Genomic DNA, 288,358 nt, shown 5'->3' with positions numbered 1-288,358 from the left:
GTAAGACATATAAAAGGCAGAGACAGAATCAGACTGAGATCAGACGAATCAGACACATCAGACATTAGGTAGAGTCTGCCCTCACTCTCGCTCTTGCTGAACCCCGACCCGTGGACCGGAGTGGCAGCTTGGGCCAGGATACAGTGGCCGCACAAACGTGGGTCGGCCCGGGCCTCAACATTTTGCCTGGGCTGCGACGCAAATGCACCAAGATGTCCAGTCTTCTGGGTGATGTTGGTAGCTAGGACATAGGCTTGCAGAGAAATCTTAAATAATAACTTGAATGCAAAATGCTACCAAAAATGAAAAGTATATTTTAAAGAACAAATGCTCTGACTACAGTACGAAGAATGGAGTAAATATGTTTTAGTATGTGTTAAACAGAGGATATCCACAGAACTTCTTAGATACATTGGTAAATTAAAGAAATACTTGGAGACAGTTTCTACCACAGCCAAACTGTTACAGTAGAACAGAAACTTACTGGTTACTAACTCAGGTTTTAATTACCATTAGTTGTTGGTAATTGAATCTACACCTCTAAATGTCTTTATGTGTACTCACCTCTGTGATCAGAAAATAGATCCTGTTATATCTCTTTTGGGGGGATTTTAAAAATAAAGTTTACATTGAATGGAAAAAAAGGCTTTCTGCTATAGTGATCATGTATTTTGATGATTTTCCAGCAGCAGGTTATTATTACAGAACATTCAAAAAGCATCATCACCCAGGATAAAGTGTTTATATCAGGTTTTAGAGACAAAAATGAATAGACCCAGACTTTAAATATACTTTGTTTTAGCTCATGAATGGTTGAGTTCCACATATTTTAGACAGTTTTAGAATCTGAGTAAAATATAAAAAGAAATAAATTTTTACAAATGAGGTTGGACAAGCCAGATCCTTTAAAAGTCATTATATATGTAAAGCATTGTTTGGCCACTGAATTTTTGCCTACAATTTAGTTTTAATTGGGCATGGACTAGAGTCACCTGAGAAGAAAGTTTCAGATGAGAGATTCTCTAGAACAGATTGACCTATATAGCATAACTGTTGAGGATTAACTGATTACTAATTGAATTAGGAACACTTAGCCCACTGTGGGTTGTATCATTGTCTAGGCTGCATAAGGAGGCTAACTGAGCATGAACCTATAATCCAGCCAGCAAACAGAATTCCTCTATAGTTTCTGCTTCACCTTTCTGCACAAGTTTCCCCTATAACTTTCTCAGTGATGGGCTGTGGCCTGTCAGTGTCAGCCAAATGAATCCTTTCTTTCCCCTATCTGGTTTTGGCCAGAGGTTTTTTTGTCATAGCAACAGAAAGTGAAACAACTACAAATGTGATTTTTTATTTTATAAATTTAACATCTTCATATGATTCACTGTTGTTGACATTTCAGAGCAATATGTCTTTAAATATTTGCCCATGTACATATCTTTTACTGTCACGATAAAATATTGCTCCTACAGAGTATAGTAAAATATATCTGCATTTTTAATGTTGACTTTATGACTGCTACTGCATCCTGTGATAACAAATCAAGAACAACAAAATGGCATACTGAAAGTTAAGCAGCGATTCCTGGCCTGGATGCTCTCATTAGTTAATCAACTCACTTCTGTCTACATAACAATGTTGTGATAGATTTATCATAATTTTTCTGAGAGGAAGGAGAAATCTCCAGTGATTTTGGAGCTTCAGGTTGAACAGTCTACATACAGTTGCATGCACTTAGGAACTACAAAATCTACACTTACTATTTTAGCATCAATCAAATGGGGCTGAATTGCACAGGCCAGCTTAAGAGAAATGTCTTTCATATTCTTTCCCATTCTTTTGCAAATAAACTAATGATCACTGAACCATTTTTTTTTCAACTTATAATTATGTAGGGCCTGAGTGTTTGATGGTTTGGCCAACAGATATGAAGAAATTGCTTCCACATTATGTGCTGTTTATTCTTTAAATGTGTGTGTGTGGCAAACTACAACAAATTCATAGATAAAACATTTTAACAGTGTCTTACTGGTACTATTTTACCAGTAGATTCTAGGAACTGCTAAAACTCTTATCTAGACATAACAAATGGACATGCATCTGTCAGTGTTAGTTCAGCATTATTATCTTAATTCTCTGCCTTTTGCTCTCTAATTTGAGATTTGTTTATTGATTCATCTCTCTGTTTCAAACCAAGCCATGCTGGTTGGTAATACATCTTAGAACAAGCCCATTTGAGAAGCATATGCGGGAAAGTGAATAGCTTTTATCTAGTGTTTGCAGTTGTAAAGACCTTTTTCCACTTTGCCTTTGGAGATTTAACTGTTTTTTGTTTAGGTTTCTTAGAACTCCCACAATGCTGCAAAGCACGTGATCACGAGAAGCTAAATGAGTCTTCTCTTTATGTTGAATTTTCAAAGTGGATTTTTAAATTTTATTATGCAGAGTAAGGCATTGAATTATGGCATTTTATGCTTCTATATCAATTGACTTTATTCTTAATTGTTCCTTTCATTCACAATGTAATCTCTCATCCACTGTTCTCATATTCTTGAGGGAACACTTGGTCCCCCAAAATGAGACCCTTCTTCTACGTTTGTGTATATGATTCCTCTCTTTTTCCCTTCCTCATTCCTCATGATCTCTTTGCCATTTTCATGTTTCACAAGGTAAACACACACACACACACATACACACATACACACACACACACGAGATTCTGTATATAAAAGATGTCAGCCAACATTTATAACGATTTCTACTCACATTCATATTTTGAAAAAGTTATAATTTCATTGCACTTTATGGCTGAATTTAATCATACCCTTTATATGTACCAATTTTTTTTCTCATTTACTTGTTGATAGTTTCTTGATAGGTTTTATTTCCTGGTGTTTGTGAGTGCTAAATCAAAAATCATGAGCTAATTACTATATCTGAAATATATTTATTTCAAGTCTTTTTATATATACCTAGTAGTGGAATAGTTGGCTCCTAAGTTACTTCTGTTTTGAGTTTATTGAGGAACTTCTATATTAATTTATATAATCACCACACAAGCTTATGCTTCTATCAGTAATTTAGAGTTTTCCTCCTTCCTGAAACCTCACCAGAGTTTGTTTGCTTGGTGGTAGCTGTTATGACATGGATAAGATAGCACCTAAAATTTCAATTTTCTTTTTCCTGGTAGACAATGGTGTTGAAATGATAAAAAGCACGATTTGGATATTTATATTAGTTGTTTTTGGACAACTATCTATCATTGTCCCATTCATTGGTGTATTGTTCATGATATTGTAGAAAAAATGTTGACATGAATTTTTGAAAATGCCTTGCTAATATCTGGGAATTTACAGTTTTTTTCCTGTGTAGCCAATGAAATTTTATCACTAATACTATGAAACTTATAAGGAAGCATCAATGGAGATAATTGAGTAATATGTTAAAAAGAGATGTCTACTACAAATGGATCAGACAAACAAACAAAGAAACAAACACCCATACATATTGAGTACTTACCCAGAACAGCATTCTATAGAATCTATTTCTGGATCTATACACTGAAACTGTACCATATTATTTATGTGTCTCATGACAATTCCTAGGAAGTATTTGATTTCCCAAAGAGGAAAAAAGAATCAATTAAATTTAAAGCCACATGTGTAAAATAAGTTTATTATTAAATTTCAAACCAACAGTTTTATTAATTATGCCTTATTTTACATATCATTCAATATTCGTGGACAGTTATATGTTCATTGTATATATTGTTCATTTTTATTCAAAAATATTTTATTTAATCTTACCTACACCTATGCATGTATTTGTATGTGTGCATGTGTATGCATGTGAATGCAGGTGTCCATAGATAACATGAAAGTGTTGTGTGCTCTTGAAGCTGAAATTAGGAGAGATTGTTTACATCCTGATGTGGTGTAAGGAACCAAACTCTGTTCTTTCAGAAGAGCAGCAAGCACTCTTAGGTACTGAACTATCTCTTCATCTATGTTCTCATTAATCAAGTATGATTACACATTTTAAATTATGTTTGTAATTTCCACTCTCCAATTTCTTCCACTTCCACCCAACTTCCAACTTTTATCACAGCATACAGGACTCTTCTTTGTCTTATAATTTCAGCTTACTACACATGTCAACTTGCAAGTTTTGAATTTCGGTCAAATATCTTTTAAGTGAAACTTTGTTTTATTCTGTTTTCATTTTACAAATTTTGTCTACTTCATTATTTTGAATTATACTGAGAGGTTACTGCATAAATTAATAGCTAACAAATGCCATCCATGTGCACATTTCTGTATTTTCTAAATAAATTGCCTCAATTTGTTCCCATCAGTTTTTCCCGGTGCCTAAGGCATCAATAAAAATAGGGTCATTAATTGCCAAATAAGTAATTTTCACACTACTACAGTCTTGTTCCATACATTCATTTGTGCATTTACTGTGTATGCCCATATTTACCAAAATCAAGCTCAGTTATCAAGTAAAATATACTTTTCTCTAGGAAACTGAGTGTCAGAATCAAACATAATTCCTACATAAATCATAGTGTCATATATGGACACTGCTGAAGAAGCGAAATGATAATGCTCACATACAGACATTGTTAGAAATTATATGTGGGTGAACATGAACGCCTTTCTCGGTACTCTTTGCAATAGGATGGGTTATTTTTATTGTTGTTTTCTAATATAACCACTTATGCTCCTATGTGATAAAGATGATCTCAATATATTTTTTCATGGTTTTTTTTTTTTTTTTTGGTTTTTTGTTTTGTTTTTGAGATGACAGGGTTTCTCTGTGTAAGCCTGGCTGTCCTGAAACTCACTCTGTAGACCAGGCTGGCCTCGAACGCAAAAATCCACCTGCCTCTGTCTCCCAGGTGCTGGGATTAAAGGCATGTGCCACCACTGCCCAGCTTTATGTTTTGTTTTAATTTTAAAAAGTTATATTAACTCTTTGGAGAGGCCCCAACAATCAAAGAAATGAAAACCTCGAAAACTGACTAATTACAGCATATAAACAATAACATATCATGTAGCAGTGAACAAGAGTTGATATTAGCCATGTATAAACTTACTAGAGGACTGTAAGAATATGACATGGTATATTGTATATTTATATCAGGAATGTTCAAGTATAGTCATCTGCTTTGATAGAGGATGTGAGTCTTTATTTCTATTAACCCTAACTTTATTTTGGCCAACTTCTTTTCATGTTCCCTGCCTACTGCCTTGCTTGCCATAACTTATTTGTGATTTCATTCCATTATATTTGCCTATGTGAATGGATTACTTAATCATCTTCCAAAATGTAAAAGGTGGATTTTGGACTTCACAGAATATATCTGATCCCATATCATGGTACTTGTTTGGCTTATTACCCTGGACAGAATATATATGCATATACTTGTATGCAAAAGTAATATAATAGACAAAAAATGCCTTGTTGAGAAATAGGTGCACATAAAGCTGAATAAAGAGAAGCCTCTTCCTGTTGGCTTATTTTCTCCCCAGTCTGCTTTTATGCAAAGCATAAACTACACCATTGATTATTTGAATCTTTGTTTGTCAAAAAGCAGCTATGCATCAGAGGCACAAGGTTGTGTTATGCCAGTTTTGAACTGCTTTGGATTCATGTGTGCAGAATTATAAAACAGACCAAAATATGTTGGTTTATCTTAGGCAAAACACAATTTCCTAGCTGCTTGGCAAATAAAGAAGATTGGAAAACTATAAGAGATTTGCAAAGATATCATCTGTCTAGAGGTTCTTTCTTCTTCTCCCTCCTCCTCCTCCCCTCCTCCTCCTCCTCCTCCTCCTCCTCCTCCTCCTCCTCCTCCTCCTCCTCCTCCTCCACTTCCTCCTCCACTTCCTCCTCCTCTTCCTCCTCTCCTTTTTCTTTTCCTTCTCTTCTTCCTTCTCCTCCTTCTCTCCTTTTTCTTCTCCTTCTCCTCCTTCCTTTTCCTTCTCCTCCTCCTTGATTGTTTTTATTATCATTCTACTTTTCACCGGAATTTATATAAAGTTCTGGTTTTGGCTGTGCTTCAAAGTACTTGGGCTGTGGTGGTGGGTATATATGAGAGCTTTCCTTTTCTGATTATGTATAAATGAACGAAGTGAGTCAACTATTGTTAGTTGCTCACTATGTGCAAGATTATAAGTCTTTGTTATGTGAAGAAAGTGATACTAACTAAATTATGTTTTAACAGAAAAAACTGGTGTATTTTCCAGATAGCACTAAAAATTAACTGTAAGGAATTACAGAGCAAACACTACAAAGGGGAAATATGACTGAATCAAAAACACTCGGGTGTCAAAATGGAGAAAGTATCAATTTCCTGACATGTTCTTATTGATAGCAAGAATTATAAATGGATCGGCTCCTTTGCAATTCCATTTTTTATCATCCCCAATGAGATTGCATTGTGTACCATATCACAGAAGTACTATATATTTTCTAAATCATTTTAAACTGCCATCTATGGAATCATATTGATGGAGTAGAAATGCTACTTTGATGCCTTTGAAGTTGAGAGCTCTGGTTGAACCAATCCTATCACTTTTGGAATTGTTAACAACTGTCATCTCGAAGCATAGAATTGCTGTTATCTGTTTATTGCTAAATAGTTACTATATTTTATATCCCATGTCTTCCCCTGTTTTATTATTTGTAAGTTGAGGAGTTCTAGTCCACATACTTATTGTGTCTAAAATGTTATGATTTACAATTTTGCAGAAGAATTAAATTTTTAGATATTAATTCAATATAAATCATAAAGCTCTGTAAGAGATGCTTCACTTTTATTCCCATTCATAGATGATGCTCATAGGCAAAACATAAAGTCTCAGTGTCAGTTCAACCAAGGTTATGTGTAATGACTTTAGAATTCAGTTTAAAGATGGACCATATCTTTAATATTAACTTCTATGGTATTATGTGCCTATTAAACTAAGACATTTTACTTGTAGGAAATATATAGAACATCTTCCTTAATTATCATGAATTAGATATTACATGGCACTCTAAAGTGAACATTGGAAAGGCTTGTTTATTATTTATTTTCATTACATTGATTTATTTATATGTACATGTGTGAGAGAGGATTAGACAATGATGTGGAGATCAAAGTCTTGCCTCTTTTTCTCTCACATGTGGTTCCCTGGACTCAAAATCAAGTTGTCAAGCTTGGTGGCATAGTCTTTTCTCTGATGAGTCATTTTGATGGCCAAAGCATGAATGTGTATTCTTTTCCAGGATTGATGTGTTCATTATTCCAATATAATTTGTATTAATGATAATAATATTTTGAATAATTTCTATTTTTCAGGTATTGTATCAAATATTTCATGTACACTGTTATTTCATCTATAATGTTATTTTATCTATAATATAAATATAATTTTATCTATATTTTATCTATACTTTATCTATACTTTATCTATAAATAAATGTTATTTTATTTATAATGGCTCATATTTTTCCATTTATAAGGTAAAGAAATTGAATATTTTTAAAGTTCATATTTTTATTGGATATTTTATTTATTTAAAATACAGATATCATTCCCTTTTCCCATTTCCCCTCCCTAGAAACCCCTATCCTATTCCCCCTCCTCCTTTATACCATTTTGATTACATACATGTGTTAAAGTCAGTTCTAGGTTGATTGTCTAGCAATACAATAGATGCAAATAGTCAAGGAACAAGAAATACAGTAAATACAAATAGTCAAAGAAAACGCAAGGCATTAAACCCAATTATGTGAACACTCCTGTGATCACTGTTTCTAAAGGCTTATTAGGATGACCAAAGTATCTGAGCCTATTTCCCTGTCTTAGCCCAAGGTCATTTTTATTTCTGAAGCCTACTTCCTTGTTCAAGCCTAAAATTTAGATTTCTATCTGAAATTACTTCTTTGTTCTGGACTAATATTTAGATTCCTGCCTGAGATTACTTCATTTTTGTAGCCTAAGCTTTAGATTGCTACCTGAAATTACTTCTTTGTTCTAGCCTAATGTCAGATTCCTGCCTGAAGCCTACTTCCCTGTCCTTGGCCAATGTCATATTCCTGCCAAGCAGCTCATTTCCTTGTCTTTGGACCATGTCAGCTTCTTGCCAAGTAGCCCCAAAAGCTCTCGACCTCTCCCGCTTTTTTGATTTCATTAGCAAGACTGAGCCTGTCTTAGGTTATTTTGATATGAATGCCTTCCTTACCCATCATGGAATATGCATTATTAAAAACAATGCACTTTTGTCTTAGGTTGGTTAGGCTCTGTGCAGAATCTTACCCGTCCTTAGCATGCCAGCCTATTAAATTAATAACTCTGTCTGGTGGTTCATTATCAGTTTCAAGTCATATACTTTGGCTACCCACCTGTTGATATAGTTAGAGACAAGCTTTAACACAATGGGCAGGAATAAATGTTTTCCCAGGGCAAGAAGGGCTAGTCTGATCAAGCTATATATGCCATTCCTGAGTTTGACCTAAATGGTAATACTGACCTCAGGCCATAGATAATTTTATTGGCATTACCTGCAGCATCAAAGCTCAGCAGAGCAACATTCTTTAAATTTATAATCTCACTATGCAAAGTTAACATACCTAGAGAGGTGTTAGGATTATGCCAAATATCCTACAGGTGTCTTAAACTTTTTGCTAATTATAATGACAATCATTGTGAATTTCAAAAGGAACACTACTCCAATGATATTGGTCATGACACTTGGGATGGCTCCTAATTCTTGAACCCTGAACCTCTTTCAGATAATTTGAATAGGTTGTAGAGCATCATCTGTTGTTCCAGATACGTATATAAATCCTTTTGTATACTCAAAACATTAGTAACATTTTTTTGCTAAAGAATTTGAATCTTAAAGAAGCAAAGACATGTATTACCACAAATCTAAAAGCTGCACTAGATTGCTGAATGTTGGCCTTCAAACTGATACCTCTATGAACTAGCATTTCTTTCTATATCATCGTGATTGTCTCTATGAATTAATATATTAAAATATTAATTATAAACATATTTTATTATTATTAATTAAATGGGTAAAGTTTGGCATCAGGAAATCACTTCACAAGCCACTCAGACATGGATTTCCAGTCAAACAGGATTGGTTTATTGAATGCACACCCCAAGAGTGATCAATCAGGGACACAGTACAGACTCACAAGCTGAACTGAGACTCCCAGTCAGAGTCCTACAGAGTTTGTAATCCACAAAGTCTATTAATCAGGATTTAGGAATGAAGGATTTCCTTAGAAACATGTCTTTGTTGTACATTTAACCTATTTACATTGGTTGGAGTATTCCAACTGTGGTTTGAGACCTGCCTTGCCTATTATAGATGTCTTAACTTGCAAGCCAGTATATACAGATCACTTTCTGTCAAGTCAGAGTTGGAATATTTCTTTAAGTATTTCTCAACTATTTGAGATTCCTTTGTTGAAAATTCTCTGTTTAGCTCCATACCTCATGTTTTAATTAGGTTAAATGTGCTGTTGGTATCTACCTACTTCTTTTTTTATTGGTTATTTTACTTATTTATATTTTAAATGTTATTCCCTTTTCCAGTTTTCCCTCCAGAAACCTTGTCTCCCAACCTTCCTTCTCCTGCTTCTATGAGGGTATTCACCCACCCATGCACACACTTCCACCTCCCTGCCCTGGCATCCCCCTACACTGTGGCATCAAGCCTTCATAGGACCAAGGCGTCTACTCCAAATGCTGCCCAATAATACCATCCTCTGATACATATGTGGCTGGAGCCATGAGTCACTTCATGTGTACTCTATGGTTGGTGGTTTTGTCCTTGGGAGCTAGGGAGTTGGGGGGTCTGATTGGTTGATGATATTCTTCCTATGGTTTGTAAATCCCTTCAGCTCCTTCAGTCCTTTCTCTAACTCCTGCACCGGGGACCCTGTTACACCACTTTCTGATATAGAGTTGGTGAGATCCTTTCCCAATTTGCATTTTGTTCTATTGACAGTGTTCTTTGCCTTACAGAAGATTTGCATTTCATGAAGTCACTTTTTATCAATTATTGATCTTAGAGCCTGAGCCATTGGTGTTCTATTTAGGAAGTTGTCTCCTGTACCAATGCATCCAAGTCTATTTCCAAATTTCTGTTCTAATAGATTTAGTGTATCCAATTTTACATTGAGGACTTTGATCTACTTGGACTTGAGTTTTGTTTAGGGTGGTAGATATGAATCTATTCACATTCTTCTACATGCAGACATCCAATTTAAAAAGTTAGCATCATTTGGTGAAGATGTTTTCTTCTTCCCACTGTATGGTTTTTGCCTTCTTTGTAAAAATTCAAGTATTTCTAGTTGTACACATATGTGGCACACTGTAGCATTCTTAACAGAAAAACTCCTAAACAATGTCCAAGATAATTATATCAAGGGTTCTCATTTTGTTCAAAACACAGATCAAGTGAATTAACCCAAGGGACAACTTCAGGCAGTTAATATTTGTCAAGTTTAGGAGGTGTGCTTCCAAGAGACTGTCTCTGCATGACATGTCTTCACAAACACATCAGATGTAAGAAAATATGATCTTGGTGAAAAATATAAGTTTGGTTGTTTCTTAAGACACACTGAATAAAATGGATGGAGATTGTTGGACCCAATTCAAAAACTCCTTCAAAGCCTACTTCCAGATCAACGAATATTACAACATCCTGATTTGACATCTATGCCAGACACATTCCCAGCTACATTTGCTGAATTCAGTACCTTGACATCAGAAGACATAGATTTTGATGATCTTTTCCAGAGATTTGAGGAACTGAAAATGAAAGCATGGGTCTCTTAAAGTAGGCAGCATCCAATTCTGGAAGTTGATAGTGAGCAGTTCTTCCTTGTAGCAATGAGTCTCCATGAAATTCTGTTCCTTCTGTTAATACTCTTTCTTGGGGGTTCTTCTGCTGCCCTACCTATTGTGATGCTTTTTAGATCTCTAGTGATCCTGAGAAAATAATAGCTAGAGAGTCTAGTTGAAACATTTGGGTCCTGCTGGCTATGTTTGCCTGTCTTCATGTCCTATAGGTTCTTCTCTCCTGTCCATGTCATTCCCAGGGACTGAGAAAATAAGTATTATGTATAGAGTTGCCAGAGATGGTTGGACAATGGAAGACACCCTAGGATGTGGCTGTTGTGAAGGGTACTGTTTCCCTAATTTTTTTCTCAGACTGTTTATTGCTTGTGTAGAGGAGGGCTTCTGAGGTTTTTTTTTTTTTTTAAATTTAATTTTTATCTCACCACTTTTACTGAATGTGTTTATTAACCTTTAGAATTCTCTGGTAGATTTGGGGGCCACTTATCTATACTGTCATATCATCTGGGATTAGTGATACTTTGACTTCTTTGTTTCCAATTTGTGTCCTCTTGAACTTTTAAATTTTATTTTATTTTACTCTAGCTAGAACTTCAATTACTATATTGAAGAGACATGGAGAGAGCGGACAGCCTTGTGGAAAATGTTTTAAGTTTCTCTCCATTTACTTTGATGTTGGCTATTGGCTTGATATATATTGCCTTTATTGTGTTTGGAACTTATTCATTTAGAAAATGAATTTTTTTTTTCAAGTTAAAAAGCTGATTGTCTGGTCCCTCATTTCCAGGTGTTTGTGTCTTTTACAAGTGTAACCTGGTTCCTACTTTGCACTAGATGGCATAAAGGTTTGTCTTTAAAAAGGTTTTGGTTGGTCAAGTCACTTGTATATTTGAAAGACTCTAACCAAAGATTTGAGGAGTTGGTTACAATCCTCTATTTGCTGTAGAAGATTTTGGGATGTCAATGAATTTCAAATCACAATACATCAGTTTTTGTAGGGGAAATGTTGCAATGCATGGAAAATTTATCAATCTGGATGCCTAGATAAAAAGGAACTGCTGTGTTTGGTGTTACCAAGTGCAACATGGAAATTGTACAGAGCACACCAAACATATGTGAAGTTCATGGACATGCATACTTCCAGAAGCACATTCTGATTCAGATAATTTATTTGAGTCATAGGTCTCAAACCAAATCTAACTTGTGGATGGATTGAAGGACATTATTTTACATTTTTCTGAGCTGTGGACCTGGGATGCTCCATCCGCTTCCTGTAGCATCAGTCACATGTCTTATCTTCCACAAATAGCTCAGCAAACATTTACCTCCTACACAGATTGGATAAGCATGCCAACCCTTGGGAAAGAACTAAAATCCATAGCTACACAACTTACCTCTTTCTCAAGGGGAAAAGTTTAAAAATAACTAACTTTTTTCAGGCACATGAAGGGTATCTTTTCCCTCAGAAGCACTTTGTTTTCATATTTTTTTTTTAGATCTCTGTTAAAATTGAAAACCTGAATGCTCCATTGCCTGAGATACCGAGTAAACTTACTCTGAAATGTACCTTTTAATGTCTTTTATGATTTTGTTTTTCTTTCCTTATTTGCACTCTCAGCTGTGGCTGAATTTCCATGCAATGCATCATTTCTTTAAGAGTTCGCACACCACAAGAAGTAAAAATGGAAAATGGAATCTATTAAGAGAAAATAGTTTTCCCAAGTCCCCAGCAGATGCTGTTGGTAAGGAGCCCTCTGTCTGCTCAACACAGCAAATCAGCTTAACCCTCCATAGGTTTGCCTGGGAGAATGGAACATATTTCTGGTTGTTAAACTAATGAAGGCATTCTTAACTTGACTTCACCCTCCTATTGTTTCAGAAAGCACTGCGGACCTGGGGGTTTGTAATTTAAGTCACGCATCATTCCACTTCATCGAAAATGATTTCTAATATTCTAACCCACTAGCTTCAATAAGGCTGTCTGCCTATCATATTACACTGAATACGGGAATAGCGAAACATGCCTTCTGTTTTTTAAATGTTTATTCTTATTAAGGAAACATTGCAATTTTCCATTGTTATCTTTCGTCAAGTCTAGAAAGCATCAGGGTTCTTTGTTTGTTTGTTTGTTTGTTTGCTTTATTCCTGAATTGGAGACCATTGACTGTCTTATAAATAAAGCTAACTTCACATGGGCAGTGAAATTGTGATGCCTGATAACCTCTGGAGCCTTTCATGTTACAAAGGAAATGTGTATGGTAAAGCCAATTTAAATGAGAGCTTGATGTTCTATTTTTCTTTGTGTGCTCCAACTATTCATATCTTATTCTATCTCTGTCAATTTTGCATGGAGTCTGAAGAGTTACACATGTATCCTCTAGACTGTACACTTGTTAATCTCTAGAACAACAAAATCAGGCATTTCTTACTGCTAGTGGCTTTGGTGATTGTAGCTAGAGCATACCAGGAATTGATGAGGGACTTCAATCTCATTCACCAGGACCATGTGTGAATTAGTAATGTTTGCCCACAATTAAGAAATATAAAGGAGAAAGCCAGGTAAGAAGAAATGCATTTAAATTTCTCTCAACAACCATTTACTGTGAAATCTAACTCCATTCCAGGAGCAAAAATTGATGGCATTTTAGAGCTTTAGCATTTTTCAGGTATCAATAAATCCCTGCTAGTGTCTTTCAGCTCCTCTAAAAGCCAGAGGATAAGTAATAAAATATAGCAAAGGGTTTAGTAAAGCAGGCTAACAGTCCTTAATACTGTTTAAATACCTTTAAAGCATTCTTTTGGAATTCATAGAAATTGGTAGCTCATAGTTTCTACAATTTTTTAGCTTATTATGAAATGTTAATTAATGATCTTTTATACAACCATTATACTTTACCACTAAATATGCTAGCAGTTATATATTTATATATTTAAGAATATGCATGTATAAACACATATGTATACACACATACACACACATACACACTCCAACAATTGAAGACAAAGAGGGTGGAAATTGAAAAGGGAGCAAAGGGAGGGGCTTTATGTACAGCTTCAGAGAGAAAAGAAAAAGAGAAAAATGATAAATATAGTATCAAAAAGTAAAAACAATGTAGAAGATCAAAACTAAATTATCAAGAAATGAAGCTTCCTAAATACTATATGTTTTATCACCTGATTACTAGATCCCCATATTGATGATAATAATATCCTCAATATCATTCATAATTTCATTAGTTTAGAAAGGCTTGTGAGATGTTATGGTGGAGTTTTACCTAAGTAGAATTATATATTATAAGCTCTTTTATGTCTTCTTTGGTTTGTTGTGTCTTGTGTTCTTTAGATTGACAATGATGCCCCTTGTCATTTTTTATTATCATACACATGTAATGTTCTTTTAAAGAATGTATAATGTTCAAATTCTATAAGCTGAAGATTCTTATCCAAAAAATTTACTGTTTATGTATCTTAGAAACAAATCAGGAATGCGGATCTTGTTCATGATATACAATTATACCAATCTCTGTTAGGTAAATAACTAGCCACTCCTCAAATACATTTTGTAATTCAATTGTTAGCATTAAAAATACACATATCAAATGTTTGATTAGGATTGGATCTTGAGTTACAACAGAATGTATATTTTCACAGAACCAGATCTTTGTTCTATAAGCATAATTTGTTCCTTTGTTTCCTTGGTTTATAGGTTTTGTGTGATAGTATTTCACATATTTTTATGTACTGTTGTTTGAGAACTTGTGATCTTGGAATGGTCTCTTTTGGTTATTTTTTACTGAATACTTGTTGGTGATCCATGGAGTTATAATCAGTTATTATATTTTGACATTGTATCAAGAAGTTTTATTAATTAATAATTTATTGTTTTTAACTATTTGAGCAAACTAAGAAATTGTATTTTTTATTGCCAATTCTTATAATATTGGTCTGTTTAAATTTTTTTTATGTATTACATGTACATAAGAGCAAAAGATAAGATAATGTTTAGAATTTTGAAAAGTTTTCTGCATAGGTTATTGGTATCAAATACTCTTCAATTTTTCTTGCCATTTGGAATTCATCTCCTCTGTTTTTCTTTATGCAGAACCACACATTATTTCTCCTCTGTGTAGATTTTATTTGAATTAGGATGGTGTCGTCAATTTTGACTCATAACATGATTTTTTTCTTTTTTTAGACTGAATGATATTCCATTGTAAAGATATAACTGATTATATTTGTTTATTCATCTAGACACATGGGCTAGTTCTGGATTTAGCTATCTGCTACAAGCAGGAGCATTTCACCACCTTCTTGACTGTATTTGGAAGAGCTTAGTTATACATGAACCACCCTCTTCTCTCTTTCCTGGGGAGTTCTCTAGAGTCTCTTCTATATTTCCATTCTCTCTAACAATGTCCAGGGTCAAAAATTACTTCCCATCTGTCCTTAGGCACTTTGCAAAGATTACAAATTCATGTTGAATTTTAACAAAAGTCTCAGAGAAATCCTTGTGCTTACCCTGTATTATATTCTTCTTTGTTCGACTGTATTGACTAAATTACAAAATTAATTTACCTTGCATTTCTGTAATTAACTCAAATCATTCACAACATTTCAGTTTACTTGTTCTTGTCTTGAACTTCAAGTGTTTTCTCTAAGGCTTTTACATTAATATTCATAAAATATTTGATCATCAAAATTTCTTCTAAATATATTAAATTTTGCTTTTTGTTTTCTCTTAGAATGTTTACAGAAAATTGGCATGATATCTTCCTTATAGGCTTGGTAGAATGTGAGTTTTGCTGGGCAGAGTATTTCTTTTGTTTTGTTAAATGACTTATAGTTCTTTGATTAAATATATTTTAAAATTTGAGGCTTTTTATTTGCATTATATGGATTTTATCAAATCATACTATCCACAGACATTTTCAAATTCACCTAAATATTCAAATATTTAAAAGTATCTGAGAAACTATGGAATCTTTTATTTATTGTTTTATATTTTCTATTGCACCACAGTTAGTTTTTCCAAAAAAACAGACACACAATATCTGGGTTTATTGGACATTTCTACTTCTATGTTTCTTAAATAAATTCATAGCAAGTTCCTCATAAGTTTCTTTCTTGCACTATCTTTGAATTTAGCATAATATTCCTTTTTCAACTTTTTGGTATCTTATTTATTTTTGCCATACAATGCAGTCTGCTTTGTCTTTCATTCTTCCACTTACATCTTACATTTACCACAATCTCTGTGCTTTGTTTTTACTTAAATTATGAATTTATATATTTGAATTAAAATCCTTGACAGTCTACTTTTAGTTTTCTAAGATCATAGCTGAATTAATATGACATTTCTTATACCTTATCCTTTTGTTCCAAGCTTTGAAATATCTATACCAAACAGTCAAAAGGGAGCTTTTGAAGCAGTTGGCTATTTACCAAGCTATTGATGTGAGTAATTCTTTGTTACACTAATACTTTTTTATTTCCCCTACAGAATGTTTACCTTCATAACTCTGTTTCATAGTTCATAGATTATACACTGTTTCTAATATTACTTACCTTTATTTTAGATCCATGTTTGTCCCTCTGTTTCTTTATACTGTGTATTATTTTATGGTTACTGCCTTCTAAGTGATACATTTTTTTTAATTTAGAAAATTATTTAAAGTATCTTTTATTCCCAAGTGCTTCATAATAGTATGTTCTAATAAACATATGTAATATTTAAATAGGCATAAAATATTGGAATAAAAGAAAAAAATTTAAGGGCTGAAGAAATGGCTCAGCCATTAAAGGCTAGGCTCACAACCAAAAATATAAGAAAAAAATTTAAATGTGGAGAAAATATAAATACTGATTTTGGGCTAAATCTCATTAGTCATAGTATTTAAAGCAAGGCATGGCCTTATCATGTGCTTATGTATTTGATAAACAACTATGTATAAATAAATTCACATTAGTAGTAGTAGTAATGGCAGTTTGATTTTAAATGGATTCTTATCTCGTTCCATACATCCCACCACAGTTTCCGTTTCTCCACTATTCTCAGATCTCTCGTACATCCCTTCTCCTCCGGATGCATTCCTCTTCTGCTTCCTCTTCAGAAAAGAGCAGGCCTCCAAGCAATGATAGCCAAACAGTACAAAACAAAACAGAATAAGACAAGGCAAAAGCTCTCATACTGAGGCTGGACAAGGTAACTAAATAGGAGGAAAAGAGTCTCAAGAGCAGTCAAGAGTCAGAGGTGCACCCAATCCCACTATTACAAGTTCCATAAAACACCAAGATAACAGCTGTGACAGATGTAGAGTGCCTGGAGCAGACGCATGCAGGGTCTGTGCTTGCTGCCTACACATGTATTTTACCAGCTTCAACCTACTAAATTTTTTCATACCTGCATACTTGTCTAGTGCAGAGAACAATTATCATCTGTACATCAAGATATGTAGAGGGAAGAAAGTAGCATTTTATATCCATACATGCTTATATTATAGGCCAAATGTGACATGTTATCATAAGGAAGTTATTTACTAACTGTATCTTTTAAATGATTCTTCTAAAATCTTTGTAGCTCAATGCGAACCTGAAATCTATCTCCACTCCATTTCTTGGCAACTTGTCTATACTATAAGTAAAAAAGGTTTACTTTTGTGTTCTATATCATTGTTTGACACTTCTTCTGTCTTGGAACATGTTTGTTATATATGTTAAAATATCCTCAAGTATTCTATGTAACTGCTATTATGTTATATGCTATATGAATGATCATATCATAATTGTGTTCAAATCAATATGTAATTTTGTGTTGATTTGAATAAAAAATGGCCCCTATAGGCCCATAGGTAATGGCACTATTAGAAGGTATGGCTTTGTTGGAATAAACGTGGCCTTGTTGGTAGAAGTATGTCACTGGGGCTGGACTTTGAGGTTTCAGATGCTCAAGCCAGGTCTATTGTGGCATTCTCTTCCTGATGCCTTCTGATCTGCATGCAGAACTGTCAGCTCCTTCTTCAGTATCATGTCTACCTGTATGTCACCATGACAATAAATTAAATCTTTGAAACTGTAAACCAGTCCCAATGAAATGTTTTCCTTTATAAGAGTTGCTATGGTTATTTCATCTCTTTACAACAATATAAGCTATATGTAAGACATTTTTCTTCATAAAAGCCTAGTGTAATGATGTATTTCCATGGTGTAAATTAGGATTCTGTATCAGAGCAGGAATTGAGTTTTGGTGGAGAGAAGAATATGACCAGAGATAATTCCTTATGCTTCTCAAATCAAAACAGCTCAAAACACAAATTTCTCAAAATGTTTGAATATAAAATTTTATTAATTCTTTGACAATTACACTTTAATATTATATTATATTTTGATCATATTCACTCATATTTCTTTCTTGCTCCTCCATTTAATTTTATGGGATTTTATTGTTTGTTGTTGTTGCTATATTTTATACTTCAGGCATTCTAATCTGCTCATGTATACATGTACACAAGTGTGTGAGTCCATTCAGTCAAATGGACCCAAAAAGCAAGCTGGAGTAGCAATTTTAATATCTAACCAGAGAGACTTTTAACCAAAATTAATCAAAAGTGACAGGAAAGGACACTTTATACTTATCAAAGGGAAAAAAATCTACAAAAATGATATTTTAATTCTGAGCTTTTATGCCTTAAACACAAGGGCATCCACATTTGTAAAAGGAAATATTGCTAACGCTTAAATAACACATCAAAACCAACACATTAATAGTGAGAGACTATCACCAATTGGCAGGTCATCAGACAAACACTAAATAGAGAAATAATGAAATAAACAGAGATTATAAATCAAATGGACCTAAAAGACACCCAAACACAAAAGAATATACCTTCTTCTCAGCACCCTGTGAATCCTTCTCCAAAAATTGATCATATTATACAACACAAGCATTAACAGATACAAAGGAACAGAAATAAAGTCTGGATCTTATTAGACCAACATAGATTAAAGCTGGACTTTAATAACAACAAAAACACTGAAAAGTCTACATGCTCATGGAAACTGAATCTCATTCTATACAATGATTTCTGGGTCAGGGAAGAAATAAGAAAGAAATTAATGTCTTTCTAAAATTCAATGAAAATGAAGGCACAACATACCCAAATTTATGGGACACAATGAAAACAGTGATGAGAGGAAAGATCCTAGAACTTAGTGCCTCCACAAAGAAATTCGAAAGCTCTCATAGCAGTAATTTAAAAGTAAACCTGAAAGAATAAAAAGAAGGAGGAGGAGGAGGAGGAGGAGGAGGAGAAGGAGAAAGAAGAAGAAGAGGAAGAGGAGGAGGAGAAAGAAGAGGAAGAGGAAGAAGAAGAAAAATAAGAAGAAAAATAAGAAGAAGAAGGAGAAGGAGAAGGAGAAGGAGAAGGAGAAGGAGAAGGAGAAGGAGAAGGAGAAGGAGAAGGAGAAGGAAGGAGGAGGAGGAGGAGGAGAAGGAGAAGGAGAAGGAGAAGGAAGGAGGAGAAGGAGAAGGAGAAGGAGAAGGAGAAGGAGAAGGAAGGAGGAGGAGGAGGAGGAGGAGGAGGAGGAGGAGGAGGAGGAGGAGGAGGAGCAGGAGTAGGAGAAGAAGGAGAAGAAGAAGAAAGCACACCAAAGAAGAGTAGAAGGCAGGAAATTATCAAAACCAGGGCTGAAATTAATCAGTTAGAAACAAAGAAAACAAAACAAATTATCAACAAAAGCAGGAGCTGGTTGGTTAAGAAAGTCAACAAGATAGACTAACTCTTAGCCAAACCAACCAATATAGAGACAATGTCCAAGTAAACCAAATCAGAAATAAAAAGGGAGACATACAAACAGACAATGAGGAAATTGAAAGAATCACTAGGGCTTACTTCACAAGCCTATACTCGAGAAAATAGAAAATCTTAACAAATTGGACAATTTTCTAGACAGATAACCAAAGTTAAATTAAGATCAGGTAAACTATTTAAATATTCCTAAAACCCCTAAAGCCCCTAAAGAAATAGAAGCAGTCATTAAAATTCTGCCAAACCAAAAAAACCCCAAAACTGAACAAAACAACAATAAAAAAGGTCCAGATAGTTATAATGTAGAATTCTATCAGACTTTCAAAGAAGAGCTAAGACCAATACTCCTCAAACTATTCCAGAAAATAGAAACAGAAGGGACAGTGCCAGACAAATTTACTTTATAAGGCCACAGTCACAGTGATACTAAATCACACAAAGACTCAACATAGAAAGAGAACTTCAGACTAATTTCGCTTATGAACATTGATGCAAAAATCCTCAAACGAATACTCACAAATTGAGTCCAGAAATACATCAAAGCCATCAACCATCTAGATCAAGTAAGTTTCATCCCAAGGATGCAGGGTCCAATATATGAATATTCATGAAGCATAATCAACCATATAAACAATATGAAAGAACATAATCACATGATTATCTCATTAGATGCTGAAAATGCCTTTGATAAAATTTAACACCCCTTCATGGTAAAGGTATTAAAGGAATTAGGGATAGAGCATACATACTTAAAGATAATCAAAGCAATAAACAGAAAGCCAATAGCCAATATTAAACTAATGGAGATAAACAAAGCAATTAAAATAAAAATCAGGAACTGGACAAGGCAGCCCATTTTCTCCCTATCGATTTCATATAATTCCTGAAGTTTTAGCCATAAGACAACTAAAGGAGATAAAGGGAATACAAATTGGAAAGAAAAATAACAAGGTATCATTACTCTCAAATGATATGATAATATAAATAATTGACCCCAAAATTCTAACAGAGAACCCCTATAGTTGATAATCTTCAGCAAAGTGACTGAATACAAAATTAATTTAAAGAAATCAGTAGTCCTCCTTTATACAAATGATAAATGGGCCAAGAAAAAATTAGGGAAACAATACTCTTTTAAATAGTCACAAATAATATAAAATATCTTGGTGTAACTTTAACCAAGGAAGTGAAAGATCTATATGACAAGAACTTCAAGGCCCTAAAGAAAGACATTTTATAATATATCAGATTATGGTAAGAGCTTCTAGGCTCATAGACAGGCAGGATAAACATAGTGAAAATGGCTATTTTATCAAAAACAATGTACAGATTCAATGCAATCTCTATAAAAACTCCAACACAATATTTTCTAGACCTTGAAAGATCAATTATCAACTTCACATGGAAAAACAAAACAAACAAACAAACAAACAAAAAACCAGGATAACCAAAACAATCCTGAACAATAAAAAAATTTCAAGAGGAATCACCATTCCTAACCTGAAGCTGTACTACAGAACAATGGTCATAAAAGCTGCATGTTAGTGGTACAGAAACAGACATGTTGATTAATTCAGTTGGATGGAAGACCCAGAAATAAAGTCACAGACTTATAGACACTTGATTTTTTTTTATAAAGAAGACAAAACCATACAATGGAAAAAGGAAAGCATTTCAACAAATCATGGTATTCTAACTGGATATAATATAGAATGAAAATAGATTCATATTAATCACTCTGCACGAAAATCAAGTCTAAGTAGATCAAGGGCCTCAACACAAATCTGGATGTAGTAAATCACATAGAAGAGAAAGTAAGAAATACCCTTGAATGCATTGGTACAGGAGACAATTTCCTGAACAGAACATGAATGGTTCAAACTCTAAGATCAACAATTGATAAAAATGACCTCAAGAAGTTGCAAATAGGCAAAGAAAGTTGTCAGTATGGCAAAACAGCAGCCTATAGACTGGGAAAGAATTTTCACCAACCCCACATCTGACAGAGGATTAATATTCAGAATTTACAAAGAACTCATGAAGGGAAACACAAACAATCCAAATAACAGAGTTAAAAACAACGGGGTACAGAGATAAACAGAGATTCTCAATCAGAGGAATCTCCAATGGCTGAGAAGCACTTATGGAAATGTTCAAATTTCTTAGTCATGAGGGAAATGCAAATCAAAATACCTCTGAGGTTCCAGCTTACACCTATCAAAATAAGTAAGATAAAAAATCTCAAGAGATAGTACATGCTAGTAAGGATGTGGAACATGAAGAACACTTAATTGATGATGGGAGTGCAAAATTATACAACTGCTTTGGAAATCAATTTGACTATTTCTCAGGGTATAGTTCTACCTCAAGACTCAGCTATCTAACTCCTGGACATATACCCAAGAGATGCTGTAACATCCCACAAGGACATTTGTTCAATTATCTTCACAGCAGCTTTATTCATAATAGCCAGAAACTAGAAACAACCCCAGTTGAAGAGTGGATAAAGAGAATGTTGGACATCTACAAAATGGAATACTATAAAACCAAAGACAACATAAATTTTGGAACCAAATGTATGGAACTTGAGAATATCATCCTGAGTGAGATAACCCAGTCCCAAAAGAACATGCATGGTATATACTCACTTATAAGTGGATATTAGTCATAAAATACAGGTACCATGCTACTCTTCACTGACCCAAATAAGCTAAACAAGAAAAAATGCCCAAGGACAGATGCTAGAATTTCACATAGAAGGGTTAATAAGAGGCAGATGGAGGGAGGGAACTTGGAAGGAGGGAGATAGGGAGGGAAATGGGGTTTAATATCAGGCATGGAAGACAGGAGATATGGCTAGATGGCCATAAAAATGAACAGAACTTTGCAGCTAATGAGGACAAGGAGATGGGAGGCATCCTTAGTACAAGACAGATATCTGAGATAAAAGAGGCACCCAAGAATCAATGTAGGTGACCTTAGTTGTGACTCACAACATTGGGAATATGGAACAAGAAGAGGCTACCTCCTATACCCAGGAAAGAACCCCAGTGGAGAGATAGAGAGAGACATCAACTTACCCACAAAACTTTCAATCTAAAGATTATCCCGACTATAAGTAATGCAGGCATGGGGAGGGAGCTGAGACTGAGGGAATGGATAACGAATAAGGGGCCCAACTTGAGACCCATCCCATGGACAAGCACCAGTCACTGACACTATTGATGATACTCTGCTATGCTTGCAGAAAGGAGCATGGCTGTCCTCTGAGAGGCTCCTCCCACAGCAGCTGACTCAGACAGATGTAGACACCCACAGCCAAACAGTGGATAGAGCTTGGGGATTCTTATGAAAGAATAGGAGGAAGGATTACAGGCACTGAAGGGGATAGAAACTACCAAGGAAGATCAACAGAGTCAACTAACCTGGACCCTTTGGGCTCTCAGAGACTGAAACATCAACCAAAGTATATGCATGGGCTGGAACTATGCTTTCCTGCTCATATGTAGCAGCGGATGTGCAGTTTGGATTCATGTGGGTCTTGAACTGGAGAAGGGGCTTTCCCAAAAGTTGTCGCCTGAAAGTGGAATATGTTCTTCTAGCTAGGCTGTCTTGTCTGGACTTCGTGGAAGAGGAAGTGCTTAGTTAGCATCACAGAGACTTGTAGTGCCGAATTGGGAGGAATACCTAGGGGAGCCCCCATGAGGTAAGAGGAGAAAGAGAGGGTGTGTGACGGAAGGATTGTGGGAGGGAGTGACTTGGATGAGGGACAGTAGGAGGATGTAAAGTGACTAAATAAAAAAATTAAATTAAATTAAAAAAATATACAATGCTGGTGGGAAAATAAATGAGCTGTCATTTATGTTCAGTTATTTAGTAAAATCAATGTATAAAAGTAGGAGCTGGTCAAGCAGTTTGTTTTTGGAAAATACTTACTATAGTCATTAGACATATAATAGCACAAAACAAACCAGAAGTATTCATGAAAGAACAAGAACCTGCCTGACATTACTAGTAAAACAGTGAGGCCAAGGCGAAGCTTCCAGTCACTGGGAAGCTGCCACACATTCTGCTCTTCACCCTTCCAGCCTCTCTCCGTAAATCAGGCTGCAACATTATGACCAACAGAGCACAGCATTTTATAAGCTGAAAGGTCACTGCTTTGTTTGTACGACTTTCATAATCTGAAATCTCAACAGAACGAATTGCATAGAAGCCTGTGTCTCTGCAAGACCAAAATTTTTGTGCAACACTTTGATCTCTCCAGGTTCTAGGGCACAATGCTTTGCATTTGGCATATGTTTACTTTGTCTGAGAGGATACGATTGCACAAGGATACGGCTTGATGCTAAAGGAGAATACTGAAACAAGACAAAGACAATGACATCTACCTAGATTAGTAATTAGACAATTACTAGGCATTGTCTTACATTTGGTTCGATGAAGTAGATACCTGCTTTCCTCTTTTTGTGGTCACCTGGCATTCGTTGGTTACATTTTAAATACAACTGTTATTTATACAAGTGTCTTTCTTTAGAACTTGAGGAGAAGCTCAGTTCTTCTGATTATGGTTTAATATCTGTGGGAAGTGGGAAGAATGAAGTAAGTGTGAGAGAATACTTCAATGGATTTTAAAAATATATCAACAAAATGAATTAACAATTCAACATTGCCTAGATTTTCTTTACTTGAGATTGATAACTGAATCTGGTAAGGATATAATCTTGGTGAAAAACTTTACTGCTTGTAGAGGGGATAAAGAGATCCTGGCTGTCTGCCTATCAGAAGGACATCAGAAGCAGCCTCTTAAATGCAAGCGGGGTCTGTGGGTATTGCTAAACCATAGTCAGATGGAGCATATCAAGTATACTTAAGAAATGAATCTAACCTTTTATTCATCAGACGAAACCCTGTATAAATGTCAGCAAGCATCAACATTCAATTAACATTGTGGCTTATTAATCAGTTCGTCATACATTGTGTGGAGATGCCTGAGATCCCTTCATTATAACTGCAGAGCCTTGTGTTCAGTTAGCTTTAGCTGGGAGAAGTTCATCACCTGCTGTATGTGAGGCACCTTTCAGTCTACTGGTACACATTGATCACATGGTTCACAAGGAAGCATCTGGTACAATCTCACCTGGGTCCTGGCTATATCAAACTTCTAATTGAGGGTCATACCTGTGATCCTCTAATTGATTCCCCAGCATGTGCCGAGATGGATAGAGAGTGGTTTGTGTTCCTTAATGTGTATATTGTTTACATACAAACATTTGTTAGAGAAGATACACAAAAGACTCTTCTGATGCATCTGCATTCAACCCTTCCTTGGGGTGTACTTTTAATTCTGCAGCCAGGGTATTAGCAATATTAAACTGAAAATGTCACAGAATGTCAAATCTGAAAATGTCACTGGGAAAGGGGAAAAAAGATGGTGACCCTGTACTATCCACAGAAGAAAAAACTATGCCTCCCTAGTACTGTACTGTGTTTTTTTTAAAGTGGGTATAATTTTATACATTTTGCATCCTATTAATTTTCATGGCATCGATGGAGAAATATTAGAACAGCAAGAGAGCTGAAGACAAATTAACTCATCAATTACATGTATGGGACAGTGGAGACTGAGTTTATTTCACCATTTCGAATAGCAATAAAACTGTAATTACTAACGCGTGGAATCTTCATGGAAATCTGCATTCATTACCACTTAATTTGAAGTCAGTGACTGCTGTATACTTAACTTTTCTAATATCTGCCACCAAATAGAAATAGCAGGAAACAGTTTAGAATTAAAGCAGCTGTCCCACTCAGTCCCTGCAGAAACATTTTTGTAATCATCCAGACTAAATTTTGCCCATGACACCAGTGAGATTAGTTTGTACTTAAATAGTGCAGAAAATAGAAAATGAATATATTGTTGTTCAAGGTCACAATTCTTTTTCATGTCTCTTTTCTCTATTTCTACCTAACAGCAGCTCTTCCTTCTCCTACCCTTTTCCCACATACATGAGTATTGAAAGGGAAAATTGTTTCTTTTAAGAATAATGACAAAGTGTGTGTGTGTGTGTGTGTGTGTGTGTGTGTGTGTGTGTGTGTGTGTGTATTGGGGTGAAACCAGAAAACTTAGATCAATATTGACAATATTATGTGTCAACTATATTGTTTTGAACAAGATATTTTGTAATTTCAAGGCTAATTCTCCTCATTTATAAACCAGGTCTGTAAAGCTAACCTTACAAAGTTTCTGGGAGCACTGTGCAATTTAATATACATAGAAGCCCCTAATGTAGAACATGGTATTCTAACGCTTTTTTCTCTGTTTTTTTTTAATCATTTAAAAAAACCTCATATTATAGGCACTGCATAGCATGTTATAATTTATAAAATAGATTGAATTTCCTTGGCAGTTCAATATCCCGAAGAATCAAAACTGCATTTATTATACATAGCCCATTTGTTTGTGTTTTGGTAACACTAATGTGACCAAAAAGCAAAGTTCTATATAAATGGAAAATGATCTCTTAACCACACAATTTTTACTTGCCACTGTAAATTAATTAAGTATGAGAAGACACCATTTACATGTTATTATTTCTGTTTCTTTAGTCAGTAACTGACAGCTGGGAAATGATAGATCCCAGATGTAAGAGGTCATACAGGAGCAGGTATCATCTGCGTTTTATTTCAGGCTCAGTGGTGTTTATCAAGTGTCTAATTCTGTCAGCACCAGGTTTTGATGTATATGCATTCTGATGCAAAGGAAGGAAGTATAGGAGGGGTATATTTGTGATTGAAGGGTGGGGTATACACATCTGATTGAAGAATATGAACAACCGACCTCAGTTTCTGATTTTCAAAAGAAAAATGGGCATGAGGAGTTTGCAGTAAGAACTGGTTATAAACATGAAATGCAAATAGAATAAATCTTTTAAGCTGTTTTGAAGTGGGTTGTTATTTAGTAGTATTAAAACTGTGTAAAACCAGTATTACTGTGCCTGATAATGTCAAGTGTACTTCTTACAGGAACTTGCCACTACAGAGATATCTGTAGTTTGTCTGTGCTTGGCAATACAGTTAATTTTGTATAAGTTTGACTGAAACTAAACTGTATGTGCCTTGCCTTGCTTTCTTTCTTGTGTCTAGTATCACTTTCCATACTCATCAAAGGTGAATATGCTATTGATCAATCAAGCCAGAGCAGGAAATGGAATCTGCTGATGTCTCAAGCTCATCTGGCCAATTCATGAGTTTTCCATGAGCTTGAACTGATCCCCTCATAAGCAGCATATTTGTATTACTATCTACACCCTGCTGAACGTAAGCCATGCTTCGGTTCACAACTCTGGGCTGAATTCACTGAACAGAGCCAAAATAGCATGATGAGGTATCATCAAGACAGACAGGGATTAGATCGTCTTTGAGATTTCCTGTTATCTGCAAAATTAATGTTTCCAACAAGTTAGTACACTAAGAACCTTTCAAAAACAATTTCCTACATACCACACTGTGAACATTTGCTATTATTATTTTTTACTACTTTTTACAATAAGACAAAGGTGCAATAAGAAATAAGAGAAAAATATATCTAAATGCAGAAGACAGGGAAAAGACAAATTTATTTATTTCTCATGTCCAGTTTAATCACAAGCAAGAGAATTTGTGCTTTAATCTTAGCAATTTAGAACTCATTAGCTACAACTGACTAGTTGACATGTAAAATAATGCTGCAAGAAATGAGAATTTAGTGAAAAATGGCTATATCGTTTTAAAATTCATATTTGTCCACTCACCTGACTAAAAGGCACATTTTGACAAAAATCCAAAGTAGAAAACACAAAATAGAATATCTCTGATTATTTTCAAAATTCAAACAATATATTAAAATTCATTGAAAAATGCAAGCATGTTCATTCTAGAGAAGAAAGGTGTCCAGAGGTTTGTTTTTCAGTGTTCACAACTTAGAAGTAAGCAAAGTCAGCCCTTACCTTCCTCCTGTTCTGCTGCCATTTATCCTTGTTCATCTCTTCCCATTACGTTCTATTCTGAATTGTCGATAGAATTCAGAGTGTGGGAGGGCTAGCCATAAGCGCTTATTTCCTTTACTTAATTCGGAAGTGTAATATTAGTTTACTGCAAATTTCATGAGAGTGGTGGACATGCAGCCAAAGTTCCAGACCCCAGCTTCAGGAGATGTGGAATAAAGTGTTATAATATTTTCTTCTATGCTAGCATACATCCTAATGACATGCATTCTGAATCATTTTTACCTGTACATGAGATCCTCAACTTAGGCTCTCAAATCACTGACTATAATCATTTTATGCATCTTGCTGTGGCTATTGTCTTGTTTTGGACATGGTTGAATGGCTCTTAATTTCTTGTCTCTGTCTTGTCTCTTTCTGTACCTATGACTTGTTCACAGGTTACCTTCTTTCCTTCTTTTGTTCTTTCTCTCTTCTCAGCAGCATAACTGTCAACTCTGGTTGACACCTGCTCCATGACTCAGCTCTCAAAACTGTGTCCTAGACATCTTTACTTAGATATAACCACAAATGATATGCAGCATATAAAAAGTATTCCCCTTCAAGTCAGAGCTGTTGTTTGATAATCCCTTTGCCAGTGGTACTTTTTCTCTCAGAGGCTAAAAAATAAATTTGGTTTATGATATTCAATGACTTCAGCTTGTCCCCTCATGGATCAGATTCTTCAACTAACAGGATGTTTTCAGCATTCATGTCTTTATTTATGCCTTACCCACATCATACACAAATTAGTACAGTACCCTTCAAGCTGGATTCATCAGTATTATCTTGGCATGATAACTTCTATGTTCTAGAATTTAGGTGTCAATGTCAGCTGCCTGGTTCATCCTGTGTCCTTGGTTGCTAATAAAACACATAATATAATTAGATATTTAATAATCAATTGTCCTCTTTGAGTATGTAGAATTAAATACAGTTCAGTTGGAATGTTTTATTCTTGCCATAGTTTTTTTCTCTTGGTTTAATTTTCTCAAAACTCTGGTGGGATTTCACCCTAGAACTGAAATTACATTACATAACATATGCAGTTCTGAATAAGAATTAAATGGTAAGTTATGTCCTCTAAGGCTGGGATCATTGTGTCAAAAGAGACCATTAATTTTTATTTCATTCTTGAGATCTCTCTTGGACAGCTATTTTTCTATAGATTCATTTGACATTGGAGAAAAGTGGATTTTACCTAACAGGAGTGATAGATGTTTTTAGACACTTTATACAATGCAAAGAAAAGAGTGGCCAGTGTTGGATATCTTTATCATTGGCATTACATATTCTAAGGCTTGTTCAAAGACCTATACTTTTTAAAAATTTGTATTTTTCACAGGAATGCCACTTATCTCCTGTCTTATCAATTCACTTTTTTATTACCCATTTCATTGTTATTTATTATTTCATGTATCTTCAACTTTAATTACCTTCAACTGTTTGTTCATTTTCACTGAATGTATAGAATGTTGTCTCTAGTTAAAATACTATTTCTAATATGGATTGAGTAGCTGAGCCCATTTTTTATGTGTTTATGTATTCTACTAATTCCACAGAAGGAATCAAGCCATCAGCAATTTCCTTTTATTGCATAGATTTGGATCCCACAAATCACTCAGGTGGATATAACCATTTGTCATTGCAATAAAATCCCCACAAAGATTTTATGGTCTGAATTCAATAGTGTTAAGAGCTTTCAATTTCTGAAGTCTTGCCCATTTCTTTCTTAAACACAATAATCAATACAGTTTGTGTCATAATGCCATCTCCTTAAAACAAAAAAAGACTTGCATTCATAACAATGGCCCAAGTTTATTCCTTTAAAACTTGGAATTTTGCAATAAACCTTCTTGTGACTGTAGTTTTCATATTCTTTAAGTGTTCTTCTACTCCTTTTTTAACATTACATTTTTCACTTACAACATACTTCCTGAAATAGTTTTAAATCTAGATTTTAAAGATGTGTGCGTGCGTCTGTGTGTGCGTGCATGTGTGTGTGTGTGTAGTATATTAGAGATTCTATCCTATCTTACTGAATCATGGAATAAGCTCTTCAGTCTGCTACTCTTCCTCCACTTTCTTCTTTCTCTTGTTACACAAATGGTGTATGTGACTGCCTCTTCATAATAATGTTGGTAGCCATCATGCATAATTTTGTTTATATTCTTTTGTCTGTTATTTCAAAAAATTAATTTACACAGTATAATTTATGTGATGTTGAGGGTATGACATTTGGATTTGTCATTTGGGAAAGATTGTATAATTTAAACAGATATAGCACAAATATTCATACACTGTCTATGTATTAATGGCTTTTAGCTATATATTCCTAGCTGAAAGTATTCCACTGAAGTCTAGACTCATATTCATCTGTAAAGGTGGTATTTCTATTAACAAACACTTAAACATTTATGGGTCTAAAGTAGTAATTGAATCCCACAGTGACTTTCCTCAATCTTTTCCATGTCTCTAACGTTCCCTCAATTTAGTTAATAAAAAAAAAAATCTTTAAATCATATTTACTTTTTTCTAATTTTGTCTAAAATGAAACTCCAGTGTAAGTGGGGATATCTTTCCACTGCACAAATTAACTGCAAACAGATCACTAAACAAGCATTCTTGCTTCTGAAAACAATAAAATGAGTGGATAATGAAATGTGACAGACTTTTTGCAAACATGAGTTATATAGCAATCTTTGTGAAATTATTGAGGGCATTCTGAGAAACTGGTCATAGATGTTTTGGTTAATATGCACCATAAAGATTTTCAAGTAAAATTTAAAATATTCTTGATACTCTTTAAATATTGTTTGTGTCTCAACAAATATATATGTTTAATATTTATTCTTGGGCAGGTCTACTTTTCTGAATTTAATGCTAATTTTAACATTTTGAGTTCAGGTTCATTTTCCTTTACTTTTCATAGCATTTGTTAAATTTTTAATGTGTAGAGGTTTACATTATTTTGATTTCCCTGTCATCACCAAGTTACCGCAACACTAGATTATGTGAGTTACTACTACAGCAGTCCCATAGTACATAGTAGATGGTAGAGGTGTTTCTAGCTAACCTGATAGTAATAATCTACTATGTACTTTCCATTCAGAATCAGTCATTTAAGTAACATGGCACAGTTTTTAGACAGTGAATAAAATGAGATTATATTGCTTAAACCACAAAACTACTCTGAGTCCATATGCATGATGCTTTTGTTGAGTCTGGAAACATTGTTTTCTTGCGGTCATCTATCTCCTATAACTCATGTAAGCATTCCCTCTTTTTCAGTGATCCCTTGGATTTGGCAAGAAGAGTGTATACTATAGGTATGCCACTTAGAGATAATGATGCTACAATCTCTTACTCTCTGCATATGGAATACTTGCTAGCCATTATGTTAAACATCATCTTCTGAAAAAAAAAGTTACTCTGATGAAGGTTGAAAGATATACTAATCTATGAGTATAAAAATAAGTCATTAAGATTCATTTTATTCTAAGCTCATTTTGCCAAACATAAGTAGTAAGAAAATATGATTTTTCCTCTGAAAATAGAGACAGACATGGGTTCCATCTTGTAGACCAAGTATTAAGTCTAATTAGAAAATAATTATATAACATTCATATCATTACTGCATGTCTAGGCATATCTTTGCTAGGCTGCTAATTATTGCAGCTCAAAGGGTTCATACATGGTAAGGTTAAGATTGTTGATATCTTTTCTTCTTTGTTAATATGCACATTCCAGTACTATAAATGCTATCTACTAGGTTCTAAATTTTCTTATAGGTATCAGAATAATTTTTCTGATACAACAATATGGTTTTGTCAGTAATAGATATGTACCTATCTTAGTTCTAGAGCACAACCAAGCAATGACAATAGCTTGTAACATTGGGGGTCTATGGGACCACATTAACCAAGAACTTCCAAAGAAGTGACAGTAGAAATCAAACAAAGGGCTGGGAATATGAGTCAATAGTTAAGAGCACTGGATGGTCTTCCAAGGACCTGAGACTAATTTCCAGCAGACAACCACCTGCAACTCCAGTTTCACAGAATACTCTCTAATAGCTTCTAAAAGCAGCAGGCATACATGTGATGGTCAGGCATTTATGCTGACACACCACAAGAAACATAGACTGAAAAACACCAGTGCCACTCATGGGAAATTTTTTTCACATAGTTATTCAAGTAATCCAAGAGACTTCATAGAAGCTATTTTTTCTTGCCTTTGGTTAGTCCTTGGAAATAGAAGGTAACGTACACTCAGGACACAGTGTTCTGATGAGTCAAGCTGTGTCTAAAGTGACTGGATCCTTCCTGTGGTTTAATTTTCATAGTTTCATGGTTCCAGAAAGTCTTATGCAAACTGCCAATGGAAGGAAGAATAGTCTTACATAGCTGTGACGTGTATGAACCACATACATGATCAGGAAGTATAGTTATCCATAAATATTCAACAAATGGCATTCATATGTTAGTAATAGTGAATATTTCTAATTGGACTTATAGGTTATTGTCCCATTCAATAGAAAAGAAATTACTCCTGTGTCCAGGCCAGCTGGACAATCAAGTGGGACCCCTAGACCCTGTGGAGAGGACTGAGATGCATGAGAAAATAAAGAGGCACAGCAAGTCAAGAAGTCTGATCAAGCTGTCAAATTTTTTATTGTTCACACAGGTTATATACTCTAAAAACAGGATATAGGGAGGGGTAGGAAAGGAAAGAGGTTTTTGCAGGTGGAGGAAGCTAGCTGCAGCTGCAGGGTCTAACTAAGTTATTCTCGCAAAGTCTTTCCATTACCAGGGTTCTAAAACCATCTATCTAGCAGGGTGTTGGCTAAATCTAGAGATCAGGAGGAAGGGTTACTAAGGTGGGTTGCTATGAAGCCTTTTCGGAAGTTCTGAGAACGGACAAGTGAATCATGGAAGGTAAGCAGAAAGAAGAATAGTAGATAGGAGAGTCAAGGGTGAGTGTTTGCCAAGAGTAAGGCCTTGCCATGGCTTCCCACATTCCTGGTATTAAAAACCTAGCCAACTACCTGTGACTACAGGGGTCATGACCCTAGACAAGCATCTACTATGGCTACTTTAATAGTCTATCACAATCCATAACTACATTATAATCTTATTCTTTTTAAAATTTTTTTAATTGGATATTTTCTTTACTTACATTTCAATTGTTTTCCTCTTTCCAGGTTTCCCCTTTGGAAACCTGCTATCCCAGTCTCCCTTCCCCAGCCTCTGTAAGGGTGTTCCCCCACTCACCCACCCACTATATTCTTATTCTTATATCCACATATTTTTGTAGGAATCACCCCTTATCAAATAGGCTTGCTTTACATCAAATGGAGACAGTTGCAGAAAACTCCAACTAGACACAATACAAAGATCAACGGATCATGGGGATCCCAGTGCTAATAGATGCATCAAATTCTGCATGTATGGCTCAGGGAACAAGGTAGAAAAGAGGTCAAAAATGTTGGAAAAGCCAGAGTACCAGGAAGTGTGCTGTCACTTAATTTGCTCTGTTTGGTTCCTTCTTTCACTGGGGTAAGTGCTTAGTGATTTGTGTGGGTGTGTATATGTGAGATAATGTTTGAATTTCAAAGCTATCCCATGTATTTGCAACTTCCAAGTTTTCCATTCTGAAGTTCATATCTTCTTGCTTATTATGTAAACTGTTGCATCATCTGCAGTTGTTCTCTGGCAGTTTATTTTTCAGTTTACTATTGTTTACGCTATGCCATACACAGCTTCTCTAATCATGAGCTCTTCAAATGCAAAGAAATTTTTGAATTTGTATTTTGAAAATGTTTACAAAGAGTTTCCTGCAAAAGAATTCTCTGAATCCTATAACCTGTAGATAAGATACTATGAGAAAATTAATAGCAATATCTAATGCCTATTTACAAACTATGTTTCAATTTTCTTTTATTTGAAGATATCATTAGAATTACCAAAAAAAAAAAAAAAACCTAAATTTTATGCCTTTCTCTCTCAGCTCACACATTGATTTGGTTGTTGTTCTTGTTAACATTTTGAATATTCATGCCTATAATATAATATGCAGTTTAAATGTTAGTTATATGGAGAGCAAATTAGTAAGTAAAGTTTTACATACTCCCTTTTCAAACCAAACTTCTTTTCATAAGGTAATTCTGATTACACAAAGTTTTGTGAGTTACCTCTAAGAAGAAATATAATATGTTTTATATAGTCCATTTCATAGGTCTATATTTGCTGTTATAGGTTCTGAGATTGACCATTCATTAGAAAATGTTCAAGTAGAGACAATATCACAAGTTAACACATGAATATCTTCTAGATATAGATCATTGCATATTCTCAAATCTCTTACTAGCTTCTTTTCATTCTGGAATAAAGAATATCTGTTGTAATTTTTCAAAAATCAAGTAGATTTAGTTTTTACATAGTTAAAGTTTATTGGTCCTAATTTTATTAATAATATCTTTAATTTTGCTTCCTTCCTGGAGTATAGAGCCCTTTCCACAGGTTTTTCTGAAAATCATTTTTTTCATCCTGAACTCTTTATTTTATTATTTTCATAATTTTATTTATTTGGATCATACGCTGCCTCGGTAACTAGATTTTCCCTTGTCCTTGAACCTGGACTTAAGAGTACATTGTAAATGCTAATGAATTCCCAGTTGTCTCCTTGGCTTTTCTTGAATCTTTCTCCTTGCTTTCTCCTTGCTAGGATTCACCTGTATCTGGGTAGTTGACATTCTTTTGGGTCAAGCATTTTTTTTTTTCTATTTGCTGCTGCTTCTTCTAAGTAGGACAACAGTAATCATTTCCATAGCTTCTCTCCCCTCTGTTAGTTTCTGACTATTGCAAAGAGTTACAAACAAAACCTGGAGGTATTTGAGTAAGTTTTGTACATTCATGCCATGCCATTTCTTCTGAGACTCAATAAAAATGAAAGGGAATGGGAGATGAAGGAGCCCGAGGACTTCTTTGCTTGATTGCAAAGTTTCTGTTTGTAACTCTTTGCAATCAAGAAAGACTGTAGCCAAAGACACTGAAATGCCAAGTTCTCAGCCTCAGAGATAAGAGAAACTTCTATGTAAATAAAACCTGGAGTAACACTTTTAGTCAGAAACTAACAGAGGGGAGAGAACACAATCCCAACTAAGAGGTGATACAATCTGTGGAGTAATTGAGTTGGCAGAGAAGTGGAAGGAACACTCAAAGTGAGGTGTTCATAGTGTCCCTACTGAGCAATGGGAAATCCCACAGACATTCATAGATTTGAAGCACTGCTTTCTGTAAAAGGAAAACTTTAGGGAGAAAACATAAAGATAATTGATATTTTTAAAAGAAGCATATACACTTGTCAGGTGTTTTCGCATTCTTATATCAAAGCAACCATTTCTATCATGGTTATGAGGGACTTAAACCTGTTTTATTAGGAAACTGATCTTGCAAGAACTTTTGAAACAGGGATCTTAAAAAAAAATTAGAAGGCAAGTTTTTTGTTTTGTTTATATTTGAGGGTGAGAATAACTCACTTCTTTAGCATTCCTGATTCTTACATAACAGATGGCCAATGCTGTGATCAGACAGTTGTGTGATTCCTGATGAAATATGGTTTCATACTCCATTCACTTAGAAAATAGCCAATGAATTCTTGGCTTCCTCCAATATACAAGGTTCTAGATTAGTTTGTTAGTTTCTCCTTAATGTGAGAGAACACATGCCACTAGAAATGTGGGTAAATGGCAATATGATACAAAAGAAAACCAAAAAAAAAACAGCAACAAAGAAAAGCCCAGGTATAACATAATCCATGTAGTAGACAGAGGAGAGCATCCCAACATTATATATAATTAGTGTCCCCAGAGAGATAAGAAAAATGTGCTAATAAAAACAAGAGGAAGCAGGCTATCAAAGAATTATTCAAAAAAGAGTAAAATTTATGTAGAATTATAAATTTAATTATTAAAAACATGAGGTAATTACAGAAAAGTTGATGCATTCTCCCAGAATGTATAAGCAAATGATAAATACCTGAAGTCTAATATTCAACAACAAAAGTTTTATTATGAAAATAGAAAGAATGATTTTGGAAATGGCAGTATCAAAGCACCAGGGCATATGTCTGTAATGTAGGAGTTGCGAGATTTAAAAATGGATAAGTCAGTCAGCCACTTAACAAAGAATTTGAGAAAAGGGCCCGCTTCAAATGAAAACAGTCTATCAAATGAAATCTGATAGACTGAAGAAGCTCCTAAGCCTAAATGATCATGAGAATTTACCTATGGCCCTAGCTGACATGGCTATGGTCTATCACTAAAACAAAGTGAATGAGTAAGAACAAAATTATCAGGCCCAGAAACATATAGAGACCAAATTTAAAATGCTCCCACATAGGAGCATTCCAGCACAAAAATCGAGGTTTTGGAAAGGAGCATGGTGAGAAAAAAGAACAAACAACCACCATCAAAAGACTCATTTCTCTGGATAACCTGCCTCTGAAGTATAACATTGCAGAGCATTTTGTAGTACTACCAACTGTTTGGAAGGGATTTATGATAGTTGGCACCTAGACAAATTACAAATTAGAGGAACAAGTGTTCGGGAATCTCAATCCCTTCATTTTCTTCTGCATTGACCATTGGAGTCAACAGGTAGGAATCCAGGTTGACTCTAAACAGTCTTGATTCAAGTATTTAGTTATTAGTTGCTTCTTTCCTACAAACATATCTTATTTTCTTGGTGTTTAACACCAAACTTCTTAGCTACCAATTTTTAAGAACATATTTTGCCACACAGAAAATTGATTTGGTAAGTAATCCTTGGCTTTTCATATTAGTGCTACATCAGATAACATGTTTCTTTCTTTTTTTTTTTTTTTTTTAAGGTTCTATGGAGCAAACTTTTACTCTAGAAATGTGACCACCACACTAGTTCCAGTTTGGCCCCTGTGTTTGAGGCAATGAATGTCCATTGAGAGCAGGGTTTTGGTCTTTATACTGCCTGTTTTAAACTTTCCTCGTGTTTAATGAATGGTTGGTGATTATAGTGCTGAGTTATTTTCTAGCTCTGCTAATATGAATTGTTAATTATGCTGCAAGACACTGAGAATTCAGCCTCTTACTGCTGGCAAGATTGAACGTAAATGTTCTAGACAAATTAAAGTCTGTTTTTAACGAGAAAATGTATTCTTCCCTATGTGACCCATTCTAACACTTAACAATTCCCCACTGCTAAAGAATCTCTTCTTTATGTCTCAGTTAAATCTCTCCAATTGATAGTTAAGACCCCTTTTCTTCTTTCTTTATGTTGCTTGTCTTGTCTAACAGCAGGTCCTAGAAATGCTGGAAGCTTCCCTATGTTCCTTCTTTTTCTTGCCTCTTCCTCAAGCACAGATTTCTTTGCATTGAAGTATACACAAATTTTTATTCTCCTATAAACTGGCAACTTTCAAATAAAATACAGGAGACTATAATTTGAGACAACTCACAATTTTATCAATTGTATCTTAGAATTGGGAAATTCTGCAGTGTATTGTCTCTTTGAATCTTATAGAAGTGTAGGGGATTTGGACATTTATTGATCTTTTGAAGGCCTACTGCTTTAACTCCTTTCTGTTGAGAGCAGACTACCTTCTTGGAAATTCCTTGTATGTTCATTATGGTGTCTCTACAAGTATTTCATTAACAATTCTAGCAAACTGTAAGTTTGGTGTTAATTCATTTAATAAATGATAATTCTGATTGATTTTTCTTTTATAAAAAATGACATTAGCATACATAGAGACATCTACAGATAAATTGTAGAATTTTAGACTTGTTATACTAAAAGCAAAATATAAATGAATGTCATTTCTTGTGGAATCTGTGACTAATAAAAAATTTATATACACAATACAATACATACGCCTATTACACAACTATTAAATAACACTATGCAATATGACCTACTTACGAAGCACTGATAATGATATATGTGTACACTTTTGATTAAATAACATCACCGTTTTATTACATATTAGCATCAAAGGATAGCTTCCTTTTTCCAAGGGCCTGCTACCAGTAATGAGACTGCAGAGAAGCGATCCAACATAGGTATAAACTCCAGTAGGTCACAGACAGGCCAGCACATAAAATGCAAATGGGCTATATGCTACATTATTGATAAATTCTGCATTTTTGTACACCACTTAGCTGACTATCCCTAAAGTCCTTGGCAGCTTGTGGGTGGCCAAAGTGTTTCTGAGAGTTGCTCCCTGTTGCCTGTAGATTATCGAACCAATTTAACTCTAGTTAATAACTCTATTAACTGGATAACGGTTACTGTCTTTTTATCAGCTCAGTTTAAGACTACATCCCTATTATAAACAGCTGGTCAGTGACAGAAATCTCTCTCTATAGTAATGCGCAAAATACTTTGTCTTAAGGGCAGTCACAGAGAAAGAGCAACCGGTACTGAGTCTTTCACTGGGAAAAGCTGCCCAAGGGCTCTGTGGGTTGAGACTTGTAGCATCTTCTAAATCTCTACTCTGAGGCTGAGCAGATGGCAGCTTTCAGATTGGAAACTTGATTCAATGTTGCGTTTAGTGTGATTAAAACAACAACAACAACAACAACAACGATGAGCCTGGGGCTGAGACTATACAACCCCCACAGAACAGGTGGCAAAATGGAAAAATTAAGGTAAACCAGTTTGTTTGTCGTCCCCACACTACTAAAGAAAGGCTTGATGAATTTTCCCCCAAGTGAAATGACTGCTTTTTTTTGTTGTTGTTGTTCCTCTCCTCATCAAATGAATTGAACTGACCAGCTGTATTGGCATCCTGTAGACAGGGCCTGAAAAGTCTCCTGCTCTAACAGGCTTCAAACTGCTAGGGGTCTGTAGTGACACAGCAGGTGCAGGGAGATCTAAGCCCTTAAATGCAGTGTATACACAGAGCTCCGCAGACAGCCCTGTGGAGCTACCACATAAGATGGTTTTTCATGTGTAAATGAGAAGGTCTTTCATTTTTCAAGCTATTGCATTATATTCCCTTCTGTTGAAAGACAAACACAGGAAAGCAACCAGCACTGAGGCAATTACAGAAGGGTGGCCAGTGCCATAGCCAGAACTGCCGGCTTCAGTCAGAAAGCTTAAGTGCACCAGCATGGTTCTGATTTCCTAACTAGAGTTCAAACTCTGTTGGGGATAGATGGTTTCTTAGGATTGCTTCGGGGAAATCAGTGAAAACAGGAGTACATAGTGTGGGCAATGCTTTCCAGTATCGACGGTGAGAAATTAAGCTAGACTTAGTTTTCAAGGTATTTACCAGGGATGTTTTAAAAGGCACTTTTCCTTTAAAACCCATTGCTAGAAAGCAATTTTGTGGTCTTTCAGAATAGATTAGATGAAAGCAATCACAAACAGGTATGTTAAAAATTCTTAATGATTTTTTTTTTTTTTTACCTAAGGAATGAACACATTTATTTCAAATTATTATAAAAATTTAATTTGTTTTAAAATTTCAATATTTTGTCTTTACTTTCCTATTGGGTATTTTGTTTATTTACATTTCAAATGTTATCCCCTTTCCCGGTTTCCCTTCCACTCACCCCCGATTTTAGCCCCCCTCCCTGTGCTCCTATGAGGGTGCTCATAAAACAGATTTTTACTGACATATTTTGAGTGTTTAATCTATGTTCTAATTTCTTTCATAATAAAAAATAATATATTTTAAGCATGAGTTTCTCATGCTTCATTCTTGCAAATGTGCACTTATATGTATGCACGTTAACATTCATTTGTGTTTTGAATGCATGCATGAAAATGCAATCTAGCAGTCTTTATCAACCACTCAAAAGATGTCATTTATTATGGTTTTAATAGAGTCAAAATAACTAATGTCCAAACTCCTCAGTATGGAGGCTCCATGTTGACAGTTTCATCTTTTGATGATATAGAAAGCTGACTCAGAGGGCTTATAATATCCTAAGGCTGCAAAGCTTTTAAATTAGTGAAGGCAGAATTACAAAGAATGGTTGTATTGCTATGTAAAGCCTGTTCTTGGACATATATCATAAGATAGATGTTTAAAATGTATTTTATTATGCACTACCAAAGGAATGCTCCAAATAGATTAGTTCAAAGATTGGATAGTTTTTGGAGGTTTACCATTTCTTTGATGAGTAAATTTTGTTTGATAGATGCCTATTAAGTGACGGCTAACGGCATCTAATTTTCTTAATCAAAATGAATATATACATACATATATATTTATATACAAATGCATATACAGATATATGTATATATAATAAGTGAGACAAAATTAATGTTAGAAACACTTAGCACTTAAAATAGCAAAAGTGACACCAAAGTCAAGCCTAGGTCATCTGAGACGGTTTTGAAAATGCAGCTTTCTGAGCTCTAGTGGCCAAGTGCTTGCACTATAACTTGAATTGGTACTGTTCATAGAATGCTAACTGAACTCTACTAGAGATTCCCAAAATCCACTGTGAGGGCATTTAGGCTCCTTTCTTGGTGCTTTAGTTTCTGAACACAGAAAAGCAGGTATCAGTCGTGCTACGGAGGACGACATTGGCACCATCCTCCCAGCTGCTCAACAGAGTGTGCTGTTAGGTCACCTCTGCAATTGCAAGTAGGGACCTGATGGTTCCAGAACAGACATCAGCTTTGATGGAGCTTCACAGCTGAAATCCCTCTGCAGAGTCCAGGGCAGATTGGAGGTTTAAGTGTGATTTCTATGAAAAGCAAGTTGGGATTGATCTCACAAAAATAACCGTTTCATCTTGCAAATCCATGGTTTGCCATAAGACAAATGGTCCTTTTTGTCAGAAGGTTTGCAGAGAAAGAACAAATGGAAGAAAATGTGGGCACTTTGTAGGTACTTTGTGGCTATAATCAATTTTATAGAATGTGTTTTTTTAAACATAGAAACATTATTAGAATGGCTGTAGTTATTATCTCTGCATGAGACAATAGTTATTTATTTATGAAAAATATAATACTCTACAATATATATTTTGCCATGTCTGCTTGCACTATCTTTTGTAAAAAGGCATATTGATGGGTAGAGTTTTTCAATCTTTCCTCATGCAATTTTCATTTCACCTGCAGATGATTTACATGAAGGTCCTGGTAAGTAGCAATAAATTTAATTTTGAATTTTTGGATATTTATAAACTTTTTAAAGTATTATTGTTGACTTTTTCTATTTTATACTATGGCAATATGTTGGTAGAATTATCTAGTTTTCTTTAAGACACTGAAACAATGCAAAATTATTTCCTTATGGAAATAAAACATTGGCGATATCTCGTCTTACAAAAATATTAATTTATGTGAAATACATGTCTTTTACACTTTTCAGAGCTGGGAAGACGAAGGTGAAATAAATCTACTTCACATTCTTATGATACTTATGTCTTAGTGCATAAAGAAATAAAGGATATATACTAAATGATAACATAATAATTTTGTTCATAATAAATGCTATGAGGGGATATAAAGCAGCATATATGTGGTAGAATCCTGAGAATGGGGGCTGCTGTTTTGCATGAAGTGTTAAAAATCAGGTGACATGCAAAGTACAGTGCCTGATGATGGTAAAACTGTGGCTGATATGGAGAAGTGGGTCTTCAGGAATACCCACGACACTAGAGGATGTGAACTGGCTTAAGATTTATTGAAGAAATTACTTTTGCAATTTATGATCAATTAAGGATATATGTGTGTGTGCGCGTGTGCGTGCATGTGTGCTTGCGTGTATGTGTGTGTGTGCGTGCGTGCGTGTGTATGTGTGTGTGTGTGTTAGAAATGCCAGGCATTAATTTTTGTTTGCTTTTTGACATGGTTCCTTCTATTATATATTCCAACTGTCTTGGAACTCACTATACAGACCAGGCTATCATTGAACTCCAAGAGGTTCACCTGCTCCGTCTCCCAAGTGCTGGGATGAAAGGTGTATGCTACCACATCTGACTTTGACATTTATCTTTAAATGAGCAGTTAGACATAGAAAAACGTGAGTCTGGCGAACACAAATCTAGCCTCATTTCTCTTCATTTAGATCCCTTCAGCTTTGCAGTTGGTATCATGATTCATTATCACTTCAGAAATCATGAGGCATGTCCATATATCAACATGGTAGAGGTCATATGACAACAACAGTCAATAAAACAGGAAGATCCTTTATACAGCAATCTCATGACTTAGGCTGGCTGATGATCACTTGAATAAATGTGGTTACTCTTGAAATAGAAGATGGAGCCAAAAGGAACATGATTTAAATGGAGAGTCGGAGATAGCCTCAACGGCAAGCTAAAAAGATAATCAATCCTGTTAGGCAGTGTTACAGCTGAAGGGATGAAATGGGAGATTTGTCTACTCTCATTCTGTTTTCTCCAAAGGTCTTCTGCTTGTTCCACCTATCGTTCCATCATGACCTTCCAAATCACTGGACTATTTCATATCCTATGCCTGTTGCTATATTTGGGTCCTGTACTCTTTCTGTCTTAGGGAAATTCTCTGATGTCCCTTTTATCAAATGCTCTGTCAGTTTCTTTACTTGCTTGCATAAGATAAATAAGCTCTTTGTTCATGAATGTTTTCAAGTTAGTAGGAGTTACATTTGTGTTCATTTGGATGTTGTACCACGTGTTTGTACTTGGCAAACAGAGGCGTGGCGTTGCTATAACCTTAAGCAGGTGAAAAAGGAACTCAGGTGTTTCATGCCCATCACAATTGTTTTCTAGAGATAAAGTGAAGTCATTAAGGAAGTAATGTTTTCCTTATTTTTGAGAGAATTGAAAATGACCTGTCCAGCATGCCTCACAAAACAGCATTTTGAAAACTATCAATTTTAACAATTTTATGTTAAGTGGCAAGCTCATAAATTTACTTTCATTTTGTTTTGTGATTTCCTTGTGTGTGTAAGTGGGTAGGGCCTGTATCTACATGTCTGTATTTTATAATTATATGATAGATTGCACAGGCTCTCAAGGCTGCAGTGATAGCCTCCCTTATTGTGCTAAAATGTCTTTCAACTATTATTCTTAAAGTTCTCTTTGAAATGTTAGAATTTTGCTATTCAAAAGATGTATTCTAGTATCATTGGAATCCTGAAAATTTTATCAAAGAAAATAGCAAGCTATTTGTGTAACATAAAATAAAATTCTTCTTCATATTATTAATCTTTATGCTGAAGTAAATGTGTTGTACATCCAGATAATCCCATTTCAGAATCACATGCTTGTTGCTCAAGAACACCAGGAATAATAGACAATAATTGGACAGCTAATTATGCATTTATCATTGCATACCTCCTAGCTTTTACTTGGGGTTTATACAAATAATTACTTCTGTTCATACACTTAAACTAGATAGTAAAATATATAGTAATTATTGGACATCTATTATGTTCTGGGTTTTAAACTAAGCTTGATGGGTACCATCTCCAAGCCGTTCTGGCATCCTGACAAAAATGGCGATTTCTCCTTTTGATCTGATATTTGACCTAAAAGATTGGAAAATTTGCCTAAAGTTAGCAATCAGAAACAAAGGTTTACTCTTAAAAGAGTCTTACTCAAAGGCATGTACTATACTACTGCAGTTTGCAGTGAATACTGCAAAGAACATTAAATTCTAAATTAGACACTTCTCTTTTGATAATTTTGTGATTCTGTTCTCACCTGTAATGACTGGAAAGGGGATATTATATATAAATATTATGTGATAAAAAATTGCTTCAAAAGTTTTGAGGCCAGGTAGTTTATTTCCTTAAAGTACACTCTAGCTAGACTTCTTGTTTGATGAAGTAGGCTATAACATAAAGATTAAAAAAAAATCTGAAATGTTTTTTTTTAATTTTATTTAAAAACATTTTACATTCCAAAAATTCCAGAATTTCAGTGCTTTAATGAACGTGTGCTCTTTATGTTATAATTTCATGTAGCTTAAAGATACACACAGGTAAGTAAGATGCTTTGCATTAAAAATAGTTTTAGAAGAACAAAGTCATTTATCATATGGAATAAATATATTTCATGTTTGAATATAAATACAAATATAGTGTCAAGTTAACAAAGTATGTCTTTGAGTTTGGTTTTTTGTTTTTTTTTTTTTTTTTTCCATCAGAGGATACAAGGGAAAGCAAAGCAGAGACAACTTGAGAACTAGAGCTAAGGATGAAGGAGTGACTGAGACACTGAAGTCAAATGTTGAACATGGAAAGTGCTATGGAAAGTGCCTCTTTGTAGAGGCAAATCCATGTCCTGACATCATCTCCCTCTGACATTTAGAAAACCAGGTGCTCCCCCTTGACATCTGTCCTCTTTACCCCATATTGATATTGTGGGGGGGGAGGCAAATTATTTGAGGAAAAATGGAAAATCTGAGTAGAAATAAATGTGAGGAGTAAGGTGAGCTTTCCCGTAAGGCCAAGTAGTTACCACAGATTGACTTCAGCTCCAAAGGAAGTAAATGACTGAAAAGGTTGACAAGTGGATTGAATATATCTAATTACTAAATTGAGGCATGGGTTTGTAAGAAAGCTATTGTAGAGCTCTCCATTACTAAAATGTAAAAGGAATTACTTTCCCCACTGGATAAATTTTAAATGGGTACTAGGAGACAAAAATAAACTTGCAATTTGATTACTTCCCAAGTGTTATTTTTATGCAGTGCTCTGATTACATGTGAATTATTAGCTCAGATAATGCACTGCTTTTGACATTTTATTTGCTGAGTATAAAATTCTTCAGCAGGAATGTTTATGCAAAAAGGCACAAATGTAGCTATTAGGTAAAGTATGTAGAAGTAAATAATGGTAGTACCCAGAAGTTCTTTCTTAATCCTGTGTCATAAAAGCATATTGACCTGCCTGGGAAGATAAAATCTAGTTATCTCCAAGATCAAGATATTTTGGAATTCTCTTTGCAGATAAAACTTTAAGATGTGTGTCCTTTGAGAACTGCAGACTTCATTTCAAAAAAATGCCACTGTTATTGTCTAGGTTCAAATCAGCTAAACACGAGTCTTTCTCTGGAGCTTGCTGTTTGTTTTTAAGCAAGAGACATGAAAAATGAGGGTTCTGTATTGAGATGTAACTTGGTCACAGCAGAATGATCTCCATCTAGTTATATCAAAAAGCTAGCAGAGCCTTAAGAAACCAAAGACAGGGCTTTGAAATGACAATTGCAAGTATAATGAAACAGTCAGTTTCTTTACCCAAAGCTTATGAGCAAAGACATTTTTTTTTCTTGGCAGTTTTATCTTTTCTTATATCAGGTGAAAGAAACATATCACACCATACTACACATACACACACAGACACACACACACACAGACACACACACACACACACAGATACACAAACAGATACACACACACACAGAGGAGAGAGAGAGAGAGAGAGAGAGAGAGAGAGAGAGAGAGAAACAGAGCCATACTTCATGCTGTAGCAGGTTTTGTGTGTTCAAAGTAACTTTCATAGTAGGTGACAGAAGAGACTTAAACAGAAGTCAGTCCCTGCATAATATTGTCTTTTCTAAAATGAATTGTGAGTGTAAAAACCAGGCTCTGCCTTTCAGTAAATATTATGAATCTTTTGTTTTATTTTTACCACTGTACAAGGATTGCTTCATAGCAAAATTGACTAGAACATACCCCAAACTATATAAATGGAATGTACACTGGAAAAATATGTAGTGCTGTAGATTTCAACATTTTTGCATTTATAAAATGCCTATGAATTTCACACAAAACTTAAGCATTGCTAACATGAAATGTAATTGTCTGAAATAATATAGTATTTAATTGGCAAGACTAAATATATTATTTTAGTTAGAGGAACTATTGAAAGAATGAAAATAGTAATATTTACAGATAAAAATAAAAGCTAGGCATTTCAAATATTATTCTCCAAGTGGATCAATATAGGTCAAGAAAATGCAAAACTATGGTGTTTAGGATTTATTTGTGTAGTGTTCATTTTCTAAAACAATATTGATTATAAAATTTATTATTTCCTTATAGAAGTAATGCTTTTGAGATTTATGTGAAGAAACCAAGATGAGGAATTTTGTTACACTTTGTTTTACATGCAACAACTTTTTATATTAGTGATGCAAAAGAATATGATAGGTGTTTTCCAATTTTTCTATGTTAGATATTGCTTGGAACTGTTTTTGTATAAAATTGATCTTTAAGCTATAGTTATTGAGTCACATTGATTGTACTTTGGAAATATTTTATGGATTTGTGAGATGGAAGAGAATCAGAAGCAAAATGATGTAGACAGGAAATGTGGAATCAAATTTAATATCGTTTCTTTTTCCTTTTCTTTCTTTCTTTTTTTTTTTTTTTTTGATTTTATTTTATTTATGAGTAGACTGTGGCTGTTTTCAGACACACCAGAAGAGGGCATCAGATCTCATTACAGATGGTTGTGAGCCACCATGTGGTTGGTGGGAATTGAACTCAGGACCTTTTGAAGAGCAGTCTGTGCTCTTAACAGCTGAGCCATCTCTCCAGCCTTTAATTCTGTCTCTTTTGCTTGTGATGTGTAATGACACGACTGGATGCAACAGCTCAGTCAGTCTTCACTTTGACTTACACTGAAATATTGTGGTCATATTTAACAAATTAATTTCTACTTTTTAATGAAACATTTGTGTTATACTTAAAGGAAAGTGAATAGAAAGGGTTATCTCTAGTTTTATATCAACTAGACACAAACCAGGATCATCTAGTAACAGGGAAACTCAGTTGAGAAACTCCTTCCCACCAAATTGAGTTGTGTGCATTTTGTTTATTGATGGTTGGTGGGGAAGGTGCTCCCACTCAGCAGGTAGTCCAGGGAGCATAAAAGAGCTGGCTGAGCAGTCTTTGCTAAACAAGCTGCCAAGCAGCTTTCCTCCATGGCTTCTGTCTCAGCTAATACCTCCAGGTTCCTGCCTAGAGTTCCTATCCTGACTTTCTTTACTGATGGAATAGGGTAAGCAAAATAATCTCTTTTCCCCCACATTGCTTTTGATCATGGTCATGGTATTTGATCACACTAATAGAAACCATAAGTGGTACACACACACACACACACACACCTTTATTCATTAAAATACCGTATATTTTATATGCTGGAAAGATTATATAAACTACTCCTTATCGAATAGTCATCAATTTTAGTTTTTTTGCGTCATTTAAACCATCAGAACTAAAATGATAAAGACCACATTATGATCATATTCCTATTGAAGAAACCGGGGCTCAGAATATTTGAGCAATTCGCATATTTCCACATAACTTTTAGCGTGTGGGGTTTTTTAACTGGTCAGTATATTTGCAATGCTGCATGTCCTTTTTTTTTTTTTCAAATTGACTCGCTGCTTAAGAAACCAAGCAATATAGGGGGCTTATCTCATTAATAATCTGTTGGCAAATCTTGACAGTCTCAAGATATAAATAAGCTTAATCTATTCATTAGAAAATCATGATAGTCCATGGGAGAACCTGAGCTGTAAACATGAAACATCAGGTTGTGTGAAGCAGCAGCTTGACAGGAAGACGGTGTCATAAAAGGACAGCCTGCTTAAAGGAATCACCAGAGTACAGTGGTGAATTTCGATAAGCCTTTTATAGTTGCTAATTGTAACATTCACATCAATAACTCCTGTCCCACAGTTACGAAGTACCCGGGAATTATGGGACTTTGAGTATTAATTGTCGTGAGCAAATGACAAAGACACATTTCCTTGGGATACATTTTCTTCCTGTATACAAACAATATCCTCCTCTATTTGAACAAGAACAGATGGAGGAAACCTCAATATAAATACTTATTGCCCACAGTAATGGATAAATTTATGACATATTCCAATTAGGCTCAAACAAGGGTTATAAGTTAGTAGATCTGCTTAGCTTGATATTTTTATTCTGACAAATAATGTCGATAAGAAGGGCAAAGCAGAAAGGTCACCTGAAACCCCTTTGAGTGCATTAGTATTCCGACTGCATTACTTGTGTGGATAATATTCTTTACCTCTGATATGACCCTTACAAATTTAATTAAGTATGATAGCTGGCCAGCATGTAGATGTTTCCTGCTTTGAAAAAAAAAAAACACTTGAATCATTTCTGGCTATACAGAAAATATTTATGGAAGTTCTTGCTCATTTATGTCATTCACTGAATGCTTCTAATGTTAACGTTAAAGTTGCAGTGTGAATTTTATTTGATGGTCCTAGTTGTGTGGCTCATCAATAGCAAAGCAGAAAAAGTTTACTGATACTGCATTGTCAGGGTTCCTGGAAACATTGTACAAAATGTAGCATTGTGGATGTTTTATTTGGAAAAACATGTGATGTATTAAAAACGGATGAAGTTTTATTTTTAACAGACTCCATTTTCCCCCTATGTCTCTGTACTTGATCATGTCTTTTCTACATGCATGTGAAACAAACCATATCTGATCCATAGTGATGTACATTTTAAAGTATGTGAATGGGAATATTTTCTATTAAAATCTTATCTAGTGCTTTGTCTTTTTTCTCTTCTCAGAATCTTGATACATAGTGTTTCACATCCACTGCATTTTAACTGCATTTGGTCACTTTGGGAGGTGACATCTTTCTAAACATTGTTTGTTCACTGTAACTGAAGATTCTAATGGAGCTTTATCTGAAGAGCATATTGAGCAGTAGGGTGATGGAGCAGAGGCTGCAGACTACAAAGAATTAGAATTCCCAAATGAACCATATTCTGTCTTGACACTGCAGCTACTATAAACTAACCACTGCCTCAGGGCTTCCATTTTCTCATCCATGAAATGTCACTGACCACATTTTTGCTGCGATAATGGACAAGGAGAATATTTGAAAGAATAATGTAGACTCCACATCTGCAGTTATTACTACTGATACAATGAAAGGATCCACTAATTAATGGTAGAATTAAAGAAAGGAAAAGTATTTGGAAAGAGTGTCTTTGAGAGGAAGCAAACAGAACAATGTTCTCTGAGGAGCACGGCAATGTTTGGGGAACAAAGGAGTAAGGGGTGCTATAGGATCTGATCCCTCACTATTTCTAGAATGTTCAAAAATCTTACAGCAAAATTCCAGTTGTCCACTCAAGTATGACCTCAGAACCATACTCACTACTACGTAAAATGTCCCACCACTTTCTTCCATGTCCATTTTATCCTTTAAACTGGGTTAGTTTGATTTAGTACCACATAGTAGATTAAATTATTTTCATCTCATTAAAAACATAAGCCTCATGGCTACTGTTTTCCCAGAAACTGTAGCAAAAGAATTATATAAGCGATCAAATTTTGCCTGGTACATTGTACAGAGATTCCAGTTGTTTTTTATTGTCTTGACAAGATCTAGTCAATTGGCTGTTTGTGCATTTTCCTTACTTAGTTTTAGGTAAGAGGTGATAACAATTTTTTGTTTTAGTAATTGTGAAAAATTAAAGGAACAATAGTGAAATTGTAATTTTTGTGCACCTAATATCCATCTGTGACAATAATCTGTATATACTATGTAATCCTTATATAATCCAGATAAATGGGTTTTTAAAAAATACTTTCATTTTTATGGGTAAAGCAATGGTTACAAGTGTCTGTAACTCTTATAAAATAAAATTTCATCAAAACATCTGAAATAAGTACTAAATACACAAAATATTTGAATACCTTCAATAATTTTATAGTAACTAAACTAGAAATTATTGAATGCTTATAATAAACATAATTTGATAGCCAGATATGATGTGTAGATAGAATAATGGCAGTTTTATAGTAAGCCTAGATATGTAAAATGAGTAAGTAGTACTAAAATATTTACCTTAATCTGTTAATCATTTGCCACTTTATGTGTGGATGTGTCAGAGAGATAGAAAGAGGAAGAGAGAGAGAGAGAGAGAGAGAGAGAGAGAGAGAGAGAGAGAGAGAACATGCATACATGTGCTACAAAATAAACACAAAGGCTAGGAAACAATATACAATTCTCTCCTTTATGAAAATTCTAGAGTTCAAACTCAGTTCATCAAGCTATCTGGTCAACTTTAAAACAACTACTTTTAACACATTACAATTGATTTTTATCTGATCATAGAAAAGCTCATAGTTTTTACTTTGTATAGAGAGATTTTACAACCTATAAGCATTAGTTTTGTTAATATTTTATATACTGGAGATTTTGCTATTACTATTTTTGGCAAAGTATACATTAGATACAATAACTCCATTATTTTAGAAGTGCTCTGAAATTAATTTTTTTACTCTTTACTCTTAATAAATAATATATGCTTGCACATCTCTTATAATAACTTAATATTTAATGCTTCTAGAACAGAATTTGACACATGTACAAAATCCTAGGCAAGTGTATATCATAATTTTGCTCCTTTTGTTACCTTATGCCCATAAATAAGTATTTTAAAATTCTTCTAAGACATAGAATACAGAAATTTCTTTTGAATAGAAATCTTTTATGTTTAAGTGAGAGAAGACACACATATAAATATGTACACACACATAAACACATACACATACATACATACACTCATACACATGCACGCACACACATGCCAGAATCTCCATAATAAATCCCTGATGTGAAATGTCTAAATACATCACTTCCAGAGGCCCATGAGTGAGATGGGAAATTATATCAGTGAGTTCAGGACCCAAGGTACATTTTACTCTAAGGATAGAAAACTTCTATTCTTTTCATTATATTTAGGAGAAAAAAGATCTTTAAAATTAAAACATATTTTCTTCCATAATAACGAGTTTTGAAATTCTAAGAGAAGGCATCATGTCAAGCACTTTGGTAATGTTGTCTTACCTTTGATTGAGTGCTATCAACTGTCTGATGACTTCATCAGAGGTGTGTTTGTGTTTGGTGTCCTTTGGTTAAATAGAAGAGACAGTTGAGATGTGTTTATTTCTGTTGTTCAGGACATGCTGTTTCAGATCCTCTGGGGGGTAGCTTAAATGAAATTGGCCAAGTGAAAAATGACATGAATAAATGCTTTTTATTCTCCTCTAAAGTTAAAAGAATTGGAGGAATGAGATGGATGAGGGAACGTCCGTTTGTAGATGTGTCCGTGGGACATCTGCCAGAAGGATAGCACAAATACATTGCTTGCCTTTTCTGAGAGAACTGATGAGTTGTATAGGAAACTTTTGACACCAGACTACTATTTTCCTGAATCGTTAACAAACACAGCTTGAAATAACGTTTAATGAAGACCATAAAAATTATTGCATGAAATGAAGTAGAATCAAGATTTACTGTTTTGTATTTACCGAATTTTCTTCTGACATTTGTTAGAAATACATGGTTCAGGTATTGCTGAGTGTTAATTATGAGTAGAATGAGAATGAGATAAAATAGTTTCTCTCTCTCTCTCTCTCTCTCTCTCTCTCTCTCTCTCTCTCTCTCTCTGTCTCCCTTTCCCCCCCGTGTGTGTGTGTGTGTGTGTATGTGTGTGTGTGTGTACATGTATACAAGGGAACATGATTTCAATAGTAAATGTTGAAGACTTGAGGGGCCGTGGTGGTGGGGGGACTACTTTTCCTATTATAATAATAATGTACTAAAAAATCTGAATAGATTGAACATGCATCATGGGAAAAAATGTTAACATAGATGCATGAGCTTGGCATCATGTATACATTTAGTAAGTTACCATTCTGTTTAAAAAGAAAAAAATATGCTTGCTTTGCAAAGCTGTTTTAGCAAATTACACCAAACAAAAAGAAAGCAAGGTTGAGATTGGATTTTTTTTTTTTCCTAGTTTGTATATGACTCCCCGCCCCCAAGCAGTTCCTAACAGTTTCTGTCTGAAACATTAGCCCGGCCCAGTAGGTGTCAGATTAGATATACATTACTCCATTATCTTGCTATACTGCTCTGCATCTAAGGATCTATGGACTTGGAAACTGAAAGAGAGAGGGAATAAATAAAGGATATCTCTTTTCGGTTTTAGAGTAGTGCTTTTAACATTAAGAAAAATCAATAACTAGATTGAATGCGTTTGGTGGGGAGCATTATTGTTTCCCATAATGTACCTAATGCATATCATTACGAGTGTAATCACATTACCATCCGCCCTGGCTGTACTGCTTGCTTGGGTTGATGCACAGCCAGGGCTATTTGTAAAGTAAAGTTTTATTTCTCCTCTTTTGCGAAATTGCTGCAAATTATATTCCTCTCATTTTCTTTATTAGTTGTTTGAACTAGCCAGAACCTCTGAATTCAGAGTAAGTGGCTTGGTTTATTATGGTGGTTATTATTTTCTCCCCTATAGCATTCTTCCATTTTCTCTTCAAATGAATTCTACCTTTAAGAAGCAGGAAGAATCACTGTGGTCCTTTGTGTTGTCTGAGAGGGACATAGTGTGTTTTTGCATTTGTAGAGTGGGTTTATTGTTTCTTAGTTATCATTTGAAGTCACCAGCAGCAGAATAATTGTGGAATATATATCACATATTGTGGCATTTCAACACTACTATGCAGGAATCAAACAAGGGAACTCCGTGGGTTTCCAAGTGTTCATTGTTCATGGTGAATGTAGATTGTCTGTGTGCACCCCCCTGCCCCCCAGTTAAGCCAGAGTGGCCCTGGCTTAAACAGGGAGGGGGAACAGGGGAGGATCTGGGAGGGAATAACTTAATTAGCTACACCCTCTGGCCTCTAGATAACTCATTAATATGGAAATCTTTCGAGGGTGAGGCCTGTAACCACGCCCTCTACCTGTATCCTACATGACTGAACTGTGCAGGTTAAATGGAGATTAGACCATGTCAGGACCCTGGGTTCTGGGGGCGTGGCCAAACACCTGCCGTTTCTCCTTAGGAGTCTCCGGGTTTCAGGCCCATGACCACCCAAGAACCAAGATACCCTTCCATGGCCAGACATTTAAATAAATAAATAAGACCCAAAGAAGTAACCCAGTGGTAGTTCCTCTGACAATAATATTCAAGGTTCTATACAAGAAAGTAAGTGGCAGTTCCAAGCAACAGCAAAAAAGCAGCAGAACTGAGGGAGTAGAAAAGCTTCCTAGAGAACTAGAATGAATGCTGACAAATGTAATTCCTCAAAATCATCTGTGGGATCAACCCATTAACATTGCTGGCGATGTATATTTATGAGATGAAGAGTTTGGATGGACACAGAGTGGACAGGAAACAATTAGGGCCTCTCAAGTGCTGAGCAATGCTTCTCAGTGTCTCTCTGAATCTGATAGCACGGAGCTTGGCTTCGAGACTTCTGAGGAGATGACAATTCTGCTAAAGCAATTGTTTTAGGGAAGCACTGGTATTCCCCTGAGCCTCCCACTCTCCATTTCTCATTTCTTTTGTATACTAAACACACTTGATTTCCACTCAGAGAGAAAAAAATCCCACATATCTCTTTATTTTCTTTCTCTCTTTTTTTAATTTTTAGCTCTAATCAAGAGCATGGGTAATAAACGATGTAAAATCCTCATTTGACAGAAATGTGAACTTTGGCAAGCTTTTTTTTTGTGCTCACTTGGAAACTTATTCAGACACAACCACTTGTCTGTTCTGTTTGTGGAAACAAACTACGCCAAGGAGCTGCTAGGCTGTTCCCATATTCAATCCCCATTCTACATTATGGAAAAGAAACCAGAGTAGTTGGAAACAAAAAGTTTCTTTGAATACCGAATTCAAGTGCATTATTCAATCTCGAACTGGCAACGGATGCAGCAGGACATAGCAGAGAGTAGATGTTCTAATTTTCCTTCTAGCCCAGATGGAGGCATTTAAAAGAATCATGCTTTTAGGATCCCAGGAATGAATCAGTGGAGCTTGTAATATGAAGGCCACACGTTACTATATGATATGGAAGACATTCTTTTGCTGTGATCTTTATCTTTTAATCTATGACTTGGTGTAAATGTTTATTCTATAAATTTTATGGTTTTAGGCAATGTAGTTCTCTTACATCCTACCACATACATAAGCACATAAGCATGTAAGATGGCTGGCTGGGAGACAGTGTTAGCAATTTTTCACTAGCAATACAGAATGTACATTCACAGCCATAAGAAACCAAGGGTATTGAAATTACTCAGAGAAACTCACTCAGTTCAAGAAACATGTCAATAAAAGGAATAATAGAATACATGCCTTTCTGTGCAGACAGTGTTTATTTTAGTTGGTTTATTAGGTTACTTAGGAATGTAATTCAACAGATGTCACAACAGGTTGATAACGAGTGAGCTTTCAACCCTAACCAAAAGCGAATGAAAAGAACTTGAATCAAATAAATGCTTATCCTTTGGTCAGTGAACAATTTCAATTCTCTAGGCAAGATTAAAATCCAAAAGGGGATTCTTAAGAGTTGACTATAGCTAAAACCCCAATGTTTGAACACATTATCAAAGGTCAGAAGTTCTTCCAGTCAAAAGCAAGCATAGGAATCTGGAAACTCAAAAATTGTATCAAATCGTCTATGAAAACTGTGTATGTATGTATGTATGTATGTATGTATGTATGTATGTATGGCTCAGAAAAAAATACATTTATGATAACCCCCATGCACCAGCAGATAAGTTACTTCTAAAGGCAACACTGCAAGGGTTTGTCAACATTATCAAACCCATGATCAATGTTTTCATTTAATTTGGTACTTTCTAATTGTCTAGTGCATGTCAGTCAGTGACATTGTCTCTGGAATTACATATCTTCTGGAGAAAGCCCTTATCTGAGAGTCCATAAAGCAGGTCTCTTGAGCATGTGTATTGTTCTGTAGCTGAGAATTCCATCCTTTTGGCACCTGACACAATATTGGTTTTACCATTGATTCCACTTTACTTGCTCTGGAATGGGATCTTTCTCTATCAGTCTTACTCTTCTTATTATGTAGAGAAACTATTTAGTGTTTTCTTTGTTGGTTTTTGTTTGTTTGTTTTCTTTTGTTGTTGTGGTTTGTTTGTTGTGGTTTGTTTGTTTGTTTGCTTTAATCTCACATTGCACATTTCTCTTTCTAGAAAAACTAAAACATAGCTAATATATGTTAGAGTAAAAATTCCTTGTGAATTTTTGGAGGTGTATATAATATTGAATAGAATCACTATGATTCACATTACTTTTGACTGTGGAACACACCTGTAAGATTAATAAAGATGTCCTAGCATAACAATTATTTGTATCTCGAATTTATGTATTTTCATAAAACTGCTATTATTTAAAAGTATTTTTGCTAAATTTTATTTTAAAATTAATATAATATCAACCTTTATATAAAATATCAGGGGGGATACACAAGTAATGATACATATAATTAACATAGTAAAATCAAGTAGAAAAATAAATATTCTTTGATGGTGAGGACAAGAACAGATACCTTTTGACTTATTGCAAAGCAAGCAACTAGAGATATCATTTTTCCAACACTTATTGTTAATTCAAAACACAAACTCTCTTGCAGAGCTAAACAAATAGGTCCTTTGAAATGCAGAGGCATCACAAGATGATTTATTAAATCTATTAGCAGTATTCACATGACAGCTCTTTTGTTAAAAATAAATAGAAAGAAAAGTAGACAAAAAAAACTATTGTAAAAAGTTAAGCCTATGACGATATTGTGCTTAAGGCGAGAAGAAAAAAATCGACAACTGATTAAAGATGAGCTTTCCCATTAATCACAGAATGCATTAGATAATAAACTGCAGTTGTAAACTTGATATGCACCATTGAACACGGAAAAGAAGATCACAGAGACAAACAAAGCTACAGTGTATGACAACACATCAGCTTGTGGATATGTTCATTTTATGAATACGACTGCATTGTATGTAATATCTCACTGAACTCTGCTTCAAATAAGGCTATTCCTTAAGTCACATCAATTAATGATGCCGAGTTTCCAACACTGGGAATTCATACCTTTGAATAGAAGAAAGCGTGAGGTAGAAATTAGTATTTTTTGACTCATTGTGTCATGCCAATATTTCATCCCGTTTTCAAAGTGCTCTCTGAAGATGTTAAATTAAAAAAAAATTGAAAAAAAAAAACCCAAAGCCAATGATATATTCCACTGACAGGTAATTATGTGAACTAATTTCAAGGACCAGTTTAAACTATGATCACAGATATTTAACTGTCAGTGCTGTATGAATGCAGAAAGCCTATTCCAGAACTTCGCCAAGAACACAAATGGGAAAGAATCAAATATCCCTACCTTCATAAAGGAATTTCAGATTTCTTTGATATTACTAAGAAGAGAGTGTTAACAAATTTTTTTCGACCTGGTCTTGTGTTTTTATTTGCTTGACCAAATGACATATGTTCATCAAACCATAGCAAAAATTCCCTGTGAATTTAGTTTGTGCTCTCAAAAATAGTATATAGTAATCAAATGTGTCCATGTTGTTCTGGAAATGTGGTTAGGCTGGCTTGAAATGGGTTTTAAGGAAAAATATGAAACAGATTTTGATGCATAGGTTTTTGATGTGTTTAAAAACTAAGATATACTTATATCACTTTCCTTCTTGCTTTTCCTTTCCCCAAACCACCCTGTGCACTCACTCCCATTTACCCTATCTCAAATTCAGGACATATTTTAATTGTTCTTAAATGTATATTATATGGTATAAACACATAAATATATAAATAAAATGTTTTAGATTTATTTTACAAGGCTAAAATCATGCAATTTAATTAAGGTTTTAAATGAATCCATCAAATTTGAGTGCTTCTCATTTGTTAATTGTTATTACAAAGGAATACGACCACATAGTCTTTAAGCTTACAGTAATTTATTCTATCACTGAAAAGTTCTAAATAAAGAAATAAATATAAATGTATTATGCAAATATCTCTGGCTAAGCCCTTCTTATCCAACATTGCAAAACCAAAGCAACACAATATAGCAAAACACAGCAGTACAAAAAAATTCATCATACCTTTCCCTTCTTAAGTTTATGAACTTATCAGTTAGGATATTAACCAATTAAAGTGTTCAACAATTAAAGAGAAAAGCCCCAAATGTGGTTACAAGTGCGAACAACATGATGATTAACTCTTAAGATTTACTGATTTTGCCACTGCAATAGACTCATTAGGCTGATAACAAATATTACCTAATGATGCTTATATATTTTAAAATTAGCCACTTGTGCTTTCTTTTGCACTAGCAAAAGCAGTCTTTTCTTCGTACTTGAAAACACCATGTGTTTTCAGTAACCTTCTCCATATGAATTAAATACAGTATATTTTCTTGTATAACATATTGTCGTTTGGTTGTTATTGTCTTCAGTTTTTTTGTTTTTAATATGTGTATATGCTGGCAGATTTATTTATTTGGCAGTTATTATATACTGTGTAGAAGCTGTCTATAAGTTTTTAAGGATGAGTGGTGGTCTTGAATAAAAGACTAGACCTGAAGGTTAGCACAAATCATCTGGTGATTGAAAGCCTGAAGCAGAGAGAGCATATATGTTTGAAGTCCTGTTCTCAATGTGCGTAATCATTGCCCATAAACAGTTATTAGGCACTTTTATTATTAAAGTGAATTGGGAAGATGAGTAGAATTTGTCTTTAAAATATCAGTATTTTTTTAAAAATATTTTCATTGAAAAATAATTTTGTGACTGTGTGTTTGTGTGTATTTGTATGTATGTTGTGGGTGTATGTTTATGTGTTTGTGTGCTCTCTAGGGATTGAGTCTCTTCGGTACGTTGTATGTTTTATGTCCTAAGTAAGCATCTACTACTGGGTTATGTGCTCACAAGAATTTACATTTAATAAGTTCATTATAATCGTAGTGATTGGAAACCTGTTTGAAACAAATTCATATTTAATTTTTATCTATACATTTTATTGTACCTAAATGCAGATCAAATATTTACATTCAAAATTATCATATTGTAATATATTATTATGAAAATGAATAAATGAAATAGGCTATAATGCTTTTGCATATATTATACAACAAAATGTCATTAATTAATTTATTTAGATTAAAATGTACTATAATTTAGCTTTTGTTTAGAAAGGTACCTCAGTTGTTAAATCACACAAGTGTTATTGCATAGGACCCAGGTTCTGTTCATAGAACCTATGTAAGATATGTAACCTATGTAAGAACCTATGCAAGATAAAGTAAATGTGACACAGTTTTCTGACCTCCAAAGACATCTGTGTTAATGTATACACAAAAACTCATGCGGGCAAAAACCATACAAGCATTGATGGACAAATATTTATATTTACATATAGATATAGATGTAGAGGTAGGTAGATACATAAGCAAATCTATAAAGCTAGCTTTAGCCTCCTTTTATTATTTTTAATGTAGCTATTTAAAGTTATATAATGAATTTAAAACTATATAAATATCTCATATGTATTTCTGTTGAACAGTGTTGTTTAAGATATAGGAAATATGCATACATACATCCTACTGGTAGAGAGAAAAGAGATAGGATATTAATTAAAAACTATAAGAAAAACAAAACATGAAATAGTTGCAAAGAATATATGTGGGCAGCAACTGACACACATTTAAAGCAAGACAGTAAAATATCTAATGCTCACTTACCTGCTGTCCATCAGGTCAAGAGCATGTGATGCCTGCATTGAAATTCAGCTCAGAAGCAGGAGCATAACATGTCAACCTTTACAGTAAATCACAATCACAGTGTCTTTTATATGTTTAAATTATTGCTAGTTTGAATTTTTAAAAATGGTATTGATTTTATATAATCTTTCAGTTTTTCACAGCTGTAGAAAGTATTACATACCTAAGAAGAGGGTTTTATCACAATATCCTTTAAAATAAGAGAGTTATAGAATTATAGGGCAAAATAATTCTACATCCAATTTTATTTTCTAGGGTGAATATCTAATGAAACTCACTTAGAGGGACACTGATTCATAAAATATACTTTGTATCAAAATATTAAAGTAAATTCCAGTCACTGGATTACTCAGAACAAACTATTACATTTTGTCATAGAATTATTACACTGATATTCAAGGAAAATAGCCTTTCTCCCTACAGCAGGAAAATAGAATAAAGGTTACCATAGAAAAACAGTACGTCCAACAAGCAAGTCAAGAAAAATAATAATCACTGGTATCTTAGAGAATTCAGAGATAATGACTAACTTTTCCTTGCATTTCTCTCAGGCAAGTGTAGTTATATTTTTGGCCATATTTGGGATATTTTAATAAGCTCTGTCCAACAACCTCCATGTAGGGTACTTTTGATTCTTCAAAAAAAAATCACTTTGGACTATTTTCAATGCCCAGATTGGAGTTTTTAGTCACACAAAACACAGCCTAATAAATGATGCTTGTTGACTTGAAAGTATTGTTCGCACATTTCCAAAGTGTCAAACATAAACCAGAAAGTGTTGTATTCACTAGAAAATCCAGTGGAACATTTTTGTGACACCATTAGTAAGATAAAGAGACTGGATGAAAGGAGAGACATGGATTCTGCATCCTGGAGAGCCTGTACTTATTAGTACTTTGAGCAGAACCAGTAAGGGCTGTCTCATCAGGAGACTGATGAAGCCTCATTAGGAAGAGGCTTCAAGTGTTTTGAGAATAATCCCTCACAGAAAGTCCCAGCACAGTCTAAAGTGAATACTAGACAAATGTGCCTACCTGCTATTAGTGCCTTTGATTGGAGAGAGTTTTATGTGTTTCCTCTTTCAGAGAAAGATGTGCATACAAGTGTAAAATCACTGCAGATTTCTCCGACCCAGACTTAGGGATGCAAAGTCAAGAACCCAAAGCAGACAGACTCCCAGGATTAAGAGGACTGTAAAGTGCTATCACTTCTCTAGATACTCCCATTATTCTGATTGTCACTAGAGCTGTCCTGTCAGTTTCACATTAAATCTATTTTCATATCAATTGAAGTTAAGAAAACTAAAGGCAATTGTACTTTAACACCATTAGACAGCTACATAGAAGCTCTCTTCCTTATTACCACTTTTTGATTTCTAGAAACAGAATAATTGGCAGGGGTCGGAGATGAATTCTGCAGACTTTTAAAATAACATGTCTGCCTTTAGATAAATGTTGAGCATTTATCACAACTCCATATATCTTTAAAAGTTTAGGTCTCTTTAGGTTTCTGGCACAATTGACAAAACAATACATTGGTGTTAAAGTCTACCACCATGAGGGATGAGGGTAGTTGTTGAGGAAATTCCCTGATACACTTCAACTATGTTGCCTGCATGCTTAATTCAGGAACATGGAAATTAAAGTTTGAACTAACTTCATAAGGTTTGCCATTTCTGAACATTACAAAGGTGGACCTCCTTCCAGGACAACACTAACCAGCAAGCTAACAGAAATTTAAGCTCTAAATAATGTTAGCTATTACAGTGGGAAACAGTGCAAAATATATAAAATCATAAGAATATATGCGGGGTATCACAGCATTAATCAATGCTTTAATTTATTGATGTATACATTAGTTTTCTTTCTGTCTGTGGCAGGCATTTAAGGACATTTAAGTATAGATACATTTATGAATAAGCCAATTTCTGACAATTTAGAGTTAGATATTAAATACTTCTATAATAACCCTTAACTGTTATTAAGTAAATAAAAATTTGGCAATGTTATTATTTTATTTGAAGGACCAACAACCATCAATATGAAGGTTCAGAAAGAAAAGTATCTGCCTCAAACAGTATTTAAAGGGAGACAAAATTCTAGGAAACTTTGTTATGTTAAAATAGGCATGGGATAGTTACTTTCTCTAAGGAGTTCCCGTCCAGAAGTGTCGAGTGCAAACCAATAAAAGCAGTTGTCTAGGAAAAGCAATATGTAGATGCTTGAGAATCATAGACGATCTGGAAAATTGTAGTGACTCATTCTATGTAAAAATCTCAGCAAAGTTTCTAATGGTAATTCCAGATATTCTACATGGATGATTGAGGCAGGAGGATTACAATTACAGGAGGATTTTAAGGGCTGCATGTTCTACTGATTGAGTTAATTAGTTTTGAAGCCTGAAGAGGATTGTCAGGGAAATCAGGCAGGAAAGAGCATAGTGAGAAATGTTTTGAAGATGTTCAGCAAAGGCAAACTCCAAGTAGAAAGGAAGGCAGGGGAATGCAATGGGATAAGTGTAAGTGAGTCATGCTGGCAAACTTTAAACCACAAAAAGAGTCTAAAAAAGTTTGCATTTCTCCGTTCTGAATGAAGGAGGCAATGGAATATTTAAGACAGGGGTTTATTAAGAATTTGTATTTTAGGATTAGGCGATTTTGAAGGAAGTACAAATTTGCCTCCTGGAGAAGCTTGACTCTCACAGATTGATGAGGAAGCCACTATTATACGCTGAGAGAGAAGGGATACAGTAGCAAAGCCATGGAAAACAAATAAAATATTCAGGAAGAAAAGCAATCCAAAATGAAGAATAACTGGTTAGGATGAATTACAGGAGAGAAGTTCAGAAACCAATGTGATTCCTTTATGGTAGGTAATGTATAGTATTCATAGAATCTATTCCAGCTAGAAGAAAGATTTAAGGTTTGAGAATTTAACCAGGACTTCACTCTTTGAGCTTAGAGCATTTGGGAGAAACTATGTAAATTCGTTGAGACAAAATATTACCCTCTACACAAATGACTTTAAATAACTTTTGGAATTCTTAAAAATATGAAAATATTTGATAAAACACCTTGTCCATAATCTATATGCAACATACATCCTCTTCATGGGCCTGTATACATGCTGAATTTCAATTGACTCTATGAGATCTGATGTCTATGAGAAGAAATTTAGTTTATGCCTGAGCTATTTGAAGTTGTCATGGTCTGTCTGAGAGACATAACAAGCAGAGAGAAAAGTTGAGAATTTGGAAACTGATGGAAATCCAAACTTAAGAAGTTGCATATAATCAAATATTTTTGAAAGTATTTCTGGTTACCAAGATGACACAGAGGATAAAAAATTAAGCCTGATGACTTGATTTGATCTCCAGAGCCATATGTTGGAAAAGGAGAACTGACTCTTGTAAGCTTTCCTCTGATGTCCTTCTGTCTGCTTTCCTCTGATGTCCTTATGTCCGTTTTTTTCTGTTGTGTTTATGTCTGCTATAACACATTTGCACTCATGTTTGTACACACATATATACAAATACACATAATAAATGTAATAGCACTTCCTTTAATGGAAGTTTCAGAAGTAATTATCATGGTAATTAAAATCACTGGAGCGGATTTCACTCCCTCCTGGATCCATTGAGAGAAAACCAAATTGAGTTATCTCATACCCCATGCTGAAAAGATAAACAGGAAAAATAAAAAGCAAAACAAACAAAAACATCAAAAATAAAAACCAAAAATCACCTCTAGAATGCAACCAAAAATGTGGTTTAAATATGAAAATAAGCGTAGAATCTTCCTTGCATATCATATGAGAGAGACTTTCCTAAGGAAACCATCAGCAGTCTGGAAAATTTTAATACTAACAAATATTTTAATATTGATAGTTACTTGAAGATAACTTCTGAACATATATTACAACATTAGAGAACAATTTCTATATAGTAGTGAGAAGATCATAGCTTGTAGTAAGTTGTATGCAAAAACACACATGAGGAAAAAAGTTACTGCTTTATCAAGTCTGGCATAAGAGAATTCAGTGATGAAGTGTCTATAGCTTGTGGAAGTGTTTATTGATTGACAAAATTAGAGAAAAGTCAGTATATTTAGGAATAGTTCAGGTCATAGGTATCACAGGACAAAGACTTAACCTAAAACAGGAGAAAGTACAAATTTCTTTCTGTCAAGGTAAGAAGAATGGTAATAAATAGTTGTTCATTAGCCACCAACCAAAGAACATACATGGGCTGGTACAAGGTTCCCTAGCACATGTGTAGCAGAGGATAGCTTTGTTTGGTCTCAGTGGGAGAGGATGAACCCATTCTTGTAGAGACCTCATGCCCTAGAGAGGGAGGATACTTGAGGGGCTTCATCCTCAGTAGCAAAGAGGAGAGAGGATGGAAGAACTCTGTGAGGGAGACAGGAACGAGGGGAACATTTGGGATGTAAATAAATGAAATAATAAAAATTATAATAGTTATTAGGCATCTCGTATTACATCAACTTTTGGTTTTGTCTTCTCAGTGAATTTTCATTTTTAGGTACTAAAGATTTATATTTTCATTGTTGCAACCATGTTTTGAGATTACAATATATCCACACAATTTCTTCCTTCCTTTTCCTCCATCCAAAGCTTCTCATATACTCATATTGCTCTCTTTCAGTTCATGACCTTGAGGAATGCTGAAAGAGAGGACAACAGTCTTCTTCAGAGAAAATCACACCAGTTAGTTACTCATGACAAAATGCTCAGTCCTGAGAATAAACATACAAATAACATTATACAGATTAAACAGGTTATATTTAGAAATATATATGTATATACATATACAAGTATGTATGTAACAACAATTATTTTTAAGTACTTTAATTATCTTGGTCATCACATTCTTTCTGATTTTTTTTTAATATATCTGGAAAAACTAAATTGTTAGATTTTCACACAACTATTGCTCAGTAAAACATGAAAAGGTACCATTACCCTCTGTCTTATAAAAATGAAGAATATAACACAAATAATTATTATTTAAAAGTACCCCTAAATACTGGGGTTTCGATTATTTCATCATAAGTACTGAGACACAGACTGTAAAGAAGTAGCTTTTATGGGTATTAGTATATTCCAGAGTAATGTTAATAATAATAACCATTATTTAAATAATATATTTAAACAATCATTTGATAATATATTTATATTATTAATTGCTGTAATAGAACACCATGACCAAAAGATAATTGGGGAAAAAGGTTTTGGGTCCATACTGCTGCTTTAACTTGCTTTGATGATAAATTGTTAATGTAGAAGTATATATAAAGAAGTATATATAATGTATATATAAAGTATATATAAAGAAGTATAATGTAGAAGTATATATAAAGATTTTTATTACCCCATAACATGACAGTTAGGGCTTGCAACTGAAAATACCACATATTTGAGCTGAAGAAACAGTTCATCATCAAAAGAAGTTAAGGCTTCAATGTAGAAACTTTATCAAATGTCATGGAGGAGTGTTTCTTTTAGGATTTGTCTCCTTGGCTTATTCAGCCTGACTTTTTATGTCATTCACGATCAATTGTCTAGGAGTGAATAATCATCACCAGTGGTCTGAGTCTACCCACACCAATCATTAATGAAGAAAATGCCTAACAGATTTGCCTATAGGCCAATAGTATGAATAGTATTATTTAAATAACAATCATTACTTAAGTAATAAACAATAATTAGTTAAAAGTACCTCCAAATAATGGGGTAGCAAGGGTTTCATCATAACACTTAGACACAAGGCTGTAAAGAAATAGCCTTAATGGGGAATAGTGTTCACAAGCTTCTTCCAGAAATGACACCTGGGAAACAATGACTTTCAAATAATAATTTTAGTAGCAATGAAATGATTTCTGTTGTTTGTATATTGCCATAAATGAGATTTTTGTTAAATATTAGGTTTTTGCAAGTGTATTTTTATGTAATATTCTTTTGCTATGACCATTTTATCAGGCTTAAATTAGAATTGTAAGCAATTAACAATGCATCATCTTTACATTTGAAAAACAGAAGTATTTCCAAGAGCTTTTCTACTAGATAAACAAATATTCTAATTAGATGATCTTTAGTCTATTATATTATAAACATGAACAGCCATGGCCCTCTCCTCCTATGGTGCTTCTAAAACAGCAAAGCTTACCTTCTGGATTTATGATCAATGTCAATTACAGTAAGTAGAACAGATAGAAGACTCACCCATTATGAAATTCCTGAGTAAATGGATGGAGCTGTAAAATATCATTCTGAGTGAGTTAAACCAGACCAAGGAAGATAGATCTCAAAAGTTTTCTCTCATTTATCAATGCTAGCTTTGGATTGTCAGATATGCATGTTTCATTTGGAATAAGCACAGTATTCAGAAAATTAGTAAGGGACATCAGAGCCGTATTTCAAGAGATAGGAAATAGAATGCAATGGTATATTTAAAGAGCATAATGGATCAGGAAGGGATAAATTGGGATCCAGGAGGGAAGGACAGAGCAAATGAGAGAATTCAAGGGGCGATAAATAACACCAACCACCTCTGGGACATTTATGTGTAAACCTGTAGAAAAGTTTGTGTATGTGAGTGTGTGTGTGTGTGTGTGTGTGTGTGTGTGTGTGTGTGTGTGTGGAGAGAGAGAGAGAGAGAGAGAGAGAGAGAGAGAGAGAGAGAGAGAGATAATACCTTATAATGAAGTGACACTGCCTTTAAGAGATACCATAGTTTAACATGTAAAAAGCCCAGTGCCAAGAATTGGTTGCTTCTTTTGGTCGTATTGACTAGTAAGGTCCTACAGATAAGCTCTCTATTTCCTGACATGAAAGGGGATTTTCTATTGTGCTGGATAGTTTTTGGTCAATCCAAACAAGCTAAAGTCATTGTGTAAAAGATTCTCATTTGAAACAATAATGGCCTATAGACAAGTCTGTTAGGCATTTTCTTCATTAATGATTGGTGTGAGAAGTCTCAGACCACTGGTGATGATTCACTCCTAAAGAATTAATCCTAAATGACATAAAAAGTCAGGCTGAATAAGCTAAGGAGAAAAATCCAGAAATACTTCTCCCTGATTTTAATTCAGTTTCTACATTGCTGCCTTAACTTGTGTTGATGATGAACTGTTAGTATAGACGTGTAAGAAACCTAAACCCTTTTATCCCTAATGTTCTTTAGGTCATGGTATTCTAATACAGCAACAGAAACCATAATGTTTTTTATTATTCTCCATAATTTGACAGTGAGGACTTACAACTGAAAATACCACATATCTGAACTGAAGAAATAGAAAAATCAAGGTTTTTTGTACCTGAAAGCTTCATTGTTGCTGGGTAACTTTAATATTTGAATTTGAATATTTGAATTTCATATTTGAATTTGTATTTGAATTCAGTATGAATGCTACAGGAGACTAGTATTGCCCAGTCTTGCACATTGTGAGATCTAATACTGATTTTCTTGACATGACAGGCTTAAAGTCACAATAGTGGCAGAGCATCACAGGAGTAAGCAACTGCTTTCTGATTGGTTTCAATACCTTTTCCACAAAACCATATTTGGCACTAAATGAACGAAAACCTATGACGAGACAGGTCATAGGCTGAAAGAAAACCTACAACTATTATTCTAACAAATGGACGTAGTATGAAACAGATTTCTAATGATTTACTGTCATACCTTTAGATTAAAGTCTGTTCTCATCAGAGAAGCTTCTATTTCCTGATCATTAATGCAGGGGATAATAACTAGAGGAGGTACAGAGGAAATACTGTGGAATTTACAATCCTAGCACAACATTTATGCCCCCCCCCACTCCAAGCTCAAGTGTAATTTCAGAAGAATAGGTATAGAGAGTGTAAGAGCCAAAGAAAGTGAATTACAAGGGAAATTTCTTTTTGGCAAACAGTGCAGCTGCAGATACTAAATCTCAGGAGGTGTGGCAACATTCTGAAGAGCAGTGCAAGCTGAAAGCAGACGAGATCCATGCTTGAAAGGGGGAGTGACTCATGAAGTCCTACCCACTAGTTAAGAAATTTTTGGATATTAGTAGCTACTGGAAGGGAAAATGGCTTTGTCTAAGACTGTAGCCACTGGTGAGTTGAGTTCCCATGAGCAGCAGCAGTTGGACTTGATGGGTTTGTAAAAAAAAAAAAAAAAAAAAAAAAAAAAAAAAAAAAAATAAGACAGAGGCTGGGGGTGGTGGAGCAGTAAAGTGTTTGAGGAGTAGAGAAGTATTGGTGGATCAGGAGGAGTTAAGGAATGGGTGGCCATGATCTTCTTGTAAAAAATTCTCAAAGAATTTATAAAAATAATATTAAAGATTATGTTGTGATGACTTAGTGAAATGTGAATCCAATGTAGACACCTTCAATAAATGAAAAATACTGGCACCTTGAGAGCTAGTTCTCACGGATGAGGTCTCCAGTCATCCAAAGGAGAAAAGCAACTAATTGTCCTGTCTGATTCTATTTCCTATGAATAACAAACATTTCCAGAGTTGCAAGATGTTCCAAGAGGTTCAATAGTGACACTTACACCCTTGGGGTAAACAGTAGCTGTCTAATTGTTATTCAGGCCTTCTTAACAGGAAGGGATTCATGCCTAGTACTGTAAACCTATCCACTATCTATGGTCGAAACACCTGTACCCACTGCTCAATTACGAGATTTGATATTTATTTTCTGCTGGGGAACTGTGTTGCTTCTCTTCTGGAACAAGATTACAGAATAAAAGGAGGCAAGGCAAAGTGGAAAGTTTATGACTATGGGAGTTAAGTAGGCTTAGGTTCGAGACCAGGCTTTGCTATGTACTAGCTATATAATCAAGAGTATGTTAAGAGAGTACAACCACTATTACATTTTTAAAATTAAACTCCCATAACTATGTCTTTGTTCATTAATAATATTCTGGTGGTTTTGATAAGCATAAATCATTCATCAAGGGAGTTTGTTATAGCTTGTGTACTTTTAGTATATATATATTTCCATTTCTTCAGCTTTACTGCGATAACAGTGATGACTTATAAGTTCAGTAAGATACCTTTGTTATATATATATATAAACAATGTATGATATATATGTATGATATATATGTCAGAATAATTAATATGCATATAATGATAATAATGATGATGATATTCAATAAAAATATCACGGAAAAAATTCTGGGCTGTGGAGATGACTTACTGGATAAAGTGTTTACTGTGAAAGCAAGAAGACCAGGGTTTGGACCCCTAGAACCCAAGTAGATACTGTGTAGGAGTGACAGGCCTCCTGTAATTCTTGCCTTGGAAATCTGAAAAAGGGGATCTTGAGGACAACTGCCTATCAAGACAAGTCATGGGCTTGACTGATAAATCTCACAGATACATGTGGGAGAGTAATCTCGGAAGAGTCATAGCATGTCCCCCTGCACACACACACACACACACACACACGCACACACACGCACACACAGACACACACAGACACAGGCGCGCACACACACACACAAGCATACAACATACACACTTGAAAAAAGGAAAAGTAAGTCACTTTGTCTTGACACAGGGATTCAGAAGGAAATGATAGGAACAAATTCCAGCTACTCACAAATAGTATTTTCGGACTTTATTTTACACATATGTATGTGCTTATGAGACTATGATAAAAATTCAATATCTGTTATCTAGGAAATCATCTACAATAATCCTGAATATACAAATGGAAAAATAATAATATAAATAAAATTCAGATTTATAAACATGGAAGGTGGCCTTCTTACTGCCATTCATGAGAATGAGTAACAATACATTTTTATTATCACGTGGCGTGTTGTTTCTTGTGTGTATTGCAGCATCGCAGTTTTCTTTCTGTATAGCTCAGGGTAAATCTTTTACCCTCTCATTCTGCCCATCGTCTCAGGATGTCAGTAAGGATGTTCACTGGAGAAACCCTAAGCTTTATTCCAGTTTTTAAGATGCTGTGATTTCCTGACCACTCAGAAACTCAAGTCCCAGTTTGCATTTCAGACTCAGCACTCGTAGGTTCTCCTGTCAGAGACTGTGAATTTGATTTCCTGAACTCCAAATCCTTTTTCTCATCATCTTTATATATCTTCTCCACTAATTCTTCTAGTTTCTTATCCAAAAATGTCTTCAAAGTCCTTCGTATTACTTTCATTTTCCTCCGATGTGAGATACAAACATGGAATCTGGAGTAGAGAGAGAGAGGACAATCCGTATTTCAAGTTAAAGAGCAATATTCTAAAAAACAATAATTATGTAATTATATTCTTTTACTTCTGGATTACTCTGTGTTCCATCTCTCATTCCCATCCAGCTTGTGTGTTTTCTTTTCCTTTCCTCCTTTCCAGGAGGGAGAAAGGAATTTAGTCAATCACAATCTTTTTTTGCAAAGTAAGGCTTGGAAGAGGGAAAACTCACAGTAGCACAGCACTTGCCAAAATAACAGCTTCTGCTAGAAATATCAGATAGAGCGATATCTCTTGATTTTCAGCCTTCTTTGGATCCTCATCTGGAAGAGAAAAGGAAATCAAGACAATGAGTTTGCAACGAGATGATTGTTACTGTGACACTTTCTACGGAACGGTTGTTGGATTCCTTGTGTTAGACCTCTCCAAAAATTTTTCACTTTCTGTCCTTTAGCCTAATAACTCCCGCAGTGGAGTCTAACATCCTGTCATACTCATTCCTACCTGCTCCACTGGCTTTACTCTAAGTTATTCATGTTGATATATCCTTTACTCAGCATTTTATTTTAGTTGTGCTTCTATTTTTTTTTTTGTATTACTGTAAGCATTATTAAAAGTATTCAAAATAAAGGTAGTGGGCCATCTAGTTCCTTATGACCTGTCCCCCCATCCATGTCACCTTGACAATAGTCTCCTTTGAAACACCGGGTGGTCATTCGAAGACAGGTCCAACAATCAAGGACAGGACCTTCAATTACAACTGGCAAAGAAAAATATAATCATAAAAGGGTCATGGCAACGGTTTTCCTTAGCTCATGAATATAGATTAGATCTTGGGCATTTCCAGGACTCTTAAGTTATATTTCTTGGAATCCTTTCTCTAGTAATCAAAATTCTTAAAAATTCAAAGTTATAAATATTTTGGCTGTGGATGAAGTGGAGCAATGATGTCATAGCTCACACTGGAGCAGTGGGTTAGCATTTCTTCAAAATGTGGGGGTATGTAAATATTGCATATGCTTAGTTTTGCCATCAGATGTTATTGATATTTCATGTACAGCTCTAAAAATTGGGTTCAAGGTGTATCTATTGGGAGGAAAAGAGCAAACAGAGAAAGGAGATGGGCTGAAACCTCTAGGCGTCCCATGTACTGTACTCACTGCAATCTTCTGAACAAGCTAGAAGAAAATCAGAAAGATCTGATGAGCTTAGACTCACCCTTACTGTGCCACATTCTCATTTTATCCCCACTGTCTGTTCACTTCTCACTACTCCTAGACCCATTTGACCTGGATGCTCATTTCCCTTCTCACCCCATATTTCCTGTTCTCTGACATAATTTCAGTGCTGTTTAGGTAGAAATGTCTCATTACCAACTTCAGAGAAGCTCTTTAGTATTTGTGTCAGTTTTTTCTCCAAGTTTTGGCGGATTTCCAGAAGCTTGCCTTGAATGATAAAAACTCCTAAAAGAGAAATGGGAGTGATACCAGCAACCAGGGGGATTATTTCAGAATTTAATTCCAGTTATGTTACTTTTGCTCTCCTTAGTCAAATTTCCTCAGACCTCTTTACCTGTTTGCACCATACAAGCTTTGACAGTGAGTCAGTCAGTGCCTTACCTTTCCATGTTTCATTGCCAAGTCTATAAAATTCATCCTTCAGCCATACTCTCAGTTTGACAACATTTCGAACAGCTATATAGGAAGGAGAAAGGTACGTGTGGGGTAGATCATAGTCAATGTTTGAAGGATACGGATTGGACCCACTTGTTTTCTCCCATGCTTCCCTTCACCCTTTAACTTCCCAAACTCTCAGGACTCAAGTTTCCCTCACCCAACAACCGAAGCATCTTATCCTTGTGGGAGACCTTGGAGCTTATATGGGTCATCTCCTTATGCTGCCTGTCCAGCAGCTGATTTCTCTCAGGAACTTCTAGAGGTACCAGCTTTCCCAACAAGGTCCTAACATCTTCTGTAAATTTGGGGTCACACTCCAAACAGCCTTTGACCCCATGAAAGGCTGCCAGGGACAGAGGTAAAAAGATAAGTATCCATGGGTCTCCCATTTCCTTGCCCCAACCCTTCTCCCCAACACAGGTTGTCTTGGCAACTGGTTCCCTCTTCTTCAAAACTCCAGGAATGAGATCATCGTCTTGGATATTCTGAGTACATTTTTCCTTCTTTTTCCATCCAAATTTTAGGGAATTTCATTTCCCCAAATATCTTCAGTAGTTTTCTGACTTTTATCCTTCATTCCAGAGAGAGGGAACTGCTGGCTGGGGGGCAGTTACCTGAGTTCTGAGTGTAGAACACAGAGAAAAAAGCCTTGAGCTCATACAAGCAGAGTTCTGTGCTGGGAGATATCTAGAGAAGATTTCTTTAGCTCTCTGTCTGTAAGATTTATCTGCTTTGTTCACTCTTGTAACATAATAAGAGACATGGATGATGGAAGAGCTCTCACAAGACCTTAGAGTTCAACCCGTATTTAACGTCTAGGAGGTAAGATAAGCCAAGAACATTTGAATGGTTTGGGTCTCATTTCCTTTTTGTCAACCATGTTATTTTAATTTAAGAAATGAACATCTATAAACAGTTATAGTTGATAAATGTTCTATAATTTAATTTCTGTCTTAAAATTCCTATAATGTATAAGAAATTTTAGAATACTTGTTTGTGTGGAATTATTCTTCAGTCATTTTAAAATTGTTTTATCATATTATTTTAAGTTGACCAGGAGATTGGATCTAGATATAGGTGATGTGAAGTACACAGTAAAAATTGGGAATCTAATCATACTAGTGGTACCTGAGCAGATACAGTCTAAAATAGTGATGTTACAGTATGGCATGTGTAAAAAATGTAAATGCAGTAACAATCAGCTGCCATCTTGGACTACTTACATGAATCATAGACAAGTCGACTTTTCCTTCACTTTATGAGGTATTTGATAAAAAAAAAAAAGCAGTCTTTAGTTCTTTGTAGTAATTAAGGCAGTTTTTTTTCTAAGAGGTTTGGCTACGTGTTTTATTTATATACTGTTTGTTTAGCTGTTACCTCCTAGAAAGCAAGAATGACTGGTAATAAAATTTATAACTATGATACCATGTAGTCAAGGAGTGAGTTTTGTAAAGGAAAAGAACTACTATGAATTATATACTTATTATGCATACAAGTAGTATGCTAGGCCTTCAGATAGATTATTATATGTCCTCATGACAGAACATTGCTTCTAGAAACTGTCATCTTCATTTTATAGAGAAGAATCTGAGGATCAGAAGTGTAGAAGTCCTCCCTGGCCATATAACTGACTGGTTATGGGTAGGGTTCAAATTCAGGTCCATTTGGCTTCAAATTATGTATACTCCATCTTCTCATAGTACCCACACTCTGGAATAAAACAGAAAATAATTTGCAAAATTTTGAAATTTCAGGAGACAATATCCAGTTTAAATTATTTTATTTTATTTCTCACTGAAAATAAAAAAAAATTGTTCTGATTTTACATTCTTTTGACTAGACAAGTTCATTTCTAAAGAATTATACAAAGAGTTATATGTTATATGTTATATGTTATATGTTATATGTTAAGGTCTGAAGCCAAGGGAGCTAATGGAATTAAATGATATCTACAAAACAAATTTTGGCATATGCACCAGATGTGCAAATTCTATGTGGAAGGACATACAGAAAACGCTTTTAGGTTTGTGGACCAGATGGTGTTTGAAACAGTTATTGACACTACTGCCAGAGAAGGAAAGCAACTAGCCATAAAGAAAGAGATGCAGCTCTTTCAATAATACTTTAAAAGACCAACAGTCAATTAACTTGTACTATTGGGGGCTGCCAGAAACTGAACCACCAACTAAAGAACAAGCATTGGATGAGTCTAGTTCTATAGTGACTTGATGTACCAGTGTGGGGTGATACCCAGGGGATATCTCCCCTATTTTCAGAGAAGAGGGGAATGGGGATGGGGAAGTGGCTATATGAGGGGAGACTGGGAGGAAGGAGTCTGTTATTGGGATGTAAAATAAATAAATAAATAAATAAATAAATAAACAAACAAATAAATGAAAAAATATTTGTGGCCTTTAAGCCAGGTATGAAAATACCCTGCTACAGTGTATATAAAATAACTATTAGTATCTTGGAATAGTTCTTAGAGCTCCATAAATATAAAACACTTGAACTTTACAAAAAGGAATTGTTGAGAAATTAATTAATAACATAATGAGCACATTAGTTTGATTAAAATAATAATACTTGTGACTGTAACCTAAGTGTTTAAATTCAAATTCTAGGTTGATTATGTTAATAATAGTTTGGTTTGTCACGAAAGAAACAATGTAAAACTGTACAAAGTTTTAGATTAGCTAGCTCTATGCTGTGTTTGCTGAAATAATATCAAACACAAACTATTGTATGTCTCCACATTATAACATGAATTTATTTACTGATTTGCAATTCTTACATTGATCTTGGTGGATATTTGTTTATGTACTATATATAACAATAATGGTTAAAACTCATTCACGGGAATTATTTGTAGCATTTGTTGCGTGTTACAAATCATTTAATGCCTGGCAGTTTTACAATTTGAAGAACAAATTTTAATAAAAAATGGGTTTTTATAGATTTTTTAAAATGGTAAATGATGAAAGTCACAGAGCTTACAGCAGAATCTACTGTGTTATTTTCTATTCCTATATTTACAAGACCCTTAAACGTTTGACAAGTAATATAAATTCCGTTTTCATTTTTAAAAAATTATTTTTATTTGTATGTGTGTTTGCCAGCATGAGTTTATGTGTATTATAGTATCTAGAGGGCATGTACGTCAGAAGGTCAGAAGAAACATCAGATTCTTTGGAACTGTACTCCCAAGCAGTTATGAGCTGTCACATGGGTGCTAAGAATCAAATTCATTTTCTGAGACCAGTAAGAACTTTTATCTGTTGAGTCATCTTTCAAGCTTCCAAATCCCTTTTGCATTAACCACATCCTGATTACGATATGGGATTAGAATCATTACTTTATATTATCTATATTATAAACTATCTTTCTAGGCAACATTGTAAATAAATGATGTTGAAATAGCTACTGTGTGCCAGATATTTCACAGGTAAAATGTTTAATTGTCTCTACACCTCTTCATTGCTATTCTCTTCTCATGTATGAATTGTTGTAAATAGCCTGAAAGTCACAGAAAGAACGTGTCTCTAACAAACCTCCCCCCTTCCCCCCAAATGTGGTCTAAGAGAAATGTTGGTGCTGTTTAGGTAGAGGGAAGAAATAATGGGAAACAAATAGAAAAATTAGAAGTTAAGTTGCAGCATTTCTCTAAGTGAGGGTTCTAGAAAGAAAGATGTACTAGAAAGGCTACAGAAAACAGTGAGAAGGTATATGAACTGTTGATTCATGGTACTTTTATATGGAGAAATGTGCCTGAGGGCAAGTGTGACCATGAAATGATTGGCTAATAAGAAGCATATTGATAAATACATTTAAGGCATTACTTCATTCATTTATACAAAACATGACTTTGATACTTAGAGAAACTAGGGGGCATGTATAAAATCACGTATTGTGGAAAGAAGATTTGGAAGTATAACTTCAATGTCTGTTTTCAAATTCATATTTTTCACCAAATACGAAAATGTTTCCTGAATGCCTCAAGTTAACTAGTGCCTCCATTTAGCAACAACCCAGACAAATGGTACTTCTGATAAAGGAAAGTCATTTTCTTGTTAGTTTTCCTGATAATTACATGTAATAGCACTTTCAGAAATGGTCTTCTTGTGTTCCCACCTCATTGAAATGCCCAAAAAACATCAAAAGTAATGGTGACAGAAATACTCTAAGAACTGAAGGATGGGGATGAGTATTGTGTAATGGTGTCTTCTGGACATGACTTGTCTGTTGCACAGATCAAATTACAGTATCTTTGGTTATCTCTAAGAAACTAACAGAAGATCAAGCCAGTTAAAATCCTAACATAGATCTCAGGAGGCCTCTTCTCTAGGTGGGGATCTATTAAGGGTTGATTGCTGCTGGGAGAAAGAAGGATCACATGTCTTTGGGATATGGCTACAAATTGATTGCCCATGTCTGAGTATATGGCTACATATTCATGAGCCTGTACATAGTAATTAGAATCTCCAAAAAGATGATATCATACTTAGTACATGAAACTTGACCAAGAATTCCCATCAAAAAAGATTAACATACTATTGTTATTTTGCTGTGCAAGCTGAGAATCAAACTTCCTTAACAATAGTTGTCCTTATTTCTAAGGTTAGTGTGGATGCAGACCTTATCAAAGAAATTTTCTAATGCAGTAGACAGTGATTAAAGTACAAATAAAAGGGTTTATAGATTTCTCAATAGCAAATGAGATGTTATATCGTACGCCCAAGTTTCACAGATCATCAAGGAAGAGAATTAAATTAATAAGAGTGTAAGAGACAGAGAGGTTAGAGAGATCTGCTATGAAATAGTATTTTCTGGAAATACAGAACCACAGTACGCGTGAACTAGCAGAATCTGTGGCTGCCTACAGAAGAACTGAACAAGATCAAGCCAATCTACAGTTAAGCAAGGATAGGAAAGGGCCCACATGACCACATGCCTTAGATAAGAGCTATGATCAATTGATAGGCGTTAGAAAGGAGTCTATTTTCTTCATGTGTGTGTTCTCTAGTATACTGTCCATTCTTCAGGGAATGGCTTTTTACCCACATACATATTGGAAGCTCTAATTTTCCCCAATGATTTATGAGGAAAACAGCAAGACATTTAGTTATTAAAGGTGTGGGAAAGTTGTAGGTAAAAAGAGTTATTAAGACCTAAATACATTGTATAAATATATTGTATTATGCATCATAATACAGATACTTTTTCAAAAGGGTTATGAAGTTGGGAAGGGTATGTGCTGAGCAGAAAATCAGAGAAGAAGTTGAGAACAGTGGGGTAGAAAATGATTAAGATATATTGTTTAATCTGTGAAAATTTGAAGAAATAAAAATAATATCAAGAAATTAAAGAAAATGAGGAATCTTAATGGTCCATGGTGAGTGTACAATGTTTCAGTAAAGAGGAAAATAGGTGGTGGTGAGATGAACCACTAGATTTAGCTGATGTTAAGAATTATGCCAGGAGCCTTGGAATTTCAGAAGATTAATGGTCACACTTATGGTTTCGTCTTAGTTGAAAGAGGGTTCTCAGAGAGAGAGAGAGAGAAAGATTACTTGAAAAAGTCTTCAGCATATTAACTGTTGTTTAAGTTTACTTTTAAAAGAATTTAAGCTGGGTAGTGGTGGCGCATGCCTTTAATCCCAGCACTTGGGAGGCAGAGGCAGGCAGATTTCTGAGTTCGAGGCCAGCTTGGTCTACAGAGTGAGTTCCAGGACAGCCAGGGCTACACAGAGAAACTCTGTCTCAAAAAACCAAAAAAAAAAAAAAAAAAAAAGAATTTAAGTTTGTGTGTTTCTAAGTGTGTGTGTGTGTGTGTGTAATTTCAAGAGTATGGAAACTATTGTATTATCTATAGTAAATAGGAATTTTTTTGACTAATGTAGTCCACAAATTATTCTGTCAGTCTTAGTGTAAACATGTCCACCAAGGTAAATTTTAGGGCCACTATAAATCAGTTTTCGAAATGATGAATGTTTTACATAAAAATGTGAAATGGTTTTCAATTGCAGCTATTTGAAAATTTCACTGTGAAAAATACTCTAAAAAAATCTTCTCTCTCTTCTCCCTTCACAAAAGACCTTGAAAAAGCATGCATTGACCACTTTCCTTTTATGCCAAGTTAGGTTCTGAGTCTGAAGGGCATATGCAATAAATTGCTCATACACTATCTCATTTGCAGTTTCAATTTTATGAGCTCCCGTAAAACAATTACCATATATACATTCTACAATAAATTGGCAAACAAAGTGGCTGCAAACAGTATGGAAAAGTCAATAATTAATTTCAGATTTCCAACTGTAACAGAGACACTGGATCTTTCTCTTCTTTTAAAAAGAGACAGTTTCTTTGTTAAGATTATGCATGCATGTTAATTCACTGCTGTGTGGTTTCCCTTTTTCCAAAGCTTGTCGAAGGTCTAATTTATGTGCAAGACTGGAAGCTGTTTAAACGGATAATATGCCTCCTTCATAAGAGATACACCCCTTTATGCTCCATTAAATTCAGCCGTCGACTCTATAAGCTACATACCAATTATTTCTTCCCAGAAACAGCAGCATAGTTTTTTTTTACCCCAACAAAAGACAACAGATTATTGTGGGCTGCTATTAATCTCCACACAGTCCACAAAAAACACAGGACATTAGGGAAAAAACAATTGAGTTGCTATTTTAACATTTTCGAAATGCCCTATAAAGAAATGAAAAGGGGTATGTTGTCTTATTGCAATATTCCTATCTTGTTTTAAATCTTTCCCAAATAGGCACACTCTAAAGTTAATCAACAGTGGCTTACTGGTGCTGAAGCAGTGTCTGAAGATGAGTGTATCAGGATTTTACCTGGGCATTCTTGGTTTTCCCCTAATATCATTGTGGCTAGTCTCTGAAAACAAAACTGTAAAACCGTTGGATGGAAAAGGCAGTGAAATGCATGTTGCAACAGAAAATTGGGGTTAAGAAATGTCTCAGTGGATAAGAGAAGAGCTTGTTACCAAAGCATGAAGACTTGAGTCAAATCCCCAGAACTCACATAAAGGCCAAACATAGTTTTGCTTTCTCCCCTAACTGTAGTTCCCTATGGATGGAATGGGATAGAAAGAGAAGGATTGCTGGGCCATGCTTTACTGAGGGACCCATCTAATAGGAATAATGCAGAAATGGATAAAATAAAACCCTTGATATCTTCTTCTGACCTCCACACAAGTGCATGGTATGTGTACATAGGCTACGTGCACATACCACACACACACACACACACACACACACACACACACACACACACACACACACACACACTTTTATGAATTCTTGTTTAGTTTAGTTACACCAAAATGTTACTTCTTTTCCCAGTGAGACCCTCCTTTCCCCCTTTACCTCTAAGAGGGTGCTCCCCAACTCACCCACCCCACTCCCTTTTCACCAATTTACCATTCTCCTTTTCTGGAGCACCAAGCTTCCACAGGACCAAGCAACTCCCCTCTCACTGATTTCAGTCCTCTGTGTTATATGTAGCAGGAGCCATTAGACCACATATATTCTTTGGTTACTGGTTTAGTCCCTGGGAGCTCTGAAGGGTCTATTTAATTGATACTGTTGTTCTTCCTATGGGGTTGCAATCTCCTTCACCTCCTTCACCCTTTCCACTAAGTCTTCCATTGGGGTCCAAGGTTTAGTTCAATGGTTAGCTGTATCTGCATTTGTTTTAGTCAGGTGCTGGCAGAGCCTCTCAGAGGACAACCATACCAAGCTCCTGTCTGAAAGCACATCTTGGCATAAACAATAGTGTCAGGGCTTGGTGTCTGCTGATGAAATAGAGTGTACAGTGGGGGAGTCTCTGGATGGCTTTTCCTTCAGTCTCTGCTCCATTTTTGTCCCTGCATTTACATTAGACAGGGACAATTCTAGGTTAAAATTTTTGAAATGGGTGGGTTGCCCCATCTCTCCACTGGACTCCAAGTCTATTTACTAGAGGTAGTCTCTTCAATATCTATCTCCTTGCTGTTGGGTATTTCTAATAATGTCATCACCATTGGGTCCTGGGAGCTTTGTTTTGGTGTCTGGGACTTTCTAGTGGTTCCACAAGTTCCCTATACCCCTCTCCTGCTTATTTCTATTCATTCTCCTGGTCCGTTGAACTTCTGTCTCTACCCATACCCGGTCCCCCCCCCCCAACACTCTTTTTCCACCGAGATTCCTACCTCTGCCTCCTGTGACTTATTTGTTTTTCCGTCTAAGTGAGTTTGAAGCATCTACACTTACACCTTAGTTTTAAGATTCATATGGCCTTTGAATTGAAATGTGTGTATGCTGAGCATTGGAACTAATGTACACTTTTTAGTGAGTACATACCATGTATGTCCTTTTGGGTCTTGGTTACATTCACTCAGGATGATATTTTCTAGTTTCATTCATTTGCCTACACAATTTGTGAAGTCATCATTTTTAACAGCCGAGTAGTATTCCATTGTGTAATTGTGCCACATTTTCTGTATCCATTCTTTGACTGAGGAACTTTCGGGCTGTTTCCAGAGGCTGGCTCTTTTAAATAAGGCTGCTATGAACGTAGTGGAGCATGTATCCTTGTTATGTGTTGGGGTATATTTTGGGTAATGCCTAGGAGTTATCTAGCTTGGTCTTCAGGTAGAGCTATTCCCAAATTTCTGAGGAACTGCAAGATTGATTTTCAGAGTGGTTGTACCAGCTTGCAATCACACCGGCAATAGAAGAGTGTTCCTTTTTCTCCACATCCTCCCCAGCATCTGCTCACAACTGAATTTTTGATCTTAGCTATTCTGACTGGTGTGAGGTGGAATCTCAGGGTTGTTTTGATTTGTGTTTCCCTGATGACTAGGGAAATTGACATGTCTTTCGGTATTTCCAGGCCATTAGAGATTACTCAGTTGAGAATTTTTTGTGTAGCGCTGTATCCCATTTTTAAATTGGTTTTCTGCAGTCTAACTTCTTGAGTTCTATGTATAATTTGGATATTGCTCCTCTATCAGATGTACAGTTGGTAAAGATCTATTCCCAATCTGTAAGTTACTGTTTTGTCTTAGTAACAGTGTTTTTTTGTCTTACAGAAGCTTTTCAGTTTCATGAGATCCCATTTGTCAATTGTTGATCTTAGAGTCTGAGCCATTGGTGTTCTGTTCAGGAAATTTTCTCGTGTGCTGATGTGTTTGAGGATCTTTCTCACTTTCTCTTCTATTAGACTCACTGTATCTGGTTTTATCTGAAGATCCTTGATCCACTTTAACTTAAGCTTTGTACAAGGAAATAAGAATGGATCAATTTACATTCTTCTACATGCAAGTCTGCCAGTTAGAACAGTGCCATTTGTTGAAATGTTGTCTTTTTTCCACTGGATGGTTTTTAGCTTCTTTGTCAAAGATCAAGTGATCATAGTTGTGTGGGTTTATTTCTGAGACTTTAATTTGGTTCCATTGATCGACCTGTGTGCCTCTATACCATATGGTTTTCATCACTATTGCTCTGTAGTACAGCTTGAGATCAGGAGTAGTCATTCTTTCAGAAGTCTGTTTATTTTTGAGAACTGTTTTAGCTATGTTGGGGGATTTTTTGTTATTCCAGAAGAACTGCTCTTCTTATAACTGTGAAGAATTCAGTTGGAATTTTAATGGATATTGCTTTGAATCTGTAGACTGCTTTATAAGATGGTCACTTTTACTATATTAATTCTACTGATCCATGAGCATGGGAGATCATTCCTTCTCCTGAGGAATTCTTAGATTTCTTTCTTAAGGGACTTGAAGTTCTTTTCATACAGATCTTTCACTTGTCAGGTAAGAGTTACATGAAGATATTTTATATTATTCATGGCTACTGTGAAGGGTATTGTTTCCTTAATTTCCTTCTCAGCCTGTTTATCCTTTGTGTAGAAAAAGTCTACTCATTTGTTTGAGTTAATTTTATATCCAGCCACTTTGCTGAAGTTGTTTATCAGGTGCAGGAGTTCTCTGGTAGAGTTTTTGTGGTCACTCATGTATATTATCGTATCATCTGCAAATAGTGATACCTTGACATCTCTTTTTTTCTGATTTGTATCCGTCTGTTTTCCTTTTGTTGCCGGATTGCTCTAGATGGAACTTCAAGTACTATATTGAATAAATAGGGAGAGTGGGCAGCTTTGTCTTGTCCCTTATTTTAGTGGGATTACTTCAAGTTTCTTTTCATTTAACCTGATGTTGAATGTTGGTTTGCTCTATATTGCTTTTGTTATATTTAGGTATGTGCCATGAACTCCTGATCTTTCCAAGACTTTTAATATGAAGAGGTGTTGTATTTTGTCAAAGACTTTTTCAGCATCTAAGGAAATGATCATGTGATTTTTTTTCTTTGAGTTTATTCATATAGAGGATTACATTGATGGATTTATATTAAACCATGCCTTTATCTATTGGATGAAGTTGACTTGATTGATGCATGTGATAATTTTGATGTATTCTTGAATTTGGTTTGTAAGAATTTCATTGAGTATTTTCCATCAATATTCATAAGCAAAATTGGTCTGAAGTTCTCTTTCTTTGTTGGGTCTTTGTATGGTTTAGGTATCAGCATAACTGTGGTTTCATAGAATGAATTAGTATTTGTTCTGTTTATATTTTGTAAAATAGTTTGAGAACTATTGGTATTAAGTCTTCTTTGAAGGACTGAGAGAATTATTCACTAAAACCATCTGGCCCCTAGGCTTTTTTTTTTTTTTTGGTTGAGAAACTTCTAGTGAATGATTCTATTTCCTTAGGTGATATGAGACTGTCTAGATAGTTTATCTAGTTTATTTAACTTTGGTACCTGGTATCTGTCTAGAAAATCATCCATTTCATCTAGATTTTCCAGTTTTGTTGAGAATAGGCTTTTGTAGTAGGCTTTGATGATGATTTTTATTTTAATTTCCTCAGTTTCTGTTGTTACATCTTCATTTTAAATTCTGATTTTGTTAATTTGAATACTGTTTCTGTGGCCTTTAGTTAGTTTGGCTAAGGGTATATATATATATATATATATATATATATATATATATATACATACATATATATATATTTATATATATATATGTGTGTGTGTATACCCTTATATATATAGTTGATATATATAAGATATATATGTATATATGTATATGATGTATATGATATATATACATATATATATATCAACTATATAAATATATAGTTGATTTTCTCAAAGAAACAGCTCTTAGTTTTGTTGTTTATTTGTATAGTTCTCTTTGTTTCTAATTAATTGACTTCAGCCCTAAGTTTGATTATTTCTTGCTGTCTACTGCTCTTGTGTGTGTTTTCTTCTTTTTGTTCTAGAGCTTCATGTGTACTTTAAGTTGCTAGTGTAGGATCTCTCTAGATCTCTCTAATTTCGTTATGAAAGTTCTCAGTGATAAGAATTTTCCTTTTAGCACTGCTTTCATTGTATCCCATAAGTTTTGGTATGCTATGCCTTCATTTTCATTAAATTCTTTAAAGTCTTCGGTTGTTTTTTTCTTTATTTCTTCCCTGACCAAATTATCGTTGAATAGAGAATTATTCCATTTCCATGAGTATGTGGGTGGGCTTTCTGTTGTTTTTCTTGTTATTGCAGACCAGTCTTAACCTAAGGTGATCCAGTAGAATGCATGAGATTAGTCCAATCTTATTGTATCTATTGAGGCTTGTTTTGTGTCTGATTATGTGGTCAATTTTGGAGAAGGTACCATGATATGTTGAGAAGATGGTATATTATTTTGTTTTAGGGTGAAACATTCTATAGATATCTGTTAAATTCATTTGGTTCATAAGTTCTGTTAGTTTTACTGTGTCTCTTTTTAGTTTCAGTTTCCATGATCTGTCCATTGGTGAGAGTGAAATGTTGAAGTCTCTCACTATTTTTGTATGAGAATTAATAGGTGCTTTGAGTATTGCTAATATTTCTTTTACAAATGTGGGTTCCCTTGCATTTGTGGTGTAGATGTTTAGAATTAAGAGTACATTTTGGTGTGTTTTTTACCTTTGATAAATATAAAGTGTACTTCCCCATCTCTTTTGATAACTTTTGGTTGAATGTCTATTTTATTGGATATTAGAATGGCTACTCTAGGTTGTTTCTTGAGACCATTTGTTTGGATTATTATTATTTTTTTTTTTTTTAGCTTTTTATTCTGAGCATCCGTCTTTGTCACTAATGTGTGTTTCCTGTATGCAGCAAAACCTGTTTATGTATCCAGTCTGTTAGCCTATGTCTTTTTATTGGGGAATTGAATCCATTGATGTTGAGAGTTATTAAAGACCATTTTTGTTGGTCCCTGTTATTTTTGTTGTTAATGGTAATATTATGTTTGTGTGTTCTCCTCTTTTAAGATTGTTGTGAGATGATTAATTATTTCTTGGCTTTGTTGTGAGTTTGATTTCCCTCTTTGTGCTGGAGTTTTCCTTCTATTATCCTCTGTAGGGTTTGATTAGTGGAAAGATATTTTTAAAATTTTGTTTCGTCATGGAATTTCTTGATTTCTTCATTCGTGGTAATTGACAGTTTTGCTGGGTATAGTAGCCTGGGTTGGTACTTGTGTTCTCTTAAGGTCTGTGTGACATCTTTCCATGATCTTCTGGCTTTTAGAGTCTCTCTTGAGAAGTGTGGTGTAATTCTTAAAGGTTGGCCTTTATATGTGACTTGGCCACTTTCCATTACTGCTTTTACTATTCTTTCCTTGTTCTGTATATATTTTTTTGTTGTTGTTTTGATGATTATGTTATGGAAGGAATTTCGTATCTGGTCCAACCTATTTGATGTTCTGCAGGCTTCTTGTATATTTATGACCATCTCTTTCTTTAGGTTAAGAAAGTTTTCTTCAATGATTTTGTTGAATATATTTCCTCGTGAATTGCATTGGGAATATTTTCTCTCTTATTCCTACTTTTCTTTGGTTTGGTCTTTTCATTGTGTTCTGAATTTCCTGGATGTTTGTATTGGGAGTTTTTCTCACTTTGTATTTTTCTTTGACTTTGTATCAGTATCTTCTATAGTATCTTCTATGCCTGAGATTCCCTTTTCTATCTCTTGTATTCTATTGATAATGGTTGCATTTGCAACTATAATCTCTTTCCTTGATTTCCCATTTCCAGGGTTACCTCCTTTTTGATGTCTTTATTGTTTCTATTTTCCTTTTTTGATCCTGAATGGTTTTGTTCAATTTCTTCACCTGTTTGGTTGTGTTTTCCTATATTGTTTAAAGGAATTTATTTATTTTTTCCTCTTTAAGGGCTTCTATCTGTTTACCTGAGTTCTCTTGTATTTTTTAAAGGGAGTTATTCCTGTCCTCCTTAAGGTCCTCTACCATCTTCATGAGATGGGATTTTAGGTCATAGTTTTGCTATTCAGGAGTGTTAGGGTGTCCAGGGATGCTGTGGTATGAGAAGTGTGTTCAGATGTTGCAAAGTTGCATTTTATTTCTGATGCATATGTTCTTGTACTTGCCTCTCACTATCTGGTTATCATTAGGGTTAACCGGGCTTGCTGTCTTCTACTGGATCCTGTCCCTCCTGTTAGCTTGTGAGCCTGGTTGTGATGGAGCTTCTGGGAGTCAAACTTTCTCTGAGTGTGGGATGGGGTCTGTGCTGGCTATGCCCCACGGCAGAGTTTTAGGCTTAGTTATTCCCTTTATTTTGCTCCTAAATGAATAATCCTTATGGAATTTTTGGTAGCTTCAAACAAATTGGGAAAGTTTTTCCACAGATCAAAGTGTGAACTATGCCCTGGTTAAGCCTATTACTAAAATTCATTCCTTCAAAATTTGCGTTAGAAATATGTATGCAAACTATCACAACTTAATATTAATATATAATAAGTTCCAATGGAAATTATAGGAAAATATCATTTCTATATTTGTCCCAAGCATCCATTAGAAGAGACTAATTCCACAATTCTTTTTAAATTATTTTATTTATTTCCATTCTCATCATTGCCACATGTATAGTTCCTCATCCTATTCTTCCTCCTCTTTGCCTCTGAGAGGGTTCTTACTCCCACCAGACCTCCCTCTTCCCTGGAGCCTCAAGTCTTTTGAGGATTAAGTGCATCTTCTCCCACTAAGGCCTGACCAGACAGACTCTGCTATATTTGTGCCAGGGGATTCTGACTAGCCCATATGTGTTTATGGTTCTGGATCAGTCTCTGGAAGCTCCCTGGGGTCTTGGTAAGTTGAGACTGCTGATCTTTTTATGGAGTTGTTCTCCCCTTCAGCTTCTTCAATCCTTCCCCTAATTCAACCATAGGGGTCCCTAACTTCAGTTCAATAATTGTAAATATTGTAAATGGCTGTAAATATCTGCTTTTGTTTCAGTCAGGTCCTGGTAGAGCCTCTCATGGGACATTCATGGCAAGCTTTCATCTGTAAGCACATCATAGCATCAGTAATAGTGTCAAGCCTTGGTGCCTTCCCATGAGATGGATCCCAAGTTGGTCAAGTTATCAGACTGCCTTTCCTTCAGTATCTTCTCCATTTTCGTCTCTGCTGTTCTTTTACACAGGAATAGTTCTGGGTCACAAATTTTAACTCTGAGTTAGTAACCCTGTCCCTCTGCTTGGGGCCCTGTCTATCTACTGGAGGTGGACTCTTCCAGTTCTCTGTCCCCAGTGTTGAGTGTTTTGGCCAGTGTCACTCCCACTGAGTTCTTAGAGTCTCTCACCTCCTAGGTCTCTGGTACTTTCTTTAGAGTCCCCCACACTTCCCACCCACCCCCATGCTGCTTATCTCCACTCATTCTCTTGCACCTCTGGGCTTCTTTTCTGCCCACCCCCCATATATATTTCTGTTCCTCTTTCCCCTTCCCCTCCCCTCTTCCACCCAGGGACCTCCTTTCCTCTTCTTCACTTGATTATTTCCTTCCCCCTTCTAAGTAGAAATGAAAAATTCTCACTTGGATCTTTCAACTTGCTATATTTTTAAGTTTTGACCATATGGAACCACAGATGCTAGAAATATGAGCACTCTCTGACATTTGTCCTTTACATTCCATTCGTTACATCTCAAATAATAACCCCCTTCTTGGTTACCCCTCCGCCAATTCCCCCATCCCACATTCCTCCTCCCCCTTTCCCTTTGCCTGTATAAGGGTGCTTCCCACCCACCCATCCACCCCCTCCCACCCCACTATTCCAGCATCCCCCTACTTGGGGGCCTCAAAACTTCCAGTGACCATGGCCTCCCCTCCCATTGTGTTAGGTAAGATCATCCTCTGCTAAATATGTATCAGGCCAGCCTATGTTGTTCTTTCCATGGGGTTGCAATCCTCTTCCACTCCTCACTCCTCCAATCCTCCTTCTAGCTCTCCCATCAGGTTCCCTGAGCTCTGTCTGACTATCAACATAGCCATTCAGTTAGTTACATTATACCAATAGCTTCAACTAACCACTGAAAGTACATTGAAAACACAGAAGTCAAGAATGCTCTAAATGATGGTTTCTTAAAACCCATTCAGCCATTGAAGAAACAATTTAGATGACATTTCCAATGTCAACTGTCAAAACACAAGCACAGACAAGAGTAAATAGTCAATAGAGACTCATGGAGAAAAGGCTTTGATGGTGTCATTTGTGAGAACCACTAGATGTAGTTCTCCCAGACACCTGCTGCAACTCCAGAGTTTCTGCAGCATGCAGCTACCCAAAAATAAGTTTCACAGTCAGTGTCTATTATTCCTTGAAGGGAGAATATTTTGAATTTGCATAGTTCTTTGTGGATTCTAAATGGTAATTGAGGTTATAAAAGGATATGTGTATACTGGGAATATGAAGAGAGGGATTGACAGCTTTGAATATGTAATTCTGTTTCTCGAGGTACATCTGGTGGACAGGTGCACGAGGGCTTGATAACTTGGAAGAGGCAGTTTAATTGTGGGTGACATGTGTTCCCACAAAGGCAAAGGTTAGACAGTTAAACAAAATGTAGCATTGACCTATGCAGCAACTTCAATTACAAGATCTATTGCACAAAAATGGGTAATAGTGCAGTAGAATTCATTGGGTGTTGCTGTAGTAAAATTTGTGAAGTTACATTGGTCATTCTGTATTAATTTCCAACTAATTTGACAATGAGCTTTAAATAGAGCATTAAATAGAAACATTCAAAACAACAATGTGGTCAAATTAAACCTTCTATAATAAAGATAAATGAAGATCACCTAGTTCATCTTAGATTGAAATAAAATTTTTAGTGATTTAACAATAAGCAAATGAATTCTAACATTTTCAGTGATATATTTAATATATGAATTTTAAAATAAGGATCATTGGTCTACAGTTAAATGCTGATAGTTGTATAAATACTTTTTTCTGGTATTACTGAGAAAAGAAACAAAGGGTTTAGATCGGTGGTACATAATACTCAAGGCTGACAAGATGTCTTAGTAAAATAAAGAGCATAATATACTCCTGATATGTTAGATGAATTACAGACTCTTCTTAAGATTCACATGTCATTTTCTTCTCATTGTGATTCCCTAGGAAAACTTATGGTATCTGTTACTGAGTAATGAAAACCAAGAAAAGAAAAATAAATTGTTAAAACTTAAGTTTTCCTTGAGGGCAAGAACTTTAGTTCACCTCATATGTCTATAGACATGTGAATTAGGACTTAGCAACTATGGTATCAATGCAGGTTTCAGTTTACTTCCAACATAAAGGTAAATTGATTGAGAAAGAAGGCAGCTAAGACAGCAAGGCCTCTTTAGATTTGGCTAGATGACAGAGGATCTGAATGGACCAAATAAAGTCATTGTCTATTCTTTTGAAAATGTCGTAAAACAATAGGCAAGTTGGCAGTAAACATATATCCTGAAAGTTTTTCTGATATTTCTTAAGTGAAAGGATTTAGTAAATGTCAGTATTTCTACAAACAAAATTGGCTTCTTTCATTCTCACTTAGTGACCACAAGATGCTTTGCATCTCACTGGGTTGTTTTAAGGCTTAACTTCCTCACTTTCAATGATGGTATCAGTGTTCTATCATGTTGCTCAAGCATTTCAAGCATTAAAATTTTGGAGATTAATCTAAAAAGAAATTTTATATATATATATATATATATATATATATATATATATATGTGTGTGTGTGTGTGTGTGTGTGTGTGTGTGTGTGTGTGTGTGTGTACCTGTTTTATCTATCTGGCAGATGGTGCCTATTTTTTCCAATCTAGAAACATTCACTTTCTTCCCTCAATTCTCTCATTCTCTTTCTGTACTCCCCCATTTTAGCCTGATTAGCTTTTCATATCTTCTACAAAATACAATTTTTCTTTTGTCTCCATAAACATAATTTCAGGGGACTCCCTTTCATAATCCATTTAACCTCAACAACTCCTCCTATGTCTTTGCTCTTAATTCCCTATTGTGGTAGCCTAGCCCAAGATCAGTAACTGTCTTCCTAAAATATCCCCTAATATCTAACTTTAAAAGTGTCCTAAAAAACTATGGCAGGCTACGCCCTACCACATTATTATATAATATATTAATATGGACATAATTGAGCTGCACTATCAGAACCCATTAAAATGAGAAACTTACTTCAATTCTCAATTTTAGGGTTTTGGAAAGAAATAAGTACCCTCTGAGGACAAACTAAGCAAATTTAGCCTAGTTTTCTTATAGTAGAGAACATTATGGCATTTAATTTACACCGCCTTCTTCCTCATCCACTGCCTCATGAAATATTTACTTAGCACTAATGGCATGCAGAATGCTAACTTTTCTGAACCATAGAGCACAAATAAGATTATTTTTAGCTCTGAATTCATGCATTGTCTGTTCTATACCTGTTCCTTATAATAGTTTTTTTAATTACATTTCTTATTACTAACAATGCTCTTTGTTTTATGTTCTCTCTGCCTTCCACCTTCTTCCATTTCCCTCCTGCCCATAACAGTATCTTTTACCTCTCTTTTTCTATTTGTCATGTTGGGTTGTATTAAGTCTTCACCAAATTTAATCAGAGATTCCTTAGAAGTAATCATCAAATTTCTGGTGGGCTTTCCAGTGGTTACAAAGCTGGGTATAGTGCTTACCCAAGCAGATGAAAACTACTTTTAGTTTCTACCTGACCCTGGCCAGAAAAGCCACCATCAAGAAGATAAACAATAAAAAGTGTTGGCATTTATGTATAGGAAAAGAGAATTTTTTTATACTGCTGGTGGGAATGTAAACTAGTGAAAGCAATTTGGAGATGAATCTCAAGTCTCTTTAAAATTAGAAGTTTATCTACCATTTAACTCAGCCTAGGTATATAACCTAAGGAATTCTACAACACAGATAACCATGCTTATGTCATCTCTACTCACAATAGCTTACTAGATTTCAGCTACCTCTTGTGTGAACGATATTGAAAAAATAAGGGTATCTTTGTAATAGATTTGATAATTTTGCTTCCAACTTTCAATTAGTCTGTCTAGAAGAAGAAACATTAACACAAAAATTTACAATAAGTTCACATTGAGGAATGATATTTATATTTGAAAGGATCTCTTTTTTTGGTGAATTATTACTTGGTATTTACCAACTTTTGACTTATATGGTAAAAGTAACTGGTTAGAATTAACTGTCTGACTATACTAGATGACACTTAATTTTCTATATTTAAGAGATTGCACCAAGAACTTCAGTTATTTTATATGCAATATTCTCCAGGATGAACTGCTAAAAGAGACAGAAGTCAAGTCATTTACTAACTTTTAAAATAATAGCTTATGGTGAGAGTGGGTATCAAAGCTTGGACAAAAGAAAATGAAATCCATTTGGTGTTCTTATAATTTTTTTGGTTTATCTTTATTGTGTCATTAAGGATGACAAAACCATGGAATTCATTGGTTGTTCAAAACTTTAAAAATAAAAAGTCTTACATTTAATGTTATGTTCTTCCTGATTCTCTGAAGTGCCAATGATCTCTGTATTTGTAGAGAGGTTAAAGTGTACATGTGAGGTACGGCTGATCCCTGGCAGACTTCAGATTCAGTGCAGCTCTGACAACTGTTTTCTACCTCTCCTCACTGCTATTCTATTACTTCTTTTCACCAAAAGGAAGCATAACATTCTTCATAGTGTCGTGTTAGTTAAGATTAACCCATGGTTCTTAAATCCATAGAAAATAATTTTGTGTAAGCATATTTAATGTAGCTAACTATTCACTTTTCACACTATTTTTCAAAAGACTTAATTTTAGCTCTCCCTCCTTGTATTTCCCTCTTGTCCTACTCTCTCCTTTCACTCCCCACATGATCCACCTTTTCGAGTCCCATATCTATCAATCAATATCTATTCTATTTCCCTGTCCTAGGGAGATATATTCAACTTACTCAATTCCTTACTCGATACCTATCTCTGTGGTGCTTTAGATTGTAGCTTGATTTTCATTGACTTAATAGCTAATATCAGAATATATGTGAATAAATACCATATTTGTCTTTCTGGATTTGAGTTACCTTTGTCAGGATGATATTTTCTAGTTCCACACATTTATCTGTGAATTTCATAATTTCAGTTATTTTAATGGTTGAGTAATAGTTCATTGTGTAAATGTACTACATTTTCTTTATCCATTCATCTGGTTTGGAAAATATAGTTTATTCCCAAGACCTGGCTATTAAGAAGAGAGTAAAATTGAATATTGTTGGACAAGTGTCTCTGTGGTAGGATAAAGCATTATTTGGATCTATGCCCAAGAGTGGTATAAATGAATCTTGCAATAGATCAATTCTCATCTTCCTTAGAAACTGCCACCGTGATTTTCACAGTGGCTGTATGAGTATTAACTCCTGTTAGTAATGTATGCATGTTCCCTTTACTCCACATCCTTGCCAGCGTTAGTTGTTACATGTTTTATGGTCTTAGCCTTTCTGAGAAGCATAAGATGAAATAACAAAGTAGTTTTGACTTACATTTTAAGTTCTCTGATGATCAAAGATGTTGAACATTTATCTGTTTCTCAACCATTTGCGTTTCCTTTTAAGAGAGTTCTTTGTTTAGATCCATGTATCTTTTTTTTTTTTATAAAACTGAGTTGTTTTCTTGATGTCTAGTTTTTTGTTTGGTGGGTTTTTTGTTGTTCTTTGTGCATTTTGGATACTAGACCCCTATAATTAGACCCCTATAAGATGTGAAGCTGTGAGGCTGATAATTGTTTTTAGTCTGCTACTTTATATAAGCAGTGTCTTTTGCAATATGGAAAATTTTCAATTTTATGAGTTCTCATTTATTATTGTTGACCTTGGTGCCTGTGGTTATGGTTTTCTGTTTATAAAGTCTTTTCCGGGGTCAATGAGTTTATGGCTGTTTCTCACTTTCTCTGTTATGCAGTTCATTGTAGCGGGTTTTAGGCTGAAGTCTTTGATTTACTTGGAGTAGAGATTTTTGCAGTGTGAATCAGTAACCTTCCCAACAAATGGACTGAAAAAGTAGTCAGAGAAGCAATATCTTCCACAACAGATTAAAAGAATATAAAGGATTTGGAGGGTAACTATATCCAAGCAAGATACATCCTTGTGTGATAAAAACTAAACAAAACAAATTTTTAAGATGTTGAAGAAAGAAATCAGGTGATGCAAAGATCTCTCATACTCACAGATTGATAGGATTAGTATAGTAAAAATGGCCATCCTACCAAAATAATCTATAGATTAAATTCAATCCCCATCAAAATTCCAACAGAATTCTTCATAGGCCTGTAAAAGATAATTTTTAACTTTATATGAAAAGAGTTGAAGCTTCAACTAGCTTCAAAAGTTTTTGAATAATAAGGAGTTGCATCATCATGACTTTGCTACAGAGAGTAATAAAAAAATTAGGGTATTGCCACAAAAACAGATACATCAATTAATGGAATAGAATTAAAACCATAGACATAAATCCACCCGTCTCTGAACTTAGGTATTTTTTCTTATTATTATTCTTTTCTAAAAGGCAAGTAATATAAACTGGAAAAAAGATAGCACCTTTAGCAATTGTTGCTGATCAAACATGATCTAGAAGAATTCAGATATAATCATACTTAATACCATTCAGAAGAAGTGAGCAGGTTTAAGAAAGAACTTTATTAATGAAGAAATTTGGGGCAGATGCAACTGAAAAAATCTCAAAATGATTCTCTTAGATCATGGTCAGTATTTTGCATTATCTAGTAAGCTATTTCAGAACTGAAAGTCATGCAAAAGCTAGGCTTCTGACTGCTCAACTTGAAGAGACCTTATCTGAGTATGGTCTTATACTATGATTTCAGCCAGAAGTTGGTCCTTTTGGATTTCCACCATAAGCCTATTATATTTAATATGTACATATGTCAAGAAGTTAAGAGTTTATGCACTGGAAAAATATTAGGTGATTTTTAATTTCATGCAGAGAAATATACATGACAATCCTCATTTCCTCTCTTTACATTCCTGCTTTCTTCCATTCCTTTCCTATTTTTAAAAACTCTTGGCTCCATATCCTGATATAAAAAATTGATTTCATTCTTGAGGCATTTAAAATTTGTATTTTCAGCCCTTTCAATGGTAATTGACTTCCACTTCCAATTTTAGGATTTATCAAAATGCACACCTCCGTTATTCACATATTTGCCTAATACCTACTATGTTCTAGACATTTTGTAAACACTTAGCATTAAAGAAAAATAACAAGTGAGTAAATTCCAGAGTTACATGCCCTTTAGAAGTTTGGTTTCCTCTTGTAGAAAAATGTCAACATGCTTGCATGAACAAAATAGCATGTCTAAGATCACACAGATCATGTCTGTATAACTTTGTAAATGACTCTACTATTCCACTTAGGAACTTTATAAAACAAAACAAAACAAAAAATAACAACAAAAAGCTTTACAATTTGCCAAGCAGGAACTCTTTATTTTAATGTAAGTACATGAGGTATCAAAAAATTACACAAAAAATACCAAGTATATTTTACTCATATTTATCTAATTTTTAATGAAGAGATTTGAGCATTGTACCTGGTGGTTAGAATTTTTATAAGACTTTAGGTATTTTGCTTTAATTCTAATGGTACATGCTTTAATATAACACTTGGTATTATGTCCCTCTACTTGTTTTGTGTCATTCAATCTTGTCACAAAATCATAGTAAATTTGGAAAAATGATCTCCGGTATAGGAATGTTTTCCTTCTGTTCAGAAAATAGTTGTAGGCAAGCCACTGTTCTATGTTATGTTATAGCTTCAGGTTAGTATAGAATAGAGTCTGATATATACCGGTAGGTTTGATTGACTATTTTGAGCTTTTAACAACACTAAAGAGTTGTGAATGAAGGTTAGAAAGTATTCAGGAGTGATAATTGTGAAGCATAATTTCAATATTTGATATGTTGTACCAATATGTCAACATGTAGTTAAGGAGCAATAGGCACAATGAAAGTGGAAATCTGTGCATTCCATATGTGAGTCTAGATAATGGATGTTGCTGCCTTCATCTAGGTTACTTCTCATTTGTCCTCACTACTTCCCTTTGGCATCTAGTAATGAAATAGTTGAAGCAATAGGTATCTCAAGAAGTGAGATATAAATAATTCATTTACTCTTTCACTCCATGCATTTTAATGATTACCTATTGGAAAAAGTAGTTGTCAATATCTTGAGAAATTAAAATAAGGCACTGTTCATATGCTTGAATGTATGTCATTCAGTGGAGTCAAGGAATTAAATGGAAAATTATAATACATAGCTGAAAACAGGAGTATAGCAAAGCTATTGGCAGTGTAAACTCTGGAGTTTAACACAATTGGATGGGGAGTTTAAGTTCAATTGCTTTCAGATATAGACATTGGCAGTTATTCAACATCTGTGGGACTTCCAATAGTAATTGAGACACAAAGATGCTGCTAAGACAAGATGATTTCCTTAATTGTTCACCCCAGTGCTTGGAGTATAGTAGATAGTAGTAGTTCTTGACTGTTATTGATTATAAAATAGAGGAATACACATAATAACATAGGACAAGAGAGAGTCCTTGGAGGTGGAAAGTCACTTTATTTGTGAGGAACATAGTCTTTATCCTTATGCTGGAAAGATAAAAGGTGATTAGAAAAGGTAGAAATTGTGGTCTCTGTTGGAGGGGAGTGTATGTTTCATATCTGAAAATACTTAGTGCACATTTGGAATTCTACAAAAATTACTATATTTGGAGAAAAAATATTCAATTGTATTTGTGGAAAATTAAGACACTGAAGAGCCTTGTATGATGTTATGTACTAAGAAATCAACTAGTTCTTTCTTTTTTTCTGTTTTGACTTTGAATAGAACCCTGATATTCTTCTAATGAGTTCTCAATACAATTTTTCACTTTCTGCATTTTAGTAATTAATTTGCATTTAGAATAAAAATAAAGCAATCAAAATATTTAACTAAAATAGACTGGAATGCTTCCTTATACCAGTTTGCTAATAAAGTAAAATTTTAGCTATATGGAATTGATACTTTCCCAAAATTTCTGAAACTAACCATAAGAGATAATCCATTCTCAGAATTGTCTTCTTGTTTCTGTGATGAGAAAATGACGCGTGAGAGCTAAAGGAAAATTTATTTTTGTCTGATTTGCATGTCTTTTAAAATACTTTGGCCAGGAGATCTGATTCAGTTCACAGATTCTGGTAACATAAAGTCAGTTATTACCCAAGTTTCCTTCAGACTTTTTATTTCTCTTGTCTCCCATGCCTGTACCTGCTCTGTTTAGCTCATTCCATGGAATATCCTGGAATGTAAAAACGAAGTTCAGCTAAAAACAACTTGTAAAGGTTTTTCCGTAATCAAGGCTTCTCCTTGCCAAGTGTCAGTGGCAAACATGGCTACAGGTAGTTCAAAGCCTCTTCCAGATTATATGGTTTTATGCTATCTCATTCCTTATAAAATATAACTATGCTGGTTAGTTTTGTTTTGTCAACTTTACACAAGATGAAATTACCTGGGAAGAGGGAAGCTTAACTGAGGTACTGATTATATAAGATTGCCTGTAAGCAAGACTGTGTGGATCTTTTCTTTATGGTTAATTGATGTGAGACATTCTAACACATTGTGTGTGTTGCCACTCTGGGAAAGTTGTTCTGTGTATTAGCACGAAAGAAGCAGAGTAAGCCATGAGAAGCAGGCCAGTAAGCAATATTCTCGCATGGCTCTTGCTGCAGTCCTGCCTTGATTTCTTGCTCTGACTTCCCCTTAGTGTTGGATTTTGATGGGAGAGTATGCCAAATAATGCCCTTCTTTCCCATGTTGGTTTTGTTATTACTTTATTACAGCAACAGAATCAAACATAGGCAAATGCATCACTGGGATTCTTCATTTTATTGTGATATTTAATTGCCCACCAACTCATTTATCAACCCAGTCCTAAGAACTTTGGATAAATAGGTATATGTAATATCCCTAGGAAGTTTTATCAAACAGATTTGGTAAGATCCATGCATCATGGTTTATCTTACGAAGAAAGATAAGAGTATACAGAGTCCCTCATTCCTTACAAAAACACTCCCCTTTTGCAGTGTGGTGTATATCTGTTTCCACATGTGTGGGTACTTGTGAAGATACAGCATAGGTTCAGAGGATGACATCAGCTTTCTTGCTGAATGGATGAATCCTTTTTCTGATGGAAAGGGGAATTATCGCTACTGACCAATGCCTTTTCCCCACAAGAAAAAATCTCTCCCTGAACAGGGAAGCTTGCTATTTCTGATACTGTGGCAGATCAAGGAATGATAGGGATCCTCTGTTCACTCTCTGTTCTCAATCTTCCAAAGTTAGGTTGAATTCAGACAGGGCTATTCCTGGCCTTTATAGAGGTAAACTGGGAATCAGCATTCTTAACCACAGAATCATTTATTCATTAAGAAACTTTCTCTTGCCTTTTTTTTTTTTTCACTATCATAAATGGCAAAGACTTGGACCCCAAAGTTTATTTATCTAGATTGTCTTCAGAATTGTATGAAAAGAACAACCACCTCAATAAATGGAAATTTTCAGGCAAAGTTCTTAAAATTCAAAACAAGATAATTGATTCATTCAAGTTGATAAAGTGCTATGTGAAACATTGTCTTTTTCTTTTTGGCAGGTTTCATTCAGATACCATTGAAACAAAATAATGGTAAATGCCTAAATAAATGTGGAACAACTAATCTATTATGTTTTGGTTTGGCAGACAAGTATCCTTGTTGAGACATAGTCATTCGGGTGCATTTAAAGGATGAGCTGGAATAGTGAGACTGAAACACAGCTTACTTCAAAAAGATACAAAATTTTAGGGCAGATTTCTCTCAGATTTGAGATATTTCTTTGTCATCACAAATTTTAATTGTGTCATTTCATTTCAAGCTTAAGAAAATGCCAGGCTATTTCTAAAAATGATCTTACCACTTTGACCAAATGGGAAATGCCAGAAAGTTTTTGTAGTTTTCTTTCTCCAGAACCGTCTAAAAACAAGTACTTTCGTGAATCTGTTCTCACATCTTTTAATTTTTAATGTTTCTTGAAGTGAATCACTTGATAGATATTTTCTCAAAACAGTCTCATAGTATGCTTAAATGTCTTCTTTTAATTAACCAAGATCAGAAATGAGTCTTGTGTGACTGTGGCTATCCCAAAGTCCTCTTTGGTGAAAAAAGGAAAAAAAAAGTTACATAGAATAAAATAAAATGTTTTATCATATCTTTTTAGTCAGTTATGAATTGTTTTAAATCTGCATGTTGTTTCTTGGATATTCTCTAGACAATCTAACACACAGTATCTCCTCCTGTCTCTATGTATTCACCAGGCTTCATCCGGTGATTATCTGAAAGCTCTACAATGAAATATTGGAACCTTTATGATGATTAGAGTTTTTCTTCCTTAGTAAGTCATTTGTTGGATAGGAAAACCATTAACTTATCTTCTTTGTCAAAACAGCATATTCTCATTTACATCTCTTTACTAATATTTACTGCAAGAATAACATTTGACATAGTCCAGAGGCTGGTTACTTGCAAGTCTAACATGATTATTACTTTAACACCAATGAGGTGATAAATAAAACTAACAAATGCATGGTAATCCATAGAGGTATACTATAGATGCTGTAAAAAACTGACCAACATAAACTGAATTTTGTTGATCTTAATTTTGATGGTATTCCAAAATTTTAAAAATATGCTATCATGCTCATATTCCTGGGAAAATAACATTCTATTGTGTTTTTAGATATATTTTAGTGAATAGAGAAGTTTACAGAGTGTAGCTAGGCAGGGGATCGCCAAGGATATTGAACTAAAATACCATTTCATCCTTCTTTGTCAGTTATATTAGGCATCTTCTAATGCTATTTACTATCTTGTTGAATTTCTTTCCTTGAATTATATTTTGGATATCTTTCAGTTCTCTTCACTTATACAATGTTAACAGAATGCATCATGTGTGGCTTGTATAATTGTTGGATTCTAGTAGGCTCAAGGAATGATATCATTCATTACCTTCTTATGATGATAGGAAAATGACATGACAGTAAAAATCAAATCTGGATAGTGTGGCACCCTCACAGTTTAATACAGTCAAGTTTCAGCTTCCATCATGTGTCACTGAACATAGATGTAAAACGTCCAACACCCTGGGCTAGCATCACCAGAGCATTGGATAGTGAGTGAGATTAGAAGATGGGCAAATTTTAATGAAAGTTCCCTTATGGATGAAACATGTTTGACAAATGGAATCTTTTATAAAAAATTAATAATAATAATAATAATAATAATAATAATAATAATGATTTTTCTTAATATATAAACTGATATAGTATTCTAATACCTGAAAAATTGGGTTTGAGGGTTCTGTTCCTTGGTCTTGGGGGTCAGTCATTCATTAAGTAAACACCACCTAAGATTTCTTTTGTCTTTTCAATAATTCATTACTATTCTGTTTTCCTTCCTTCTTTCCTTTCTTCCTTCTTTTTTTCCTTCCATCCATTCTTCTTTCCTTTCTTCTTTTCTTACAATATGGAAAGAAATGTTCTGACTCCATTCATCAAGAGGTGTACTGTACAGTGGGAATACGTGTTTAAATTAATTTGAAGATTAGTGACTAATGAAAATAATACTATATGATTCCAGTGCATAAAAAGTTTTAAATATTAGCCATTGAAGCTAATTTTGTCTTGCTAAGATCTCAGTTTTGTAATACTTAAATGCACTATAAGAATTTTGGGTAAGCTGCAGGCTGGGTAATGGATTAGCAGATAAGGCACTACTAACATCTACGCCTGATGACCTGAGTAAGATGTTAGGAACCTATTACATGTAGATAGAGATCACTAAATCTAAAAAATTGCCCTGTGTCCTCAACAAAGACACTATGTCATATGCACCCATATAGACAGTCATTCATTACACAATGCTAAACAAAGCAATAGAAATAATAAATACTTAGATGTGAATCATTACTCCTCAGCTTTCCCTATAGTATATACCTTTCTATTTTTTACCTCACCTATTGAATGGATGTTGGAAAAATTTATATTTCCATGTTTATATATGATGAACATAGTGCCATATAATTATCTTTATAATAACAGACTATCCTGAAATAATTGATTTTAAAAGATGATGATTTAGCTGTGGTTCTGCCCATGATAATGGTCCCTGCTTGCTAATTGCTTTGCATATTTTTTTCATGTAGGTTTGGAAGCATTGTTAAAATAGGGTTATCAGTTTGTGGCATGTAATATTTGTAGGAAAGATGTAAACAAGCATAAACGTGCAAGGCTTCTGAACTCCAAGGCTAGAAGTAGCATGGTGTTTCTTGTCCTCTATTACATTAGGTAAAAGAGCCATTTGGCCAGCCAATTACAGAGTCATGAAAAGAGTACAGATGGTAGAAAGACTTGGAACCAGAATCACTAGTTTTTATCTACCAGAGAGTTACTTTAGAAGATTAAATTCCAGAAGGTGGCTAAATTTCAAGGTATGGACACTTTGATGGATATTTCCCCCCTTGTAGTATTATAATATTCTTAATTATAAGTTATATATAAAATAGACCTTAGACTAGGATAGCATAGTCTGGTTCACATTTCAGATGTAAATACCCCACAATGATTTGCATAGAGGCTTTTCCAGCTGACACTATGAACAACAGTGACTCAGGGTTCCTCTTTACCCACAACTTTGTCAGCATTTATTATACAATTTCTTGTTGTTAGTCATTTGACTGCAGTGAGTCGGCTTCTCTCAGCGGTTCTTTTACTTCCCAGAGTTTTGTGACTAAGGGTATTGCATATGTTTTAACATAATAGTTATTTTCTTTTTTCTTGGTGATTTGATATGAGAATTTTAGGTGTTTACGGTTTCTTTTAGGAGGATGGACAGGAGGTTAATGTTGGTATTTAAAACGAGGTGTGAGTATGTAGGTAGCTTTAATTGTCTTGTAACTCATGATGTAGACCAGGCTTGTCTCAAGCTCACAGACATCCACCTGCCTATGCTTCTGAAGTTCTGGGATTAAAGATTTGTATCACAATGTTCTGCCTGTTTTACTTTTGTGATCATTCTGCCTCTCTCTCTCTCTCTCTCTGTGTCTTTCTGTCTCTGTTTCTCTCTGTGTGTTTGTCTCTGTCTGTCTGTCTGTCTGTCTGTCTGTCTGTCTGTCTGTCTGTGTCTCTCTCTCTCTCTGTATGTTAGATATTAACCTTGTTTGATAATATTCAGTGAACATTTTCATCCATCTGTAAGCTGCTCATGTGTTGATAGATTCTTTTGTTTTGCAGAAGTTTTAATATTTCATATACTTTCATTTGATAGCCTTCATGTTATTTCTTATGTTGTTGATATCTTATTCATAACATTCTTCATTATGCTGATATCATGAATCTGATTATCTCTGTTTTCCTTTAGGAACTTCATCTTTTGTATTAGGAATGTGGATCCTTTTAAATTGAAATTTTGTAGAGTAGGAGATATAGATCTAATTTCATTATTTTGAAAGTAGATCTCTTCAGATGATCCTGGGCCAGAAGGCTGAGATCAGATGCTCCAATGCTTTGTAGTATAGGGAGTGTCCAGGTATTCAGCGGTCTCTATAAATTGGGTAAGTTTTAGAAGCTATGCTTTGTGCTTCCCATAATTTTAGTTAACTCAGCCATTCTGGATTTCTGACGGGGTTGAAAACTTATAGCCTCATAGCCAATCCTGGCTATTTACCTTGAGAAAAAAAGATTTGAGTGGATGGTTGTCAGCTGACATTCATCCTAAAGCCAGGTTCAGAACTAAATGTTTTAGTTAGGATAGATGACAGAGGTGCTGGTTAGTCAACAAAATGATGGACTGGGTATTAGGACTATCTTGTACCTCACTGGTACAAATTGGCATAATTATGCTCTAATTGTATTTTGAGAGAAAAGTTTTATTTTAACAGGAAGGGTGGTATGTAGGAGGAGCTAAGGTGGGAGGAGTACCGAGAGGAAGAGAAGGAATAAGGAGAGGAGAAGCTAGGTGATGAGAGAGAGAAAGAGAGGGGGGATATCGGGGACATGTTCACGTGTCTCTACCAGTCAAAGATGGTTGATATATCTAGGCTGGGTATTAGGTTACACTTCTGATTGAGCATTACCAAACTTATAAAGCCTTTGATTAACATTTTTAAAAAGTATATAAAAGCAAAAAGGAAAAGAGGGCATGGGATAGGGGTTTTCTGGGGGCGGGGGGAATGGGGAAAGGGGATGACATCTGAAATGTAAATAAAATAGCCAATAAAAAAGAAAGTAGATCTCTAATTTTGCCAGTATGATTTCTTAAAGAAGCTGTTTTATTTACCAGCTCATGATTATTTTTGTTACCTTAGTCAAAAATTAGGTGGCAACTACTGTGTGTTAATAACTGTTTGTTTGTGGCTGTTTTGTTATTTGTTTTACTTACATAAAGAGGAATAGAGAATATCTTTAGAAAATTAGTGGAAATGATATCAAACTTGCATACCACATTCAATGATACAGTAATTTTCATCATATCAATTTAGAATCATGTAAGTTCTTCCTATCTCCTGATATCTTCTGTTTTCCTTTTCCAGTGTTTAAAGTTTTTAATGTAGAATTATTTTACCTCCTTGGTTAGGTATATATTCAGATTTAAATTTTTAAGAAAATTTTATTGTTATATATTTACATGTTTGTCTCTGCAAGTTCATTACTGGTATATAGGAAAGATGCTGAGTTTTGAATATTGAGTTTGTATCCTACAACTTTGTTGATAGAACTATATGTATAAGAGTTCTTCTGGTACAGTATGGGATCATGTCATCTGTAAATACATATGAATATTTGGCTTTTTTCTGTTCTCTTTGCATCCTTTTTATTTCTCCTCCTGCTTTTATTGTTCTATGTATGAATTTTATGCTATATTTAATAAGTTTGGAGAGAGTGAGTACCTTTGTCTTGTTCTTGATTTTAGAGTATTTTGAAGGATGATGGAATTTGTCAAATGGTCTATAGAGATGATTAGGTAATTTCTGCCCTTTTATCTATGTATAGAGTGCATAAACTTCATTGATATGCATATAGAGAATCCTGCACTAAAATTAATTTATTTGTGATATATGATCATTTACATCTATCATTTTTATGTTTATTGTTTGATAGTTTTCTACACTTATATAATTAATTTTCAACCTTTTTTCCTCTTATTCTCCTATGTCAACTTACTCCACTGGTCTACTTCTCAACGAATCCCTGTCTCATTTTTGTGTGTGTTCCAATGGATTTAATTATAACTACTGCCTATAATATGAGGGGGAATTTATTCAGTGGTTCAAGGGCAACTTGATGTGGCTACACTACCTGAGAAAATGATATCCCTCCTCCAACCAGCATTACTTGGCAATAACCTCAATGGGTGGGATGAGTTGTAAAAGTTCCTTTCTGATCCATAATGAAATGTTGATGGGATGGAACTGTGTTTTGAAATTTGACTTGCAAGTAAGTATTTTGTTGATTTTTTATTTATGAATATGAGAGAAAGTGTTCAGTACTTTCACATTGCATCTTCACACAATATAACATTTTAAGTAGCCAGGTCTGATGGCTTGAATACAAAATGTCCCCATAAGTTCATATATTTGAATGCTTAGTCATCAGAGAGTTGAAACTGTTTGATAGAATTAGAAGAATTAGAAGGTATGGCTTTGTTTGATTTTGCCACAGGGAGTAACCTTTGAGGATTCAGAAGCTAATGCCAGACTCAGTCTTGCTCTCTCTACCTAGATGTAACTTTCAACTACTTCTCCAGAACCATGATTGCATGCCTGTTGCCATGCTTCCAGCAGTAGTGATAATGAACAAAGTCTCTGAAACTGTAAGCTAGGCCCCAGTCCTTACTTTTTCTTACAAGAGTTGCTTTGCTATGTTCAACGTGTTTCTTCATAGCAATATAACAATGACTATTATACAGTGTTTATACTGGCTTCTTAAAATGAGTTTGGTAATTTTACTTTCTTTTCTGTTTTTGAGAAATTGTTTGCATACTATTGTCATTTTGACGTAATAAAACATTTAGAAAAAATATCAACAAGATAATTAACTTTTTCTTTATGGGTAATTTTAACTACCTCATTTTGTTTTGACCTCATTGTTTTTTATGTCACTATTTTGCTCACTTATGTGTGCTAGGTTTTATTTTGTTATGTATTATATGTTCAGTTATTTATTTCTGTCAAGTTCTCTAGCAAATTAGAACACGATTTACAATTATTTGGTAATAAAGCTTTGAATTTTGTTAGGGGCTGTTGTAATAGTTCCATTTTTCCTCCAAAGTTATTGAACTTGGCTTTCTTTCTTTGTGGTTGGTTTGGTATGAAGGTGTCAATTATATTAATCTTTTCATAGAAACAACTCTTTTATTGCTTTATCTTTTTTTCTTTTTATCTCTATTTAAATAACCATTGCACTAATTTTAATTATTTCTTGCAATCTGCATTTCAGTTTATTTTCTTGTTTTATTTATTCATTAGAATTTTAAAGTACAGTATTTTTATTTACTTGACATTTCTGATTTTTTAAATGTAATTTAAATTAAGATTAAATTAAATTATTAAGATTAAATTAATTATAAAATTTCCCTTTTACTTTTTCTTCAACCCTCCATTCTCTATGAAATACATTCAAATATTTAAAGGCCTCTTTTTCTGTGATTATTATTTTTGGTCCTCTTCACCCTGGCTACACACACACAACCTATTGAGTTCATTTAATGCTACGAATGATCTGTTGCTGGTTTTTTCATTAACCATGGAAATTATTTTCTTTTTGATTTTTTTTAATGATCTCTTTCTTATCAAATGGTGTCTTATTCACTTCGTTGTAGTTTTTAAGGTTTCTCTTGCTGTTGGTTTCTACTTTCATTCAATTCTGATCCAATAAGAAGGAGTGACTTTTCTATATCCATGTAATTCCTTTTATGAAATATCTTACACATGATTAATCTAATGAAGAGGCTCCCCTTCTTTTTCCTTTGTTAGGTGGAAGAATTATTCTCTTATTAAATTTATCAGTGCTACTATGACATTCATGACCTTTCCTGATTTGTACCCAATGTTAAAATGTAATCATTGCCCTTAAATTTTTAGTTGCTTTTCTTGTTATTCTCTGAAAATTTCCTAAAAATCCTACTTAAATTATAAAGGGTTCATTTGTACTCACAATTAGAAGGGAACATACTTTGTGGCAAGGATATAGAGATGACTTGCACTTATGTCAATTGATCGCATCCTGTCTCTAGCCAGGAAGAAGAGAGTAATCAATGTTCTTGCTCAGATAACTTCTTAATATTTTTGGATACCAGCCCAGGGAATAATTGCTTCTCTCTTTAGTGTATATGCACGTGCATGTACATGTGTGTGTGTGTGTGTGTGTGTGTGTGTGTGTATTAACTCGTCAGAGTAATCTTTTATAGGTCAGACTCTAATCTAATCTAACTAATCCCATTTAGGATTTTCCTGGTGTTAATTTGTAGTAAAAGAGAGTTAGCATTTTATTTTTATCCATGATGAGAGTCAAAGGCAGTTTTACAAGTTTTGATTATGGAAGTTTTATATTTATATATATATATATATATATATATTAGTGACACAGTTAAACATATATATGTATATATGTGTATATATGTATATATATATATATATATATATATATATATATATATATATATTGCCTTTCCTTCATTTACCCATCCCTTTCTCCTATCACTCCTTAAATAGTGACACAGTTAAACTGTAATGGTAAATGGAGGAAAGGCAGTACATGGGTCCAAGATATAAGAAGACACTATTATATGTGTAGAAGAAATTGTAGGTACAAAACAAGGAAGGGAAATCATAAAAGGCTATCCCAGAGAGAAACAAAAATTCAAATGACCTATTAAAGTACAAATTTGAAAAACTAAAAAGAGTAAAATAAAAAATAATAAGCACAGTAAGTATAATGGCCTCGCATATTAATTCTTTTTACTTGAGTGATGTATTTTTTTCCTCTTTTTTTTTGCTGTTTTTATGTATCTATCCACAGGTGGTGAAAGGTATGCTAGTGTCAATAATCCAATCAACTTTAACGGAACCCTGAGAGTTGTGACAAACTTGCCCATCTGAGTTTCCTCTTGATTACTGGATCACATATAGCACTCATGGAAACTTTACAAAGCCAACCAAGAATAGCACAGTTGTCATTCTTTCTAATGATTATTTCCTGAACCAAAAGCTTATCTGAATAGCTCAGCTTTAAAGAGTATTGTGGAGAGCTTTTGGGGAAGGATGATTAGTTTTTTATCAGCCTTGAATTTATATAGATCAGGCTTTCTTATATTATCCTAATTGTATGATGGCAATTCCCCAAAAATTCTTTGAAAAACACAGAGCAAAGTATTGAAAGCAAAACTATGCACAGTGAAATTATAAATTATAAGATTATAGTATAAAATATATATTTTTCTAAGAAAACAAAAAATGAAATAATCTATTCACTCTATCATTTAAAAGTTCAAAGTTATTCTGAGTGATGTGGTAAGACTGTGTCTCACAATAAAAACTGAAAATCTCACTGGCCCAGGATATGCCAAGCATATGCTAGGCCCTAGATTTAATTCTGAGTGTAAATACACACAAATATGCAGAGGCAATGTGGATGAAGCACAAAAGAAAGTTTCATGTTCAAGGAATAGAGCCTGATATATTCATATATGAATGTATATTAATAAAAGCAGTAGTGTTTCCAAAGCTTTTAAACAGTGTTCTTTAAACAATCACCAGATATCTAAAATATGTATACAACCGGAAAGTAAAACTATGGGAAAAAAGGAAGTTTTTTTTTATTTGAGACAAGAAAGATATTTCCTACACCAAAGGCTTCACTTAACTGTATTTTACCAAATAATGTTATATTTTATATCTTAGATAAAGTAGATAATTTCTTAAATATTAAAATTTACTAAATCATTCAAAACATATTCTTTCTCTTAACATGTATTTTTGAATTATATATTGAGCAAATTGAGTTTAAGGATATAATTAATTTTTTCCTTTAGTACTCCTTCTTTTTAAGTTAGAATATATAAATATATATTCAATAATCTGCCATAACATTTCATTATGTAAATTTTGTAAAGCAGAATCCCAAGTAAAATTTATTGCTCAAACTTTCATCACACCCTTTACCTCTACCCTATCCCCAAAAGGTATCATCATTTTTGAGTTGGACTCTTGAGTGCTTCCATATTAAACTAAGTCTAGAATCCATTCCTGTGACATTGGTCTAATGTTTAATATATCATACAACTCTTATTCTTGAAGTGTCAGTACTTTCAACAGGATACTCCTTGAGACACAGGCATGAAGAGGCAGAGATCTGAACATTTGCCCATGTTACAGTGAAACAGATTATTCCAAATAACCTTCCTTACCCGAAGTTCAGCAAATGAAGCTAGCTGTGATTTATATCCAAAGAATTTTTGTTTTGTTTTGATTTTTTTCAACAAAGCCACTCTCTTACTGTACTGTCAACAACTGCTTGTATTGCATTAATCAGACCTTAATTAACAAGGAAGAAAGGTGATAATTTACATTTATTTCAAATTGACACATTGTACTTTATTTAGCAAATGAGACCTGTCAGGCAATGCCAGTGACGCTTAGATTGAAGACAGAGTGTCGAAAATATGTCTTCCACCTGCCTGTTCCTTTGTAGGAGGGAGCTTTCACTGTGTTTACACAGGGATCATTAGACGTACCTCATGCTAAGCTTTCATGAATCTTTGAATAAGAAATGCTCAAAGGTCATCAGGTATGAAATATTTTATAATGACACACTGCCATAAGGCATGAGAAACTGTGATTTATCCTCTAAAGTAAACTTCAAGAGGAGAGAAAACTGCACCAGCCTCAGAACTATTTCATATCCACAGAAAAGAGGAGAGAAAGTTGAAGCTATAACCACAAAGGCTGAGGTAACTTTATCTACCCACTACTATAGTGCAATTTAAGCAGGAGTTGAGGCCTGTAAGAGATGACCTCTTTAGTTTGTTACTCACTCACTACCAGCTTCTGATAAACAATAGTTGGCTATGAAAATTAGGACAAGGAATGGTTTAGAAATTTTACCTAAGAAATTTCCTTATTCTATGAAATAAAAACTGATAATAATAGATAATAATTAATCTGTTCTGTATTTATCTTATATTGAATGTAAAGTTGAAGGTTAGTTTTCAACTTAAACTTAAGAGAACTGAGAAATAAGACAAGTCATGTAACATGATATGTACTTATAATCACAGCTCTAGTGAGGTAGGAAAAAGACAATCAAGTGTACAAGACCAGCTTGAGCAACACTGTGAGATGATATTTTAAAAGAAAATGACGAAATAAAACTCGAACCAATGAAGAATGTGAGACATAAAATTAAACTAAAACTGGATGTTTTCATTCTACCCTCTTAAGCATATTACTTTGGCTTTTATTATTATATATATTCAGACCACAGATTTAGCATGACAATGAGGAAATCCAATAGACACCCGTACAGTTTGTTTAATGGCCTTGGACCACTCAATAGAACATAGTAGGCATTTGGCAGCATGCACAGACTGCACATGAGAGATCTGGTGAGATGACTAAACATGCTGCAGTTTCATGTTTCAAAGTATGTAGCAAATCTCCCTTCTACTCTAAAGCCACCTTTCATCCCAGGACATCTGTACTCTTGGAATATTTGAGTATTTTGAATTACACTGCTTGTGTTCCTCCACCAACTTTCAACTTTCTATTCACTTTTATTCTTTCATGGCTTAGTAGAATATCTGGTGCAAGGAAACCTCTATCAATACTTGTTCATCAAATAAGGCTAAATTTTGTTTCAACATCAAGATGCTGCTTCTTGGTAAAATCTTAAACATATGATCTGGAAATGTATACAGACATTGGTGTGAGTGCCATAATATGTAAGTTATATACTATGTCTAAAATGGCCATGATTATGAAAATATAATGTGTATAAACACTATATTGATATGGCGGGAAGTATGCTATCTTATAATAAAGAAGATGAATATAAATGAGTGACTGCTAAGGAACCTAACTCACTATACCCTGAAACAAAGTTGCTTCATTTTACCATATCATTGATTGCTCTGTATTGAATGTGACATTGAACCAACGGGAAACTCTCCCACTTACATGTTAAGGCCAAATTCAATCAGTCACAGAACGGCACTGAACAAATCATCTCAAATGTAAAGATCTGTAGCCTGGGCAGCAGAAATTTTAAGTGTTAACTTCTCAGGTATGCTGATCAAAGCATATTACAAATAAATTACAGTCAAAAGCCACAGCTAGTTGATTAATCAGTAGGAATCGGGATCCTATAATTGACCTTCATGATGGATTCAATATGACTGGATTCTCTTGACTGGGGAAAATTTATTTTATTAGTGTTCACTGTTAATGTGGCAGTAGAACCAGACTCTTGTACACTTGCATTGTATACACTTTATATTTATGATAATAATTTCCAGATATGAGAGTCAAGGTCAAAATCTTCAGTAAAGTTTAGATTATCCTTTCTAATGATTGTATATACTTCCCAAAGAATTTTTTTGCTGAAAATGTTTTATTTTTGTTTACTTTTAATAGTGCTACATAATTTTAATCATTTCCCCTTCCTTTTCCTCCCTGTACACCCTCCCATATACACCATCTTGCTCTTCTTCAAACTCACTATCTTTTTCTTTAATAGTATCCATTAAATATATGAATATAATATATATTTCCAAATACGACTTGTTGAATCTACAGAATATTACTTTTAAGTGCACTATCACAGTTGACCATTTGCCACTGGAAAAACAATTCTGTGCTCTTTCTTTAAGAGGAACTGTTCACAGCTTTATTCAGTTGTTTATAACTTTTCTGTAGGGTTGAGGCCCCATAAACTTTATCCCATCTAGCTTGATATGTTTGTCATCCTTGTAATACAGCCACTTAAAAAGATTTTAAAATACATCTCTAAATAGTGTAAGAGAACAACAGTCATAGCAATATCAATTCATTTATTTCTATACTGTAATTTTCTATTCTTTGGGTTGTTTTTAATGTAATGTCATTTCTAAATGTGTATAATTTTACGCTGGAGTTTCTATTGTAGCCTGTAATACTCCTTAGCTATAAAATATAGAATTACTATCTCTGATACTTGATGGACACAGAGTTTCTATATATTTTATCAATTTAAAATTTTCTCTTATTTTTCTGGCCTTACTGTAATAACAGTACTTTGTTTATTAGATGGTTAATACTGTAGTAAAGAGTTTCTGAGATAAAAGTTTAACATAGACCAAATTCAAGAGATGAGACTGGACATTTTCTTGGTAATGAATTCAAATTTCTCCAAGGGGTTTTGGTATGTCAGGTTCATGGGTCTCCAGACACACTGTACATCATTACACATGTTCTCTTAACAGGATTTTGAAGAGGTTCAGCTGAGGAATAAGTCTACATGACACAGAGACAAGGCTTCAGAGAGTCAAGTGATGCTATGGTTAATTCAGTTTAGGTACCTCTGAGATGGCTCAGCAGGTTGTGTTCATTGCTGTGAGCCCTGGAATAGAAACTGTCAGTCTTTTCTAGATAAAGATATCCTTCAAATGCTCGGACCTTTTCAAGACATATTTTTCCAGTAAGATTTGTCATATCCTATAAAAAAATGTGGCAATGGAGATAAGTAGGAAAAAGAAAATGAAGAAAAACCATAAAAGCAACCATGGAAACACAGCTTCAGATACTGGGAGTATTGGAAACAGGCTCTAAAATATTGTATTGTTCTCAAGTAAATGAAATCATTAAAGATGAGCTGGATAGAAAGCTCATCCAGCAAAGTTACCTGACACATCAGCCTGATGACCTGAGTTCCATCCACTGACTTCATATAAATGTAGAGCAGGAGAATCTATTTCACATAGCTTTCCTCTGACATTTTACTAGAGACATGGCATATTAGCTATACACACAGAAACACACACACAAACAAAAATTGAGTAAAGTCTTTATGAAAGAGCAAAGAAAAAATAATGATAAACAGCTAAAAAAGGATAAAATAAACCTTAAAATGTGAAACAATGAGAAATACTATTATAGAGAGACTTATGAGCTTAACAATACACACACACACATGTGCACACACACACACACACGACTCCAAATGAGACAAAAACATTAAAAAAGTGAAAACTGGATATGGCATACACAGGACTCAATAAAAATACACAGGCATGTCTATTCATTTGGGGCTTCAAAGGGAGAATTCAAAAAGGATATGCCTAGTAATATTTGCAAAACTAAAGTAGCCTTTTGCCACTTTTCACATCACTAGGCTACCTTTATAGTGTCTTATACAATCATTATTCCAGGCACCATTAATCACAAAGCAAATCTCAATGGCTATTCAAATCTATACTACAAGAAGAGACAAATCCCACAAATCAGAATAATTATGGTGTATGAAAAGTCATGATTAGAAGCTTTATTATAGACTTAAATATGTATGATAAAGATTATAAAAATCTAAAATATTCATATCTAGGTATCCATGGAAATTAACAAACAAAATCTAAACTAGCCAAAGGGAAGTTGATAGCATAATACCAAAATAGATAGGAGTTAATGGAAGTATTTTTTCCCTTCATGACTTGTCATATACTATGAAAAGTGGAAAGGCAGATAAGCAGAAAAGAAAGAGAATCTTCAAAGACAGTGCATTTTACATGTTACTATAATTTATAAATCTCTGCAAAGATAACTTAACAAACCATGTAGAAAAATAAAATAGACTGAACTCCAGAGTGGTCAAGCATATTATAAAAATCTTTGTTGTCTTCTTGGAAAGTGAACACATTTTTAGTAAATTATAACTGATGAAAATAAGATTACAATAGAAAGTTTGAATGATCCCATAACTAATTAGTATGAATACGTATTTAAACACATATTAAGTTAAAACCGCCTAGCCACAAAGGGGTAGATGAATTTTACAAACAAAATAGCATCTTCAAATGCTTACTTACATTATACTATAATATATTAAATTATATGATATATATTAAAATATTTTTATTATATTCTTGACCACTCTAGAGTCTCCAGGTATGTTTGACAATCTTCAGGCATGCCCTAATGAATTTGGTTCTATCTATTTATACAGTCTCTAAGTATAAAGTTCACCACAAATTCTGACACAAAACTTCTAAGTGAAAGGAGAATTCACCATTTTTCTAGAATAAAAGAGAGATGCTTCATGATCTGTTAAATACACACAAAAAAACCACTTTTAACTAAATTTACTATGAATTAATTAAAATAAGGTGAAACTTTTTGAAAACTATAAATTAAATGTATTCTTAATATAATAAACATTTTTGAAAAGGACCATCAGGAAAGTCACAATGAGAACATATTAGAATTTTTCTGATATTCTATTATACTTTATTTTTATTAGTTTATGTATTTGGTTTACCTCAAGATTCCAGCTTTCCTTCCCTCCTCTCCTTCCAGACCCTCCCTCTCACCTTCCCCAATTCCCCCCTCCTTTTTTCTCTAGAACGGGAGATCTCCCATGGTTATCAACTAGCCTTGGCATACCAAGTTGTAGTAGGACAAGGTATATCTTGTCTTATTGAACAGGGCATCCCAGTTAGGGGAAAGAAATCCAAAGACAGACAAGAGTCAGAGACAGCCCCTGTTCCAGTTGTTAGGAGTGTGCATGAAGATTAAAATGCATATTTGTTACATCAGTGTGGGTGACCTATGTTTGTCATGTGTGCTCTCTGGTTGGTGGTCAGTCTCTGCGAGGCCCCATGGGCCCAGATTAGTTGATTCTGTAAGTTTTCTTGTGGTGTCCTTGATCTCTTAGGTCCTTCAACTCTTACTGCCCCGTATTCCATAGGATTCACCGAGCTCTGTCTAAGTTTGCCGGTGGATCTCTTTTCTTTTAATTATAGAAATTGAATCTTGACTTTTCTGAGTAAAATTCTTTTAAAAGTATGTAAATAATATTAACAAAAAAGAAAGCAAAATACAAGGATAAAGAAGAAAACTAAGAAACCGATAATTTTTTATAAATATTGTATAAATGGAAACTTTAAATAAGCTTCAGTATAAGAATTATGCTTCATAAAGGAATCGGTATTGTATTTCCAAAGAGAAAAAAATACAAGTGTTGAAAAATGAAATTAAAATTAGTTTAAAAATTATTTATTGCTATTGTGTGACAATTACATTTTGTGTGTTATACATTTAGTTATGTATACAACATGTATACTGATATTACTGATATGCTTCAGGAGTCAGTTCTCTACTTTGGGTTCCATTGTAAAGAATATTGGAATAAATTCAAAAAAACTTATGCAGGTCAACTATTTAGAAAACAGAAAATAACAGTTGAAAGATGATAAATAATATATGCATGAATAAAAAAATTTGTATTTCTTAACTGAAAACCTCAATAGTAAAAAGATCAAAGCAATTTCACACCAAGTCCTGTCTTGTTTTTTTTTTCTTTTGTATGTTGACATTGATTATAAAACTTAGAGGAAAACACGAATGCCAACATCAGCCAAGACTAGAAAATGGGTAGGGATGGCTTACTTTCAAAACTATTGGGAATTAATAAAATATTTTTATGGTAACATATTGGTGTTTTCATAATTTTTGAAAAAATTAGATCAAATGAAAGAGTCCAAAATTAGGCAAGGGGGACCAGTGATTTGCCCAAGCAGTATAGACACATGTGAACAAGCCTGATAACCTCATACTAGAAACCCACATGACAGAAAGTGAGAATTGATTTCTTCATGTGGTCTCTGACTTTCATATGTATGTGTGGCATGTTCAGACTTGGACATAGATGAATTTATGCACACACAAATGAATAAATGTAATTCTTTTTAAAAAAAAGATAAAGTCCTATATTTTCCATAAACATAGTTTAGTACATAGTACACGTTCCAAAACAATAGGAAGTTTGCTCCTCATGATAATTGTGTTAGGATGACTATAAATTCATAATAATAAAATCTCAATAGACCTGTAGTCCATGGGGATATTTAAGACTTAAATCTTTTAGAAGATAATATAAAGCATGCCCTTTGATTAAAGGTGTGTTTTACAGGAGTACCTCATTTTCCTGCTATACTCCATAATGATTTAATCTGTTTCAACATGCCTTGGCCATGATTTGTTGAAGAGGCTGACTTATATACAAACCTTATTGCCTACATACTGTCAAAGTTCATGTTCATTAACTTTTTTCTGTGTATATCCATAAATAAAGTTTATATTTAATTAACAGAATGATTACATTTTCTTTCTAAACTTTTATTTTTCAACAATACTACAAAAGTATAACAGTTAGCAAATAATTTGCTCCAAATTATATTCCATTAAGTAAATTTTCTGTAAAGGAAACATAATTAGACTTAACTTCAAAGTTGTTTTGCTCTCATGATCCATATGTACTTGCCTAGGATTTTCTGCAGTATAAATTCGCATAATGTAATTTTCTGATAAAATTTATGTCAACATCTTTAGAGTTAATCTTAATTACATTTGAATACCAAAATCTATATTTTCCTTGTAATTGTAGATGAGAAAAATACCTAATTTAAAATGTCTGATTATTAAAACAAATGGAATTCAGAAATTTAAACCTTTTTTTGCTTTCATGTTTCTTTAACACATACATTTGTGCATACATTCAAAACTAGATAAGCCAGAATGTATTACATAAAGTAATAAAAGAATAAATATGATGAAGACCTGATCCCAAGATAAGTAATACAACCACCATGGATGAAAGCTGAAAGTTGGAAAATGGTAGCATAATCAATAGTTCTGAATTGTTCAAAATTAAAAGTATAGCTCTGATTCTAGAATTGCCTTATGAATATAAATTCCAGCTGCTTCACTTAGAAGCTATCCACACAATTTAGTATCTCTATGATCTTATGTTTAATGATATCTAGGAAATTGACAGGAAAAGTACAAGTTTTTCTTTCAGTTCCATCTTTCATATCATATTAAAACAATTCATTCCTGTTATCTTTTGTTAGCAAACTAACTTACCATTATTCAATGCTACACATTTATTTATTATTCAAAATTATTTGCATTTCAAAACAGTCAGACCTTCAGTCTTTTTAAAAATATTGTCTTTATTTTCTATTTTTATTGGTTATTTTATTTATTTACATTTCAACTGTTATCCCCTTCTCTGGTTTCCCCTTTGTAAACCATCTATTCCATCCTCCTTCCACCTGTTTCTAGGAGGGTGGTCGCCACACACCTATGCACTCCAGTCCTAGCATTCCCCTACACTAGGGCATCGAGTCTCTAGAGGACCAAGGGCCTCCCCTCCCGTTGAAGCCAGATAAGGCCATCCTCTGCTGCATATGCAGCTGGAGCAGAAGCTGTGTTTTTCATTTCTGCCTAGATTCTCAAACATTTTTTTGTGCTAACCTTGATAGATTTTAATTCCTGGCCTTAAAGTTTCTAACTAGTAAAGTGTTGCATAGGATCTGAATGCCGCTCTTCAGGAATAGAGGGCATTTATTCTCCCAGTGTACATTCACTTAATCCAATATTTCATAGATTATTTTTGCTATTTTACAGAAGTCAACTATTTCTTTATACTAATTTGGTTTTAGACTAAAAACTTGATGGCCGTCCATCTCCCAGAAAAAATCTAAAAATTGCTAAAGTACTTTAAACTTTTTCAAGGCACACTCACTACCAGGAATCAAATTAAAATTGAGCCAAAACAGATAAACACTATGGTATCCAGGAATCACTGTGTTAGAAAATGAAACATAATGTTCAAAACAACCACAAGTATTCCTTCACAAATATAGTGGTTTCCCCCTCCCAAGCACAGTCAGTTCCTTAAACTGTGGGAAAGAAGGGCAACAGGAGAGCTTCACTCCTCCACCTTGGATCCTCAAGTCCCTTCTTATTAAAGATTTTCATTTCCACACCCTCATGTGTCCCTTAGATCACAGAATTTGTGGACTTTGTTTTCTCCCAGATGGTTTTGCCTTAGCAAGTGTCAGAGCTCCCTGGAGGTGGCTCTCAGATCTTCCAGTTATTTTAGAAACTAGAATAGTTCTGAGGTCAATTTTCGTAGTCTTTTAGGTTACTTGTCAGTCACCTCCATGATTGCTTTTAAAATCTTGCAAGAATCTTTTCTCTCACATGGGTGAAATACTTGTGGCATGAGCACTACCTACCTTATCTTTCTGCCTTTGTACTTTATTTTTTCTAACAGTGGTTTAGACTATAAGAGTACCCTTGCCTTCTAGGAGCTGATTGAGGCAACTGGTTGATAATCGGCAGTAATTTATCTGCTATGAGTTAGAAAATGTGTGCAGCTTATTTCTAGAACTCACCAACTCACTAGGTCTACATTGGGTAAAAAACACTCAGAATAATTTCCTCCTCCACCTCTTTTCCTCTTCTCTCTGTTTCTTTCTAGTTGTGTTTTTGTTACGGATAGCTTGCTGTATAGACTTGGATGGCCCAGCATGAATTAGTAACCCTTTTCTCTTTACCTATCAAATGCTCCAGAGAGATTTGGTCATAGTTACATAGGTAAGACTTGGGTACAAGTCTTGAGTGCACAAGTGAATTTGGATGTCTAGTCATATTATATATCCATAGGTACAAGGTTCCTTTCAGTAATAACAATCAAGAAAGAGAGCCTTTAGTCCTTACCCTGATTTTATAAGCCCAAAATATGCTATCAGCTTTAATGTTCTATTTTGTATCATATATTTGGTCATTTGTCAACCAAACACTAATTTTAAAGAATCTAATTTTATAATGCATGAAGCACTATTAAAACTTCAAATAATAAATTATCACTTAAAATAATGAATATATAATTTATTATGCAAAGTATTTTTGAGCCAAATTACATATATGTAATGATAAACACTATTTTGATTAACAGGTTAAATTGCCCTTTTCTTTTAATTCATATTTTCTTTATTAAATTTATTAAGAAATACTTCAAAATTTAATTAATGTTTAACATGGCAAATTGTGTTTAGTAATTGACTTAATTTTTTACTAATTGGTTACATATTAAATCCTCATTTTCATAGAGCACTGCTCATTAACAAGAGTAATAATTCTAGTCAAGAAAATATTCATCATTTTAGAGAGATTTTCTTCCAAACTTAATAATAAAATGTTAATTTTTACTGAATTTATTTTTGGTTAGGATTATTAACTATAATCCAGCAAAAGTTCTTGTAATGTCCACCTCGTTTAATACGGTCATTTTAAATATATTTTTCAAAACATCGAAAACAATTTATGTATATATATATATATATACACACATATATTTATATAAACAATATATTATTATATAAAAGTACATGTGTTTGTTTGTGTGCTTCTGTATGTGCATGTCTATAGTTGCCTATACTTTGTCTATTTAAATAGTGGTATTATCATCTTTAAATGTATGTTGGTTAAGTGTGTAATATTATATTTGGTGGCTCAAAGTAAAACACTGCTTGGAATTGTTTGAAAATAAGACAGACCTTATAAATTGTAATAATTGAGAATATATTTAGTTCATGTTTTAATCATTATATTGTAAAGAAATGCAAATTTCTTTACAATATAATGATTTAATGCTAGTCAGTATATACAAAGTCTATAAATATATCATGTCAGTACATGTTCTCAAACTCAAATATAAAATTCTAATTATTTTATAGACATAAATTAATTCATTATTCTCAGTGATAATTCTACTTTTTCCAAGTTTTCATTTGTTTATGTAGTTTATGTTTATTAAAAACATCTATGACAAATCTAATACAGTACATCTGAGAACTAACCCAGGCATAAATTCTCATAACCTAAAACATAAAAAGGATTAAGAGTTATAATAACAATACTATATATAATTATAAACTATAGGAATGTGAGAATAGATACCCTTTGCATATATTATAATATATACAAAATATAATATATTGTATATATTATTTTGTTCTGTTGGATTCGTAAATTAGTAAATCAGCCTAGTTGATTAGTTTGATTAACTGTCACTTTATTTCCAGACAACTATGAGCAAACCTTTGTACTATTTTCATCAGATAGAATATTGTGCTAAAAATATAATGCATAGTCACAGCAGAAATGATGTGATAAAAATAAACTATTTTATTCTATAGATACAAATTCTTTCCTGCTTACCAAGAATTTTCTTATATTGTTATTTTTCTTTTATTACTAATTTATTATATGTAATTTATTTGCTTTTATTTTGTAACTTCATATGCTATAGATATGAAGTTACACCTCTAGATCCACTTGTCTTTTCAGTTGTATTAAATATTTATTTAAATTTTTATTTTTAAATTCTTATAATTTCCTCTCCTTTGTAAATTTCTGGGAATAGATTGATGAAAGTCTGAACAGCAGCAGTGGTCTCTCTGTAATGTTCATTTCATTTTCCTATTTTGAGCCCATTTCACAATTCTGATCTGAACTGGGCCAGTGACTTTCAGCTTCCAGACTCTCAGAACAAGGCACCGTGGCTTCCACTCAACACTAACAGAATTTCAATATTAATTTCTTTTACTACATTAAACCCATTTTCATGATTTCTGTCTTCTAAAAGAAATAGAAGTTATATGTTTCCTTTTTCTTCAATAGTCTTTCATTTAAACCTGTGAGTTTGAGAAGGGAGGTACAATAATGTGGTTAATAGAGCACCCACATTTATAACCAGAATTATAATTTTCTCAATGTGTTTATTAAACTGTACTGTCCACAAAGAGTGGATATTTGATCACTGTATTCAGGATTCAAATTGCCTATGGATAAAGTACTTTGCCCAGCATGTAACCAGCACTCAGTAAGTGTCAAAATTGTATAAGTGAAGGAAAGCTTCAATAATAAACATTGCAAACCAAATATCACAAGGATAAATTGAAATGGATGAGTAGAATGGACAGATAAATACTTCTTACACACTAACTTTCATTTCCCACTTAGTTGACAATATATGTGGCAAACAATTTAATCTTTGCCATGAAACATTCTTGTCTACTTCAAGGATTCATAGATCATGTCACAATCCTGCTACAAATCATGAGATAATTCTTTTATCATAATGGGGTTGAAAGTCAGATGATTTTTTGGGCGGTTCTTAAATTTCTTTTGGTGAATTGAAGAACACATCATAGCCTCTGACTGCCTAAATCTGGTGTGCTTCAGTCATAGAAGATAGTTATCTATGTTACATTTGAGTCAATCTCTTGTCAGTTAGCTCAACATCCTTGCATTCTTGTGAAACATACATGTTAATACAAAATACATTGTCAAAGGGTGAAGAAAATAAGCAGGTTAAAGTATTTTCTACTTTCTCATTGAAGGATCTGAGTTTATGAGCAGCTTTAATCTGACACATGAGACATGTGGAGTATGAGTATCCACTTACCTGAAACATATATTATATTATTTCTCTCTATATAGAGTTTAAAAAAATTATGATTCCTAATTTAGTTCAGGACATTAGAGTAATTCCCATATACTCAGTTTTATGTCTAAAGTCTGATTTTTATTGCACATGCTAATTAATAAATATTTGAAGTATAAAATATTTATTTCTAGAGGAGAATATTTTTCTGAGAAGTAAAATGATATCTTCCTGGGAATTTCTCTCTGGAGGCTACTAGTTTGAGAGGGGAAAAAGTTTATATATAGTTTATATCATAGTTTTTTTTTTTTTTACAAATGACTATATTCAAGGAGTAGAACATACATTTATTGGGATATATGCCATGAATTGTGACCTATTACATAATACACACTTTCTTACAACCTTGGGAATTTTAAAGTTTTCTTTCCTTTGCATCTGTATGGTTGAATTTGATATCAAATTCCTTCTTTAAAGAAAACAGTGTAAAACTTCTATTTTCCTAAGAAAGCATCACCATGGTCACAGTGTATCTACTCCTTCTAAGCCACTTATTACTTAGGTCCAGTGATGTGGGTGTTATGTTCTGTAAATAACCAGTTCGGTTTTCCTCTGCACACAGAGTCAGCATTAGTATCGCTAGCATCCTGTCTATGGCTATCCTTAATGACTCTTGCAATACTTATGGATAAAACCAAGTCTCAATTATCACTCTGGTAATTGGAGCTTCATTTTTAGCATAAGTGAAAACAGTAGGAGGTGTAATCCTCACTGTGCAGAGAACACCAAAGCATATTCACTGTGTCCTTTTTATTATTTGACCTTCATTTTATTTAAAAATCTTGTTTTGATCTGAAAATTTTCTCTGGTGCTAAAATAAGTCTTATGGATATTCATTAATTTACTGTCTCCTTGTCATTTCTTGCCCATCCCCTTCCATCCTTAATATTGTGTATATAAAATGAAGAAAGACAAATGCTTATAAGATCCAGAAGCTAATAAAAGTTACAAACATCTTTCAAGGAACTTTTTGGAAGAGACAATTTGGTGGTGGATTATCTGGCAAGGTCTTTGAGTGCTATAGATTTTGTAATCTACGTTAGTGAATTAATATTGGTTGTCACAGTGCCCAAAATGTCACTGATAATCTCATCCTGTCAATAAGCCTGTAAGCCATATTCCTGTCAGTAACCCAAATAAACTAATTTTTTTCAACAATTTGTATGTAGTTGCAATCATTTCTATCATCATAGGTTCTGTGCAATAAGTAGGCTTTTGTTCCTGACGTGCCGGGAAAAAAACACCCAATACTGAATTCTCAGTTCTTTCATATTTAATAGTTATTTTATATGAGAGTCTCTCTTCACCCATGCTTTTTTTTGGTAGTTGCCGATTTCTTGTACAGGCCTTAGTAGCTTAACAAGCATGTAACGTTGACATTAGGTATGACATATATCAGGACTACATTTATTTTAAGTGTTCTCTCTGTCTTTAGACTGTGAATTACTTCAATATCTTTGATGGTAAAAGCTTCAATTATCTTGAATATAATGTACCCAGAAGCTAATGCAGTATATCAAACCTACCTGGCATTTGTTATATATTTTTATAGAAATGAGTATAATTTGAGATTGTGTTACATTTTTGACTACTAAATAAGAAAGGTTATTTCTTTAATCTAAGTGCTAAGGCTACTCTCTGAGTGTTGCATCAGGCATGGTTCTTCAAAAGAGGAAATAATTTACTATGATTACCAATGCCCTTACAGCAGTAACCACAGAAGTGCTTATAAATGCTTAATTGTCCATGGAGATATATACAGGAGTACATGGGGAAAAGAAAGTGCAGAACATTTAGAGGGCTTGACAGCCACTTGCAATGTGGACTCAGACAAGCTAGCCCAGAAACAAGCCAGCAGTCAGAGATTTTGTTACCAGAATTCAGCAAAGCAAAAATGTCCTCTTTGTTCTACTACATGACTTAACTTTTCTTACACCATTTATTGTAAGACTTTTAGAATTTTTTTTTAATCTGGGGTAATTTGTCTATGTAGTAATAAATGTACTATCAAATCCAAACAACAGAAACTTTCATGCATAAATGTTTAAAGATGGATAAACGTACCTAACAACCGTGGATAAATTAGTAACTGAGATAGTTTTGAACAGCAACAACAAAAAAATGAGCAACAGGAAATTAACAACAGGAAATTTCTATGCTCCGTCCTGAGGGGATGCTTCATGTTCTACATTACCTTGTGCTTAAGATATTCGAGGATATAAATCCTAAATAGGAAATGTTTCCTTTTAAATATAAGATTATTTTGCTTGATAATGGATGTACTGACATCATCCTAATGATTTTGCACTGGCTGGTACTGTTCTTTACATCGCAGCAAAACGGGCTTGTCCTTAAGATGCATATGTTTTGTTAATGTTAAGATTAGCTGATTAATATTGATGCCAGCTGAGGCCAGTGGCTAATGTCTGACATATGTTTGGGAAACCTGGGAAATCGGTGTTCAAGTTTATGAGGTTGACATTTCTACTGGGGTTAGAGTGAGGGGTTAGTGTGTAAGGAATTATGGTTAGAGTCCTGTGTATGGCTTAAGACATGCTCTCTTCCACTTTTGTTCCTCTCAGTGTATGTGTGGTGTCGAGTCTCTTGCTCTATCCTGTGTTAATAGAGAGGTCTTCCCCTCTCTTCTTTTGTGGCATGCTCACCCTGGTACATGATTTTACTTGCTCAGGTCCACGTTAATTGATTGATTGATTTCTTATTCCACTTGGTGCAGCTCCTTACCCTGTTCTTGCACAGTGATCTTTTCATATCAGGCAGAGAGCTTTAATCTATTGTTTGTTTCTGCCATGAATAGATACTTGCATTGATTCAAAGTGTGTGTCTCTGTGTGTCTTGTGTGTGTGTGTGTGTGTGTGTGTGTGTGAGAGAGAGAGAGAGAGAGAGAGAGAGAGAGAGAGAGAGAGAGAGACACTGGGTACCTTGAGATGTTTCAAGATGCTTAGCTTTAATCTTGATTTAAAAAACCCATCAAAACAAAAAAATTGGATGTTGGATTTGAAAGAATAAAAATGAGAATGCATGGATCTGTTCAAATGTTTGACATTTTAGTGACTCAAAGTTATAAACAGTAACCAAAAACAGCAATAGAACTCTTCATCAGGCATTGAGTTATCATTGTCTTTTGCTCAAGAAGTTAATGAATAAACAATTTGTACACTGTTTTCATAAAAACAGTTATAGAAATTACATAATATAGACTCAAGCTATTAGTAACTCAGTCTTGACTGTAAGGAGACATCAACCTTTTTGTCTGGTAAGTACTATAGCTGCATTTATTACTTTCCCTGAGTTCCATGGTATAAATACTTGTGTTTTGGAAAGAAATGGCTCAAACCTTAAATATGTGCCAAGAGTCTAAGTAAATCTAAGACATTAAATGAAGAGAAAAAGCCTCTTGTAAACTTAATTCTGACCCAAAGGAGAAACCTAAACTCCATTCTATCCCCAATTTTGAGGCAGGTACTGTTCCCATTTAAGTTATTACATGACATGAATTTTCTTCTCACACAAATTATTAATGCCCAGGAATTGTCATTGCTACCGTTATGAATTCAAGGTGTCTTTAGCATTTTTGATAGCCCTGGTTATTACAGTATATAGTTGATATCCTCCCATCTGAAGCACACATATCCATTAAATTCATTATCTGTTGTGCATTCTGAGATTTGGTGCCTCAGTGACAAAAGCCTAAAGGCTAGGTCCTTAAGAAAATAATGCAGAAAATTATTGCTTTAATGTGAATGAATCTTCTTTCCTAAGAGATAGCCATGCTCAGTCTATACTAATTCACTTCTGGAACACGACAGATAGATTCTTGGCTCTGATGTCAACTAAAGGGAGTACCAAATAGCATGATGTGGGAGAAGAAAAGAAGAAATTAAATTAAGGAGATTTAGCACTTTGATATTTTGATTAATAGTTACACAGCCCATGACAAATAAAAGTCATTATTTAAACCACTTTAATTTAATTACATAGCAATGATATGTTTATCAATATAGGTTATTTTGTATTTTTTAGTATTTTTAATAATGCTAAATAATCAACATACTTATTCTCAATGTAAAAATATAATCATATAAAGCAATTTTTGTAACCAATCTCATTAAATAGATCTAATACATAGGTTATGACAATAGGAGCTTCTATATTTGTTATATTCATCGTAAGGAAGTTATTTGGGATCCTTTATTTAATCAAGAAACTTAGTTATCAAATCACAGTTACAATTTCAAAACATGAAATGACTGGAATTGCAAAAGCAAATAATATTCTTTAGATAACGGCAAAATAAAGCAAGACCTGAAAAAGCCAACAAATGAGAAATATAAGGATAATTAATACAAACAGAAAAGTCTGCATAGCACACAAATACCAGCAGGTTTTGAGGATGCTGCTCCAGGGGATAATCTTTTTCATAAAATAGATCGATTGTAACCAAATTTCAAAATGATCTATTACGTTTTTTAACATATGAAATTAATTTCACTGCAGCATTTCTTTTAATACAACAATACTTTAAGAGGTGCAGGGCGCTTTCCTAATTTTGAAATAGAATGAAACGGAGAAAATGTTTTTTAATCTGTATTTTATTAGCTACAAGGGGACTTTCATAACACAGTTTTATTTCTCTCTCACCCGGTTTAAACACACACACACACACACACACACACACACACACACACACACACACACGCAATGTGTGTGTTTAGTTTCCTTGAATTTAGTATACCTCTATGGATAAGATAAGAAAAGTAACAGTTCAATTCTGGTAGTTAACTTCAAAATACTTATTTCATCCTCTGGACAGAATTCATTGTTATTTTTTAAACTATTGTTGAGTGACTGGACATAAAAGAGTTTTAAACATTCCTCTTAGTGCTTTGGAGCTTCACCCAGTGACTTCTGAGTCTTCATTCTTACTTAAACAAGAGAAAGGAAAGCCAGAAGGGCTGGAGCCTGCTTCACAGACTCCAGCAGACTGCAGCTCACAGAAGAGAACATTGAGAACACATAGTTAAAAGTAAGTGGTGCCGGAATTAGTTTAAATTTTTGGAATAGCTGTTTGTATATGAAAAGCAGTCTTTTAGTGATTAATATTTTTGAGATATCTATGAATGTAATTGGCAAATTGAGAAATCATTCAAAATAATATCAATGTTAATTAAGAGAACGCAAATATTAAGACTAATGTGAATTACCACAAACACCAAAATGACAACAAAATAACCCACAGTAAAATAAAAATGCCCTCAGAGTCAATTCTTAAATCTCTGTTTTGTGATTTAATTTTAAAACCTCCTTTTAAGTTCTGAATATTTTTGAATTTTATACAGAATAGCTATCTATGAGATTTAGCATATGTAAGAATAGCATAATTACTCACTTTCCATTTTAGAATAGTTTGTTGGTTGAGAAGCTATCAATGCAGTAGAAATTAATGACAGGTAAATACAATCCCAGTAAGAGAATTTTATCAGAAACATTGTTAAAATATGTCTCTCTCTCTTTGAACTCCTGGTGGGCCGTTTAGAAATCTGACCACTTCTTCCTTCTTTGTTTAAGTATTTTTACATTCCAGGCATTGTGTGGTGAGAATTTGCAGGTATTTCTCAGAGAACTTTGTCCCCTCTAGCTGGATGTGGAAAGGACAATGCGATTAATAACAGATGGCACGGGATGACCACGTCCTTGAGAGAATGCCTTATTGGCACCTCCTGCTAATTGTATCACATATAACACAACTAAAAGCATAATAAATCTGAACTGGGGACATTTTATGCAAGAGTTCCTCTCCTTTTCCAGACGGTAAATTGCTCAGCTCTTGAAATATCTATAACCTTGTGACACCCAGCTTGCATTAGCTTAATTGCCTTTTTTCCATCTCTCTCCCCTTCTCTCTCTCTCTCTCTCTCTCTCTCTCTCTCTCTCTCTCTCTCTCTCTCTCTCTCTCTCTCTCTCCTTTCTCCCCTTTTGATTTTTGGGATAGTTTGAGCTTTTATTTTCCTGTATAGTTTATCTGCAACAATCGTGTTTACTTGCTTGTACAGAATTTAGTTTGAGCTGCTGCTGTTAGCAAGGGATCTCTTTTAAAAGGCTCTTGTCAATTTTTAAAAAATTAATGTTGGGTAAGAAAATGCTTATCTAACTGATAGTGGGCGTTAGTTAGCTTGTAGATGGATCTTTTCATTAACTGAAACAGCATCTAAACTGTCACAAGTGCATATGATGACACAGAGATACAAGCATAGACACATGCACATAACTTCCTTTGCACAATGGCAGAAACACTGTATATCCTATGGCAATGGACAGGATTGAGTTTTCTTTCACTTAAAACTTCAGTCTGCTGCCATTAACAACAGTTTGTAAGTTAAGAGTGTTGTAATCATCAGTAATTTTATTTCTTATTTAGCAAGAATGTGTCATAGAGTATGCTGAACTTTTTGCACATCTGTTATTTTTGGAAGTTCAGCTGTAAACACAATGGAAATTTAAAATATATTAAATTAATTATGCATTAGCATAATGAACTATGTGTTGAAACTGGGCCTTGACTAACCAGCAAGAAAGTACTTTCTCTGTTGTACAGACACTGAATTTAGTCTCACAGGTGATAAGAACCTTAGTTCTGTGTCAGATGTTAGATGAATCCATTTTAAAATTACCTCACGAATTATTACCCACATACTAAATAATATGAAGTGAAAGCAGCATATTCTGGTATTATTTACATATTACTTCAGCCATTGACTTATTTCATTATTGTGTATACTTCAACATATATGAATTGGGGCTTCGGTTGCACACCTCTTTTTTATTCTGTGGAAGAAAAAAGGTAGTGTTTGTGACATGTCTCACAAATGAACATTTCCCAACAGCATCATATAAAACCAGGCTCATTATATGTAGCATGAACTTTGAGGTATTTACTTCACAGTCTGCATGTAGCAGATAAAGGACTGTTTCTGATCAACACACTCAACCTTTATGCAGCGGAGAGTGAAGGCTAGAATTCGTAGTGTTCACACTGCACCTTTGAATACTGGTTACCATGTGCAACTTTCCTATGGGTAGGTGAAGAAATGGGTACGGGAAAAGAGGAACCATGGACCACAGTTCTCAGCACTTTCAGTATTACTTGTTTGGTTTATAGTTTTTATGGATACTCTTTTTAAAAATGTAAAATAAAAACTAACTTAAAAAAACTAAAATAAAGCTACCTGTCAAGGATCAGGTAAGAATTTTTATAATACATATTTCAATATGAACAAGTTTCAATGTTCTGAATCAGTTATTCTTGGTGCATAAAATCGTTATCACTGTGCTCTTCAGTCTATTTGAATAATGGACAATAGAAATATCAGCATTAATGCCTTTGTAGTAAATGCATGCAATGTGTCTAAAAGTTGGTATCTCTGGAAATTGAAGCAGCAGTTACTTATTTTATATACTAAGCAAATGATGAGTCTGGTAATTTTTTGCCTTGATTTCCTATTTGACATCATATTTGTCATCTAGTTTCATATATATGTATATATATATATATATATATATATATATATATATATATATACATATATATATATTCCATAGAGTTGACAAATAAGTGAAGATAAATAGTTCCTCTATGAAACTGTGAATGTAATTTTATTATCACTTCATTCAAAAAATAAAATTATCATGTAAATTATTGTGGTGTTTGGTTTCCATATCATTTCCTGTGTTTCCACTGGAATCTAAAGTTTCTAGGTACACATCCTAATTTCTAGTTCAGCAGTAAAAGATACTTATTACATATAAAATAAAACAAATAATATTGTAACATAAAAGATACTCATTACCATATCTGGCCGTAGAACTTATTGCTGACTCTCTTTCATTCAGTTGCTATAAGAATAAATAAATTATACAATGATAATATCTTAAGAAATATGAAAGCACTAATCAAATTCAGTGGCCTTTTTGTGATGAGAACCTTGCCTTATTTGCCCTTTGATCTTAGTACTTAATAGAACTTCCACACCTAATAATCAAGACGACTTAGAACAATGCATACCTTAAAGTATGATGCCTTAAAGTATGTTATATACATAATTCTATATTTAGCGTACCTGATACATAAAAGGCTTATATTCTCTGAACTGCTTTTAATAAATATAAAATAGTGACATACTGGATAATTTGCTTATTTATGTGACCATAATACCAAAGTATAGAAAAATAAAAACTACTTATTATTAAGAAGGCTGATTGTTTTCCTGGTTATAAATATCAGTCAACTATTACCATGTGTAAATGAAGAGAAGATAAAGTTTAAAAACAGGAACCAGAAACAGAATATGTTTTATTTTGGTTACAATAACCTCTCCTTTCTGCAATTCATTATAGGTTCGTCTCTCATTTTGAATCTAAAATTATCTTGGGTGCATATACACCTGGTGATATCTCACTTATGTTATTGTAAATTATTTACATCACAAATTCTGGGTCATGAATCAAGGGTGACAAAATATTTTTACATAGAAACCCTGGAATCATGTTTTATTTTAAGCTTCTTACACTGATCATTTTATTTACAGTGTATGTATGTCCTACATTAGCTTCTAGATTCGGGCATCAGTGCAGTGCAGAGAATCTGCTCACAAGCCAGAATTCTATCGCTTCTCAGGAGTGTCATTGTTTAAACCTTTAAGAATTACTTTTCAGGATATGCTTGGAAGAGACCATTTCACTGTACTTCTGTTATTAAATCACTTGAAATTGCTTTTGTTCTGCTCCTCTTTCAAAGGAAGAGTGGATGCACTTGGTGCTGGTCTATCAGAAAATAATGTTTGTAGGAGAAGATCTATTATGCTTAGTCGAGTGTTTTGGCAAAAGGAAATGGATTCAGACCATGATATAACTTAATAGGAACATTGAAAGTTTCCATGTGTTTAAGTATAATTGCCTCCTGAGCATACTGGTCAAGTAATTACGAACGGAAGCTTTTACTGACCTGATCATTATTCTGAGGTGTGTTTTTCAGTACCTTTCTACTTTGCTGTTTTTAGGAAATGAGAAGGATTATACAGAGTAGGTGTTATAGTAGATTGTTACGGTCATAATTAGCTTACAAGAGCCTTCTTCACTAATGTGCATTTGAAGTTTCCGGTTATTAATCACACAATCAAGTGAAGTTTATTTATATTAATGTCATTTAAAAGGCAGTCAAAAATAACATAAATGATTTGGTTCGGGATACTGATAAGACATAGACTGAGTTCCAGAATTCAATAGTTCCTGGCAGCATGATGTGTGTTTTGTTGTTCTTAAGACTGATGTTAATACCTTTGTGTTGTTATGGATGAATGCAGAATTTAAATACAAAGGAAAGTGAAAAAGAAAAAAATTTTATAATTATTTATTATTATTCTAGTACCAAAGATAATCCTAAAATGCTCATGTATTTTTAAGCAGGGATTTTCACCCTTAAGGAAAAAAATAAGATATTTGAACTTTACACATGTCTAATATGGTTTCTCTGGAATATATGATAACAACATAGGCAGGTGGGATTCTGTCTTGTGATCTCTCCATCCTTACGTGTGGATCTAAACTCAGGATTTGCCTTCTATCATTTTTTTTTTCTCAAAGAAGGTTGCAGTACTTTTAGAAACTTCTTGCCGTCAACACATGCCTGCTTTGCTCTGTGAAGCCTTCCTTTTCTCCTTATTTTATTGCTTTGGCCTTTGCAATCTTGTATGCTGTGAACTGTATATAAATAATAAGCGCAAACAAAGTCATATGGTTACATCAAATAGACAAACATTCAGAAGGAGATGTAAGGGATAAACAATGTCATATTGACAAGCTGCACTAGAGGGCAAGAGAGAGAAGGTTTCTAGCATTAGCCTGAGTACTACAACAAATACAAATGCAAACCTGCACACTCACCCTGGGAAGGTTAGTAAGGAAAACCAGTTTAAAAGTCCTTAAAAAAAAAATGTATTCCTGTTTTTGAGAACAAAATCTATTTCCCCAAACAGGTAAAGAATATTTTTGAATCTATCTCAAATGAAAATTCAGCACTTTGCCAGGCAAAATATTTTTGTCTGAAAAGTAAAGGAACTAAAATTTAATTTTGTTGGCAGTGAATGCACAATAAAAGAGAGCTTCAACAAAGAAAAGAACCTTTACAAAAAAAAAGTCAGAAGCAAGAAATGCTTCACTGTCCTAGCTCTGAAATCTGTTAGTCAGCTGGTTGTTTCTCCTTGTCTCTGATGAGATTTAGAATCAGGAAATCAATGCTGTGAGTTGCTCTGTCTTTGACACACGCACTCTCACATATAGGAAATGGTATTTTTTATAACAGGTATGAATTCGCATGGCCAGCAAAGGCGTGTTCCTGGGAGATTCCAATACTTTCTTATTTCTCTGCCGTGCCACTCCTGAACCTGAAAGGTGGAGATGATGAGCCCCCTAGGAGCCTAACCATCTGCTTGTTTGAAACTACAGTTGGAATCAGCAGAAGCTCCTCTTCCTCGGAGTATCAAGATCTAAAGCCCTTCTCTTCTAGCCCATGTTTTTGTTTAAAATGTGATGGTTGGAAAATACCTGCGAACTGTTAATCACAGCTGGGAAACAACTTTTGAAGTTTTTCTGTTAGATTTATTTGAAATGCACTAGAAATTGGAAAATGTAAACATCTTGGAGACTCTGAATTCAAATGACAATTGATTAATTCCTGAGTGAATATGTAGAAAAATGATTAATAGTGTGTTGAAATACAGGTAAGTATGTATGTCAAGGTATTTCATCACTACTAAAGAACGGCATGTAGGAAATGGATGTTTATAACAGCATATGAAGAAAGAGATGATTATAACAAGGGGTATTTAAACACTGAACAATTTATATCTCTAATAGACTGGTTTACATCTACTGATAGTAAATATGCTGTTATACTTATGAATGGAACAAATGGATTGACACTGTTCTTTAATATTATTTTGGTTTTCTGGACTTACTATCTCCTATTTGACATGTGCATACATAAACAATATACACTCCTTAATAGTTTTAAAGGAGAAAAAAATAAGTAAAAAATATATCTGTCTTCAAATTATAATATTTAATCAATCTGACATAAAAAAGTGTGAAGTGAATGTAATTGAAGTGATAGTGAATATTTTTCCAATCATCGTTTACTAGAGGTCATAGCTCCACAAATAGAATTGACTTCCTTTAAGTAAAAGCTCAGAACAGAAACAGAGGAGAAAGTGGTTCCTCAAAGAAGTAGAATATTCAAGTTCTACTTCTGTTTATCTCAAAAGACCCCTCCTTTCTCTTGTGTAAATTAACTCCAGAAGAGTATGATGGAAACCTGAGGAAATCCTCAGGGAGTTGTGGGGGCAGGGAGTACCGCTTTTAGGAAATGATGCAAGCTGCATTGACTTACAATGCAAATTAGTTTATGGGTATATTTACTGCTCCCTCTGGCACCTGAGCTCCATTCTTTTTGAAGAGAGGCACTGCAGAGCTTTGGCAGATGAAATGAAGCATTAGGATTCCTAGAAGGTTTATGCCACCATGAGAATGAGCTCTCTGGGGTAAATCTATGGGACTTTCACCAGGAGATCTTCCAAGGCATAAAAGACAACTACCATTTACCATATTGCAGAAATATTTAAATATTGTAAAAGTTGGTTCCTATCCTTGAAAAAAAGAATACAGAAGGACGTTGAAAGCCAGGATAAAAAGAAAGAGGAAAGCATCTCACAAAATACAGCAAAGCCGTATTCAGCCTTATTTTTTGTTAAAACGCACAAAGGATTTAGAAGGCACTAGTACATAGCTACACTGGTAGCCAGTGGGCTCCTGAGGAGCCTTATGCACCTCTCTTGTTCATATTCAATCCTGCAGAGTGATATAGTGGAGCCACGATCAGGTTTGAATACAGTGAGATTCAACATACACAAAGAGTGTAAAGCCAGATTTCCATTATACACATTTAGCCAGAAAGGTCAAGTCTCAAATTTAATCATTTTAGTAAAAAAAAGCCACTTGTCAAACCTGACTTAGGGGACATCTCAAGTCTACTGTTTCAATGATGATCATGTTTTGATTTTGAACATTAGATCAAAACTTAAATATTTTATTTTAAATATAAAAATTGGGGGCTGAAGAGATGGTTTAGCAATTAAGAGCACTTGCTCTTCTCTCAAAGAACCAGAGTTCAGTCCAAGCACCTATAAGGTAGGTCACAACCTTCTGTAACCCAGACCTAGAGGATCCAGTGCCCTCTCTGAACCTCTGTACACACCAATCACATACCTGAGGTATATATATATATATATATATATATATATATATATATATATGTGTGTGTGTGTGTATGTATATATATATATATATACATGCATATATATATATGTATGTATATAGCAGGTATTTACTTATTTATTTATTTTTATTCTCACTGGCTCCTCATCAGCACACACATACACACACACATATACATATATATATGCATATATGCATATATATACAAACAGTTATGCACATAAAATAAAAACAAATCTTAATACAACAATAAAAAATGTAAGACATGGAAAGCATCTATGTTATTCAATGAATAATAATAATGTATACTTTCATATTTTCTGTTTGTATGTGTAGAGGTATGTTTACATATATCCAAAAGTATATCATATATATATGATATATATTATATATATATTGGTTTTTCGAGACAGGGTTTCTCTGTGTAGCCCTGGCTATCCTGGAACTCACTCTGTAGACCAGGCTGGCCTCAAACCCAGAAATCTACCTGCCTCTGCCTCCCAAGTGCTGGGATTAAAGGCATGCGCCACCACTGCCTGGCATCTTATATATTTTTTTGTTCCTTTCTTTTATGCAAAGTAATTTAGAACTATCATCTATCAAGCCAAGTATTGAGAACTTTACATATTTACTCTCACTGGCTCCTCATCAGCACACACAGGTAAGATAATCACAGCTTGAACAGTTTACAGCTGTGAAAGCCAAGATTCACAAAAGTCAAATGACATTGGTTGTCTCACTGGCTTGAACATAACCAGGTTTCATGTGCTTTTTGTCTCATACTGCAGTTTGTGCTTTTCCCACCAGACTTAGAGGAACATCATTGTTATATATTATGAAATCAGCTAACCATTGTTTCTTTGCCATAATTAATTGTTTAATATATTTGAATGTTTAATTTTTCACGAATGCTAGTAGGTCAAAAGTTAATTACATAGATTAGACTGATTTTCTTTTTACTTTGATCAGCAAAACAACAAACTTTAGTTCTTTAGTCCCATGGCTGCTATGTGATATTACCAGTGTTAAAGAGGAAGAGAAAATACCCACACTTTTTTTGAAATACATATTACAGGAGAAAATGAATAGGTTAAAATACTGTTGGTTGTTTTATCAAGGTTAGACATGCATGATTAATATTCAACTCAGGGCAGAAACTTAGAGCCCAGAAACAACCTAACAAGAGGGTTTTGGCCATTGTGTTTAATAGTTAAAGCAACTAAAAACAGTTTTTGACACTTGTCTCTTTGTTGAGCAGGAAGGGATCTTAATTATTAGTGATACAGTATGTATGAATGGCTATCAATCTAATACTCCTTTCACAGCCTTATATCTACCCTCTTTCTCTTCCCTCACCTTCTCCCTCCCCCTACCGCCCCCCCCCGCCACTCCCACTCTGTGGAAATACCAGAAGAGGCAAACCAAGGGGAAAACACTTGCTTAGCACTTGTTGCATACTGGTCAATCTGCAAAGTGCTCTCTGTCCATTGTTTTGTTTAGACTCAATTAGGATAATCTTTGCCTCTGTGCTAAGGGAGTTGAACATAAGGAAATCCATCACCCATGTTCAGGTTGCACAGATGGGAAGAACAGGAATCTCTGTCCTGTGCATAACTCTGTCCTCAGATAATTAGCACCTTCCCATTGAGGTAGAAAGGAAAGCTGACCCCATTGGAGGAATGTGCTTATTGGCTTGCTCAGCCTCTTTTATACAACCCAATACCATCTGCCTCAGGGTGCACTGCCTACAGAGAGCTTAGCCCACCCACATGGGTTATTAATCAAGAAAAATGCCCAACAGATATCCCCACAAGTCAGTCTGATAGAGACAAGGTAATAACTCAGTGTTGCTCTTCTCTCAGATTGTGTCAGATATACAAAATCTGACCAGTACACTTTTCATGCCCACACTCGTAGTGCCCCTGTGGGGTGTGTGTGTGTGTTTCATCTTGGCATTAAAATGCCTTATGACTACCCTCTCAGTGAGAATTCTAAAGGTTCTTGTTAACTTGGTAAATGTTCTGTTAATGGTACAGAAAATGAACTCCCCCCCCCCTTTTTAAATTCAGGTCTCTCTACTTCATTTAGACAAAAACACTTGTCTTTTGTGGCACATAGGAAATTACCATCCAGAGTTCAAAGCTAACACTGGAAGGACAGTCTTTTGTGCTCACTCAATTCCACTACAGGGATTTTTTGTGCCCATCTGATTGGGTCAGGACAATTTGATATAGTGCAGGCATAAATTTTAGTAGTGCTCAAAGTAAAGCCATAAATATGGTAGATTTTAGAAAAGTCAATATGAGACGAGGAATTGATCAGAATTGTTGACTAACAAGAAAGAAAAGCTGCTGCTACTAGACATGTCTTGTGTCCTGGGTTCAGCAGTGCCATCAGCTCTTGAAAATAGGCAAGTGAGAGAGCAGCGATAACAGAATAGGACACAAGTTCATTCTAGGAACGATAGCTGAAGAGATACTTAGGATTCATTCAGGGAAGTAATTCCAGTAGAAGCTGAAAGAGTTTTAAAACATCAGGACACACACACACACACATACACACACACACACACACACACACACACACACACACACATGCTCACATGCACACACACCCCCTGTAATAAGAAAAGGAATGAGGATGACTTTATTAACTGGTAAGGCTCCAACTACTTCATTAAATTAAAATTCTAAAAAGCACACTATATTTTTCTAACATAATTAAGTTTTGAAAGAGGCTCTCTCCCTCCTCCTCCTCTCTCTCTCTCTCTCTCTCTCTCTCTCTATATATATATATATATATATATATATATATATATATATATATATATATTAAATACTTTAGCTATGAGAAGTGAAAAGCATCTTTGATGCTAAACCACTACAAAACAAAATAAAACAACAATAAAAAACAAAGCTAAAACAAAACTAAAACAGGAAAAGGAGCAACATTTAAGAGTTGGCTGCTCGGGAAGGTTTAAAATGCCTATTAGGGGTGCATGCCAAGAAAGATTGCATTAAGCATATGAATATATTAATCAAGAAAAGAGGTGTTGGGTAATGATTCATTTAGAACTCTCTCCTGTGATCCATGAGACATCCTGACAACATTATAGGAAATAGAAATGTGTTGAGCATTTCCTTGATCATTTACTGTATTCCCAATTCCTGTTTAACTATCCACTTTTGTTTTAAATTTATGCATTTGTACTAAGTAGAGTGATCAGTGATACCCAGTAGGACATAATGCTTGTGAAGTTGAGGTGTGCTCTCAGGCTCATCCTGTCTATTGTGTTGGCATTGCTTGTCCTTTCAGTACTGGTTTGTGTCTCCAAGGCACTAAGTTTTCAGCCATACTAGAACTTTTACTTCTATACTAAACAGAAACTCTCTTGCAATGTGATTTTAGGTATTTCCTTTCTAAGGCATAGAAACTGACGTTCTGAAACTTAAAATTACAAAAAAAAAAAAAAAAAAAAAAAAAAAAAAAACAAAAACAAAAAAAAAAAAAAAAAAAAAAACAAAACAAAAAAAAAAACAAAAAAACAAAAAAAACAAACCACTAAGAGACAAGGTACAATTTCAACTAGGAATTGACTGATTCCATAGTGTGTTGTAGTCTTCTATCTCTTTATGCTTTCTGAACAGCAGGTAAGAAAGAAGGAGGAAAAAGTTTTCTTTTCACATCAATTAGTTAGATGTGATAGAGAGATTTAAATGCAAACCCTCACACGCTGATTCTTATATTTTTGTGATAACAGTTAAAAGTAACTAAAACATATTAGAAGGATGGCTAATTTTGACCAGTCATGTACACTGATCATAATACTATAGAAGATATGGTAACACTGATCATAATACTGCAGAAAGCCCGGATTGATAACAACCCATGATGAATACCAATCTCCCCCAACTTAGAATTTGATTTTATTCGCAGAAAAAAAATTTGCTCAGTGCTAACGGTTCTAGAAATAATAAACAAATAAGCAAACTTCAGGTTTTAAATAAAAAGTAGAGAAAACCTTTCATATTCAGCAAAACCCACTTTACTTGCCTTAGGAGAAAATTTAGGAGGAAGGTATCACTCATCACACAATTCATCAAAATCCATTAAACAAATTCACCAGTCATTGATTAGTTTCTCAAAAGCATGGAGAATGGGGAGATAGATAATATCCTGACACCGGAGAAATGCATACAACCCGTGCTTCCTTTCCTTGTGTATATCCTCCAATGTAGTTCTTGGGTGTTACTACATGAAGTTAAATGCATTAGGCCTATATTATTTAGATGTGTATTACTTGTCTTAAAATAACTGAATAACATGCTGAGACCCAGATACTAATAAAACCTTACCTCAAAATTTACTGCTGTCAATAACTATCAGCCATTAACATTGATCTGGCCTCAAATGTATGTTTAAAATGAATTCTCACTGATAAGTAAGGCAAGTAGAATTGACAATTAGCATAGCCAAAAGGAAAGAGGATATGTGAAAATATTTACATGGAAATGCCTTAAATGATGCTGACAGGGATTAGGAAATGTTCTAGAAAATCAAGTTTTCTTATCTCCTGGTAGAATATCTCCAGTTTTGCTAAGTGCTTTTGATATGTTTTGACATTTGAAATGAAAGCTATTTTTTACAAAAGCACATTCTTGGAAAAAAAAAAAGAAGAGCCAATCTTTAAAATTTTTCTAATGTCTCATGGAGACTTATGTCGAGGGAGCTTGATTGTGATGATGAAAATAGTAGTATATAGTATATAGTGTGTAGTATATAGAGTGTAGTGTAATATATATAGTACTTAGTACATAGAACATAGTACATAGTATATAGTAGTATATAGTGTGGTATAGTATATATATATATATATATACACACATATATATATTCATATATATATATAGTGTATAGTGTATATAGGTAAAAAAGGAAGAGGAAATAAACACTACTATGGTAGAAGGGGCTGGAAATAGTTCCTGAGAAGAAATACATGTGCACTTCAAGCAAACTTTCTTTTTTAACATTTTTCTTCATATTAAAACAAGTTTATATTTTTTTGTATGATTGATTGTAAGTAACATTGTAAGTAATCTTCTTGTGGAAAATTAAATGTGTATATATTTTGAATAATTTTCAGCAATGTATTATGTATTAATGATTGCTTCTTTAAAATTAAAACTAGACTGTCTGGAATGAAATGCTCACAGTGCTTAGTGCCTTGATCGTGCTATGTTTTCAAAAATTCACTTAATTATGTTTAATTAATCTTTACTACACCTCTAACACCTCTGTTAGACTGCAAATTGGTTAGAAGTGTTCCTCCATAGTGACTATATATATATTATATATAATATATATATATTTACTATGGTATAATATACATGTAATATATATTTATATACTATATAATATATATTTACATATTACATAGTATATAAATATACATAATATATATGGAGAGAGAGATTGAGAGTGAGGAGGAGGAGAGGGAAGGAGAGAGAAGGAGAGATTGAGATCATAGTAATATATTACTTCCTAAATTTGTTCGTAGCCTCAAAGTAACAGTTTTTTTTTTTTTTTTTTTTTTTTTTTTTTTTTCAGAAAGAAATACTTGTATACACTGAGGGCGATATAAAGTTATAATTGCCCTTTAAGGGAACTACCGTGCACATTCCAGCCTTTGTTTTCCTATTTGCTTATGGAGTACAACTAAAGATGGAGTTTGGTAGAGAGCGTTTAGTCTAGGGCCTGAGGTTTCTTTCATTAACTACCTGTCTGACCTTGAAACTTAGTTTTCTCAGCTATAAAGTAGTGCTGATGTTACCTGCTTGACCTGCATCACAAAGATGTTGGATGTTAAACTGCTCCAGTATGTGTGAGAATGCTTTATTTCTTCAAAGCATTTTTCTCAAATATGAGGTATTTTATTAAATCAAAAATAACTCATATAAAAGTATGTTCTTTGGGCAGAAAAACAGAATATCACGGGTTTCCATTTTAATGCTTTCCCTTAGCATTTCAACTGCATTTGTAATGTCCTAAAAAGCAGTGACAATGGTTGCAAATGGAGATGTATACAATGTGTTGTATACATAGGGTGATCAAGTTCATGCAGATGTTAATTAGGAGTCTATTGGGACTGGAATGACTTGGAAGTCATTGTCTGAACTTGTCCTCTGAAAGAAAGAAGCTCAGAATGCAGGTCTTCCTGCAGGAAGGTGAGCTACTCAAAATTTCCCTGTAGTCTCTGCTTCAGACCCACTAAACTATCTTCTCATTGTTTATATTTCAAGGTTGTTCTTCTACATATGAATATCTTAAACCTCTGATGAAGACAATTAATGATCCAGACTGTGATACTCCTTTATCCAATTTTTCTTTTTTGGTCTCATTCAAATCTTCAAATCTTTTTTTAGTTTAAATAACCTCACCTGCTACCTTTGTTTTTAACCTCCTATTTGCCAACTCTGGGTCTCCAGACATGTGGGGTAGGTAGCTTATGAGATTGGCAAATGTGTCTTTCAAGGAGGCAATGCCTTCAGTCTTCAGATGGCTTGGCTCCTCAGTGTCTTGCTTCTTTTATTAACCTGCCAACAAAAACATTTTTCAGTAATACCTATTAAAATGTCTTCTCTCCAACCAAATACTTAATGTTTCATTAAGGCATTTTACTTTTCTAGCTGGCACCTACCACCAATAGATAATGCAGAACAATTCACCTGCGTGTTTATAATTTCCGCACAATAATTTCTTTTGAAATAAGTATTTTTACTTGCTGGTTCATTCTACTTTGTCCAATGCCTAAAGAAGTCCCAGGCATGTAGATGACATTGAGTAGTTGTTGCATAAAAACTGAATACATTTTCAAAACCTTTCTCTGGGTTTTCTGCAAAATATGAAGACATGGCTCATAGTGGTGAGGGCCAAACCACCATTTGGAGTTCAGTATTAAATGATGGGAAATAGCAGAAACAACTGAAAACAATCTGCCTCTTCATGTCAATTTTACAAGTTTTTATTAAAGATGTAATGTGTAATGATATATAGACTATCTGTATATAAATTCTATTCCATTTTCTCACTCTTGCTTTTAAGGTAAACTAAAATTATGAAAATTTACTAACGCATTATTGACTGCTTAAAATATATCCCCCAAATGGTCCCAGCTGTGGCAGTTTTGGCTGAAGAATTTTAAATTAATGGTGATCATGTAGAGCAGTATGTGAAGTCCGGAAGAAGGAGCCAGTGGGAACATGCAGGACTGGGTGTTCGGACTTCTGTTATGTGATGCCTGTGTTAATGATCTGGAAGGAAGAGTGAAAGCTCATTAATTATATTCACTGCTTTACTAAATTGGGAGGTGCCATTGACACCAGGGAGGAGAAGGAAAATATGCAGAGGGACATTTAGGACTCAGACAATAGACAGTGAGTTGAAATAATGACTCTAAGAAGTTCAGATTTAAACATTGGGGTCCAATTTAATTAGTTATTCATTCAGATGATACTTCTTTGATGGTACTATTGATTAGATATCTTATATGCCTAATTTCCAAACTTTTGATATCAAGTCCTTTGCCACTGTCACGACTTATACTAACTCATTATGGAGGACTGATGGGCACCCCGTGAAACAAGGACCAAATCTCATTTCTAAAGTATGAGTGTATTTCTGTTGTAATCATTCTAAGGTGATTTGATGGTGGCAGTTGCGTAAGGAAAAAAGCAGTGCCCTGAAATAGCTGTTCCTATGAGAAGGCACATTCAGAATTCAGTTAAAACAATGGTTTTGCATTAGAAGGATTGGTGATTCTGATCTCACATTTAACCCTAGCTTGATGGCTACTTTCAGAGTCCCACCATGAATTTTTTATAAAACATTAGGTTAAAGTCTATATAATTAGCCACAAATGGTCAGATATTGGCAATTATCTGTCGCTGACCTAATCAACTGTGTCACAAAGGATTCTCCCTCCTTGAGTAAGGGCCTCTTGTTTACAGAGGTCCCTGAGCTTCAGGGCAGATGTCAAGTGCAATGTTGGTCAGTGACTGCAAGACTGAGTTTGCAGAACACTAGGAATAGAACTTGTAAGAGTTAGAAGCCAGCAGAATACAGACAGAAAAATGATTTTAATCATTGTCCTAGAAAATTAATTTTCAGGTGAGAAAGATTAAAGGATTTCTAGAAGAATTTGGGTTTCCAAAGTGAAGATATATGAGGTCAGAAATACAATTTACAACTGTTATTTTCATGTTATATTATGCTTCTGGCTGTTGTGATCCACACAACATGGTTAAGTTTATGGTATAATAAGGAAAGAAATCCCAAAGTTTTTAGGAGCTTGTGACCATGTTTCAATGACGATTTTTCTGCTGTCCTGCATGCTAACTCTAGGAGATTTGCAGGAAACACAAAAAGTTTTAGCATTGGAAAAGCAACCTGGGAGAATTCAGAATCAATATGGAAGTACTATTCAATCTCTGAGAGCACCCATAGGCCCAGGTTAGTTGATTTGTAGGTTTTCCTGCACTGTCCTTGACTCCTCTGGCTCCTTTAGTCCTTCCTCTCATTCTTCCACAAGACTCCCTGAGATCCACCTAATGTTTGGCTGTGTGTCCTTGTATCTGCTTCCGTCAGCTGCTGGGTGAAACCTTACATAAGCTAGAAGAGAGTCATGCTAGATTCCTGTGTGCAAGTATAGGAGAAGAAAGAGGCATGGGGAGAGGGGAAGGGAGAGCAGAGGACTGGGAGAGGAGGAAGGAGAGTAGCTCCTATTGGGTTGTAAATAAATTAATTTTAAAAATGGAAGTATGCTAGCCTCTTTCTGATTGAGTTAGCATGTATATATATAGATCTAGAGTTAACTGAGTCTACATTTTCTGGGACTATAATGGTACAAAACCCAAGAGATCTGAATGTGATGCCCATCTTGGCCCTGGTGGGGTTGGAGTGACATGGTTTCTGCCCCTGGGACAGGGCTCCAGTGTGAGCCTCCATGAGTGTGGATGGCTTGTTTATGTAATAATGTACATATTTTTCACATTCCTCTGAGGAATGTCCTTCCTGTTAACATTAATGACTCCATGATAATCAGACAGCATGAGGTCCAGGAGCAAAAGATGTGGCTAATGTTTAGCAGAATGGTAAACACTTAGACTTTAAGAACAGCCTTTAAGGCTATGGAAAAGAGCCCTAAATACATGAGTTCAAAATGTATAATTTCTCAATTATGCAAAAAATTAAAGAATGCAATATGAATTATGAGGGGCTCCATGAATTTAAAGGAACACTATGAGCCAGCTTGTCAAAAACATATGAAGGCAGGCAGATTCTTGAGTTCAAGTCAGTCTAAAACAAAGTGAGATTAGGCCCAGGTGTGGTAGAACTGGTAATTTCAGGGCAGGGTCCCACCCAACTGGCTTATCTTTTGTGCTTAACAAAGGCAGACAGATCTCTGAATTCTTTTGCAATGTTAAGAACAAAGGTACTCTTGCTGTCTCTTAAGAATCGAAGGGCTGGGGTTACAGCATGCTGATTCATAAAATAATCTAAAGGAAACTTGAAGAGAATGACAGGATTGATATGTAAAATAAAAGACTGGACCCAGGTTGTACAGAAAATGAACTATCCAGAGAATTTTTTTAGGACAAAAACAGAGAACTGTTTGGAGAACTCTCTTTCTCTCTGTGTCTCTCTCTGTGACTCTCTCTCTCTCTCTCTCTCTCTCTCTCTCTCTCTCCTCTCTCTCTCTCTCTCTCTCTCTCTCTCTCTCTCTCTGTCTCTCTCTTTCACACACACACACACACACACACACACACACACACACACACACACGGAAGCAGGACATAGACGTAGAATTCTCTTAGAATAGCAAGCAAGCAGAATATAGAAAGAAATTGGAGAGAGAAAGCAGAACATAGAAGCAGACTGGAGAAGCTCTATCAAGCAGAACACAGCTTGTATCCACAATTTGACTCTGAGTAGTTCTTTTCGATGCTCCCAGACACCCCTTCTCTCAAAAGCCCTCTCCATGGTGCGGCTGGTCCTTGGCAGGCAGAGACCCAGCAAACTTTTTACTTTTGACATTCTCTTCACCTCATGCAGTAAAGCAAATGAGAAATGCATGCATGTATGCATGCTAAACTTCTATTCTGAATGCATTTCTTTATACTAAATGTGAAGAGCATCAGTGAACACATCTATCTCTAGTTCTCAGTTGTGTTATAAAATAACAGAATTATATTTCATCTACTTAACTGATTTTTCCTCATCTAATATTTTATCACTGACGATAATATATTTAGTGCAATATTCACTATTCCTTATTTATTTCAATTCAAGAAGTTTATAAAGTTTATAAATAACACAAATAGTAGCCAATATAATAGCAAATAAATATTGTTTAATAATAATGATTGTTTTGGGGAGGACGCATTGTGCTAAAGAATTTAATAAATATTCTTTTAAATCAGAAATATCATTAAGGGTTCTTTTGTGCCCCAACACAAAAGAGAGAAAGAAAGAAAGAAAGAAAGAAAGCCTTAGAATGAGAAGGTAGATCCTAGTTGGGGGTTTCAGAATTAGAATTCTGGTTTACTAACTCTTCTTTGATTTTTTTTAAATTATATTTTGCCTTTAATTATAGTTTGCCTTCCTATATGTTAAGTGTATTACCTCCCTGGCTGGGACCCAAAAAAGTCATAAGATGATATAGGATCCCTTGGGGTGGAATTACAACTAGTTAGGGGATGCCATCTTGCTGCAGGGAACCAAAACAGAGTCTTTCTCAAAAGGAAGTGAAGAGTTATCTCTGTAGCCCCTCTTTAAAACTTTTATCATTTCTCCATCTAAACTTCATTATAATGGAATTTTTCTCTCAGAGGTATTTTTTTACTTATCTTTAGATGATTTCAACAAATAGTGTGGAAGTAAGAAAGGTACATATGCACAGTGTATCTGCAAAAATAGTTGGAGGTTTTTGAAGGTAAATTCGTATCTTGGACCTATATGGTAGAAATTCTTTCTATCTCCTGACTAGGAGAGATGACATTGTAATCTACCCCTTTTGTAGCCAGTAATTAGAGTATAGATGGACTTGGTCAAGATCCTTTATCATTATTATTATTTTAAGAAACATTGCTAGAGACTTGATCCTAATGGTATTTGGGGGTTCTGCATCATGTTTCAATTACTAAGAACATCTAAAGAAAGCATGATGTATTAAAATTCTTTTCATTCTTTTGAAACATTATGGTATTTATCAACCACTGGTAGTTCATAAACATTATTCACACAAAGTAATCATTATTTGTAGGATCCTTCTCATGGCTGTGATCCCCATTCTAGTCTAGTCTAGCAGGCATCCTTAACAGGTGATTTATAATAGGACCCAGCAGCTGCGGGACACCCGGAGAGGAGAGTAAGTGCAGTGTATTGAGCAGCTGAGAACATATCTTGATGGATTTTGTTTTAGGTTAAAAATGTAAGACATTTTATTTTACCAGATTTTCAAAATATATATTGTAAAGGAAAGAAAATCCATATGGTATTGATTTATTTAAATATTTTAAAATTAGATATTGGGCGAGCATCTTATATTTGTATTTTTCCTGGACAGGAAGCATTTGATTTCATTGAAATAGAGAGAAAGAAAGGACTGAAAATGCATGTTCAGGTCCAAACTTGAAGTCAGAATTGACATTGTTTTTAAAACATGACCAAACAAAGTAAGTCGATGGAGTAAAAAAATAATGCCAGCATTTGATAAAAATAGGCAAGCTGATTCTCCAGTGGACTTTTCATTGCCTGAGTCAAAACAGAGCAGAAAACAAATAAACCTAGAGCTCAGCTGGGACACTGAATGCTGGCTTGCTACATAACTCTAAGGAATTTATAGCGTTTGCAATATGGGACTGGGTGTCAATTCATGGTTTCTTTCCCCTTTGTGCTACAAAACAAAAGAACTCTGTTAAAGGGGGTAATGAATTGTGTGGGCTTTAATTGCTATCCTGTCAGTAGCTGCTGGTTGCCTGCAGCTCTTCAGTGTGAGCTGGGAGGAGGTTGGACTGTGTAGTCTGCTGCTTGAGTTTTGTTTGTAAACAGACTGAAAACGAGAAAAAGAAAAAAAAAACCCATCCTAAGTGTTTATTTTTTTTAAAGTACCTTTATTCTTTACCCATAGCTGTAGAATTCTACTTTTACTGAGTTTTTAATCAATTCTGTAACTACTAATACAATTTTAGTTTTAAAGGCCATCCTATTCAATATCAAGCAGTGTTATATTAAACATAACATAGAGATAATGTGTCACCAATGTAGCCACAGTCATGTAATTAATCATATGTGATGAGCATTTAGTTAAGAATTCGGTTCATCTACAGTGAGTGTGGACCTCAGAATTTAAGATGATTTATATTTATTCAACTGCCAAGCTTTCTGAACTTCCCAACAAAGTTCCTTCTAACATAAAACAAGATTCATTTAGACATAATATGTAGGTATAGTATATGTACATATGTGTATACATGAATGCATATATACAAAGAATTTGATATGATGATCTTTAACATACCTATATTGTGAAATGATTGGTATAGTCAATTTAGCTGGGGAACATACGAATTTTCTCTCATTGTGTATAATTGTGTTTGCCTATATGTGTACCTGTGTGTCTGCATGTGTGTCTGTGTGTGTATATGTGTGTGAGTGTATTTGACCATGACTATGTGTGCACATGTATGGATATAATATGTATGTGAGCATGAGTGCATTTATTTAAATACAAATGTGTGCACATGTATCTCCATATGTCTTGTGTGTTTGTATTCAGAACACTGAAGATCCCTTCCATCCACGATACTGGCCACACGGTCATATTTTCTTTCTTTTCAAAAATGTCTTCTCATTTGGCTTGGACATATCTTAAACTCTTGGGCTCAAAGCAATCCTCTTACCTCAAGTATCTGACAAAGGGGAGACTATAGAAATGAACCCTCTTTCCTGTGCTAGACTATAATTAACATTCTTTACCACAGGTAATTATTTAGGACAGTATATTTAGCAAAATTAAAAATATCTGCATTTGATTTTCCTACTTATATCTGTAGTGTTTCATCTACAAGCAAGAATGCTTTAGCCAGTACCATTGCAACACTAGGATGCTCTGCTTTGAAGCATACATTTGTTTCTACAACAGCTTCTTGTGTTTTCATGTTGATGGTTAGCATCATTTCAGGATAACTTAACTCTGGTTAGCAATCTGTCGGCAGTTCTAATGGTGATACAAATTCCCAGCTCTGAAATGACATCGTCTGGCCCTCATTTGCAAAGGACGGCTTAGATGCTGATTATATGCCTGCGTTGTAAGTCCTTACCTGAAGCCCAGAACTTGAAATGAATATTCTTTTTCCTTGTCTGCATGATTTCTGCTGAAATTCCCACTGACCAAGTTTTGGGGGTGTCTCTTTTTGGTGACTAGCTTTGTTTGAGAGCTTTATTGTATCATGTTTTGGAATTAGCCTTTAGATTATTCTTAGGATCTAAAGAGTACATGAATCTAAATTTTCATTTTCTTTAAAAAATTGGTAAGTTTTTGACACTTATTATTTCACTCAAATTACTCTCAGTATAACGTTCTGTGTAGACTTGAGGCCTCCTGAGGTTTTCTTTGTCAAGTTTTACATGGTCTTGGTTTCTTGTCCAGCTCACATTTGGTCCTTCATGTAGGTGAGCCTTATAGGTAAAGGTTCAGATACTGTCAGGAGACTGAACCAGAGAAAACTCTGGTTCTTACAGTCTCTTCACTCCCATATCTGCTGCAATGATCCCTGAGCCCTAGGTCTGCAAATGTTTTGTAGATGGATCCATTTAGTTTTCTATGTTCACTTATAACTCCTTGGTTGTTGTTGTGTTAATTAATTTCAATTATTCATTACACAATTTGTATATTTCTGTAGCCTAATGAGTTTCTTTTGGGGAGTGACATATCTGCCTGCTGAGAGGCTGATCATATAGCCATGTAATCATGGTATGTATACTTCTGTAGGAAGGAACATTTTTTCAAGTTATTATATGCTGTTTTTTTTTTTTTCTCAGTAAAGACATTCCATTTGGGTGTCATAAACATAGAGATAACTGTAGAATCACAATAGAGACAGATACAGTGGGCAGAGGCTCTTGCTGAGTTTACTGTTAGTTGGGCAGTTGTCAGTAAGTGAGATGTCAAGGAAGATTAAACCCCCTCTCCTCCTGCACCAGAGGCTGGCATTGGACTGGCATTGGTTCATAAATGTACCTTAGGATGTACAGTCACATTTGTAGTTGGTAGACATGTCCAGATTAATGGAATTATCCAGCTTCCTTCTGATTCCTCAGAGCTCTACCTGCATGACCAGTGAGATCACAAAGAGGAAGAACTGGCTACCTAACAACGAGAAGTAGGGAACTAAAGCTGGCAGGGCTGCTTTAGGATGCACAGATGAACATGAGACCTCAATGCATGTCCTCAGGGCCACAGTGATTTCTACTGCTGCTTTCTGGTACACTGGGCATGTCAACAGCTATAGCTGAGACGTGTTAAAGCTGTGCCTTTGGATTGCTTAGGATCTACTGTGGGGCCAATGTAGTGGTCCTGACATCAAAGACATGTGTATCTCCTTGAGGACCACTAAGCAGATGAACTGCTTTCACACTGTAATTGAGAGGGAATGAAACTAAGTTTAATGGCTACTCTAGGTTCTAAAGCAAGGTAGTTCAACAGTTGCCTAAGATGTGCACACATATTATACAAAACAAGTCAGCAGAGATAAATACAATATTAGACTCAATATAACTTCAAAATGTAAGAGTAGAGATTACTTCTCCAAGAGTATGGGGCCTTGAATCCTTGAGGCTCAGCATCTGAGCTTACAGGAAAATGGACAGTACAGGGTCTGAGGATCAGTTCTTTATTTGCTCAATTTTAAATAAAGAGTATCTGTTTATATGCCTCGATTTGTTTGACTTACTTATTTTAATCTTGACTATTAGTTTATAGTTGAGTGGAACCACCTAAGAAGTCAGAGAAGCATACCTCTGAGAGTGTCTGTGATGGTGTCTCTGGTGGGGCAAATAGATTTTGAGATCTCTGAAATAGTGAATAAGTGAGCCCTTTAATGAGTTTATAATATGATGAAACATTTGGAGCTAATGAAAGGTAAAAGCTGAGATCTAGTTCCAGGTAATAGATCAGTGGAGAACAGAACTGGGAACGATATTGTGTTTTTCTTCTTATTGTGTTGTTCCACTTCTGTATTGAATGGGAAGTCAAGAGCAACCTGTCTTATGCCATGTTGCCATGCTACCACGGTGGCATTCTGACAGAACATGGGGCCAAGTGATCATGGACTGAAACCTTACAAATTTTTCTCCCCTCTTGTTTTTATTCAGGTATTTGGGTCAGAGCTATTCCAAAGGATCAGCTCATTTGTATACTGTGGATATCAAATACCATTTCAGGTAGGTGGTTTGAAAACATTATCCCATCCTTGTGTTCATTTTCTTCCTGTTGACTCCTTCTTTTACAATGAAATATCATTTTAATTTGGCATATTCTACTTCTCAATTTTGTATTCATTGCTTACATCCATAGATCACATCCTAATGTCTTTTCTGAGAATACTGTCCAGAAATGTTTGACTGTGTTTCAAAGTTTCAAAGTTTGTAACTTTTTGTTGAGTTTGTTTTTGTACATGGCAAATTATAGGGCTACAGTTTCATTTCTTGGTATGTGAATATCCAACTATTCTAGCACTGTAACCTCTTTACTGGCAGGTCCATGCAATAGGAGAGAGGTCCTGGTCCCACTCGGTATCTCTCTCTGGGGCTGAGCAGGATTGTTGAGTGTCGAAAACACAGAAGAAACACACCTAGCTGTGAGTCTTGTTGAAGCAGGAACTCAAATTTATTGTATCAGCCTCTTGCTTATATAAACTTGGAGAATAGGGAAGGGGATTTTTGGTGGGGTGAGATGATGTAGGAGGTGGGGAAGGATGATAGAGGGTATGGGAGGGTATGGAGTGACTGACAGGACCAATGGCAAAGCTCTACATTAGCAACAACAGGGCAGTTAAACAGTACTTGCTTAGTCACCCTGGTATGGAAGTGACTGACATAGGCCTCAAAACTTGAGCCGGCTTAGGCTCTCCCACAAGGCTGCAGAAACATGATCTAGGCTTGAGTTTGTTCTCAAGGCCCAAAGCCAAAATGGCACTATCTAATAAAACTGTGTTTCATGTTCGTCAGCCATTATGGGTGTAATTTCTGACATTAGAGGAGGCACAATCTCACCACAAACTCCCTAATCCTCTGACCCTAACAATCTTTCTGCAACCTGTTCCTCAATGATTACCAAAGTTTATGTTGTGGCTTTTTTTTTTTTTTTTTTTAAAATAACTACATCAATTGGGAATGAACTCCAAAAATTTGCATTTTGATGAGTTGTTTTCTGTAGTGATCTCTATGGGTTGCAAAGAAAAGCTTCCTTAATGAGAAGATGAGAGATAAAGTCTATATTCATTTGTGTAAACATGGGTTGAACAAGAATGATACTAATGAATATTCCAAAATTGATTAGAGAAAAGCTTATAAAGCCGCAATTTTACACAAGGAGGCAACTGAGGAAATCTTGGAGTAGGAGAGATGGTCTTGCTCAAGGAAGAGCACACCAATTGGTTCACCAGTGCCAAAAAGTCATCCTTGAAAACATTTGCACAAATATGAGAGACTAAAAAGGTTATATTTAGGAATATCTGTACACAAAATGCATGTAAGAATGTAGTAATAATTAGCAAAAAAGAGGCTATGAATTTGAAGGTGAGTATAGAGTTGTATATAGGAAGGTTTGGAAAGAGGAAAGTAAAAGGCGAAATGTAATTATAATGTAAAAAACAGAAGGAAGACAGGAAGGAAGAAAACAATTGTTCTTTTACTCAGTGTTGGCTTTAGGCAACTTTAATAATATTCAACTGACTGTTCTACATCTCTGGTCTGGATTTCCATTTTCATGTGACGTTCTACGTAGTTACTTTAGCTGTGCAGTACTTAGTAAAGCAGCCAGTGTCTTCCCTCCAGCTTTGGTCGCTTGCTGCCATCAATTTGGTTACTCTAGGTCTTTTGTATTTTCTCATCAGCTTAAGTCATTTTATTTTATTTCTTTGTCATATCAACTGTATTTTTATAATGTTTATATTGGTTCAATAGATTGTTTTGGATAGTATACAGATTTTAACAATAATAATTCGTTCTACCTCCAGTATATTTGCCATCTTCTATGTCAGTGATTCACAACCTATAGTTTGTGAGCCCTTCTAGGTGAGGTTGAACAAACCTTTCATAGGGGTCACATATCAGATATTTACATTATTATTCATAATAGTAGCAAAATGGAAGTTATGAAGTAGCAACAAAAATAATTTTATTATTGGGGGTCTCTACAATACGAGTAACTATATTAAATAGTCGCACTATTATGAAGATTGAGGACCACTGTTTATGTCATTTTCCATTTCTCTCATCAAGGTTTTCTATTTTCTTTGTGAAGACTAAGTGTGTGTATGTGTGTTTGTGTGTGTGTGTATAAACATAAACATAATTGATAATTTTAGAATGACTGACCAAGAATGATATCCAAATAAAATCAGAGTAAAATGTAAGATGTTACAATTGAAAATGGAAAAATTCAAAGATTCTCTAAAAACTATTATTAAAAAAAGGTATGATCAACATTGTGTAATATTCAACCATGTTATACTACTATATTCTTTATTGTTGGATGCTATTTCATTCTATAAATACGTACTTTTTCAGTAAGTAATAATAAAATACTGTATTCAATTTTAGTTATGATGTATAAAGCTGCTAGAAATATTTATGTATGTTAGAATATTTATGAACTTTTTTTGTCTTGGGTAAATGGCTAAAATTCAAAGTGTTGTATAATAGTGCAGTGTGTACTTGGTTCACTTACAATATTCAACTCTGTAATGTTTTACAACATTCAATACATTTGTGGTATATATGGCTTTTATTTGGCTTAGTAAATTTCAACTAAAATAAAAGCAAACACCCAGGTTTATACTTTAAGACTAAGTGTCCTGAACAGTCTATGTATCATGTAATAGCTGTAGCTTGCCAAGAGAGATAGAGAGAAATGTGAGCAATGATCTCCTGAACATACATTAGGAACAGACCAGCATGGCTCAATAGAGCTGGAGTCGGAGGTGTCAGTGCAGAGCATGCCCATATACTTTTTCATCATTTCTACGGCTGTATAGATGCACTCACTCTAGAGGAGAAAAAAAATCACCAGGTTTCATATGACATTGGAAGAAATGCTGAACTTGTATAAAAACACAGTTCTTAAACACAGAACTGAAAGATTCTATTTTATGAGAGAAAATATCAAAGTTAGAAGAACTGTACAGAGCCAGTACCCATTCCGAGATTACAGCGCAAAGTTCAGACTCTTGTATTAACACAGTGACTATACTTGGAATTAATTAAAACTCCCAAATAGTGAGAGACACAACTGTGAGAGGTTTCTGCTTAGTTTGAGGTAGGAATATCTACTTCTAATCTTGATCTTTGATTAAGAAGCACATCTTTAATCCAGATCTATTCTGTTCTACATGTTCTGCAGAAAGGACATGGGAAAAGGAAGCTTTTGCACTTTTCGTCCTTGTTCTTTCCTAGCTAGCAGGTTCATTTCTTCACTAACATTATAATTTGCTTCTTTGGGATTATAGCATGTACTGAAGACCAGTTGATATATCCAGTCAGCAGACTGAGCAAATACTGGATTATTGGACTTCCATTCATAGCCAGTCATTGTTGTATTAGCTAGACCACAGCTTGTCAGGTACTCAAATGCATCCTTTTTGTATACATACATGCAGATGCATGCTAGGATTCATGCATGTATGCATATACATATATACACATATATATTCTATAAGCTATACTACTCTGGAGAACCTTGATTAAGGCAGCAATGTTTAGCAATCAAGGCACCAATTTCTGCTAGCTCATCTCATGTATTCCTTGTATACCCTGAAGTTCCAATGACTGTTGCAGACAGTTTTGTATATTTTAGATTTTCTCCTGTATGAATGTCAGTGAGACACACTATATTTTCCCCATTTGACCTTTTTTCCTGACATATCTACCAATATTTAAAGTGCTAAACCACCCCAGGACATCCCTTATCAAGACTTCAATCATAAACACAAGCTGTGCCCATACTGTATTTTATTTTCTTTCTCCTATTATATGAAGCCAACTTTAAGTCCTTTCCCCAAAATATAAATCTCTGGTTCTCAGAGCAAAAGTACTTTTGGATCGCTAAAGTCTTATTTTTCATAAATCATATTAGAAGCATTGAATTCCTCACCCATCTCTAAATAATAACTGATACAGTACTAAGCTCTTTTTGTGAGACTTGCATTTTTCTTAGGTCAGTTTAGCTTACCTGAAAGAAACCAAATATTCTTTGTTTAACAGACTGAAACACCCTCCAATATCAATAATTAAAAACAGCAGACAGCCTTGAGAATATTATCCTGAGTGAGGAATCCAGGGCCCATAAGGACATGCATGGTATGTGCTCAGTTATAAGTGGATATTAGCCAGAAAATACAAGATACCCATGTTCTACTCCACAGACCAAAGGAGGTAGACAAGAAGGAAGGCATGAACAAGGATGGTTGAATCTCACTTAGAAGGGGGAATAAAATAGTCCTAAGAGTCAGATGAAGGGAGGGAACTGGGTAAGAGAGGAGATGGGGAGCTGGAATGAAAGGTTCAGGATCAGATGTGGGGAGGGACAAGAGGGATGCCAAGATAGACATGAGAATGACTGGAATTCTACACCTAGTGGAGGAGGAAGGTAATGGATATTTCCAGGAAGATACAGAGACCTATGGGGATGTCCTTAGCTGTGACTCACAGCATTGGGGATATGGAACCGGAAGATGGTATCTCTTGTACACAGGCAGGAATTCTAATGGAACTATAGAGACACAAAAATTTAACCTGTATAAAAATAAATGCAGGGATGGGGATGCAGCAGAGACTGAAGTTACAGTCAACAAATAACTAGACCACCTTGAGACCCATCCCATGGGGAAGCAATCTCTGACACTATTAATGATACTCTGTTATATAAGCTTGCAGACAGGAGTCTAGCATGGCTGTCCTCTGAGAGGCTTCACCCAGCAGCTGACTTAGACAGACGCAGACACCCACAGCCAAACAGTGGATGGAGAGCTTGAGGACTCTTATGGAAGAACAGGAGGAAGAATTGCAGTCCCTAAGGGGATAGGAACACCAGAGGCAGACCAACAAAGTCAACTAAACAGGGCCCTTGAAGCTCTCAGACTGGGCCACCAACCAAAGACCATACATGTGCTAGACCTAGGCCTTTCTTTTGCCAAACATGTGTGGCAGATGCACAGCTTGGTCTTCATGTGGGTCTTGAACAACTGGAGTGGAGACTATACCAAAAGCTGTTGCCTGTCTGTGAAATACACTCCTCTAGCTGGGCTGCCTTGTCTAGCCTCAGTGAGAGAGGATGTGCCTAGCCTAACAAAGAGGATGTGCCAGGGTTGGAGGATACTCAGGGAGTCCCCAACCTGCTCAGAGGAGAAAGGGAAGGAGAGAGAATTGTGGTATGCAATGACTAGGAGGGGGCCAGTGAGCAGGATGTAAATTAAATAATAATAATAATAATAATAATAATAATAATAATAATAATAATAATAACAAAAATAGAATAAATAAAATTTAAAAATTTTATGGCTGGTTTTGATTCTATGCCAACTCCCAAGATAAATAGTGTAGACTTTAGAATATATGGTTCTAAGGACTTAGTGACAAGGTGGTAGATTGGAGTGTTTGACCTGTTCTCTGTATTCAAATAAAATGTGTATTCAAATAAAAAGAAAGAAAGAAAACAAACAAACAGCAGACAGGATCTTTCCTCAGACTTCACAACGGATGCCTGCTCAAGCATCAGTGTTCCGTACTGTCTCCCACTGATGACCATAGTAACCCAATTATACTATTTTTTCTTTCAGGATGGTAACAAAAGTCGTCCCAGAGGGCACATGAAACCTTTTTATCCGTATCTTTTGGGCACTGCTAGGCCATATCAGTTCCTTTCTAGGATATCACCTAACTTAATTTGCCTTCAAATAATTGTTTACTAGATGAAAATTGGTTTGCTTTTTCTCTAAATATTATTTTGAACTGAACAGGAGAGTGGACATATAACTGACCATTATGCCAGTATTTATTTTCATACTTTAGAAATGTGATTGAAGTTGATAGTGGTAGTAAATATTCAAAACTTTTTTCTCACATGGGAAGTCTATTTTTGAGTGATGTTATCCACCATTACCTTTAATTTCAGCATTGTTTGTGAGGTACATTTTCTTATTTTTAACAAAGTCACCTAAGTTAACTCTTAAAGCAATATTTCTCACTTTAATTGCATTTTGCTGGCCATCAGTTACAACTGCACAATTATTTATTTCATTTCCATAGGCACTCACTTAAACTTTTATTAAAAAAAAAACAGTATATAATAAGGACAAGTTAAATTTCAAAGAAGAAATGTGTGTATGCATATATAAAGTTAAGAGTATGTCATTACAGTCATGTTTTAAATTACCTTTTATCATGCCTGTTAATATTTCCAAATTATTTGATCATGTTGCAAGGACTGTAATACAGAGACATCATTTTGTCCTGTGTTCTCTCTTTTTCTCTTCTGCAATTCTCTTTACAATGGGCTGTTCTACTCTTGCCTTTCTCCAAATCTTTGGTGTGTGATGCAACTACTTCTTAATGGCAGTTATGCATGTGTAGTTTCATTAGAATACATTATCTGTTATTTAGAGATGGAAATTCTACCTTCTCCTTAAGTCTTCAGTTGTAGCTAAACTGTGAAATCAGTGCTAATTTTGTGATTAACCTCTTACTGAACCGCTATAACACACATTCTTCAAATGACTGGCAACTTTACTATTTTAGTTACTACATTTTCCTTGAGGTTCCAATTAGATGCACTTTTAAGTATAAGGAAAAATGTTTTTATCTGTTTGATTTTCATTGCCCATTACACAGAAGATACTGACTATGTAATGGAATTTAAACCAATGGCTACATTTTTTGTTATAATTAATAAGTGTATATAGAAGAATTGAAATGTACAAGTATTAAAGTAACATAAAATTATTACAATTAAAGGTGAAGGTACAAAGAGAGTGACCAAGTGGAAATAATTCAGGATCAAAGGATGTATCATTTAGTTGAGATTCAGAAGTGTTTGATACACCCTTCTCTGGAAAGCTGGGCACTCAGTATTTCCCTTAAGTTATAGAGACCACATGACTCAGTGACTTGAGGATTGGTGGGTAATAGCACATATAGCTGTGCATATCTTGTTCATCAGTTTCCTGTGCAGATTCCTTTACCCAGATGCTTTCTGATTTTGGAGAAAAATAAACAGGCAAAGTTTTCAATAACAAATTAAAAAAATATCTCTGTTACTGTTCATTTTTCTTTCTGGGTTGTCAGGTTATTATGGTTGGTCACATCTTCAAAGGTTCAAAAGCCACTGCTGTGCCTAGAAGTTGTGTGTATATGCCTTCACATATGCAGTTTGATTTTGTCCTCGATGGAAGTCTCTATATTTATCCTGGGAAATAATTCTAAGTCCTTTCCTTGTTATAGAATTGAGAGGACATCTGCATTATCAGATCACATCCCAACAGATAATGAGATGATGTGAGTTTTCAAATAGACACAAAAGAAATTAACTTCTCTGTAGAATGACCTGCATCTTAAGAGGATGCTAATAATTCAATTTTCCATGATGATGTTTGTATTATGATTTACTTTACTCATGACAATAAATACCTTTTCAGTCATATCAATTATGCTAATATAAAATTAAATAAACTGTAACATCTAGCCCTGCTCTTCTCCTGGTGGCATCTCTACAAAGTGGAGTGGCTTCAACTTTATTCTTATCTTTATTCAGACATTAAAATATTCATGATCCTGGTGGTGAAGAATGGCCCATTTTTCCAGTGCAACTCATGAATTAATTCAGTAGCTAGGCTCAGTAACCTGGAAGGTGTTGGCTTCTATTTCAGATAAATTATTGTGAGGAAAAACCACAAAGATTTATTACAAATCATAGGGATGATCCAGTATCTTACCAGCATGCAGTTAGAAAATAGCTATCTTCCCCTAGGCGGATGCAATGTGTGTGCTGTTTGGTGTTTCCGAGGTTGCAAAATGCTTGCTAAACTGTCCCTCAAGAGATTTACAGTTAGAATTCAGCTCCAGGATAAATGGGGATGGGTGGGGGGGTGGTAATTCTTGTATCCTATAATTTATAAAGTAGCCTTGTATTATCACTCAAAGTTTGTAACTTTGGGAATGTCTCTCAAATTCTTTTCACTTTGTCTTCAAATGTACAATACACAACATTATACACCACACAACAGGCTCTATAGAAATAAATTGATCTTTATTGGGGTCTAGTTTTGTTGTATGTATTATATTCCTGGGTTTACCATTTCTTCATTTCAATGGTAGCCTAAAACATATATAAAACAGTCTAATTTATTTAACAGTATCTAGTATTTTGATTCAAATTGATACAGATGATCTCGCCTTCCTTATGTGATAACGTTTGAATAAAAGAGCTGTCCTTTCCTTGTAAAGGAGCATATTGTTGTGCGTTGGGTGAGCTGGTATTTTCATTGTCCATAAAAAGAGGTTTTCTGATGCTGAGATCAATTTTTCTTTTCAATTAATTCTCACAAACTTGGCAGGTCATGTGCCTTACTATTTGCAGTGCAGTGCTGTCATCTTGCAGGGGACATAGTATTGGATTTCTTACTTGGTTTTTCCTATTTCTCCTCATATGCACTCCACTGGAAGATCCTTGAAAAGAAAGACAGAGGATCCTACTACCTGTGCATTTATGCTAAAGCCCTGAATGAAGGGGCAAATAACTAGTAAAGCTTACAGGAAATCTAGTACATATTATTATTTATATTTTAATATCCAACATGGAAGCCAGAAACCCTTCAGAAGCAGGTCCTTTACTTATACAATGATATTTTCTTGGAAGCTAAGTCTTACAAATGGTCTAAAACATGTAGAATTGGAAGGCTGACTTGTTTGTTTTCAAAGAATTGGGATTTGTTGAGAAACTCAGCCCTGAACTTAATTTTTAATTCCAATCTTCTTTGAACCAAATCATTTGGGTAAAATGTTGAATTAAGACCACTGTAGAATTCTAAAGTGTTTACTTTTTGTTTGCCAACTTGACATTCTGATATTCCTTTCTCCCTTCTGATCTGGGCCGAAGAGATAAACATCCAATGATCACTGCAACAGGACCCACTGACCACTAATTCAGCAGGAGTAGGAAGCACCAACCAATCAGAGAGAAGTGTGGAGAACTCAAGGAGTTTGCTCATAAGTCCCGCTTTGCAGATCAGTTCTGACTCCATACTTTTTTACCTATTAATATCTGCAATTCATTCTCCCTCCTTCTTCCTCCCTCTCTTCCTATTCCTCTTCCTCCCTCTCTCTATTCATCCCTCCCTTTCTTCCTTTTTTCCCTTCTTTCTCTTCTTTCTGATTTTCCTTTCTGTACTGTAATCAAATCAGGAATAGGCTAGGCAAGCACAATACCGGACAGCTGTATCCCTAGTCCTCTACAATATTTTGAGGGATGATCCTGTGCCTAGAACCATGAGTTATATTGGTCACGTACCTGTACCTCCTTGTGTACCTCAAGTACAAGGTAGTAGTGGAGACAGTGGCTCCCTACTATACTCTTTGCACTGAAGAACATTTGCCTCCACAAATAACCACTTTCTAAAGTATCCTACATATAAAGAAATTATACTCAAGCTATTTATACAATTTAAAATTTACTTTCATTTTCTGAAAACTCCACTACCACTATCCCCAAATATATTTGTCTTTCTGTAGAAAACATTTCAAAGCATAGTGTTAGATTTCAGAGTACTTTGTGAATTTGTATTCACTGTTTATTTTTAAAAGCTATAACACACTTGCTTCAATTTTATGCTGCTAGTATGCATGTGAATCAATAACAATGTGTGTGCAATTCTAAAACTTCTGGTATTGTATATATATATGTGTGTATGTGTACATGTGCATATGTGTATATGTGTATATGTGTATATGTGTACATGTGTACATGTGTATATGATGTGTATATGTGTACATGTGTACATGTGTATATGATGTGTATATGTGTACATGTGTAAATGTGTATATGTGTATATGATGTGTATATGTGTATATATATGTATATATGTATATATTATGTATATATATTGTATTTTCAATATAAATTGGAGGTAAAACTGATGTGGAGAGTTACCCATTTCATAATCTAAAAGATTCCTCATTGTTATGTACTGTGTTGTTTTCACTAAAATGTTATGATATTTGGGGTACAGAAGTGCTGGGTTCATTCTTGAGAACTGCTTAATTTTAGACTTCTAGAGCATTTCTCCTTGAGGGTGATCTGTACTTTTTCTCTCTCACCCAAATAGCATGCCTGGGAACAACTCTTGGCTTGCCCACTTGAAGACACCTCCAACAAAGATTATTTTCATGTTTAAAATTTGATTGCTCTCAAATCATTTTTAAGATATGAAGCAATCTGTACACATTATTAGCAGAGAGGGACTCTGTGACTATGGCTGTGCTTGCCACAAAGACTTTCACTCAGCTCCAGTGTTTTAAAGCTCATCTTGTGTTCCTTCATACACAGGTGGTAGGAATCACTGCTCTAGAGGACTGTGTACCATTAGTAGTTTTCTCTCCACTTGGTCCTTCACATAGCTAACTTGTAGCACCAGTCTGAAGCATCAAGAAGAAACACTTTCAAAACAATTTTAGTTCAACTTAAAGTTCTCTTTCTGTTCTCTTCAATATCATCTTAATCATCCTTCTTTCTGAAAGATTATATCTATGTCTTACCTATATGATAATTTGGTCTTAGTATGACAGAAAGATATATAATTGCATTCATTGCATATAATTATCATATACATAAAATGCTCCTCATGCAATACATAAACATACCTTTTGCATAAAATTTGTGTTCATAGCTACTCCATCACAATTGTCATCACAGTTGCTTTTGCTCTCAGTGACAATGTCTTATGTACTTATACTGACATGAAACCAGTCTTCCCTAAGAAGATTCACTTTTGGTTTGAAATTTCTTGTCTATGTTACTGTCAAAACTAAAATGAAGGATTGCCTTTGTTATAGAGTATCTCCTATTGCTTGGTGTGGGAAAATTCTTATTAAGAGTCACAGGACAACATAAATAACTTGGGGAGTAAAGAGAAACTGCTCATAGATATCTCTTCTTTGATAGACTTGAGAGATTTATAATTTGTATGCATGTCATCAATACTATGTGAAGTTCACTGAATTTTCAAGGAGGTGATACTCATTTATTTTGTGATCTACTCAACATAATCCTTTTCTGTGTCATAAAATTGCGTTGACTGAAATTCTGTAAAGCACTCTACTATGAGAAAAGAGCATGAATCTCTCTAAACTATGTTTGCATACCAATTATAACACTTACTACATATTAAACTAGACAAATTCAATATTATACTTTATTAACTTTAAGTTTAGATTTAAAGCAAGAGGTAAAAATATCTACCATGACTAGTTCTAAGTACCTACTAAACAATTGTGTATTTAATTCTCTCATTTCTAAGCCCCTCCCACTTTGCTTTTATGGAAAGCTGAAAAAGGGTAACATAGAAGATGTATAGTTCTTATCTCTTCTGGTATTCAGTGAAATGTATACAATTTAAAATTTCAACTATCATTTTAAAATGTGAGTATAGGTACTTATGTGCACATATGTATGTATGTGTTTGAAATGTATATAGTGTGTGTGTGTGTGTGTGTGTGTGTGTGTGTGTGTATGTGACTATGTGTGGATTCAGAAGTAGATGCAGACTTTTTCTTCATCTCCCCTATACCTTAATTTTTGGAGACATGGTGACTCATCATCTCTGGAGTTCTTGGATTGTACACAGTGGATGGTCAGTGAGCTCCAGTAATTTTCCTTTCTCTGTCTCCATACTCCTTGGTTACAGACATACAGGACTGTATCTGGCTTTTTACATGAGTTTGAATTCCGTCCCTCTTGATTGCATAACAAGCACTTTAAAAACTGTGAGAACCCTCTAGAATGTACAAGAGACTTGGGAGTTGAGTGACTCTCAGGACTCAAAGGGAGGGACCTTAAATGAAATATCCAAAAGTGGAGAGGGAGAACTTGCAGAGTCCACCTGCAGTAGAAAGACAGGTTATCAAGTAGAGGGATAGGGTTGCCATCCTACAGTCAAAAACTCTGACCCAAAATTGCTGTCTAAAAGAACTGCAGGGACAAAAAAAGGAGAAGAACCTGAGGGAAAGGAGGTCCAGTGACCAACCCAAATATGGATCCATCTCAACGGGAGGCTCCAAGGACTGACACTATTAATGATGCTATGGTGTGCTTGCAGACAGGAGCCTAGCACAGCTGTTCTCTGAGAGGCCCAACAAGCAGCTGACTGAAACAGAAGCAAAGAATTACACCCAACCAATGTACTGAAGTTGGAGACTCCTGTGAAAGAGTTAGGGGAAGGATTGAAGAAGCTGAGAGGGATGGCAAATCCATAGGAAGTCCAGCAGTCTCAACTAACCTGGAACCATGTGATCTCTCATACACTAAACCACCAACCAGGCATCATACATTAGCTGGTACAAGACCCATGACACATATACAGCAGAGGACTGCCTGGTCTGGCTTAAGTGAGAGAAGATGCACCTAACCCTTGAGAGGCTTGAGACCTCAGGGAGTGGGGATGCCTGGTGCTGTGAGAGAGAGGTAGGGGTGGGGTAGGGACATCCTCTTGGAGACAGGGACAAGGAAGAATAGGAAGAGAAACTTTGGAAAGGCAGAAGGGAAGGAGATAGTAACTGGGCTGTTAAAAATATTAAAGATAATAAATAAAAAACAGACAAACAAAAAAGCTGAGCCACCCTATCTATCTCCTAAGGTGTTATAGTATATTTGCTAAATAATAGTTTATCACCTTCTAGACTTCTTTATGTTATTTTTTTATATCAAATTTAATTCTGGGAAAGTAGAAGACATTCTCTAATTTATGGTGTCACACACAGGATTTATCGATGGTAAAACTCAAATTTTTAACACAATTTCTAGTGTAATGGTTTATACTTATTTCACATATCATTAATTCATTAAATGAATGATTTGATATTTCATATTATTTTACATGCAGTAAGCTAATAATCAGAGATGGAAATTATTTATCATATTTGCATTGCTGACTTTTCATTTTGAACCCATAGGCATGTTAGGTTGAGTATGATGAACTTCTCAATGTTTTCATGTCTTTCCTGGGAAATCCTGGCTGCCATCCCTGACCCTATGCTCTGCACACAAATTATTTAATATGAGAGAGAGAGAGAGAGAGAGAGAGAGAGAGAGAGAGAGAGAGAGAGAGAGATTCAATTTAATTTTTATGTATACTGTTGAAATATTAACTCCTATTGACTTTTCATTATATGTGATTTCTCGGTTTAAAGAATAAGTTAACAATTGACTAATAATCATGGAAGATGATTATTTTTAAATGGTTAGTTTATAGTTTTAAACCCGAGTGTTTTTAAATTTGATATCTAGAACATATTTAACCATCTTATTTGAAATGCCCAATAGTGGGGATATGGAACCTGAAGAGACCACCTCCAGTAGATAGACAGGACCCCTTGTGGAGGGATATGGATATCAACACACCTACAAAAGTTTCAACCCCAAATTGCTCCTATCTAAGAGAAATGTGCTAACCACCAACCAAGGAGTACACATGGAGGGAACCATGGCTCCAGCTGCATATGTATCAAAGAAATGCCTTGTTGGACATCAATGGGAGGAGAAGCCCTTGATCCTGTGAAGGCTTGATGCCCCAGTGTAGAGGAATTCGAGGGCAGAGAGATGGGAGTGGGTGGGTGGGGGAGCACCCTCATAGAAAGAAGCAGGAGAGGGGGATGGGATGGGTGTCTAGGGAGTGTAGGACTGGAAAAGAGGATAACATTTGAAATGTGAGTAAATAAATATCCAATAAAATAAAAAATGAAAATGGAAAACCAAAACAACAACAACAACAAAACAACAACAACAACAAACTGGAGCCGAGACTGAAGCAATGGCCTACCAGAGACCTCCCCAACTTGGGATCCACCCCATGGACAGGCACCAATGACACTATTACTGATATAATGTTGTGCTTACAGACCGAAGCTTAGCATGGCTGTCCTCTGAAAGGTTCTACCAGCAGCTGACTAAGACATATGCAGATACTTACAGCCAAGCATTACAGGGAAGTCAGGACAGTCCTATGGAACAGTTTGGGAAAGGATTGAAGGAATTGAAGGGAATGGCAAGCCCATAGAAAGACCAACAGCATCATCTAACCTGGGCCCCTGGGAGCTCCCAGACACTTAGCATCCAAGCAAAGAGCATACGCATACTGTTATGGTGCTCCTGGTACATATGTAACAGAAAGCTGCCTTATCTGGCCTCAGTAGGAGAGGTTGTGCCTAATCCTATAGAGCCATGATGCCCCGGGTTTGAACAATACCTGGGAGTACCCTCTCAGAGGCAAAGGTGAGAGGGGATGGGGGAAAGAACTCTTGAGTATTGGGGACCTGGAGAAGAAGGAACATTTGGAATGTAAATACATAATAAAAATATTAATTCAATTAAAAACTTACTTTCTTTTTAAAATTATATATATATATACATATATATTAAGAAAACATGGATATAATGCATATAAAGAATCCTTGATACTTTGAAAGTGTTAAAAATGCTACTTTTGGGCAAGTAAGATGATTCTGAAGACAAAGGTACTTGCTGAGCAAGCCCAGCAACATCTCTTGGATCCCTGGATCCCTTGTTAAGGTGAAAAGAGAAAACTGACTCTATAAAAGTTGTTCTCTGATTTTCACATGCATTTCATGGTAACCCCTCATTATGCCCACACCACACATACATACCACCTCCACCACCACCACCACCACCTCCATTACCACCACCACCACCACCACCACCACCTCCTGTGTGAGTCACAGCAATAACTTTTTAGCTATGATACTCATCTCTTTTGCTGTTCATTTTGCTTTGATATTGAAAGTCAATCAACAGCTAAGTTTTCACTACATTTTTGCTAGGAAATTTCAGAATTATATTTCACTCCAAGTCATCCCTTCACAAAGTAGTTACTACCAAATAACCTTACACAGAATAATAATCTGAGTGGAATTCATTCCAAACAGATACAGGAATTCAAACATGAAAATTTTCTCTATGTAATGCTGAATCTTCCTGGCTTATTTCCAAGGTAGCAGTGTGTCAAGCACTTTGTGTAGCTGAAAAAATCTTGGGTTTATATAGTTGGTAACATCAATCTATTATATAACAGAAAGATGAAGTCCCCTCTTTGCTTTTGTAGGCACCCATTGCCTGTTTTCCAAAGGCAAGTATCAATGTTTTCTTTGGATTTCCCTTTTGATTTATCTATTGTCAGTAAGGAGAGTAGGAATATTTCATTCTTTTTTATTATTACCAAATGACTTTTGCAAATAGAGATTGGGTACTTGTGAGTCCACTTAGTAAAAACTATGAGTTTCTGTTAGCAAGGTATTCCTTTACTTAATTCCTTGTAAATATTCCACTACCATTAAAATATTGAATTCCAGGCCATTGAAATATATAGCCTCAACTTCTGTCCATCATCTTCATTATAATTAGAAATTCTTTGATTTTTTTTAATAATTATTGAGGAAATTTGTGTGACTCTAAAACATGGTAGCTCTCAATTTTCTGTTTATTGGATACTCTTTAAAAGGAAGCTGTAAAATGGATCAGATGAGAATGTCCGGGTAGGGGTAACCCAGTTCTCACAAAGGCAGTCATAGCCACAGCTGTAATCTCAGACATTTATACATTGAAAAAAAATTTATTTTGCCACAGTAATTTCTCTCATCTAACCATGTAGATTCATGGATTAAACTCAGGTCCCCAGGCTGGCTACCATGCCATTATCCAATGAGGATTTTCCTGTCCCCACCTTTATGTATTTTTTTATTGTTCAAATACTATAACAGTCTATACTTCAGGATCCCAATCGTTAAGAAGGCAATCTCTCCACACATTTGTTTTCAGTGTAGCACACTCTCAACCTTGCCAAGATTCCATGCTTTGCTGTTATTTGCACTTATCAAACTCTCCTGAGAACTCGATAGGACATAGATTGCTGGACTCTACAACTCGGTTATCTGATTCCGTTTTTCTGGTGTGAGAACTGAGAATTTATACTTTTAACAGGTTCACAGACACAGAAGGTGTAGCTGGTCTAAGGTCTTCCTTTTCAGAAAAACAAATAGCATATGAAAAATATATTTGATTATAAGGTAGGGGCTTTTTGATATGGCAAAGACCTAAGCAGGAAATAAGAAAAAAAAATCTCAATGTATATCTTACAGTATTGCTCTATAATATTACAGAAAACGCATGCATTGTATGTAGAGCCAAATAATGATTAAAATCTTGGCTCTGATATTAACTTAGACAATTACCTTACAAAATTTTAGTTTTCTCACTCCACTAATCCTATCTTCCCAGTAGAGTGGTTTTAAGCATTCAGTAAGAACAGTGAGGTGTCTGGCACACTCAGAAAATGCCAATCACTCTTAACAGGTCTTTGTGAGACATTAGTGTGGGAAATGGAGAGGGAATAGGCTTTGAAATAAGATGGGCTTCAGGTCAAGTTTCTGTTCTATTACAGACAGAGCAATTGATACTGAATGTTACTTCACCCTTAGGCCTTTGGTTTCTCATCTACAAAATGACTCTTATGAGTATAAAATAAAACATATTTCAAAAAGGAAACACGTTTGTATGTCTTCAATACAAGATGACACATTTATAATATAGTCTCTTCTAAAAATTAATGGTCAGAGGGGGTTGGGCTGTCCTAAAAAGATTCATAAGATAGAAATGCAACCTGAACTTACAGCAATGGTGCTTATAAAATAATCTGAGTTTGAAATATATTCCTCAACCTGACATAGTTATATAAAATATTTAGCAGAACAATTTTCATTAGTTCAAATCTTTCCCTCATGGTAGTTTTCAGATCAGTGATGTTCGCTAAAGTCTCTTTTAAAACTAGAGAGCCAGTTAAATTTCTACTTATTTTCAAATTTAATATTAACATTGTTTGCTTGAAATGTTTGAATTAGGGTATTTGCAAGACTACTGAGGGGTCCTAAATTTTCATGAGTAGGATTTGTATTTTTACATATTATTAGTCATCAGGCAAAATTTATTAAAGAAAATGTATTCTTTAAAATCTATAATTCAAAACATTAATTATAGTTACAATAGTGTGAAAATATTACTTCGTAGCTACTTGTTAAATCTTTGCTTTACAATTTCATATGTGTACATAATGCATTTTCTTTCTTCCTTTTTTCTTACTTTCTTTTTTCATTCATTCATTCACTTTGTATTCTGAACACAACCCCCTTTCTTTCCTCCTAGTCCCACACTTACAAAACCATTTCTCCATTCAATTCCTCCCCTTCTTTTCAGAGAGGGAGAAGACTCCTTCAGTAACATCTCACCCTGGGACATGTAGTCCTAGTGGGACTAAAACCAGGCAATCCAGGTAGGAAAACCTGATCTAACTGCAGGCAACAGAGTCAGACAGACACAACTCTAATTGTTAGGGGACCCACATGAAAACCAAACTGCACATCTGCTACAAATGTGTACAGGGCCTAGATCCAGCCATTACATGCTCTTTGGTTGGTAGCTCAGTCTCTGTGAGCCCTGGAATGCCCAGGTTAGTTGACTTGTTGACTCTGTAGGTCTTCTTATGGTATTTTTGACCCCTCTGATTCACTTAATTCTATCCCCCACTCTTCCTCAAGACCCTTAGAGCTCTACCTAATGTTTGGCTGTAGGTCTCTGCATCTGTTTTCATCCACTGCTGGATGAAATTTCTCAGGAGACAGTTATGCTAGGCTCCTGTCTGCAAGTATAACTGAGTAACACTAATAGTTTCAGGGGCTGGTTCTCTTACATGGGATGGGTCTGAAGATGGGGCAGTCATTGGTTCCATTCCTTCAGTTTTGCTCTGTCTTTATCACTGCACATCTTTTAAAAATAACAAATTTTTGGCTGAAGTTTTTTTGTGAGTGGGTTGATGTCTCCTTCCCTCCACTGGAAGTCCTGCTTGGATACAGAAGATGGCCACTTCAGTCTCCTGCTAGTAGGGATCTCAGCAAGTGTAACCTCTATAGACTACCTGCAGCCTCTCTGATTTCAGGTCTCCAGCTAGTCTTAGAGATGCTCTCTACAAATTTCCATTCTCATATTCTCATTCCCAGCCCATCCCAGCATGCCCTCTCCTGAACATAAGAAATTAGAAACCAACAATCCAAATAAGCCAATTAAAAAATGGAATAAGTTGATAAACATAGAATTGACAATAGAGTAACAACTAATAGCTGAGGAGCATGCAAAGAAATGTTTAGCATCCTTAGACATCAGGGAAATACAATTGAAAACAATTTCAAGATTCCCTCTTATACCCTTCAGAATGGCTATGATCAAAACCTGAGCTGACAGCACATGCTGGAAAGTATGTTGAGCAAGGGGAACACTCCTTCACTGATGGTGGGAGTGCAAACAACCACTTTGGAAATCAATTGTGTGACTCCTCAAAAAATTGAGAATAGATCTACCTCAAGACCCAACTATACAACTCCTGGGCATATAGCCAAAAGATGCTCTACTATACCACAAGGACACTTATTTACCTATGTTTATAATACCTTTACCATGCATTCTTTTAATCCCATCCTGCAATTTCTTTTTTCTCTAACATTCTGATATAACCCTCTTACTCCTAGTAAGCTACTCTCCAACATTCATGGGTTTTTGTTTCATTTTCTGACCTGTTGAAGTCAACCAAAGACATCTGTGTGATCAAGGACTGGGAAATGTCCACTGGAGTCCAGTGAACTCACCAAGTAAATTCATATCATTAGCTATTCTTCTTCGAGAATATATCAGTAACCAAGAGTTCAGCAGGAGCATTTATAGCCTCTTGAGTTCCTCTTACAATCTATGGTTAGCCATTGTACAAGGTCAGGACTGGAAACCACAGATTCTGAGATTACATTCGTAATGCTGTGCCATTATTTGAAGACACCATTTTTACATACTTTTTTCCTCCTGGATCTTGCATTTTTCCCACTCCCACTTCAATATTTAGTTTCTGAGTCTAAAAAATTAATATATATATATATATATATATATATATATATATACATATACATATATATATGTGAATATGATTGTGGTTATAAAAATGAAGAATTTAGGAATACATGGTTAACAAAGAAACATAAAAAATGTGCAAATATATTACTATGGAATCCTATGAATCATGAAGTCAACTGAAAAAAAATACAGTTTAATATAGTTAGAATCACATATCCTGAATGAATGAATAATAGTGCTCTCAGAATCCATTGTTTATTAAATAACAGTATGTTGTAGGATATACTTTCTGAATTGCTGTCCATTGTGGCCTCAGAAGACCCCAAAATAATAAGGGCTTGATCCATTCCTCCTTTGCCCATCAGAATATGACAGATTCTATTTCTGAACATGCTATACAATTTGGTTGCAAAATATAGAGAAAATTACCTGAGACTAACCTAGAGGCCTTCATACCTATGGAAAGGGGTAGATCCATTACTGTGAGTGAAAAGGTGTCAACACTTCTATTCATCTGGGAACCTTATAAAATATCATGTCAACCTGGTAAGAAAGATACACCTATTGGTGCAATATTAGCTCAACTATCATGGGATTAACCAGATACTCATGGACTGAATTTGAGGGCAATTCTTAGGAGGATTTCATCCCTGATTCTTGAAACCTGTCAAAAATCTATGATTGTAAAGTCATGAGTCTGAGAGGTAAATTCACTACTGGTGTTTATCGAAATTGAAATGGCACAAATTCTAGTCCTAATATATTTTCAAAGTTTGGAATTATCATGTAGTATACTTTGGTCCTATTTATCCCTTTTCCCTAATTCTTCCTAGAACTAACTATTATCACTTAACCATACCCATCATGCTATTAAGTTATTAAATTGTTATCCAAATACTCCTGGGTGTGGGACATGCCATGCAGTGTGGTTAATCTACCAGTATTCAGATCATTAAAGAAAACTTACTCTAATTTTTTTCAGAATCTATCTAATTTTAACAATCCTCAGCTAGGGATAAAAGTTTATGCTCACATCTCTGAATCAATGCTGGGATTTTCTCTCAATCCGGAGCAGATCTTGTGAGTTAATATATAGAACTGCCCTGCCTTAGCCTTGAAACACTGTTTCTGTAAAGTCACCCAGCATGAATAAGTCCTGGAGACTTTCTGTCTCCTATATTGCAAAGACTTCTGAGCCTTGAAGATGTGTGTGCGTGGCATGTACATTTAAGTCTCTGTGTTAACTGAACATCAGTTGCAAGAAGAATCTCCTCATATCAAAATTAAGATATATACTAATCTATGGGCATAACTATAAGTTATTAGGAATAATTTTAATAATATTTGCATTTATCAAAATAGTAGTATAGCCTCTCTTCTGAAATATTTAGCCATTCATTCTTGGCCTTGTTGGTAGTGCCAGATATGGCATCCATACTATAGAGCAGGTCTTTAATCTAATTAAGAAGTTGTTGTTTAACTCTGTAATACTCATGCCACTGTTTTAACAGGCAGGCATAGTTTGTCAGGCCAATTCTTATTGTTGCTAACAGGGTTGACAGCAAGGTAAGATTGATGCTGACTTTCTCCTCCAATAAGTAATATGTGTATAATAATTTCTAGCACTGTGAAAAGTAGCCAGAAGAGATGTAGCCCAGATTGTATGAGCTTGATAAATCAAGTACTGTGATTCAAGCATGTCATGGCTTCAAATATTGGGTATTGCCACCAAATTCCAAAGAATAACCAAAAGAATTTGGCAATAGCCTATCTGGTGTTGGTGGTGGGAAGCAAATGATTTCCAGAGATTTTATTTGAAAGAAAATGAGATTTTATCCCTTCTCCTTTTTTGTGGTAACTCCTCTAATAGTTTTTATACCTGCATGTGTGTATATTCCAGGTGAAATGATACTCTCACTCTTAGAGAATGTTCTTATTGAAATGGACAATGGTGCATCCAGAGAATCTGGCTGCTCTAAATTTTGAAAGAAATTATAATAAATTAAGTGCTTAGCCCTAAGTCTTTTGAAAATTTTATGTAAAAATTAACTTTAAATGGTAATATTACATACTGCAGCAAATTACTTTATAGTAGTATGTGATTTTCTTTAAAATGTCTATCAAATGATTTCAAAATACATAATAATTCAAGAAATAAAAGGCTAAGCTACAACTTGGAAAAGTCCATCCATTAGTAGCCAATTAAGTTAAATAGTATCCAAACTATAGATGCTAAAATGAAAATACCTCAAAATAGTAGCAGAAGTCATAAGTAAGACATAAATCAATGAGCATAAATAATTGGTGATGTGAAATGTTCTTCACTGAAGTGTAATGAATATAACACAATATACTTAATTGAAGTTGTAGAATAGAACAGTGTCAAGTTCTGTTCAAGGCTGAGATTAATGGTAGATTCTAATACTTCTTTGTGTTCAGAAATTGAAATACACTTTTGCCCATTTTCTCATGTACTACCTTAAAGAAGGAATGTGTCTCACAACATACTATTTGCATTAGATGCTTTTTGTTTGTAATTGGAATTATTAAAGCACCCACTTTTTAACTATTAAGTGGGTAATATATGGATAGCATAACATTAGCCAAAAATAAACATGCATAAGTCTCAAAATCATAGAATTGGAAAAAACCCAACTTTCAAATTTCATACTGTTTGAATAATTTGTAAAAATATTAAGAGCTAAAGGAAGAAATATTGACTATCATGTTAGATAAAATATCTTTTATCTATCTATCTATCTATCTATCTATCTATCTATCTATCTATCTATCTATCTAATCTATCTATCTATCTACCATAAATCTATTCAATGTTAACAGTTTTAAAAATTAAACGGTATTAAGATTAAGTCGGAACTCTCAAAGTGGTTACTTTCACCCTATGAGATAAAGGGTCAGTGAATTCAGGAAGGAAAACTCAGGAGAGAATCCTAAGAATTTGACAAATACATCATTATCCTGCTCTTTTATTGTTCTTGTTATTAAAGTTCTTTATGTATATTATATACTGGTCTTTGTATATGGGCAATATCTTATTTTGATTTACAAAATAGAAACCTAAAAAAAGGTTGAAAGTAAGTGCTTGCTAAGATTCCTCACTAAAATAAAGAAGTTTATTTTATATCTTAACATGTAAATGATATTTTATAGTTCTGGACTATAAACAAAATTAGAGTAGGATGATCCGACCTGAGCTTCTTCACACTCATCTTTGAGTGGTGATCCACCCACATCAGATATCTGCAACAATCTCCCACCACTTCCTTGGTGAACCAGAATAAGCAGTTTATTTCCTCAAACAACACTTCATCATTTTCATTGATTTTTTTTTCTGTGGGTAAAATATTCTTTGATTTCTTATGTCATTTTATTTTTCTCTTCAGGCTATCCATCTCTCAAGCCTCCTTAGCTCTGGGGAATCTGTTTTCCCATTGCTTGTTTCACTGGGAGAAGATTTCCCTCTAAATCTACTGAAGCGTTTTTCCTTCATCACCTCAACTATGAGTGTGTATTCCACTCTATCAATATCTGCCATGATGTGATGGACTTGAAACTCCCTTTCCTTCTTGTCCCTGTCTATCATGGCAAGCAAGATACACAAAGGATCTATGTAATAAGCAATTTTCTTGCTGGACTGCTGTGGGCAGAGACTGGGACTTTTATAGTAAGTACTTATGCTGTTAGTGCCAGGAAGATTTAAGAGATCATTATTCTGAGAACACCAAGCCTGGGATTGCACTTCCATTTCAGAGGGAGTTATTGGACAGGGCATGGAAATATTACAGATAAAACACCCCTACAAGGTTTCTCCCCTGTCCATGTTAAACAACACTGTTGATTTCTGATAATCCACATAAATGACATTTGTTACAACTTTATATCAGTCACTATTCTATGTAAATTTTCTCATTTTGTCAGTGAAATAAGCTTCAATAAGATAATGTGCAACCAAAAGACAAATGAATTAAAACTTTGAAGTTTAGAAAAAATTTAAATGGAGACTATGTGAAAACAGAAAAATTCTCCTTATGCAGTGCAATGTGGATGAATATAGACTAGAAATAATATTTTTTACAAGACAACAAATTTACATTCCACGTTTCTTTTGTATAATTCACATGGATGAATGAATTATACCATATAATAGTAACTGAGAAAATTTAAACTGACATAGATGCAGTAAGCTATGACTTGTCAATTATTTTTATGATAAAACAATCAGGAAATGTGTGGGTGTAAAAACCTAGGTCTGGGAAGTTAGCTCAGTGGTTACAGAATATGGCTGATTTTCCAGGAAAAAATGTTTTATTCTCAGCACCATGTGGTATCTCACAATCAGCTGGAAGTCAAGTTCTGGGGATGCTGATGTCCACTTATAACATCAGTGGACACTGCACGCATGTAGTATGTACACGGGCTTGTTCAGGAAAATATACAAATAGAATATATCAAAACAAGTAAAAGTTAAATAGCACAAATCTTCTAAAATCAAACTATATATAACAATAAAATAAGCAAAATTTTTTCTGGGTCTCATTTGGCTTCCTAAATATGTCCATATATGTATAGGCAATCAAGACATCATCCAGTTTAGGTAAACACTAAATACGTATGCACAGGTGTGAAATAGTTGCTGCAAGGTTTCATCATTTTAGGAAATCTTTTCATGCAGTGCTCTAGTCTGTTATTAACATGAGTTATGGCCCGGATTCCACCCGAGACATCCTGGAGGCTCCAGGGATCCTACAGCCAGCCTAGAATGATCAGCTTTGGTGTATCTACTCAACAAGCAAGCTGGGCAGACCTGCTCAAATCTCTGAGGTCCAGGAATTCCATCTGGAGGCAGTGAAGACACAGCATCAGAGGCTTATCAATTTGCTCTTCCCCCCACTCCTCTTCTAATATCTCAATGCCCATAATCAGCTTAAAGAAGCTAATGAAGAGTCAGTGCCCCTATTCCCTGGGCTTGGGGACTAAGGTGGTAAATGTTGGGCTGTCTTTCTAGGGAAAAGTAGTGGTTTTGTGGGAATAGAGAGGATTAGCTAGGGTTTATTGCATAGCCATAACCTATTAGTAGAAATCTGTATAATTAGTATCAAGATGAAGATATAAATTCTTAAATGGCACCAATTTACTTTGATTACAAATTTTAAGGTTTTAATTGGTACAAGCTTCTTATTGATATAAGAATGAGATGAATATTGTTACTCTCATAGGCATTGTACCAGTATAACACATTTAGGAATACAAGGCTTAGACCCAGTCCTTCTTTAACTTTTTAACTGATTTGAGATGGTCAGTCTGTGAGTTAAGGGACTATAGCAAATTCATGGCTTGGAGTTTATTGTTAGGGTGTTTTCTATGTTTTATTTAGAAATAGCTGAGTGGAGTTAACAGACAACAGTTCAGATTACCTTACATGGATAGTTGGTTTTCAAAACATCAGAAATCCAAAGAATTGACATGACAAACATTTCTGTATTAATGTTCATTTTGACTAGAGACCTGTCTGCTCCTGACAGCTTCCTATATTGAATTCTAAGAAGAAATTGAGCATCTTTGGAGTTACTCCAGTTGTGGTGAGACAGCCACTAGGCAAGAATTGCCTCTTTCCTTCTACAGACAAATTACTGTCCAGAAAAGGACACACTTGCAGAATAGTCGACTGCTTATATCTGCCTAGACAGAGTAATCAGCCCTTAATAATTCTGCAGCACTAAGGTTTGTCAGATGATCCTGGGCCAGAAGGTGGAAGAACAGATGCTCCAACGTTTTGAAGTAGAGCGAGTGTCCAGGTGTTCAGAGGTCTCTATAAATTGGCTAAGTTTTAGAAGCTATGCTTTGTGCTTCCCACAATTATAGTTAACTCAGTCATTCTGGATTTCTGACAGGGTTGAAATCTTATAGCCTCATAGCCAATCCTGGCTATTTACCTTGAGAGAAAAGATTTGAGTGGATAGTCATCAGCTGACATTCATCCTAAAGCCAGGTTCAGAACTAAATGTTTTAGTTAGGATAGATGACAGAGGTTCTGATTAATCAACAAAATGATGGAGTGGGTATTAGGACTATCTTGTACCTCACTGGTACAAATTGGCATAATTATGCTCTAATTGTATTTTGAGAGAAAAGTTTCATTTTAACAGGAAGGGTGATATGTAGGAGGAGCTAAGGTGGGAGGAGTACTGAGAGGAAGAGAAGGAGTAAGAAGAGGAGGACAAGAAGGAGAGGAGAAGCTAGGTGATGAAAGAGAGAAAGAGGGGGGAGACAGGGAGGCAGATGTTCATGTATCTCCACCAGTCAAAAATAGTTGATATATCTAGGTTGAGTAGTGGGTTACATCTCTGACTGAGCAATACCAAACTTATAAAGCCTTTGATTAACATTTTTTTTTAAATGTATAAGTGCAAAAAGGAAAAGGGGACATGGGATAGGGATTTTCTAAGGGGGGATGGGGAAAGGGGATGGCATCTGAGGTGTAAATAAAATATCCAATAAAAATGGAAAAAAAAACATGAGTTATGGAACTTGTTGCACATGTTTCTGCATATCTTTATATAAGAAGAAAAAAACCCAGTATAACTAATTTCTCTATTAATATTTTCTATCAGTTTAAATTCTTTCAGTAATATATGAATGTCTTTCCCTTTACATCCTTAATTGCACAGAATCTTGTTAATTATTTAATCTTGCCACTGTGATTAATGCAAATGATATCTGTTTTATATGAGAAAATATTTAAAAAACAACCGAGATGTACATTTGTATCAACCTGCTTTCCTCAGGAAACGATATGAATATTGGTTTTGTATGCAAAACAAAAAAAGAATAACTTGTGGGCAACTTTGGAAACAACTGAAAGACATTGGGAAGGACTGAGCAAATCAGGTTAACCTCCCATCCATATGCCTCCTGGAGCCATAGTCTTCTGGGGAAATTTTGTTTGTTTTTTAATTAAAGTATGGGTCATTCAATCAAAACATGTGTGTTTTTAGTCTATGCTTATTTAAACAAATCTTCATTGGTTCTTTTGGGGGAAATTGATTTCCTTCATTATCTGATAAGCTCTTGCAAGAAAGAAAGAAATGGAGAGCTGCTACCAACACCTGTGAGGTGCTGCAGGAACACTCCTTTTGAAGGTTATCTTCTAGTCTACAGCTCAAAAATCAGTCAAGGGTCAAGCTTGCATTCTCATTCCACCTTTTTTCTTACTGTGTGTCCTTAGTTTTGTTGGGTCATCGAATAGCAATTTATATTATTATATAACCATTCATTTATATTATTATATAACTATTTAAAATTTTAGGAAATAGATCAATAAATACTGTCACTAACACTTTTTTTTTACTAATTTTAATATATGCCTGATATCATTTGTGAAAAAACTACATATGCTTATCTACTGAGAAAGGTAGCTAGAACTTCATATTTTCAGTGAGGTTTTCTTAAGAAATTCTTTGTGATCTTCTAAATACTATTACTGTAACCTGATGAATACTTATGTTAATTTTCTTTCTGTATTGTAGGCATTTAAAAATAATTTTTCTGTGAATATGACTGATGATAAATCGTTGCCATTGTCTTCTTTGAAAATATGTCATTTATACTTTATTATATCTTTGATCTGTATATGTTAAAGATTTGTTTCAGAGTGATTGAGAATATTCAGCAACATTAAAATAAATTAAGAACATTATGAACATTATGAACATTCAGACAAGTATAATTAGAGTATATAGATGGATTCTTTTTTTACTATTTTTTAGTTGCATTCTTGACAAATTAAGAAAAGTCACTAAATGACACTAAATATTAAATTTAAAAGTGTCAAAATATGACAGTCTGGAAATAATTGTATAAAACTTGACATATAACAATTAAAATAAGAAACAAGTATACTTCAATAAGTATTATTGTTTTTTTCTTTCAAAGAATTGCTCTGTAGTCAAATATTCTATACTTACAGATAATTTGTTTTCTATTGTGTTGTAAACTACAATCCAGGCAAATTTTGATATGACTATAAATAAGTTTTAACATTCAAATTACTCCCCTAATCAACCATTCAAGTTCCATGTAAATTAACTGATAAATAAGGCACTTAAATGAAGTTCCAAAAAAATGTATTATCTTTTATTTACTTAAAAATATCTCAAACGTGGTGTTTCCTTATGGGGTTCCTTGTAAGCTTCCCTTAAGTTGGGCCACTGTTCCACTCATTTCTGTTATATTCATTTGCAAGTATGATCAAAGGAGAAAAGATTAGATAAAATCCAGGGAGGTAGGATATTGAGTCCATTGTAGCAAATTTGTAGTCTCCAAATGTAAGAATAATGATATGACTGTGAATAAAACTTAAGGCATCTTCATGATAACATTTACATAATCTGTGAAGAATAAATCAAAACTTACAGAAACCTAAAATATCTATCAAAATAAAAATAGATAAGTAACGATTGAGAAAGGAGGAAGTAAAGTCAACATGGGAATATAGTCAATGTAAGAGTTAAGGAATGTGTATTCCAGCCTGGCCTCAAACTCCTGATCCTCCTGCCTCTGCCTCCTTCAGCAAATCCTACCTTCATGTGCCACCACAACCAGCTGACAGGGAAGTAGGCACAAATATTTTGGTCATCCTGATAACCCCTTAGAAACAGTGATCACAGGAGTGTTCACAGAACTTGTTTATTGCCTTGCTTGTTCTTTGACTATTTGCATCTATTGTATTGCTAGTTCCTCAAACTAGAACTGACCTTAATGCTTGAATGTAATTAAAGTGGTATAAAAGCAAAAGAGAGGAGGGGGGATTTGATAGGGGTTTTCTAGGGAGGGGAAATGGGGAAAGAGGATATCATCTGAAATAAATAAATAAATAAATAAATAAATAAATAAATAAATAATATCTTAAATAATATATCCAATAAAAACATAAAAAAAAGAAGGGTTAAGGAATGTTAGATAAGTCAAAAACATCCTGTTTGCTTTAGAGATTTATTCTTTAAAGTATTGAAGTTAATATATTATTGGTTTTAATTCAAGCTAATGAAATTAAAATGTGCTACCAATCAAGAAATATCAATGTGTAATTTAGTAAGTAATTTGAAAGGTGGTGCCATGGTAAAAACTATTGCTACTCTTACAGACTTCCCACATTTGGTTCCCAGACCTGCACCTCATGCCTCACAACTCTCTGTGAATCCAGTTTCTAGGGATCTGATGACATCTAGCTTTTATAGGCACCCACATGTATATAACACACATGCTAATGCTCAGATATACATGCACACAATACAATAAAATATGTGAATCTTTATGTTTTAATTTTAAAAAGATGAAACTACCATAATTTAGTTTTGACCCATGTTAAGAGCTGTATTCATATTGACCTAGTGATTTTGATATGAAAATTTAGGCTACCAACAAATTTAAACATTCTTGATACAATTCTATTAATATATATCATACACATATCTATGTATATCTATATATATTTGTCAAGAAATAATTTTTATGTACCAATGGTTATAAAGATGTATATAATGTAACGATAAACTTATTTTTGGAATATTGATGCCAACATCTCATAATCATGTAGTTGATAAAATGTCATTTGGCTGTGTGTCTCTGTATTTGTTTCTATCAGTTAATGTATGCAGCCTCAGTGGTGGCATTTGGGTTAGGCACCAATCTATGAGTATAACTGAATAGGATTAGATATTATTTCATTAGAATTTTTCCCATTTATTCTATTCTAGGTCTGGGCCATCCAACCTCTGGATACTTGTCCTCAAGACACTTTCAGAGGGGGAATCCCTGTCCTGTCAGGGGTCTGAAGTTGTACCAGTCATTGGTTATCCAATCTCACAATTTCTGTGATACCTCTAGCCCAGTGTTTACTGCTGTCAGGGCAAATTGTCAAAACTTTAATGGCTGGGTTGGTGTCCCAATTGCTCCAGTAGAAGTCTTGCTTGGTTATAGCAGATGGATAGTTTAGGCTCTATATACCCCAGTATTAGTCATTTTAGCTAGGGTCATCCTGAAAGATTCCTAAAAGAATTTCCACTAAACACATTGTCAAAGAAGGTAATTGCTTGAACAGAGCATTAATAGAACAGGCACTAAGATCAGCAATTAATAATGAGACCCTTTGAAAATGAAAATTTCTTCAAGGTGAAAGATATTATCAATAGGTATAAAAGGCAACATAGAGAATGGGCAAAGATTTTCACTAACTATACATCTGACAGTGATAATTTCCAAAATACATACAGAACTCAAGAAACTAGACATCAACAAACCAAATACTCCAATTAAAAATAGGGTACAGCTTCAGGTCTGCATTTTCACTGAGGCAGATTGGAATGTCTGTGCCTCATAACACCCAAGAGTCTGCAGGTCTCCCAGAAGATCTGCTGCAACCCATGAAAACAGGAGGCAAATCCAGACAGAGACACCTAGGCCAGATAAGACCAGAGATAACCAGATGGCAAGAGGCAAGAACAAGAACATAAGCATCAGAAGCCAAAACACTTGGTACTTTCAGAACCTAGTTCTTCCATCACAGTAAGCCCTGGATACTCCAACACACCTGAAAAGCATGATGCTAATGTAAAATCTTATCTCATGAAAATAAGAGTCCTTCAAGGAGAATATAATAAGAGTCTCTAAGAAGAATATAACTCACTGAAAGAAATAAAGAAAAACATAGGTAAACAGGTAGAAACCCTTAAAGAGGAAACAAATAAATTCTTCAAGAAAATAGAGGAAAACAATCAAACAGGTGAAGAAACTGAACAAAGTGGTCCAAGACCTAAAAATGGAAGTAGAAACAATAAAGAAATCACAAATAATGGATATCTTGGAAATGGAAAAACCTCAGAAAGAGGTCAGGACCGACAGATGTAAGGATCAGCAACATAATATAAGAGATAGAAGAGAGAATCCCAGGCATAGAAGAGATTGACATAACTGTCAAAGAAATTACAAACCATAAAAATTCCTAACCCAAAGCATCCAGGAAGTCCAGGACACAATGAAAGACCAAATTTAAGAATAATAGGAACAGAGGAGAGCAAAGATTCCTAGCTCAAAGGACCAGAAAACATCTTTAACAAAATCATAGAAGAAAAGTTTCTCATCCTAAAGGAGATAGCTATAGATGTACTAAGAGCCTACAGAAAACTAAATAGATTTGACAAAAAAATCCTCCTAATACATAATAATTAAAACACTAAATCCACAGAACCAAGAAAGAATATTAAAAGCTGTAAAGGGAAAAGGAGAAGTAATATAAAAAGACATACCTATCAGAATTACATCAGACTTCTCAACAAAGATTATAAAAGCCAGAAGATCCTGGACTGATGACATGCAGACCCTAAAGAACATAAATGACTATATTCAGCAAAGCTCTCAATCATCATAGAGGGATAAAACATTCCCCCCAAAAAACAAATTTAAACAATATATCTCTACTAATCTAGTCTAACAGAGGAATCTCCAACACAAAGAGAGTATCTACACCAAACAAAACAAACAAGAAATTAGTCATCTCCAACAAATCCAAAAAAAAAAAAGGGGAATCACACACACATACACACATACACACACACACACAATACCACATCCAACAATAAAATATAACAGGAACTAACAATTATTTGTCTTTGATATTTCTCAATATCAATGTACTCAATTCCCCAATAAAAAGACAAGCTAACAGACTGGATATGCAAGCATGATACAGCATTTTGCTGCATACAAGAACCACACCTCAATGACAAAGACAGACATTACCTCAGAGAAAAAGGCTGAGGAAAGCTTTTCAAACAAATGATCCCAAGAAACAAGCAGGGGTTGCCATGCTAGTAACCAATAAAATAGACTTTCAACCAAAAGTTATCAAACGAAATGGGGAAGCACACTTCATATTTATCAAATGAAACATCCACCAAGATGAAATCTCAGTCCTGAACATCTATGCTCCAAATGCAAGGGAACCCATATTAATAAAACAATCGTACTGAAGCTCAAAACACACATTGAACCCTACACAATAACAGTGAGAAATTTCAGCACCACACTCTCATATATGGACCGGTCATTGAAAGAGATGCTAAACAGAGACATAGTGAAACTAATAGAAGTTATGAACTAAATGGATTTAATAGGTATCTACAGAACATTTTACCGTAAAACAAAAGAAGATACCTTCTTCTCAGCACTTCACAGTAGTTTCTCCAAAACTGACCATATAATTGGGCACAAAACACGACTCAACTGATACAAGAAGATTAAAATAATCCCATGAATCCTATCAGATTACCATGGTTTGAGGCTGGTCTTCAATAACAGCAAAAACAACAGAAAGTCCACATACATGTGAAACTGAACAACTCTCTACTCGATTCTAATTTGGTCAGGGAAGAAATAAGAAAGAAATTAAAGACTTCCTCTAATTCAGTGAAAATGATGACACAATACACCCAAACTTATAGGACATAATGAAAGCAGTGCCAAGAGGAAAATTCATAACACTAAGTGCCCTGGTAAAGAAACTGGAGAGAACCTAAGCTACCAACTTAACAGCACATTTGAGAGCTCTAGAACAAAAAGGAGCAAACATACCCAAGAGCAATAGAAGGTAGGAGATAGTCAAACTCAGGGCAGAAATCAACCAAATAGAAAGAAAAAGAACCATACAAAAAAAAAATTAAAAAAAAAAAAAAAAAAACTGGTTCTTTGAGAGAATGAACAAGATAGATCAACACCTAGGCAAACTAACAGGCCCAGATGCAGTACCCAAATTAACAAAATCAGAAATGAACAGGGAAACATTAAAACAGAAACAGGAAATTCAAAAAATTATCAGATCTTACTACAAAAGCCTTTACCCAAAATAACTGGAAAACTAGATGAAATCAGTGACTCTTTGGGCAGATACCAAGTACCATAGTTAAATCAATAGCACGAAATGGTAGGATTGACATGCTGAAAATGGTCATCTTACCAAAAGCAATCTACAGATTCAATGTAATCCCCATCAAGATTCCAACACAGTTCTTAACAGATATTGTAGGAGCAATTCTCAACTTCATCTGGAAAAGAAAAAACTCATAATAGTGAAAACAATTCTTTACAACAAAAGATCTACTCATCATTCCTGTCCTCAAGCTATACTACAGAGCAATAGTGATAAAAACTGCATGACTGATCAATGGAATAGAAATGAAGACCCATAAATAAAACCACATACTTATGGACACTTGATCTTTGACAAAAGAAGCCAAAAACATACAATAATAAAAAAAAAGCATGTCCAAAAAATTATGCTGGCCTAACTGGTGGTCTGTATGTAGGAGAATGAATATAGATCCATATTTACCACCTTGCAAAAAGCTCAAGTCTAATGCATCAGGGACCTTAAAATAAAACCAGATACTCTGAATTGAACAGAAGAGAAAGTGAGAGAGAGCCTCAAATTCATTGGCACAGGGTAAATTTCTTAAAGAGAACTCCAATAGCTCAGGCGTTAAGAGACTCAACACACAGACCACATGATACTCATGAAGAAGAAAGACCAAGTGTGGATGCCTCAGTCCTACTTAGAAGGAGTAACAAAAATACTCAAGGGAGCAAATATGGAAACAAAGTGTGGGACAGAAACTGAAGGAGGAGCCATCTGGAGACCATTCTACCTGGGTCTCCATCCCAGGTACAGTCACCAAAGGTAGATACTGATGGGGATGGCAGGAAGTGCATGCTGACAAGAGCCTGATATAGCTGTCTCCTTAGAGGTCTGCCAAAGGCTGACACATTCAGAGGCCGATGCTCACAGCTAACCACTGATATTATCAAGGGTTTCCCAATGGAGATGTTAGAGAGAAGACTGAAGGAGCAGAAAAGGTTTGTGGCCCCATGAGGAGAGCAACAATATCAACCAACCAGAGCTCCCCAAGGTCTAAACCACCAGTTTGGGAGCACATAGGTAGGGACCCATGACTCCATTTGTACATGAAGGGGAGGATGGCCTTGTCTGGCATAGGTGGGAGAGGAGATTCTTGGTCCCAGGAAGGATGAATATCGAGTTGGGGCGGGGGGAATTGGAGGTTGTGGAGGTGGGAGTTGTGGGGTAGCTGGAGGCACATCCTCATAGAAGCATGAGGAGGGGAGATGGGATAGGAGGTTTCTGGGTGGTGGGGAGAAGAAGGGTTAGGGGATAAAATCTGAAATGTAAATATAATATGCAATAAAAAATATCTATTAATAAATGAGACCTCAAGAACCTAAAAAGCTTCTATAAGGCAAAAGATATAGTCAACAGGACAGATTAGCAACCTATAGTGGGAAAAACATCTTCATTAACCTCACATCTGATAGTGTGTTCATATCCAAAACTAATAAAGAACTCAAGAAGTTAACCTCCATTAAACCAAATAACTCAATTTAAAAAATGGGGTACAGAGCTAAACAGAGAATGAACAACAGAGGAATCTCAAATGGCTGAGAAACACTTAAAGAAATGTCCAATGTCCTTAGTCATCAGGAAAATGCAAATGAAAATAGCCCTGAGATTCCACCTTACACCAATCAGAATGGCTAAGATAAAAAACTCAGGTACATGCTGACAAGAATGTGGAGAAAGAGAACACTCTTCCATTGCTGGTGGGATTGCAAACTGGTACAACCACTTTGGAAATCAATATGGCAGTTCCTCAGAAAATTGGAAATAGACCTAACTAAAGACCCAGCTAAACCACTCTTGAGCATATACCCAAAAGATATTCCACCATATCACAGGTATACATGTTTCACTATGTTCATAGAATCCTTACCTGTAATAGTCAGAAGTTGGAATCAACCTAGATGTTCTTCAAACAATGAATGAATACAGAAGATGTGGTTCATTTACACAATGGAATACTGTTCAGCTATTAAGAATGAGGATATTATGAGCTTTGCAGGCAAATGAATGGAACTAGAAAATATCATGCTGAGATAACTCAGACCCAAAAGGACATGCATGGTATGGACTCAATAATAAGTGGATATTAGCCAAAAAGTACAGAATACCTATAATACAATCCATAGAACGTAAGAAATATAACAAGCAGAAATGCCCAAGTAAGGATGCTTCAATTCCACTTAGAAGGGGGAAGAAACTGATTACTAGAAACAGAGAGAGGGAGAGATCTGGGTGGAGGATAGAAGGGGAAGGGGAAACGGAAGAAAAAATCAGGTATGGGGGAAGGACAGCAGAGAAGCCCAGAGGGTCAGCACAATGAATGGAAATATGTGGTCTTCAATGGTGGGAAGTGGATGGACCTTCTAGAATGTACCAGAGACCTGGGAAGTGAAAGACTCTCAGTGATCAATGGGCGTGACCTTAGATGAAATGCCCAACAGTAGGGAGAGAGAACTTGAAGAGTGCACCTCCAGTGTATACAAAGGGCCTCAAATTCCTGTCTAAAAGAAATCCAGGGACAAAAAATGGAGAAGAAACTGAGGTAAAGGTGGTTTAGTGACCTAACTTGGAATCTATCTCAAGGGGAGGCTCCAAAGCCTGACACTACTACTGATGGTATGGTGTGCTTACAGACAAGAGCCTAACATGGTTGTCCTCTGAGAGGCCCAACAAGTAACTGAGTGAGACAGAAGCAGATACTTATACCCAACCACTGGACTGAAGTCAGGCATCCCTATAGTTGAAATAGGGGATGGGTAGAAGCTGAAAAGGACGATGACCCCTAGGACACCAGCAGTCTCAATTAATCTGGATCCCTGGGAGTCCCCAGACACTGAGTCACCCACCAGATAGCATACAAAATTTGTCCAAGGCCCCCAACTCATATATAGAAGAGGACTGCCTGGTCTGGCCTCAGTGGGATTAGAAGGCCCCAGAGAGGGGGAAGGAGGAAGGCCTGGTGGTGAGGGAGCATCTTCTCAGAGACAAGAGGGAGGAGGATAGGATAAGAAACTGTGGGAGGGAGGACTAGGAGAGGGAAAAGACTGGATTGTAAATAAATAAAATAACAATAAAAAATGGGGTACAAATCTAAACAGAAATCTCAAATGGAGAAGAAGCACTTGAAGAAGTGCTTCAACAGCCTTAGCCATCAAATAAAACAAATCAAAAAAACTCTTATAGTCCATCTTACACTTAACAGAATGATTAAGATGAAAAACACAAGTTATAGCTCCTGTTGGCAAGGATGTGTAGCAAGAGGAACACTCCTTCATTACTGGTGAGAATGCACACTTGTAAAGACCATCTTGGAAATCAATATGGCTGTTTTTCATAATATTGGGAATCCATCTAGCTCAAGACTCAGCTATGGTACCCCTGAACTTATACTCAAATGTTGCATTCTACCACGAAGACACTTGTTCTACTGTGTTTGTAGCAGCTTTGTTAATAATAGCCAGAAACTGGAAACAACCTAGGTGTTTCTTAACCAAAGAATAGATACAGAATATGAAGTAAACAACATAACTCCTGTATTGGGAATGCTAGTAAATGTCTGTAAACCAAACACTCATGAGGCTAACTAAGGGAAGAAGTTTGAGAGTTTGAAGCCAGCCTGTACTACGTTGTGAAAAAAATGTGTATACTAACAATCAGTCATAAAATATCTATAACATTTACTGTTAATTAGCTAACAAATTAAATAGAACATAAATTATTTAACTAAGAGTTCAGAATAAGTAAAAAGGTTACAAAACAACTACAATTAAATAGTTGTCATAAAATATAACATTAATTATGTTAATTACAAATGTAATTTATGAAGCCGGGCGGTGGTGGCACATGCCTTTAATCCCAGCACTTGGGAGGCAGAGGCAGGCAGATTTTTGAGTTCGAGGCCAGCCTGGTCTACAGAGTGAGTTCCAGGATAGCCAAGGCTATACAGAGAAACCCTGTCTCGAAAAACCAAAAACAAACAAACAAAAAAACAAAAAAACAAATGTAATTTATGCTAAAAATTTAATTATAATGAAAAGAATATGGTGTTAGAAACACTTTGAAACTAGCATAAACTAATAGTTGGTTGACATGAAAGAAAGGATGTATAGTGTGGGTTCTACAAAAAACAATTGAAATGCTTCTAGTACATTTAGGAGTAAATAATATTGCTAAAGATGAAAGGTAGATTATCTAAATAACAAAAACTTTAACTAACCATTTATACATTGCTTAAATGTTTTAAAACATAATAGCACAAAGTGAAATGTATTAATCAAAACCAAGTAACACGTCTGGGAAGATTAGATAGTATTTGATTTTATTAAAAATGACTTCTCTTCTTTTTGTGACAATATACTATGTACATGCTGTTTATTTGTTTATTTGTCTGTTTCTTTTTTATTTTACTTTTTATTTTTATTGGATATTTTATTTATGTACATCTCATATGCTATCCCCTTTCCTGGACTCAATTCTTAGAAAAGTTAGAAAGAGCAATTTGTAAATTCATTTGGAATGAGTTTTTTTCTTTCTTTTTTTTTATTGTTATAACTCCTTGCATTTTTTAATAAATAATTTTATAAAAATTTATTTATTTTTTTCAGTTCCTTTTTTTAATTGGATATTTTATTTACATTTCAGATGCCATCCCCTTTCCCCATTTCCCCTCCCTAGAAAACCCCTATCCCATGCCCCCTTTTCCTTTTTGCTTTTATACAATTTTTTTAAAAATGTTAATCAAAGGCTTTTAAAGTTTGGTATTGTTCAAGATGATTTTGGGCCAGAAGGCTGAAGATTTGATGCTCCAACATTCTGTAGTATAGGGACTGTCCAGGTGTTCAGCGGTCTCTATAGACTGACTAATTTTTAGAAGCTATGCTTAGTGCTTCCCATAATTTCAGTTAACTCAGTCATTCTGGATTTCTGACGGGGTTGAAGACCTATAGTCTCATAGCCAATCCTGGCTATTCACTTTGAGAGAAAAGATCTGAGTGGATGGTTTTCAGGTGACATTCATTCTAAAGCCAGGAAAAAAGCCAGATTAAGAACTAAGTCTTTTAGTTAGGAGAGATGACAGAGGTTCTGGCTAGTCAACAAAATGATGGACTGGGTATTAGGACTATCTTGTACCTCATTGATACAAATAGGCATAATTATGCTCTAATTGTATTTAGAGAGAAAAGTTTTATTTTAGCAGGAAGGGTGATTTTGTTTTGTTTGCATTCTTCTTTTCTTTTTCTTTATTTTTCATACTTTTTTATCTCTTGTTATCTTATTGCCTTTACATCCTTTCCTTCTGTCTACCCTTCTCCTCCTGTCACTTCCTCTCCTGTTCTTCTTAGTTCAAACTTCTTTACTTACCCCTTTCCTTCCATTTTCTCCTTCTCCTTCTTAGCCTCTTCCTCTTAATTTTTAATTACCGTGAAGCAAATGTAAAAGTCAGCATAAAAGCTGTTAATATAAATATGTGTGAGCACAGTGGTACAATTCTAAATGTGTGTCAATGGAGTGAGCATTTTAGTATTTATTTCACTTAAACACATATTCACACACATGTGTGTATGTACATATGCGTATGTATGTGTGAACTACCAATTATTATATTACTTGATAACTTATTCTTGAATATCTCTGTATTTTACAGACTACTAATGAAAGACACAGAAATCTTCTTATAACCCGAAACTCTATCAAGTAACAGAAGACTGCTGCTGTAGCTTTATTAACTATGACCCTTCAAAACAAAACAAAAAAAAATTGTCCTTGCATAAAGGGCATAAATAGAAAAATATAAAGCACTTTAAAAGGTATATAATAAATAGCAAACAATGTACAAATGATTTAACAAATAAACGCATATGTAAGATTTTTGCAAAATCTTATTATTTGGCAAAATGTTCTTAAAGGATGACTATGTACCAATTATTTCCTTATCCAGCAGTTTATAGTCATGATACTGAGATCAAAGATTTAAAACTTTTACATCTAATAAAAATACTTGGACTACTTAACATGTAAAATAAAAATTAAAGCATAAAATCACATTAATGGTACTAATTCATCATCATTATTGATAGTTAATAACACTAAAAATTAACCTTGCTAATTTAATATGCAATAATGTATCAAAAGAAATTATGTATGTTAAAGAGCAAACAAGTTTTACTTATACTGATTCATAATAAAGAGTATGCTACTGACAAAATTCAGGTTAAAAATATTTTCTGTATAATTGATAAAGCAGGAAACAAAAAAATTCAACATTAGTTAACACATGTTTGCATTTATACTGAACTGGGTGTGTATATTGTCACCAACTACAAGTGCTGAATAAACAATATCAATTTTAGATGTCAAATTAAAACATGACTTTTTTGCTGGGAAATTGGGTATTACATGCGTCTTGTCTTGTCTTGATGCTGGAAGCCGTAAGTCACAGCTCAGTTTTGAACTTTGTATACTTGGAAGTTGAGGTTGTGTACACATTTAACAATTAAAAAGGTTAAAAATGAGTTTTGACTGTCAAAAATCATCAAGAGCCCAAAATAAAACAAAGTATATTCTAGGAATCAAAAAATGCAAAACTAATGTACAGAATATCAATAAGCATAGAAAAAGTAAATTAAGTTCCTAAGTATATTAAATATTATCTAAATAGGAGGACTCGTCTTCCTCAGAGAAGAGTTGGAGAAACTGGTTGTCCAATAACAAATGATAGTCCTGAAAACAGAATTATAAATAATATTTTATAGACAAAGCAGGTTGTATTTAGGACTACATATGCATATGTGTACACATTTTGGCAGATAATGACAATTAATCAACAAAGAGGCTATGAATTTAAAAACAAACAAGGAGGGATATATGGGAGAACTTGGTGGAGGAAAGGAAAACTGATATAATTATAATGTCAATAAAAGAGAAAAACCTAAGACTTGAAGAATTAGGTTAAAAATAAGATCTATTCATTTTCTATACAAGAGATACACACAAAAAAAACGAATGATTTGGGGGCTAGAGAGGTGTCTCAGTGGTCATGCATGCCTACCCTTCCTCTGACCTCCATGAAAATCTGCAATCATGTACACACACACATGCATGCATGCATGAACATGCACATGCACACACAGACACAGACACACACTTGAAAATAAAAGCAACCTTTAAAAATTCAAATGATATTGAAACTCCTAATATTGAACTAATTATTTAGGAAATATTTAAAATACTCTTTTAAAGACTAGTCTATGAAAATGAGTTCCAGTCTGTGAAACAAGAGTGGTAAAGAGAAACGAGAGCAGAATGAAATTTTATATAATTTTACACATGTATTTCATAAGTTACATACAACGCTAGTTGAACATTTCCTCTAAATATAGTAGTCTCAACTTTATTGATTGAAGTTGAAACAATAAAATGGTTAATGTTCAGTATTTTCTGTTTTTTTTTTTTTTTCATTATAGAGAAAAGTGTTCCTCATTTCACATTGCAATTACCCTTGTCCAATGGATACTTCCACTGGGCACTAACTTCAACTCATTTTATTTATGTAAATGTATCAATTTCTGTGAAACCCTTATCACAACATTAGTGATTTTTCTAAAAATCACTTACTCAAAGCAATATTATTTCCACTTATAATATTTGCTTATTCATTTTTTGTCTCATATTTTCATTCATAACATATTGAATAAAGTATAACTGAAAAGATGCTTATATATTTCAAGTTTAAAATGATATGCTCTGCATACATGTTGTTAAATTATCAACATAATCAAGCTGAGAACATATCATAGTTCTTTATTTTATAAAAATAAATGTTTTCAGTAAGTTTCAAAACACAATGCAACATTGTTCTGGGCTTGTCTCTTAAAATAAGTTTACAAGTATCGTCAAAAACTGATTGGTTTCACATGCATAGCTAATCATTTCATTTTCTAATGCTGCTAACTCACTTTCAGATATTGTTTTAAGTAGAGCATTTGGTTGACTATATACTTACTCTTATATTTAAGATTTTAAGGTGATAAGATTTTGGGAAACCCAACTGAGAGATTCAGCCTACTCGGTGTGATATTTGCATTTTATTCTAGGCACATCTATAATAATCTCTTCAGCAAATGGAATCTATACTCCCACATGTGTGGAGTGATAAATTTTAATAACTTCCTAAGGGTTTTGATTTCTTTACTGTGATGCTTTCAAAGATTATTAGTATAATTGAGGAATGGAAAAATGTTAAGGTTTTCACCAGGCAGTATCAAACTATTGTCACTATGGTGTCAGTCATCTACACACTGATTTCCATATTTAAATAAGAGTATGCTTTCAAGATCATGTGCATAGCAAGATATGTGGATCTTAATTTCCTAATTTCTGAAATAATCCCAATGATGGTAGGCCCATTTCTGTTTTGGGGTGAGCAAGAAATGAAATTTTCATCCATGTCAAGATATTGAAGTTCCTAGCTCAAATATTCAATTCATTTCAGTTAAAATTAATAGGTAGTGACACTAATCATAATTTTTCTTTCTCACTCTCTTCTCTTTCTCTCTCATGTCCATCTATGCACATATAAATAGGTTAATGAAAGTTTAATATTCAACTACTATGATAGATTCCTTTATAAACAAATCAATATTCTCATATGAAATGAAATTGTCAACAAAGCCTTTAGTTCAATTTGAGTGTAATATTTAGTTTAACAATTATTACCACCAAAAGAATATTAATTAATTGTTTTATGAATAAATACATCTAGCCATTTTATATTAATTATTCAATACCTCCTACTTATGTTCAATGCATATTACAAAGTAAGCATACACCACAGAGCACTACAATTGTAACTCAGATATTCTTTATATTGCTAAAAGATTTGCCACTTATCATTGTATTACTGAAATCCTGTTCTTCATACTAATGTGTGATTTTTAATTTATTTTGTCCATCACCTGGTTGATGTTTCATACATATTACACAGGGTTGAGCAATTTCAGTGTGCTGTTACTCCGTTGCACTTTCTTTATTGTGTTCTCCTCTTTTTCTTTTTTCTCCTCTTCCTTTGGAGACAGGGTTCCACTCACTTCTTTGAAATTATACAAATATATATGGGGCATTCTTGCACAACCAAAGACAAAATAAAATAAATCTCTATACAGTTAAACTTAATTTTTCAGTCTCAATCCAAGGAATTGTCAGTGTGAAAAAAGCTGTTTTGGTTTCCTAAGTTCATAGATGATATATAATCAGTCTATATAAAGATTGCATAAAAAAGAGCATTGCTTACTTTCATTTGAGTTTTCAAATCTAATTATTTGTTTGAAGAAACATCCTTTTGTAATGATACAGATGATACTAGAGATGATATTTATGGGTACAATACCAACAACCTTTCAGGGACTTCTCAAGTAGCTGAATAGTTTTGATTACTTTTATCATACACAAAGATGAGTTAGGCAGTTTGTTCTCACATTTGATATTTTTTATACTATAGTGTAAAAAGTAGTTAAATGGCCACCCCAAGCCACATATTCTTTATTTTTCCACTTAGCTACTGCTAGATGCTTAACATGAACTAACATGAAATCTGTTATTTTTTGCTCCAAGAAGTTCATTTAATTGCCCCTAAACTGATTTCAGATGAAAAGTTGAAGCACTAATTATTAATACATATTTTCATTGCAAATGAACTAAATACAAGAGATATTCTAAAACTGTGAACAGCAAATAAAATGATGTTCCCCAAACCTGGAAAAAGGCATGAATATTAATTCATCTTTTATTTACTGACAGTTTTAATCATTTAATGAAGAAACAAAAATGAAATTTTAGACACTTGTACACTAGTGTAATAGCATTACAGACATTAAGTTTATATAAGAAGCAGGTACATTAATATAGATATATAGATGATATATCTATAAATATAGGCATAGCTATTAATTTAGATTTTATATATATATATATAATATTTCTAATATTTCTTCTTTACAATCATTGGTCAGAAATATTTGTTTAAGAAATTGAAAAGTGGTCATTGGAAAGATTATTCATAGTTTAAAATTGCATGCAACACAAATGTGTACATAAATTTAAATCCCCAGATTCTATTATAAGCTGGATACTACAATGAAAGTATTAATGACTACAGTGCTCTTATAGATAGACGATTGGTAGAAACAGGACAATCACAGAGCATGTGCTATATCTAGGGTAATCATATGCAGCAATATAACAACAACAATAACAAAAAACACAAGGGAAAGAGTGAACATCCTAATAATAGCGTCATCTGACATCCACACATGCACTAACAAACACAAGATAAACTGTAAAAAAAAACCAGTAACTCAGTTGAATACGATTCTTGCATATTTATGAAAATTAAGTCATCACATATAATAGCAATTAAAATCCAATAAAATCTAAGGCGGTATTTAAAAGTGGAATATTTTCATGCAAATATAACAAATTATGTCATAATAATCTCTGTTAAATACTAGAAAATGTTAGTAAAAATACCAAAATATATTAAAACATTTGGAAGTTTGCATTATATTATGTATTGGAAAGAAATCAATGAGGAAATGAGATAATTCTGCCTTGATTCATCTATAGATTTAATCCATGTCAATCCATACCAAAGCCCTGTCAAAGTGCTGACAACATAAACATACTGAGTCCAATGTGTTCATGGAAGAACAAAAGAACACATGTATGAGCTGCATTAATTGGACACAGTGGGCTACTGAAAAAGGATGATATGAGTTTCAGATAATGTTCTGTTGAGGACAGGGGACTTGGAGGGGGTAATGTGTCAGATATAATGAATATAATTGTATATATGCATGCTTTTTTCAAAGAATAATCAATGTCTTATGAGAAAGAAAACTATTGTTAGAAGAGCTAAATTGGAGGGATGCCACTCAACATTAAAACTTAGTATAAGATTGAGTTAGTTGAGTATGATTTTAGTAAAGCAAGAAAAAATTAGCTCAAGAAAACAGAATACCTTCTAAAATATTCTATTTTTCCCATTCCAGAATAAATGAAATAAAAAATTAAGAGAATTCCAATAGTTGATGAAGGTGTCTGGAAGCTGTAACTTCTGTTTGGAAAAGCAGGCTTTAGTACAGCAGTGGCTTCTCTCAATATGTCAATGACCCACCAATACTTTTCTTGAGTATTCTAGAGAAAGATGAAGTTTGATAAACAGATATCTGCACAAGAATGCTTACAAGATCTACACACAAGTTTTCTATCACTTGATCTCAGCATGTGAATAGATCAACTGTGGAGTTGTATACATTAAAAGAGATTATATTTTACACAGTGATTTAATTGGGTGCAATGATATTTTTCACAGTAAAAATTATTAATCTCAGATGTTTATACTTGATCACTGATTCTAGGATTTATAGAATTGTGATGATGAAAGACACAAATGTCCAGACTCAAGGTATGGCACGAAGATGAATGGATAGGAGATGGAAGAGTTTGCGGTGGGTGAACAATTGAAATTGACCTTCAGTGTTATCTGACACAAATGTACTCTGCGTGAAAATGTATCTGACTATGCGCCAAAAGAGAAGATATTTTTAGCACATGATATTTTTTTAAACTTACTTGGGCACATGAAGTAAGTACTAATTTTAAAGGGTAGATAATATTTAAGTGGATGATAAGTTCAAAAACATAGACAAAGTAATACTAGATAACCAGTGCTCATGTCTTTAAAAATAAAGCAGCACACAATCATTCTTTTACCCTAGAATACTAAATAATTATTGAAAATGGGAAAAGTGCTCAAGGAAACACTTTTAGAACTTTGAAAGTAGGTGAATATACCAAACAATAAATATTAGTGTATAAATGCTGAGCTGAGTGGGTAGAGGAAGTGAAATTAATGAAATAATCATAGCCCACTAAACTGAGGTGAAAATATTTGTTTATTTCAAAATTCAGAATCAGATTATGCAAACCAATACTAGGTATATTTTTGAATTTTGAGATTTGTAAACAAATACGATAGTGACTTGTGGAGTTAGAATATAGGAAGCCAATGCTGTGCAATCACAAAACAAATCCACATTTCTGCATTTTGCTTTTGGTTTTCAGTATATAGCATGAAATATCCTAGTATTCTGACTAGTACCCTTTTATAATTGTACTATTTAGAAGCATAGCCTATTTTATTTTTCCTCTGATTAGTTCCACAAGATGTTAAGCTCCACTAAATTCATTTTTTTTAAAGCAAGAACGAGGATATCATGAGTTTTGTACGCAAATGGATGGAACTAGAAAATATCATGCTGAGTGAGGTAACTCAGACCCAAAGGGACATGCAAGATATGGACTCACTAACAAGTAGATATTAACCAAAAAGTACAGAATACCTAAGATACAACCTACAGAACTGAAGAAGTTTAACAAGTAGAAAGGCCCAATAGATGATGCTTCAATCCCACATAAAAGTGGGAAAAACCATCACATGAGACAGAGGGATGGAGGGACTTAGGTGGGAGAGGAAAGGAGGGGGAAGGGTTACAGGATCAGGATAAGGGGGAGGAGAGAAGCCCAGAGGGCCTGCACAATGAATGAAAATATGTAGCCTTGTGGATGGAAAGTGGGGAGACCCTCTAGAAAGTTCCAGAGACCTGGGATCTGAAAGACTCTCAAGACTCAATGGGAGTGACCTGAGATGAAATGCCCAGCACGGGGGAGATGGAATTCGAAGAGTCAATCTCCAGTAGATAGACAGGGCATCAAGTGGAGGGATTGGCTTACCAACCCACAGTCATAAATTCTGACCTAATTTTTTTCCTGTCTAAAACAACTTTAGGGACAAAAATGGAGAAGAGATTGATGGATAGGTTGTCCAATGCCCGGCTCAATATGGCATCCATCTAGTGGGAGGGCACCAAGGGCCCACACTATTACTGATGCAATGGTTTGCTTACAGAGAGGAGTCTAGCATGGCTGCCCTCTGAGAGACCCAACTAGCAGATACTTACACCCAACCATTGGACTGAAGTCTAGGACCTCTATGGTTGAATCAGGGGAAGGATAGAAGAAGTTGAAGATGAGGATGAACCTCATAAAAAGAATAGCAGTCTCAACTAGCACAGACCCCAGGAAGCTCCCAGACACTGAGCAACCAACCAGGTAGCATACACTAGCTGGTCCCAGGCCCTGCACACATATGTAGCAAAGGATTGCCTGGTCTGGCCTTAGTGGGAGAAAATTTGTTCAATTTTTCTAGAGACTAGAGGCCCCAAGGATGGGGGAGACCTGGTGGGGAGGGAGGATCCTCTTGGAGACTAGGGGGAGGAGGAATGGAATGAGGAACTGTGGGAGGGGGAACCTGGAGGGAGATCAATGACTGGATTTTAAACAATAACATCAACAACATCATCAACAACAACATATGTCTCTGGGTGCAATAATTTATTCAGCGAGGAACTGTGGGAGGGGGAACCTGGAGGGAGACCAATGACTGGATTGAAAACAACAACAACCTTTCTGTCTCTGTACCAATACCAAGCAGTTTTTATCACTACTGCTCTGTAGTACAGTTTGAGGTCCGGAATGGTGATTCCCCCAGAGGTTCTTTTATTGTTGAGAATAGTTCTTGCTATCCTAGGTTTTTTGTTATTCCAAATGAATTTGTAAATTGCTCTTTCTATCTCTATGAAGAATTGATTTGGAATTTTGATGGGTATTGCATTGAATCTGTAGATTGCTTTTGGCAGGATAGCCATTTTTACTAAATTAATCCTGCCAATCCAGGAGCATGGGAGATCTTTCCATCTTCTGAGATGTTCTTCAATTTCTTTCTTGAGAGACTTGAAGTTCTTGTCATACAGATCTGTCACTTGCTTTGTTAGATTCACTCCAAGATAATTTATTTTATTCGTGGCTATTGTGAAGGGTGTCATTTCCCTGATTTCTTTCTCTGCCTGTTTATCCTTTGAGTAGAGGAAGGTTAGGTTCACTTAAGTATACTATCATATCATCTGCAAATAGTGAAATTTTGACTTCTTCCTTTCCTATCTGTATCCCTTTGACTTCCTTTTGTTGTCTAATTGCTCTGGGCTAAGACTTCCAGTACTATATTGAATAGGTAAGGTGAGAGTGGGCAGCCTTGCCTAGTCCCTGATCTTAGTGGGATTGCTTCAAGTTTCTCTCCATTTAGTTTGATGTTGGCTACTGGCTTGCTGTATATTGCTTTTACTATGTTTAGATATGGGCCTTGTATTCCTGATCTTTCCAAGACTTTTAACATGAAGGGATGTTGAATTTGACAGAGGTGCTGGTTAGTCAACAAAAGGATGGACTGGGTATTAGGACTATCTTGTACCTCACTGGTACAAATAGGCATAATTATGCTCTAATTGTATTTTGAGAGAAAAGTTTCCTTTTAACAGGAAGGGTGATATGTAGGAGGAGCTAAGGTGGGAGGAGTACTGAGAGGAAGAAAAGGAGTAAGAAGAGGAGAAGAAGAAGGAGAGGAGAAGCTAGGTGATGAAAGAGAGAGAGAGGGGGGAGACAGGGAAGCAGATGTTCATGTATCTCCACCAGTCAAAGATAGTTGATATATCTAGGTTGGGTAGTGGGTTACACCTCTGATTGAACAATACCAAACTTATAAAGCCTATGATTAACATTTCTTAAAAAAAATGTATAAATGCAAAAAGGAAAAGGGGGCATGGGATAGGGGTTTTCTAAGGGGGGGGGGAATGGGGAAACGGGATGGTATCTGAAGTGTAAATGAAAGATCTAATAAAAAAAAAAGAAAACAACAACAACAACAAGAAGAACAACAACAACATATGTCTCTGGGTGTAATAATTTATTCAGGCTTGTAAAAGAGCATCAGAAATAATGAACACAACTATTTGCTTTGAACATGTTTAATGCTGTTATGTGAACATCAGAATCTCTATATTTACTTACCTCCACAGCACAGAATCTCTACAACTCTCTCACCTCCACAGAAACATGAAGCCATATATTTTTAGTCATGACAATGTCCTTTTGAAATGTTTACTATAAATGAGAGTGTTTGTGATAGTTTGGGTCCATAAAGCAGTGCATTTTGTATGTTTGAGTGATCTTTTGTTCAATTTGGGTTTCCTCTTGCATGTCATATAGTAAATCAGATGTTTATGCATTTTAATTTTAATGTATTATAAGCATTTTTATTTATCTCTTTCACTGTAAATGAGAAAAACTGAAACACTGTACCTGTTTTTTAAATATCTTTTAGGATTCATAGTATTAAGGTCACATATTTAATCAATGAGACATAATTCCATATTCTATAGCTTAAGGGTATATTGTTTATATGTCAAGATTAGTATGCCACCATTTCAATTTCTTTAGTGTGTAGCAAACACATGATGTAAACTTACATATGGCCATTATTTATTCCTTTATGGTATTTTGAAAATACATTGCTCAACCTTGTCTGAAATATACATGCAAATATGGATTCAATTTGAAAATGATTCATTGTCTATACTGAATGTCATAAAAATGAATTCTTCTATGAATCCTTCAATTTACATTATGTTTGAAATTTTACTCATATAACTTTTCCTTACTTTGTTTTCTATATATAGAAGTGTAAAATTGTCCAAGATAATGTTAGGGAATTTATAGATCACAAATGAGAAAACAATTATATTATTTATAAGTTGACTATTACTTAAAATTAGTTCATATGTTTACTGCAAGTAATATCATATTCACTAAGGAATAAAACACTAAATTAATCAATATAAAAATGGCACAAACTGAGTGACTGTACAAAATTTAAAACATATATTTTTATTTTTTGGAAAGTATTTTTTAGTTTGTTTTTAAAAGTGAATGATTAAATCCAATCCCTTCTCCTCCCTTGAGTGTCTTCTTTGTCTTCTACCATTGCTGTTTTTTTTTTTTTTTAACCCACTTAGTCCACTCAGTGCTGCCAGTATGTACATGTATGTAGGTCCCTCTTTTCAGCCTGGGAAAATGTTAATTGTAATTGTATCTGTGTCTGAAATAAACTCAAGTAACACAGTACAATATAATACAATACAATACAAACAGACAAAATATAAAGTAATTGCAAATCATTAGACTGATACTTAAATACATTGTAAGCACAGATAATCCATCTTGATATATTATAACATATAAAAATGCACTATACTTTTTGTACTATGTTCAATTTGGATGAGTTATAAGAAGGTCACTGCTCGGAAAGTAATAAGAGGCATATGAGACTAGCAATGAGTCTGGTGTCTAGAATCATAGGGGTTTTTGAACTCATGATAAAATTATATCTTGTACATTGTTGTAATATTAAGGAAATTGAATTTGTGTTTCTGTATATTCTCCGATAGATAACCTTTGATAAGACTTCTGGGCCTGCTTTATGTCATCACAAACCACATGTCAACTCCATTTATTTCGCATCATAGAACAATCTTACACAGAACTCAAATACCATGAAGCAGAAAAGAGTACCTCAGTCATCAAAGATTGGCAAAATATTGTAAAAGACGTGAAGTATATAAAGGCAAATGCTAAAATCATATATCTAAGAGTTGAAGAACAATTTTTGCCTGATCTGGTCCTCTTCTTATGTAGAAGTAATGCATTTTTCTTTTCCCTGCAAACTACAAAACAAAATGACTTCCCTAATCTATGCTAGACTCATCTAAATAAGTGAATCTCATCAAACAATCTAAAAGTTTTATGTCTATAACAGATGAAAGACCTAAACAAAGTGTCACATCATATTCTACAATAGACAACTCAAAGAAAATAAATTATAGTTTTATCACTGAATTTTATCACTATTTTACTCACGAAACTTTCACACAATATATTTCATTACATTTACTCCCTCCATGTACTCCCCATCTTTCTACCTTCCCAACGTCATTCTTTCTTTCTTTCAAAAAGAAACAGACATTTAAAAAACAAAAATAAACAAACCAAATAAAACCAATCAGAACAAAATTGCAAGATAAACAAACAATGCTATACAATAGCATAGAGTTTGTTTTGTGCTGTCCAAACTCTCCTAATTATGGGATTTTCAAGGAGTCATAAACAGTGACACTCTCACGGAAAATAAGGATTTTACATTTGTCAGTTGGTATCACTGAAGATAGCTTCTTAGTTAGGGTTGGGACCCCTTGTTCACTTTACCCATTCAGAGCTGGGACACAGTTTGGATTAAACCTGGATAGGTCTTTTGCATAATGTCACAAACTGTGAGTTCAATGTTTATCAGCACTGCTGTGCCTGGATGACAGTTTCCTTATTGTCATTCAACACTACAGACTCTTCTAATCTTTCTACCTCCTCTTTCACAGAATTCCCTGAGCCCTTGAGAAGAGAAGTCTGAAGAAGACATACCTTTTAGGACAGAGAGCTCCAAAGTCTCTTACTCGCTACATAATGTCTGGGTGTGTGTCTTTGTGTTAGTTCTCAAGCTTTTCATAAGTAAGTATCTCTGATAATGGCTGAGTGAACACTGATCTATAGAAATAAAAATATGTCATCAAGGATAATTTTATTGCTAAATGTCTTACCAAAATAATACTTTTAGGTTTTTTTTGCCTCGGCTCTTGACCTATTAGGTTTATGGCTACTGTAGCAGTGTCATGTAAGGGTTCTAGCTTTTGAGGTAAACCCTAAATACAATGACAAATTGAATACTTACTTTTTATAACTTTTGTGACACTATTCCATCAATATGTTCTGCAAGTTTCTGTGGTAGGTTATAGCTTCTAAAGCTCTGTGATATTGTTGATTTTCCTTCTCCTCCAGCAGGCTGAAGAGTATTTTTGAGAAATGTGACTGCTAGTAAGTAAGGATAAAATTTCTATTTGAGCATCTATATGAGAACTGTATATATTTAGTATATCAAATATATAACATCTTGATATTATGACCAAGATCATTTTATTGCAAATATTTTTCCAGTTATAACTTGTATTTTATACTACAAAATGTCTTTTACCTAAAAAGTATTTGTGATTTTTATGTAAAATATTTACATGCTTTTAATGACAATTTAGAAACAAAAAATATAATAATAAAAGAATTATTATTTGTACTATTACTTCTTAAGAAAATATCTTTTAAAAATTTATGTAAATTTCTTAAGTTTTTTGGAATCATGTTGATTCTTTCATTGATAATATTCTTGTCAATATAAATATAATCTAAAGAGTAGGTCCATTAGTTGTTTAGAAGTTAAACAAAAAGTCAATTTATTTTAAGCAGAATAGGAATAGTGACAATAGCTAAGATTTGAAGAAAATGGAGAAATGTATTTAAAATTGTTATTTAGTATTACAAGCATCAATCCTTTGCTTATTTTAAATTATTTCTTTTTATTTTGATGATATAATACAATTAATACAATTCCATCAACCTGTAGGCTTAGATTTTTCAAAACATATTTTAATAATGGTTCTCAAATGCTTTGACCCTCATATCCAGCCCACCATGCAAAGAAAGTTGGGGAAAAGATAGTAAATAGGATAAGAGGATGTAGACCTATTTAGATGTAGTCCTTTGGGGGAGATTCCAATCCTCCTGCATCAGAAGTCAAGTTCATTAGTGACAGGATACCAATAGTCAAGTTCAAAAGTGTTACCAAACACAAATCTGCATCAGCTGCATGGTCCAGCAAAAACCTCCTGGCCTCTGAAAAATTGACATGAGTCAGTAGGAACTACTAGGTCCAGCTAGAAAGCCAGGAATTCTCGGCAGTGCCTCCCTTAACAAAGTGAAGATCAGTGAAGATGTGAGAGCAAGGAAGAGTTGCACAGCTAGTTATTCAAGTGTTCAATCACTGTTGGATGAGTCATAGTTATATAAATATCACATGTCCTTTCATAGCTCTGGCCTCAGCAAATCATCACGTGAGTCTGTCTCAGCAAAACACCACATGAGGCTGCATCACATGACACAACCGGGAACTTTTACTTCATTTCCCTCTTTCTTTTCCTCTCTAAAAGTTTTTCCCATCTATCCTTGCTCTCAGCTAAGGAATGCTTAGAAGGTAGAAATACACTCCTCTGTAGAATAGCATACCAGTAGGTTATCCAATTCCAATGGTCAGCCCTTAGAACATACATACAAATAACATTGTATAGACTTAGTAGGAGGTATATATGTTCTCAGTATATTTATAAACATATTTATGTAGTAATATCCTTCGTTGTAAGAATACATAAATGTGCATGTGTGTTTCATACACTATTTGTTTATGTAAGATATAACATGAGTATTGTTTTGTGGTAGCAATGCCTTGACTTGAAGATAAGAAATCACCCATAGCTAGATCATCTTGTCTGTTCTTAGAAACTTAATGTACAGTCATCTAACTCAACCTTTGTAGTGTGGAAATAATTTTGAAATTTAAAAAATTTGACTCAAAACAAACCTATTCTGTAATAAACTGTGATAGTTTATTTTATGTAATTGTAGATATTTGGTAACTTTAAAAAGGTTGAAGCTGACTGAGATGAAAGGCTGTGGAACAAGTTTGTCCTGTATTAATATGTATATGTGGGTATTATCTCACTATACATTTTTCACTAATAGTATTAAAGATATACCCATTTATAGACTTTATTGGCTATGAGAATTAATAATATTTCAGAATACAGTATATTTTGATATAAATTTATTTTGTTGATGTTTCTTAAACAATAAGTTACAAATATAACTATCCATTACTAACAGCAGAATTACAAAAACTATAGGGAGCTTTTGAGAATGCAAATACAAAAGTATATTTGGAATAAAGCTTTAAAACTTTTTAAGAAATAATTCATGCACAAAAACTGGAAATGATGGACATAACCTAATACTGTTCAAAGGAATATGTTAGAGAACACATATATAAATTGAAAAAAAAAAGACAAGATAACAGGAACATAAATGATATAATCTGAAACTAATTTTCTCAGGAGATTACTTTAAAAAATAAGTATGGTAGTTCCTGATTTGACATTAATATCATGCTAAAGTCTTGATTACTCTTAAGTCTAAGTACCTGCACATTGTTATTGAGAAGCTATCTTACTATGTTTTAAAGAAAAATGTATAGATTCAATACCTAAATGTCAGTAAATCTTAATTGTTGTATACACATTAAAATAAAAACTGAAACATTTGTTTGTCCACCAACCCATGTCAAATTATAACTTGATTAAAAAGTCTATACAGGCAAAATCAATTTAGATGCTTTTACACACATTATGGCTGCTAGAATACCAACTATCTAGATTTAAAATACATATACACAATAAAATTCCATTCAATGGTACACCAAAATGAAATCATATCATTTATAAATAAATAGATAACATCAGAAAATATTTTACCAAGTCTACAAACATAGTCGTTGAAAAACAAATGTTTTCTGTTCTCGATTTGTAGATTCTAAATCTAACTTTCTATATTTGAATATATAACCTGTAGAAACAACCTTAGGAAAATGGGTCAATAAGAAAAGAGAGGGAATTTCAGAGTTGGTGATAGTAGAGCAAAGGTGCTTTGTAAGGGGAAATAAGAAAATTGGGAGAGACTTTATCCGTGGATAAGGGTGGGATTAAAATTGTGACGATGGTTGAGAAAGTCATAAGACAACATCCATGTGGGAGGACATTTAGGTTATATCTATTTCTGAGTTGTGAAAAGAATGGTAGTTAAGCTGTGGAATAGGAAGTTGAATTGTTTGGACATAAGCAAAGGAGTGGTACAGCTGAGATATATAGCTTTTCTATTTGTACACATTGATTTTCATAATGGCTGAACTAGTTTACAGCCTCACAACCAAATAAATAAATATTCTTTTCTTTCTCCACAGTGTTGGAAGATTCTTTTTTAGTTGTTTTGTTGATTTTAGTCATTCTGACTAGAGTAAAATGAAATCACAATGTACTTTAATATGCATTTCCTTAAGTTTTCAAGATGTTGGGCACTTCTAAACACGTGTCTTAGCTATTTTTAATTTTTCTTTTGATAACTCTCTTTTTCATATCCATAGTTTATTTTAGTTAATGCCATTTGATTTGATAACTCATTGAATTTATTCTGTTTTTATATAAAAAGAGCTCCTCAAACTACACATTAATAAGCCACCATATAAAATCCAAGAAATAAAATAATCAATCATTAGTAAATATGCTTTTAAAATTCTAAGCATTTTCTCATCTATTAAATGTGAATTTCTTATAAAATCAATGGTAAAAGCATAGGCTAAAGATATATATATATATATATATATATATATATATATATATTAAATATACTTGCAAAATTGTCTATATTTTTCAAAATAGAGCATCAACAGTTAGAGAAAAAATATTCAAAAGTGGCCAAAGTTATAATTGTTTGATATAGTAAAACATTAGCAAAAATATTATACATTTAGTATATTTTCTGAATTACTGTTGTTATTCCCTGTGCTTATATATGTGTCTTCATGTATGTACATCTGTGTATATATGTACAGGCAAGAGTCTCTCACTTAATTTGGAACTTCTATTAGTTGACTATGCAGCAAACATCTTATCTGAACTCTCTCAGAAATGAGTTCTAGTGATTATCCTGTCAGTATCTACTTAGCAATGGAATTTCTGGCATGCCAATACATTTCCTTTTTATACATGGATGATAAAAAGTGAAGTTATAGCCTTTGCTTGTGTAGCTAGCACATTTTCAGATGAGCCATTTCCTCAGACCCCAAAATGATTTTTTATTGCAAATCATAATATAGTTGCTATCTTAGCCAGTATATCATTTATTTTCCAGTATATTTAATTTGACTTCAGAGATAGATTTTCCACTTTATAAATTCATTGTCATTAAAAGAGTAATTTCCATGACAGGTAAGGAAGGAATTCTTGTCAGACCAACCTAAAACAGGCTCAGTCTTGTTAATGAAATAAAAAAGGGGGGAGAGGCAGAGAGCCTTTAGGGCTGCTTGGCAAGAATCTGACATGGGCCAAGGACAAGGAAATGGGCTGCTTGGCAGGAATATGATATTGGCTAAGGACAAGGAAGTAGGCTTCAGGCAGGAATCTAACATTAGGCTAAAATAAGGAAGTAATTTCAGGCAGGAATATAAATCTTAGACTTGAACAAAGTAATCTCATGCAAGAACCTAAATATGAGGCTAGAACAAAGAAGAAATTTCAGACATGAATCTACATTTTAGGCTAGAACAAGGAAGTAGGCTTTAGACATAAAAATAACCTTGGGCTAGGACAGGGAAATAGGCTCAGATACTTTGGTAATCCTGATAAGCCTTTAGAAACAGTGATCACAGGAGTGTTCACACATAATTGGGTTTAGTGCCTTGCTTTTTTTTTTTTGACTATTTTTTTATTGTCTTGCTTGTTCCTTGAATATTTGCATCTATTGTATTGCTAGACCCTCAACCTAGAACTGACCTTAATATATGCATGTAATCAAAATGGTATAAAAGCATAAAAAAGGAGGGGGGATGGGATGGGGTTGTAGGGGGGAAATGGGAAAAGGGGATGACGTCTGTATTGTAAATAAAATATCCAATAATAAAGAATAATTTGGTGTGTGTGTGTGTGTGTGTGTGTGTGTGTGTGTGTGTGTTCAGGTCAGGTCAGATTAGGCATTGAGTCATTGAGTGTTTCGGGTGAAGCTTCTGGCCTAAAAGTCCAATGATCCTCTTGACTTTCCTCTACTTAACCCAGGGGGTTGCTGTTCTGATCAGTCATACTCAGCTTTTTACCTTAGTGACAGTAATCCAAATTCTGTTCCTCATGCCTGCATAGCCAGCAATGTGACCCACTGACCCACCTACTTATTTCATGGACTTTAATATATATAGTTTTTCAATAGTTTTGAACACCATACACTACTATCCCAGATTGCTGACAAAGCATTTGATTGAGCTATAGGGATGATTAGTGTTTTCTGGAGCACAAATAAATCTATGTGTGTACAGATAAATTTGTGATAATTTTCATGCTTACTAAATCATGATATAGGATAAAATTTTAAGAAACCTTTTAAAATTAGTTTGTTTTATGTAAGTTCTCTGAGTATGTACCATTCTTAAACCTTAAAACTAGTCTAAAGGTTGACAAGCATAAAACAAAATTTATAAGATGGCTATAAATGGCATGACTTTTAAATAATTCTTACTTATATTCCTACCTCATCTTGGGTAAACATTTCTAATTTCTGGGTAGAGCATTGTCTTTCCTGTAAATGTCATCTAATGCATAAAAGGATCTTGGACTTGGCCAGATTTAGGATGAAATATGCTACATATAATTCACAAAGTGCTGGCTGTTTCATATCTACATGCCTAAATCATTTTATTATCCGCTTAATAGCAGAACAAATTAGTCATCCTCTCTGATTCTGGTGCACATTATGCTGAGACATGCCTACTCTAATATGCTTTCTGATAAAGTAAATGCTCACTCCATCAGAGCACAAATCTTATTTGGTCTCTAGGAAAGTCAAGGGGGAGAGAGCTGAGTCTGCAGCAGGATTGCTTACTCGAGAAGAACTGAAGATTTATTATCGGACTTCATTAAATATATGAGCGACCCCAGCACTCAAGGTTAGAAAATTAGGATGGGAACATCAAGTTTCCACATGAAATGAAACAGGTAGCAAAAACAAGAAAGATATCTCTTTGCACTTTATATAAGTAAGGAGGTGGGCCTTTGTCAAAATAAATGCTTAAGCTAGTTAAATGAGGCAATGCTCTTGGTTATTTACTTCAATCAGTACTGCATGACTGTAAAGTAATACTAATTCAACTTTAGAGAAATGTACAGTTATTGATAATGTGGTGTGGCATCTGAATTTCCAATACTTAATGCTTTTATTTTTAAAAAGGTATACTTATAAATTTTGAGCCATGTTTGTAAAAGTGAAATTTCACATCTATAGTGCTTTGTTGCAAACTGGTTATATTCACAATGGAAAAGCATGTTAAGTTGAAATAAAAGGGTACATGAAATATTTCAATGCATCACAAATAAAATCATATTGAAATTGTCTTGATATTTTAGAAATGGCTTTGGTTAAGAAGTTTAATATTCTTTTAACTCTACTTCTAAGTCTTGTTCAGAAGTTAAAGCAAGGTTTTCATCAAATTTGATTTAAAAAAAAAACAACATATTTTCTATCATTTTGTATTCATTTACTAATCTGGAAATAAATGCTTTTACCCATGTGAATTTCCTATTAAACCATTTTGTAACATAGACTTTTGTCTTTCTATGTGCTTTTCATCTTAATACTTTCTATTTTGTGATTCTTGATTTCTAGCATTCTTACTATAATAAGTTCCTCATAACCACATTGTTCTTCACCTCTTTTATATTTAGATGATCATTGAACAAGAAACAATGTTTGCTAATATTTGGAACCTGTCAGCATGTGTGTGGTAAAAAAACAATCAAGCCAAAATGATGGCCTTAAAAAGCAACCATCCCAACATGCAATATGCACCTTAGCAGCTTAAGCCATAGCTGCTTTCCCCTCCTTTACTCGCGATCAAAAGATTACCTCAGTAAATTGTTTTTTGAAGGTAGAACCATCAGAATCTCCCAAACTGCAAAGCCAGGCTTCTTATCACACAAAGTCAGTCTTTGGCTTAGTGATCTCTGACTTTAGACTGTCTTTACCTGTCTTTCAGTCAGACAACTATCTGTCTTCAAGTTAGATATTTAAAAGGTGAAAATGTAAGAAGTATGCCAAGGGAACAGGGTCTCTCAAAAAATATAACATCGTATTAAGAAATGTTACAAAATAAGTACACACTCCAAGTCTTTTGCTGATCTTGTAATAAACCTTTCTTGTTTTATCCACTTAAATAGGTCACTATTCATGTGTCTCCATGTGTGTCTCTATCAAATAGCCTTATAGAAATGAAACTCTACTTCCCTCACAGAAGTAGTGCTTTACTCAAGAGCTCTCTTGTTAGTTTTTTATGAAAGGTGCTGAGTTTATCTGAAGTGAGCTTAATATTCTGTTGTCATTTTTTTTTTTTTTTTTTTTTTTTTTAATGACAAAGACCAGTCCCTAATAAAGAGCTGTACCTTTATGGTTTCATTTTCTTTGTTAGTTCTATTCCCACACAATTGTACCTGAGAATATAACTGTCCTGAGCAAATAAAACATCTAAGACATTTTAATGTATCAATGCATCATGTTTTACAAAATTAAAATATATTCTTAATTAGATTGTAAGCAATGTAAGATGAACATTACTGATCCTATAATGATAATTAAGATAGAACTTACAAATCCCAGATCCCACTCCTTTCCTTATAGTTCCAGATGTACAAAGTGTTAGTCCTACATACATATTAACTACTAAATACTAAGTTACTACATACACAGTGTAGTATTAGGAATGATGAGTCATAAATCAGACCAAAGGTTTGTTAGCTATACCAAGAAACAGGTGGCTCACGGGGGATTTTTTTCTTATGTAGTTTCAACTCTATGTCCAGAAAAGGTGTAAGGAAACACTGGTTCCTTAATCTTTGTCTTTGTTTTTCTTTGAAGTAGAACTCCAATTGTATCTAAGGTCTCTTAATGATTTCTAAGATTGAAACTCTTTCTTATAGGCATAGCCCAGATTCCTTGGGGATAGGATTGTTGATCAATAAAAATGGAAATAATATTCTACAGGTTTATTTTACTGTAAAATGATATTGTTCCATAAAGGTCAGCAATGATTATATAATCATTGCTAGTAATATAGCTCAGAGATGTATCTGTAAGTGACTGCATTACTGACAGTGTTATTCATGCATTTATATAATTTTCACTTCTCCCTCTACCAATACAACTGTGTCCATAGCCACACTTCCACTCAAATTCCTGACTGATTATTCTAAAATACTATTTTTGAGCACACATGTAATTTCCTGAACCCATAGTGTTTTACTGAATCTGATGACCCCGTAGTTAGTATTGATTTTATATACATTTGTTAGGGTTGACCACATTGGAATGAGTAACCCATCGGGGAGCTCTTGCATGAGTATGATTGTTTGTTGGGGGCCGACTTTTAGCAGAAAGCAGCTATCAGCTTTGCGGCCATCTTGAGCCATATACCCTGACATGTGACTTGGATTACAATAGCCTACAACAGCTGAGCACACTCCGATAATCTTGGTTTAGATACCTTGAGATTAAAGGTGCATGATATTATATATATATATATATATATATATATATATATATATATATGTTACATTATATAGAGTGATAAACAGAATCACCTCCAAAAACAATATACTGTATAACAAACATTCTATTGTTATTTTTTTGGATATTTCCTAGAACTTGAGGATTTTTTTTTAAAAGGGAAAGCCTTAATGCTGAAGGTACTGCACATTTCAGACTCAGTATTTGGAAGAACTGAATGGGAAATGATTGATAAGTCTGATATAAAAATCGCAGGCTCTAAACTGTGTGCCCAATGGTAAAAGATATATGCAAGGATACAATTTCTTTTTTGGGGGGGGGTAACAAACAACAATCATATTGTACTTAAAGTCCACTAAATAAAAAAATTCGTGACTGGAAATTTAAACTAGCCAAGTACTCAGGGTTAGTGAGGTATGGTTCCTAGTAGAAGGCTTACTACTGTCACTTTCTTAAACCAGTATGATTTCCTAAAGCATTATAAATACTTATTCTTATATTCACATATGATTGTAGTTGTCACTCCTCATTAAACAAGGTTTTTTTTTTTTTTTTCAGCAGACCGAGCCTACTACAGAGACCTGTATGTGAACAATATGAGGAGAAAAACGGATATAGACTATTAGAACATCAGATGTCCTTTGATAATCACCTAGCTAACACCTCCATTTTAGAGATGAGATTAGTTCTAGTCACTCATCTTACTTATGTACTCTTGAAGTGTGTCTAGACACTAATTTTAAAATCTATATACCCCTCATAGTTTCAATCCAAACCACCTGGATGTATGAGACAATTTATTGTATTTTGAAAGAATTAAAATGGACTTCCAGAAGAATAATCATCCACCCAAACTGCCTTTAGGAATTGTCAACAGAAAATTCTATTGAAAAACAATTTATAGCTCCATTATTACTCCAAAACACTTGAAATTTAAGGGGATTCTTATAATACAGTAAAATAGTTGGACACTTTAGTCAACCAGTGTGTGTGTGTGTGTGTGTGTGTGTGTGTGAATATATATATATATATATATATATATATATATATATATATATATAATAAAATTAATTAAATTCATTATTTAAAAGCTTCATGCAAGTGTCGCTGTTTCTATTTACTGTATTAGAACACTGTGACCAAAATTCAAGTTTGAAAGAAAGACTTGAGTCAAATTACACTTCCACAGTATGGTTCATCATTGGGGGAATTCATGAGGGGAATTCAAGGAGGACAAGATCCTTGAGGCAGCAGTTGATGCAGAGGCCATGGAGGGAAACTGCTTATTGGCTGACTCATTTAAACAGCATTTCAAACATTTAATAAAATAATATAATATACTTTTAGGGTGTCAATGTCATTCCTTCATTTTCCAGTCTAAGAAACTGCTTTTGGTTGAAATTAGCTAATGAGAGGATACAAAGATATCTTCAACATTGTCTTTAATATTGGAAGTGGTCACGTTACCTTTATGGAATGCACTGTTATCAGGTAAATACTGGTTTGTAACTCTATGAATGCTTGTCCATTTTACTTAGCTTTCTCTTTTTAGGATTCTCTCACTCCAAAATGAACTGAGCCAGGCTCTGTCTGATCAAAAAAAAAAAAAAAAAAATTGAGGAAGCAACTTTTCACGGCCTATCTAACAGTACATGGTGGAAAAGCCATCACTATTGCCTGCATTTTCTCAGAAGAACACTTGTATCTGGTTCAAATGAGCTTGATTAGAAATAATATGACAATGTATGATTTCAATGTTTCATATTAAAAATTATATTTCTGCTGACTCATTTGTCTATAATTGTTATGATGTTTAAAACAGCCAGGGTGATTTCAAATGGTGGTACAAAACATGATATACATTTCTGTATTATTAATAAACATATACTCCTAGGCAAGGGATATTCAGAAAAATCTTTCTGAAGAAGTCATTCTTTCTAGATATTGCTTAGACAAGTCCAGTGTACATGGATTTGCTTAGCATTTTACTATAGACTAGAGACTTAAAAATTGACATCAAGTACTTTAAAAATGCAATAGAAAAATAGAGTAAAATCAATACTAGTGTGAGAAATGACTTGAAGAGCTTGTATTTTCTCTGTGGTCATCAAAAAGTAATTTTATATCCAATAATTTGTATCGATTGTTTGTGAAACTATAATGCATTATGCCATAAGCCTGCCTGTGCAGTTATAAATATATGTACCATTTGGTTGGTTTTTTTTCTTTCTTATTGGATTTTATTTTCTCTAAAAGTAATCCTATTTTTTTTACTCATTATACTAGAGGAAAGATTCAAGGCTATGAATATTAATTAAAAATAATACATTTAGTCAGACATTTGGCATTCTTCTGGTTGGGTCATAAGAAACAAGAGTAAAACATATTAGCTATGATATTTCTTAAAAAATACATTTGGAATAATTCACAGAGAATAATGAGCTTCCATTATCTCCCTAAGATTGTACAGTAGAGTTATATATCCTTTAGGTAATCATGGGAAGATATCAAAACAAGTCCATCCTTATGTGACTCTATATTGTTTGAAGATCCTAGAGTACAGTTCCAAAGCTATTTTACAGAGACCAAAAAAAATTTGTTGTGGGTTTGCATTAATTAGCATTTTATAAATGAACAGATTTAATTGGACATTTGTGTTTGCTTATGTTGTGTCTGTATGTGTCTGGGTGTGGATGTGGTGTTTCTTACACTGGCCTACCTGCTGTGTCTAGGAAGTTCACCAATGACTTTCTCATAACCTAAAGCCTGGGCGTCCTATAGTTATTCAGTCCATGAAGCTCAATGTCTCAGCATTCGGAATCTAGCATAGGAGCACTGGAAGTTTCCTAGAGAGCTCCTGAGTTTTAGGCTTGCAGAGAATATCTAAGAAGTTGGTTATAATACTAGTGAAGGGTTTTCTTAATTTTAGGATAGATGAGACTTGTCAGTGTGAGTAAGGGTAAACAGTCAAACAGCAAAACTTCAAGGCATTTTTATGTGGGCTGTCTTCAAACTGGGATTTAGATGGAGTTTTCAGGTTCAAATAATCAACCTAATTAAGAAAATTCCATGCAGGAGTGATATAGTTTTCTATGTTTAAGATTATGTCTATGGTCATGTTTATGTTGCAGTTATAAGACACAACCACAGAGATAACATATAAAAGAACACTTTTAATTTGGACTTAAGTTTCAGAACACTTGGGTCCACAATGATAAAGGAAACTCCTGGTGGCAAGAAGAGCTGTGTGCTTGCTTCTTGGTCCACAGCAAATAGGAAGCAGAGACAAAGACATTGCATGCTACTACTCTCTGGAAAACTAAACCCACTCCCAACCCCCCATGTCAGTAACATGCCTTCCTTAACAAGGCCATCACCATCCTTCCCAAGGAATTCTACCAACTGGAAACCAAATGTTCAGATATATGAGTTTATGGAGCTGTTTTTATTCTAAGCACCACAGCATTACAGTTAATAACCAAGATTAACCATCACAAGCACTCCCCATAAATACTGTCCATGAAGTATGTTTTATACAAATTTCCAGCATAACATGATACTACATTACCATGCTTTAAATTGTCATATTGTCAAAGTTATGGACCTAGTTCAAAATAGTACTCCTTTTTAAATTTGTCTTTTGTTCTTTCAGTCATCCTACTTTCTGGAACAAGAGTAATGCAAAATACTGGCCCGTGTACTTACTGAGCAGCATGACAGACAGGATGACCCTCAAGTTGACTTGAACTTGGTGGTCATTTTTTTCCCTAAAACAGCTGTTAGCTGATTTCTAAAGTGGGCAATTACACCAGTTTTTAGGGAGGAACCCAACCCTAATAATAATACAAGGATGGCATTTTATCGAGTGCCAGAGAAGCTAACTATCTGTGGGAAATAAATTTGTCTTTAGATATGTGGGCACAGCTCTTTCCTCTGATTCTGAACATTCCTCAGTCCTGGTGTAAATGACATGACATCTTTCTGGGGAACTCATGAAGCCTGCCAGTTTTCACTCAGTTTCATCCCAAAGAACAGTAAAAGCAATGCATATGGGAAGTCAAAATCCAATTTGCAAGAGAGAAAATACTGAAGTGGGAGCTTAATGGAGTAAGACTCTGACATATAGCTCAAGCACTTGTCATTGGTATGACTTTGGGAAAATTCTTAATTCCTATGAAACTCAGTTTCTCATCTAAAATCAATATGCCTATGTGAATGTTGATAGGGTTTAATGAAAATATTTATTCATTTATTCAAGAAATTTTTAGCTAGAATTGTCCCAGTTGCATGGCAATACAAAACAGTACTGTACTACCTTAGGGAAGGGGAAAATAGGAAATATATTCACTAAAAAGGCATAAATAGTATAATTACAGATTGAACTTGAATGCCTGTGCTTAGGGCAGTAGAACCATGGCAACATTAATCATTATTTTCTGTTTCTTTGTTTCCTTCTAGTTTTTTTTTCCTGGAGAGGAGAGAGCGCGTTTACCTGAGTTTATCAGAGGAGTCTTTTCTGAGAACATAGTACTTTGTATTTAAAGTTACTTATGACCTGTCACTAAAGTGAAAAAAAAATTCACAAAAAACAGGATTAACAGTAAGCTCAAAGCCCATGGAATACAAATAAGCTGAATGCAAATGAAAATATCATTAATAGACCATGTCTAGAGATGCAGAACATGGGCTCAGAAAAGAATTATTATAAGCACACAGCAGCAGCTATTGGAATGTTCAGCTATTTGTTGAAGTTCAAAAACTATTTCTATTAAAATCTATTGGTGAATCAATCTAATGTTGGCAGGATATTATTATATTTTGTAGTGAGTAGGTTAATGAGTACATTGCTAGATGAGCAGGCAAAATATTGAATTTTAATTCACTACCTTAATACTAACTTCCTATATAAACTTGTGAACATTATATAATCTTACCTTCAATATCAATGATTCTCCACTTCATTCCCTGGTGCTTTCTCAGGGTTTCAAAGTGATCATTGCAACAAAATTACTACAGATTTATATAAGGAATATTTGGGGTGAGTGTGTGTGTGTGTGTGTGTGTGTGTGTGTGTGTGCGTGTGTGTGCGCATGTGTGTGTGTTTGTAATATCTGATAAGAATGACCATATAAATATGGCCATCAATGTAAATCTTTGTCAGTATGCAATGCAATTAACTAGAAATGTTCCAAATCTTAAATTACCTTTTTAGTTATGACTTTTTAACAAATACAATATTATTCCTAGTACATTAAATGGATAACCTAAATATATAAAATATCCATAAAATGCATACATGTGCCTGTACACACAAACAAAGCACATACACACACATGCACACATACAAACACATAATGAAAATGATAAGAGATATCGGCCAATTTCAGAGAGGTTTTTGAGACAACCACCCAACGCCAAAAGATCTGCAAGTCCTGAAGTTGTACCTGTGTGGTGAACTGGTTTTTCTACTTTCAAACTAATCTATAGAACTGTCTTCTAGGAATGCTACGTTTGGGAAGGGGATCTTTCAAGAATCAATTATAGTTAGATAAGACTCAATTTCCCTTAATCTAATAGGACCATCACTCACATGTAACAAGACACAATAGAAGACATATACTCTCTACACAATCTTCGTAAAATATGATGGAATACAACTTATCAAGCAAAAATATTTTCTTGGTTATATTTTTATTTGTCAACTTTTGGTCATATCTGTAAATTAGAAAGGCATAATTCATTTGTAAATTAGGAAGGCAAAATAGGATGTTCATAATAGTTATGAAATGGGCTTTGTACTGACAAGTTTTGAAGATAAAATCCTGACCCATTATTTTTTACTTTTAAATTATATTTCAATGACATAATTCAGTAGTCTTTAGAATATGCAAGATATTCTCCTCTTCCTCCTCTTCTATGGATGGTTTTCCTAGAAAATTATGAATATACTGATTCATTTCTTGATTTGTTTCATGATATTTCTAAGAAAAAAATTGTATTTCAAAGTCAGTTATCCATTACAGACCTCTTACTTAACTCTGAAGTATTGCTAATTAAATGCCAAATTTATTAACTAGAATGATTTTTGAAATCTTCAATGAATGTCAACAGTCTTTAAAATTAAATTTTTTGAATTCAAAGAAATTTCACTCTCAGATACTCTTTTAAGCTGTTTCACAATAAGCTGTGCCATGGTGAGTCTTCCGTGACTGTACATGAAGTCCTGTTTTCAGGAACAGTTGTTCCCTCAGCTTTAGTTGTGGAACTAACATTTGTTCTCTTCTGAAGTCTGTTACAGTGCTACTTGTAGTAATTCACAGAAAATGCATACTGGTCCCTCACACCATCATTATGTTTGTTTTTAAAATTTTTAGCTGAATACCTTACATTTAAGATAAAGTTGAATATTCCCCCAAGAGAAAGGACACCTGTTGTAAATGATTATGGTTTTGCTTAGTAGGAGAGCATTTGTGTAGAGTGAACAAACCGATGTGTTAAACAGAAACAAAATCAAGGTGAATATTTCCAACATACCTAAATAAATAAGGGAAATCTAATTATAATTGTTCTTTGACTCTAGGCTTCTATCTTATCATTTATCCTTTTTACTGACAATAGATTATTTTGGGGTGGTTGTGTGACTCCTGACTATGAGAGTGGGTTGTCTCTTACTCTTCAGCCTGCTTTTGGGACCCTTTTTCTTCTATTGGGTCACCTTGTCCTGCCTTGAAATGGGGGTTTGTGCTTAGTCTTAATTGTATTTTGTTATGCTGTATTTGGTTGACATCCCTAGTAGGCCTGCTCATTTCTAAAAGAAGTGGAGGATGTTGTGGTTCTGGAGGAGGGAACACTGGAAGGAGTTGATGAATGGAAGGCTGCAGGATGTATTGTGTGAGAGAAGAATAAATTAAAAATAATAAAATATATTCTTTTCTCGATTACCATTTCCCCTCCGGATACTTGTCCAATTCTTCCTTACCTTTGCAACTTTCTGAAAATACCATCTTTCTGACTCCCATCAATAAGAAAGAACGGGTATCTAAGAGGTAACCATAAGATATAAATACAACATTGCAAGATTAAACAAGAAATTTCATCTCATTGAAATTGGAAAATGTCAACAAGCAGAAGGAAAATTGACCAGGAAATGGCAAAAGAATTAGAGACACACGCCTTCACCTAATTAGAATTTCCATAAAAGTAACAAACTAAAAGCTATTGTATTTACAATGAAGACTTAGTGCAACCCATGCAGGCCCTGTTCTTGTTGCTTCAGGCTTTTTGAGGTCATCTAAGCTTTGTTCAGTTGATTTAGAGGGATTCTTTTCTTGTTGTTCTACCACTCCATCTGGTTCTTAGACACTTTCTGTCTCCTCTCCAACAAGGTTGAGCTCACAAGAGAGGGATTTTCGACCCTAGTAGTATTTGGTTTTATCCTAGGTCTCTGGGCTATCTAGCCTGAGTTTCCTGGTCAACTAAGTGGTGTTGGGTATGGATTCCACTTCCTGGAGTGGCCTTGTGTCAAATTAGATGTTAGTTGCTTACTTCAGATTGCTAAATCATATTTTGCAGGCAAGTCAACATATAGATCAAAGGTTTTGCAGCTTGTTTGTGTTTACATTTTTCTTTTTATAAGCTGCAGAGTACCTTTCCATATCCATGACAGTAGACAATAGGGGCAATGGTTGTATATGTAGGCACCAAGTCGAATTCTCCATGTTCAAGGAATAGATTTGTTGCTGTCCTCAGCTATGTGAAATAGCTGTCAGTTTGAGGAAAGCAGCCTATTGTCCTGGCAACCACTTGGGTTGTTTGGAATTTTCATGAGAACCCTTTGGCCAAAAATTCAATTGGATGCAACTCATCCTAGTACTAGAGCTTTGTTTCTTGACAAGAGTTGGCTAATTGGGATTTTATTTTCCTATTATTTGGATGGTTTAGTAGGATCACCTTCATATACTTTAGGAGATTTCCACTGTAAACAATATCCGTATCAACCCTCAAATGCCCCACCTCCCCATTATAGTTGTCTTTTATCACATTACATCAATAACTTCTGCACACTGCTGGTTAAACACAAGTATATTTTTTTAATTTAATAATTTTCATTTGTGGTTCTCCAGTCCCACAAGGTGTGTTTGTGGTGTTTGTTTGTGTGTGTGTACATGCATGTGTGTGATTCTTTGTGCATGTGTGTCACATTTGTGTGTGTATGTGTGTCTGTCACTGAAGATCAGAAGAGGCCATCAGATCACCTGATACTGGATTGAATACATGCTGGAACTCTAGTCCTCAGGAAGAGCATCTTAACTACCAAGTTATCTGTCCAGCACACAAATTTTTCCTAAGTGAACATTTCAGCTCTCACTAAATTCTTAATTTAAGACACTGATTTCTAGTTTACCATCCCACTTAAGTCCGTCGATATGGAATCATTATATAAAATTTCTAAACATGTAGGGGTTCGATGTTCTCTAGCTTTTGCCTCACTTCTCTGAGAGAAACCTCAAGTGTATTAGCTTTGATGATATTGATGTATCATTTGCTTTCATTTAGTAATCTGTTTGGTAATGAAACATTATCTCAGATAAAAGCCTATCATTCAGAAAGGTTAAATGTCAAAAAGATGAAAATCAATTTATCAAAGATAAATTCTCTGAAGTCATAATTATTCTACCAGTTCAAAAACAAAGGACATATATTAAGGAATTTACCCTAAGTACTTCATGTAAAAAAGAAGCTACAAATGTTGCCACTTACCTGTCTCCATTACCTGTCAGTTAGATATATAGTCAAGTACATCTGGAAAGGCCTCTATATTTTTTCCCTTTGTCTATTACTGTTCTTAAAATTCTTAAATATTGAAAAATATCCCCAGTATTTCATTTTTACTTGAGTACAAAACTTTGATTGTTTTTTTTCACTTTATGATACACTTACTTTATTTCTGTCACAAATTTATTTCCATATATCCATTATGCACTGACTCACAAAGGCAACTTCCAAGGTAATGGGGTAATTTTCTTTCTTGGTGTTTTTATTTTGTCTTTTGGGGGGCTTGTTTCATTTTTTACTGTAATCATAAGATATTTATTCAAAATTTCTATTTCTATATTTAAACACATTCAAAGAAAATTTCCATGAGCTGTAATGGGACTCATTTACAATATTCTTTTAAAATAACACTATTTATTGATTAACACTGCAAAAATATTGACAAGTAAACTGTCACCATTAAAAGAGTGACAACAAAGATGGGATTTGTTTGCAACAATAAAAATTAAAAGAAGCAAGCAAGCAAACAAACAAACAAACAAACAGGAAAATGAATATAAAGCCCTAAAGTACATTATCACACTTTGACAGAAATCTTCCAAATGAGAAAAGTCAATACAGATGTTAAATGTTCCGAGAAGTAAAGATGCATCCAGAGGTAAATGATCCTAAAACATAATAAGAGATTCTGATTGGACATATAGCTAAAGTCTGTACATCATTGGTACATGCGGGAAAATATTCAGTGTGTGTGTGTGTGTGTGTGTGTGTGTGTCCAGTTTTAAGTTTTCTGAAGCTTGGAAAGTGAAATGTTTTCTGCAATGGGCATAATAGCTTTCTTTTCTCCCAGTATACCACAGTATATAAAAGGCCAAGACTCTCAGTTGTTTTGGTGTTGTTGTTTGGTTTTGTTTGTTTCCTTTTAAATTTTTTTTTAGTTTTTTCGAGACAGGGTTTCTCTGTGTAGCCCTGGCTGTCCTGGAACTCATTCTGTAGACCAGGCTGGCCTCGAACTCAGAAATCTGCCTGCCTCTGCTGCCCAATTGCTGGGATTAAAGTGTGCCACCACTGCCCAGTGACTCTCAGTTTTTATGTTTCTTTCTATTGCTCACCATGTCACTAATGATTGCATGAGCATTCTGCCACACTCAGCATCCATAAAAACTCAGATGGTAAGAAACTAAAGGCTTTGAGATGATTAAACTTTAATGTCTTAGTACTTAATTCTCATTATCCCCATCCTGAATTCATTAAGGTGTAACCACATGGACCACTACTTGCTTATGTAATGTGCCTGATATCCTCCTGTTTGAAGATTTTAAAACTAGATTTAAAAAAAAAAGCCATAAAGTTTTCTTCCAGGTCTACCATAGGATTTATTATTGAATTTATAAAATGGTGGCACTCAGAGCAAAAGCACCTCCTCACTCAGAGAGAAGAGGAAACATTTACTAAAAACACATAAGTTGGCATAAGATCAGTTATCATCATGTATTACATTATATGAAATTTTAGACTTGTCAGGAAAATTCTTGGCTCTTGTTTAAGTGTCAATGCACTTTTAAAGATAATTTCAAAAATAATAAAACATGTAGGCATATATAGCTTTAATAAGTCAATATTTTTGTTTTAATGAAATAAAAATAATGCAGACATTTTAGGTAGTCATAAAAGTATAATTTATGCATGTGGTGTGGCAGAATGCACACACCCTGATATCATCAATACTAATAAATATTTCAGAGATAAGTTTACTTGAACATAGCTTCAAAAACAGTCCTTGGTGGATATTGAAGGAATATATGGCTATAGTGTTTATGTCAAGAGTTAATAAATCATAATGTATTAAATTCCATAATTTAAATTAAAATTTGTTTTCAACATATAAAACAACATACAAAGATTTTGGCATGAGGATAGTTTTTGAACTTTCTGGGTCTCACTTTCCCAGTCACTCGGAAAATAAGTTGGGCAAAATGTATTATTTTCGTTTTAAGTATTTTAATAGTCTCGTTTTAGGAGTTAACTGTTCATAACCTGTCTTTGAAATTCCTAATTATACTTTTTTTCATTTTATGTAACAAAGTTCACTTAATTACCTCACAACTGGGGATCATGTCCAGTAAGTCATGAAAGATAAATTTCTGATGTTTATTTAGGTTAGAGTCTAGAGAGTAAGATAATGTTATTAAAATAGCAGAAACATTTGGTTTGCAGCTATGAGTACTATAATATTGAATGGATGACATTCAGTTAGGTATATATCTGATCTGGTCAAGTTTCTTGTGATAGAACTAGAATATAGCAAAAGAAGCAGTTAGTGAGGTAAGGCGTCTGATCAGGACTGAAAATGAAAAAGTACAACAAAAAAAATGGCTTATCATTGAAATGTGAGAACTTTGCAGTCTTCTGGGCCTGAAACCATGGTTCTAGAAGTATATAAATCTACATGTATGTTAAAATTTACTCTTACCTTTTCTTCATGTTCTGGTTCTTATTTTAGCACATTGTAGATATGATGCTTTAACACTAGCAATAGCCAGCGCAGTCTTACCATTTTAAGTGTATGAACAAGTCATAAGCTAAACCTATAATGATGTATTATATGCATATGAATTTTGTACATATGAAAAATGAAATGCTGAAACAAATATTAGTTGCTATAGGCATAGATACTGGTTTATATCTGATGTGGTCAACAGTGCTTTCAGTGGTAGTGAAAGGATTTAACTGAAACCCTTCCTAAGAATGAAGTCTCTGAGTAACTTAAGGTACATGTGTTTACAGTAGTCAGTATATGAATTAAGATTCTTCTGCTTTCCTATAGTGGTATAGAGGGGTTACTATGAATTTGTCCATCTTTCTTTTACTGTTCTTGAGATTAAATGGATTTATCACTGTGCTTTTAAAGTTTTAACAAGCACAGGCTTATAATTTGAATATCCAACATCAAAATTTATTCACCACAATACTTCAGTGAAAAAGAAAGCATACGGTTTTATTCGGAATTTAAGAGTGTTATTTATATTTTGTGCTCACAGGTAGAAGACAAACTCAGGAAGATTCTGATTATGTGGAGAGATAATGATCTTACAATAATGCATTTCCCAGAATGACAGCTAGTGATGTCTGTAAATGGCTTTTGGTAGAAGAAAGAAAACACACTGCACCAATCAATACACAGATAGTCTGTAATGTAAAGATTAAGATCAGAATATTTAAAAATTTAATACTTTGCCTCTCCATATAGCACTTTGGAAGTCGATATCTTTGGAAACCTGGCCCATTTCCCTTCTTTGAAAGCATTATATATTTAAAGTTTTTAATTATTTATCTAGTTCATGTGATTAAAAATGAAAAAAGTTAGTTCATCCATTATGTTCTGCAGCTGCTGTCTGGATGTTAGACTTTATTTTTCTTCTTTTTTAACCTCTTATATCTTTGATTTTTTTTCTTGCTATCCTGTTAAGGAAACTCAATAGATATATTAAAAGAACAAAAGCAAACAAGTCTACCAACTAAGATCAGAAGATGCTACAGGGCAAAGGCAGCAGCATAAGAAACAGGGTATTTGCGCATTTTACTCAGCCCTGTGACTTTCAGGCCTGATGGTTAATGACAGGATGTCAATGCAGTGCATTTACAAGATAATTGTGGATGGTGGCCTAATCCATTAAAAAATCTCAAAATACTTTGGAGGCAATTGTTTTCATTTAAGAACTATTTTTCTTTTCAGGGTTATTGGGGGTTTGCTTGCATAACCCCCAATATATATATTTGTATACCATGAGCATCATGAGTCCTTGCAGAGCCCCAAAGAATGTATTAAAGCCCTTGTGTTTCCAGCTCTGAGGGTTCAAAGAGAATAGGATTCCAGAGGATCAACCTGTGAGCCAGTGGAGGCAAAATGATAATCTCCACATTAATTGAGACCTTGCCTTGAGACATTAGGTAAGATGACATTTAAAAATTCAACCTAAAATTAACTCTGGCCTTCCCATGTACTTGCATGAGTAAGCCCACTCACACCCATGCAATGTTTGATATTTGAGACATTCATCCCTTACTTTGGTTCATTAGCTGGCCTGGAACTCACAATTCAGATTAGGATGTTCTCAAAATCACAAAGATACACATGCCTCTGTTTTCCAAATTCTGGGATTATTTTGTACCCCCTTCTAAGGGAAATTGAAGCCTCCTCATTTGGGCTTTTCTTCTTGTTAAACTTCTTATGGTCTGTGGGTTGTATCATGGGTATTCTGTATTTTTTAGCTAATATCCACTTATCAGTGACTACATACCAGGAATTCTAGACTGACCAAAGAAGATCTCCAATGTCAACCTCTCTTTCATATAGACACATACTCTCACGTACCCAGCATATGCACATACATACACATGATGAAATGAAAATTTCTACAGAAAGGCTTATTTAATATGTAGCAAAGAAAATATAAAATTTTAACGATATAAGAAAACAATCAACATGGAAAAGAAAAAGGTAGCAATAGCCATCTATTTTCCCTCTCTTTTATGCTAAAAGAGCTTAGAAATATAGCTCATAGAAAAATTCTCATGTCCTTTCATTCCATCAAGACTTCATTATACCAAACTGATGACTGAAGAATTTCATTTGTGCTTGTTTCAGTCCAAAGTATTCCAAAAATTAATAAATTTCTTCTGTCACATGTTTTCATTTGTTATAATTATATCAAGATCAGAAGATGTTTTGAAAAGATTATTGCTATTTCCATTGGTTATGAGCTGGATACTTAAGGTCAACAGTCTATGTCTTCCTTTTAAGGAGGATAGTGCTCAACTGAATGAATTCTGTGGTACTTGATTCCTGTCACAAAACAAGAACATTTCAATGACACTAAAGCAACAGAGTTTAAATATCTTTTATTATTTATTATTCATTTCTGTTCTTGATATCAGGTTTCAGCTAAAATGAAACTAATGGATGTAGAAAACCCCTGTTATTTAGGGTCACAGTCTTCTGTGTCCTGATAGCTCTGTGTTCCATGTAAAATAGAGGACTCCCTTTTCAAGCAGGGCCGCCTTTTCTCTGCCTGACCTTGTCTGGGGAGCCTGGTCCATATGCCTTCTACCTGAGGAAGGTCACAAGTTTAATTTCTTTCTCCACCCCCATCTCACTCCCCATGAGCTTATCTAGTAAGTACCTGGTATTCCCCTGAAAGCCTGTCCATGCAAATGAGGCATCCCTTGGACTTTAAACTCTGCCAGTGATTTACATTTACCCTGAAAATTCCTTTCCATTCACCAAGATTCATATACAGCCCTTGTCAACAAAGTGTATGCATACAAGCTATTTCACTGAAGATCATCTAAGAGAGCTGTTTCACTGAGTGCCATCTAAAGGAGTCTGGAAAGGGCCTTCTTGCCAGCCCTACACCCCAGAAAGGAGACCCCACCTGCCCCAGGCTCCACTTCATCCATCCAGCTCAGTGTACAGTGTTAACTGGACACCCTAAGGGAAGGAGCAAACACACACACACAGACACACACACACACACACACAGACAAACACACACATATATACATATATTTCATATTCAATCGTTTATGTCACTTTGATGTGCCTGAGGAGATGAATTCATATAAGAAAAGATAGTATTGGCAGAGTACAGAAAAAAGGAAATAGGATTGAAAATAACCAAAATGGGAAAGATAAAAGATATACATCTGATCAGTAACTATAATACAAATATCCTTTACTAAACATATGAAAAAATATATCTACAGGCATTGTTTCATTCATCTGTAAGTTATTTTATCTACTTTTATTTACATATAAAAGACAAATTATTGATAGACAGATAATAGTAATGTTTACTTGTGATTTTTTTTTTGTCTGTATGAATGAACATCTATGTGAAAGTTACATCCTCTGGGACTGGAGTTACAAACACTTGTAATCAGCCAAATTGGTGCTGGGAATTGAACCTTGGCCCTTTGGTAAATCAGAGAATGTTCTTAACCACTGAGCTATTACTTTAACTTATGAAACAGATGTTTATCTGTTGTTACCCCTCCATATTAACTAGTGAAGTTAAAATTTGACATATATTCACTGTTATCTTTGTGAAGCCTAAGTATCTTGAAAATAGTGCCCATATGTTTGTAGAATTTTATTTTATGCCCTTTTTTATACTCACAGAAACAACAACATACTTACTTTGATTGTTCTTGCCTATCATCTGATGCTAGTGAATTAGAATTCATTTTTATTTCAAACTTCTGGGCTAATATCTAATTATCAGTGAGTGCATACCATGCGTATTCTTTTGTGATTGGGTTACCTCACTCAGGATGATATTTTCTAGTTTCATCCATTTACATAAGAATTTCTCGAATTCATTGTTTTTAATAGCTGAGTAATACTCCATTGCGTAAATGTACCACATTTTTTTTGTATCTATTCCTCTGTTGAGGACATCTGGGTTCCTTCCAGCTTCTGGCTATTATAAATAAGGATGCTATGGACATAGTGGAGCATATGTCCTTGTTATATGTTGGAGCATATTCTGGGTATATGCCCAGGAGTGGAATAGCTGGGTCCTCAGGTAATGCTATCTCCAATTTTCTGAGGAACTGCTAGACTGATTTCCACAGTGGTTGCACCATCTTGCAATCTCACCAACCATGGAGGAGTGTTCCTCTTTCTCTACATCCTTACCAGCATCTACTATCACCTGAGTTTTGATTTTAGCCATTCAGACATGTGTGAGGTGGAATCTCAGGGTTGTTTTGATTTTGTTTCCCTGATGACTAAGGATGTTGAACATTTCTTTAGGTGCTTCTCGGCCATTTGAGTTTCCTCAGTTGAGATTTCTCATAGACCACCTGAAGCTCATGGAGAATGAAGACCAAGTGTGGGTGCTTTGGTCCTTCTTAGAAAAGTAACAAAATACTCAAGGGAGCAAATATGGAGATAAAGTGTGGGACAGAAACTGAAGGAGGGGCCATCTGGAGACCATTCCACCTGGGTATCCATCCCATGTGCAGTCACCAAAGGTAGACACTGATGTGGATGTCAGGAAGTATATGCTGACAGGAGCCTGATATAGCTGTCTCCTTAGAAGTCTGCAAGAGTCTGATGTATTCAGAGGTGGATCCTCACAGCTAACCACTGATCTGATCAAGGGTTTCTCAATGGTGGAGTTAGAGAGAAGACTGAAGGAGCTGAAAGGGTTTGTGACCCCATGAGGAGAGCAACAATACCAACCAACCAGAGCTCCCAGGGTCTAAACCACCAGCCTGGGAGCACATAGGGACCCATCCTTCAGCTGTGTATGTAGGTGAGGATGGTTTTGTTGGGTATAGGTGGGAGAGGAGATCCTTGGTCCAATAAAGGCTGGATACTGAATGTGGGGGAATTCGAGGGTGGGGAGGTGTGAGTGGGGGTTGGGGAACATCCTTATAGAACAGGAGGAAGGGGGATGGGATAGGGTGGTTCCTGAGTGGGGGGGCGGGGGAGAAGTGGGGTAAGAGAATAACATCTGAAATGTAAATAAAATATTCAATAAAAAATTCATTCTTATAATATTTTCCCTCGTTTGTAAATAGATAAGATTAAAACTACATGCTCAGATTAAAATTTATCCTAGATTTGTGGGAATTAATGCTATGCTCAAGCGTATTCGAATTAGAATTCTATGTTTTCCATCCAATCTTAGGCCACTAAGATGACACAGACTGTAGAATTTCCCAAAAGCAACACAGTGTCTAGAAAGTGTTGAGTATCAAGAAATTAGGGTTCTCTGAAGTGAACTAAACTAAAGTAGGTGATCTTGTTCTTTCTGACATTTCACCAGTTCAACCTAACTGTGATGGCCATTTCCCATCACCAAGCTCTTGTTGACAGCATTGGTCTAACTCAGATGTCTCTACTCTTACCATTTGTAATTCACTTTAGAATATTACTTCATACTGCTTACAAACACATTTTTTAAAACTCTCTTCTCTCTTTTTAATTTACTTGCTAACAAAGTTGCCTACTAGTATAGTTGTGTCTTAGGACAGGCTTTTATTTCTATTCTTATCACTGGAAGGCTTCATTCTCTTTTAGTTAAAAATTGTTAAAACATTAAGATATAATTCTCAAAATATTTAAAATGTAATTCAGATAGAAATATAAAATGAGCATATTTGTGTTTTCATTCAACCCTAATGGAAAAAAATGGAAATCTCATGAACCTGGTGTCAAAACAAACTTTAAAAACTGAAATTTTTATTTAGTTTTAGTCAATTAAAAGCACAGGAAAAATTGGTCAAGTGATAATGGTTACTGAAGACAACTGATTAGGTATCTTTAGGTAGCATTGCTTCTGATCAAAATTCATTTGCATTTTCTTACAAAAGGATCAGTTAGAATACGCTTAAACAATGTTTCCTTAATATAAATCTTAAGCATTAAGACCGATTTCCTATAATTAATCTTTAATGTAAAGAAGTATAAAATAGTTAACTACATAGCAACCCTCTCTTCAATCTCACAATTAACCTAGAAAACCAGAGAGTGCAATCAGTAAGTACTACTGTCAATATACTGCTTAAAATAACCCTCACAATTACATTTATTTTTCCTGTATTTAACTCTTAGGTACTTTACTTGCTAGAATAAAATATAGCTGAAGTGGATCCCCAATTGCATAGAAATATAAATATTATTTCAACTTTGTAAAACTGGTAAACATTCTTTACTTTCCTCTCCTGTCTAGGAGTGTATTTATGTAAATGAGGGTTTCTTTTTAACAGTGGTCTATGTGAATGCAGAATTCATTTGTTAAAATCTATATTAATGTTTATATAGATAAGACTATTTCTTGAATATCAAAAGAAATGGGCATATTTTTCACTGAGCAAAGATTAAAGTAAATAATCAAAAAATGCCCAAATTTAATTGTACACTTCCCAAGGGTTCGGGAAGAAACACAGGGTTAGAGAACTTGAACTTTTGCTTCTTCTGCCTCAACCTCCTGAGTGCTGGGTTTGCATATCTGCCTAATCATACTCGGGTTATGTAGTACTGGAGAACAAACAATAGGCTTTGCTAGGCTAGGGCTACATCACTTGATTTGCAAACCCAGCCCTAAGAAACTAAGAAAGATCATTAGAACAAAGGAGAACAGTATGAGTCCTGACAGTAAATAAATTTTTTATTAGATTGTATTCTGAAGGCTAGTAAGATGGCCCATTAGGTACATGCTAATAAAATTGATGAACTAAGTTCAGTCCCCAGGTCCTACATGGTAGAAGGAGAAAATCAACTCCCCAGTTTTATTTGGACTGCTAAAAGCATTCTACGGCAAACACATTCTGTTACCTCCATTAATTAATTAGTTAAATGTGATAAAATTTTCAAAAATAAGAATGCATATTGAACCAAGATACAAGTTATTTAAATTGAGTTCAACTGGATATTCAGAATTTATTCACATGCTGTTTTGAAAATTACCTATTAAAAAGAAAAAGGGGGCATGGGATAGGGATTTTCTGGGCGGGGGATGGAGAAAGGGGATGGCATCTGAAATGTAAATAAAATAGCCAATAAAAAATAATAATAATAAAAAGAGAAAATTACCTATTGTTTCTTCCTAAAGTGTATTTTTATTTCAAAAGAATTTTTTGGATAGACTACATGCTAATAAAAGACAATAATTGTGTGAGAGACTCAGTCTTTATTTTTAATGAAAATTGTCTGAACTCTCGGTTTCAGAGGGAGCATGTTAAAATGTCATGTCAATGTTTAGCATCACCTTTGTTTTGCTGCCTCATTTCAGCTCCTGCTCTCATTGGATATTCCATAGCAGAATATAATAATACCCTTAGGTCCTATTTAATTTTGCCAACAATCCAAAGCTATTAACAGCTAGAAAAACAAACAATTTTAAATTGTATGAAATTGCTTAATAAATATTTAGATAGGAACTCGAAGCACTTATCAAATGTGAATTACAAAATACTAAAACTTTTTCTGTCTTCTTTATTGATGTATAACACTAGAATACCAGTGATAAAAATAAATATCTATTTCTTCATCGCTATTAATATTTTTTCTTATTTCTATTGAAAAAATTGTACCCTTTGCTTTCTATTTCCCCACCAAACTATTATGGTTTAATGTGGGACTCATTCATGTGCCTCCTTTTCAAATCATTACTTGAGACAGTGAGGGAAATAGAGAAACTTAAATATTATGAACATTAACCTAGTCAAAGTATTTTCTGTCCACTAATGTACACTTGCATTTTAATCTAGTCTCCTAATAACTCCTATTTTCTCTCCCAAATCTTCTGAGTCTATTACTTTAATAGAGGGTTTTGGGTAATTTTATCAATAAAAACCATACCAAACGGGATGCTAACATTTCCAGTTATCTTAAAACAGAGTAGTTGACAGTATAATAGGACCTCGCAGGTGGAAAAAAAATCACTAAGGAATCAAACATGCAACCTAGCTGTGAGCTGAGAGGCACAGAAGAGAAGCAAGGAACAGAGTTTAGAAAAAGCAGTGTTGTTATCACAAATTTCAATGTGGCAGTATTATTGTTGGTAGTATTTAATATGGTAGTATCATTATTTGATATTAATAAAAATTAAAATCCCTAAGAAAAACTTATCACATACATAATCTGTTATATATATTATATGTATGGTATATGTATAATACATTTATACATTATTTGTTTTTAATTGATATATCATTATTTCTTAAAACTATGTCTTTTTTACACATGTGACATTGATCTAGATTTCTTTTCATTCAGATCTTGTCAAAGATTAAGTTATTTGGATACATGTGAAAGAAGCTTTTGAATGGTAAACAAAGAACATGTTATCTTCTCACATGTGCCTCTCCTGGTGTTCCCAACATGTCTAGCACATAGAATGAGTATCATTATGACATTTAAAATGTATTTTTATAAAATGTTAGTATGAAAGATTTAATATACCTGAAATTTAAATTTTAGCAAATGGCTGAAAACAGAAATATGAATTAATACTGAAAACTAATACAATAATATTAGCCAAAAGTTTGCTATTCATCTAGTCATTTTTCTACCCATAGTTCAACTGTGCAGAATATAGCACACTGGGGGCAATTACATTCTCAGAAGGAAAGAAATTATAATTCTCGGTTCTTGCACTCATTCACTTCAAGTTTTGCTCAATTGCACAGTGTAACTAGAGATTTAATAGCTAGTATTTCCCTGAGAGAATGCTTCAGGAATAAATTTAGATTAAATATATGTCTATATTCTCTCTGTAACTTCAAGCTTCTCTTTCTTGCACGATTGCAGAGTAACACATATCACTCACTTTTTGAGTTGGGTGGGCACTTATGTATTTGTAGTGTGGCTTTTTCAGCTGTGTTCTAAAGTAGTTTTTTTCTTAGCTCAACTTTATTTCTAAAGCAAAGTAAAGCAAAGAAAAGCAAAAACTCTATAACAATATATTATTGAGTTATCTGGGTGACAATTCTTTAGAGGATACATGTACAGAATACATGATAATAAAATAATAGAGGACAAACCTAATCTTAAAAGAGAAATGAAATATTTTTAATTTGAAAATATGTAGATCTTTCCCAGTTTTGGATGAAAGTACCCCCAACCTTAAATGCTTTTTTTTTTTCATTTTCTTGTTCACAGTAAACCATCTAAAACACCATTTTCAAATTGGAGGAACTGAAGATCATGCTAATTAAATAAACAGACTCAGAAATAGAGTTGTATTGGGTTCTCTTTCTTCACATGTAAACCTTTTAAAAAGAAGATAAAAATGTCATGAGTATAGCTTCTCTGATGAATGATGCTATTAATCTAAGAGTGCATTATTTACACGAATACCATGTTAGTAACTAACAACTCAACAAAAGTATAATCATGCCTGATACAAGAAAAACTACATACCTACCTGGGTTAGTTAGGGCATAGAGCTTGGAGGATAATTGATCATGTCCAATATAGTAAACCAGCACCATTTCTAACTGCAGTCTAAATATTTATCATTCATATATATATATATATATATATATATATATATATATATATCTCAACATATTCCCATATATTGACAATTTAAAATGTGAGGGCATGACCAAATAGATTAAGGGTGTATTGAACTGTATATGGTAGGATTTGGGGGAAGAAAAAAAATAGGACATATAGGACATTATGTAGTTATATTAAACTCAAGATAATAAAAATATATGTTAAAAAAGAAAAATGACAAGGAAAGAGAAAGGGATGTTTTAAATTTAATAATGAAAACCAAAATTTGGAAGTGGGAAAATGTCATAGTAGGCTTATTATTTAGTAGTTTCCTCTGAGAATGAAACATTCTATCTCACATGGAAGCACCTTAAGAAAAAAAATAAAAACTAAAAATAACTTCAGAGAGTTCCTGAAATTGATCAGACTCACTAGTTTGTTCCTCCCAGAGTAAGCAAAAGAGGCTGTTGAGGATTTCTCTCACAGAAGCCAAGCTGAAAAGAAAACTCAGAGGCCAGGCTGGCTGCTTGGAAGAGAAAAATGAGGAGAGTTGCCTGGAAGATGTTAAGACAAACTGAGTCACTTGAAAAGGATACTCTCCAGCCTGTTCAAGTGCCTTCAACGTGCTATGGGTTCCTAGATTTTGTGAGCTGTCACCAAGGATGTGATGGGCTTTGGTAATGCAGCTGCCTTTGAGTCAGTTCTGCTCCTATAAGTAGCCACTCACTCATTTTCTTGTAAGTTACTCCAATAATCTTTATTTTTCACCAAGTTGGACTTTTGTGGTATCCATATCCATAATTGCTCATCTTCTGGAACTGTCTGTCCTAAAAACAATACTCTCTAAAGCTTCTGCAGTCAATGATTGATTTGGGGGAATATTTTTTCACTGAAGAGCTGATTCATGCACATGGCTATTTCTTTAATGAATGTACAGTTATAGTCCTGGGATACCCCTCCCCCCACTGGTCTTTCCAAATCCTAGACCCTTTGCATACTCTGGAACTCTTCACCAGTGATTTTTCTTTGTCACATATAAACCCTACATATGATCTACTTGCATATTCACTGGCACTTTACCAACAGAATCTTTGTGCACATGCACATGTAATCATGTCTTCACAGCAAGTTCTCTGTGACTTGAAGAAAGTATTTCTGTAGTTCTCAAACTTGACTAGTCATCTCTCACCATCTATTCCTCCTGAAAGGTATTGACAGTTTGTATGTATTTATTTTGTTCTTGACTCCTAATTTCATCTTTCATACATCCCACCATTGCTCTTAGAGATGCAGCATGTCTCTTTTATTGTTATTATTATCATTATTATTATGAATATTATTATTACACTTTAGATTTTATTCCCCTCCCAGTCTACACTCAGACTGTTCCACATTCCATATGTTCTCCCTGCCCCCCTGTCTCCATGAGGATGTCCTCACCACCCACCCCAACTCTAACAGATCTCAAAATTCCTGGAGCCTCCAGTCTCTTGAGGGTTAGGTGCATCTCTGACTGAACCCAGACCCGGCAGTCCTCTCTTGTATATGTGTTGGGAGCCTCATATCAGCTGATGTATGCTGCTTGGTTGGTAGTCCAGTGTCTGAGAGATCACAAGGGTTCAGGTTAATTGAGACTGCTGGTCCTCCAACAGGGTTGCCCTCCTCCTCATCTTCTTTTAGCTTTCGCCTAATTCAACCACAGGGGTCAGCAGCTTCTGTCCATTGGTTAGGTGCAAACATCTGCATTGAACTCTTTCAGCTGTTTGTTCGGTCTTTTGCAGGACAGTCATGATAGGTCCCTTTTTGTGAATGCTCCATAGCCTCAGTAATAGTGTCAGGCCTTGGAGACTCTTCTTGAGCTGAATTCCACTTTGGACCTGTCACTGGACTTTCTTTTCCTCAGGCTCTTCTCTATTTCCATTTCTGCAGTTCTTTCAGACTGGAACAATTATGGGTCAGAATTTTGACTGTAGGATAGCAATTCCATCCCTCATTCAATGTCCTGTCTTTCTGCTGAAGGTGGGCTCTACAAGTTAACTCTCTCCGCTGTAGGGCATTTCATCTACAGCCCCTCCCTTTGAATCCTGAGAGTCTCTCACCTTCTTAGACTCTGGAACATTCTGGATAGTCCCTCCAACCTCATACCAACAGAGGTTATCTGTTTCCATAATTTTTGCTGGCCCTCAGGGCTTTAATACTTTTCCCCCACCCAATATTGAATCATGTTCCCCTCTCCCAACCCCCCCAATCCACTTTCCCTCTCAGGTACCTACCTCTCTTCCCCCTTATGGTTGCTTTCTTCCCCCCCCCCAAGTGTGACTGAGTCATCCTCACTAATGCAAACCTATCTTGTTGAGTGATTCAAATAGTTAAGTCTCTATTGATTCACAAGCCAGGAAAGGTTTCACACTTTGAGCCAGATGAAAGAGAAAACCAAGATTTGTAGTTTCAAATTCTACAAATTGTATCACCCGGAACATAAGCTCATGTAGTTAGATTCCACTTCCATTTGATAGCTCATTTCCCCCCATTCATCCTGATCTTCTTAACCTACATATATATATATATATATATATATATATATATATATATATATATATGTATAATTATATGCATTCACATGTGTAAACATATATACAGGCAGTTAGGATTGAGCTCTTTTAGGTAATTGAAAGTATTGTCAGCAATCCACCCAAATTTTATCCCTGAAATTTTTTGTTCATTCAGTTTCCCTTTAACTGATCCATTCAATTGTTTATTCAATAATATTCACTTACCACTTCCAATGAAGCAAATTTGAAATTGGTGCTGTGAATATATACACACAAGAAACCCAATATATTTTCTATTTGAGTTTATAATCTATACAAACAGACAAATTGAATAAATGTAAAACAAAATGTAAAACAAAAATGTGTCTCACAGGTTTTAGATTAAATCATCAATGCTATTTTGAGATTATATAATGTAGTATTTGACCTGAAAAGTTGGTAAATAAATAAATGTTTATTGATAGAAATATTTTCTTTAAAGATTATTCCAAACAGTAAAAGATGTGATGCTAAGATATTGTTATGACTATTTATTGATTATAGTTCCACAAAGAATGTAAAATGTGAGAAGGAGGAAAAGGACTGAACTGGGAGCATCTACTGTCTTGTCAGGTTTAAAGAAGCAGCTGTGTGGGGAAAAGTATCAACTGAGATGGCAGACACACTCTTATCTCTCTGACCTCAATAAAATCATAGAAAATATCATTGAAATTAAACTTGCCCCTTTGGTTAAGTAGAATCATAAATATTTTTGAATAGTGAACATTTTCTACAGTCAGATAAATTCTGTCCACTCTGGGTTTACCTAAAACATTATACACACACAAATAAATTGGGGAGAAAGGAAGGAAGAGGCAGAGTGAGAGTTCTACAATGAAAAACATAGATCAAAGAGTTCAGAAACAGAACTTCACATTTTTGGGAACACTACTTCATTACAACTTTAAAACACCAGAAAAAATAGTTAGATTCACCTTGTATTGAATGAAAACTTTAAGAAGTAGAAATGTCTCAATGAAACTGCAGAAATACTTTATTCAAGATCACATTGAAGTTGCTGTTAAGACATGATTACATGTGCACAATAAAAGTAAATACTAAGTAGACAGTTATTTCACATTAATATTTTATGCACTTTTATATTGCTGTGGAGGAAGAAATACTAATTCAATATCATGAAACTTAAACCCAGATAAACTCTAAAGCTACTAACATCCTTGTGCTTTAAAATCAGCTCTTCACTGACATCCACATCAGCTCTCCACCAGTTACAAATCACTGTCTTCTTTGCTAGCAGCCTATGTAATCATTCGGACTGACTCTTGAGCTCTAAATGACCAGGATGTTGATATTTTCTCTTTTAAAAAATGTAAAATACGGCTTTGATTTATAAATGGACTCAGAGGCACAGCAATGGGCACTGGAATTATTATTTTTTAAATGAAATAAAAATAGGGCTGACAGGGTAACAACCTTCACAGCAGTTATTATTATGTGTTATTACTAGCCTCAGCATGTGGTGACATTTTAGACTCTAAATCCACAGAAATACATCTTAGATAGTAGGTAGCCCAGATGCTAAAAGAAGAAAACTGAAATGCTGTTCTATAGATTAACATAAAAGATTTTTCTTTATTTTTATTTTTTATGAAACAGGGTTTTACTATATAGCTCATTGAGTCCTGGAAGTCACTCTGTAGTCCAGACTGGTCTTTAACTCAGAGATCTTCTGCCCTCGACTTCCCATTTATTGGGATTAAAGTCAAGTACCACAACAGCTGGCTATTAGTTTTTAAAAGACCAAATTGAGAAATCTAAAATTGTATAGTTTTTGATAAAGACTGCAGTAACTTCATTCCTAAGATTAAAACAGGGCTAAACTGGGCCTTTTTGTTAACAAATATTATCTGTCATCAAGTGTGGGATTGTGAAAGGATAGCTGGTTTCTGGTAGAACATTCGCTATAGATGGCTGGAGACCCTGCAAGGGATGGCATACATTTTGCCACTCCCAGACTCCAGGTTCCTGACATGCAGCCAAAGACCTCCACTGATATAGCACATACAGCCCCTCCCAAAGAGAGATTTGTGTCACCTAGCACAGGTAGAGGGCATGACTATAGGCCTCAGGGCCTTGAGAGATCTCCCTGGTAATGAGATACCTAAGGAGCAGAGGGTGTAGTCAATTAAGCATTCTTTCCCAGACCCTTCTCGATCCCTATTTAAGTCAGGCCCTTCCTGAGAAACAGGGGGTGGGGAGTACAACCAGATCCACTTTCTACCATGACAATAAATCCTTTAAAACCATGGACTTCCTTGTGTCTTTGGGGCCCCGCCATGGGGAACCAAAGAGAAGCCATCATCTAATCTACAGAGGAGGACTTCTCTACATTCCTGCCATGGAGTACCAACTCAAGCAAGCTAGCAGACCCAGCCAAAAGGGTCCCGGTAACCAAGACTCTCTATTCCACGGGGTACCATCAGAGCTCTCCCTCATCCCTCTCAGCTGCGGCCAGTCCAGCCGGTATGCCCTTGCATCTCAGTTCTTCCACGATTCCCAGCGATGTCTGAGAGCCCAAAGACAGAGACCACTAGTCTCCTGGTCAGCTGTTTCAGCCCAGAGACCCCCACTCAGGAGCTCTGCCCTCATGGGACTTCAGACTGAGATCTTCCCACACCCGGGTGGAGTCCGGAGGTTTCTCACAGCCCAGCGGCCTCCCGGTGCTGGCACTGTGTAGAGGAAACTCAGTCAAATTTCTGTCCTTCTGCCTCCCTGAGCCATGGCAGACACATGGGAACCACAACACAGCCCAGCATGCCCCACACCCACACACGAGTCACAGCCCCACAGTCAGTTTCTGAAAAATTGTCAAGAACACATTTGCATTATAAAAGACCTCAAAAATATACTGTATAGAGAATCATTTTCTTTAAGTCACTAACACATAGCCAAAGAGAATTACTATGAGTAACAAGATGACTTACTTGTCTTGCAGGTGAGAGAATTTTTTGAGCATTTAAATAAACAGCACCCAAATAAACATCCCAACTCTTCAGAAAAATTCTTATTATGCTACTAGAACTGTTTTGAATTAAAAGGAAACAGTGATCATAGATTATATGTGTAACATAAAGGTATTATGATAGAATAATTGTAAAGATAAGTAGAAAGGATAATATAATTTAATTCCACGTTGCTCTGGTTGGGAAATCTGTGTTTCTAGGAAGATCCTGAAGCTCTCAAAGCCTTTCTTTCTTTTCTTATCTATAAAATGTGATAATAGAAGTCCTTATTGTTAGCATTTCTTCTAGAAACAACCCCACAGTTACCTGGAAACAGCCAACTATGCCTGACTTCTCTCTCTCTCTTGCACTCTTACTCTCTTACCCTCTTCCCTCTCTGCCCCTTGTCTTCCCATTCTTCCCCTCTCCTTTCTTCTCATGTCTTCTGTCTCTGTCTCTGTCTCTGTCTCTGTGTCTCTGTCTCTGTCTCTGTCTCTCTCTCTCTCTCTCTCTCTCTCTCTCTCTCTCTCTCTCTCTCTGTCTGTCTGTCATTATTGCCTTTCCAACTCCCCTTCCCATGCCCTAAATAAACTTTATTCTATACTATACCCTGTGGATGGTACCTAGAGGGTATGCCTCAGCATGGGTCCACAGAGGTACGCCCTCCCCCCACTTCTCCCCATATACCACACTACGCCTCTATCAAATATATCCCTGGCTTCTCTTTCTTTTTTATAATACACAATACTTATTTCATTTGTTTGTTGTAAAGAATTAATTATATAATGTGAGATTCAGCCCTTAGATGCATGTTTGACCTGTTATCTACTCATTAAGTTGCAAACTGAAAGTAATGGAACATTGAACTCTCAGTTACAGAGACTAATTTACTCTCTATCCAAAAGTTAACCTTACTACAACAAGCCTTCAAAACTCAGTACTAAGTTAATGAGAATACTTACTACACTGTTTATTTATTGCTCTTACACAAATGTTACTCTAGCAATATAATTTAGGATGGACGGAGAAAACTTTTAAATGAATTGAATAACATAAATTAACTCTTTTAAATATTTTTTATGGATACAAAGGAATTTTCAATGAGTTGAAGGACTTACCTCCTTAACATTTTGTGAGGAAGGTAAATGACAGTAGCAAAGAAGGAGAATGGGGAGATTGCATTATCGCTCACCCATTGTAGTACATTGCTGCAACATCCATAGTTGCAAGATGTCTGTTCTCCCTTTTTGATCAGGTCTCTGATCGGGAAAGTTGAAAAGTAAAGATATTCTACAAAACAACTTTTCCTTATCTGTCACTGAAAACAAAATGGGTTGGCCATTCCCTGTTTTTCAAGTGTAAAAAAAAATAATTTCAATTTATACTGTCCTAACAAACTAACATAAGAGTTGAAATGAATAACATGGAAGAGATCTATCTTCTATAAATTGAATGAATATTATATAGTTCTATGAGGGAAAAAAATGGTACTGGTTCTAATTACCTTCAGTAAAAATATAATGTGCTTCCTCAAAACAAACCAATTATGTTACAGTGCCATTTTCATATATAGCCACAGAGATTAGTTTGTCCCAGTGCAGGAAAAACAGTCAACACCTATCTGGCTGCAATGCCTGTTATTTTGTAATATATTAATACATTTGTATTGCATATGTTCATCATCTGATTCCTACAACTTAACAGTATATGGAGGCTGGATTGTCCCATGATTCTGTTCTTTTGCTATGATGAGTGTCTGGTTAAGTATGTTTAGGCTGCTGAGTTACATATCTTAAGAACTTGTGCACATCACAATACTTGTTATATCATGGAGTAAGGTTATCTGATGACCTTAGCAATGAGCTCATATGTATGAAACCTGGGATTACCTATCTTAATTATTCTCAAGCAATGGAAAAGGTTACCAGCATCTTTTCCCATCTCCTATTCTTATAAGGTTAAAATTAGATGGACGTATGAAAGTACTGTTTGCAAGTGTAACTGAATACTATACAAATATATATAAAATTGATCTAGTAACCTAGAGTGGAGATCTCCTTTATACTTTATCAGAAGCTCAACTGAGCATTTTCTTAACTGGGATCTCAGCTGGCAGCAGTGCAGACTGATTGTTCTCTTTGGCAAAGTCCAGGATCCACATAGACACTTTGTTGTAGGAGAAGATAAGGTGGGAGGAGTAAGAAAAGGAAGAGGAAAAGGAAGAGGAGGAACTAGGGAAAGTAGAGATGTAGGAGGAATGTAGGAGGATAAAGAGCCATGCAGGTATGGAGAGCAGTCTTCTGTATCAACTTATATTTAGGTTATCTAATTGGGAAACACCTCTAATTCTATGGGCATATTGTTATTGAGCGTTACCAAATATATAAAGCCTTTGATTAATATTTAAGCTTTAGAGTCTCATTTTCTACTGGGCCTGCATGGATGGTGGGATGGTCTGGGCACAGCTGAGCTTTGTGGAGACAGCATGGAAGATTGGCAGAGCTATCTCCCACACTGGTATCTGGGTGCCACACTGGGTGGCAGGGCAGGTGTCTCTGGCCACCTGAGCAGACGTCCTGAGCTGAGCAGCAGTGATATGCCACTGTCACTCATGGCCACAGGCCTAGGCTTGTCAGGAACCTGGCAACTGATTAAGAAAGCCAGATTGGATGTAGCCATTTTAAATATCTCCTGCAATACTTTGTCTTCTTTAGTGTACTTCCTCAAAGAATGATAAATCAGACGCCTTTAGGAGATAAAATAAAAATTGCCATAGAAAGTAAAATATCAACCTGTAGATTATTTGTACAAACAGTTAGTTAGCACACTTTTTCTTCCATCTGTGTTTTAACTAAGGGGGATGGTGGTCAATTTGCTGACATTTCTTTACTAAGTTATTTCTGCATCTCATACATTGCAGTAATGCTTAAGAATATACCAAGGGACTGAAATAATGTTCTTGCCTTTTTTAGGTTTGCTAATCTATCAAATAATCACATTAAACACTTAATTAGAGATGTTCTATATCATTAAGTAACTAAGTGTTTCACAAATCAGAACAAAATTATGAAAGGAGGTAAAAGAAAGAGACTCAGTGGAAACTTTTTGTATGAGGTGTATACACACATGTGCTCTCTCACACACACACCAACCTTTTCTATTATAGGCATTGTGAACTTTAATGTTTCAAATTTACTAACATATAAATTCTATTTTAACATTGTAACTTTAATTATAAATTCAATAACTGGGCAATTTGAAATGTTAATAGTTTATTTAAAAATTATACTGAAATAAAGTATAATTATATTGATGAAATAAAATTATCTGTTATATTTGTTAATATAATCAGAATCTTTACATCTACAGGTATCATTGATGAATATATGCAGCTATTTTACATATACTTATCTATGCACATACATTTATAAATAAGTTTATTTATGCATGATGATGGACATAAATTCAGATCTCAGAACAGCTTTCACCTGCTCTCCTGTTTTTAGTTTCTCCACATTAACACTTCTCCAAATATTTCAGTTGTGGGTTGAGAGTGGCATTAATATCATTAAATATTTTTAAAAAATCTCCTTGATTTGAAAAATAAGCCTTTGGTAAAAATTATTGAGTTATTTTTTGACTAGTAAATGGTTAGTATATTGTGATACATGACTCCTAGACTTTATACATGTATTGTGTATTTATGTCTTAGATTATAGTCTATAATAACATGTTACTTGATCATATAATTTGAAATCTTAAAAGGTAAATATTGGATTCATACAATTGTATTATATGTATGACTAAGTACATGTATATTATTAATAAAAAGAAATTCAGAAGTTGATGTCCCTTATACCTTTGGATTTACTGAGAAGAGTATCTGCCTTTGATACTGCTGAAGCTGAGACTGTTTCTGACCTACCTTTGAGGAATGACTTCACAAATGGCTTCAAAACAGAATAAATGCAATTTGAATAATATATTTTCAGTTGAATGTTTAAAATAATTTTTAGTTGACTGTTTATGAAATCAAATCGAGTTAGTTTCTTGCCTTTAAAGTAAAGCTTTAATGGAAGAGCTGTATCCCTTTATTTCATTTCAATTTCTAGAAGTTTCACTAACTGTGGCAAAGGCCATATGGTCCACAAAGCTAAGTCCTTACTATATGTCTCTCTACAGAACACTTATTTTTATCCATATTAAAATATGAATTTTATGATTGTGTAAATATGTATGATTTGGTACTAATCAAACAGGAAACAGCCCTGAGAGCTTAGATTTCTAATCACACAGTCCCATATCAACTCTATATCTGGGTCCATATTATAATGTTTGGACTTTCAGGGTTATTTATTAAGCCTCTAGAAATCTATGAGCTCCTATTCTATTATTTTATAAAAACAAAACTAATAATTTTCATATACCTAGTATGTTTTGAAGAATATGTAAAATCATGTAGACAGTATTTATCATGTAATAATCATGTTTTTAATCTTGTTGTACAAGGGAAAAGGCAGTAAATATCAATAAAATATTAAAAACACATCTTTTAGGTCAGAATGAAATATTGGCCTGCTGAAATTATATTAGTTTTTCTGGAATGGGTAATAACAAACTCCATGTTGGTTTACACATCATAGAATGGGTCTAGACTATCTTTACTTAGCTTGTTTTCAGAGAAGGATCACCTTCCTTTCTACATCATTAACAGATTAAAACAGGATTTGTTCTTATCTTTAAAAGATTAACTCACAAGTTTTCATTTTCATATGTATTTGGAACTACAGTTATGTGTTAAGTGTCCATTTTTCTCTAAGGGCGCAAAATCATCTGATTTTGCTTTATTTAAATAACACCAATGAGAGACCATTAGAAACTGATATAACTGTAGTCTCAGTATTAGTTTACAAAGAATAAATAAGCAAAGTTAGGTTTACCTGTAATAATATGTAAAGGTTGCCCTGCTGCTCCTTGTAATATATGTTTGTATTTCATGGTGAATTTAAGTGTAATTTCTATTTTTATTAAATAAAAAGACAGTTTGTAGCTTCTCTGAAATCTTTATTTTAATAATCACAGAAACCTTTTAATAATGGATCAGTACTTCCATAAGTGATAATGATAGCAATTTTTTCTTTCTTGGACAGTTACATTATTTGAAATTTTACATATATATATCATATATATATTCTCCCCATTTAGAAAAATAGTTATAATTTCTTTCTTAGGACCTATGTCCTATATAGTGATGTGTTCTTCATCTTTTTAACAGTGCTAATATTGGTCCATTTCATGGATTAAGCCTTAAATCAAATCTGAAAAGGGTTGTTAAATATTTCCCTAACATTTGTGACTGTGTTTCAGCAATGAACCTATTTGTTTCAGGTCAATCATTATTATAACTCTCCTAGTTCACATGTGGGTAAGATTAATGACTGCTTTTCAATTTTGATAGTGTACTGTGGTGGTTTGAATAAAAATGATTGCTACAGACATAGTGGGATTATTGGGAGCTGTGTCTTTCTTGGGTTAGCTGTGGCCTTGTTGGAGGAAGTGCACCACTGATGGTAGATTCTGGGGTTTCAGATGCTGGATCTAAGCAGTGTCTCTTTTCTTAACGCCTGTCAATCCAAATGTAGAACTCTCAGCTAGTTCTCTATCATTATGTCTGTTTGCATACAACTGTGCTTCTTGCCATGTGGCACTAAGCTGAACCTATAAGCAGGCCTCAATTAAATATTTTCCTTTATAAGATTGCTGTGATCATGTTGTCCCTTCACAGCAATAGAAACTCTACCTAAAACATGTATATAATACCTCTCAGCACTATGAGTTAGTCAGAAAAAAATGAGTTAAGATGAGTCCAGTGCTCATAAGAAACCTACAAACAAAGCACAAATAAAAAAAAACCCCAGCAATGTGTGTGAGGGAGATAGAAGGAAAGGAGGGGACTGTGGGTGTCCAAGTAGATGGCATGACATGATTTGGAAGTGAAATCACAACCTCCAATGTTAGTATTTGCCTTCTACCTTGTTTGAGATATGGTTCAATATTTGTCTGGTTCTATGTTGGTAGTAATTTTTGTTGTTTCGTTGATTTCTTCATTTTGTGTATATCTATATCATAAGCTTCTGAATATTTTCTTAATTTTGCCTTCCATCTCTCCATAGATGCACTAGAATTAAAGACAATTGCTGCTATTTCTAACTTTCTATGGCTCAATGGAGGCTCTCAGATAACTGGTTTTCTTGAATGACAAATTTAAATGTCAAAAAATATTTTCTAAGGTTCCAATGACAACTATAGTTTTCTTCTTGCTTTGAAGAGAGCCAGTAGTGCACATACATTGGAAATAGCCAACAACTCTTCAATAGGATGTAATCCCCACTCAACAAAAGGAAAATGAGGCATAATACTGGGAACCTAGAAATTAACCAGAGAAAGAGAGAGAGAGAGAGAGAGAGAGAGAGAGAGAGAGAGAGAGAGAGAGAGAGAATAGAGAATAGCTATGGATCTGATTGGGCTAAATTTATGTATTTACAGGTATAGATATAGAAATAATATATAGATATGGATGATATAGATATAGGTATAGATAGAGATAGATATATACAGTAACAATTAATGTAAAATGGGCCATGAATTTGAAAGAAAACTGAATTCAAAGTGTCATTTGTTTTCAAGACAGAGCTCCTTATGTCACAGCAAGATTAAACCATCTAGTAAAGAGAGTATCACTAGAGGGCTGCTAAACATTGTTTCTATTTAGTTGCTGTAAATTTTTAAAAATATTATATTTACACTTGACTTTCTTTCAGCTATTAAGCTAGAAGAAGAATTTAAAATGATTTTTAACATAGGAATATAAAAATAAGGGAGAAAACTTATACCATAGCATTTCACTATATTCTCAGAATGTCTTACAGATGTAAATGTAGCTACAAGAGACAAAATCATTTAATTTTGCCATCCCCAGGAAACAACCCATTCATTACATGATGATTATTAGAAAACTTTAAAAGTATTTTAAGATTTTATTGAAAGACTGGACATTTGTTTATATGTATTTAAAAACACAACTGCCAAGGACATATCAAGAAACATTATTTGGCACAAGAGTGACGGTCTCTTCATTTAGGAATCAGGGAATGCATAATGTGAAGAGGTAAATTGAGCTGAAAATCAAGATTCTGAAAACAAATCAAAATAACTACAAGCATATGTGTTTTGGTCCTTGATGTTTCCTCTCTTCCAAAGGAGTCTATTGTTAGCATTTAATATTACATATATTTTATATAATACAATTTGTACAATTTAGGAATGATCTGCTTATATTATTGTATTTTGACCTGTCATGGTGATTTTGACTGGCCCATAATTTGGTTCAGTAGTCAACTGGGATAGGATATATATTTAGCTCTATTAAATAAAGCAAAATAATATTATTCATGACCCAGCTTGATATTTGCACTAATAGAAATCCACAGTCAAAGCAGTGGAATAGATTACACAAAATATTTATCTAATAGAGGCAGACCTAGAGAACAGAGTTGATTCTTTGTGCATATATTTGTTCCACAGTCTGATGTAAGCATCATTTTATTTGAAGCTGCAAAAAGATCTGGACTATCATACCTTTTTCTTTGAAAGCAACAGATGATTTCACTCAGTGTTTATAAGTGTTCTCAATATAGAATCATAATCTGATTATAAATTAGTATTAAATTACTTTTGTAACACCAGTATATCCTAGTCAGTATTTTGGATTATTTGTGAATACCTCTTTTCTTTTTATATTTTTGGATAGTCAAGCATTTATTATTGTAAGAGAAGGGGGAAAAAGAAAGGCAGGATACACAGGCTTCCCTCAAAGAACTTCAGAAATCAACCTGAGAATTCTAGAACATATGGAATAAAATTGTAAAAAAGCTGATTCTTTTAAAGGGTAGGCTGACAGGAATGGAAATAAAGAATTTTTGTTATTTTTACCATGAATTTAATTTTATCTTCTTTAAAATGAGATAAGGAAAACACAGGTTACACTTTACAAAAATCTAACCAGTCTATTCTTTCTGTTTAATATTAGGTTTGATTTCTTAAAAATGAGCAAAATATAAATAGTAGTAAATATTAAATTTTCTAATAAAGGTTAAAATATTTTAATGTCTTTACTTTTTCTAAGACTACTGATAGCTAAAATCAAACTTAAAATTTGAAAGTTGGCTATGATCTTATGGTGAACTCTGTGTGGAAGGAAATATACAGCATTTATTTTAATGTCTAACTCTTTTATAAATGTCCAAGAGGGATGAGCTAAAACCAAGCTGAAAATACCAGGAGAACAATAACAGAAAGCAAAACCAATGAAACAGGCTTGGCAGCACTGAAAATGAAGAACTCATAACTACACACAATAGACTTCACTGCTCGCTGGTCTTCAGATTGCTTCCACACCCCATGGAATAGAACAAATAAAGCCAAATACATGCTACTTGAAGGGAACAGAAATATCCTACAGTGGGAAAGTGTTCTAGGAGGCAGAAAGTGAAAGTTTCAATAACTTGAACAAATGAAACATTGCTTAGAAATATTTAATAATAGATCTAATAAAGGGAATGATTAAGAAACAACATATGCAAAATGACTTGGCAGGTTCAGATATTGTGACATTCATATTGTTCTTGTTTTCAAAACATTAATATGTAACTTTTCAGGGAAACTACATATCTCAAACTTTAAAAATTACAGTTTTCCACAGAAATACTTTAATAAATACAAGCATATAGTTAACATGTATACTTCAATACACTCTGAAAAGTATCATTAACCACAATGTTTACCATAATATAGATAAAATGAGGTACCCTACTTGGATGTATACAATGTCATTGTAAAATTGAATGGAACAAGTGCTGAAAAAGAGATTGGATTTCTTTAAAAAATGAAAGAACAACAAACTGACATACCAATGACCACTTGGTATAAGATAACCATTAGGGTCCATGGAGAAGACCATATTTATCATTCTCAGCATTTATCAGTTATACAGTGTTCTTTGTCTAGGGCTAGAAAACCATAAGAATTTTGCCCTCAAGTACATTTTATGGACTTGGTAGGGTTTTATTTTCACAAGGAATATGTGTATATCACACACACACACACACACACACACGCATGCAGACATTTATTTTTTAAAGAAACAAATATGCTAAAGGAATTTAAATCCAGAAACATGGCTCTACTGATCACATCTAAAGATGTTCTAGGGCTGTGTGATCCAGGTATACACATAGTCAGTTTGGTCAGTGAGTTGGGTTTCAGTGCAGTGCGTGAAGTACAGTGGACTTGGTTTTGCTTAGGATTTCATGTAGTTCAGTGCAGGTCAGTATAGGCAGCTGAAGCAAAAGAGTAGAAAGGAGCCAGAAGATTAGTACAAATTGCTGGAGTTAGTTTGCCTCCAAGCAAAACAATTCAGTGAGAAGCTGAGAGAAGCCAGATTGAATCAGTCAGCTTGGAGAGGCATTTGAGCCACAGCAGTTGAGTTGAACCAGCCAGCCAGAGTTCAGAACAAACTAGAAAAGGTGAGCGTATTTAACAGTAAGCCTCTGAGAAGACTATTACATCAAATAGATTAAAAGTTACATTTACACATTCCAGTGTTTTTTGTGTGTTATAAATGCTTTAAAACTATTTAATAAAGAGAAATCTCATATGTAAAAATAATCAAGTTATAATATTCATTTATATGTATAATAATTATGGTAGAAAAATAATAAGCTTTATGCAGCTTTTAATCTGTATATCTATCTGATTTTGTCATGCTCAACCATGATCTTCTAAACTTAAATAATTTTGGGTCTGTATAGATGACTCAGATCTTACGAACACTGTCAACTTTTCTACAGAACACAAGTTCTAGACTTAGCACTCACAATGTTGCTGACATCCATCTGTAACTCTCATTCTGGGGCACTTTTTAAATTTCCAATATCACTAGGCATACAGGAAGTGCATAGTCATACGTAAAGACAAAACATTTATAATAATAATACTGATGATAATGATAATAATAGTCTTTACCGAATGTCATGCAGAGAGGGGAGTTGAATGTATCTCTACTTATGTATCTCTATCTTATATAAATATTTAACATAAAACCCTACAATGGTAACTACATTCTAATTCACTTGTTCTCCAAAGTTTCTACACTATGTGTGTCCTCATCTCTGACAATTCACTCCCAGATTTTCCTTTTTTTTCATTTGCATTATTTCTATAACAACAATCCAATATTTCAAAATTTGCTGTTTGAATCTCATTTTGTTTCTCATTATAATATTCATAGACAGTCTCCAGTTATCCTTTGACATCTTAGAAAGTCAGACATTAGTATGCTTCTAGCTGTACTTGAAGAGATTTTTTTTTTTTTACTGGAGTCCACCAATGAATGGAGTATGTAATGAGGGAAAAACTGAGAACTGAGTATGAACACATGGAAGGCATGAATGATTCCATAAATATATTTTAGGATGTGGGAAGCCAGAGGAAAAAACAGTTTTGCAGTAAGAAAATCAAATTTGTATTTGTATAAAAAGTTATTAATAAACTTTGAAGAGTATCAATTTCAGGTGGTTGATGCCTCTTAGGTGAAGGAACTGGGTCATGAAAATAGCCTTGGTAGATGGGGGAGGGCTAGGAAGGAGTAGTATTTAATGTAAATAAATACATTAATTTAAAAAATATTATAAAGAATGTATATGTCATTTGTAAGTACAATTTTCAGAAGTATATATTTCAAAGGAGCACACATTAATTTTCAGTTTCTTTTGAGTAGAGTTGGTTTATTGCCATCAAGTTTATTTCTTATAATGATTTTTTAACATACTTACAATAATAAGACAAACATCTTTTTTCAGGACTTTCAGTAAATCTTTATATATTAGACTCAACACATACATTCTTTTAAGTCTCTCTCCTCCTTATTCTATATATATTAGAAATGTTATGGACATGAAAGTGTTAAATTATGAAAATATAATTTGAAACAAGTGGTAAAATTTAAAATATTGAGTAATGGCTTATATCCCTAAGAAAGTAGGTATAATAATTTTTACATTTTCATTGTACCATTTTTACAGAAAGACAACAAAATACTAACATTGATATAACTAAGTTTTGATCCTTATATATTGTTTCATCCAAGTCTATTTATTATTCAGCAAAGTCTTATGCTAATTATTTACTATTGTATAGGATGAGATTTGTTAATCCTTTTGAAGCATTTTGATCCAATTTTATATCATTTCTATATAGACACTTGAATCACAGGATTGAGCCCTATCAACTGTACAAAACCTGGCACAATACTTTTCAAAATAATTACATTTATTTTATTTTAATTTTCAACAATCCAGTTATTGCACCCCTCCTGGTCTGCCCTCACTTTTATTTTTTTTACAATCCAGTTATTGCTCCCCTTCCTGGTCTGCCCTCTGACAGTTCCTCATACCATTCCTCCTCCCCCCTTTGAAGCCTTCTCACTCCCTGGGGCTTCAAGTCTCTAGAGAATTAAGCATGTCTTCTCCCACTGAAGCCAGACTAGGCAGTCCTCTGGTGTATTTTTGGTGGCTGTTGTATATATATGTGGAGGCATATGCATATAAGGTGTGTGCTGGTTGGTGGCTCAGTCTGAGAGAGCTCAGCAGACCAAGTTAATTAAGACTGTTGGTCTTCCTATGGGATGGCACTCATCTTCAACTTCTTCTAACCTTTCCTTATTTCAGCCGAGGGATACCCAACTTCAGTCCAATGAGTCGATGTAGGTATATGCGTTTGTCTCAGTCAGTTGCTTGTTCAGCTTCTCAAAGGACAATCACGCTATGTTCTTGTCTGTAAGTACACTATGACATTAGTAGTAGTGTCAGACCTTGGAACATCCCCGTGAGATGGATCCGAATTTCGGCCATTACTGGACCTTCTTTCCCTCAGTCTCTTTTCCATTTTCATCCCTGCAGTTCTTTTAGACAGGGAAAATTCTGGATTAGGTTTTGACTGTAGGCTGCCATCCCTCCACTTGATGTCCTGTCTTTCTATAGGAGCTGTACTCTAAGAGTTCCTTCTCCTTTCCACTGTTGGGCATTTCATCTAAGGTCCCTCCCTTTGAGTTCTGAGAGTCCCTCACCTCCCAGTTCTCTTGTAATTTCTAGAGTGTTTCCAGACCTCCTACCCCACAAGGTTGCATATTTCCATTCATTCTGCTTGCCTTCAGTGCTTTTTTTTCCATCTCTCCCCACCCATATGTAATCATGTCCTTCTTTCCCCTCCCCTCCCTCCTCCCACTGAGATTCCTCTCTCCTCTGCCTCCTGTGGTTGTTTTTTTTTTTTCCCTCCCCAGTGGGATTGAAGCATCCTAATTTAAGCCCTTCTTGTTAACTTTCTTGAGTTCTGTAGATTTTATCCAAGATAGTCTGTGCTTTTTTTGATAATATCCACTTATTAATGAGGACATACCTTGTCCTTTTGGGTCTGTGTTACCTCACTCAGGATGTTATTTTCTAGTTTTATCCTTTTGCCTGCAAAACTCATGATATCCTCATTCTTAATAGCTGGATAGTATTCCATTTTGTAAATGAACCACATTTATTTTCTGTATTCATTCTTCCATTGTGAGACATCTGGATTGTTTCCAGCTTCTGGCTATCAAAGATAAGGCCCATATAAACATAGTGAATCACAAGATCCTGTCTTATGGTGGGGTATCTTTTGGGTATATGGTCAAGATTAATATAGCTGGGTCTTCAGATATATCTATTTCCAATTTTCTGAGGAATCTCCAGATTAATTTTCAGAGCAGTTGTACTAGTTTTCAATTCTACCAGCAATGGAGGAATATTCCTTTTTCTCCATATCCTTACCAACATGTGCTGTCATCTGAGGTTTTGATCTTAGCCATTCTGATTGGTGTAAGATGGAATCTCAGCTGCAGTCTGAGGCCTGCGGGTAAGTGCACCCAGGAGCCCCCCAGACACATTCTGGGGGATCCATAGAACACATAGCCAGCGCTAGCACGCCCCTTCCCCTGCTCGCCCCTCCTGCAGTCTGAGGCCTGCGGATAAGTGCACCCAGGAGTCCCCCAGACACATTCTGGGGGATCCATAGAACCCATAGCCAGCACTAGCACGCTCCTTCTACTGCTCGCCCCCCCTCCGGTCTGAGGCCTGCAGGGTCTGAGTCCCAGACCAGACCTCTACCAGGTCTGCAGTTGTGTGGACCCCGGATTCCACCTGAGACATACTGGAAGGTCCGCTCAACCCAGAGCCACAGAGGAACAACTGAACTCAGAGTGTCAGACAACATACCCTGAGATATCCAAGAGGAGACACTGCACCCAGAACAGCAGACATCTAGCTGGACTGCTACCTTGGAGGCACCATATCCTGAGGCATCCTAGAGATACCACTGTAATCAGGGCAGCTGGAAAAAAACCACAAAGACATCTGGACTCCTAGAAGACCAAACAAAAGCGAGACAACTGGAAAGACAGGCTTCAATCAGAGACAGAAGTACAGGTAGCACTAGAATTAACCAGATGGCAAAAGGCAGGCGCAAGAACGTAAGCAACAGAAACCAAAGTTACATGGCATCATCAGAACCCAGTTCCCCCATCATAGCAAGCCCTGAACACCCCATCACACCAGAAAAGCAGGATTCAGAATTAAAATCACTTCTCATGGTGATGATAGAGGACTTTAAGAAAGACATAAATAACACTCTCAAAGAACAGATAGAAACCCTTAGAGAGGAAACACAAAAATCCCTTAAGGAATTACAAGAAAATGCAACCAAACAGGAGAAGGAATTAAACAAAACCATGCAGGATCTAAAAACGGAAGTAGAAACAATAAAGAAATCACAAAGGGAGAACACCCTGGAGATAGAAAACTTAAAAAAACGATCAGGAGTCATAGATACAAGTATTACCAACAAAATACAAGAGATGGAAGAGAGAATCTCATGTGCAGAAGATACCATGGAAAACATAGACACAACTGTCAAAGAAAATGCAAAATACAAAAAGCTACTAACCCAAAATATACAAGAAATCCAAGACACAATGAGAAGGCCAAACCTAAGGATAATAGGAATAGATGAGGGGGAAGACTCCCAACTTAAAGGACCAGTAAATATTCTCAACAAAATTATAGAGGAAAACTTCCCTAACCTAAAGAAAGAGATGTCCATAAATATACAAGAAGCCTACAGAACTCCAAATAGTTTAGACCAGAAAAGAAATACTTCCCGCCACATAATAGTCAAAACATCAAATGTACAAAACAAAGAAAAAATACTAAAAGCAGTAAGGGAAAAAGGCAAAGTAACATATAAAGGCAGACCTATAAGAATTACACCAGACTTCTCACCAGAGACCATAAAAGCCAGAAGATCCTGGACTGATATCATACAGACCCTAAAAGAACATAAATGTCAGCCCAGACTACTATACCCAGCAAAACTGTCAATCATTATTGATGGAGAAACCAAAATATTCCATGACAAATCCAAATTTACACAGTATCTCAACACAAACCCAGCACTTCAAAGGATAATTGGTGGAAAACTCCATCACAAGGAGGGAAACTACAACCTGGAAAAAGCAGGAAAGTAATCTTCCAAAAACCGTAAAAGAAGGTAGCTACACAAACATATCTCCACTGCCAATAACAAAAATAACAGGAAACAACACTCATTTTTCCTTAATATCTCTTAATATCAATGGACTCAATTCTCCAGTAAAAAGACATAGACTATCAGACTGGATACGTAAACAGGACCCAACATTTTGCTGCATTCAGGAAACGCACCTCTGTGGAAAGGACAGACACTACCTCAGAGTAAAAGGTTGGAAAACAATCTACCAAGCAAATGGTCCCAAGAAACAAGCTGGAGTAGCGATTCTAATATCAAATAAAATCAGTTTTCAACCAGAAGTAATCAAAAAAGATAAAGAAGGACACTTTATATTCATGAAAGGAAAAATGTACCAAGAGGAACTTGCAATTCTCAACATCTATGCCCCAAATGTAAGGGCACCCACATACATAAAAGACACTTTACTAAAACTTAAAGCATACATTGCACCCTACACAATAATAGTGGGAGATTTCAACTCCCCACTCTCAGCTATGGACAGATCATGGAAACAGAAACTAAATCGAGACACAATGAAACTAACAGAAGTTATGAACCAATTGGACTTAACTGACATCTATAGAACATTTCATCCTAAAACAAAAGAATACACCTTCTTCTCAGCACCTCATGGTACCTTCTCGAAAATAGACCATATAATTGGTCACAAAACAGGCCTCAACAGATACAAAAAGATTGAAATAATCCCCAGCACCTTATCAGACCACCATGGATTAAGACTTGTCTTTGACATGGACAAAAACATCAGAAAACCGACATACACTTGGCAACTGAACAATGCTCTACTCAATGATAACTTGGTCAAGGAAGAAATTAAGAAAGAAATTAAAGACTTTTTAGATTTAAATGAAAATGAGGACACATCATATCAAAACATGTGGGACTCATTGAAAGCAGTACTAAGAGGAAAAATCATAGCTCTAAGTGCCCACAAAAAGAAAGTGGAAAGAGCATACATCAACAACTTGACAGCAAACCTGAAAGCATTAGAACAAAAAGAAGCTAGTATACCCAAGAGGAGTAGACGGCAGGAAATAGTCAAACTCAGGGCTGAAATCAACCAAGTCGAAACAAAAAGAACTATACAAAATATCAACAAAACCAGGAGCTGGTTCTTTGAGAAAATCAACAAGATAGACAAACCCTTAGCCAGACTAACCAAAGGGCGCAGAGACAGCATTCAAATTAATAAAATCAGAACTGAAAAGGGAGACATAACAACAGAAACAGAGGAAATTAAAAAAATTATCAGATCCTACTACAAAGGCCTATACTCAACAAAATTGGAAAATCTGGAGGAAATGGACAATTTTCTAGATAGATACCAGGTACCAAAGTTAAACGAGGAGCAGATAAACCACCTAAACAGTCCCATAACGCCTAAAGAAATAGACACAGTCATTAAAAATCTTCCCACCAAAAAATGTCCGGGGCCAGATGGTTTCAGTGCAGAATTCTTTCAGACCTTCAAGGAAGACCTAATACCAATCCTCTTCAAGTTATTCCATCGAATAGAAACAGAAGGAACACTACCCAATTCATTCTATGAAGCTACCATTACACTCATACCTAAACCACAGAAAGACCCAACAAAGAAAGAGAACTACAGACCAATCTCTCTTATGAATATTGATGCAAAAATACTCAATAAAATTCTCGCAAACCGAATCCAACAACACATCAAAACAATTATCCATCAAGATCAAGTAGGCTTTATCCCAGGAATGCAGGGATGGTTCAATATTCGGAAATCCATCAATGTAATCCACTACATAAATAAACTCAGAGAGAAAAACCACATGGTCATATCACTAGATGCTGAGAAAGCATTTGACAAAATTCAACATCCCTTCATGTTAAAAGTCTTGGAAAGATCAGGAATACAAGGCCCATATCTAAACATAGTAAAAGCAATATACAGCAAGCCAGTAGCCAACATCAAACTAAATGGAGAGAAACTTGAAGCAATCCCACTAAGATCAGGGACTAGGCAAGGCTGCCCACTCTCACCTTACCTATTCAATATAGTACTGGAAGTCTTAGCTAGAGCAATTAGACAACAAAAGGAAGTCAAAGGGATACAGATAGGAAAGGAAGAAGTCAAAATTTCACTATTTGCAGATGACATGATAGTATACTTAAGTGAACCTAAAACTTCCACCAGAGAACTCCTAAACCTGATAAACAACTTTAGCAATGTGGCTGGATATAAAATCAACTCAAACAAATCAGTAGCCTTCCTCTACTCAAAGGATAAACAGGCAGAGAAAGAAATCAGGTAAATGACACCCTTCACAATAGCCACGAATAAAATAAATTATCTTGGAGTGAATCTAACAAAGCAAGTGAAAGATCTGTATGACAAGAACTTCAAGTCTCTCAAGAAAGAAATTGAAGAACATCTCAGAAGATGGAAAGATCTCCCATGCTCCTGGATTGGCAAGATTAATTTAGTAAAAATGGCTATCCTGCCAAAAGCAATCTACAAATTCAATGCAATACCCATCAAAATTCCAAATCAATTCTTCATAGAGATAGAAAGAGCAATTTACAAATTCATTTGGAATAACAAAAAACCTAGGATAGCGAGAACTATTCTCAACAATAAAAGAACCTCTGGGGGAATCACCATTCCGGACCTCAAACTGTACTACAGAGCAGTAGTGATAAAAACTGCTTGGTATTGGTACAGAGACAGAAAGGACGATCAATGGAACAGAATTGAAGACCCAGAAATGAACCCGCATACCTATGGTCACTTGATATTTGACAAGGGAGCTAAATTCATCCAGTGGAAGAAGGACAGCGTTTTCAACAAGTGGTGCTGGCTCAACTGGAGGTCAACATGTAGAAGAATGCAAATTAATCCATTCTTATCTCCTTGCACAAAGCTCAACTCCAAGTGGATAAAGGACCTTCACATAAAGCCAGGTACACTGAAAATATTAGAAGAGAAGTTGGGGAAGACCCTCGAATACCTAGGCACAGGGGAAAAGTTCCTGAACAGAACACCAATGGCTTATGCTCTAAGATCAAGAATCGACAAATGGGACCTCAACAAATTGCAAAGCTTCTGTAAGGCAAAGGACACTGTCAACAAGACAAAACGGCAACCAACAAATTGGGAAAAGATCATTACCAATCCTACATCTGATAGGGGGCTAATATCTAATATTTACAAAGAACTCAAGAAATTAGACGCCAAACAACAAAATAACCCCATTAAAAAATGGGGTACAGAGCTAAACAAAGAATTCTCAACTGAGGAAACTCGAATGGCCGAGAAGCACCTTAAGAAATGCTCAACATCCTTAGTCATCAGGGAAATGCAAATCAAAACAACACTGAGATACCACCTCACACCAGTCAGAATGGCTAAGATCAAAAACTCAGGTGATAGTAGATGCTGGCGAGGATGTGAAGAAAGAGGAACACTCCTGCATTGTTGGTGGGGTTGCAAGCTGGTACAACCACTTTGGAAGTCAGTCTGGCGGTTCCTCAGAAAATTGGACATAGCACTACCTGAGGACCCAGCTATACCACTTCTGGGTATATACCCAGAAAATGCCTCAACAAATAACAAAGACATATGCTCCACTATGTTCATAGCAGCCCTATTTATAATAGCCAGAAGCTGGAAAGAACCCAGATGCCCTTCAACAGAGGAATGGATACAAAAAATGTGGTACATTTACACAATGGAATATTACTCAGCTATTAAAAATAATGAATTCGAGAAATTCTTAGGTAAATGGATGGATCTAGAAAATATCATCCTGAGTGAGGTAACCCAGTCACAAAAGAACACACATGGTATTTACTCACTGATAAGCGGAGATTAGCCCAAAAGTTTGAAACAACAAAGATTCAACTACCAGAAGACACGAAGCTCATGAAGAAGAAAGAACAAGTGAGGATGCCTAGGTCTTTCTTAGAAGGAGTAACTAAATAACCAAGGGAGCAAATATGGAGACAAAGTGTGGGTCAGAATCATAAGGGGGGGTTGTAGGGAGACCATTGTGTCTGGGTATTCATTCCATAAGCAGTCACCAAAAATAGATGCTGATAGGGATGTCAGGATGGGAAAGCTGACAGCAGCCTGATAAGGCTGTCTCCTTAGAGGAATCTCAGAGTCGGACAGACCCAGAGACAGATACCCACAGCTATCCATTAATCTGATCAAAGTTCCCAATGGAGGAGTTAGAGAGTAAATGGAGGGAACCGTGAACCATACGGGCTGGTGGCCCTGTGAGGAGAGCAAGAATACCAACCAGCCAGAGCTCCCCAGGGTCTAAACCACCAGCCCAGGTGCACATAGGGAGAGACACATGACTCCAGCTGTATATGTAGGGGAGGATGGCCCTGTTGGGCATAGGTGGGAGACAAGATCATTGGTACCCTGAAGGCTGAGCAATGAGGGGGGGAATCTGAGGGTGGGGAGGGAGGCTGGGGGTAGGTGGGTAACACCTTCATAGAGGCAGGAGGAGGGGGGATGGGATAAGGGGTTCCTGGGTGGTGGGGGAAATATGGTAAGGGGATAAAATTTGAAATGTAAATATTATATCCAATAAAAGAGGGGAAAAATAGAAAAGCGGTTAGAACCAACATTCTTAATAAAATGTCAGCCCTCTTTAAAGAAAAAAACTATCTTGATACTAAAATTTGTTTTGAGAATTGTATATTGCAGAATGATCAGCCTTGGTGTATCTACTCAACAAGCAAGCTGGGCAGACCTGCTCAAACCTCTGAGGTCCGTGAATTCCATCTGGAGGCAGCGAAGACACAGCATCAGAGGATTGTCAACTTGCTCTCCCCCCCCCACTCCTCTTCTAATATCTCAATGCCCATAATCAGCTTGAAGAAGCTAATGATGAGTCAGCGCCCCTATTCCCTGGGCATGGGGACTAAGGTGGTAAATGTTGGGCTGTCTCCCTAGGGAAAAGTAGTGGTTTTGTCGGAATAGAGAGGATTAGCTAGGGTTTATTGCATAGCCATAACCTATTAGTAGAAATCTGTATAATTAATATCAAGATGAAGATATAAATTCTTAAATGGCACCAATTTACTTTGTTTACAAATTTTAAGGTTTTCATTGGCATGAGCTTCTTAGTGATATAAGAGTGAGATGAATATTGTTACTCTCATAGGCATTGTACCAGTATAACACACTTAGGAATACAAAGCTTAGACCCAGTCCTTCTTTAACTTTTTTAACTGATTTGGGATGGTCAGCCTGTGAGTTAAGGGACTATAGCAAATTCATGACTTGGAGTTTATTATAAGGGTGTTCTCTATGTTTTATTTAGAAATAGCTGAGTGGAGTTAACAGGCAACAGTCCAGATTACCTTACATGGATAGCTGGTTTTCAAAACATCAGAAATCCTTAGAATTGACATGACAAACATTTCAGTATTAATGTTCATTTTCATTAGAGACCTGTCTGCTCCGGACAGCTTCCTATGTTAAATTCTAAGAAGAAATTGAGCATCCTTGGAGTTACTCCAGTTGTGGTGAGACAGCCACTAGGCAAGAATTGCCACTTTCCTTCTACAGACAAATTACTGTCCAGAAAAGGACACACTTGCAGAATAGTCGACTGATTATATCTGCCTAGACAGAGTAATCAGCCCTTAATAATTCTGCAGCACTAAGGTCTGTCAGATGATCCTGGGCCAGAAGGCAGAAGAACAGATGCTCCAACGTTTTGAAGTAGAGAGAGTGTCCAGGTGTTCAGAGGTCTCTATAAATTGGCTAAGTTTTAGAAGCTATGCTTTGTGCTTCCCACAATTATAGTCAACTCAGTCATTCTGGATTTCTGATGGGGTTGAAAACTTATAGCTATTTACTTTGAGAGAAAAGATCTGAGTGTAAGGTCATCAGCTGACATTCATCCTAAAGCCAAGGAAAAAGCCAGGTTCAGAACTAAGTGTTTTAGTTAGGATAGATGACAGAGGTGCTGGTTAGTCAACAAAATGATGGAGTGGGTATTAGGACTATCTTGTACCTCACTGGTACAAATAGGCATAATTATGCTCTAATTGTATTTTGAGAGAAAAGTTTCCTTTTAACAGGAAGGGTGATGTGTAGGAGGAGCTAAGGTGGGAGGAGTACTGAGAGGAAGAAAAGGAGTAAGAAGAGAAGAAGAAGAAGGAGAGGAGAAGCTAGGTGATGAAAGAGAGATAGAGGGGGGAGACAGGGAAGCAGATGTTCATGTATCTCCACCAGGCAAAGATAGTTGATATATCTAGGTTGGGTAGTGGGTTACACCTCTGATTGAACAATACCAAACTTATAAAGCCTATGATTAACATTTCTTAAAAAAATGTATAAATGCAAAATGAAAAGGGGGCATGGGATAGGGGTTTTCTAAGGGGGGGGTTGAATGGGGAAACGGGATGGTATCTGAAGTGTAAATGAAAGATCTAATAAAAAAAAAAAGAAAAAAAAAGATGGAATCTCAGGGTCATTTTGCTTTGCATTTTCCTAATCACTAAGGACTTTGAACATTTCTTTAACTGTTCTGTGGCCATTCAAGATTACAATGTGACTATTTTGTCATTAGTTGAGCAAGTTTCAGAAGGTAGAGAGGCAGGCTACTTGGGTCCGGAAAACTGAAGAAAAGTAGGAATTTTTTTAATTTTTGCGTTGTGGAACATATCTTCTCATGGAGTATAGAAGAACCAGAAAGAAACTATGAATCTTCAGTATTGCAAAATACAAGCTAACAAAAATGCTTTGAAGGCTGGTTTCAATAAAGAAACACAGATGAAATTCAGTTCATAGAAATGAAGTAATATGCAGGTCTAGTCCCAGAAACATAGAAAAAGAGTTCTATTCTCAGATCTGAAACATCAGTGTCCTTAGTTAATACAAGGTAAGTTCTCAAGTCTTTAAATTGAAAAGAACGTTAGTAGAACTCTACTAGCTACCAATACAACAACTCATGGATTCCACATGGTGGAGACAGCATTACTCAAAGCTCAGAATCCTAGATGACACTGTTGACAAAATAAATAAATAAATAATAAAATAAAATAAAATTTAAAGCCATAACCATGTTGGATTTTGATCATTGAAATTCAAATGATACCTTAAGTAAGAATTTATCCACTCATGAAATAAAGTTTGGACAGCTTTTTAATAGTCTCTATAATATCTAGTAAACTCAAACTTACTAAAATGTAATAAAATGTACATATTTAAATAATAAAATAAAAGAAATATATTTGGTTCTTTGTATTTCAATATATTCAGATAATTATTTTAGTCTTAGCTTTTTGCATCTCTGTAAACACTTATTGATCACCATAAGTCTATAAATAAGCTGTATCTTCAATGTTGTATATACTATTAATCCAGTCTTCTCAGTAAATTGTTTTGAATAAAGAGGAATAATAGTTTAACCACCATATGAATTGATTATTGATTCAGTTGATGTTTTGATGGACAAGAAATGGAAGATAAGCATGGTATTAGTGGTTATTTTAAATAGTTTGTGGCCTTTAAAGTCTGAAAGAAAAATAAATGAAGTAGGTAAACCAAATTAACATTAGATCTAGTTAGAGATAGTTATAGGATAAAATTCTTGGTGACTTTACTTCACAAGAAAAAATATTTACCAGTTACATTCCACTGGTATGTTTTACAAGGCATTATTTTAGTTATATAAATACTACTCAAAGACATGTTTTTAAAACCATGAAAAAAATCATAAATTAATCACTTAGAGACTCATAAAAAGTAGATTACCATGGAAGCATCTGGTTCTACATAGATCCTTTTCTCAACATAGTGAGTATAACTGTGTTTAATCTGGTGTGACAGCACAGAGGGTAATCAGTCCTAAGTAGCCATGATCATTGGTTGAGCTAATTCATGCACAAAGGTGTGTAGTCAAGTCAAACAGTGTTATTTTATGAGCTTCTTCCTTAAAATAGTTTGATTATTTTAAATTCCCAAGATACACCAAAAATAATTCGTATGTTACTGAACTAGTATTTTTCTCTTTATTAAAAACAAAGTACTAAGAAGATTAAATTAATAGTTCATGTAACAAAATACAACCAACTTACAAATCTGTTTATTCTAAATATAAAAGTAATTATTTATATATGAAAATAATTAATATTATAAAATATTTATTAGTACTACATGTAGTACTATTATTTTATACATGTTTTATTTTCATAATTATCTATAAATAATTATAATATATAAGTATTATTAATTAAAATATACATATATTTATATATATAGAGAGAAGACGATAGGGAAAGGAAACTAAGAGAAGGGTTAGAGTCCATGATTACCCTCTGTGCTGTCACACCAGTTTAAACACAGTAGACTAAGATCACCCACATTGAATCCTTGGAGCCTCCCCCATTCCAGTTCTGTGGGACTTTCTAGAGTTCTCCCCATCCTCTACTCAAGGCAGCTGCATATGTCTATTCATTCTCCTGGTCCTCTAGTCCTGCCTTCTGCCTCTCCCCCAACCTGATCCCATCCTCCTTTTCGCCTCCCACTCCCTTCTTTCACCCAAGTCCCTCCCTTTCTCTTCCTCCCATGATTATTTTGTTTTCCCTTCAAAGTGGAATTGCAGCATTCTTACTTGGGGCTTCCTTCTTCTTTAACTTCTCAGGGTCTGTGGGATATCATGGGCATTTTGTACTTTTTGGCTAATATTTAATTATCAGTAAGTACATACCATGCATTTTCTTTTGTCTCTGGGTTACCTCACTCAGTATGATATTTTTCAGTTCTATCCATTTGCCTGCAAAATTCTCAATGTCCTTGTTTTTAATAGCTGAATATTATGCCATTGTATAAATGAACCACATTTTTAAAATTTATTCTTCCTTCAGTTGAGTGACATCTAGATTGCTTCTAGTTTCTGGCTATTACAAATAAAGCTGCTATGAAGATAATGGAACACATGTGTTTGTATTATCTTTTGGGCATATGACCAGGAGAAGTATAGCTGGGTTTTCAGGTAGAACTGTTTCAAATTTTCTGAGGAACTGCTAGACCTGATTTCAAGAATGGTTGTGCAACTTTGCACTCCCACCAGCGATGGTACTATGGAAAAGTTAGGGGAAGGATTGAAGAAACTGAAGGGGAGGGCAATCCCATAGAAAGACCAACAGTGTCAACTAACCTGGATCCTTGGAAGATCCCAGAGACTGAGCCACCAATCAATGAGTGCACTTGGGCTGGTCTGAGCCCCTGGGCACATGTAGTAGAGAACTGCCTTATGTGACTTCAGTGGTAGAGGATGTGCCTAATCCTGTAGAGCCTTAATGCCCGGAGTGAGAGGATATATGGTGGGGGTATGCCCTCTTAGAAGCAAATAGAAAGGGAGATGGGAGTAGGGAATTCTGCCAGGGGAACTGGGTTTGCAATATTTGGGATGTAATAAATAAAAATAATTAATAAAACTATTGTATATTGATAAAAAATTTAAAATTCATCATTTTTCTCCTACAAAAATCAATTCAGAATAAACAGTAATTAGAAAAGGCAAACAATGAAGTGAGACATTAATTTAACATAGAACTCAAAAGCAAAAAAATAAAAAGGTCATAAAACCCAAGTTCTGAAACGTGTATTATAACAAAGAACAAATAAAATGAGGACCAAGATTTTGCACTATAAAGACAAACTTGAATAAAATACTTAAAAGAATTTTAATTTTGAATGAATTGAAAATTAGATCAGAATAGAGCATATACATAATAAAGTAAATAATAATAATACGAATTTTAAGAGTTCTTACTCATAGAACTAAAACCTAACACAGGGAAGTTAGTAGTAGAAAATAATATAGACATGTGGTGTGGGAGCAGGTAAAAGATCAGATGCATTTTAAATCAATGTATTCATGAGTGCAAGTAGCACACTGAACTTAATTGATATGTACAACTAGGTAATTAACAGATACAGAAAGAGGAAAAGATTTTCTGAGGCAGGTACAGTTTTCTTCTTTTGCTCTAATATTTTAAATAGATTATGATTGCAAGAGTAAGATTTTTGTGAACTTGGGCAGATCAAAATTCAGCCTATGTATTATTCTAATGTTCTAATTTAATTTAAAATACTTGAATTATTTGTATATTGTTTGTATACATCTATTTTCAACCTAAAATTAATAGTATCTGGTAATTGGTAATCTCAGTTTTTTTCTTGTAGTATAGCTAAAAAAAAATAGTTATATCCCTGGGAGCTCTAGGGTGTCTGCTTGGTGATATTGTTGTTCTTCCTATGGGATTGCAAACCCCTTCAGCTCCTTCAGTCTTTTAACTACTCCATTGGGGAAGCCTGTGCTCAGTCCAATGGTTGGCTGCAAGTGTCTGCCTCTGTATTTGTCAGGCTCTGGCAAAGCCTCTCAGGAGACAGCTATATCAGACTCCTGTCAACATGCACTTTTTGGTATCCACAACAGTACCTGCGTTTGATTACTGTATATGGGATGGATCTCCAGGTGGAGCAGTCTTTGGATGGCCTTTCCTTCAGTTTCTGCTTCATAGGCAGGAGAATCAATGGAATAGAATTGGAGATCCGGAAACGAACCCACACATCTATGGTCACTTGATCTTTGACAAAGGAGCTAAAACCATACAGTGGTAAAAGGTAAGCATTTTCAACAAATGGTGCTGACTCAACTGGAGGTCAGCATGTAGAAGAATGCAAATTAATTCATTCTTATCCCCTTGTACAAAGCTCAAGTCCAAGTGGATAAAGGACCAATGGATGTATCTAAAAAATACATACATACATAAGGCTGCAGATGAAGGGGAGAATGATTATAAGAGCCATGGGATCAGGGAGTATGCTGTGAGATCATTTCTCCTCGTAATGTCAGAAGTTACACCAAAGACATGTCAGCAATGTTTCTGCCTAAACATCAAATGAACAAGAAAAACAATAAAAACCATGCCAAGTAGATGGAGAAAAGCCCACAACAACTCAAACCTGAACAAAGAACAATTAAGGAATGCTGAGGGTGATAGATATAGTCTTCTTCAGGGGAGTACATACTAGTTAGTTATCCAATTCCAAATGGCCATCCCTGAAAATGTACACAGGAGTAACATTATACAGACTGAACAGGATTAGACACATACACACATGTGCACACACAGAGACACACACACAATATGCAATATTTAATATAATTTATACAGTATACATATATATGAATATATGTATAATATATATGTATACAATTTGATATTTTGCTTTCTTTTATTATATAATGCATCTTATATAAGCATAAACATATATATGCATAAAAATAAACATATATACATAAGTAGTTTATATTATATATATGTATATACACATGTATATACATAGAATGACAATTTATAAAAAAGAGGGCATTAATTTAAAGGAGAGAAAGCAGGGTGCATGACAGGATTTGGAAGGGGAAAATAGAAGAAATGATGTTATATTATCTCAAAAATACATGAAAATCTTTAACAAATCTAACTTTGAATCAAATAAATGAGACCATTACATGTGTAAAAATGTGGAAGATGTTCTAAAACTGTCTCTTTTTTAGATTAGGCATTATTTGTTTATTAAGAAAAAAAGGATGGAAATTATTCACATGATGAAATAATTAAGAACATCAGTGGAATGGCCAGCTTCATGTGATACCTTTGAACACTGATTTCAATAGACCTATTTTCCAAGAATGTCACCATCTCTAAATAATAAATACTCCTTGTTGTCTACAACTACTGTGGTGCCTCAAAACTCTGGAACTTTGTCTCCAACTTTCACTCTGACAGGATGAATCTGTCTACCTTTTCTTTTAGGCCTGATCCCATAGCCCACGACTGTTGCTTGCAATACTTTTGCTTGTAATAGTTTTCCTTGAGATTTTTCTGGAAGCATAATGCCACTTTTGGTTACAGTTTTGGCAGCATTCCTCTCAACCAAAACTTTATCAAAGAGTGGAAGAAACTTTCTAAAAGCTTGTCCAGCCATTAATTGCACTGGCACAGCTCTGGACTCTCCCAAAATGTCTAATTTTATTGATTCATATATTGTGTTTAGTACAAAACATATGAACAATAGGTCCATTTTAATGTCATTATTATGTTATTGCATTGCTTACTGAAGTTAATTTTTTCTTCTTCTCTTTTGTTTCCATAACTTCTTTAAAACAAATGTTTCTTGTTTTTTCTTTAATTTTTAAAAATTTTTACATAATGCTTTTTTTTTTTTTTTTTTTTTTTTTTTTTAAACTCTAAGTTTTATTCCCCTTCTGGCCCACACTCTGACTGTTTGCCATCCCATACTTCCTTCCCAGCCTGCTGTCTCTCTGAGGATGTCCCCACCTCTCCAACCCTCATCCCACCAGACCTATTGGTTGTTTTACTTATTTATATTCCAAATGTTATCCTCCTTCAGTGCTTCTTTTTCAAACGATCCCACCCCTCCTCCTCCTGCTTCTATGAGGGTGCTCCCTCACCCACCCACCCACTCCTGCCTCATTGCCCTAGCATTTCCATATGCTGGGGCATTAAGCCTTCACAGGACCAAAGGCCTTTCCTCCCATTGATGGCAGATAAGGCCATCCTCTGCTACATATGCAGCTGGAGCCATGGGTCCCACCGTGTGTACTCTTAGGTTGGTGGTTTAGTCCCTGGGAGCTCTGTAGGGGGTCTGGTTGATTAATATCGTTTTTCTTCCTATGGGGTTGCAAAACACTTCAGCTCCTTCAGTCCTTTTCTTAAAAACATGTAGTTTAGTTGAAAGTTTAATATATTGAACATAGTTGTTAGGCATTTAATTGAATGTTAAAGTACCACAAATAATCTATATCATAAGTACAAGGAGATTCTAAGGCCTATGTCTTTGAGGCTTACTGAACAGTTGATTGAAAAAAATCTGCTTTAGCAAGTAGATCCACTTTTGTTATCTTCTATATGCAAACTAATATTAAGGGACTTTGTTTTAATTACATGGTAGGTAAAAATATCTGTTAGAATGTTGAAGATGTAATTCATTTTATACTTGTACCAGTTTTGTTAAAATCCCCCATCCATTTTCTAGGTAATATCCTAGTGTTTTTCTTTGCTTATTAATTTGTAGTTTTGAGACAGGTCTCACCTTGTAGCCCTGCCTGGCCTCATACTTGCTATATTGTTCAGTCGGGCCTTGAACTCATAGACATCTCTCTCACTCTGCCTTTCCACTGTTGGGATCAAAGGTATGGCCACCAAGCATGGCTCAAGCAGTGATATAATGTTTCTGCTAGTTTTATTTCGATCTCTTTCATTGGCCTTCTCTTCTGAAAGTTCAAATTACTCTACCCTTAATTTTCATCTGGAAGTTTAAAAACATCTGTGCATTTTTCACTTTGTTGTTTTACAAATGCCTCTCCCATCCCTGAAACTAATATGGATTTTTTTTAATAAACAATTTTCTGTTACTCTGACAAAAACATCTAAATTGAGCAACTTAAAGAAGGAAAGGTTCCTTTTAGCTTAGAAGATACTCAGCAGCATCCACTGTTGTTGAGGCAGTTTGAAGACCCATGCTCTGAAATGATATCCTCAAAATTGAAATATTTCCTTCTAGCACTCAGGATAAAACTTATCAGACTTTGGAAGTTAATGAACCCACAAAACCCAGGAAGCTCACCAAGCTTTGAAGACCCAGGATGTGCAAAACATAAAGATTCACAATATTTCTCTTTAGTTTACATAAGCAATAAACAATTCATAGGGGAAAGAGATGCTTCTTGAAAGCTACATATCCATTATTGGAAACTTCCTCACAGTCTATTTTTTAAGTTCATCACTCATTCTGGCTAAAGTTAATTTTTGTTGCTGTTGTTCTTTAGTATAGCTGCTTTTGTGTCATTCACTTAAACGAGCCTCTACATAAGTTCCTAAAATTCTCTGGATTGTCATGCTAGGCTTAGATTTAACCAAGTATTTGATAGGTCATCAGTGTCCAACACAAGAGAAAAAGTACTTTTTTTTAAGTCTCCCAAAAAATAAATTATAGCATGAATCGAAATAGAAATTGACAGAACCAAAGATGAACAAGGAATTGAACCTGCTGCATAACTCAGGCAATGGGTTTTATGACATGAAATTGTGTTTTGTGGCTGATACCTTTGAGATCAGAAAATCTGCAGTGGCAGTCCCAGGATGACAACCATCATCTGAGTGATATGGTGCAGTATTTGTTCTTCATGTTATGGGTGATTAGATAAGTATCCTGAGGTCTGTGAAAGTGAAGCACCCTTGAGGAGAGTGTCCAGGTGGTCATTTTTATTTTTCTGACATGCTTCTAACGTAAATGCATTCTGGTATATGAGATAAATATCACTGCAGTACACATGACTGGCTAGAATATATTCCAGTTTCTGACAATGGTATGAATGAGAATAGATCTTAATCACACCATGATGGGAGCAGTGTGGCTTTTACTGTAGGTGATAAGACAGGCTTATCAGTGTTCCCAGAGAGATCTTGCCCTTCTAAGGGAGGAATTACACTGAAAAAAACCCTGTGGATATTATCTTCCATTTTAGTCTTTGCATTAACAAAAAAGAAAATGAAAGGCAGAGAATAAGGTTGAAGCTATATTTTTTTACTCCTAGTGGATAATAAGGGCAAAGATACAAGTTATACCCGTGGTAAAGAGTCTTTCCTGTACCAAACACTGAGAACCTGTGGAAAATTAGCTGAACAGTATGAATAGGGAGGAAAAAGTAGAAATAATAGAACATACTTCCCAGTGATCTGACCTTTAAGACAGAGAAGAAGAAATATCATGACTCAGCATGCTGATATGCCTTTTAGTAAGGTCCCAGTAAAAGAAACTATATGCTAGTCAAGTAATATTATGCATGTAAACTTTTGAAGTGAAGAAATTTTAAGCAAGAAATGAGAAGCTCTCACAGCTTGAATATTGAAGCTGAGGTTGCATAGACAAATGAGTCAGTCAGAGAGTCACAAAATGGACAACCTAAGTAATATCTATGTATTGCCCTTAGAAAAGGGTTGCTTAATTTTATAGAATAATAATAATAAAAATTTTTAAACCTAAAGAAGAGGCTCACACAAGCAATTGCAGATGTTTTTGTTTGCCCACTGTGATTCCTATGAATATCAGGATCTAGAAGATAATAGAAGTCAATTATACATGACTGTAAGAATTGGGTATATGAGATGCTCTATTTTGATCAATATAAAGGCCTGATAGAACTGTATAAGCTTTATGAAAGAGGTGACTTCATCAGGGACATTGAACCTAAGGCTTTCAGACATTGAAAGGTAGGTAGCAACATTCACAAGACTGGAAGGGTTACAGTGGATATTAATGATCTAGTATTCATTTAAATTGGATTCACAAAATATTAAAGTATTCAAGAAGAGTTTCAAAAGAAAAACATATGGTGAAGCCTACTTGTATTGCTAAAAAACTAAATATGTCTAGATTTATGTCAAGATGGATGTTGGTTGTAGAGTCTTAAAAATGGTATTGTCACTACCATCCAAACCAATGTCCTAAACAAATGCTCTCTTGACAAAAGAACTGTGTAACTTTTCATGTTCTCTGGACTTTGCCAACACAACTTTTACAATTTCCTTAGTTGCCGAATCTCACTTCTAATTTCAGTTTCAATAGGAGGGCTTCAGATTTTTCCCCCAGGGTTACTTTAATACTTCTGCTAATCATCATGATATGGTGGCAAAGAGTTCCTCCTTGTTATTCTGCCCACTGTTTATGAAAGTTTTAATTAAGTCATAAGTAGGATGGCCAGAAGATGAGATGATAATGAGGAAATTGGAAATTTTATGATCAGGGGGTCTTATTTAGTTGATGGCTTATGAAAGCTAGTTTATTAAGTATAACATCTCATATACTATTTGCATGTGTAAATTGAAGACAAAATAAGTAGAGAGCTATTGTATAGTACATAAAGTTAACAGGAGGTTAATCATTAAATGATGCACAAGATATATCACAGGCATCAGAGACTCACCATGTTAAGGCCTTGGGGCTTATAATCCTGGCCTTCAAATGTAAGTGTTAATTTTGCAGTATCAGAAGTCATAGATTTCCCTACGGCCCTGATCCCAGGACAGTACCAGCTTTGTAGACCATATTTCTAGGTTTAGAGAAGGTATTGTCTCCTCTTCATACATCAGAGTCTCAGGGAAATGGTCCCAAATGCTCTGGCCCCAGGCTACAACTGGCACTGCCAAGTAGGTTTCTTTTCCTAAAGAATGATCTTTGTTTCTTCACCCTACATCAGGCCCAAGGAAAAGTTTAGTTCAATATAACCCTCAGAAGCTCATAATATCTATAACATTGTAAAGGGATATAATATGATACTGAAAACAAGAAGCTCAAGAGGCATTTGTACAGACTTCAGATCATTGTAGGGTCAACTAGACATTTTGTCTCAAACATGAACAAATACCTACTATTCAGTTAATTTGGGGCATCAACTTGGTATTCAGAACCAAAATATCAATACTAGCTATACATTAAGCAGTAGACTCTATCACTAGGTCCACTTCAGTATCAGTGAAAACAATTTAGCCAATAAAGGGTTGACTCTTTTTGGTAAAGTAGAAAATCAATGTATCCAAAGGTGTCAAGCACATTACAGACAGCACCAGGGTGGGGCTTGCAAGTACTGCTGCTATTATCATGTAAGCTATGTTGACATAGTGTCCTTTCAAGCCACCAACCCATCTCCAGTAGTCTACCCAACAGTAAAATTGACAAACTGTTAGAAGAACTATTCAGGCTATAGTTGCCTATTGAATCTAATGAACAATGATTGTCAACAAATAAAATGGGTAGCTATAGAAAATTAAAAGGACCTAGTACCATTAAAATGGATTCAAGAGACACTAGTTTCTAACTATTCTTAGTCCAAGAAATATAAAAACAAATATATTATATTGTCTTAAATAATCCTTTTACAATAGTAATCTATTTAAAAATCCCTTTTGGCAACGACAAATCACATAGTATTATCATTTATGATTTAACAAACTTCAACTAAAAAAGTAGTCAATTTTTTGTCTATATCAATTTAATTAAAACAACATAATCTGAGTACTTTAAAGGGAAAAACAACTTCCAATTTTTGGACCTTTAGATTAGTTTCTGTTTTAAAAAAACATAGAACATTTGATTTGATATAGTAATCAATTTGAAGTTAAGAAAGAAAAACTACAGTAATAAAGTTTCAGAACTGAGACATTCATCTTTAATGTTTAATTTGATGAATATTATCAGATACCAAAATAAACTTATACATGAATAATAAAATTACAATATTTTTATGATAAGTGTTCTATATAAAAATTGGAAGTAATGATTATTACCTGAAACATTCTTTCTAAATCAAATTATTATTAGACAATTAGTAGTCATTAAGTGTAGAACTGTGAAGAGAGTCTAGGAAAGAGGTCTTGTAATAATTTTTCTGTTAAGTTAGCTAATATATGGATGAAAGCTAATGCATGTTGCCTAGCTGAACTTTAAGTGACCATATAGATATAATAAAATTGGACACTTACAATTTATGATTAACTCAAGATTGACTAGGAATTAAGTGTAAGGATTTTCACAACCAGGTGGAGATAGAAGAAAATAATTCATGATCTTGGTCTTACCAGCATTTGATGTTTATAAACTTATTTCATTAAAAGCATTGAAATAAAAGTATAAATACATGAGACTACATTAGACTAATAGAATTCCATAGAACAGAAGTAAATCAGCAAAGTGGATGGTAAACTTCTAAGATACAGAAAAGACATATCCACTAAGGGACATGTATGTGTGTAAAATGCCTATACTTAATATAATAAAAGAAACTCAATTAAAAGATTTGCCAAGAACTAGACATTTTTTCAAAGTTGACACAGATAACCAATGGGCATAAAGAGTTAAGTATAAAGAGTTACTAATCAGAGAAATGGACTTTAAACCAAAATAGATATCTCACTCTGAAATTATGATATATATTACCATAAAACCAAATTAGGACCTCTTCAAAGTTGAAAAGAAACTGGGATCCTTGAATGTTGTGAAAAATAAGTGTATGAATTTCAACATACCTCTAAGATGTTAAAATGAGAATATCCTCATAAGCTCATAGTTTTGAATACTTGGTCCACAGTAGGTACAACTGTAAAAGATTGGTTGATGTAGCTTTCTAGAAGGAGATGTGTCGCAGGAGACAGATTTTGAGGTTTCAAAAGACTTATGCCATTACCAATGTGCTTTCTCTGCCTATAGCTTGAGGATCAAAATAAAAGCTCTCAGCTACACTTACACACATGCTTTGCTCCACTTTTATGGACAAGATTTGTTTCTTGATGAAAGAAAAACATGTTTGGAAGAAAGAATTCCCTTCTTACTTCAGATGAGGACTTGATAGATGCTATGATAGCCATTTTGAAATCATGAGGTAAAGTGCAAAAACAAATGGCAGATGCCCAAACGTAACAAAACTTTGAATTCCTTAATATACACAGAATATAAAGAATATATCCTTAGTCATTGAAAGTATTGCTAAAGATAAATCTATCTGGATACTCTCCTGTCAGCAGCCAGTGCTGTTTAATTCATTCTGAACTATCACATGTAGTCAGAGAGACTTTCTATGAAAAGTCATTTTTTTCCATGCCCCCCTTTTATATTGAAAATAAAATGTTCTCTATTCCAACCACAGATTTCCCTCTTTCCACATTTTCTAGTTCCTCCCTCACCTACCCTCTCTTCTAGATCTATTCTCTCTTCACTTACTCCTCAGAAAAAGGCAAGCCTCCATGAGAGCCAAACAGAACAAAACAAGATGCAATGTGGCAAGGCAAAATCTTCCTATTGAGGTAAGACAATGCACCCCAATAGAAGGAAAAACCCCAAGAGCAAGCAAAAGCATCAGAGTTACACCTACTCCCACTCTTTGGAGTCCCATAAAAACACCAACTATACAAGAAACAAATCTGACCAAATTAGATAAATATTACATTAGAGTAAAAGGTTAGATAAAGTTATTCTAAGAAAATGCACCTAAGGCACAAGGTGGTATACTGATTTTAATATATAGCAAAATAAACTTCAAACCAAAATTGATCAAAATTTATCAAAGGGAAATCTACCACAATACCATTTCAATCCTTAATATCTACATCCATAACACAAATATACCATCCATTGTAAACAAAACAAAATAAACAAACAAAAATAAAAACTATTACAGTTAAATCAAACATTGACCCTCACACACTGCTAGACAAAGACTTCAATAACCCTCTTTCAATGGACAGGTCATCCATATAAAAACTAAACAAAGAAATGCTGGAGGTAACTGATATTATAAACCAAATGAACCTAACAGATGCTTACAGAATATTCCATCCAGCTACCTTTTTCTTAACACTTTAGAGAACTTTCTCCAAAACTGACCATGTATTTGGACACAGAGGAAGTCTAAACAGACATGAAACTTGAAATTAACACTCTGTATCCTAGACAGATATCAATAACTTTAGAAACAACATTAAGTTTACAAACTCATGGAAACTGAGCAAATCTATACTAAAGGAAAAATAAGTCAAGAAAGTAATTGGTTGACTTTTTAAAAGGCAAAATGCTCTTGATAATTAAGGGGATGAGCTTATTCAGCCTTTTGTTATACAAATAAAGATCACAAGGAAGGTCTCACTACAACAGAAAACCCAGGGCTTATAGATGTGTTTACTAAGCAGGGTTTTTGTTAAATCTGGGGAGTTAGTCTTCATTCTGAAGAGAAGAGGGGCTGTTGGGTTACATGCAAGAAAGGAGAGCTCCATTTCAGTTCACTGTTTCTTGAAACACACAGTAAAATATATCTCAAAATGATGGCAGATTCTCCAGCAACCTTTGCTGCTGTCTGGGAACATAGGCTTAAAGATAAAGTTCAGCCTTGTCAGTTGCTCTCAAATTAGGCCATAAAAAGAGAATTTAGTTCAAAGGAGGGAATATTTAGTCGTTAATTTCTCATTTTTAAAGACTTTAAATTGTCTCTATATTTTCTTGTTACTTGAGAAGAGGGAAAAAGGACACTATTTTGAGGACATTGTATTTCTCTTGCCAGAAAAGGGCAGTATGATAAAAACAGGAAGTTAAAATATCTTTTTGCTTTTCAGATCTGAAAATTTGAGCATTATTTATTATTTAATTTGTTCTATGTTACTACTCTTGTTTATGCCTTCCTTTTGTATTTAGTTTTTTTTCACACTTTCTTGTTGTTGATGATGCATTATTTTAAACATTTGAGTTTCATTATCCTCAATAACATATCTTAGTTGTCTGGGTGCATTCTTTCTTTCATGAGATCTATCAAGGACCTACAGTGACTTTGTTTGCATTTAATTAGAATTAGCTAGACATTCTTCATTATGTAGTCATTGTTTATAGTTTGATTTTAATATTCAAATAAGTGATATATTAATATATATTATTTATTCAAATAAATGATATATTAAATATATCATTTATATATCAAATATATATATATATATACATATATATACATTAATAGTGTTTGAGAAAATTATGCAAGCACTCATTATTATAAGTTTAACATGTTTTTGGAAGCTAGGCAAGTGAATATGATGAAATAAAACAAAGTTTGTTTGAGATCTAGTGTTCCCAGTTTTCCCTTGCAATGTATAATCTGATTATGCTTTGATTTGACAATGATTTGAATAGAATGCATAGTTCCCCTTAAAGCCAAGAAAAAAAGGAAAAAGAATACTTTGGCAGAAAAATTCAGTCCCAGAATGTATGTCTCTACATTTTTGTTCATGTGTCTTTTCACTATGGAGAAGTTATTATTAAATCATTCTCATTCTCAATCATTGCTTGGAAGTTTACTTTAACAATTTCAGTATGTGTGGTTTATGAAAGTGTGAAAATGTTTGTGGTTTGTCTTTATATACAGTTAAGCAAATCCATGATCTTCTTCCTGTTTCAGTGATTAACACCTTCTCCCAGACCTTTACTGGAAAACATGTGTACTTAGAAAAATTCTAAGATCAGATTTAGACAGAAAGAGCATGAGTTTGTTATTAAGACTCGCATGCTAGAATCTTCCTTAGGTTGTGGTCCGAAGCTGATATTGTCATACTTAGCTGGATTAACCCAGTACATTATCTGGCAGAATATGATCTCCTTAAAGGCTCTGGAGGAGTAACCTCTGTAAGAGCCCCCCGCAAGGGGACCCTCTGTAAGACCCCCCCCCCTGCAAGGGGACCCTCACCCAAGTCCGGACCTGCACGCCCCAAGGACACACGAGAGACCTTCTTGATGCAATTGCAGAGGAGGTTTAATGACGAGGGCCCTCGGGCTGGAACATATCTCACACAGGAGATAGAGGTTCCGCGCGCCGGACCCAGGGAACTTGGGATATTTATCGGTAGGGGTTGGGGAGAGCGGGAAAATTTGGCGCGGTTACATATGATTGGATATTTCAAACATCAGCAACTTGCAGAACTGGCAGAACTTGCAGAAACTCGGACCTCCCAGAAAAGGGAGGGAGAGAAAAGTAAACACCAGATAGCCCATTACTCACTTGGGCTTGTTTGGACTTGTCTGGGCATGCCCTTGTATGCCTTTATTTTTTGTCACCCTGCCCCTGTAGGGGCTTAATATTTTTATTATGACTATATTTAACAAATTGTTGGTGGTCTTTGCTGACCATGAATTTTTGTTATTGTTACAATGCTGCTTTCAAATTTTGTTCTCACACCTCCACTGTTTCTTCATAACTAAATGATTCCTGAGAGTCTCTGGTTTTTGTTGATATAGCTCTATCCCTGCTTTCTGCCATTTTTGTTAAAGACAGCTGTAGCTATATGATATTAAAAAAAAACATTATGCAAATTGTTACTAGTTGTTTAGGACTTCCCTACTCTCTTTGTATTTTTTCTTTGTCTTATAATACATTATATAAATACATTGACATACCCTATACTTGAAATTATTTTATTAGTAAGATAGTGTTTTGAAGAAAGGCATGTGTATGTATTGAGTGTATGTACATCTGTATGTACATCTGAGTGTATGTACATGTGTATGTATGAGTGTATGTACATATTTAGTATCCTTGTTATTACTAAAACCACAGTCTGAAGTTCTGTGTAGGCATGTACATATATAACTTTTAAAAACAGTAGTTCCATATGTTCAATATATATAAGAAAAATAAACAAAAAGATGAAAATTGTTGCTTTAAAGCACCAATTCTGGTGTTGGCTACATTCTGAAAGCATATATTCCTGCTGTGTGTTGATGACATCCATTCGTTTCCTGAAAAAGCTGTCTTGGGTGTTTGCATTGATTTAGATATTCTAAGCTGTGAGTAGATGTATTTGTTTCCTAGGGTGGCTTTCACAAATTACCACAGCACTAATGGCTTAAAATAGCACAGGTTTATTTTCTCACAGATGATGATCAGCATTAGTAATCAATGTGCTGGAGTTATTTGTACCCTTAAGAGAATCAGAGGGAGACATTGTCCTATGGCTTTCTCCTAACTTCTGATGACTGGCAGTGTTTGGCTTGTTTGTTTGTTTGTTTTAGAAATGAATTGCAAATGCTACATTCTTTTCATATGATATTTTGTCTTTATCTCTGTTCCAAGGCTGCATCTGAATTTTTGTATTAATATAGAAGTTTTGTGTTTAACATAAACGTTAAATTCAGCATGATTTTATTTAAAGATTCCCTACTTATATTTTAAAACCCTCATTATTTTCTTTTTCATTTTTAAAATACATTTTATATCATGTTTTAAAGTCTTTTGTCTTATTTTTTGTCCTATGTATCTATCTGTTTATCTATCTATCTATCTATCTATCTATCTATCTATCTATCTATCATCTATCTATCTTTTCACTTTGCAGACTGATTTCAGTTCTCTTCCCTCCTCTGCTTTCAGTCTCACCCTCACACTCCCCTCACCCATTTCCCCTCTTCTTCTCCTTAGAGAAGGGAAGGCTCCCCTCTACCAAGGGTTCCAACCTGTCCTGGTAATTCAAGTCACAGCAGGTCTAAGACTATACTCTTCCAAAGGCAATTCTTGAAAATTTCTGATTTGATTTTGTCTTGTTTTATACACAAATTGCAAATGCTATGTTTCATTTTCATATGATGTTCTATCTTTAATACTGCATCTGAATTTTCTTATTAGATAGACAAGTCATTCTATAGGAAAGTGATCTAAAGGCAGGCAACTGAGCTCCCATCAGAGATAACTCTGATCCAATTGTTAGGGAACCCACAAGAAGACCAAGCCTCACCTCTACTACATGTGTGCTGTGTGCCTAGGCACAGACCCTGCATGCTCTTTGGTTGGTAGTTCAGTCTCTGTCCACCCCTATGGGCCCAGGTTAGTTTACTCTGTAGGTCTTCTTGTGCAAAGAACCTTAATATTAATAAAGTCACTGTCTGAGGTTCAGGATAGCGATTTCTTTATAAATCTAGTACATTACAGTATAGTTTTCATTATTTCAGGTAACTAACATCAAATTAAAGTGTGCCTTGTAACATTTGCAAGTATTCTAGAAATATAAAATACACATTTTAGAATCTGAAAATTCAACAAAGTCTATTGATAATTCTTGAATAAGTAATGAAGAAACAGATTTGGTTTCTCTATATATTTAGGATGTTTGCAAGGAAAATGTCAATCCAAATTTCACACTAGTGAGTCAAATTAACCAATTATATTGGCCATAAAATAGCCTATTATTCATTTATTTGCTCACTCTGTAAAGTGACTGAGAAGCAAAAACCAAAAATGATGCCATGCCAATAAAATTTTGTATTCTATAATATAAAGTGGTAGAAATTCACAAAGCCATCATGTGGCTACGTAATATGAGCTGAAGAAAATATAAAGCTACTAAATTAAATAACTCACATACACGTTGTATAGACAAAAGATAAAAAAAAATATTTTTGGCCAATAAATAGAACATAGCAAATGTACTTATACTTCAAGGAATTTACGCTGGCTTAACACTTTTGCTGAATCCTCCTAATATATCCAGAGTTGACTTTACTTTGTTTAGAGCTCTGCTCAAATGCATATTTTTCTGAAGTATATCTCTGTTTAACTGAAATGAAATAGGATGCTCTATACCACTTCATTTCCCTTATTCAGATTTAATTTTCTTATATTCATTTAAACACACACAGACACACACACACACACACAGACACACACACAGACACACACACAGACACACACACATACAGACACACACATACAGACACACACACAAACACACAAACACACATACACAGACACACACAGACACACACAGATACACACAGACACACACAGATACACACAGACACACACACAAACAGACACATAGACACACACAGACACACACACATACTTTTAACATTAACATTTTGCTGCTTATTGTGTTTTAAAGTTATGAATTAAAAACACATTTAAATTTTATTTAGTTTATCATAATGGCCAGAATTATGCTTGGCTGTGTTAAAAAACATGAGTAAATTAACTAAAATGCGTTCTTAAATCATATTAATTTAATATGTTGGAATTTTGTGAACTCCTAAGGGTCAGTACATTTTATGGACTATCAAAATCTTACAGGAGACCAACCAGATTCTCTCTTTTTATAATTACCATTACTTTTGGCATAGCATCTATTATGAGTATGTATTACTGTTCTATACTAAAGCAATATAAACCATAATAGACCTTATGAGCAACAAACAGGAGAACCTATATTCTATGTGCAATTTCCTGTGTACAGTATATTGAGACAAATACATGCAATAAAAATAAACATGGAATACATTTCACAAACAAATATAATTCCTTTCTAAGGTTAATGATTGGTTTAGATTATGTATGCATTTATTTATACATAATTGAAGAAGGAATCAAGAGCTGAAAAAATCCTTATTAAATAATATTGCATGCATGCTATCACAAAAGCATTTGCAATTCTCTAACTTAGAATCAAGCTAAGTATATTTTTCTATTTGAATTGTCAGTGGACTAGGACTATGTGTAGTGTAAATTGATCTGTTTGTTTTGATGAAAATCAGAGTTTGTGTTGCTGTTTCATTGGTATTATCAAAGGTATTTTATTGTGAAGCATCTTATATCTTCAAGGACAGTTTCTGAAACAAGTTGTTGTTTTTCTTCTGAAAACATTGTAATTCATTTTTTACATTCTTAAATTAAGGCATGCCTTCTACAAAATTATACTGTAATTGGTAGATTTCCCTCAGAAGGATCTGAATTCTATTAAATCAGAGATGAATAGAATTCCATGCCATAAACAAAATTACAAACTAAGTATCAGCCTGCACTGCAAAAATGTTGCTAGTTAAATTTGATAGACCCCTTTTATACCAGAGGATCTCAACTGCATCTATATATATTGAGGATGTAAAGAAGCAGCCATGTAAAGAGGCACAAAACTAAAGTCCTAGCACTGATGCATCCAAGGCAGAAGGATTGTCATTAGTTCAATTCCAACCTGGAATACATATGATTTTTGCAAAAAAAAAAAAAAAAAAAAAAAAAAAAAAAAAAAAAACCTCAAGAAAATAGTAATAAAATATATAACTAATTGTAAAAATTTGTTTTCTATGTTTCTAAGGTTGAATCTATGCTCTAACCAGGGAGCTAAAATCTCCATTTTTATCTAGAGGATTTATAATCCAACACAATAGCTATTTTAGCTAGAATAAAGGCACCTTTTTAATTCCAAAAGACAGAGGTACTGTGTGTAGTTTTAAAAACAAGCTTTCACCTTGTCCAGGTGCTGCTACTTACACTCCGGCCCCTCCCCAGCTCCCTTTTCTACCACCTAGCTTTGCCTTGGGATCAGTCACAACTGGGCCAACCCTAGCTACCTGCCTTTGCTCCTTGAGGAGTTGAGTTACCAGCCCACTCCCAAGACTCTAGAATCCGTGGATAGTGGACAGGCAGCTTTACTATCTTAGAACTTGTCGGCTAGACACAATTGCTGGGAACAGAAATGTTCTGCCTGAAAAGGCATGCTGTTATCAATTATTATCTCCATTTATTCTTCTGCCCTAAACTTCGTGGCTTATATCATCTAGCCTGCACCAACCTACTTGGCCATCTGCCCATAGCGGGGGTGGGGAGGGGGGGGCGCGCAGGCCCTAACTGTTCCAAGGCCTTACAAGATTGCACTGTCCTTCCTCTTTCCTCCAGAGCATGGAAGAAAGCCCTCTTTCTTTCTCTGCATCTCCTTTTCCTCTTGGGACCCTAAAGTTCCACCTGTACATTCCATCCAACAGCTCCCCCTACATTCTCGCCTTCTTTATTGACAAGTCAAGAACCAGTTGGGGAACAAGACCTTAGAGACAGAACCTCCCCTTACTCAGAGGGAAGCAGATCTCCGAGTTCAAGGCCAGCCTAGGGTACAGAGCAAGTTCCAGGTATAGAAAATCTTAGGTCCAGGAGTGGTGGTACCCACATTAAATCCCAGAACTCAGGTGGCAGTCAATCAGTTCAGTTGAGTGAGTTGACAAACACCATAGTGGAGTATTTGGCAGTTCACTTTGGGGTGTTCACAAGAACTACCAAGCTAGACAGAGGTAAGGACAGAATGAGACAGAGATTGAGAAGGAGCCAGAAGATTAGTTTGAGGTTAAGCAGAGCAATTTACTCAAGCTGAGAGAATCCAGTTTGAATTAGTCAGCTTGGAGAGGAGTTTAAACCAGAACAGGTGAGTTGAACCAAACAGTCAGATTTCAGAAAGAACGAAAAAAGGATGAGTGTATTGAACAGTAAGCCTTGAAGATGGAAATTATATCAGGTGAATAAAAGTTACATTTGAAATTTTAGAAATATTTAAACAATGATAAATATGTTTAGATCATTCAAAATGATATCTGATGTCACAAATGGCAGCTGAAATTTCCAGTCTCCACTTCACACAAATTTAATTTTTGTTTGATTAGGTTCTAATTGTTGCATAAATGTATTCCAAAGTAACAATAAAAAAGACATTATATTAATATGTATGTGCTGTAATTTGTTTTTGTATTTTTGCTTCATTGATTTTACAGTATTTTTCTTCTCTCAGAGTTAAAGTGCTATTCACAAAGTCTACAGAGTCATTATGAGCTCAATATAAATCTTTCAGGTGTCAATCATGTACTAATAACTATTTGCAAGTCATTCCTTAGAATTACATTTTCACATTCATAGCAAATAATTACAACCTTATTTATAAATAAGATTTCTGTCTTGGAGATAATGTAATCTAATGAAAATACTTCATACTTTGAGTTCTTATTAATAAAACAAAACATTTATTAACATTTTATGCTTCATATCTTAAAATACAATCAAAGGCACTTTACTGGGCAATAAAAAAAGGATAAATAAAACTATTGATTGGGGAGATCCAAAAATAATAACAACAACCCAATGGAGACAGAATGAGAGAGGAGTCTAGAGCAGTAACCAGTATGACTAAAAATGACATAAGAAATCATGATAGTCTATAATGCAGGTAAGTCAGTGTAAAAAAATACATATATAATTTAAATAAAATTGTCCTGTCTGGAGTGATAGTGTTTCTTTCAAGAAACAATAACTGTCTAATTACTCCAACACTAAGCTTGAGAAGCATTCTTTTGAGTTGTTGATCAGAGTTGAACTTGGTTACCCTCCTACCCATAGAGAGGGAAGGTAAGTCTCTACTTGTGAAGCTATCATGAACTTCAGACATGGGACATAGAACCCCCTGAGCTTGAATTATTGGAAACCCTTCCCTTTGGGAAATAACTGCCATGATACCAGAAGGGGTCATGGAAGCTTACAAGGGAGGGAAGCAACCAAAAGTTCAACTCAGGTTTGAAGCCTATGTTGCACACCAAACACCAGCAAAGCACAATAACTGTAACAATTCAGTCCTGGCACATTTAACCAACAGTCTCTAATTGGACTTAGAACCCACTACAGAAGATAGGAATGATGCCCAGCATTGGAATCCTAGATGATTATATAAAACTTAAAGGGGAATATACAGACACCAGTTTAATCAATCAGCATAATTTAGTTAGCTATATCCTAAGTTTTTGTCCTTGTAACCACAGATATGGTGTCCTCACCCCTCATCAAGGAAACATCTCTTAGCAACAGACAGAGAATATTACAGAAAATCACAAGCAATGCAAGTGCAGATTTATGGAGCACAATGCCTTTTAATGCATCTACAGTTTAACTCCCACACCTAAGATTGAGGGATCAATGCAGAAGAGAAAGCTAGAAAATTATAAAAACTAAGAGATCAGGGGTATTGATGTGAGACTGTGTCTCCTTATACTATCAGAAGCTCCATTGATAAAATTATACCAACATAACTTCCCAATTATAAATAAGCAAGGATGACAACAGTAGACATGATAAGATGGACAAGGGAAGGCCTAAGAGGCCTCATCTCTACATGTACACACACACACACACACACACACACACACACACACACATCAAATAAAAACAAAAACAAACAAACAAACAAACAAACAAACAAACAAAAACTATAGGCAACTAAGATATGCTGAGACCGAGAAAAATAGTTTTACCCAATGAAGATGATAATTGGTTGTCTGATATCAAATGCTAACACCAAAAACAAACATACAGGTAACATTGAACATTGTACAGATTGAGAAGTTTATATTTATAAATGCATGCATAGGCATATGTTTGCAGTGGACAACCATAATAAATCATAAATCATCTTTAATTTTCATAGCTGTTGCATCAATTATAGTTTTAAGTCCATTTTTTCTCAGAGACAAATCTCATTTAAGTAACATTCAATATCTCAAGACAAAATCATCTGCTTTGTTTATATAAACATTCTATAGGAGGTGGTTAAATACCTTGTCATCCAAATTTTATTCATGTTCTCATCACCCTGCATAAGTCTCAGCAGAGGAGATCAAGCAAAGTGCAGAGAGATGCATGATATCCATTTGTTTGGTTTAGTTAGGATTCAGGACATTTTCTAGAGATGTGTTCATTTTAGATCAATATGTCTAACACCATATAGCAACTTGAAAAAGTAAGATCAAGCAGAAATATTAGCTGGATACAGGAAAGGAAAGGATAAGTTTAAAAATCTTCAGAGTAAGAAGAGAAATGCATGTTAATCAGATGTTGTCAATGCAAAGAATAGGCTAAGCCCTAGTCAATGAGAGAACTAGAACCATGTATTACAGAAAAGCACGATTAATATAGAGTATAGGTGTTAAGATAGTTTGTGGAAGCCACAAAAAAAGAAAAGAAAAGAGAAGAGAAGAGAAGAGAAGAGAAGAGAAGAGAAGAGAAGAGAAGAGAAGAGAAGAGAAGAGGGTCAATCCTTAATGGAATCCAGGAGTGAAGGACAGCCAAAGATCACAAACTAATTTAGAGAACCATTCTGTTCTAGGTATACCAAAGAATACAATGAAAGATGACCCACATCTGAATATACCACAAAACCTGTCCAGAGTATTAAAATTATAAATATTTTCTATAATGTTTTGAGACAATTTATTTTATAGAAAAAATATAGTTAATGAAACACATTGTATCTCAGAATAAGTAAATATGCTGAGAAAGTGAATTGTTTCATTCAGTCTCTATTGGGATTGCTAAGAAATTGAAAATATTGAGATGCAAGCATAGTTAATATTTTTCTTATTTTTAATGAAGGGAAACAACATCTCAATTGTTTTCAAGGATCTAAAGGTAAACTATCAAAATTATATTAATCAAGAAAGGAAAAGGAACATCAAGAGGTGTATAACAATGATCTGAAAGATAAATGTTGTACATAACAAATTTTTTTTCATTGCTAAATGAAAGATGCTTCTGTATAATATGAAAACTGAACTCATAAGGAAGATAAGACTTGTGCATTTTGAATACATAATTAAAGTCTAAAGTATATATGTAATATGTGCTTTTAAAGATTATATATTTATATATACATAATATATAAAATATGTATAATATACCTTAAACTATATACATATATACATGTATACACATACAAATAAATATATACATATGTGTGTATATATACATATAATATATTCTATATTTATATGTAACTTATTATACATTAATTATTATAAATATAATATATTATTATATATAATAAATATATTATTATAGTACATACATACACACACATACATACATACACACACACACACACACACACACACACACACACACACATTCATGTATTCAACAGTCCTGGTCATGTCATGGGCTTGTAGCTTCAGTTTCTTCTGTGTTTTACATAAACTTTGCTCAGTTAGTTTAGAGGTTCTTTTTCTCCTGATGTTCTCAATCCCCTCTGGCTCTTAAACTCTTTTCATCTCTTCTGTGGGGTTCTTTGATCTCTGAAGAAAAGGATCCAATGGAGAAATTCCATTTAGTCCTTCACTGGGTTTCTTGTTCTTGCTGCCCCACGTTGGGCACCAAAAATGTTGCAGCCCTAGCTGCCCCAAGTTGGAGGCCAAAAAATGTTGAGAACCACACTAGCCCACATTTGGGGGCCAAAAATGTAGCAGACTGCTCTATCAATGTTGGAACCCTCCCTGCCAAAAGCCTTGGGGGATAAGTTGTTGGAGCCTGCACTGCCCCAAGCTGCTCCAGTCCGCCAGTCAGGGTTCAGCAAGAGAGAGAGAGAATGAGGACGGATGCGAAGAATGGAGACAAGACAGAGGGTGATTCAATCCCATTTATTCTTCAGTCTCTCTTCCTAGTCTAAGTCCCAAGTCTTGAGTTCCTAGTCCCTAGTTTCTAGTCCCTAGTGCCTCCAAGTTCCAAGGTACTTCCTCCAAGTGCTAAGTGCCTAATGTCTAATTCCAAGTTCTTCCTTCAAGTGCCAAGTACCTAATACCTAATAATAATAATAATAATAATAATAATAATAATAATAATAATAATAATTTCCTCTGTCCGCCTCTTGCCTTTTATATGTCTCACTTCTAAGCCATGCCTTTAGGTCATGCCTTTAAGTCATGCCCTTAGGTCTTGTCTCTAAATCTGATCTGTAACTCAGGCCCTTAAGTCACACACCTTTAAATCTCACATATCCAAGGGAAAATCCTGGGTATCTAAAGCAAGATGTTATCAGAGTGTACTCAGCTGTTGTAGGCTATTGTAATCAAGTCTCTTATCAGAGTATATGGCTCACGATGGCTGCAAGGATGATAGCCACCTTCTGTCAGCTCCCCAAACAATGGAGACATTCCATTTAGTGCTGTCTAAGAACTAATCTTTCTCTCTCTCTCTCTCTCTCTCTCTCTCTCTCTCTCTCTCTCTCTCTTCCCTTATCTCTTTCTTTCTCTCTCCATAATGCTCCATAATGTCTGATTGTGGATCTCTGTATTTTTTCATCTTCCAATCTGCTGTAGGACGAACCTTCTCTGATGATGACTGAATAGACATTCATCTATAAGAATAACAGAGTATTATTAGAATCATTGGGAATCATTTCATCACTCATTTTTAAGACCAGTAGTATTTAGTTTTACATTAGGTCTCTGATATGTAGTCTTTGGTTCATGGTCACCCTAAGCAATGTGAGAAATGGGTTCCACCTTATTGAGTTGGCATTAGGTCAAATCAGGCAACCATAGTTACTTTTAGAAGTTTTGTGGCACCATTGGCGTAGCACATTTTGCATGAAAAACAGATTGGCAAACAACTCTATGTGATACAATGTAGTCCTGATACTGGAAAGTTTGTGCAATTGAACCTGAGTTCAGCTGAATTCCAAATATTCAGTATCTATTTGGCATAAAGAAAGAACTAGATCCAGAAAGTTGCCCTTTAACCTCCACATATATACTGTGTCATATTTGCATACACTCTCCTATTTGGTAAATGTAATGAAAATTAAGATTTTGAGAGTCTAAGATATCTGATATATATATCACATATATATATATATCATCTGTATCTATATCCTATCCTATCTATCTATCTATCTATCTATCTATCTATCTATCTATCTATCTATCTATGTATCTCTTGATATAACTTTCAGAGGACAATATTTAGAAATAAGAGAGACAATATTTGGCTAGTTTGGAACTGAGTTTTCCAAACAAAATTAAGTACATGCATATTCACATTGGTATGTCCAAATTAAATATATTTGAATGATAACAATAGATTCATAGACACAAATTAGGGGAAATTAAATGGGATGGAACACACATGATTGTTCAGAAATTCAACAGATACACCGCTACAGCAAAACAGCCTAGAAAAGTATGCAACAGTGATATCCAAGCAATGTTGTAAGCCCAGGGTAAATTTCTAAGTTTTTCAACAACAGTATAACTTCTCATGGCTTCACTTTTAAAGGAAGACAAACCTAAACAAAAACAAGGAATTGTGTAACAATTACTAGACAGAAGGTAGCTCAAAGCCCTAAGTATATTTCTTAGCAGCTCTAACCAAGGCACCTTTGAAAAGTACATGAATACACTGACAGAAAAAAACGGTTACACTTAAGATAAAGTCACGGAAACTCAACAATTCAATATGGATATGGGAAGGCAATGACTGGGCTGGTGATAACAGATTTGGGTTCAAAATATGCGATTTTATAAGCCATTTTTTTTAACATTTTGCTTTTATGTATTGTGTAGACTTCAGCTCAGTCTCTGTCTGTAAATTTCAATGAAAGTGGACCTCAATGTACATATTTATTGAAGTCTTTGTCTTAACAAAGAAAGACAATACAAAAAGACAAGGGACTTTCCCATTATCAAGGTCCCTCAAGCAAAGCTGCTTCCCACAGAGATAACTCTGAGTAATTTTCTTTAGGCAATTCAGAGTCAGATGGAAAATTCAAATTACCACAAGGAGGAGAATTAAGGTTAGAGCTGAGCTACAGGATTCACATCCTGGCTTTGCAATGTTAATGAAGAGACATCCTCTCATAGGATGCATGCTATCCTATGAGACACCCCTCCAAAACTCAGTTGAAGTGTGTGATTTTTAGCAGCTTAAAGCTAATGGGATATAAAGTAATGGGATATCAAGAAATTGTTAAGTCAAAAGGGCAAAGCCCAATATTGTGGGGGAATGGGTTGATGAAAAATAGGTTTCATACAAACTTGCTGTCTGACTCCCACCTTTGTGGTTTGTGTGTGTGAAGTCTAACTTCTGTGTACTCACTTGTTCTGTGTGCCCATTGTGTACATACACCTTCTTCTTGTGTACCCGCTTTCTCTTTAACTTTGCTCAGCCTATCTTTCTTTGGGATTATGTTGTCTTTAATGTGCTAATTTTTCCTCTATGTTTATTCTTTCTTCCCATTTATACAGTCCCTGTGTATTCAGTCTGCCATTTCTGTGGTTTCTCCATCTTTCTATTTTCCTAGTCTGCCTTTCAGTATGCCCTCTTGCCTTCCCCTAGGTTTACAATACTGTAAGAAGGTCTTTATCATAAGTGAGCCCTTGAATATTTTGTCATCCAAAACATTAAACTGATTAAACTTACACTCTTTATAATATACCCAGCCTCTGGTCTTCAGTTATAGCAGCTTCTATAGGGTTAAGACAATTAACAAGAAATTAAAATGCTTGTATTGGAGAATCATTAGCATTAAATTAACAAGTCTATAAAGTGTAGGATCCCGTCTTTATTCAGCATTGTCTTTTTTATTTGATTTATTTATTAATTTATTTTTAATAGTAAGTGGCCAGTGTGTAAGAGAAACAAGCAGTTTCAGATCTTGGTACATCTGAACTGTTATTAAACCTGTTGTTTACTTCCAATTATGCAGTCCCAGTAACTATGCCCAGTTCATGTTTAAAATGAGCCTGGCTCTTTTCACATAGCCCCAAAATGCTCTCAGGTACATCTCTTCCCAACTCAAAACAAGATCTAGTTACAAGCTTCATCCAAGACCATAGCTGAGGAAAGATTCTCCTTTGTATCTCACACTGTTTATTATTTCAAAAGTTTTCCTCTGGTTGAGTTCTGATGGTTTAAATTTCACTCATCTCAGACCTTGCTCTTCTAGAATCACGGAAACTTATCTAATCCAGTGGAGAGCTTCATCCTCTTCATTCTCACTCAGTGATCTTTAGACTTGACCTTCCAAAGTATAATTAGCTGTTGCAGATAGGCTTCCTGAAATTCCTGCCCAATATTGTTTTAGCTTTTTTTTTTCTCCTTTTTCATAAGAAAGGATAAGTTTGAGGATTACTTAGAGCTAATATTAATGAGGTCCTATTTTGAAATACTATATGTAGCTTAAAATATTTTTATTTTTCCCATTGTAGCAAATGTTACATACCTCAAATATGTATCATACAATAGCTATGCTATAAGAACTTCTAAAAATAAATAACCAGCCTTCAAATTCTTCATTCAAAACAGGAGATTAGAATTTTTTCTCACAAATTTCTTTAATCTCTCATGAGGCTAGTAGTTCTACCAAAAATGTAATTGTGAACAAGCACACCATTGTATCCTGGCATGACAGAGCCTCTAAAACAGCATTCAGAAAACTTTTCCTTAATGTAAGAATCCAGGGTAGGTTTAAAGAGGGTCTCTTAAAAGATAGATAAGGGTGAGGACAGACAGGATAAGAAAGATGAAGTAGGCTAGAAGCTCAAGCCACTTCTAAAAACAAAATCAAAATAGAAATCATTCATTGTAGTTGATATATCTAGGTTGGGTAGTGGGTTACACCTCTGATTGAACAATACCAAACTTATAAAGCCTATGATTAACATTTCTTAAAAAAATGTATAAATGCAAAAAGGAAAAGGGGGCATGGGATAGGGGTTTTCTAAGGGGGGGGAATGGGGAAACGGGATGGTATCTGAAGTGTAAATGAAAGATCTAATAAAAAAAAAAGAAATCATTCATTGAAGATTCACAGTAAATGACATGATATAGAAAATAGAAAAGTAGGAGGGTATTCTCAATGGCTAATGAGCAGAAATGGTGTCCAGGTAAAAAGAAAACAATGCATACATTGCTGTTGTTGTTATACTGCTAAACTGGCTGCATTAGTATACGAATCTTGCCAGCTGCTGCACTATATTGACAGAGACAATCTGGGATCTGTGTTAACAAGTCCAAGTCTCTTGGACAGCCATGATTCTGCTGCAGTTGAACGTGGGCTAATTAAAACCAATCGCTGCCAGCAGATTCATTAATCCTGATCCTGTTTATAGATCTGTTGTGAGGGGTCATCATTTATTATCTTTAGAACCAGTGTCTTCTTGAGTGCCATTATTATGTAAAAATATGGACAAAGTGCGCCCATTGGCAAGAACTGTTAATCCTTTCAATTCACACTCCCAGTACTTGTAAGGCCGAAGCACATTATCCCTCATTGAGAGGCAACAATGACAAGTTGGCTTAAACCAAGGAGACCTCTCTATAAATTAACAGATGTTTTAGTTGAAAATAGAAGTGTCAACATGACCTTAATTAATGAATTTGCTAATAGTCGTTCCCAGAATAGGATAATACGCCAAGTCCTAACCTAGATATAATGGAACAAATGGCAGTTTTAACGTTGTGAAGCCTCAGGTTGAAATCCCAGCATGGACCTCATTATCTTCCCAACCACAAGGAAATCATCCATCAACTCACTGTAAAGTGAGAGCACTATTCTTGCACTATGTGTGGTGAGCTAGTATAGGTGTAGCAAATGCTGCCTGACGTCTGATGATGTGACAGCTTTTCATGGCCTCTCATGGAAAATAAATATAAAAAACTGATATGACTTCCTGTACCCCTTCCAGGTTTGCTCAAGAGGGCATTACAGAGATAAATATTCAGTCTGCTTTACCTATTTCTTCATGTGTTCTGAGTGAGTTCTGTGCAATCACCTTAGTACATATGTTCTTAATAAATCCTTGGATATGGGAAATGAATCATAGAAAAAATGGTGTTTAGTGAAATATATTTTTCCATGTTGATTTTGAGGGGAGTTTTGGCCATGCTTTCTCACTACTATCAGAAAGAAATAGTTTAATGACTTTAAATAAGCTCTCAGATATAAATTATGGTTCCAATAACTATAAAATGAACTATATCTAATAAGGCCATACATTGATCCTTAATTCAGTTATCTTGGCACAGATTCTGTAAAAAAATATTATGTGCATATTACCAATAAGTACCAGAGTTATACTTTATAGAGACTCTTGTAGATAATATTGGCTTTCAAGGAAAATGAAAATTCTCAGCTTGAAAGGGAAAACCATACAAAATGGCTCAGAGTGCTTGGGTATTTTCCTATGCTTTCCAGAATTGATGTAATTCTCAATATTTTATGAAATTATCTGATCATTTTGTTCTCTCCTTAAGTTATACAGAAGAATGCTATGCCTAGTGTTTTAGGTAGGAGAGATGACAGAGGTTCTGGTTAGTCAACAAAATGATGGACTGGGTATTAGGACTATCTTGTACTTCACTGGTACAAATTGGCATAATTATGCTCTAATTGTATTTTGAGAGAAAAGTTTTATTTTAACAGGAAGGGTGATATATAGGAGGAGCTAAGGTGGGAGGAGTACTGAGAGGAAGAGAAGGAGTAAGGAGAGGAGGAGAAGAAGGAGAGGAGAAGCTAGGGGATGAGAGAGAGAAAGAGAGAGAAAGAGGGGGGAGACAGGGAGGCAGATGTTCACGTGTCTCCACCAGTCAAAGATAGTTGATATATCTAGGTTGGGTATTGGGTTACACTTCTGATTGAACATTACCAAACTTATAAAGCCTTGTTTAACATTTTTAAAAAGTGTATAAATGCAAAAAGAAAAAGGGGGCATGGGATAGGGGTTTTCGGGGGGGGGTGATGGGGAAAGGGGATGGCATCTGAAATGTAAATAAAATATCCAATAAAAAACAAAAAGAATGCTATGCCTAGTCCCTAGTAAAATGCCCTTCTATGGGAGCTAGATTACCATTCATAGCTTCTCTCAGCATCTTCTAGGACTTGTAGATATCATTTTTAGAGAAACTAATGTTATCACTGTTTGTATAAATTAATCTTTTAATTTTGCCTTGAGGCTTCATTGAATTTATCTAAATCCATGATGTTAGTTCTGATTATAACAATTGCTTTGGTCAAATAAAAGTGTAACACCTGTCACTTTTAAACAGGTTCAACTGAAGAGCCAGCAAAAGAAGAAAGATGGTCTTTCCTTCCTGCATTTGGTACTGATCTGTGAGCTAGGCAATTTGGATTCATCATGCATCACTGATTCATACTATGAGTAAAGGAATGGGGATTGTTTTTAGATATTATAATGTAGCAAATATTTTAGGCCATATTACCACAAGATTTGTCCTGAGTGAAACAGGGCTGTCAGGTCGAACCATGCTCACCTTCACCATTGTACTGGTCGGACTTCAGTTGTATCAGAGCATTATGAAGCTATATAAGGACATTTTTTTTTCAATCAAGCAAGACTTTTGTCATTGGACTATGGACTGTGGTCTGTAATGATGCTCCTGGCATGTATTAAATGCACATATATCTTCATTAGCAAAGACCCCATAAAATCATCAAGGTGTTAGTTTTCTCCAATAATTCACATGTAACTTCCCAACGCAAACTTAAGCAAAATGAGCTGAACTTTCCCCTTTATGGCATCTCTGCTGGTTGGAAAATCTTCTAAATGCAAAACTTTGGGTTATTTTTGTTTGTTTGTTTGTTTTGTTATATTTGAAATTAATTTTATTGGATATTTTATTTACATTTCAGGTGTTATCCTCCTTCATCCCCAGAAACCCCCTATCTCATCCTCCCTCTTCCTGCTTCTATGAGGATGTACCCTCACCCACCCACTCCCATCTTTGTTTTAATTTATTATTTTCAAACTCATTTAGTGAACTACTTAACCTCTTAAACATGTGATAAAATCAATCTTATTTTTGTAAGTTTTTGTTTGATAGTGCTGTATTTATAAATATCATAAATAATCCTCAAAATATCTGGTTTTAGTTTTAACATATTCTGCTCTTATTGTAGGAAAGGATTCAATTAATTTTCCTATGTTCTTCAAACGTTTTGTGTGTTAACCTTCATTACAAATTGTTTTCTTGTAATATGAGCAGTTTTCTTGTTGGTTAATTTATATTAATATTATTTTACAGATATTAAAAGTATAGAATACAGATAGATATTTTAATTTTAATTATAGAGATATGCATACATGTCTCTATACCTTGTGTTTTACTACAAATTTTGAAAAGATGGAAAAACCTATTATTATAATTTGAAGATGTTAAAGTTTTTGGACTATATCATCTGCCTAAAAGGACTTTAAGTAGCAAGACAAATTTAATCTTCGCAGAATTTCTCCATGCTTTAAGGTAACTAATTAGAAGTTATAATACTGAGGGACATTGTATTTTTTCTCACTAGCTCTCTTTCAGTATATTTTAATCTGGACTTTCTTTCTCTATTAACTATGATTACTGAGGAGTGACAGGACCCATGGTCATTCATTGTTCATTCATTACCAACTTTCATTTAAAGTTGAAATGAATATTTTCTGCAATTATAGTTTTAATCATTCCCAATCATTCTTTCTTTTTTATACAAGAAATATTAAGCCTAGAGAAAACTATTGCAATAAAGCCCATTAGATTAGATTAATATACATAGGCTGCTCAGCTATTATTAATTTAGACAGACCTTCATTTTTTTTTTCCATTTTGATTATGGATGACATTGAATTATGGTATAAAAATGACTGAGTTATACTTTGGAAAATTTTAAATATATAAACTTCTTTAATCCTTGAATTCAGATATTGTTTTTCGTTAAATGACAATATTTATATTCTTTTTAATTGAAAGCATATGATGTATAATGTATTAGTAATATAAGTTAAATATTTGTTTGACATTAATAGGGCCCTTATATGTCACTAATATGCTACCAAGTCAAGATGGACTACAGCATAAAACTTTATATTTATTTATTTGCAGTGTAAATGTAATGTAATTTTCTTTCCTTTCTCATAAACAAGTGTAGGGGATGAAATTTTTCCCATTATGCTAAAAAGTGTTCATAATCCTATCACTGCTACTGATATTTTATGCTTCTGTAAAGACTGTTAGCACAAAGTTTGGTCTGGTTGGTCTGTATTGTTAAAGGATTCACAGAATTTAATTAATGCTTGGCCAATCTTCCTTGTAATACCAAACCTGGGCACAATCGTGAGCAAAGCTCTACTGATAACTGAGTATTTCTAGAAAGAGAAAAATTATTCCATAGTATGTCTGCGATGTATTGTAGTAAAGTATGGACACTCGGGTTTTTGGAGGTATAGATATTATCAAGGGAATACTGTTCAATAATTACAATCTAGAATCAGAGAGCATGAGGGAAATGTCAGAATATTGACAAATAATATTATTTTTCTCACACGTAGACAAACAGATATTAAATCTCATATTGTTTATCGATCGATCATTAATTGGTTTTGTCATAATAGTAATTCTCACTGATTTTTTGTTAATACCAGTGACTCTTATTCTGAGTGTAAGAGACCCCAAATTCATTCAATATGATGGAAATATGCTAAGGCTTAAAGAAAAACTGATCATATCTCTTAGGCATTAATTATGAGAATTTATGTCAAATGAAACTTCTTTACTAATGGTCGATGATAGGAGTCAAAACAACTGAAGTCAGGCTAACAGAGGAGACTGATGACTTCATCACTACATTGATGATTTTCAACATACTCATTAGCCTGAGCCAGACAAATACAAATCTAACTGTTCAGCAGTATATAAACTAGGGAACGAAGCCTTCAGAATTATCATTTCCACTGGATGTCCTAGGGTGCAAGTTTTATAATTCTTTGTAGCGTCAATAGAACAGACTAGCTAGTAGTATGTGCTTGGCTTTTCAATGTGTCATGTTTCTGCTCTAATATGGAGGCCCACAATGGTCACAAGTATAAATGCCTTCTGGAATGGTTTAAATATGCTTGGCCCAGGGAGTGGCACTATTTGGATGTGTAGCCTTGTTGAAGTAGGTGTGGCCTTTCTGGAGTAGGTGTGTTACTTTGGGCATGGGCTTTAATACTCTGGACTTAGTTGCCTGGAAGCTAGTCTTCTCCTATCAGTCTTCAGACCAAGATGTAGAACTCTCAGCTCATCCTGCACCATGCCTGCCTGGATGCTGCCATGCTCACACCTTGATGATAACGATGAACCTCTGAATCTGTAAGCCATTCCCATTAAATGTTGTCCTTAGAAGAGTTGCCTTTCTTGGTCATGGTGCCTTCGCAGAAGTAAAACACTAAGACTCCTTTACATTAAATTTCACAGAATAAATCTCTCTGTTCAGAAGACAATAAACAGGTGATTTGCTCAATTTAACCTCAGAAGACTTCAACAATAAATTTGAAGCCACCACAAAGCAATATTTTGAAAATGGCAGTAATGATCACACAGCTTCTAAGAAACTGAATTAATGTTTCTGGTATCTGCTTTCCTGCTATCTTGGCTATGGCTGCTGCTATCATTCCTGCTTAAGTTTATTTTAGTGCATGTGGTGAATTTTAAGGTTGGTATTATAAAAAGTGAAATAATATAAATATAAATAAACATTAGATGATGAACTTTCAAGAGTCCTTATATTCCTACAAGATTTGCAGTGAAGATAAGTTGACTAGTATTAAAATTACATTATTTCTTTTAATCCCTACTTTTCTTTTTTTTTTTTTTACCAAGCATTCAATCATTATTAGAATTATTTGAGGAGCTGAGATGTTGCAGTTTTGTGAGAGATTATTTTTCTGGGAAGACATGAGACATAATATCTATTTACTACAGATAGACAACTTATCAGAGACTAAAGTAATGATTCTACCAAACTCCAACTTGGTAAACCAATAAGTTTTATTGGGATTATTTATAAGAGAATGGATGAAGGATACTTACAATAGCAGAAACTATTTGAATATAGCTTAAATCCCGAAAAGCTCACATAACATCAACCTGGCTAATAACTCACATATGCTGTAAATATGGAGCTCCTTGTGTGGTTTAAATGCAAATTAAAGAGAATATTTTCTTAGCATCTAGGTTAGGCTGAGGGTCCTTCTCCAGCTACTGTTTACCATTGTTCTTTCCAAGGTAGAGACCTTCCGAATCTTGTAAGTTTGATCTTTCGAGGACATGTAGAATTCGGTTTTTTCCTGAGTCTTGTGAACTTCATTCTTTCTCTTGGAATTATTGCTTCAAGTTAGAAGTATGTGCTCTACAACTGTCACTCAGTAGATAGATTGGTTGTTTACCATAATACCAGAGTTCCAATCCTTTTCACCACTTAAAACTAGACATGACCATGGTGGTACATTCCTGTAATCCTAGTTCTCAAGATGTAGAAACAAACAGACTAGAAATTTAGGGGTTTCCTTGGGCTATATAGCTTGTTCTAGGCCAGCCTTGGCTATATAAGAATCTGTCTCAGAAAACTAGCACAAAAGAAAATAAAAAATAAACTTGCCTGAATTAGAAATGGCCTCCTTTTCTAGTTCCATCCACTTGCCTTCTAATTTCATAATTTAACCAGGAAACAATCCAGTGGAGGGATTGGGACACCAACATACCCTCAAACCTTAGACCCACAATTTTTCCTGCCTACAAGATGCGCAGGAGTAAAAGATAAAGCAGAATTGAGGGAAAGGCCAACCTTGAGACCTATGCTATGAAAGAGAGTCTGCCCTTGATGCTATTGAAGATATTCTGTTATACTTACAGACAGAAGTCTAGGTTAGCTGTCATCAGAGAGGTTTCACCCAGCAACTGACAGAAACTGATACAAAGACCCACCATCAAACATTAAGTGGAGCTTGGGAAATCCTGTCAAAGAGGAGGAAGAAGAAATGAAGGAGCCAAAAGGTCAAGGACACCACAAGAAAACTTACAGAATCAGGTAACCTGTGTTAGTCCAGGCTCACAGAGAAGGAACTGTCAATCTGAGAGCCTGAATGTAGCAGACCTAGGCCCTCTGCACATATGGAACAGTCATGTAGCTATGTCTTCATGTGGGACCCCTAAGAGCAGGAGCAGGGGCTGTCTCTGACAACATTGCCTGCCTTTAGATCCTTTTCCTCTAACTGAGCTGCCTTGTCTAGCCTCAATAAAAACAGAAGCAACTAGTCTTACTGCAAGTATGATTGTACTTATGTGGACTATTTTCTTTTTCTTTAAAATATTTGAATTTTCAATAAAATACTTATTTAATGATTATATATTTTCCATAAGATAACTACAATTTTTAAAACTATTCCCCAACAGTTATTAACTTCTTCATTATGTAAAACATCTACCAAACATCAGTTTCTGAAGTAAAGTAAATGTAGTATAATTTACTTTAAAAAAAAACTTCATTTTCCTTAGTAATGAACAACAGAAAATGATCTCTTATCCCTAGCAGGGGTGAGTAAGAGAAACTTTTAAAGAACCAGAATACACCTTCTCTGCAAAGCTAGGGTCCATATCTTTCATACAAATCTATTTGAATAGTATCTCAATATAGTCTTATTTTTCATTTCCATGAAGGCTAAGAATAGTGAACAGTTTTAAAATATTTTTATCATTTTCTATTTCTTCTGAAACTTCAAATTATAGACCACTTTTAATTAGCTTGTTTGTTTTTTGCTGTTTAGTTTTCTGCATATCTCATATATTCTACACACTATATCTTTGTAGTACTTATGCCTGTCAAAGTATTTTTCCCCATTCCATTGCTGCCTCTGCAAGTTACTGTTATCCTTATAGAATATTTTATTTTAATTCCATTATGTCTCACTTGCTCTTTTGTCTTATTCCTGGTGAAAAGAATTGTGTTCAGAAAGTGTTGTATTGGGATAATCTTCAGTTGTATCCCCTCCATTTCATCTAGAAAATGCAGTTTCTGGCCCCACTCAGAGTGTCTCTGATTAAGAAAACAGAATACATCTTGAGTATTGCAAGCTTCTGGGCTAATATCCAACTATCAGTGAGTGAATACCATGTGTATTCTTTTGTGATTGGGTTACCTCACTCAGGATGATATTTTCTAGTTCCATTTACCTAAAAATTTCTCAAATTCATTGTTTTTAATAGCTGAGTAATATTCCATTGTGTAAATGTACCACATTTTTTGTATACATTCCTCTGTTTACGGACATCTGGGTTCTTTCCAGCTTCTGTCTATTAAAATAAGGCTACTATGAACATAGTAGAACATATGTCCTTTTTGTATGTTGGAGCATCTTCTGGTTATATACCCAGAAGTGGTATAGCTGGGTCCTCAGGTAATGCTATGTCCAGTTTTCTGAGGAACTGCCAGACTAATTTCCAGAGTGGTTGCACCAGCTTGCAATCCCACCAACAGTGGAGTAGGGTTCTTCTTTCTCCGCATCCTCACCAGCATCTGCTATCACCTGAGTTTTTGATCTTAGCCATTCTGACTAGTATGACGTAGAATTTCAAGGTTCTTTTGATTTGCATTTCCCTGATGACTAAGGATGCTGAACATTTCTGTAGGTGCTTCATGGTCATTCGAGTTTCCTCAGTTGAGAATTCTTTATCTTTGTACCCCATTTTTAATAGGGTTATTTAGTTGTCTGGAGTCTAATTTCTTGAGTTCTTTAAGTCACATGAAAGCACATGAAGCTCATGAAGAAGGAGGACCAAAGTGTGGGTTCAGTCCTTCTTAGAAGGAGTAAAAAAATACTCAAGGGAGCAAATATGGAGACCCAGTGTGTGACAGAAACTGAAGGAGGGGCAGTCTAGAGACTGTTTCACCTGGGTATGCATCCCATGTGCAGTCACCAAAGGGAGATG

At 34.7% G+C, this 288,358-nt stretch overlaps 1 protein-coding gene, 1 long non-coding RNA gene and 1 pseudogene across 2 annotated transcripts; 1 reads left to right on the top strand and 2 right to left on the bottom strand.

Annotated features, from left to right (window-relative positions):
- Positions 1-67,931: 67,931 nt before the first annotated feature.
- On the bottom strand, positions 67,932-70,831 carry Izumo3 (IZUMO family member 3). The gene is made up of 7 exons (XM_034503913.2): positions 70,362-70,831; positions 70,148-70,222; positions 69,902-69,991; positions 69,689-69,706; positions 69,208-69,288; positions 68,761-68,851; positions 67,932-68,528 (listed from the first exon to the last, which is right to left on the bottom strand). Exons 1-7 carry the CDS (start codon positions 70,591-70,593, stop codon positions 68,324-68,326), a joined length of 792 nt encoding a protein of 263 aa, XP_034359804.1. The 5' UTR covers positions 70,594-70,831; the 3' UTR covers positions 67,932-68,323.
- A 60-nt stretch (positions 70,832-70,891) lies between these two features.
- LOC143442227 (uncharacterized) lies at positions 70,892-200,791 on the top strand. Its single transcript, XR_013110238.1, has 4 exons — positions 70,892-71,026; positions 145,073-145,141; positions 194,505-194,634; positions 200,659-200,791. It is a non-coding gene; the product is annotated as an uncharacterized LOC143442227 (long non-coding RNA).
- A 55,328-nt stretch (positions 200,792-256,119) lies between these two features.
- Positions 256,120-256,428, bottom strand: LOC117709592 (10 kDa heat shock protein, mitochondrial pseudogene; annotated as a pseudogene).
- Between the last annotated feature and the right edge of the window lie 31,930 nt (positions 256,429-288,358).

This window comes from Arvicanthis niloticus, chromosome 5 (assembly GCF_011762505.2).
Source record: "Arvicanthis niloticus isolate mArvNil1 chromosome 5, mArvNil1.pat.X, whole genome shotgun sequence".
Taxonomy (NCBI): Eukaryota; Metazoa; Chordata; class Mammalia; order Rodentia; family Muridae; genus Arvicanthis; species Arvicanthis niloticus.
Note: the sequence above shows the minus strand (reverse complement) of the source record. Positions and strands in the feature narration are given on the sequence as shown.

Excerpts from the sequence above, each read along its gene's own strand:
- Izumo3 (XM_034503913.2), bottom strand. The coding sequence starts at position 70,593 with ATGGGAGACCCATGGATACTTATCTTTTTACCTCTGTCCCTGGCAGCC. Across the intron at positions 70,223-70,361 it reads TAAGATGCTTCGGTTGTTGG|CTGTTCGAAATGTTGTCAAA; the intron begins GTGAGGGAAACT and ends CTTCCTATATAG. Across the intron at positions 69,992-70,147 it reads TGGCAATGAAACATGGAAAG|GAGTTTTTATCATTCAAGGC; the intron begins GTAAGGCACTGA and ends TTTCTCTTTTAG.